Genomic DNA, 288,358 nt, shown 5'->3' with positions numbered 1-288,358 from the left:
CCTTTTAGGACTATGAAGGAATGTTTGAATTTGATGGAGCTGTCTGAATGCAAGTTCTAAGAAGTGACAGAGCTCGGTTTTCAGACAAGTCATTACCAACCAGCCTGATCTAATCAGACATGTCCCCTTTAATGACTATGTTAATTATGCCATCTTACGAAAAATCACTGATCATCCTGTGACCTTACTAATTAAAATGATAGCAACATCACGATGTTGAATTAAGAGATATTTCAATAAGGTGTCTGATTTAAACTCCAGTACTGACAAAAGAGTTGTGAACTGTCTGTTTAAATTAATCAAAATGAATTCAAAGCAGGTATTCAAGCACACCAGGTAAGCTGCTACTTCTAAGTTATTATGAGATACACACACATGCACGCACACACACAAAAAAAAAACTTAATTCCAAACAAACACTAGACCTGACACAAACTCTTGGTCTTCTATTACCAGTGGAGAAGCTTAAGTGAAAACACCTGCATCACATTTACACAACCAATTTGGTTAATTTAGCCATGTTATCTAACAAATAATTAACTAATTTGCATAACACTAACAGCAAAGCACAAGCCACTATCTTTACAATATTGTTATATACTGGTAGACAAACAATTTTAAAGAGGGGGGGTCTAATGTTATTTCCATGCATTCTGAGTTATTTGCACTGTTAAAAAGTTTTCAAGTAAAAAACGATTCCGATGACAGACTATTCCTCCTTCGCACACATCAACCAGAGCAGAGTTCCTGTGAACTAAGAAGCAGAGATACCATATCTTGAGCTGTATGCTCTGAAATGCAGGTTTCAAAATTTGATAAATCACACCAAGCCATATCTCAATATTGATTTCATTTCAATATATGCTGCAGCCATACTTCAAAAAGTATTCCAAGTTGGTGTGATTTTAGGTACGTACCAATTTGCATACTTATGCACTATTCAACTCGCGTTTAAATAGTGCAGTTAGTGCTGAATGAGACATTTCAGGGGTTTTATTGCTTTAGTTTTTACTAAGCTCTCAAGATAGGCACTAAATATTCATTATTGTGTTTAACAAGTATTTGCTGCTTTATTGTTCTGAAAAGAAATACTTAAAAATATGTCATTTTATTAAATGAATAACCAATAATAAACAACAAAAAAGAAAGTGAGTTATAATAAAAGTAAATAGATGTTTTTTTTGTTTTAATAAATAGTATTTAATTTATATTTAGAAAACACAGAGAGCGGACTTTGCCTCATTTCTTAAGTCTACCAAATGCCAGAGGCTTATTTGCATTTATAACTACATTTTGTGTAAAACATTTGGCAGTCTGACCAAACAATGAGTGCAAAATAAGGCTGTAACCACTGGGTCATTCATCACATTGGAAATGAAAAGACTAGTCTTGTGGAAAACAGTGTTTCGAAGCTGATATGCTGCTCACTTCATCAACAATATAGGTCATCTAAGTTTTCACACAGGCAATTTACATTCTATGTAAGCGTACAAAAAAAAAAAAAATAATAATATTTATATGTTAGTATGCTATTGTAAACATGAAACACTCCAATCCGTAGCTGAGAAACAAAGTACTCTTTCGAAGCTCCATATTGTTTGTGTGTTCTTTTTAGTCTTTAAAACTGTGTCAGATATATATCAAAAATAAAAGACCTTAATTCACTAAGTAATTCTGTTTTGGTCTTCCATTAAATAAAAGAATGAAAGAATGAGAAATTATCACCAAGAGGCAGACTTTCTTGAGCTGTGATCTTCTCTCACTCATGTCAGTAATAACATTAAACTACCGCATTTGGCTTTCATCTTCTTAATGTGCTGCTGGGCTGAACTGCTTCAAAACCAGCAAGTTCATCTTCTCAAAGCCTGTGGCTGACCAAACAACTGAGTTCTTTGTTTAGGTAAGTTCAGACCTACAGTAGCCCTCAAACCAGCTCACAATGATGCACATAAAAACATACTCAGAATATACAGCAGGTCTCCATTGTGCTGCCAACAAAACGATTACCAGCTTTCCAGCCTCAAAAGCGTTAGATAATTAGCCAGGAGCACTGGCTTGATGTAGTTCAGATGTTGTCTCCCATACATACAGGCTCCCATGTATTAACATCTCTGTTATTATCTTTCATTCAGATAGTTCACCCAAAAATGACAACTCATCATTTACTCATCCTCATGCCGTAACTTATACTTCTATACACAATGGAAGTGAATGGTGTTGGTAACCAAAATTATTTGATTATGCTCTTCAAAAGAGATGTTTTGTGTTCCACAGAAGACGAAAATGTCTATAGAGATGACATGGAGAGGGAACCTGCATCCAGACATTAGTCAAACGTTAGCCTGCTAAGCAGAAACGCAAACGTGTGTCTTGAATGCACGAGATTAGTTGTCACGTGTTAAGCGTAAACTTTTGAACTTCCATTTACAATATTGATGTGGTCTATGTTCCTTGATCAATGCTTATATGTGAATAAAAGCCTAAATTAAATAATTAAAAAGCAATCATACTTCTTCAGGACTTGGAATAAACCAATATATTTTACGACCTTGACTTTCCATGGATGGACAAAAATGATAAGAGAAAGATGAGAAAAAGTATCTTCATTTTGAAGATGAAGAAAAATCTCATGGGTTTAGAATAATATGAGGGTTAGTAAATGATAGAACTTTAATGTTGGGGTGTACTAACCCTTGAAAGAAAACAACAATTGTGTATCTTATAGCTTGTTCAATCGACTCAAAGAAAACCTGTAATAAAAGTTAGGACCTAGAACCTGATATACCAAGAAAGAGATCCTCGAAAAGTTATTTTTCTGCTTTTCTTGATACAAATCTCCCCTCATGACAGGCCACTCATGTTTTCATGGATACATGAAGAGACATGAAACATGCATTCATGGCGTTGTGTGTGAACACGGCTGTGCTGCTATCAATGTAACACAAAGCCTGATACTCGAGCACATTCTTATGCCAAACTGGTTGTAACCTAGTTCACATCTCACGGCTCTGACAGAAATGCCTATTACAGACAAACCGGCTCATACTTTCAGATCTAAGAATCCTATTCTGAGAACCACGGTTCTGGGCTTGTCTCTCCTTTCAGTCACAGATATTGACCGTCAAGACTCAAAAGGTTCTTTTGAATAATTCATATTGCCTTGGACACCCTCGCTACCTCCTTAACATTTCCATCTCAAAGGCGGCTGTGGGCTTTTCTTCGGTGCTGTATTGGGGACACGGTCACGTCTGCACCCCCTGAGCCCCTACAGACACAGCCGCTGAATATCCCCTCCTCTCGTCCTTTCATGTGACTCACTCGCTCAAGTTATGGGGAGCTACTACAGGTACACAGTTGTCGTTGATTTTTGAGAATCATATTTATAATGCTTCTATCATAACTGACACCTGTGACCTTCATGAAGTTGCCCAACAAAGAATAAGGTTGTCGAAATACTGAACACTGATACACTACCCATCAAAAGATGTCAAACCTACACATTATTAATGTTAGTAATATGTATGTATTTACTTACTAACACTGAATGCATATGCACTACGGCAGAGTATGAGAATTAAGTAGTGAATAATCAATATTAAAATCAAAACTCTGCTAAATTTAATCTTATTAAAAATAGCCATGCTTGCCTAGATTTCAGGTTTGAATGGCCCTTTGCTATAATGCCAACAAAAAATAATGGTATGGTATTTAAATTGTGAAGTATTTATACATTACAGTTGCATTTGTAGTATTGTCTTTATTGATTTTGATTTTTTTTTTTTTTTTATCATGTCATTACATGGAACAAAATGTGCTTACTTCTCTTTAAAGTGCGTTACAGCAAACATATACATACAGGGGATGCACACAATTGGTGCACAAGTGGAAATGCATGACCAAAATAAAAATAAGGTCAGATCATTCATTTGCGTACCAACATTGTTGACAGCTGCACTGTAAACAAACACCAAAAAATGGTTGAGCCAACTTAAAATTTTAAGGCAACCAGCTTCTGCAGATTTTTTAGTTCTCTCAACTTATTTTTGTAGGAGATTCTCAACTTTTTGTTGCATAAACTTAAAACAACAAGTTGAAAAAACTCAAAAATCTACTGAAGCTGGTTGCCTTAAAATGTTAAGTTGGCTCAACTTTTCTTTTTTTTTTTACAGTGATAGTTGATATGGCCAGATCTCAATAAAGTTTTTGTTCCATGAATTGGATCTGTGGAGGATTGGCCAGTTCCAGAATTAAATCAGGTGCTCTCACATATTTTTGTCCCCTCTTTGTCACATATTTTTGTCCCCTATTTTTGTTATCACTGTCTATCGCTGCCATTTCGAGAGTGAATCCAGCAAAAATATATGGATGTCATGTTACTCATATGCGTCTGAAAAACAAAAGTTTCATACAAATTCTGAATGGATTATAGCATAGAAAGCACACAAAGTGCACTCCCTTTATAATCACTAAAAAGCAGTCACTCATCTTAAATCAATAAATCTCTCTAAACTAAATGATGCATCTCTAATTTACATCATGTCTGCACTCTGTTATGAGAGGATTCACGAGTGTGCAGAACTACACTGAACAAATTCCAGCGTTTTCAGCAGAGAGTGAATTTTCACCAAATGTTTCTGATTGGCCACTGCAATCAAGAAATCAACAGATATGTCTGTGATTGGCTACACTGCTCAATGCTGCAAAAACAAGTTGAAAATATTGTAAATAGTCACTTTTGATGCTGTCCAGAGGGCAAAAACAAATATGTGCTAGATAGTTGGCCAGATCTTCAGTTGAGGGTGTTTTTTGCCTTTTTTGGAGTGTATTTAGCTCCCTCTTGCACCCTCGTTGAACCGGGCCTGGGTTTGGCTAACTGCTCCAAATTGCAGCAGGGCTGACATCGGGATTCCATGACTAACATCTGGCACCAATGTCGCCCCTGTATATATATATATATATGCAAATCCAAACTCTGGCTTGCCTACATTACAGGTGTAAAAGGTGCATCATGAGATGTTTATCCAAGTATGCAACACATTCTACAATTTGTTGTATATAGGTGATCACAAATTCAAATAAAATTTTACATGATCAAAATTTTATGATATAAAAAAAAAAAAAAAAAAAAAAAAAGAGTTTGACTATACAGCACTGTGAATATTTCACTCACTTCCAGAGCTTTTTACAGTGCTGCACACTAGCAGAGGCAACCTCTGGTAACTAATTTTATGAACACTTACAGAAAAGGGCCATTTCACTAAAAAGTGGAAGTTTCATGGATTAAGTCTTTCAAGAGCAACTCAGTTCCTCATTAATGGCCAAGTGCTCACAGGAAGAGAGTGCTAACTGAAATGACATATAGCTTAGAAATTACAGTCCTGCAATAGAGCTGCACATATATTCATAGTCACTTATTCTCACAGTGAGTGTCGAAAGACAGAACAAACCCTCTTAAAGACACTTTACATTGAACTAGCTTTGATTTTTTTGTACTTTATTGCTGCACATTTTATTGTCCGTGGGCTTGTCACACTTGACAGTGCTTATGAAAGCAATGGTTTATTATTGTAGCTGGCCGTAGACGGGTTTATGTGATATTTGTGGTGAAAGACCTCGTGCTGTGTGTTAAAGCCCTCTCTTCACACTTTTAAAACAAAGCTCCAACGATTATTCTCTCTGTTTTAAATGTGTGAAGACATAATATAAGCCTGGTAACTAGAATTCTGACATATTTCTTTAGCTCATATTCTCACGCTGTGTAAAAATGTCATTTTCAGGCATTTACTAAAAGCAGAAGAAACAAACTAGTTAAAAAGCTTTTTTATGATATATGCTCATGTCTTGATATGGTTTCACAAAGCTGACGGTTTACCCAATCAGATAATCAAACATCCAGTAATACCCCTCAGTAGAGGATCAACCATCCATGGGAAAAATTTATTTTTAAAGTTTGGGCTGAAAACTGATAGATGCTGAACATGATGAAGGACGATGACAGACTGAATGATGTAGTCTATTAGAATGTAGGTCTCTAAAATTCAAGATATGAGGGCAAAATGCCCTGTAATTTAGCAACATCACATGACCAAGAGTGCTGTTTTTATCCTGAATATCCGCACAATTGTAAGCATTGTCTGTTTTTGCTCAATTTCGCCAAAAAAAAAAGTTCAACACAAAGCCACTGCAGAACTGTTGTGCATCTCTGAACAACACAAGTGTTTCATAACTAAATGAATCCACGTGATTTTTAACAAATTGTACCCATTTAATAAAGACAATCACTTGCTTCGTTTCTGAATGAATCAGCCGTTTGATTAAATTGATTCAATGAATGATTCAATGACTCCGTAGCCCCTTTATCACAGTAATACCAATAAATTGCTGTAAAATTACCAGAATGACTTTACCGGTAAATTAACAAATGCACTGTTTACACTGGTAACAACGTTCAATTTTTTTCCAGAAAACGCCATTCGCATCCGTTTCAAATTACCGGTAAATTCTGTGGCATCATTAACCAGAAAATACCTCTAAACGACTGCGCCTCCCGGTGTTGTGTTTGTAAACATGGATGGGTATACACGGTTAGTATTTTTGTTGATGTTTTCATTTGTGTGTCAAACGTTCCCATTCAAGCAGCGCTTTTGGCCCAGAGACATCACGACTTCAAACCGAACTACACAGCATGGAGTAAATGCGTCATCTGCTTAAAAATTTTATGATTGGCCCAGAGCCGCTGAATTTTTAATTTCAATGGCTTCGTATTGGCCCAGAGTAGACGTCTTATGTCATCGCGTTCTGAACTCGAACTCATACTGGTAATTCTGTGTTCACACACAGCATCATTCCAGCAATTTACTGGTAATGTTACAACTTCTCGTATTTTTGAAAAGGTGCTGTTCACACATGATCTTTTAGCGGCAATTTACCGTTAATTTTCCAGTAAAGTCTGTATGTGTGAAAAGGGCTAATGTCACCTATTTCTTTCTAAAGCTACTTTTTTGTAAGGTCTATTGAATGCTTTTCTCATTTAATACAATAACTTTACATTTTTTGTGGGGGGTGATAATTTCTCAGCCCAAATTGATGTGTGAATAATTTGTGATTAATTAGATTAGTCGATACATCATGCAATTAATTACATTAAAAACTTAAATCGCTCGACAGCCCTTGCATATATATCTGATGATTATTCATCATTATTCACCATTACCCCCCAAGTATTAAATCTCTTTTGGTAATAGTTTTCTATACACAAAATAAATATACAGTGCCCTCCATAAGTATTGGAACAGTAAAGACAAACTGCTCTGTTGACTGTGGAGTCAAGACATTTGCAAATATGATTAAAAGATGAATATGAGAAAAAACTACAGAATGTCACATTTTATTATTGGCCGTTTCAACACATACATGTTTTACCAAATAAAAAGAACAGCACTTTTAGAGTTCATCCCACTCATTGATGAGAGCATAAGTATTGGGACAGTTGAACATAAGGCAGATATAAAAGATTAAAAGCTATTATTTAGTTGCAGATCCCTTGCGCACAATCACAGCAGTGAGTCTGTGACCCATAGACATCACCAGACTCTTGGTCTCATCCTTTGAAATACTTTTCCCAGCCTTTATTGCAGCCAATTCCAATTGTTGCTTGTTTTGGGGAGTTTCTGCCTTTACTCTCCTCTTCAGCTGGTGAAATTCATGTTCAATCAGATTTAAATCTGGAGATTGACTTGAGCAATCTAAGACTTTCCATTTCTTTGCCCTTATAAATTCCTTGACTGAACTGGCAGGGTGTTTTGGGTCATTGTCCTGATGCAATATGAAGCACTTCCCAATGAATCTGGTGGCATTTTCTTGAATACTGGTAGGCAAGATGGTTTTGTACCCTTCCAAATTCATTCTGCTACTGTCATCATACATTAAGTCATCAGTAAAGTTGAGAGGGCCTGTTCCAGAGATGCATGCCCATGCCATGACACCACCTCCACCATGCTTTACAGATGAGGCTGTATGCTTGGGATCATTTGCAGTTCCCTTTTTTCTCCACATTTTTGCTTTCCCATCACTTAGATAAAGGTTAATCTTTGTCTCATCGGTCCATAAACACAGTTCCAAAACTCTTCTGGCTCACCTTTGTGCTTTTTTGCAAACTCTAATCTTGCCTTTCTATTTTTGGTGCCGGTCAGAGGTTTGCATCTTGCTGTGTAGCATCTGTAATTCTGTGTCAAAGTCTCCTGAGGACAGTAGATTGTCAGAGCATCACCCCAGCTTTCTGGAAGTTGTTGGTGATTTGACAGACACGTCTTTTAGGGTTCATTTTCACAGCTTTTATGATTTGTCTGTCATCAACTACTGTTGTTTTCTCAGCCGATCAGGTAGTTGTTGGTTGCTGGTGGTTTCCAAACTCTTGATTTCTCCATGCCTTTTGTTTTTGCTAGAGATCTAACTGACTTCCTCTTTTCTTTTAGCATCCAAATTGCTTGCTTTTCTCTCAAAGTCAGCTCCCTCATCTTCATCCTGGTTTGTGTGGGTCATCATTGAATGCAAGATTCAGAATGCAGAAGTAATGGATATAACTGATATGACACATTCCCTGCTTTTAATATCTGAAGAATTAATGCAACAGGACACAGTTGATCACTTAGAAAGACCTGTGAGGCAACTGCTCCAATACTTATGCTCACATCAGATAGAGGGATGAACTCTAAAAGTGCTGAACTTCTTAGCTGGTAAAATATCTATGTGTTGAATCACCCAATAATAAAATGTGACATTCTGTAGTTTTGCCTCATATTCATTCGTCTTTACCTGTTCCAATACTTTTGGAGGGCAGTGTAAATTATCTTTAGAAATGTATTTGTTTATAAAGACATATATACTGTACAAGATATGAGAAACATACTTTGGAACAAAAACACTGAATAAAGGCTGTTTCTTTCTTTCTTTCTTTCTATTGCTACTCAATAGTAAATCCATAAATATATAGGTAACTAGGGTTTGTTTTCCCGTATGCTAAACCACATCCTCAGCATGAGACACACTGCTAACTTGATCTACACCAATTATTATCATTAAACATAATTCATATATAACAACACACATTTCTAGCATTATTTACTTGATGAAATCACCACAGACAAACAGCTTTGAAAAAGACTACATGCTTGCTGTGTGTGCTACTTGTCCGATCATCAACGTCTTTAAACCTCAGGACACTAAAGTTGCCAGCATGTTCAAGCACTGCTGTAGAGCAAAGAAGCAAATGACCACACATTCTCACGGAATAAAGAGGTGACAGACAGAATGTGCGAAAAATGTATTTTAATCTAAACAGCCTTGTGATAGTCCAAGAAAATGGTCATGTGTGACTTGAATAGCCTTTAAGTGAGCACTAAGTTGCATTTCCATCTCTGATGTGAGCAGCGCGCAGGTACTGTAAATCCTGATACTCAGCATCCAGAGTTCAGACAAACAGTCGATCATCATGAAGTGAAGGTTAATAGAGAAGGTTTAAAGACAAACGCACTTACAGTGTTTTGAGAGGTGGCGGTTGTAAAGCTTTATGGAGGTTAAAGGGTCAGTGGCCCCATTTCTCTCTCCATCTTCCTTTCACTCACTCTTTCAGACAACCTTTCTTTGTTTTTAAATTGTCCATGCAAAGTCATAGATCACACAAGTCTTTGAGATTACCATTAGCTAGAAGAGCATGGCTTAAAAATATGGATTAGATTGCCCACTATTTGCATTTCATTATGACTGGACCACTTGACCACCCACACAAGTATTTTCTGCATTCACTTTAACCTTTTTTTTCTGCTAAAAGAATCCATAAAAGCAAACCACTTGATTTGCTACAATAATCTAAACATTCTTAAAACAAGAATTTACCTTGAAAAGAAAAAGAAAGCCTTCAGAAAGAATTCCAACAATCTCCATGATGAATCACAACAATACAAACGTATTCAGAAAAAGCTACATATCAGGGTAGATAGCAAAAGCACTACAGATTCCATAAAGCATTTATGGTTGGGGCATTAGCAGGTAAAAATGACTTTTCTGATTAGTGGATTTAAAGTACTTCAAGATTACTGGTAACGTATTTGTTGAACTAGAACTTAATTACACACAAAAAAGCACAATTTCATCATTTTAGCTGTCTTAAAAAAAGTATATATTTTATGTGAGATGTGCTGTGTTCCTACATTTCCATTTGTGTTTTTTGATTACTTTTATATTGTTCTAAATCATAGAAAAATAGGGTCCCACTTTATATTAGGTTGCCTTAACTACTATGTACTTCCATTTAAATTAATCATTTAATACAATGCACTTATTGCGAACATACATGTTTTTACATTGTAGTTATATATATTTTTTTAATACCTGCATGTAAATACATCTGTAATTAATTTCTGTAATTACATTTATAATTACACTGTTGACCCATCCCTTACACCTTAACCCACCCTTAAACCTACCCATACCACCAAACCTGTCCCTAACCTTACCCATATCCCACCTCAATAGCAGCAATAGTGTTTTGCAATGCAGTATGAACATAATATGTGCATTGTACTTATTTTTGAGGTAAGTACACAGTAGTTAAGGCCACCTAATATAAAGTGGGACCACAAATATAAAACATGGAGAGATATTTGTTTATGCTATGAAGTCCTAAGAAGTTGCTACCAAGCTCACCTGACGTTAAGTGAGGTCTGCTATCCAACGGGACAGACACCAGGGAATCCACAATGTCTGACCTTCTCTGGAGGAGTTTGGAGATCATCTCAAATCCCTGAAGACCTAAAAACTCAAACAGCTAACAGTGAGAGAGAGAGAGAGAGAGGGATGAGAAAAATAAGAGATTAGAGACAAAGGATATGTGCAGATTTGCAAGAGGTTTACATAAAACAGCAACCAGAACAGATTCAATATTGAAAAAAATACATGTGAAAAAAACATCAATTTGCTGCAAGGTGTTAACTTTTTTGAATTATGAATCACAGTTGTTGTCTTTGCAAAACATTTTAAAGAGAACACTATAAGTCTTGCTGATACAAACTATTTTGGCAAATCAGTGGCCATTGTACTCCAAGTGGGCCACCTGAGACTGAAAAAAACTGAGTGGATCCAGTGGTGAATCATAAAAGTTCAGTATTTTACTGTGAAATGTAGCATTATAACATAACGTTTCATTAATCACGAGTACTGCAGTGTATCGTGTAGTGCAACTGACAAAAAAACGGTGTTGAGTTACTTGTTATTACTGTATGTGTTATACCTTATTTAGCTATATTATTATATTACTATATTATTAGCTTATCCATATGGAGCAATTATTGTATCTTTACAAGGGATTAACTAAAGTTATACTGAAACTAACAACAAGAAATACAATTAAAATACACCATAAAACTACATTTTATTTAAAAACAAAAAAGAAAAAACAAATACAATAACGTTGCCAGTCAGGCTTAATAAATAAACCGAACACTCTTCAATTTTGCCATTTGTAAAAAATACCAATACCTTTAAAAATGCAATCAAGTCAATCAAATAATAATCTTAATATATACTTTAGTACTGTAAAAATACTGCGAAGTCCTGTTAATTATCTTAATACACATAAAGCTAAGCTACACACAAGTAGAGGCAAAGCTTTTAAAGATAGCAGGCAAGACATACTCAAGACTTCACGAAACTTAATGAGTTGAAAATCACCATAAAAGCTAGTCTCATGTATAAATCAGTTTTACATAAAGAACACTGCATATGGTATTGAGCACTCATCTCTCAGGGGAACTGCAGTATGGAAGATACTGAAATGATGAGCTACAATCGTATGCTTTATTGTGAAACAATGACATTGACAATGTTAGTTAAATTAATGAGAACAGTACTGGGGAAATGTGGTCCAATCGAATTATCATGCTGGACTTCTTCAATAACAAGAGCCATTACCGCTCTAAGAGCAGCTTTTAAAGGATAATACTGATCTGCAAATGTCTAAAATAAGGGTGGTTCTTTGGGATTTTTTTGTTTTACTAGTGCAGTTTTTACTTTCCATACATGACTAAATGAAGCAAATAACCTTTAAACAAAAAAAACATTTTGCAAGACACCCATCCACCCCTAGTGTGATGCTAATTTTGAACCATCTCATTCATAAAGCTGCACATTACTATAATGTACATCCTATAAATACTCGCATATACTGTACATTTAAATGTCATAGCTGCAATGGGACCCAAACAGAAGACAGGACTAAAAGATCACACTGGTTAGTTGTTACACAATGAAAATGTGTTGAAAATGCACTCACCCTCAGGCCATCCAAGATCTAGATGAGTTTGTTTCTTCCAGGGAACAGGAGACATTTAACATTACATCACTTGCTCACCAGTGGATCCTCTGCAGTCCATAAATGAACATTTAGTGAAGTGAAAAGCTGCTTGTTTGTAAGAAAAAAATCTCTCTCTCTTGACTTTAAAATGCTTCCGGGCTAAAATCAAGTCCTCTTTTCATAATATTGATGGACTGGATTTTTGTGGATTGCTAGTGGATTACTGATGTTTTTATCAGCTGTTTGGACTCTCATTCTGATGGCACCCATTCACTGCAGTGCATCCATTGGGGAGCAAGTGACGGAATACAAAATTTCTCCAAATCTATTCCCATGAAGAAGCAAACTCATCTATAAATTGGATGGCTTGAGCACGAGTACATTTGCAGCTAATTTCCATTTTTGAGTGAACTGTTCCTTTAAAATTATAATTGATTTTTTTTAAGAAGTACCTACAGTACAAAGTGAAAGTAAAAAAGCAGTTTAACAACAGTGCAAAATATGAAGAGGCTCATAAAGAAGCATTGTTCCATTTTTAAATGTCATGGTGAAAAAAGTGTGCCTGGTGTAAGTGAACCTTAATAATCGCTGCATCCTTCATTCAACTGACTTTATCAAATCAAATCAAATCAAATCACTTTTATTGTCACATCACCACAGCACGTGTGCCTTCGTGAGTGAAATTCTTGAGAGCGTGCTCCAGACACTGCAAAAACAATTTACATATAGACATTACCATACATACGTACAGACTTATACAGATGACAATGTGTAATATACACATACATATACTCAGTACACACAGTGTACTATTAGACAGACATACAGTTACCGATACACATTATACACAGTATGTAGTACACATTCTACGTTATATACACACAGTAATATGCGAAGATGCAGCAGATTATATATAAACCGGATGTGCAAATGTCATGGATGTGCATTGGATGGTATCCGGTGCTGGCAAAAAGATTGTTGTATTTGTGCAGTAGTGTACTGGTAGTCCAGTTTGAACTGTATGGGATTAAAGTGCAGTGCGTATACTGTAAGGTGGGATTATGCTGTAGGTATATTAGTTTTGACTGTTCATTAGCCTGATAGCCTGAGGAAAAAAGCTATCCCTCAGTCGGCTAGTGCGGGATCGGATGCTGCGGAGACGTCTTCCTGAGGGCAGCAGAGAGAGCAGTCTGTGGGACGGGTGGCTGGAGTCATTGATGATCCTCCGGGCTTTCTTTATACACCGCCTGGTGTAGATGTCCTGGAGGGAGGGAAGCTCACCTCCAACAATGTGACGGGCAGTTCGCACGACCCTTTGCAGAGCTTTGCGGTTGCCAGCAGTGCTGTTTCCAAACCAGGCGGTGATGCAGCCTGTCAGGATGCTCTCCACAGTGCAGGTGTAGAATGATCTGAGGATGCTGGGGTTCATTCCAAACTTCCTCAGCCGTCTCAGGAAGAAGAGGCGTTGGTGTGTCTTCTTCAGCACTGCATCTGTGTGAGCGGACCATGTGAGATCCTCAGTGATGTGAACACCGAGGAATTTTAAGCTGTTTACTCGCTCCACAGGTGTCATGTCGATGGTGATGGGTGTGTGTTCTCTGCTCTGTCTCCTGAAGTCCACCACCAGCTCCTTGGTCTTGTCGATGTTGAGTGAGAGGTGGTTCTCTTGACACCATTTAGTCAGGGTTCTCACCTCCTCTCTGTAGGCCGTCTCATCGTTGTCAGTGATCAGGCCTATCACCGTTGTGTCGTCAGCAAATTTGACGATGACGTTGGAGCTGTGTGTTGCTGTACAGTCGTGTGTGTACAGGGAGTACAGGAGTGGGCTGAGGACGCAGCCCTGAGGAGCACCAGTGTTGAGGGTCAGCGGGGATGAAGTGTTGTTGCCCATTCTGACCACCTGACATCTGCCTGTCAGGAAGTCCAGGATCCAGCTGCACAGAGATCCGTTTAGTCCCAGAGTCTGGAGCTTCTCAACCAGTGTGGCAGGCACTATGGTATTGAATGCTGAGCTGTAGTCCACAAACAGCATTCTCACATAGGTGTTCTTATTTTCCAGGTGGGAGAGAGCAGTGTGCAGGGTGAAGGCAATAGCATCGTCTGTGGAACGGTTTCTGCGATATGCAAATTGTAGGGGATCCAGTGAGTCAGGCAGCACAGAGCAGATGTAGTCTCTGATGAGTTTCTCAAAGCACTTGCTGAAGATGGGTGTCAGAGCAATGGGCCTCCAGTCATTCAAGCATGTGATTTTATTTTTCTTTGGTATGGGCACAATGGTGGATTTTTTGAAGCATGCGGGAACCACAGACAGAGAGAGGGAAAGGTTAAAAATGTCTGTGAAAACCCCGGCCAGTTCGAATGCGCATGCTCGGAGCACACGGCCTGGGATGCCATCGGGACCCACAGCCTTGCGGATGTTCACCCGTCGGAAGGATCGGGTTACATCTGCGACAGAAAAGGAAAGTGCGCTCGCCTCTTCTGCTACAGCCGCGGGAGCGCGCTCTGTGTGGGCGGTGTTGTGAGCCTCGAAACGAGCATAAAAGTTATTAAGTTCGTCCGGTACAAAGTACGCTGTACTTTATGTAAAAATCACGGTACTCCACATGCTGTGTAATCTAAAAATCACTCTGTTCCCAAAATGATTTTAACAGCCAAATGGCATAAAATGGTATGGATGTAACCGTGTCACTGACATGACTGTAAAATCTTTTCAGCAGATCTTTTGTACAGATAGCACTCCTGCAGGGATGCTAAACAAAAGCTGAAAATGTGCTTTTTTTTAAAAAAAGGCAAGCAGGCAACAAATGCACACGTCTATGCTGAAAGTACAAAGCCATTTCCTTCCAACAGATAGATACACATTTCCTGTACTCTCCAGAGACTATTACAAAATCTTCCCTTGTTTGTTTGTCTTTCTGTGCTTGTGTGGTGTACCGTTTACCGTTTTAAATGCCCCAGCAGAGTATTTTCCTTTAAATGCAGTTATATTGTTATTTTGCTCATTGTATTTTTTTCTACCAACACAGAAAGTGTTATTTGTTCATGATTGGGTGATTTCACAAAGACTCAAGAAATGTCAAGGTTATACTTCACACTAAATATGTTCTGCTTAAAGAAAACAAAGCCTATTTTTGCCCTCATTAAGGTTTTGCTAGTGACAATTGCTAGTGTTTTTCCCCTAACTGTCAAGTGAACAAATCTTATTTCTATTTCTGCAATTTGATTATATAAAGTATATTTGTCAAGTAGGACTGTACATGATAGTTTTTTAAATCATAATTTAATTTTTTATGCAAAAACTATATATCATTGTGCCTAGACAGGTTGGTTTGATTATTGTAATGACTGTGATAAGAATGCCATTAAAATAGTTATAATTATTATTTATACGTATAATTTATATGGTGTATTATGTGATCGCGTTTTATCTTGGAGAATGTGCCATTGTATTTACAGCCTGTTTGACAGATTATATAAAAGAAATGCACCGATCGACCGGCCAGGGACCGGAATTAGCCGGTTTTTCGTTTTCACAGCAGTGTTTCGTTAAATGAATCCACGTTTTTGAACGAATGAAGTGAGTCAATGATTCAGTAACCCATTCATAAAGACAGTAGTCACTTGCCTCGATTCTGAATGAATCAGCCGTTTTAACGAATCTGTTGAATGAAGGACTAAATGACTCACTTAATCTTATAAAAGTCGTTATGCATTCAAATGTTTAAATCTCAGTTTCATCAAACAGTCTGTGTAAATACATCTAAAGCCACCTTTCCACTATCTCCGACGAATGACAAGCGACAGACCAGAAGTCGTTCATTTCCAATGGAGCTGCATGGAGTTCCGATCATATGCGTATGCGGAAAATTCAGATCCGATTTGAGCTTCGGATGCGTTCAAATATTTGAACTTCTGAGGCTAGACCGTATGCGACCGCCCGACCGGATGTGATGTATTCTATTAAAAAATACGAGCGTACGGTTAGAATTACCAATATTGCGTTCACTTTAACATTATTCTTTAAACACTATAGCTGTAAAATGGTGCTTTAGAATAATTATTATTTAATTCAATTATTAAATCATTATTTACGTTAATTAGCCCCCCACTATGTAAAACCTATATATAATCTGAATCAGCCAAGAAAATTGCAATCGGTGCATCTCTATTATTTATCTATTCTTTTGAAATATCCAGCCAAGGATCTAGAATCTACCTAAATTCAGTTCAGTATGTTGGTCTAACACTGCCTCAGAGAAACTCATAAATCCAGTCACACTCTCAATCTGTCAGATTAAATACATACTCTAAGCATCTGGATACTGTTTTGCATAATGCTGTCAAGCAAACATCAGTCCCTTTAAATTCTCTTAAGTAATTAGAATAATACGGATTTATACATTTAAAATGTGAATGTTAGCATCACAAACCATCCTGTATCAATATAAGTTTTCCAGCCGTTATATTTTTTAAGCGTTCCATCAATCTGCAATTTTCTCCTGGAAAACCAATTCTAAATAGCCTTTAAATTAGCTTTATCATTTAATCTCCCCTCCTTTCATTGCTCTAAATATATGTGAATCAGCAGCAAATGTATAAAGTACAAATGTGAAATATTAATAGCTGCTCTTCACACTGTCACTGTCAGGTTTAATGGTAGTGAATGGGCAGCCTTTTAACTTTTCTGTTGTTGACTTTGGAGTGACACGTGCAGAGAATAGTGGAGAGACGGACACACAAAGGCCATCCCACATCTAAAGGTGTCAGTGGGATAGCTGGCTTCCAAATGTCAACTACGTGAGGAACATTAGAACAGGATGTAACTCAGGTACTACAGTGCTCATCGTTGGCACAGGGGACCACCCCTATCATCGAAGATTACACATCAAAAACAGCGCGTATACTTGCATTCTTAGCCTACGGTTTTGTAATACCACTTAAAAAGAGACTATAAAAGGCATTACCCACAAAAAAAAATAACTAAAACAAAAACAAAAAAAGTAGTGGTTCTAGTGCTTTTTCATGTCCTTTTGATATGTTTCATCATGACACCATGTACTGTAAGTACAATGTCAAGTTCGACCTCTTTTAATTAAGGTGATGTGATTCTCCGATGTTCTAACAGGTTGTGTTCAGCTGATGTGTTTACCTGCCATTAGACTCTACTCTCTTGCACGCGAGCAAGCTCTCTCTACCTCTCCGTCTCTCTCCCTCTCTCTCTCTCTCCCTCTCTCCCTCTCTCTCTCTCTCTCTCCCCATCTCCCCCTCTCTCTCTCTCTCTCTCCCTCTCTCCCTCTCTCCCTCTCTCTCTCTCTCTCTCTCTCTCTCCCCATCTCCCTCTCTCTCCATCTCCCTCTCTCCCTCTCTCTCTCCATGCCTTCCTTGCGTTGGCTTCAATGTTTAATGTGTGAATGTTTGTGTCTAGTTCGATGTTGCATGTTCTCCTGTTGTGTAGTTTAATAAACATCCATATTCACGCTTGGTTGTCTGTCTGCTGCTCACAGAACGAGGTCACTTCAAAGTTCTGGTTTTGTTACATGCTCTATGAGCAATCTATTAGGGAAGAAATTATTTTTCGTGGCCAGAGACGATTAAAACTGTCCGTACTGCAGACGAACAAATCATCTTCTTGTACTATTAATGCTATAATTCCTGAAGATGAATATATAATTGATAACCCGTTATGATTAATTATGTTCATCTCACTTTGAGCTAATTTGCTACACACTGGTGGTCAAAAGTTTGGGATAATTAAAATAATGAAAAAAGACTCTCAAAAAGTCATACCGAGGCCAGAAATATGCTAATAGGGGATAGTCTTAGGGCTGTGCGATTAATGGAAATTGTCATAAAATCAGGATTTGAGTGTGCACGATTTCTAAATCGCTTTTTATAGCACGATTCTTTCTGCGCCCCGACCTCCCGCAGTATGCTATCTGAACCATAATTACACCATAAATGCATATAATAAAAGTGTATTGACAGTCAACACATGGCTTTTTGGATTTAAAACGAGCAAAAGTGCACTTTTAGATAAACAAGGCAATAATAGATGGCACTGGAGGTAGCAAAACAAAGTTATATTTATTGAGTTTAAACATGAATGTGTATATGAAAGATTGTATTACTGTACTGTGATAAAAGAGAATCATGCTGAAAAAGCATTTTCAGTAACAACGTTTGGATTTGAAATCAAAATAATGGATAAATGTTGTGTTAGCCGTGGATCAGGAGCGGACTGCAAACGCGTCCTGTGTGAAAGCAAAATGAGTCTCTGCTGCTTCTGCACCGCTTACACAGTGTGTATACGCACTGCAGATGGAGTACGTGCGAACCTAGCGCAACAAATCTATTTCAACACCTGAGGCAGTGCCACAAAGTGCTCTATGACCAATGCATGGCCAAAGGCCTATGTCTGTTCTAGAGACATTTTGTTACACTTTTACTTAGTGATTATTTTGCCTTACGTCTGTTCTAGAGACATGTTACAGCTGTTTGCTAAAACTCTAATTGGTTTTCTTTTGGAAATATGTTTCAAATACACACTGAATGCATTTATGACTGTAAAGCATGTCTGTGTGTGTCAAAATCATGATTAAAATCGAAATCGCAAAATTGATCAAAGAAATCGTGATAGGTTTTTTTTAACATATCGCACAGCCCTAGATAGTCTGTCATCGGTCAAAGGCAAATTAGTGAATGGATTTTTATCACTGTACACTGCTAAGACACGTACATGCAAACAAGATGGAAAAGTGAATTTCGCATCCAATACCCAATTTAAGAAACAAAAAAACTAAAGAATGTGTGTATCTGTCTACCTTGAGGATTTGTGCATGCATATCATAACAGAACACTGTTGACCTGAAAGGCCTTCAGATTCCCGTGGGATTCAATGAAGGTGTTATGACTGAACAATCTTCTGTTTGCAAAACAGATCTACTGTACAAGTGGGCTTTATTCACGGTGGACTGCACTCTAGAGTCACAAATAAGCAGTTGTGCATGTTATAACTAATTAATGTGTCGGCAGTCTTGCAAATATGAACTTTAATGCTGAGGCACGAGGTTACAACATAATGTGATCCAATTTCCTTCGTGAACATGTTTTTATCAGTTCTCTGATCTTTGACAGAATTGATCATTTATGCTGCTGTACAGTTACTGCACTGAGCCAGACAAAGACAAGGTAAGCCAAGCTTCAACCTATACATTATATATATAAAAAAAAATATATATATATATATATATATATATATATATGTGTGTGTGTGTGTGTGTGTGTGTGTGTGTGTGTGTGTGTGTGTGTGTGTGTGTATATATATATATATATATATATTTATATTTATTTATGGCAACCCACCACAATCTGTCCCATCAGTTTCATAATGAAACAAAAATATTTTAACAATGTTTACATTTTTATTTAATTTTAATTATTTATTTATTTAATTTTTTTTTTAATCTGCATCATCCGATAAATTTTTCCTGTTTGGCCAAAGAGTAAATAATGTATGCATGTATTATAGTGTTTGGCTTTTTATCAGTAGTAATAGAATGGCAAATGATATTATAATGCTTTCAGTTGCCATTCAGTAAATACGTGCTTTCATCATTTAAACAAGTCTTTGAATATTTAATAAACACTTAATTCCAAGACCCTCTGAAATATGCATTTGTAGCCTCCATAAAACCATTTGTACAATGTGAGTGACAGTCAGTAACTAAACATAACTAAAGATAAAACTGGTCGTAGAATACAGCATTACACTTCAGATATACAAAATAAATGTATAGATTTTATTTAACATTTCTCACCTCGTTTTGTAGTTCGTCATCACTCTTTGTGGAAGCAAGCATCTCAAAAAGAGAGGTGGAGAGCTCTTCGGCACTGGTCGATACCATATTTCCCTCGTTCAGGTATTTCTCCACCTCTTGTCTCAGGATGGAGCTGTCTGGGTTTCTCTGCTCCAGTTCTTCCGCTGAGTAAGCATCATCTCTGTCACCCCCAGCCCTCCGCTCACCAACATGATTATTGAGGAAGCTGTGAAAGTCCACGTCCTGCTCCATATCAGTCCCCTCTGACCAGGGCAGAGTATCCTGAGCGTCCAGCACATACGTGTCAAATGAAAAAGCAATGTTCTGTCCAAAGATAGAACTGCGGTTAACCGTCTTGAGAGAACTCTGTGTTTGGATGAAAGCATCCACCTGAGATTCTCCAATCTGGGCCACTAAACGACCCACAGATGCACAAGACAGCTCGGCTGCCGAGGCCGGAAAGGGTCCAAACATCTGTTTTATGGCCCTGGTTTCCTCATGACCAATCTGGTCTTTGTTGTGGAATGTTTTAAACAAGAAGACTCCGGCACTTTCAATGGTGTCCTGCCCATAATCTGTACCAACTGCAAAAAAATGTCAAAGAAACTTACAATATTTTGTTTACATGCACAAAAACACAAATGCAGATGTTCAGAATTGACCAGGGGCCTCATGTATAAAACTCTCCGTAGATTTCATCCAAAAAGTGTACGTATGCGCACAAGCTAGATTTTGCGTACGTACAAACGTTTTCAGATTTTTCAGAACCATCTGCACCCCGTCTCCTCCCTGGAATAACCATAAATGGAGCTTACAACGCCTCGTTTTACTATGCATAACGTCATGTGACATCATGTTTAACACCGTCAAAGGTACAAGACATTAAGGAAATATGAGATACTGACTAAATGCCATTTGTGCCACATTAATTTTTATTCCCAAAATCATCCAGTATGTTTTAGAATAAATAGCTCAATATCCATAAAAATGAGTTCTCAGATAAATAGCCTATTTTAGAATATAGTTGACCTCATTCTTTTCCACTGGCCAAATAGTATTTCAATTGTTTTAAACAATTCAAGTCAAATTAAATGTATGCAGTTTTTCTGAAAAGGTGAACATCTTTGAGCTATTTTTAGTGGAAACAGATAAGCCTATATTTATTCCAGTGTAAATACAATTGTCTGATTTGGCGCATCACTGACAAAGAATTTAAAAAGGAAACACACAAATCTTACGTTTTTTTCTTACGTCAAGCTGTATCCTTCAAATACAGTGGTATTTTTCATAATGTTGTGAATATGCCTATGCTCTGTGCAGCTGCGGTTGTACAGTAAGTTATCATCATTGGACCCATTTAAATCGGACAATGGACCATTCCACAATATGGGCATAGAAATGTGCGTACGCCGTTTTCCACGCACGTATTTCGATACATTTTGGCAAAGTTTATACATGAGGCCCCAGGAGTAAATACAGACTATACTACTAAAAGAAACAGCTTATTAAGATTGAGAAATTTTTATTAAGAAAAAATTGGCTAATTGTTAGGTGGCTGTTCACTACAGCCAGTTTACAGACACGTCTTAGAGTTAAACTTGTACAGTATCTTCATAATATACATGCTCATTTCTTCTAGAATCTCATTTAGGAGCAAAGATAGCACGTCTCTGTAAAACAGCACCTGCTCCTGTGATATGGATTATTACGCTGGCTTTAACAAGCACCACTAATACCTTCAGTCTTCTGAAACCATATGGTAGCTTTGTGTGGCACAGACTATATTTAAGAATATTTGCTCCCACTTTATATTAAGTGGCCTTAACTACTGTGTACTTACATTTAAATTAATCATTTGATACAATGCACTTATTGTGTACATACATTGTTTTTACATATTTTTAAAAATACCTATATGTAATTACATCTGTAATTAATTTCTGTATTTACACTGTTGAACCATCCCTTACACCTTAACCCACCCTTAAACCTACCCATACCACCAAACCTGCCCCTAACCTTACCCGTATCCCACCTCAATAGCAGCAATAGTGTTTTGCAATACAGTATGAACACAATAAGTACATTGTACTTATTTTTTTAATGTAAGTACATAGTAGTTAAGGCCACCTAATATAAAGTGGGACCGAATATTTAAAATCACCATTCGAATTCAACAAAAGAGAGTAATGCTGTTTAGCAATGTGGATGAGGATTTTCAATTCTGGGTGAACTATCCTTTAATGCATGTTATGCCCATTATTTAAAGCTATCACTTACTTGTTACCATCTAGAGTGTGAAGAAGTGTAGACATGAGACAAGAAGAGGTTGTGCAAAATGGCTCGAAGGAGACTTTGTATGAGTCAGAGACATGGTACTGTATCGGAGTCATGGCATATGAGAACATTAGAGGACTCAGAGCTGGACAGTTTTCGTCTGGATATTTCAGTCTCTACAAACTCTGCATTGTTTGTAGACTCTACAGTGTGCCCTTTATGTAACAAGAAGCAGACTGTAAAGAACTTGAAGGACCTCCGGATAAAGAAAAGTTTGGAAGTGGATGGTGCCGCAGCTAAAGAAGCAACAGTATGAAAATGAAAACTCACAGCAAGAAGATCCCCGGTTTGAATCCCAAATAAGCCAAGAGGCAAGAGCTTGCATGTTCTTCCCTTGTTTACATGGGTTTTTATCCGGGTGCTCCGGTTTCCCCCCACAATCAAAAGATATGCATTGGAGATACTAAATGGTCTATGGGTGCAAGTGTGCATGTGTGTCCTGTGATGGACTGGCTATCTGTCCAGGGTGTTTAAGAGACACTGAGATGGGTACCAGCTTCCCCACAACCCTACAGAAGACATGGATCAGGGTTCGCAAAATTTCTAAATCCCTGGTAGCCCTTCGGACAGGTACTCTTCAGATTTTGGTAGCCCTAAAATTAATTTAACTAGCCCAAATAAAATAAAGACCATAAATGTCAATCAAAAACATTTTCAATACACAAATATCAAGGAAAGAGTTTTATTTTACTATTTACAAGGTATCTGCAGAATTCTTAAAAATCTATTTAAGGCAATTTGAAAAATTATTTCTTATACCATTTAACGTATTTAAAACTGTATAAGGCCTTAAAAACTCTTCAGTTTAGTTGTATCAAATTTAAGGACCCGTGGGAGCAATGTTCCCTCTAATTTGTTTTCTTGCTGAGCAAAACTTTTGTCTATTGGGCGGACACTTCGAGCACCTGAGCAAAAGTATTCTTTATACCAGACCTGCACAGCATGCACACAAAAAGTGTGTAACTTTTAACTTTAATGTGCTATTTATATTTGATTTGACCCTTGATGTAACTAAATGATGTACATTTTAGTTTACCTGAGAAAACATGTTTACTGTACAATACACTGCAGTTCAAAAGTTTGGATCTATAAAGTTTTTTAAAGAAGTTTCTTAGGCTTTCCATCAAGGCTGTATCTATTTGATAAAAAAAAAAAAAAAAATACATTGTAATATACATATACACACAAATACATTTCACAAAATAATATTGTGAAATATTATTGCAATTTAAAATGAATGTTTTCTATTGTAATATACTTTAAAATGTAATTAATTCCTGTGAAGCAAATCAGTATTTTCAGATTCACATGATCCTTCAGAAATCATTCTAAGATGCAGATTTTTAATCAATGTTGGAAACAGTTGTACTGCTTTTGTATTTTATTTTAATTTTTATATACTGTATTTTTTTGGGACCTGTGATATTTAAAAAAAAAGATAAAAAGAACAATGTTCAGTCAAAATATTTTTTTCAAAACAAATTTCTTTCTTTTTTAAAGATACTTTAAAAAAGTTTAAAGAAAGTTAAACTTTATTCAGCAAGGATGTGTTAAATGGATAAAATTGATAGTAAAGACTTCCATTGTTAGAAAATATTTCTATTTTGAATAAATGCTGTTATTTTAAACTTTTTATTAATCAAAGAAAAAAGTAACACAGGTTCCAAAAAAATATGAAGCAGCACAACAGTTTCAACACTGATAATAAATCAGTATATTAGAATGATTTCTGAAGGATCATGGGACACTGAAGACTGGAGTAATGATGCTGAAAAATCAGCTTTGATCTCAGGAATAAATGCTATTTTATAGAGTAGGTATTAAAATAGGAAACCAATATTAGAAATTGCAATAATATTTCACTAAATCACTGTTTTTTTTTCAAGCGCCCAATTATTCCTCTTTAAAATAAACACTTAGTGAGAACAATGATCAATAATCTGCACTTATGGATATTACGGCAGACACTGCTGGATTCAGTGGTGGAACGGTCTATAACAATACTGCACAACCACTGCTGCACGTTAAAAAAGGCAAGGATACTGAATGATTTTTAGCTATGTAATTTACGCCACAAATTGCATTTATAGCTGCATTTTAATTTTGAAACGTGCAGTGCTCAGTTTATTCAAGGAAGTATACGTTTTTTGGGAAATCTATTTGTGGCGGTCAGTTTTGATATTTTGACGAGCCGCCACAAATAACTCAATGAATGGGAAACACTTGGACACTGCTATAAATCAAATTGCCATAATCTAATTAATAGACCTAACAAAAATTAGATTATGAAGTGAAGTGTCGCCCGATTACATCAAACGCTCACTGGATGTCACGCAGGAAAACTTTCCATCTCGCCTTCACTTTCATTTCGGACCATCTCCAAGAAGACATTAAATAAAACTAAACAAGTTTAATATGAGTTTATCAGAGTAGGAAATACAGTTAGTGCTCTTGAAATACAAAATGAAGGAGAGTCCGGATTGAATTCCCTCTGGGTCCGGATCCGGATGCGGTCTGGAGTCCGGACTTTGAGAAGCACTGCCCTACAAGATTGTGTTGTGAACTTTTGACTCTTTGCATAGAGTCTGCAAATAAGAAAGTGAAAACGACAGAACCTGCGTCAAAAAAAACCTGAACCACATCGTTATATAAAACATATGAAATGTTTTCCTGATATATGCTTTGGTGGAAATTCTTCACATTACCAGTAGGACTTGGTGTAGCATGACATTTATATGGTGACCATCAATAACTCACAAACAGATGTAACAGAACTACTCCGCAAGTAACATGTAATTACATTTTCAACCACGGAAGGTGAGAGGAGAGGCCGAAGTTCTGTAGTTTTTCAAGAATTTCTATGGCAAGTCAGACTTGAATCTTAGGAGTGAGATGCCGGAAGAAAAACAAGTTTCCATTGATTAGAGGGAACATGTGGCCAATAAGAAGCCCTCCTCTCCACAGGGCCTGTTGTTGTCTTATCTGATGACAAAAGACATTTGTTCCTACAGAAATCCAATCACACTGAAGTGAACCTTTTCCACAGTGACGTGGGAAGGGGATTTAGAATGCCATTCTGTCCGCTGTCCACTTCACAAAGCAGAGAGCTCAAAAAGAAAGAGAACATGAATGTGGAACGGTCCTACAAGTCCCTTGGAGTTTGCATCACTCAAGAGTGAACAAGACAGACAACACATCGGCTTTGTTCAGGAAAGGCCAAGTCTCCAGTTCCAGCCCAGAGTTCCTTCCGCATCCCAGATATTCACGACAGGAGCAGAACAGCAAGATTTAACATAGCGACAGAGACTCAAGATTCATGATTATTTAACCACAGCAGAGCTATAAGGGACTTGTATTAAATTGAATTAGATTCATCAGGACAACAGAACGCCACTGAGGTAAGGAGTGGCTATATAATCATGAATCATTAGATGCTAAGTGAGTTGATAACATGTGGAAAATGATCCTGACCTTAAGGTGGTTCGGTAACTCTACTACCAGTGCTGGATTTGATTAGTTCTTCATGGTATTAGGCAGAAAATGAACCACAGCAAAGCTGCTGCAAAAAATATCTATTTTGACAGCTGGCTGTTAACCTTTACCACAAGACATATGGTAAAAGATTACTGAATTTGAATTTGATAGGAAAAGATGCATGGGGGCTTTATATAGAGGGATAATCTAAAGACACTTTGATTTCTATTCATAAATGATATATCTATTGGGGTTTTTTTACTATTAATACTCAATACTACATTATTTCATAAGATGAACTCCACTATAAAACAAAAGCAATTTAATCTCACAGTTTGTTTTTCACAGCACAAGAGAATGTGGATGCCCATAGGCCCAGAAAGGGTAACAAAACCTTTGATAAAGTCTTCAGTATGCATAAATCAATGTTCAGCCTGTGAACACAAAGACTCTCAATAAAATGTGTTTTAGAAGAATCTGGATATTATTATCTGACCTGAAGCAAGGGGTTTATCCAAGCCTGTTATAAAAAAAGTCAATGAAATGAAGCTTTTTATAAGGGGAAATAGATCAAAATGGCTTCAAGTCAACCTCTGCCAAAAGAGAGGCTGACAACCAACAAAACCTGTGATTGCTGGATCGAAGTGTTCAATATCACATGAAATTTTAAATGTTACTTCATTAGATCTTCTTTATCTGTTTGTCTGATGTCTAGGATATATTTTAAAGCAGAAATAACTTGAATTATTCGAAAAATTTTCTCATTTGTGAAATAATTATTCTAATATAACTAAGTAGTGCAACAAAAAAAATATGCACACGTTAATAAAAATTAATGATAAGTCTGGCAACAGTGAAACACAACAGCTTTACATTATACTGTAAATATGACTGAATGAAGTCAATTAAAGATTTACATTTTTTTCCATGTCGCCCAGCCCAAGTTACACTATATCTACACCAGAAGCATTTGGTTTGTTACTTTAGAACTAATTAACTTCTATTACAATCAGTGAAGCCTCTTCAAATTCCTGATTGGGCTGATTTTGTATCGCACCAAAGAATTACCTACCGATCTGTTTGGCTGCTTGGAGGATATTCTTCAACTCAAGAGTGGCTGCTGGCTGATCTTTCTTCTCCAGATGTCGGGTGAAGAACTGAACTATCTTCTGCCATGTCAGACCGTCTCGGCTAAATATTTTCTGTCGTTTCAGGCGTTTGCTCTGCAAAAAGATACAATTAAAAAAAAACTTAAAAGAAAACCGTTTATAAAAACATGACACTCTTCCAGGACAATATATTGAATATTCATAATATACGTGCAATGTCTGAGGCAGCTATTTACTTTGACAAAGTTTCCTAAAGGCTGCATCAATTGGTTAATTTCACAACTTGGAAGTATACAAGTTTTAACAAGACTGATGTAATAATAGATGCAGTCTATTGACAAGACTCTTGTTTTGTAGCGTCAACGTTACATTTTCCAAAGCATTTCTGAAACTCAAGCTCGAATCGGAAATATAACTGCTACGGATTACTGATCCTGGATCAGTAAGTGACGCCACCGCCACTAAAACTCGTAATGCCATTGGCTCCTCAAACTGTCAGTCAAACCTCATTGTTCCTCCCGCCTCTCTGTGCGGCGTGCAGTTTAGAGCATCTCAGCTTGTTTGCTGTCTGAAGGTCATGGGTGGCGCTAGGGAGGGGCTAGCAGGTGCTCCAGGACCCCCAAGAAAAACCAAAGCACCACCATAGCACTCCCCATAAATAAAATAAAAACATTTGACTTATTACACATGCATAAATAATGCAATGCAATATAACGCGAGCATTTTATTTTAAAAATGGATCGGTTCATTATGCCAAGTAGGCCTGCCCCCGACTAAAGATTTTTCTAGTCAACTAGTCGCACGTTTATATTAAATTGATTAGTATAATAACCTACTAAACCATCCTTTAATATAGGCATTTAGGCGTATTATTCCCCGCTCATACGCACGCATAAAGTTTGCCGCAAAACACCGGCTAAAGTAATGATTATGAATGCATCGGGAAAAAAGAAGACATTTAAATTATTTATTAATAAACTAGTGCTTTCTCAGACTAGAAATGCACCTATACGGACTACATAATAGAAGATTTGTTTTCTATTTTAACTGGTTTTCAAGCTTCCTGCAGATATATTTCTTATGTCTGTGAGCTGTTTCATTGTTGTGACGCGCTCCATTCACGGAGACTGCATGAGACGACAGAAAGCACATCCAAAATTGACGGGAGTATAAGCTCTTTCCGCAGGAAAAAATCTAAATAAAAATGATTGTGCGCGTGCCCCCATATGTTTAAAACAAGTGAAATAGCTTCGATATAAATATCAAGATGCACAGGAAAAATGAAAATGATGAAACAATTATTTTAATCACCCATTCCCTGTGAGACTAGCGAATTTGAAATCATATTATTTTGGGGTCTGAAATAATGAAACGAGTTCCACTGCACTCAGCTGAAGGATACAGTAAAGGGTTATTTGAATAAGCGCCTCAGTTTGTGACGTCTGCTCAATAGGTCATGTCACCGGTCAGTAAGTAAATTAACACCACAGCATTGTATCAGCACTTCAGTGCCCTCTCAAACTCAGCATTATGAGTGAGCGCTTGGAAAAACCTGCACCCTGTGCTCTCCGTCCAATAGCAGCAGCAGTGGCGATAAAGAAATCTGAATTTAGAGATGAGGAGAAGAATTTACGCTGAACAGAGGTGTGGCCTTCTGCTTCCACAAAATCCCAATAAAAGCAAAGTCAAGAGAGAGATTAAAGAGAAACAGAGCAGTCAAAGCTTATTTAATACACTATGAATCACACTCTCAAGGTCGAAGGAACACGATTAAATGAAGTACAGACAGAGGACATCAGATTACAAAGAGACAAAAGCTGTTTTGGCTATTAATTAAGGCGATATAAATCTGTAGGCTGATATTATCAGCATAAAACAGCACTTTGCAGACATATCTGTGGCCTTAAATCCACTTTAATCCATATATCACAGCTAATCCATTGGTTAAACTTCCTAACTTTTGCTGATTATGTGCGAAGCCTTGAACATAACTAAAGGTGATTGATTAAAAAAACTGGTTAGACGTTGCTTGTGCAGATAGCACCTAAATAGCTACATTTATTACATTTTCTGAGTCTTGCCAGTGCAAAGTCAACATCTTGATGCTATGGTGTTTTTGGTAAGTGCCAGGGTAGTATTATGCTTTTTTTTAGGATTTTCTGCAAGTTTAAGGGCCTAAAAAGGTTCCCGTATACACCCGGTATTAAGAACAGTTGGTTAGCGGAGACAAATTGCTGTTTCTGTTATGTTATGAATGGATGTCAGTGGAATTTGTAACTTACTTCATTATTCAATGAGGAATTATCTGTTATTTTAACAGAGTAGCTATATTAACTGAATTTTTTTGTTTTTTTTGGTCAGAAAGCCAATAAATCTCAAACCATTTTAACATTATGCTTCAGGACCCTCAATGTAATTCTATAAAAAGTCCTCACTAAAAAAAAAAAAAGACACCTCTCCTAAACAGGGCACAAGATTTTAAGCATTACTGTCTGGGAACAAAAGTGTGGGGTCAGTTTTTATTTTATATTAAGCTTTTATTCAGCAAGAATGCATTACTGTTCTGTTGAACTTTCAATTAAAAAAAAAAAAATGTATCGGGGTTTCCACAAAAAATTTTAAGCAGCACATGTGTTTTCAACTGTTTTGCTAATAATGTTATAATTTTGATAAATGTTACTTGAGCAGCAAAAAAAAAAAAAAGCATATTAGAATGATTTCTGAAGGATCAAGTGTAACTTACTCCAGTTTTCAGCGTCACTTGATCCTTCAGAAATCATTCTAATATGCTTTTTTTCTGCTGAAAACTCAAATGAATAAGTTACATTTTAAAATGTATTCAAATAGACCTATTTTAAATTGTAAAAATATTTCATATTATTACAGTTTTTTGTTTTGTATTTGATCCAATAAAGGCATAAAAAACCTTTCAAAAACAACCTTAAACTCTAAATTCTTACCAACCGCTAGGGGTGTGTGATTTTGGAAAAAAAAATGATCTCTCGATATTTTTTGGGATTTTTTCGTTAACGATAATTAAGCGATATTTTGCCGAGTGTGTAATTGCGCTGATATCTGTGGACAGCTGCAGTTTTTGATATCCTTCATATTCTGTGTGGTCAGTTCACATCAGTGATAGAAAGTAATCTTTTCATATAATTTTAAATAGATTTTTACCTTTTATGGGCAATTTTACTTTTAATAAAGCATATTTTTTCTAAAAAAGTGTGCATCTTTTGAATCAAATTGTTACATTTAATCAGTCAGTTAGCATAATAAGATATTTAGGCTGTTACCAAACAAATGAAACTAGTATCAACAAAATTAATCTTTGGATTAGTTGCATCTGAAGTGGCATTTAAGCCGGGCTCACACTGTGCGATTTTTAATAATCTTTTGCGATTGCTGCTTGTCACACTGTACGAACATGATCCCCATGTCAGACTGTAGGATCTCAGTTGTCTTAATGTCAGACTGTACGACAGTCAAGACGCGATAAAAACGGACGTACTCAAGAAGACTTGTCCGGAGTTTTACGTCATCAATACGTGACCCGCGTTCTCTCTGGTAGCTAGCAAACAACAGCAACGTGCAGCGTTAGTTTTATTAATTACATGCCTTGATGTTAAAAAAAAAAAAAAAAACGAAAAAGACGACGTGTGTGGAGCAAGTCATGGCTGGGCAAAAGAGGACTTTATGGACTTCCAGTTCTACAGAGCGAACTTGAGGTAATTTTGTTATTCGAGTTTAAATATCCTGCCCCTTAATAAATAAACTTTAAGTAAACTTTACTTTGTACATATATTGTTTTTTACAAATAATGAATGGTTTGAAGTTGTCGCGCTAATTGCGTCATCAAGTTCAGTGCTCCTATTGGTTCTTGGTTTGACGGTCGTCGTAGGAGATGTCACACTGCAGGAAACTTGAGGAAAGTGTCTGAAATCTTCTGACACTGCCAGAATTTAATCGGAGGAAAAAATTGATCGCAACGGCCATTAATCGGCTGTCGGTGAACATGTCAAACCAGCGATCTAGACAACCGATTTTAGCCTAGGATTATAGGAATCTTTTAGGATGTTAGGATTTTCAAAATTTGTCTCAGACGAACAAATCGTGGCCAAAATCGCACAGTGTGAGCCGGGCTTTAGATGTATTTAGCTACACACTGTTTAATGCAGCTCAGAGGGACATTGAGTGCATTAACCTGCAGTTACAAATGCATAATGTTTTGATATTTTAAACATAAAACATAGAATACTGATATTTCAAATTATTTTAAAATGAAAAGATACTTTGAATGTGAAATTAAAACCGCCAGTAGGTGGCAGCAAGTCACTGTTAACAAGTGAGTCATTGCGATTGAACCGAATCATTTAAACGAAACAACATCGTCATGTTGCTCAGAGACACAAATCAGTGCTGTGGCTGTTTGGAATTATTTTTTGTCGGCGAAATGGAGCAAAAACAGGCAATATGGTATCTAAAACCTAAGTTTCTTAACATTGTTTATTGAACTGTTGTATAAAATCAGTATCACATTTGTAATCATGCTCATTTCTGAAGAAAAACGGCACTCTTCGTGTGATTTTAACCATATGAAATTGTATATATACACATTTTCTGCCCCCATATCTGAAAGAACACACCATAAATGCTCACGCACCCTAGTCTAGACTCCATCACTTAATGCAAGCGTGCACTCCGTAGGTGTTCTGTTTGGTTTTTGCAAAATACTCCATAATGTCAAATTGCACATCGTTCAAACAACAATTACGATATTATCGCAGACGATATATATCGCACACCCCTACCAACCACTGAACTACTAATTTCAACAGTTGCACCGCACAAACTCAGCAACATACTTCGGCTTACGGCTTTCTTCAAATCTCAAACTCAAATCATCGCTATATATGAGCAATAATAATTGTGCAGCCTATCTAAGCAAACACCTATAATGAGGCTCATGAGTTATTATGACCCCCAGCACTTAAAAGATTTTAAATAAGAGCATGCAAAATTATACTGCCACACCTACAACTGGTTTGACAGACAATGCAAGTAACACAATTCAAAACTATTTTTAGCACTGATTTGCACTAAAATAAAGAATGCATATATTCTATACATATATGCTATGGGTACATTCATCCAAAACATTCAACAAAAAAAGTATTATTATTCACACTAATTTACAAATTATGAATACATTTGTGTGTGTGTGTGTGTGTGTGTCTGTGCATGCACAAGATATAAGCATTAAAGAATAGTTCACTGAAAAATGACAATTCTGTTATCATTTACAAAACATAGTTTTGGCACTCAATTCTAACTGAATGAGCCACATTCAAAGCTGTTGTGAAAACAGTCATTTTACACATGCATGTGATCACATCATTTGATATCTACTCCTTTTCTAACAAACCATTAAAGCTAAAATGCAAAAATTAGCTCAACTAATAAAACTAAAATATGACAAAATAAGTATCATTAAACAAAGCTCTGGTTGGATTCATGTTGTCTTACCTTCAGATCATAAATGTCTTGTGTTAAATCATCCTGTTTGCTGATGGTAGAAAAGGAGCGCAGGGCTCCAGTGAGCCGAGGAGGAGACATGGTCAGCACGCCGAAGGCCGGTCAAGACCTGTTCAGGTGGGAAATATGATAAATGTGAATATAGACAGTTCCTCAAGCAGACAGTATCATTTTATTTAGGGTGCATAACACCTGACACAAAATCACAACAGATGACTGAGACAAAATACCTAAAAGGTGCTTTAAAATTAATTAAATTGATGGCCAAAATCAAACATAAGTCTGGATTTTGCCAATACTCCTCAGATCCCCCCAATCTGATGATCTCTTCCTCTAACATTTAATTAACACAATCTGTTCTATCTTCATTTTATTTTATATACTGTTTTATCACTTTATTTGTGAAAAGCCCTGCTTCAAAAGTGGTTTTTCTATAAACTGCACTTGTATTAATTCACTATAATTCATATTTTGAGGATGAATAAGCCTGTCAGACGCTACAGATTGATACTGATGTATAGTTACATGATATTTTAATAGCAACATCCTCGTGAAATGTCTCGATGTGTGTTTGTTTATCTAATCGTGACAACACAGTGATTACGACTTCATTATGTAAAAAAACAAACATTTAACAACCACACACACGTTTCAGAGTCCATTAACAAACATGAAGTGTGATTTTGGTCAAAACAGAGAAAACCAGCACATAGCTAACTCTGTCACTCATGCTCGCATCGGTGTATTTAAACACCTCGGCACACAAAAACATTGTTATGCTATACAAATATGAATGTTGACTGACCACTAACAAGTTAAAGTTGACAGCGGTGAAGGGATTGAGGTAAAGTGGACTCTCTCAGCTGGACCCGTCAGAACCGCGTCAACCGGCGTACATGCGGCAAGCTAATGGTGAAGGGCATTATGGGAATTGTAGTTTTGCAGGGTTACTACGCGCTGCTTTCAACGGTTCAACGGTAGTTACTGAACTACAATATCCGATATAGAGACGTTTGCGGAAACAGCAAGGCAGCAGTAATCAATCATTGATAGACTGATGCTCCGTAAAGTTCTAGATCACTCAAAGTGGAGTTACGTATCTTACTTTACTTTTTACTTTTAGTCATTTAGCAGACGCTTTTATCCAAAGCGACTTACAAATAAGAAAAAGTAACTAAAACTAAAAGTTATCTAAGTTACACATCTGTACATATCTAATTTAAACGCGTTAATGTAATTAATATAAGCAAGATCCGTATTTGACAAATTATAGTAATACGATTTATATATATATTTAGAAAACGCATAGACTGCAGTACTGTAGCCTGTATGATTTTTGTTGACCAAAATGACCATTTAGCATAATTATTTAGGACAGTGGTTCTCAACTGGTGAGCAGAATGCAATCAATCAATTAACATACATGTATAAAAATCAACTAATCATATAATCCTATTTGATCAGGATTATAAAGAGGTCAAATAAACAGGCTTACCAACTTCTTAAATTATGAATATTAAATAATATTAATACATTTCAGGGTTTGATTTTAGCTAATTATTATTAAGACATACATTTATTTATTTGTTTTTTGTTTGTTTCTTTTCTTTTATTTATTTATTTATTGAGAGTTGTGTTTAGGGGTAGGGTAAGTGGATAGAATTTACAGTTTGTACAGCATAGAAATCATTATGTCTATGGAAATTCCCCATAAAACGTGCTTGTGTTGGCTATATTTGCTGGGCGAAATCATGTTTAAAAATCTACTTTAAATCTACCATTTAATAGGGTTACCAATGCTGCATTACAATTTTTTTATATATATATATAGTCATGGCCAAAAATATTGGCACCCTTGGTAAATATGATCAAAGGCTGCTGTGAAAGTTAATCTGCATTGTTAATCCTTTTGATCTTTTATTTAAAAAAAATCACAAAAATCTAACCTTTCATTGGAGAATAAGAATTTAAAATGGGGGGAAATATCATTATGAAATAAATATTTTTCTCAAATACATGTTGGACACAATTATTGGCACCCCTAGAAATTCTTATGAGTAAAATATCTCTGAAGTATATTTCTATTTATATTCACAATTCTGAGCACTCCAGGGTGATTATGAACATGAAATTATCCAGCCATGGCTTCCTGTTTCACAGAAATATAAATAGGCTTAACAATGCAGATTAATTTTCACAGCCTTCTTTGATCGTATTTACTAAGGGTGCCAATATTTTTGGCCATGACTGTTATATATATATAGAGAGAGAGAGAGAGAGAGAGAGAGAGAGAGTTTTAAATATATAAATAACTGTTATTATAGAAATCCAGAAATTAATTTAGAAATCATTTGGGGCAAGAATTTCAAATTGTGTGTTTAAAATATTGTGTGATTAATATTTTCTTTGTGGAAACCATGGTATATTTTTTAGGAATATTTGATGAACATAAAGTTGAAAAGAATAGCATTATATATATATATATATATATATATATAGTATGTGTGTGTGTGTCGTTTGTAACATTATAAATGTCTTTACTCTTACTTTTGGATCAATTGAATGCATCCTTGTTGAATAACAAACAAACATACAGTACTAAATGAATGAATGAATGCTGACCCCAAATTCTGGAAAGTATAGTGTTTGCAGGCCAATAGAACATATACTGCAAGGCTTAACTCAAATAAAGCGGTTAGATAATATACTGATAGATAATACTGATAATATACTGATATACTGACACATACTGATAGAATTTTAGTAATACATGATGTCTAAAGGACTGTCAAAAACAATGTCTGTTATATTTTCACAAAATTTGGCCCCATATTTTCCATGAATGCACTGCTGAAATGCCCAAGGCAGGCTGTTCAAAGAGGTTCATATCTCAGAAGACCCTCTCTGAATGGTGTCGTTGTAGATATAGCAGTGCGTAACACTAACCTGATTTAAACAGCAGGGAGGCTGCACCCTGACGTAACCATGGGCAAAGTCATTTAGTGTTAAATAAATCCCCGTCCAGACCTGTATAACACAGAGCAGCAGTTATTTAGCACTCAAAAAAAGTGACGGTGTAGTCAAAGGTTATCCACAAGAGAACTGTTTGTGTAGATGATCGGCCACCCACAACTGTGCTACGGCACATATATTAATGACAGTTTATTCCTCTTGTTCTTCACCACTTGCTTGCCTTCTTGTTTCTGTAAAGGAAATGTTAATATGTGTATTTATATGTATATTGGTTGAGTATAAGAAACATGAACAAGCACAGCTATGTAGGAATTCAGTCAATTATAGTTTAACAATCATTATACATCAGTATTTGACCTCAAACTGCCATGACTGACAAATCACAGTCGAGTAGTTCAGAGAGTATTATAAAACTGGACTGAAATGATAGGCTGCTGACTCCACAGAGGACAATTTAGTACCATTGCACAGTATGTATGTCAGGATAGTTATACTCGCACAAGAAGTCAGATGCATCCAGGCAAGTTGTATTGAACAGAAACGGTGCATGAGTGCAAAGATGAGCAACTACAGCAAATGATAATGTAAACAGTAACTTGAACTGTCAAGTTCAAGTTACTGTTTACATCTTTCTTACAAGTGATCAGCACGGATGGAGGGATGGATGGATGGATGGAGGGATGGATGGATGGATGGATGGATGGAGGGATGGATGGAGGGATGGATGGATGGATGGAGGGATGGAGGAATGGATGGATGGATGGAGGAATGGATGGATGGATGGAGGGATGGATAGATGGATGGATGGATGGATGGATGGATGGAGGGATAGATGGATGGATGGATGGATGGATGGATGGAGGGATGGATGGATGGATGGATGGATGGATGAATGGATGGATGGATGGATGGAGGGATGGATGGATGGATGGATGGATGGAGGGATGGATGGAGGGATGGATGGATGGATGGAAGGATGGAGGAATGGATGGATGGAGGGATGGATGGATGGATGGATGGATGGATGGATGGAGGGATGGATGGATGGATGGAGGGATGGATGGATGGATGGAGGGATGGATGGATGGATGGATGGATGGATGGATGGAGGGATGGAAGGATGGAGGAATGGTTGGATGGATGGATGGATGGATGGATGGATGGATGGATGGAGGGATGGATGGATGGAGGGATGGATGGATGGATGGAGGGATGGAGGAATGGATGGATGGACTGTGACCAGAGCAGCACACTTCAGGCAAATGGAGATGGGTATGTCTTGCCTCCTACAGATGGAGGATATTGAGGAGATCGCTGGAGAATACTTGAAGAGAATCTTTGGAAATCAACAGGAGATATCACTTCAAGATGGCAGGAGAGAAACTGGGGATGCACAAAGGAACCACCATTCATGTGAGAATCACAGGTAAGTGTCCATGTCTACTTATTTTTCACAAGAGATATCAGTGACAGTATTTTTATTGATATATATATATATATATATATATATATATATATATAGATGAATTATTGAATATATATATATATATATTCAATAATTCATCATAATTGGACATTATAGGGGGAAAGTAATATCAGGGTGCATTTTTTCCCCAAAAAAAACCAACAAAAAAGTGGAAGTTCTACCTTTAATTTAAAAAAGCTGATCACTTTTTTTCTTTTTTTCTTTTATAGTAAAACAGAATGATTGAATGATTGAATAACAGTTTGTCCTGTGCTTTGAGATAAAGAAGCAAAATTTATGATAATGTCATATCTTATTATATTGGTAATTTTGGTGCTGTCACAATATCACTTTAAAAGTATTTTAATAAAATAAAATGAATAAGTTGTAAATAAACACAAAGGTAATTAAAGTATGTTTTACCAAAAAAATTCAGTTTTCACTTCAAAATTTCACATTTAATTCAGTGTGTTACTCTTGTAATTGTGGAATTTACAAGCAATTTATGGTTGGAAATTGTTTCTGCATCATTTTTTTTTTGTGTGACATTATTAGCATCTATACTGTAGCAACACTGATTCTCATATTCTCTGTTGGGTAATGATAACATTGAGATTTATCATTCAAATACTGACGCTGCTCTAATCTTTCAGTGTAAGTCAGAACGGCTGCCGTTGCTTCTTCCCGCAGTGACCTTGTGTTTGTATAAGCGTGACCGCTTGCGCCAAAGGCCGTCTGAATGTAAATAAGTCGGAGAGTTCTGCTGCACCATTTTCTGATCAGGGTGATTATGGCACCTGTGCTGCAATGGAGGTCCGTTCAGCAGCATTAGAGCAGCTCAGCAGACAATACACGTATCTGTCCAGCCAATTGAGATCTGCTGACTTTGTTTCCATCATTTCAGCTCTAAATTATGGTCTGCTCCTCCTCTTCCAGTTCATTCAGACCTGATGTTATTTCATTTAGCAAATGCTGCACGCTGATCAATATCTGTAACAATTGCCTCATTATACTGATGGAGATGAGCATTGTTCATTGAAAGTGTCCAATGAAACGTAACTGCATTTGTATTACAGAAACAGTGCAGGTATTATTCAGATTCCAACATTTTGTTTAATTAATAAAACAACTAACACGCACAGTATTAAACAATGCATGAAATTAAAAAAAAAATGTGATCGCTTTACAAATTAAATAAAAAGTATGAATTGAAAAGGAATTAATTTAATTCAACAGTATTCCAGATTTTATTTTTTACCATTTGTGCATGTGGGTAGTTGACATGAAATGCATTTGTCGAGTCCTGTGGTGCGACAAGCTATAATCCATCTAATACTATTTTAAACATCATTTAGCTGATTATTTTATAATTATTATGCATGCAGCTTTGAGAGAGAAGGAATATTTGTACTTTTAAAAATTAATATGTCACACTGCAGGGTAAAATGATCAAGTTGAGGCAAAAAAGTGAGCAGAAGTCATTTAAATAAATAAATAATAATAATAATTATTATTATTATTATTTACTATAGCATATGATCTGGGTTATTCCAACAAATATTGATTTCTTAACTCTGAGTTCTGATGTTATAACATTGGTTTTGCGTTGTCTAAAAACAATATATATATTTATTTATTTTATATATATATATATATATATATATATATATATTGGGCTGTAAGTTTAACGTGTTAATTAATTAGTTATGAAAAAATATTGTGATTAAAATATTTTTAACACAGTTAATGCACTGGCCCCGCCCCCAGACCTATATGTCATGTTACATTTCATATAGTTGACTGTTGACAATATGATGCAGGGCAACAACTCTATAAATGCAGTTATGCCCTAAAAATCAAGACATTGGTGCAAAAATGAGGTTTAGTCTCATATTAATATCATACAATAAGCAATATCACACGAGCAAGGAGAGCAGTATAACTCTAAATTCAATAAAAAAATATAATAATAATAATAATAAAACATTAAATGGATAGTTCACACACATACACACACACACACACACACACACAAAAAAAAATCTAATTCTGTCATAATTTACTCACCCTCATGTTATTTCAGCCCTTTCTTTTGTGGAACATAAAAGAAGGCATTTTGAAGACGGTTGGTAACAAAGCTGTTTTGGTTACTGTCGACTGACAACCTCTAATAATACTGTATATATATCCTCTTATATATATATATATATATATAGAGAGAGAGAGAGAGAGAGAGAGAGAGAGAGAGAGAGTCAGGATTTTTCATGCACCTGTCTTTGTAATTATCTTGTCTTTAAAAGCCCCTGTTCTTTCAGTTCTCGTTTGTCGGTTCTTAGATGTCTTCTGTGTTAGTCTACACCTGTTCCTTGCCTGTTGAGTCATAAAAAGACTGTTACTTGAATCTCTGTGTCTCCGTGTTCCTGGTGAAGTGTGACCGAAGAACCAGCCCACAACGGTTACCTCCGTGTGTTCCCCCATTTTTGTTTGTGTTTTCTACCCAGTGTTTTCCTTTCCATTGTGTTCCTGATGGATCCCCTCCTCCGGCCCAAATTCCTCCTCCTCCTGCTGGAGCAGGGGGGCCGATCTCTCAAGGACCATACCAGACTGTTCCTCCTATTAGCTAACACCACCAGCTATCCGGATGACGCACTCTGCGCAGAAGGTTCAAACACTCACAAATGCTCCAGAAAAACCATGCATTAAGAGCCAGGGGGTGAAAACTTTTTGAACTTGAAGATCAGGATACATTTAACTTATTTTTTCTCCTGGGAAACATCTACATGTCTTTTGTAGCTTCTGAAGGGCTGTACTAAATTAAGAAAAAATGATACTTAGGCAAAAAAAGAAATTCTGTTCTAAAGTTTTCACCCCCCATCTCTTAATGCAAGGTTTTTCCTTCTGGAGCATTTGTGAGTGTTTAAACCTTCTGTGATAGTTGCATATGAGTCCCTCAGTTGTCCTCAGTGTGAAAAGATGTATCTCAAAATCATACAGTCATTGTTGGAAAGGGTTCAAATACACAAAAATGCTTGAAAACCAAAGAATTTGTGGGACCTGAAGGATTTTTCTGAAGAACAGCAGTAAGGATGATAAAACCAGGTTTACATGTGTCCATAGACTGATAGTGATAGGACATTCCCAAAACATATGCACAAAAGTACCTGATGATGTAGTATTACACATATGGCAGTTGAAATTTGATTGTAGTTTCATTTTGAATCTTTTGTAAGGAGTTATGTATGCTCTATGAATGACTTTGAAGTGAATAAGACAATGTTAATGGGGACAATGGGGGAAGTCGTGGCCTAATGGTTAGAGAGTCGGACTTGTAATCCGAAGGTTGCGGGTTAGAGTCTCCGGCCGGCAGGAATTGTAGGTGGGGGGAGTGAATGTCCAGCGCTCTCTCCACCCTCAATACCACGACTGAGGTGCCCTTGAGCAAGGCACCGAACCCCCAACTGCTCCCCGGGCGCTGCAGCATAAAATGGCTGCCCACTGCTCCGGGTGTGTGTTCACGGTGTGTGTGTGTTCACTGCTGTGTGTGTGCACGTTGGATGGGTTAAATGCAGAGCACGAATTCCGAGTATGGGTCACCATACTTGGCTGAATGTCACTTCACTCACTTAAACTGAGATTAGACCACACCCTCTCCCAGTCGACAGATAAATTAAGGTCAGATAATTCCCTATTCCAAATAGTTTTAATAGAAAGAGGTTTTATAATGCAATCAAGAATCGTATTATATATTAAGGAAGCAGATGGCCAACCAGCAGATGGAAGAAGACCAAGGAACGCCGTACGCTTTGAGAGCGGAACGTAGTTGAAGGAAGACAAAATATGCGGATGCTGGTAGACAAAATTTAGTTCTTAACGTCTGAAATGAACATAGGCCCTGGTTATCATATATATCACCGCACGTGTTTACACCTAAAGAAGACCAAGAGGGTTGGACAAATGGACGAGTCCCGCATACAAAATTAAAATTGTGCCATAAAGGTGTACTATTACAAAATTTGAAGGGTCCTCCTATCCGACGTTCAACCGTTTTCCAGATTTTAATAGAATTGGCCAGAACCGGACCAAATTTATAATTATCCCCTTTTTTTCCTGTGCCAGTAAATAAAATATCTTGGAGTTTATTTGGTTTAACCTTGTCAGCTTCAATCACTCTCCAAGAAACTGTAGATTGAGGATCAACACAAGTATGAAGAGCCTTAAGCTGGAACGACCAATAATACAGTTCAAAATTTGGTACAGCCAGTCCTCCTGCGCTATTAGGATGTTGTAATGTGGTTGTAACAGCACGGCCAGGCTCTCCCATCACTCAACTCCCACGATCTGCCTCACCTGACTTCTAATCATGCACACCTGCACCTTGTCATCACCCTCATCACGGACACTTCATAAGCACTCACCCCAGTCACCGCAGTTGTCCGATCTCGTTGCTACCCAACGGACTCTACTCGGAAGATCTCCAGTTGATGAGTATAACCTCTGATTACCTACCTTGTGTACTAACCTCCTGTTCTCCGTCCCGTCCTCTTCTCTGTCTTCAGACCCGTCTGTGTGTGATCAGCAATTCTGAGATCTGACTCCTCTCCGGCCACGTACCACCCGCCTGCAAAGCAAGAAGACACTATTAGCACTGTCATCCGACACCCGCAAGAATCACTATAAAGAAGCTACTCACCTCGTCTCACGATCACCAGCACCCAAGTCCTGTAAATAAAATCACTGTTATTGCACCTACCCTTGAGTCCGTCTGCATCTGTGACAGTGGTAAGTTTAACATTTATCATTCCAGACAAATTTAGTAATTATGGAGTTGATCTCCTTAAAGTAACCTGGAGGGGGAGAAAGCGGTAGCATAGAGAAAAAAAAATTAAATCGAGGTAACAAATTCATATAAACAAATTCATTCTTCCTTGAAGGGAGACGTTAAGATTCTTCCATCTTTGAATGTCATTCTTGACCTTAACTAAAATATTATTAAAATTGTCCCTGGCAATCTTATAAATGTTTTTGTATCATATATATAATATGTGTATTTTTTTATTATTTTATATATGGTAAGCATACATTATATCCTCCCTGTAGCTAGTGCAGCATGACCTCAAAACCAGTTCTTCCCCCAGCCACAATAATCTTAATATTAATGATACAGCAGTACTATGGCTATCTGCTGCAGTGAATGCACTCATTTGTTTACGTCTGAATGGTGCTGAACACTTCACTAATGCACTTCAAGAATGCCTCATGCTGGCATCTCGCTCAGACGTGGATACCCATCCTAATTATTCACAAAGTGAAGAGCACTCCGCAGTGAAGGTCTTATCCTGTGGAGCAGCCTCCACCGGATACATCTTAATAACTCAAACTCAAATCCAGACTCCAATCTGTCCTGGTCTCCATCAGGAGCTCTCTCTTTCTTCTGTGTGTGTTTTATTGCTGTTCTGTGTAAGTGAGTTGGTCAATCTAAGGCTAACTGGTTTATAGTACCAGAGTGAACTCCCATATATAGGATCTCTGCGTTTTACATTTATTCCTGCACTTTTTAAATTTGAAACGTGAAGATTTTTGTTTATTTACTGAAGTATCTAACTGAATACCTAACTAGATAAATTGCAAATTATTAAAAACGTATGCATATTAATACTTTTGATTAAATGATAAATAATTCAGAGCTGATTATTATTTGTAATGATTAATCATTATGTCAATATTTGTCTTTGTTTATACATATTTGTTTATATATTTTTATATAATCATAAAAAAAAACTATAAAAATTTTTTAAACTATAGCATCTAATGGATACCTATGTCACATGTCGGTTTTCCTTTCAGTTCTGTTTTGACCTTATTTGGTAGTTCCTGTTCTTATTTAGTTAATTAGTAATCATCATTTAGTCTTGTCACCTGTGTTTGATTAATTATCTAGTTTGCTCCTTTGTTTCCTGTTTCTTTATAAGCATTCAGTTTTGTCCCTATCCTTGTCGGTTCTTAAGTTGTAAATGGTTTAAAGTGAGTTGATGCTATTAAATATACCTTTTGTTATCCTTTTGTGTGGGCGCCGATTACTACAACCACCGACCGTGACAGAAGAACCGACCTCTTACAGAAGACGAGAACTGCTCAGGAAGCTGGAGCTTGTGCCCGTTGTTTGCGGGGGTTCACGCCGCCGTTCGCGGCTCGCCCCTGCCCGTGCTGCGTGGGATGTCGGGCTGCCTGTAGCGGAGTACCCTGGCCACCCGTTTTGGGGACAACGGGTCGCCATTCGCCGCACACCCTTACCCACCGCCCCTGAGACGGCGATGAATGTTCCGCCCGCGGCGAGGAGGATTCCGCCGCAAAGGGCGATGAACGTTGCGCCGTCCGCGATGAAGAGGATCCCGCCATACACGGCGATGAATGTTCCGCCTGCGGCGAGGAGGATTCCGCCGCAAAGGGCGATGAACGTTGCGCCGTCCGCGATGAAGAGGATCCCGCCATACACGGCGATGAATGTTCCGCCTGCGGCGAGGAGGATTCCGCCGCAAGGGGCGATGAACATTGCGCCGTCCGCGCTGAAGAGGATCCCGCCGCCTATCACGGTTCACCCCGAACCACCGAGGAGGGAAAAACAGGTGCCGGTAGGGATTCTGATAGAGTTTGAGGGCATGTCAGTCCCTCCAGTGCCTGCTCCTCGCCAGTGCCCTCCAGTGCCTGCTCCTCGTCAGTGCCATCCAGTGCCTGCTCCTCGCCAGTGCCATCTAGTGCCTGCTCCTCGTCTGTGCCCTCCTATCCCTGCACCTCGCAAGAGGGTCCCGTCCAGCCCACCTGAGTTCCCGCTGGTCCCGTCCAGCCCACCTGAGTTCCCGCTGGTCCCGTCCAGCCCACCTGAGTTCCCGCTGGTCCCGTCCAGCCCACCTGAGTTCCCGCTGGTCCCGTCCAGCCCACCTGAGTTCCAGCTGGTCCCGTCCAGCCCACCTGAGTTCCCGCTGGTCCCGTCCAGCTCCACGCCTCCCGTGCGCCCTCTAATGTCCGCGCTGCAAGAGCGCCCTCTAATGTCCGCGCTGCAAGAGCGCCCTCTAAAGTCCGCGCTGCAAGAGCGCCCCCAAGTGCCCGTACTGCCAGAGCGCCCTCCTGCGTCTCCGCTGGTCCCGTCCAGCTCTCCTTCGTCTCCGCTGGTCTTATCCAGCTTCGCGCCTCCCGTGCGCCCTCAAGTGTCCGCGCTGCAAGAGCGCCCTCAAGTGTCTGCGCCGCAAGAGCGCCCTCCTGCGTCTCCGCTGGTCCCGTCCAGCTCTCCTTCGTCTCCGCTGGTTCTATCCAGCTCCGCGCCTCCCGCGCGCCCTCAAGTGTCTGCGCTGCAAGAGCGCCCTCAAGTGTCTGCGCTGCAAGAGCGCCCTCCTGCATCTACGCTGGTCCCGTCCAGCTCTCCTTCGTCTCCGCTGGTCTTATCCAGCTTCGCGCCTCCCGTGCGCCCTCAAGTGTCCGCGCTGCAAGAGCGCCCTCAAGTGTCTGCGCCGCAAGAGCGCCCTCCTGCGTCTCCGCTGGTCCCGTCCAGCTCTCCTTCGTCTCCGCTGGTTCTATCCAGCTCCGCGCCTCCCGCGCGCCCTCAAGTTTCTGCGCTGCAAGAGCGCCCTCAAGTGTCTGCGCTGCAAGAGCGCCCTCCTGCATCTACGCTGGTCCCGTCCAGCTCTCCTTCGTCTCCGCTGGTTCCGTCCAGCTCCGCGCCTCCCGTGCGCCCTCAAGTGCCCGCTCCTCCAGAGCGCCCTCAAGTGTCCGCTCCTCCAGAGCGCCCCCAAGAGCCCTCTCCTCCAATATGGCCGCCTGAGGGGAACTTTCCCAAAGAAATTTTGGGGGGGGGCCATATAGCCTCAGTTTGTGTGGCCAGGCCAAAGGCCAAGGCCACAAAGGACCCAGATCCATCATGGCCTCCCGAGGACCCCGATCCGCCATGGCCGTCCGAGGATCCCGATCCGCCGAGGCCGCCCGAGGATCCAGATCCACCATGGTCGCCCGAGGACCCCGATCCGCCATGGCCGCCCGAGGACCCCGATCCGCCGAGGCCGCCCGAGGACCCCGATCCGCCGAGGCCGCCCGAGGACCCCGACCCGCCATGGCCGCCCGAGGATCCAGATCCACCATGGTCGCCCGAGGACCCTGATCCGCCATGGTCGCCCGAGGACCCTGATCCGCCATGGTCGCCCGAGGACCCTGATCCGCCATGGTCGCCCGAGGACCCTGATCCGCCATGGCCGCCCGAGGATCCAGATCCACCATGGTCTCCTGAATCTCCAGTCCCGCCATGGCCTCCCGAATCTCCAGTCCTGCCATGGCCTCCCAAGGCCCCTGATCCGCCCTGGAGGCTTCCCTGTTCTCCTCCCTGTCCGGATCCTATGCCAGCCTCCAGGACGCCCGCCCCCCCTCCCCGATGTTACTGTTACGGTGCGGGACGCACCTACCGGGAGGGGGGCGATATCTGTCACATGTCGGTTTTCCTTTCAGTTCTGTTTTGACCTTATTTGGTAGTTCCTGTTCTTATTTAGTTAATTAGTAATCATCATTTAGTCTTGTCACCTGTGTTTGATTAATTATCTAGTTTGCTCCTTTGTTTCCTGTTTCTTTATAAGCATTCAGTTTTGTCCCTATCCTTGTCGGTTCTTAAGTTGTAAATGGTTTAAAGTGAGTTGATGCTATTAAATATACCTTTTGTTATCCTTTTGTGTGGGCGCCGATTACTACAACCACCGACCGTGACAACCTAACTGGAGAGAACTAAAAAAAAATATATATATTATTATTAATTTGATTGTTTGTTCATTTATTTATTTAAAAAGTGAGTAAATAATAAATGAACTGTTAATAATATTTGTCTTTATTAATAACATTATTTCATATAATTATTAATATCTGTCTGTATACGTGGTACTGTATTTAAAGTTTAACAATTTGCACAGTACATATATAAACATGATTTGAATTATTATATTCTTTGTGTATTGCACAATTTGCAATACATATGTTTGGCTTCACTTGTAAGCTTGTTAAATTGTGTTGTTATATTTCAAGTTAGAGCATATCAAAGACTATAAAATAAAAGGCACTTTGAGCATATTCAGTTCAGAACTATAATTAGCTCACATCTATAAGCAGTATATCTGCAAAGTAAAAAATTATAGTGTTTATGTCTATATCCCTGCATTGCTGTGAATTGCATTGTGAATTTCTATACAGCTACAGCTGAATAAATGAGATTATTTTGTAAGTTTTACCTTTTACCTTACCTTCACTTTTGATCTGCTAAATGCATAAATGTAAATGTAATCTTTGTTAAAGAAGAGAATAAATAATTATATCAACAACTAGGTTTGTGCGTTTTGAAGAAAATGTGTGTGCCATTAAAACTCCCTGCCTCAAATCATTTGAAGAATTCCATTCAATTCACATTTATGCGTATAGCACTTTTCAAGATACACATTGTTGCAAACTAGCTTCACAGAAAATGAAAGTTTCAATTAGGAGTTTACCAGACTATGTAAAGGTGATGTCCATATGGCAGAAATCTACAGTTCTAAGACAGTAAAAATACTGACATGTATTCAAACATACGTTGAACACGAATAACAGCAGTAAGGAAATATAATGTAAATGTAAGGAAAATGTGGTAGTTTTGTATGTTGGCGTCAGAGAAGAGACTAACCTGCGTCTCGAGGAGAGATGGCATTGGTGGAGGGTTGAATGCAATGCTGCCAGATTATCTCATGTCTCATTCACTGGTGGAAAAAACATTACAGTACAAAGCACATATTATAACCCGAATTCCAGAAATGTTGGGACGTTTTTAAAATTTGAATAAAATCAAAACTTATCAAAAAGCCAATATTTTATGCACAATAGAACATAGATAACATAACAAATGTTTAAACTGAGAAATTTTAAAAGTTTATGCACAAAATGAGCTAATTTCAAATTTAATGCTTGCTACTGGTCTCAAAACAGTTGGGACGGGGGCATGTTTACCATGGTGTAGCATCTCCTCTTCTTTTAAAACTGTTTGAAGACATCTGGGCATCAAGTTTATGAGTTTCTAGAGTTTTGGTGTTGGAATTTGGTCCCATTCTTGCCTGATATAGGTTTCCAGCTGCTGAAGAGTTTGTGGTCATCTTTGATGTATTTTTCATTTAATGATGCGCCAAATGTTCTCTATAGGTGAAAGATCTAGACTGCAGGCAGGCCAATTCAGCACCCGGACTCTTCTACTATGAAGCCATGCTGTTGTAATAGCTGCAGTATGTGGTTTTGCATTGTCTTGCTGAAATACACAAGGCCTTCCCTGAAATAGATGTCACCTGGAGGGGAGCATATGTTGCTCTAAAACCTTTATATAACTTTCGGCATTCATAGTGCCTTCCAAAACATGCAAGCTGCCCATAATGTATGCACTTATGCACCCCCATACCATCAGATATGCTGACTTTTGAACTGAACGCCGATAACACATCGGAAGGTCTCCCTCCTCTTTAACGTCTGTGATTTCCAACAAGAATTTCACATTTGGACTTGTCTGACCATAGAACACTTTTCCAATTTGAAACAGTCCATTTTAAATGAGCCTTGGCTCACAGGACAAGACAGCACTTCTGGACCATGTTCACAAATGGCTTCCTTTTTGCATGATGGAGCTTTAGTTGGCATCTGCAGATGGCATGGCGGATTGTGTTTACCGACAGTGGTTTCTGGAAGTATTCCTGGGCCCATTTAGTAATGTCAAGGACAGAATCATTCGGGGTCTTCGGCCTTGTCTCTGAATCTTTTGATGATGTCATGAACTGTAGATGATGATATTTGCAAAGCCTTTGCAATTTGACATTGAAGAACGTTGTTTTTAAAGTATACAAAATTTATTTATGCACTCTTTTACAGATTGGATAGCCTCTGCCCATCTTCTGAGAGACTCTGGCTGTTTCTCAATATGCGTTCTTCAGCAATCTTGCTTCCTTGTGTTCTCGTGCTATGTCATCATCAACCGTCGAAGTTCAGTTACAGTTCTCAAGAACGCACATACAGAGGACGCATGAAAGTTCCCGGATGCGTTCTTAATATCAAGGAAGCATCAAGTGCAGACTTGAGAGAATCGAGCCGTTAGAAATCCCAGAAGACGCTGCGGGTGGCCGGTGTACGGAAGCCTGTAAGCTTTAAACTCACTCTCGCAAATACTTGATGGCTCTTGAAAGTAAACATTTATCATTTTGTTTTGCTTAATTTTAATAAAGTGGTAAGACCCGGAGAAAGTCTGCAGTATTTTTATTGGCATATTAACATTAATCTTAGTCATAGTTAAACATATAATGCTGTAAAATAAAACGATATACAATTATATTAAAATAATATCTATAATATTATGAAATGTTTTAAGAAGTTATGACATTTGTTTGTAATGTTATGTTATAGTATTTATTGTTCATTGGCCACTGCTTAAGCTGAGATTACGTGGTCATTTAAGCAAGAACGCAGTACATCTCAATTCTCATAAGGGTGCATTCTATGTTCTCGCGTCCTTGCGAGTTCACTCTTCCGAGGAAGCCTTGCAAGACTGGTCTCCACGAGAACACAAGCCCGTTCTCTGCGTTCTTGGAATTAAGAAACAGCCTCTGCCTCTCCCTTTTATAGAATCCCTTTTATATCTAAGGGATTCCTTTTATAGCTAATCATGTTACAGACCTGATGTCTATTAAATTAATTATTTGCTAGATGTTCTCCCAACTGAATCTTTTCAAAATGTCTTGCTTTTTCAGCCCTTTGTTGATCCCATGCCAACTTTTTTGAGAACTGTAACAGGCATCAAATTTGAAATGAGTTCATTTAGTGGATAAAAGTGTAAAATATCTCCGTTTAAACATTTGTTATATTCTCTATGTGCTATTGTGAATAAAATATTGGCTGATGTGATTTGAAAGTCTTTTAGCTTTCATTTTATTAAAAAAAAAAAAAATGTCCCAACATTTCTGGAATTCGGGTGGTAGTACAATAATAGTGCCTTTCACTCTTGCTGGAATGCGCTGATGACGTATCATGTCTGCGAAAACAGGGTGCGCAGATTTATATACTAAAAATACATACTTTGACAGGCAGGCAGGACAGCCTGTAATGTAATGTAATGGTCGGTAATGTTCGGACTGAACATTTTGATTGGACAAACATTTTATGGTCCTACACATTATATCTTCCACAGAAGATATAAATACATATAAATAAATGTTGACCATTTTGACCACTTAACTTTGTGATTGCTATTGGGATGTGAAGAGACTTTCAACCAATATAACAAAAAATGTTTTTGAACCAAATCACCTACACTGCCTTTAAGGAGCATGATGGATTGTAGCATAATAGAACACTGGTTACTGTAAAACATGTTCACTATAAAAAATAAAATAAAAAAAAGAATAAATAAATATATATATATATATAAAATTAATAATAATAAAAAAAAAAAATACATGACATGACTTAAGCTGACAACAAGAGATATCTAAACAGGCATAACATATAGCCCTTTAAATGGTTGGCTCCTGACAGCCAAACAAAACACCAAATCCAAAACAACAGCAAAGTCCAGGAGGGGGTGGAGCAGAGGAGGATAAGTCCATGAAGTGAATGTGGGCCTGCTCCATCTGGGCCCAGACCATGTAGCAGAAGTTAATCTGGACTGTAGAGCAGAGGACGAGACCATGACAGAGCTCATAGCCAAGCAGATGGCAGGGCCAAAGACCAGGACTGAGACGATGGTGAATGAAGCCGAGCTGGAGCCGTCAAGGCCAAGGACCAGGGTGGAGCCGACTGAGCATGGAGCCAAGGCGGAGATGGCAAAGCCAAGAACCAGGGTGGAGCTGACAGAGCATGGAGCGAAGGCAGAACCTGCAGAGCCAGGGACCACGGCAGAGCCGACAGAGCATGGAGCCAAGGCAAAGACGACAGGGCCAAGGACCAGGGTGGAGCTGACTGAGTATGGAGCCAAGACAGAGACAGCAGGGCGAAGGACCAGGGAGGAATTGACGAATCATGAGGCCAGGGTGGAAACGGTGGGAAAAGGACCCTGGAGAGTTCAGAGGTGGCCTTTATGCCCATGGTGGGACAGGCATGACTGAACAGGCATGGACGGCCTCTGTGGGCATATAGGGAGTGCAGAAATTTTATGGACTGTTTCTGTGGCTGTGACATGGACTGTGACTGAGCAAACAGACTTCTCAGAGGGAGTTGTAGTGGACACTGCCATATCTGGGAAAATGTGTACAGCCCACACACACAGAAAAGTGGTGATGTCTATGGGAAGAACCAAGGACAATAGGATGACCTCTAGGATCACAGGACTTGCGATCACTGAATGTAGGACCTCCGGACATGGCAGTGAAAGGACGTCAAACTTGGGAACCATGGAGGCCATGGCTGGTAAGACTTGGGACATACAGTATAGCCCCTTCAAGGGGAATCCTGAGTGGCCATGATGTGAGGAGACTCCGGCATTGGGATTGTCAAGATGGTATCTACTGTAGGATAAGCACTGAAGTCCTCTTTGACTTCTCCAACAGTAAATGGCCATTCACTCAGTTTCAAGGCAAGGCTAATACTGTTTACTGAGTTAATGTACAGTGAAATATGTTAGCCAGCATCAAGGAAGCAATAGTTTCATCAATACCCTCACAACAAATGTCCTTGAGGGCAACATCATTAAACCCCAAATGACATAATTCACAATACTCCTCTACATAATGCTCTACGGAGAGATTGTCCTGGGTTCTTGGTTGTGTGTTTTGTAGCTTTCCTAGCCTGAAGCAGACAAAGATAAAGGCACAAAGAAGCCCAAGTACAGTTTTATTAAAAATGATAATGATCTTAAAACATGAACTTAATCCAAGACATCTAACTAAATATAAACATGAACTATGAGCTTGACAATCTGACATGTGGAAAATGGCACAGCATAACATACTTCATAAATATGTTGCTACCATATTTTTTTATAGTAAAGTTCTGACAAGCACAGGTGCTGTTTTTTTTTTAACAGGGTTGAGAATTAAACTCTGAGGTTTGTTAAAATCAGCAACGCTTAGTATGCCTTTTGGTTGTTGATGTTTGATGTTAAATCTTGGTTTGAAAATGTCCTGTGAATTTTTGTAAGAATTTTCTAGGATGTGTTTGTGAATCATAGATAGATGCACATAAATCTTCAGTCTTGTTGGGCTTTCTGCCTCTTGCACTCTTACGAATGCGCAGCCGTAGTTTGGCCAGTGAAACTAGCAGCCGCATTCAGATTGTTGGTGTGTGCTTTAATGAAAACGTTCTGTTCAGCATGAGGGTGGTTCATACTGCCGCCGCTCAACTGTTTGCACTTTCCAATGATCAGCCCAATAGAGACACAAATGAACAGATTGATTTAAGCTCTCCAAGTGGCCAGACCCCACTGCACCTCCAAACTCCATCCATCAGCATCGCACAATAGCTTTCTCAAGCGCATCGCAGGTAAGAATCACTCCATCAAATCCGGGCTGAGAGACAGGGAGCCGAGACTAACTACAAATGAGACTGGCCTTTCTCCGTCTCAAACTAAGCAGGTCGTTGAAGCGAGAGGGGTAAACGTACTAGAAAGGAGAAACAAAGAAAAAAGGAAAGCCGATGTATTGCTGCTGCTCGTCTGAAACCACAGGACTGTTCTCATGGAAACGAGAGTTTACCTGTGGAGCTGTCAGAAATATCATGTTTGACCGCAGCGTCCATTGGCTGTCGATACTGAAATGCTGGTTTTCCATTGTTAGCACCTTTGTAATAGTACTGCCAATTTTTGATTTGGAAATAACTGCCCAGTTTCTCCTGTGTGCATCTTTTGATTCACCATGCCATCTTACACTTTCTGGTCCTACAGTCCAACCAACATAACGCAAGGGAGATGGTAGAAGACACATAAATCAAGACACAATAAAACATGGGGGAAATACATACATACATACATACATATACATACATTAATAAATTACTTAACCTGTGGACCCAAAATCAAAATTATATTTTGATTATATCATACTGAATTTGAATTTTGTTTATTAAAAAAAAAAGACTGTTATTTAATTATTATTACTGTTTTTGCAGAATTTTGGGTCAAATAAATGTAGCCTTGGAGAGCAGAAGAGATTCTTTTAAAAAACACTTTAAAAAAATCTTAATGATCTATTTTTTTCAATGATAAATTAATTGTATTAAATAAATAATAATAAAAAAATGTACTTGTGGTCTTCAGACCACATTCAGACCCCATACATTTTGGAAATAGGTAGCGTTGCAAATTAAAAAAAAAATAAAAAACCTGTCATCTTATTACAGGTAATGCTATACCTTACTAATATTTTCCTGTACTTTATTTCACAGAGTTTCTGCAAGTGCCATCTGTTGTTTAGGTGAACCATATAGGAAACATGAGGTATTCAATTGCAGTGACAGTAAACATCCATCTCCCATCAATTATAATGAGCACACAAGTCAGTCAGGACTAGTTTGTAATAAATCTAAACACAATCTGTGAAAGCTCATTAATATATTCCCACATCATGTTGCAGATGCTTTATGACACCACAGTCAATGTAAAAACATGACGGCCATATCAGAAATGAGCTCTTCAAATCGTTCTCTCATTAGAGCTCAGTACCTCATTTCGGTCAACCCGTATCAGCTTTCTCTCAACGTTTGACAAGTATCACATTAATGTGACGGAAAATTCAACTCCCCTTAAATCATCATCGCCCTTCAGCCTCCCACTGGCCTATGTCCAGATTCACAGCAGGAGCCGCGGCCAAGAGGAGGAGCGCAAAACCTGAACTCTGTTGAGATGCACCTAATGCTTATTATGCCATAAATCCAGGTTTTCTCTTGTGCATGCAGCAAGTGTGCGTGAGGTCTAGGTAGGGCGCAGCAATCATATAAAAAGACACTATGTGCTGCATCAATCTCAAGGCAGCATCTGTCAACTTACAGCATCGAGATGTGGTTTGCTTCTTTGCGAAATGCAGTAACACTTTACGATAATTTGTTAACTATATGTAATGCATTAACTAACATTAACTAACAAAAATAATACATTTGTTACAGTTTTTATTAATCTGTTTATTAAACATTAGTTATTAAAAATTTAACTGCTCATTGTTAGGCCATGTTAGCTCAGGTTCATCAATAATAGATACAACACTTGATTTTATAAATATATTAGTAAATATTGGAATCAACCTTAACTATGATTGATAAATGCTTTAGATGTTTCTTGAGCAGAAAATCAGCATATAAGAATGATTTCTGAAGGATCATGTGACACTGAAGACTGGAGTAATGAAGCTGTAAATTCAGCTTTGCCATCAAAATATTAGTGCTGTCAAACGATTAATCACATTCAAAATAAATGTTTTTGTTTACATAATATATGAGTGTGTACTGTGTATATTTATTATGTATATATAAATACAAACACATGCATGTATATATTTAAAGGGATCCCCGGGTATTAAGACATGTATAGCTTATTTTTACTGTATATTTAGTCAAGTAAATGTAGCCTTGCTGAGCATACGAGGCTTCTTTCAAAACCATTTTTGTGCTTAAATTGATTTATTTCGACTTTTTAACAAATAAACTGATAATTTATTCTTTCTTTCTTTTTAAAGTTCACGTCTAGTCCTCCAGAAAAGGCTGTTTTCTGCAAAGCTTGGAATATACCAGAGTTATATGACTACTTTTATGACTACTTTTTATGTTTTTTGTCTTTATGGCTTAACAGACGTGGCCACTATCAACTGTTGTCGTATGTAAGTGGGAACTTTTACATAATTCAGTGCACTAGAAGCTTAAAAAAGCATTTGCTTCTGAATAAATTCTGAATGCCCTGAGAACATGGCCTGATGTCACACTGCCCTGCTGTTCAGTTTCATAAAACTATTAAAAACACACACTCGGTTCTCCAGATAATGCCCCTTGAAAACCAAAAGATTAACGCCAACTTTATTGAAATCCATATCTCATAATCTGCTCCTCCGAGGAAGAGAAGAGTTGTCTTTTGTCTTCAGCTCCAATGATCACGCGTTATGATGCAAACTGCTGTCGCTGCCAATTCCTCTAGTCGTCTGAAAATACAAATCAGTTCAAAACAATTTTGGCCTCTAAATGACTGATTCCACTGTCATAAATGTTTTAGACGGAGCAAAGCGAAGCAATTTGTGCTCACCCTGCCTGTACAATATCTGTCTGAAGGAGAAGTGAGAAGAAGATGTGAAGTGAATTTCAATCCAGATATCTCCTGCATCTGTGTGTTTCAGGGTCAGTCTGAACTCCAGTGATGTTCAGGGTGAGAAGGATCGCTTTGTTCTTCAGTCTTCACTTTTACCCCGTATGGCCTAAAAGGTCAGCACTGAGCATCCATAACACTTATATACTAAAGAGTGTTTTAAGCTTTATAGCTTTAGAATAGCAATATTTCTATAAAGGTCAATGATTCTTATATTGCTTGTCCTGTACACAAAAATATGTGCTGCGATGTAGCTACATTATAGAGTAATGTTTAGTGTACAGCACATTTTCACCATTTAGTTTACAATGCTTTTAATAATGCCAAATAATGAATTTTTTTAATCATAAAGTCCTGGATTATAAGTGTTATTTTATATAGGTTCTAAGTTTACTAAATTGCAACAACTGCAGTAACAAATATATTTAATATATCTGGCATACGTTTCAAAATAAATTACATTAAAGTACATTTTTGTCTGAGAAGCGCACCACATACAGTTCCCTCCAAAAGTATTGGAACGGTAAAGACAAAATTGCTCTGTTGGCTGTGGAGTCATTTACAAATATGATTAAAAGATGAATATGAGACAAAACTACAGAATGTCACATTTTATTATTGGGTGATTCAACACATAGATGTTTTACCAGCTAAGAAGATCAGCACTTTTAGAGTTCATCCCTCTATCTGATGTGAGCATAAGTATTGGAGCAGTTGCCTCACAGGTCTTTCTAAGTGATCAGCTGTGTCCTGTTGCATTAATTCTTCAGATATTAAAAGCAGGGAATGTGTCGTATCAGTTATATCCATTACTTCTGTATTCTGAATCTTGCATTCGATGATGACACACACAAACCAGGATGAAGATGAGGGAGCTGACTTTGAGAGAAAAGCAAGCAATTTGGATGCTAAAAGAAAAGAGTGATGACCAAGAGTCTGGTGATGTCTATGTGTCACAGACTCACTGCTGTGATTGTACGCAAGGGATCTGCAACTAAATAATAGCTTTTAATCTTTTATATCTGCCTTATGTTCAACTGTCCCAATACTTATGCTCTCATCAATGAGTGAGATGAACTCTAAAAGTGCTGTTCTTTTTATTTGGTAAAACATGAATGTGTTGAAATGGCTAATAATAAAATGTGACATTCTGTAGTTTTGTCTCATATTCATCTTTTAATCATATTTGCAAATGTCTTGACTCCACAGCCAACAGAGCAGTTTTGTCTTCACTGTTCCAATACTTATGTAAGTAGAATTAACAATGACATTTCACATAAATATGTACTGAATTCCTACTTAACTGGGTCAAAAAGCACTCTTTATTGCAAATTTAAACTATAAATCATTTTTGGTTACACTTTATTTTAAGGTGTCCTTGTTACAGTGTAATTTATGTACTGAGTAATATTAATTTACTATATGGTTAGGGTTAGGATTAGAACTTACACTCTTAAAAATTAACATTCTTTATTGGCATCAATGGTTCCACAAAGAACCTTCACCATCCACGGTACCTTTTAATTCCACAAAAGCTTCTTTACAGTGGAAAAAGGTTCTTTAGATTATTCAAATGTTCTTCACACTAAGGTTCTTTTAAGAACTGTTCACTGAAAGGTTCTAAGTTTAACTCAATGTAACATTTTAAAAGGAAAATTGCATGCAAAGAAAGCAAACGCAGACCTCTCTGGCCTTAATGTCATCCATCTCTTCACCGAGTTCAACTTCACACTGCAGAGCTGAATCAAACACGGCTTCATATAATGTGGGAGAAAGCAATCGCAGGACCAGATCAATAGAGTTTTAATCGCATCTCTGCAGGCCTCTTCTCCACTCAGCCACTTTTGTCTTCTGGCTAAATACCTCGTGGCTCTTTTTTCGATGTCTTCCAAACCAACTTAACTCACTTTACCTCATCTGGCTAAACTCTCTCTCAATCTCTCTCACTCAAGTCTGCCTTCCGCATCTGCTTCATGAAACATTTTCTTTTTCTTGAAAATGTATAACATCTGTGAAATGCTGTTTAGATATTTTATGACTTCAGAGACAGTCTCCTTGTTTAATTCTATATAGTGTTATACAACAGTTTATTAAGGTACTCAAATCTGAAGCACTTTCTAAGAGTGATGATATAACAGCGCTGGGACTTTTCATTGTTTTTATCATTCTGCATTTCTGTTGTTTGCCTGTTCCTGTGGAAGTTCATTTCTGCCATAGATAGATAGAATGATGGAGTAACGATGCTGCAAATTCAGCTTTGATCACAGAAATAAAGTACATTTTAAAATTTCCTAAACAGAAAACCACAATTTTAAGTTTAATATTTCATATTCTTGTTTTTACTGTATCAAATAAATTCAATCTTCTTTCAAATAAATAAATAAATAAAAGCCTTATTTCAAACTTTTAACCACCAGTGTGTATATAAAATAATGCATGTGAAATAATAAGCAAATTATATTTTTAGGCGTCTCATATAAATCACTTTCCTATGCACAGCACTCGAAAGCAAAAGTCTTCAGATTTACAATGTTCTAGAGTAAGATTGAGAATATTTGTTTTATAGATTTTTTAACATTTTCTTAGACACGTGAAATCCCGGAAGAACGCCTATATAGAGATATACATTAACTCTAATCTCATGTCTGCTGATAAATGCTATGTTATGTAGGCTGCATTGTGACGAATACCGTAATGGCATTAAAATCTGAGAAATCTGAAAAGGCCTGTAGTAGTTTGCATTCCTGAAAATTAATGTCTGTCATTTAACAGTTTTTGTTTGTTTTTTTTAATCGTAAATGGTTGGCAGATATTGCTGAATTGTCTCGTTGTGTTTAGCTGCTTACCTCTTACCTCAGCTCGAATTCAAGTCGCATGCAGCTCAGCGTTTGTAAACAGTAAATCCCGCCTTCTACACTGCGATTGGCTATTTAATACACTTTGACATTGACGAGCGATTTTGAGCCGCTGCACTGAGCCGGAGCATGCTAAATTAATTTTAATATTTGACTGAAGTGGGCCACGCGGGCCATTCGTCTGGGCTAATGGGAGGATATAAGTGCATTTACTACAATTCATTTTTTATATATTTACGCAAATGGCCGGCCCACATTGTACAGAAAACTCCCAGTGCTCCAGATGGCCAGTCTGCCACTGAACACTACAAATTAATACAGCTGGAAGAGTGTTTTCAAAAAGCTGGATAATAATCCTGCCATGGATGGAAGGCCAAAACTGTAGAGAGAGAGAGAGAGAGAGAGAGAGAGAGAGAGCGAGAGAGAGAGAGAGAGAGAGAGAGAGAGAGAGAGAGTATGCTTTCACATTTATCTGACATAGAAGACAATCAGAATTGGTACTTTCATTTATTAATGGACACTCTTATTAGTGAACGTTATTCAAAAAAAAAAAAAAGTAGGTTTGTTATATTCATTATAAAATAAAATAGAACTTGGACAGACTTTTAGGCTGCCGTACTGTAGGCTCAATAACATCAGCTTCTTCATCCATCTAGCTTCATTCTGGTGTTGCATGATGACTTTTCAGAATCCCATTAATTCCCAATTGATAAAATCAAGTCATGCTCTAATGCATCACATTATGAGAGCAAAATGAGTTGTGAACGCTATTTTATATAGACTTTAAACTTCGCAGCTGTATATATAATAAATAAGCACAGTAAAAAGTTGAAAACCTAAGAGCCAGACAGCTCATCAAACACATGATGTACTCTAAAGTGCTTTCCCGTCAGATTTCAGAGCTATTAATTAGCCGTAGGATGCTGAATGTTCCTGAATACATCAAAACCACAGTGAAGATCATGTTCCCTCAAGGATTTGTGAAGGAGAAGAAACATTTTCCCCACCTTCGCCATTTCTTTAACCATTACTCTCAGATCCAGCCGTCAACCTTAAGTTAATAAAGCTTTTTAGTTATTTGTAACATTTCTCTGAAGGTAGCAGTGCATTTCGCCGCAATGCTTTCACAGCAACCTATATTCTAAATAAAACATAACATCAAAAAGGCCTCTAACCAGCTTGCCTTCAGGCTAGTCTTTAAGTTAGAGAGGAAAAAACTGGCTGGTTGTGACGTCAAGGCATGAATATTAATTAGGTCATGCTGACTTTGCTAAGTAACCTTACCAGACCGCCTGTTCATGTAACTGAATTAATATTCATGAACCCAGCATAGTAGTATTCGTAAATTTAGGTCCTGTGCAGATATGTTGACAGATGCTAGAGTTTTATTTTCATCATTTTTGCATGGTATTTTTAATAATAATACTTGGAGGACAAGTTACCTTTAACTACTGGGAAGAAAAAAAAAAAAAAGAAGGCTTAAAACAGCTTGGAAAGTGTGCTTCTGTTCAAACGTATCTGTACAATTCAATAAAGGCTGTTCTTTTCTGTTTTCTAGTCATCAAATAATCCTAAAAAATAATAAGCATTACAACTTTTTTCATTAATACTGATAAAACATGTTTCTTGAGCAACAAATCAGCATATTAGAATGATTTCTGAAGGATCATGTGACGTAATAGATTAAGCAATGATCAGCTTTGCATCACAGGAATAAATTACATTTTAAAACATATTCAACATAGAAAACAGTTATTTTAAATTAGAATGATATTTAAAAAAATATGATAATTTTTACTGTTATTTGATCCAATAAATGCAGCCTTTCTCTATATACATGGACCAAAAATGTATCTGTAGATATTCTAAAGATCCATATTGCTGTAACTCCAAATATGCATCTTATCCTCAGTGTATCTGGCCTTGTGCTGTTTGGTCAGGTATCTAAGCGCTGTTTTTCTCTTCTTGTGGAGGTTTGCTCTCTGCCCCAGTAACATTCAGCCTACGATATGGACTAATGTTCAGAAGCAGAAAATGAAAGAGAATATCCCATTCAGTTTAATATGAAGTGGCACCATACAGAGCATTTCTAATTAGTGTCAGGGTCGACTAATTATAGACTGTGAAGAAGCCTTTAATTTCACATTACTTAGGAAGGTTGAGGAGGATGATGGCAAACAAGCAGGAGAGGTTTAGTTCTCTCTCACTCATTCTGTTCTGAGAGGCAGGGACCTCGTACCTGCAGCTGAGTCAAGCTCATAAAATAATGACTGTTCTAGGATTTCACAATGGGTTGTTGTATCAAAAGAAGGCCGAGTCATTTATGAGCCTGTTGTTTATATTGTACTCGCTAGTCCTTTTAGAGAATCATGGTAATTTGTTAATAAACTGGGGTGATCAAATACAAATCGTTTACCCAATATGAAACATTTTCTGAAATTTTTCTCAACCTCAAAGATGTTTGTTCCTATCTGAACAGGTTTGAAGAAATTCAGCATTGCATCACTTGCTCACTGCAGTGAATGGGTGCCATCAGTATAAACGTGAGACTAATGTACCTTGTTATAAGGATTTTCTGACATTTTTACAGGAAAACAAGACAAAATACTCGTCAAAAACTAGTTTTCTTTTCATTTAATTTTCCCCAAACATTTGGCATCCAGCGTTAGGAATATTTGAAGAGTTTGATGCTCATCTGATGTCTCCAGCTCTTTTTAAGTTGCTAAATATCTATGCAACAGCCATTGCTAAACGCTCATTCTAAAAGCAAAAATCAGAAACTTGTCCCAACAAAAACAACTTTCTGATCTCCTGCTTCTGGCCATTGAGAAGAAAACCTCAATCAAGAAAAACAAAGATATTTTACAATACATGAACAGGCACAGATGCATAAATGTGCATAATTTGCATTATTGTAATCAGCAATTACAAGTTAGAAAAGCTATTTGAAATAAAGTGTAAACTAAGAAGTATACAAAATTACTCTGCCTTTTAATCATAAATCTAGTGCAATGATAATTAATGACAAGCATCCTGTCTCACTGCATGCCTACTGATCAAATATATTGTGTAATGATGCAGTGTGATGATTCCCCCACCACTACATTACATTCTTTTTCTCAGACCTATTTTTTTTTCACCGCCCCTCAAAATGTCTGTGTGCAGCCCTGTAGAGAAGGAACAACATGACACTGATAACTACATCCACAAATCCAGGGAGGCTGGCAATTCATTTTAAGAGCTTCCATAAAACTTTTGGAGAACAGATGTGCATTGTGTCCAAATGCTTTGCAGTAATAGTTTCATAGTTACATTTTGCACATTGTTTTATGTCTATATTTTATGTCAGACATGTCTTGTTTTTATGTCTCTTGTTTATTGTTTTGTCCTCTACATTGAGCCAAATATAAGACAGATCTTGCACATTTAACCCTGGGTTTTTATCAATTATTTGAGATGCTTCTTCAAAATGAAACATTTTTATGTCCTTTTTAAAAAAAATATGTGGTAAATGTTGACAAAATCATTGAGATTGTTTGCTTGTATGTTTTTTTTTTTCTGCAAATCATTATTACCCTGTTGGATCCCTAATGGATATTATTCCCTTGCTTCTAATTTGAAATATTTAGGCCCTTTCACACTAGGGATTCAGTGCAGAGCTCAGATCAGGAAAATGTGTGGCTCTGACCACATAAAACATGTTGCAGATAGCATCACAGATGGGAAATTTCACAAGGTTGCTGCACAAGCTGGAGGTGTACGCAGTAAACAATGAAACCATGTATTTGAGCACTTTTCACAAATTAAAGTCCTGATTTTAGTTTGATATCTAAAAAACGTAATATATTTGTTGATTATTTCACAATGTCAAAAAGTCACACTTAGTATTAAAATGTTTGTTTTACTAAGTTTAACATTAACAACAATGAATGAATTCACTATAAAATAAATAAATCTGTAAATTAATTGCAAAACGTATTTGCTGTGAGCGATGGTGGATCCTACCATACACAATATGATGTGTTGCCTGTACATGCATCAAATAAAATATTCTGGGCAGTTTCATGAGATTGCACCCACTTTCCTTTTCGCTCAGCCCTCTCATTGAAAACTGCTTGAAAATGAATTGTACTTCGCTGCTTCCTCTCGCTTCGGCTGCTATCTGCCCGCACATAGAAATAGAATGTCTATGAAAAATAACTCTACCTTCTAGAAGAATGAAAGATTGTGACAGGGAAGATACTAGCACCATGCAGATACAGATTTTGATCAAAGAACAAAATAAAATGCATCTAATAGACATCCTGAGTTATATAGTATACACACCTGTATATAGTATAATTACAAATTTTAACTAAACACCAGGATTTGAACTAGAGTCCTTCACAACTAGGTGTTCACACTACTATGTCAATGGATAGTCAAAATCCAAATGGCCCTATAAAATAATTAGAGAGCCCACAGCAAGATGATGAAAAACAGCAACCCTTCTCCATGTAACAACAGGAACAACCAACCATCAATAAAAAAAGCAGTTCATTAGAATTAAACAAAAACACGAGAAAGCATCTCTAAGTTACGACTGTAACCATGGTTCCCTGAGAGGGAATGAGACACTGTGTCAGAACATTTTGGGAATGCCTGTGCGTGAACACATCAGTCCAACAGAGTGACCAGAAAGCTAAAAAAGCACATCCGGTGTAAACAGCATATCTTCTGATAGGTTGAGGCAAGTTGGGATGCAGGAAGTATGGGCGAAGCAGCGTCTCATTATCTCTCGGGGAACCTTGGTTACAGTCGTAACCATGCATCCAAACGTCATTCAGACGGCACCCATTCACTGCAGAGGATCCATTGGTGAGCAAGTGTAATGCTTAATTTCTCTAAATCATTTCTGATGAGTAAACAAACTCATCTACATGTTGGATGGAGGGTGATATTTGATATTGTATGATATTTTTGCAAATTTTCATTTTTGGGTGAACTATTCCTTTAAGAAGACTTTGCAATACTGCTTTTCGATGAAAGTTGTAATAAAAAAAGCCAAACACAAAATAGTAGCAGTTTGAAGTTTGAAACTTTTTCATCATTTTTTTTCTCATATCCAAGCTTTCTCATATGCAGAGAGCTAAGTGAGGCATTGAAATATCAATTTACTCAAAAGTGTCATGTAACCGAGTGAAAAGTGTCATCTCTTAGTGACCTAACAACACTGGCTCAACAATGTGTGTGAGTTTGAAGCAGGACTGTTTCTGGGGCAGGGAAACCAGTTAAAAACTTTTCACAGCCTAAAGACAAGAACAGCCGTATTTGTAAGAAAAAAAGTCAGTATATTTAGATGCTTTATTTTCCTCTGTATAGGTGTTTTCACCAACGACATTGACTTATATGGTGAGTCTACAATCACCTGGACTTCACGTTCTACTCTGGTGATTAAATCTGAATTAGAGTGTGCTGTAGAAGTAAAATTACATAAAACAAACCCCCGGAGGCAGCCGCTTCACATCCACAATCAATGGTTAACATATATTTTTCCCCAGCTGGCGATTTCATACAATTATTCGGTGCTGGGAATGATGAGGGCACTGCAATCTTCTTCTCCCAAGCAATCTTCTGTCTCTTTTGGCTCTTTGTAATCCTATTCCCCTCTGACAGCCAGCATTTTAACCAGCCTTATTAAGACAGTCTAGAGTGATGAGTTATAGGGTATGCTGTGAACGCTGACCCGTGATCTGGCCCTTTTCCTTCTCGGCTTACATAAATTAAAATTTCTACTAATTAGTAAATGTACTCATTGCACTTTAAAAGATATACTGTTACATTTCTGTAACTGCAATATTGCATCAGCTACACCATTATAAACTGATTCAATATTTTATTATTCACATTAGTGAAAAAATTATTTATTTTATTTATTATTATTTAGTCATTTATCAAATCAACAAAAGAGCAATGATACAAGTGCTATAACAAGTCTCATCTTAACATAGTATACACGTAGCAAGTTTTTTTTTTTTATATATATGAAATAAAAAGAAAACCGATAGAATAGAAAAAGAATCGAGCTAGCTAGTGTTAGAGGCCGTTTTTGCTTTTGTTAATTGTATAATAAATAAAAAGAAAAGAAATAGAATACAAAAAGAATAGAGAAGCTAGTGTTAAAGGTGCACGGTGTAATATTTAGGATGATCTATAGACAGAAATGCAATATAATATACATAACTACGTTTTCAGAGGAGTATAATGACCTTACTTAATTAACCGTTCTGTGTTTATTACCTTAGATTGAGCAATTTATACATACACCGCCACCATGTTTCTACAGCAGCCCTAAACGGACAAACTGCTCTACAGAGCGTGTTTCGTCACTATGTTGTTCTTGTGAAAAAAACACTGACACAAGGATGAACAAGTAATAGTAATATTCGCAATGACATCGGTTTATTGAATAATTAAGTAAATATAATTACTTCATTTACTGTTGTAAAGCAACCTCATTGCTCTCTGCGGTCTCAGATAACGGCATCTTAGCCCTGTATCGGCCACCGTAGCTTCTCTAAAGGGAGGGGTGAGCGGGGCAACCTCAACCGCTAGATGCCGCTAAAATGTACACACTGCACCTTTAAGGCCACGTTCACACAGCAGCAGAATACGGTTGTCAATCCTGTATTTGAGTCCTTAATACGGTTATGTTCACACACATTTCGGTTATTTACGAACCTCATTCTGTAACCGAACTCACACCCTTAAATTTTCAGGACTCACAACCGCATTCGCAGAACACACGCGCTGTGTGAACTAGTTGTCGGTCACGTCATACAGTGCGAGATAGAGCTGGTCTGCCGCACAAACGTACGGCTACCGTGTGTTACAGGATGGAATGAGAGGTAGAGTTGAGTGTCATTAGCATAGCAGTGATATGAAAAGCCATGTTTCTGATTGACAGAACCTAGTGATGCCATGTAGACAGAGAAGAGAAGTGGTCCACCCTTAACAAAATGTAGTATACTTAAGTAAAGTTCAAATATATTTTTAAGTATACTTTATGTAGTAAGTATACAAATATCAGTGTACTAGTAGTATACTTGTAAGTGTACTGTTTTAATACTCATTGGGACTAAATTGGCCCAATTTCTACTATATAAAAGTATACTTTTAAGTATACTTTAAGTATAACAGTAGTAAACTTTGAGTACGCAACTAGTTTACATCAAAGTTTTTAACTTGTACTACAACTATACTAAAAGTGAACTTATAGGTATACTGATAGTTTGCTAATTAAATACTTGTATTAGCATTTTTAGTACACTTTGAAGTATAGTCTCAGTAAACTACTAAGTTTCATGAACTTTACATTATTTATGCTGACAAGATGGCGCCGCTGATGGAAGCTATTGTGCGTTGCTCTCTAATCTTTGTACTGTTTTTGTTTGTTTTTCCTGTTTTTTTGTTTTTCAGATACGATCAGTTTTACCAGGGATGACCTGCTGAACATTCGGCAGAACACACCACAAAATCTTTTACCAGATTTTGATTTTTCAGACGTTTTGCTGGACATTGTAGTTGGCGGAGCCGTAGCTCTGGTCAAACGCTACAGGAGGCGTAGGCGGAGGAAGAGAGCTCATGAAGCTTCGTCAGCGCAGATTTCCATCTGGCGAATCTCCGCTCTCTACCCAACAAAACGGACGAACTCCTTCTGCTCTCCTGGACAAATAAGGATTTTTCTAACTCTGCTGCTCTGTGTGCAACCTGGCTAAGTGGCGACATACCAGACAGCATACTACATCTGTCTAATTACTAGCTGATCAGAGCAGATCGCAACCCAGAATCAACGGGGAAATCGCGCGGCGACGGGACATGCTTTTACATCAATGAGAGGTGGTGTACAGATGTAACTGTGTTAAAGAAGATGTGCTGTTCAGATCTAGAAATGCTCTTCATTAACTGCAAGCCGTTCTATTCGCCGCGGGAGTTCTGCTCGTTCATTCTCGTGAGTGTCTACATTCCACCGCAAGCGCACGTGAGCACAGCTTTACAGAAACTCGCTGATCTGATCACAGAGAGTGCGCAACAACACCCGGACTCTGTTTTAATAATTCTCGGGGACTTTAATAAAGCAAATCTCTCCCGCGACCTGCCAAAATACAGACAGCACATCACATGTCCCACCAGAGACAGTAATATATTGGATTACTGTTACACAACAATAAAGGATGCATATCACTCGGTTTCACGAGCAGCTTTAGGACTCTCTGATCACTGTTTGGTTCATCTTATTCCGTCCTACAGGCAGAAACTTAAATCTGCAAAGCCTGTATTAAGAACTGTTAAAAGATGGACTAATGAAACAGAGTGGGACTTACAAGCCTGTTTCTCTCTCACTGATTGGACTGTTTTTGAAGCCGCTGCCATCAATCTGGACGAGCTCACAGAGACTGTAACATCATATATCAGTTTCTGTGAGGATATGTGCATTCCTAACAGGACTCATCTAATCTACAACAATGACAAACCATGGTTCACTGCAAAACTCAGACAGCTCCGTCAAGCCAAAGAAGATGCTTACAGAAAGGGGGATAAAGTCTTGTACAAACAGGCCAAATACACACTGGAAAAGGAGATCAGAGTGACAAAGAGGAATTATTCTGACAAGCTCAGGAAAAAATTATCTTCCAGTGATCCTGCTTCAGTGTGGAAAGGCATAAAGGATATCACCAGCTACAAGTCACCATCCCCCAGCACTCTGGAGAATCAACACCTGGCAGACGACTTAAACGAGTTCTATTGTTGTTTTGAAAAATCACCCCACACCCGCCCTGAACACCTCTCCACACAACCATTAACACCTACAGCAACCCTCCTCTCCCCCACACCTACAATTCAAATCAGCGAAGATGATGTGTGCCAGGTCTTCAGGAAGAACAAAAGAAGGAAAGCACCAGGCCCAGACGGTGTGTCACCAGCCTGCCTAAAAATCTGTGCTGTTCAGCTGGCCCCCATCTTCACACAGATCTTCAACAGATCACTGGATCTGTGCAAAGTCCCCTCATGCTTCAAACGCTCCACCATCATCCCCGTCCCAAAGAAACCCACAATCACTGGACTTAATGACTACAGACCTGTGGCCCTAACGTCTGTAGCCATGAAATCATTTGAAAGACTGGCTTTGGCTTATCTGAAGGACATCACCGGACCCTTACTGGACCCTCTGCAGTTTGCCTATAGAGTTTTGCCTGCATCAACGTCAGAGTGAACTGCAGAGTGAAGTGCGTCAACATGGGACTGCACTTCACTCTGCAGACCAGGGACTTATGTGAGGATCCTGTTTGTGGACTTCAGCTCTGCTTTTAACACCATCACGGAAACCCTTCAGAATAAACTAACCCAGCTCTCCGTCCCCACCTCCGCCTGTCAGTGGATCACCAGCTTCCCGACAGACAGACAGCAGGCAGTAAAGCTTGGTAAATTCACATCCAGCACTCGTACCATCAGCACTGGAGCTCCTCAGGGCTGCGTTCTCTCCCCACTGCTCTTCTCCCTCTACACCAACGACTGCACCTCTAAAGACCCCTCTGTCAAGCTCCTGAAGTTTGCAGACGACACCACACTGATCGGCCTCATCCAGGAGGGTGACGAGTCTGCTTACAGACAGGAGGTTAAGGAGCTGGCTGTCTGGTGCAGTCTTAACAACCTGGAGCTTAAAACGCTCAAAACTGTGGAGATGATTGTGGACTTCAGGAGAAACCCCCCTGCTATCCCCCCGCTCACCATCACGAATTGCACTGCGACTGCAGTGGAGTCATTCAGATTCCCGGGCACCACCATCTCACCTGAACTGAAATATTCACATAGACTCCATTGTCAGAAAGGCCCAGCAGAGGTTGTACTTTCTTCACCAGCTGAGGAAGTTCAACCTGCCACAGGAGCTGCTGAAACAATTCTACTCCGCCATCATTGAATCCATCCTCTGCACTTCAATAACTGTCTGGTTCAGCTCAGCTACCAAATCTGACCTCAGAAGACTACAGAGAGTAGTCCGGACTGCTGAGTGAATCATTGGTACAACCCTCCCCACTCTTCAAGAGCTGTACTTATCCAGAATGAGCAAAAGGGCTGGTAAAATCACTCTGGACAAGCACCCCTCACATCCAGCACACTCCCTCCTTGAACTGTTACCGTCTGGTCGACGTTACAGAGCTCTGAGAACCAGAACGACCAGACACAGGAACAGTTTCTTCCCTTGGGCAATCCATCTCATGAACACTCAACAATAAACGTGGAACACACAACTATAATACATTAGAAATTAGAAAATAAAGATAAAATTAGTGAGTGTGGTGAATGGATAATTTGCACATACTGTCACATTAAATGGTGTTGGCGCTGTAATCACGGACGGCTCTGGTGAACACTCCAAGCAGCGAGATGGTGAGGGCTGACTGGGCTCTCGATCGGGAGTGGGGCTGGAGTCGTCCTCGGCAGGGCAGACGGAGAAAAACAGTCCATTATTATCCAGCACCCACTCCACACAAGCGGCGGAATTTTCCTTTGGACCGTCCGCTGGCAGGCGTGCCTTACACCGCTCGCTCAGGCTGGTGACGCAGAAAACACAAAGCGAGTGGTCTGGGAAGTGAGTAAGGCACGCCAGATCGATAAAGTCCCTGGTGTGGTCTTCCAGCGGATGGTCCTGCTGCTCCAGGCAAAGCAGCTGGACTGCGGGCAGGTCCCTAGAGGGAGAGGGATGAAAGAAACAAAAACAAACAAAAGAAGTACGCCACTAAATATACTCAGCTTTGAGGGTCTGCTATTCTGTCACGGGTGCTATGCTATAAAAGCGCACGACAAAGAAAGTTTTCAAATAATAGTCTTTTAATAATAATTCTCAGAAGACACAGATGAAATACAGGCGCATGGGGTGGCATAACACATAATGCAAACGATAGCGGACAAAGGAATCAGAAACAGGTGGAGTAATTGATCAAAAACCATGGCAACTAATAACTAATTTCTTGCTCAAAATGGTTGACTTTTATAATTATAAAATTATAATTGTTATTAAATATATTTTTGTCTTTCACTTAGTCACAATAGAAGCAAACAATGATTACAGCAGAGAGGAGATATATTTTTAAAGATAATAATTGTAAATATTGAAGTATTGTTCTTAATTTTTGTTAAAATTTGTTTGTTAAAGGGAATAAAATATATTTTCAATTGGAGCCTTGAATTATTATTATTTGGCATAACGATTTCTGTAAAAAAAAAAAAAAACTCTTATTTTTGAATATTAGACAATGTTTTTTTTTAAGGGGTTTTCTATTACATATTTCTTAGTTACCTCTACGCAAATACATTTTTATAATCAACTGCATTTTTTGTTTTCATTTTTTTCCATAGTGCCACAAACTGGAGAGAGAATGCTGTTCTGGGCACAATGTTTATATGGGAAAAGTTTGACATATCAATAAACATTGGAAAATGACTACAAAATGTGATTATTCCTAAAGTTCAACTGGCAGATCTAAGAATGGCAAGTCTGCAGGGTCCATCACCAGGAAGCATAGACGTGATTAATTGTTTACCTTACACTATAACACTGTAAATGTTACAGAAGCAAATTGAAAATACTGCATGTTTGAATAATCATTAGTGTTTTTTTTTTTTAAACCAACTGAAATATTTTGACATTATTTATTTTTCACATGGTATATGCAAACTTTTGAGTTTAGATATTGTACATTAATTTGCATTAGTGTAAACAGTGCATACAATGGGAACCATTACACCCTTGTTTGAAAAATATAAATAAATAATCACTGTAATCAACAAATCTATTGCTGCATCAGGTTAACCCCATGATACAATCTGTTGTTGCACTTTTATACTGAGCGGAGACAAATAAATCTTCAACATATTCTGTCCATTCACCACAAGAACCCGGAAAATCCTGTCATAGATGACCATATATGGACAAGTAAGTGTGATGCCTCTGCTCAACTGGGTTGCCATTGGCTTTGAAGTTCCCTTGGCACTCGCAGACGTCGCTGTGATTGGACTATCTTTTAACCCAAATTAAAAATAGATTAATGTTGCAAAGTACGTTTTGCTGTTATTATTACGTCAGTAATACCTTTAGTTAACAATGCAGTGTTGTTATGTCGTGAGAAATTACCACTTTCCCGAGATCGTAACCCTAACCCTGAGCTTAACTTCATTAAACTACAAATACCAGCACTGCGTTCTATCGATATAATGGCAGAGACTCGTGGGTAATGTAGTTTCAAAAGCTTAACAATAAAATGAGGGAAATTACAATCTTTTTTGAACAAAGGGTTATCTAAACATGTTAACTGTGCAAACATATATGACATATGTAAGAGGCAGGCTGAAATTTGGTATTTTACTAAGAGCACTTTTTTTTAAAACACCTTTATACCACCTTTCCATACATGTTTGATAACTCTGCCCAACATTATTTAATTAACATAATATAAGTAGTTGTCCTGACAAATTTCTCTTTAAAACTATAGTCAGACTTTGATTTACAGCCATTTGAAATGTTAATTGTTTTTGCTCTTCCAGGGGACTCTATTGGGCCCCTGAGGATGGATGGGCAGTACGACATACACAGATCTGTTCTCAGTATCACAACAAACTGTGCTGAGTCACATTTTTTAGATTGTCTTTTCAACAGCTTGCCAATATGTAAGTTGCAAGTCATAGTTAACTTAGAATAAGAATAGACCCCAAAAAATCTACATCAGTTCCTATTTGCAATGGGCCTTTATTTAATCAGATCAGGAGCAGGAATACAGTGTTGACAGTAAACAAAGACACCAATTTAAACAACTAATATATATTGTTACACTTCATTTTGTACTATTACACGATGTCAATGTGTCACTCAGTAAGACAAGGTACAGGCAGTGTGTGGTTAATTGTGCAAAAGCCATATAATTCATGCAAAGCAAAGAATCATAATATAAAAGACATAATTTGTCTCTGTGTCAAATATTCCTCATCTTTGTCATCCTCAGGTGCTAAACATTAGTTAAGTCCATGCACATCTTGCTAATGGTACAGAATATGATTCATGTTGATCTTTCCTTGGTGCATCACTCTCAGTTGTGCATGAAGTGTCTGTAGCAATATAGTCCACGCAGTCTCTTCTAATGCATCTTTCAGACTTTATGTAACTGAATGTCTTTAATATGACTAAATGTTCATGTTTTAATTAAAACGCTCATGGTAATTATGTGTATTGTTTATAAAATTAAATGGTGTATTTACTAAACACCTAATACAGAATATTCACCATACACCATGTGCAATACTTTACTGGATGATACATCATAAAGACAGCTAATGTAGCATATAAAGACAAATCATATTCAAGAAAAATAAAAATGGGTTATGTTAAAACCAGATGAAGCCACCCAAATGCATATATGGTGAAATGTCCTGAGTATCATAGAATCACATTCAGTTTCCTTCTCATCAGAGCTCTCCTGGATTTCTTCCTCTTGCTTGCTTGTCCGTGTCCCTATCATAAACTTCTTTCATGACTTAATGTGCAATTGCTATCCATCACACTACAGTACAACTGACGAACAAAAGACATGTGACTAATTCAAATCAAATCACTTTGTTGTCACAATACCACGAACACAAGTGTACAGGTGGTGAAAGTCTATTTTTGGGCAAACTGCAGCATGACATTATGGATGACCAGTATTGAATATATATGCAACACACATAAGGGACTCAATACAGATAGAGAACAACATATGGTAAATATTATGCTATACAGTGAGCATGAAATGAAAACAATAATAAACAGTACACATATACCTTTGCAGTGCAGTACGGTATGAATTAGTGCAAACAGAATGTCAGGGTGCAGAATAATAATGATTCAGAGTCCAGTCAGTGTAAGTGATAGAATGCTGTGCATAAGAGGTTGGTGTGCTGTGTGTGGTGTTACTGGTACTAGTTCAGTTCAGTCTGATTCTCTGTGGAAATAACTTGTCTTGTAGTCTGCTGGTGAAGGTTCTGTGATAACATCTGCCTGATGGTAACGGTGAGAGCAGTCCATGGCTCGGGTGGCTGGAGTCTCTGATGGTCCTCCTCACACACCACCTGGTGTAGATGTCCTGGAGGGACAAAACATGTATTTAGGGTGTGGTAACTCAATAAAAAAAAATATATCGTATTTTTATTTATAATTGTTGCACTGGACTTACCATTGATTCTTGTTGGAGGTATGGGCTAAAAGAATCCCTATCTTGGAGTTGTTCAGTTGTGAATTTTACTTTTATGGGCCGTAACATCTGAGCTGTCGCAGTAGAGCTGTTCATGAATGCAGTCTTTACAGCAGATATCTGATGGGTTCAGGCAGCAGTGCTTCACTTGGTGGCCATTGAATTGATATCTTCATCAACTGGCTTCATTCTCCTTCAAACACACAGAAAAAAACAATAAGTCAACAATAACTCTAGAGAAATAGTGTGGGTGAATACAGGTGCAGGTGTCAGTACTCACCGTATTCAGTCATTTCCTGCCCAAACTCCACAGTTGATGTTCATTCCTCATTTATCAGGACTCTTTTGACTGGCTTGCTGTGACTGATTTTCTTTGCGTTTTTGGTCTTCAGCTGTAAAACAAGAAAATATATATTGACCCCATGTTCAATTATTATTGTTGTTTAATCATAAATTAAGCAGTTATAATAGTAAACTTCACACTCAAGTTCCCTGGCAGCTCTAGCAGGCTCCTGAGTTCATCTGTATACATCAGATTCAGAGTCTGAGAAAAGGCCATCATGCAAATTCTCAGTTTCTACCTTACAACAGAGTATAAAAGAATATGTAATTGAGTGAGGGAGTAAAGGAATAAGATGAAGAGAAATAGGCAGAATTTTGGGTGGAACTTTAACAGAATGAGAGGAAACAGAATTAGAAATATCTGTATTCTTGCAAGCTAATATGAACTCTTTAAAATATTATTACATGCTGACAGTATAACAAGCAGTTTAAAGGCCTCTTCACACCAAGGATGAGTCCACAACACAGCTATTTAACATTTAATGACACAGAGAAACAATATCATTGGAATCTCTTTCAGAAGAAGTTTTTCCAGATGATGAACAATAAAAACATTGACAGCCAATCAGACTTTAAAGAGCTTGAGCATTTAAATGGCAGACAACATAACTGCAGCACGCACTTATAATAAATACAACGTTATCATCTGTTGGTGTGAAAACTGAATAGTTAAAATAGTTATTATAGTTCTTGTTCTTAGTGTGAACAGCTTTAAGTGATCTGATTTGGCCAAATTAATTGAAGATCTGATTTGTCACGTGACAAGTTAAAGCATTTCCAGACTCTTGCTTTTTAGACAGATGTGTTCAATAAAACTCAACATGGAAAGAAAAGCAGACTCTGAGGTGTGGACAGATATCATGTACTGTTAGATCGGGAAGAGACTGTTAAGGTACTGTTAATCTGTTAAGGTTAATAAAAACAAACAATGGACTTAATATAAACTTTGATATAAACACCTCTGACTACTTACAATGGGCACAATCTGAGAGTTGAGGCAATGGCCAGTGACAGCAGTAGGAGTAAAAGTCGTAGAATTTTGTACGAGTACTCTACTACAATATTGTATGAGTTTGCTGACTTGTTAAATTGTTTGAATTATTACTACTTCGACATGACACTTTGTTGGGGGTTCTTTCTGATGGGGCCGTGGGATAAGTGTGATAAGCAAAGTTTAAGAAACATCAAATACTGTGCTAAATGTATCTGCAGAACAGTTCAGTCAAGGTGCTCCGACCAACACTGACGTACCACTGGAAATGTTTGCCTTTGCAGCTATAGGTCTTCTCCGTAAACGCAAAATACAGCCAAAATCAAATCCCAGGACAGGCCTTCCTTTGGAAATATATACATGTTGAGACAGTGTGTTAAAAATTATCTATGACCAAAATATTTAAGTTATTATTAACACATAAAATAAGGATGTGTTCATTAAAGCAAATCAGTTATAACTAAATGCGTTTAACAAAACCTGTGAAGGGTCGAACTTTTGAAGGACTTGTGGAGCCTCCTTGGCAGCTTCTTCAAGATCAGAATTGGGAGCTTCGAGTTCAAGTCCCCTGTTAATTCCAGCTGCTTTCTGTCAGAATTGGTCAAAATTATGAGATTTAAAAATGTCACGAAGCACAGAACGAGAGAGAGAGCAAAACTATGTGTAAATGAATTATGGATTACAGTTCGGAAAAATAAGTGATGGCTTTTACAAGAGATGGCTTCTTAAAAGAGCTGCTGGAGAATGTGATCTGCCGTAACTGCAAGACAGAACAAAATATTGATTTACAATTTCTTCAGTACAATTACTGCTTTAACTAAAAATACCACAGTAAAACTACGGTTACTGTGGTAAAACAATTTTAAGAGTTGTGTTACTGTGCTTTAACTACAAATATGCAGTAAAAACATGGTAGAAGCTGTGTTACTGTTCTTTAAATACAAAGAGTAGACAATAAACCCAGTAAAACTGCAGTTATGGTGGGAGAAGCGTGGTAAATATGTTGTAGTTACTGTGTATTGACTACACATGACACGGTAGCGAAACAGTTACTATGGTAAAAATATGGTAAATGTGTGGACTTTTTGCATGGTCACGCTGGGTTGGCTGATTTGTAGTACAGTCATCAGCCACGTCTAAAAGCTGAAGACCCATGTCACAACATGATTAAAAACGGTTTTATTTATTTATTTCAAACGACAACAGGTCTATATATAATAGAAGTTAGCTTAGGCTAATGTCAATGGTAGGGTAACGTTAGCAGCTGTTCCACTAAATAATTTGAATGCATACGCTTCCATTTTAGCACATGCTGTGCAATGCAGAAACACTGAAATAAAGATTGATACCCTTACCTGTTTGAAGGTGTACGCACATCAGGTGAACCGGGCGAACTGAGCCTCACTGAAGATGCTGCGTGGTGTTTGTACGCATCTGCTCTCCACCGAAGTTAATGGGAAGGATTGGCATATCATATGCACGCAAAATTGCCATTTGGCATATGCATTATACTCAATTGGAAAGTGTAAAGCCATGTTATTTATAGGCAGATTGATAAGAACAGGTTCACCTCAGTTCAAGCGGCATGTGAATCAATCATTTTTTTTAAAGGGTTGCTCCACCCCAAAATGAACATTTTGTCATTAATCACTTACCCCCATGTCGTTCCAAAACCGTAGAAGCTTTGTTCATCTTCGGAACACAATTTAAGATATTTTGGATGAAAATCGGGAGACTTGAGACTGTCCCATTGACTGCCAAACAATTAACACTGTCAAGGCCCAGAAACGTATAAGATATCATCAAAATAGTCCATCTGCCTTCAGTGGTTAAAGTATGGAAGTATAATTAGCATAAAGTATAATTTGTTAAAGTATAATTTGCATAAAGTATGGAAATTGAAGGTCAGATACATTTTGTGGATACATGTTTATGTGGCCAAGTGTAAACGGAACCATTTTAACAAATCAGTTAGCTATCTGTTCAGAGAAAGCGCATGGAGGGGCGAATCATATATATGCCCAGTGCGCAATTAATAAACAGCATGCTATTATCCTTTGGTGTGGACACCAGTATATTTGTCATCATTTATCTTTCTTGTTGTGAATGGGCTTTAACAGAAGGTAACTTGACCAAGTCAAGTCCATCTTTTGTTGCTATCTGTTTTCGAGGCCTGTTTGAACCATTCCGTGGATGATAAATGGGCATGCAACAACTTACCTTGCTCCACCATTAGCTGGAACAGTTATCTGAAGAATAAATTATAAATGTAGAAATGTGATGTGTCTTTCAAGAACACAGACAATTCTTATTCTCAGTTTATTGGGGACTGGCACTGATAGCAGCCCAATGAGATCCAACTCTGTGCTTGAAGGGCACTTTATGATTAGCAGTGACAGCAGGGGACAAGGGGCAGGGTGGTAGACACTTGCAGGAGGTCCACTGACACACCTTAGATGTCTGAAATTCTCTTGGCAGTGTTGTTGGCACCATGATAAAAGTGTCCCCTCACCGCCTTTGTCTTAGCTTGGGGGAAGGCCAACCACTTCTCTGTCTTAACTCTCCTGGATGCCACAGAGCACAATAATCCATTCTTGATTATAAAATAAAGAGAGGGGATCTCAACCAGTGTTCTTTAAACATGCACACTATTGCTGTTTTTCCCTGAAGATTCATCCAGAAGGAGGCAACAAATCTTGACTTTTGACTCTTGACTCTTTGGCCTTTGAACGACATCTTGCTCTATTTGAAAACACTTATGCAGCTCTACATGGTGCCCTATCTGGACATGGTGGGGGCCTTTTGGATGTGGTGCCCCTGGGCAAGTACCCAATTGTCCATATGGTTTATCCGGCCTTGTCATCTGGACAATGCTTTTGCAATATGTTGACCAAGCACTCGCATACTTATGAATATTTGAGTATGTTTCAGGTCATTTCTTTAGAACACTATAGGAAACAAGCGCTGTTCACTGAGTTGCAGGTAAGGTTGCAGGTAAGTTTCTTGCACACCATTGCTGACCTTTGCAGGGGTTGTCAATTATCCTATCGACATGATCAGCATTGGCGGAAACTCATCTTCACACCTATCAGTGTCATTCTGGCCTGGGCAGTTCCAGTCACTGGCTCTTGGCAACAAGCAAGCCTGAGAGAGAAGCAGCAGGTAAGCTTGCTTTCCACTTCAAATCTGATGCTCGTTTCATTTGTCCTCTCATGGTGTGAATGAAAAGTGGTGCTGTCCACTCCTCAGCTGTCCACCAAGCATTCACGGAAAACAGCCACTCACATGTTCACAGTGGACATTCAATCAAAGTCCTCTTGCTCCTGTTCTTACCTCTCTGCTTCTAACGTCTGGCACAATGGATAGATAGAGAGATAGACATGACTTTAGTCCAGTGGATTTTTAGAAAATAAACTCTCAAAACGAACTTTTTACTGCCTCTAAATCTCAAACAGAAAATTGTCTTTTTTTTCTTAATTGTCAAAACTTTTCAAATATTTTCTGACACCACAACTGAGGTGTAGTGTCATTTGTTTACAAATACTTTTCAAACAAAATGATAGAGCTAGTTTATTTTACTTTTTTTAAGTTGTATTTTTGGGATTCTTGGCCTAGATAGGGCAGTAGGGAATCATGTAAGAGGAGAGAGAGAAATTGGACCGGGACTCAAACTCAGGTCACCTGAAGCGCAACGGCACAATATGTCAAAGGGCTTGCCCATATGGTTATGGATCCAACGTGTTTGTTTTACTTTATTACATTATAAATTTGTAAAAATGTCACAATATTTTTATGATGCATAGTCAGATTTTAAGATTTAAAGTCTAAAAATGACTTAACTAAATGAAATATTTTCAATTTCCATTTTTCTAAAATTCTCATAATTTCTTCTGCAACTGTGTGTATTTTGTTTGAAAAATATCTGTGTAAATATGTATGATTCTCTAAATATGTATGATATTTAGAGAATCCTTTTTCATTCAGAAAGATTATATGTGTGTGTGTGTTTGTGAGCCACAAATGTCTTATTTATTTATGCAGATGTGGACTTTATACTTTAACCTGTTGACGGCTAAAGTGTAATATAATATTCCACTATTTAAAAAAAAAAAAAAAACTTTGAGAATGAAGCTTCAATTATATTGCTTAATGATTTCCTGCAATAATCATTTGTTTTCAAAATGTAAGATTGTAGCGCTAGAGTTTTTCGACCATGCAACTGCTCACAGTTTTGAAAAATAAAAGTGTCTAATACTAAATTGTCATAATGAAAAAGAAGTGTGTGATTGTCATTTGTTTACAGATTTCACACACAATAAATAAAATATATGTTATATTTACTTTATATATGTATAACGTTTTTATGTAAAGTTTTTATGTATATATACTTTTTGATTAAGTAAAAAAAAAAAAAAAAAAAAAAAATAAATTATATATATATATATATATATATATATATATGATGCATATTGGATGTTATTCAAAATTAACTCATGCTCACATATCATGGTGGTGCAAATACATTTGACTTGGATTGAGTGCTGCCTCAATTTTAACACCTAACCTACTGCTCACAGTTTTCAACAATGAAAGTTGCCTTTTTTGGTTTGGTTGGTACAGTATATATGTGTTCTACCTATTCAACTGTGGAAATGATCCATTTCTGTGTCTGATGTTGTATGTGTTTACCAACCAAACCAGCACAGTAACACTACCATAACAACTATTACAAAATGTGAACAGACAGAGAGAGAGAGAGAGAGAGAGAATAAGCTGGATACCATAATGAAAAGGTTGCCAAGACTGAACTCACACAATTTTCCCCGTGTTAAAACCAGCAAGCCCTTACTCCGTTCCCAACGACACAGCACATTTATAATCTTGTGGGAATGCCACAGAATTCACAAATATCACAGCGCTTGTTTGTCTCATGCAGTGTTTCCTCACTAATATTAAGGAGGCACATTTCAGGATGAATGACAGGAGGTCTGAGAGCATGGGCTGATCCAGCCTTTGCGGTAATCCACCTCCATCTTTGTTTGGGATAATAGGGGCGACCAGGGGCTCATTAAAGTCTACAGACTGCAGTGTATAAACTGCTGAAAGACCTTATTAGCACTTCTCTAATTCAAAAAGCAGCTGAGGGATCTTAATAGGGATGTCACCATAAATAATTGGTGCAAACATGAGATGTTCAAAACTAGAAATTAGTCTTGCACCACACAGGATCAGAGATAAGCCGCTTGTTGATATTTTCTCTGTTTACCCAGAAGATGTGAGATGGTAGAAATGTGAAATAAATCACAAGTTAGCCTCTACTACACTACACATTTCTCTTATTTACTTTGTCCCAAACAAATTACAGGAATAATGCATAATTTACAATGATAAATAAGTGAAACACACACATACACACACACACACATTTCTATAAAGATACCCATATTTTGGCTTGTCCTAATGTTACAACCAGTTAATACTATCTATTTTAATACTGTTTTAATAGAATTGTAAAAAGGGTCATTAGCATTAGACATTCTTTGTATTTGGATTATTTGACAGTTTGACAGCACTGTATACTGTATATACATTTAACTAAAAAAATATGTAATATAGATTTATAATTATATATTAAAAAATCACACACACACACACACACACACACACACACACACACACACACACACACACACACACACACACACACACACATGTTGGTTTTTGTGGTTTATGGGGACTCTCCATAGGCGTAATGGTTTTTATACTGAACAAACTGTGTGTGCTATTGCCCTACACCAACCCTACACCTAAACTTAGTCCTCACAGGAGACTTTGTGCATTTTTAGATTTTCAAAAAAACACCATTTAGTATGTTTTTTAAGCCTTTTGAATTACGGAGACATAGGCAGTGTCCTCATAAACCACCTTCATATTGTAATACCTCTGTCATACCCATGTCATTATACAAATTTGTGTCCTCATAAACCACATAAACATGCACACACACACACACACACACACACACACACACTGTACATATACATTATGTAAGCTGTAAACACAGACTTTTATTTTGGATGCGATTAATTGCAATTAATCGCTTTGACAGTGCTCTCTTTCTCTCTATGTGTATATATACAGTGGTGTGAAAGAAGTGTTGGCCCCCTTCCTGATTTTTATTTTTTTTGCATGTTTGTCACACTTCAATGTTTCAGATCATCAAATAAATTTAAATATTAATCAAAGATAACACAAGTAAACACAACATGCAGTTTTTAAATGAAGGGTTTTTTTATGAAGGGAAAACAAAATCCAAACCCACGTGGCCCTGTGTGAAAAAGTGCCCCCCTGTTCAAATATAACTGTGGTTTATGACACCTGAGTTCAGTTTCTCTAGCCACACCCAGGCCTGATTACTCCCACACCTGTTCGCAATCAAGAAATCACTTAAATAGGACCTGCCTGACAAAGTGAAGTAGACCAAAAGCTACACATCATGTTGAGATCCAAAGAAATTCAGGAACAAATGAGAAAGCAAGTAATTGAGATCTATCAGTCTGGAAAAGGTTATAAAGCCATTTCTAAAGCTTTGGGACGCCAGCAAACCACAGTGAGAGCCATTATCAACAAATGGAGAAAACATGGAACAGTGGTGAACCTTCCCAGGAGTGGCCGGCTGACCAAAATTACCTCAAGAGTGCAGCGACGACTCATCCAAGAGGTCACAAAAGACCCCACAACAACATCTAAAGAACTGCAAGCCTCACTTGCCTCAGTTAAGGTCAGTGTTCATGACTTCACCATAAGAAAGAGACAGGGCAAAAATGGCCTGCATGGCCATTCTAAGATGAAAACCGCTGCTGAGCAAAAACAACATAAAGGCTCGTCTCAGTTTTGCCAGAAAACATCTTTGAACTATGAGAGACAGAATGGGGGGAAAGAATCCAGGACATTACATTGATTTTTAAAGAATTTATTTGCAAATTATGGTGGAAAATAAGGGAAGGGAAGTGGTGTGTGGCCAAGTATGGTGACCCATACTCAGAATTTGTGCTCTGCATTTAACCCATCCAAGTGTACACACAGTAGTGAACACACACCTGGAGCAGTGGGCAGCCAGTGTTGCGGCGCCCGTTGAGCAGTTGGGGGTGCCTTGCTCAAGGGTCTCACTTCAGTCGTGGTATTGAGGGTGGAGAGAGTGTTGGTTATTCACTCCCCCACCTACAATCCCTGCTGGACCCGGGACTCGAACCCACGATCTTCGGGTTACAAGTCCAACTCTCTATCCATTAGGCCACGACTGCCACCCAAATAAGTATTTGGTCAATAACAAAAGTTAATCTCAGTACTTTGTTATATACCCTTTGTTGGCAATGACAAAGGTCAAACGTTTTCTGTAAGTCTTCACAAGGTTTTCACACACTGTTGCTGGTATTTTGGCCCATTCCTCCATGCAGATCTCCTCTAGAGCAGTGATGTTTTGGGGCTGTCGCTGGGCAACACAGACTTTCAACTCCCTCCAAAGATTTTCTATGGGGTTGAGATCTGGAGACTGGCTAGGCCACTCCAGGACCTTGAAATGCTTCTTACGAAGCCACTCCTTCGTTGCCCGGGCGGTGTGCTTGGGATCATTGTCATGTTGAAAGACCCAGCCACGTTTCATCTTCAATGCCCTTGCTGATGGAAGGAGGTTTTCACTCAAAATCTCACGATACATGGCCCCATTCATTCTTTCCTTTACACGGATCAGTCATCTTGGTCCCTTTGCAGAAAAACAGCCCCAAAGCATGATGTTTCCACCCCCATGCTTCACAGTATGTATGGTGTTCTTTAGATGCAACTCAGCATTCTTTTCTCCTCCTCTTGAGTTTTTACCAAAAAGTTCTATTTTGGTTTCATCTGACCATATGACATTCTCTCAATCCTCTTCTGGATCATCCAAATGCTCTCTAGCAAACTTCAGACGGGCCCGGACATGTACTGGCTTAAGCAGGGGGACACGTCTGGCACTGCAGGATTTGAGTCCCTGGCGGCGTAGTGCGTTACTGATGGTAGCCTTTGTTACTTTGGTCCCAGCTCTCTGCAGGTCATTCACTAGGTCCCTCCGTGTGGTTCTGGGATTTTTGCTCACCGTTCTTGTGATCATTTTGACCCCACGGGGTGAGATCTTGCGTGGAGCCCCAGATCGAGGGAGATTATCAGTGGTCTTGTATGTCTTCCATTTTCTAATAATTGCTCCCACAGTTGATTTCTTCACACCAAGCTGCTTGCCTATTGCAGATTCAGTCTTCCCAGCCTGGTGCAGGTCTACAATTTTGTTTCTGGTGTCCCTCGACAGCTCTTTGGTCTTGGCCATAGTGAAGTTTGGAGTGTGACTGTTTGAGGTTGTGGACAGGTGTCTTTTATGCTGATAACGAGTTCAAACAGGTGCTATTAATACAGGTAACGAGTGGAGGACAGAGGAGCCTCTTAAAGAAATTGTTACAGGTCTGTGAGAGCCAGAAATCTTGCTTGTTTGTAGGTGACCAAATACTTATTTTACCGAGGAATTTACCAATTAATTCATTAAAAATCCTACAATGTGATTTCCTGGATTCTTCCCCCCATTCTGTCTCTCATAGTTGAAATGTACCTATGAGCTATGATGAAAATTACAGGCCTCTCATCTTTTTAAGTGGGAGAACTTGCACAATTGGTGGCTGACTAAATACTTTTTTGCCCAGCTGTAAATATATATGTATATATTCTATACATAAGTGTACAATTATTGCAGTGTTTTGGTTGCTTATTTATGGCTTTGTGTTCTGTGTCTTATTGTTTGTTGCACCGGCGGTGTGTTTCATTAGATGTGTATTTCTTCCTGTGGCAGATTAGGTGAATAATTAATTTCCTCTCCGATATGGTAGACTGGTTGTAATTAAAGAGAGAGGGGAAAAGCAATGAGACGCCTTGCTTCTATCACTTCCTCTCTCTCTTTCTTTCTCTCTCCTCCACACGAAGTCAGAGCCTCATAACACAGAAGCGACAGAAAGCTGAGACTATAGTGAGTGTGTCCTTTAGAAGACCCCCAGAGCTGTCATGGCTATTTCAAATGCAGTTCACAAGAAGGAGCCATCTCATTATTTGGGCCATACCTCTGATCACACTCTACGAGACCAGCCTGGTCAAACTCTCACTCAAGACTTACAGTCAGGGACAACATGCTTTGTGTCTTGTCTTAGTCAAAGATGACAAAGAATGTTGGCTTTCTTTTTTGGATATGGACCGACATCACATATGTGGTGCAAATAAACAATATGAATGCCAGACAACAAACCGCTGGATGAACGGACAAGAGAACAAGGCAACACAATAAAACCACACTGGAATTCCTTAAGATGAGTCAATCATTACATAATGACATGATTTTGCAATTTGTCACAGATGTTTATGTTGAAATCTTAAACAATTTAAAATATATCTGCAGTTTCATGATTTACATTTCATAATCGTTATATTGCATATATTCATATCATCCTGGGCAATAATGATTCAACAGCTTTTTTTGTAGCATTGGAGGACAATGCATACTGTTGTTAGTAGTTTAATGGTAAAGCATGTTTAACCACTTAAAGTTAGTGTTTAAAAGTGATTATACTTTAAGGGGAGACACTGCAGGCAAAAACACAGTTTTTTCATGCACCTGTCAAATTTGAGATTTTGGGCTTTTTGGTTTTTCATAAAGTATTTCTTCTAGTGGAAAGAAAACATCCAAAAGACACTGTTAAGTGTTTCTTTTATAGCACTTTATCTATTTGTGTCAATAGATTTCAATTACAATACATCATTATAAAGGCCGTTTTCTCAAAATGGGTTTTCTCTCCTACACTGAGCCATAAATCTCCACTTCAGCAGCACTTACACAAACCAAACTTTACATCTTTATTCCTGTCTATATCCTGAAGGTTTTTACAGAGGGATTTGTTCATATATAATTTGCTTGATTATTTTATTCCCCCCAAAAATGGTTTTATTCCCCAATGTATTGTTTTCTGTCAGTTCTAAGTATTTTCTGAATTATGGAGTGACAAAATGAGATGCCCCAAGATGTCCCTCTGTAAAAACTGTTGACTCTGTCAATAAAATGAAATAAGAATTCTGAAACCAACTTAATCTAGTGTTTAGATTTTTGTTCTAGAAATGTAAGCAAATTAGCACACATTTCATTAAATAATGCCTCATTTGCATATTTAAACTTAACATCTTATAAAGCTTGTAATACAAAAATTTTTTGCAATTATCAATGTAATCAACTAGGTAAGTATGGTAACTATTTTTTTTTTTTTACCTTATTCACCTGCAGTGTCTCGCCTTAAATGACAATACACGTGATTTTACTGAAAATATTGTTTATTATTAAACGTTTTTAACAAGTATTGAAGTTGGCATATACATATTCAATTATGAACATATATGTATTGTATTATTTATTGTTATTTTCATATTTATTGTAATGAAAGTGGATTTAAATGTATTTAAAATTACGAAGAACGATTAATATTAACTTTATAATTCATGGAAAATAGATAATTCCCTGTCAGAGCCTGTGTGATCTCATTGGTTAAAAAAAAAAAAAAAAATTAATAAAATAAATTAATAAAAATAAAAACTTAATATTTTAGTTATTTACGTTGTAGCGTTTTATGGCATTAAGTTTTTAGCCTTTTGTGCTTTAACACGATCTTTGTTATTATTACATAATAATATATAGTATAATAAGTCTGTAACTTTATTTGTATACCTCAATTCAGTTAAGAATTGTAAAATAAACAGTCACCAAAATTCCCTCTCACAATGTTGGTAATAAGCTTAATATAGCAGCAGTTCCAACACATGATTCATGGTTCTTGTTTTGGAAGTCTTTTTGAGAATGCGATTTTTTTTTTTTTTTTTTTTTTTTTTGCCGTCTCTCATTTACAGCACGCGATTAATGTGAGATGGCAGCTCAAAGCATGCATTAAATCCAGCGTTACCTTGCTGTATAGCTGTTTTAATTGATATACTCCCAGCATATATCTATTAAATATATTTACAGCGCAGTGCGAGCTGTGTGTCTTTAAGCGGGGAGTTGTGTTCGTCCGACAGGAGGCGTGTCTCCTCCACAGAGCCGAGCGGCTCCTCCATCTGAACACATGAACTACTGCTCCCACTGTACTCACACTTCATCAGCCTGAGCTGCTCTCAACATCCGAGGTAAGGACATCTATCTTCACCGTCACCACACTTTTAGCGGCTCTTACCTTGCTTTTAAATTCATATCGTTGAAACGACTAAAGTTTAGCTTAATTTTACAGGACGGAACAATTCAACTGATCAGACTGCTGCATGTGCTTATCTTTGAAATCTCAAATAATAACCGAGGTAACAATTGCATTGAATTATTAATGTCCTTGGCAAAAAAAAAAAAAAAAAGTGTTTTTTTTTTTTTTTTCTCCTTAATTATAAAGAGGGTTATGATGACCTGTAGGTTAATAAAGAATGTTGAGACCCCTGGTTCGACTGCACGATCCTAGTTTAAAATGCACCGCCCCTCACACAGTCTCTCTCTCTCACACTCACACACACACACACTCACACACACACACACACCCCTACCTCCCTCTGAATCTACATGCACGTATGTCTGCTGAGAGGTTGAAGGAAGGATCACTAAGTTATTAAATATGCCCTTGCCAGGAAATAGTGTGTCACTGCTGTTGATGAGTCTTTTAGTATCACTTGAATTACTTCTGTGGGAGCCATCACTTATAAAGAGACATTTCATTTGAGACTCAAAGGATACACTTTAAAAACGATCTTCTGAATGTTTGAGCAGATAAGCACACATACCGCACAAGTGAAAGAAATCCCAAATAAAAACTATGGTTGAAGTAAAGAATATACACAGCAAACATGACTTATACTGTATGATTTGCCAGAGAACAAACAAACACACACGTATTTATCATTATAATGTAAAATGCATTTTACTATATTTTTTTTTAAACATTTTTTTTAAACATTTTAAACAGTTTCATTAATTATCCTTCCCATATTTTTTGCAGAAAATAAAATCACAGAATACACACTTCTCAAATTGACAGTCGCATTAGGTGCATTCATTACATTTCTATTTTAGTGGTTTGGCCTGCATACAATACTCAGACATTTCTTGGAGGAAACAAATCCTTAATGGTCCATCTGAGAGGATAAAAGAGTGTGTGTTCCTGCAGCTGTGAGGTGATGGCAGCTGATTCGGTATAAAGCGACGTGAATGCGGATACTGATGAAATACAGTAGAGTGGATTGAGGAGCCTCTGTCGTCGCTGTCCGTGGTGCTGACAGCCACCAGCTCTCTCATCAGCTCAAGGCAATCTATTCTAGTGCACATCTTAAGCCTATTTTGAAAGTAGGGGCACAATCGAGGTCTTTTTAATTTAAGTTGTACAGGGTTCGTCCTCATTAGGCCCTTTTCTGGTTTTAAAGGCCCCAGAGCTCAAAGAGCACCGTATAGCTACAGATATAATCTTCGATATGTTCTTATTTTGTCATCTTCGTATTTTGTCAGCGCGGAAACAGATACTGGAAGAATAGAATAACTTACGCGCGTGCACACACACACGCACACATATATATGGAAAACGATTAGGCTTCAGTTGTTAATTATTTATTGTAACATGCATGAACAATATCATGATGATGATAATAATAATAATAAAACATGATCATTTACATGAGATCCCCTTCCAGAATATTACTGTCATTTCTGAATAATACCAAGTTAGCATAGTTTTATTGTAGCAGAATCTATGTGCAGTAGGATATTCTTCCCCCCCCAAAACTGTTATTTAGCCTACTATTATTTTTGCGAAGTAATCGCAGTTTACGAGAGCAGTAGGAAGAATAAATAAAAGTGCATTTATACGAAAGCACGTGCGTCGTAGGGTTTTGAGTTAGTTTCGGAATCTAACAAATGATTGCAGTTGCATTAGATGAAAACAATGTGAAAAAAAATCCTTTTTGTCTGAAATACCCGAGACAGCGTATTGGCTGCACAGACAAACGGCTGCGCCTGAAGGATCATCTGAGCATGATACCTATGAACAGAGATGTTACATCCATGCACGGCATTCGCTTTGAGACGTGAAGCATGTTAGAGTGGGAAATGGATGTTGTGAGTGGTCAGTGTTGCGCTCGCGTTGCTCTCGGCTCGACGTCAGTGTGAGTGCAGCAGTGCAGTAGACAGCATTACACGAGCAGCCTGCGCTCGTCGCTGCCGCTTCTGCGATCCGCTACACTAGCTCTCATCACTCATCCCCGTGTTGCTCTGCTCTTCCAGGCCACCCGTACATGGATTTCTCCTGGATTTCCCTTCTATAACATGGACGCCCGGTCGGAAGGTTGCTCCTTTGCGCAGTGAGACGGACATGCGGAGCATCGCTGATATGGAGTGCCCTCTTCGGTCTCAGTGACCATGCCGTGATCACATCGCTGACAAAAACAAAGCAGAAATAAGTGGGAATCTAACGATCCATCCAGGGGAATGACATGCAGTGTATCGCAGGCATCACGAAGATGTGCTCTCCTCTGGTAACTCATCAGAGATGGCTTGGGCTGTTGCTGCTCTTACTGTGTGTGGGATATTCTCACGGGATGCCACATGTGTTAAGATTCGGTAAGAGCCTTCTTAAAAATATATATATACATTTAACAAGACTCCTTTTGTCGTGTTCGCCGTGAAGCTCCTGCTGTGGCTCTAGGTTTGCCGCTCTCTGTGCATTATTATATATCACCCAAAGCTTGAATGTTAAATGAAAGATGCTATCTTGACTTCCCCCCTTAAAAAGAGTTAAAAGTCGGTGCGGATTTGTAGGGAACGCTACTTTTCCAAACACAGAACTTTCTGAGCCCCAATCACCCATGCAAAAGTTGCGTACAGGTTGTGACGGAGGCAAAACCCCTTCCAAACACTGTACAATACGCTGTCGCATATTGCATCTATATGCATAAAACAATATGCTGTTGCATATTCTCTTGTTCCATATTGTTTCTGAATGTTTCATGAGGAGAGAAGTCTGGCTGTGAGGTATTGCAATGGCATATTTTCTTCTGTTATTGCCTAAGGTCATAAGAATTCTATTCTATTCTATTCTAGTGTTCAGGTTACAATAATATTCAATGCAATAAAAGTAACCTGTAATTGTTACCTTTTAAAAGCTATTTTTACCTGATTTAACCCGTGTTGTCATGTTGGTAACAAAAAACATTTATCAGTGTTTTTTAGTAATATTTCTGACTTGAATAAAACCAGTAAATGGTAATATGTTACCATTTTAGGTTACCTTTTTTTTCAGTGCAGAGAACACTGACGGTTTAATATATACACCGTAGGATACCGAGTGTATATTAGGCACCTGTGTATTTCAGGTTTTGGATTGTACTATTGTGGTGTTTGCTTTAAATAATATTTTAAAGATCACCGAAAAAGTTAAACATGATTTAGAGTAGGCTTTCACTGCATAGATGTTCTCTTGCATGTTGCTATTAGCAACCATTTAATGAATGCTTTGAGGAAGGCCATCCAAGCTCAGCATCGCCTCCCAGAACTGAGTCACAGGCGCTTTCTTAATGGAGTTGTAGTTTTAATAGGAGCGAACATGTTCGCTTCAGTCTTATTATGGTCAACAATGAAGAGGAAATTTCCCTGCGAGTGGAAATGTCCAAAAAACGTCAGCAGACTCGTATCAAACACTGTTGCTCTCTGGGGTGAGGCCTGTCTGATGTGCTTCTTTTCCAGTCTCAATCAATACAATCAAATAATGTCAAATGCACCTCAGGGATTTCCGTTGCATATCCCAGGGCTTCCTTTAATTATGTGATGTAATAAGCTGTTTTTTTTCTCACTCCTGGACACCAGCACAAACCGAAAACGCATCACACAATCACACACCCCAGCAATATTTAGCCTTCAAGTCCTGTTTTCATAACTGATTTCCTCAGATGCTGCCTTAAACTGTGGAACTAATGTAACATAATGGAGACATTTTCCAAATTTAGTTTATCATTACTGTGCATGGTTTGCAATTAGCGGAATGGGTAAGTATGCTTTGTGCCACAAGGGAATTATTTGAAGCCTGCAAACAAACATTCATAGCTTTTGCGCTTTAATTGTTAGAATGCATTTCGCACATGATTGTGTAAGAAAGCTGGGTTTATTTACCCTATAGACTTTGTTGCGAACACATAACTGCAAAATGATTGCACGTTTTGAAATATTGCAAAGAATATGCTTTCGTATCATATCTTCCACTTTTTAATTTAACTAGACATTTATTTGCCGTGGGATTGTTAAAAATAGTAGCAGCAATGTTAATTGGCAGAGATGCATGGATATGGTACGCTTTATTATTGCTGTTATTGTTCATGGTGGCTTTGTTTCTCATTATACACTGATATTCACTGCTGAGCGCTTGGATGTTGTGTGTGTGTGCATAAAAATAGTGCAGAAGATTGCATTTCTTTTAGTTCCAGTGGGATATATTCTTGTGGGTGTGTAAGTGGCACAGGTTTGTGAATAATATTGCATCCATAGCCGTGTAGGACAAGTGAGGTCTTCTCTTTTTGTGCAGAGAAAATACACAATGTTGAATGGGATGATGGGGAAACGGAACGAGCGCTACTGTCTTTCGCATGTGTCATCACATTCTCCGTCCCTGCATTAGGAAGCAGCTGTCTGTGACAACATCTGGCTCTCAGCCACTGTCCCACCGTCCTCTGTGACTTCAGCTGCCCTTCTCTCACTCTCACAAACAATTCTCTCCACGTTTGGATACACGTTTTATATTTATTGCTAACAAACACTGTTTATATTTCAAAGCATTTGATACATTTACATTAAGATATTTAAATGGATTGCATTTTAGTCAAATTTCTTAAATGTCTTAAGTGTCAATTTTTCAAAATTCAGATTTATACATCATCTGAAACTGAATAAATAAGCTTTCCATTGATGTATGGAATATTTGGCCGATTTGAAAATCTGGAATCTGAGGGTGCAAAAATATAAAAATCTTGAGAAAATCGCCAAATGAAGTCCTTTGATTACACATTAGTAATCAAAAATTAAGTTTTAATATTTACGGTAATAAATTTACAAAATGCCTTGATGGAACATGATCTTTACTTAATATCCTAATAATTTTTGGCATAAAAAAAAAATCAATAATTTTGACCCACACAATGTATTTTTGGCTATTGCTACAAATATACCCCAGCGACTTAAGACTGGTTTTGTGCTCCAGGGTCACATATATAAAATAATTTCTTTGTAAAAAAGTGGTAACTTGCTATTACTACCTGATTTAATGAGTGTTGTTGGTATAAATCAATGTATTTAGGTGCATTCAGTGATGTTGCCAATATTTTTGACATTAATAAAAACAGTTAATTTAGATTATTTTTAGGGCAGCATGTAGTATATAGTTTGTATGACCTTGCATTTTGTAATAATTAAAAAAAAAAATGAAGTAAGGGCTCATGTTAGTTTCATTTGTCATTTTCAGTTCATTTGTAAACATTGCATGTTCCTGCTTTCATTGTGCACAAGATTTTAGTGCAATAAAGTGCAAAGAAAAAGTGTTTTATCAAAATGTAATAACTTGCTGCACCTGAAGAGAAACCAAAACAACTTTTCAGCTAACATCACCAAGGCCATGCAGGCAGTATTTTTGATAACTGCTTTCTGTTTTATCTATTTATTGGACTACATACATATTTAATTGAGTTGCATCTGAGAGAAGAAATGCAGCAGAGACAAAGAGAGCTGCACTGCGTTTAACAATTAACTCATTAACAAATATTAACAATGATGTGCCACAGAGAGATACAATAACAACTAGAGCTGATTGGGTCATAACACAACATAAACAAAGTCAAAACAAAGCGCTGTCTGGTCAAAAACAATACAATTCACCAGGGCACTCTTAATGAGCAGAGCAAGACTATCAAGACATAAAGTCTTTCTCCCTACTGTGTTAGGAGTGCAACAGGGGAAAAAAAATAGCTAAAAGGTCTAAAAGTGCTCATATATTTGCTGCATGCAGAATATCTTATACATAAATAATTATACTTATAGAATATGTAAATTCATTTTCAATTCAAAACAAAGACTTTTTAACAAAAGACCTTATAACACAAATGCATCTTTATCCAGAGCTATGCAATATTTTTTATTTAAACGAATATTTAAAATAAGTTAAATTTGTGTCATTGCCAGTGTTCTCAAGGATAATGCCTCTACAGGACCAAACAGAACGGTAAAAAAAAAAGTCCAAACACACCATTATAGGTAGCCCTGCCTCAAACTCACACCATTGTTTGAACCATAATTTGCTATTTCGGGCAGTTTATGATTTCATTTGATGGCATTTCCACTTCAAATTAGGACAAGCACATTGAATTAATTAAACCTAAATCTTAAAGACACTGAAAGTGGCAAGTGTTTCCCATTAGTGAGGCTGTATGCTGTCCTTCAGTAGTGCTGACCATTGGTTTGCTCTAGTGCTGATTCTATGACCTCCGGTGCAGGCCTACTTCATCAAGGACATACGTGACCTTGAGAGACAAAGGAGAGCATATTACAGCCATCTATATTTGTTTACATGCTGAGCACAGAGCTTAAAGTTCATATCTCATGTTTCAAGGTTGTTCCTAAAGACATACAGTGTGTTATATCACTGTTCATCGAAATACTTTGAAGACCTTTGAAAGTGTTTGTTTCTGTTTTTGCCCACTTAGCTTCAATAATACTGAGGCTGTATCTGTCGTTAAGAGAAATACATTGTGAATGGAACATAATGAGTAAGAACAGGTCGTTCCCACATTACTCCTACCCACAAGTCTGCAAAAATGTTCACCTGCTGAAAAAGATCCTTGACGGACCCAAAGGAATTTTTGCTAGCTTGTTTTGCGACTTTCTTGTTTTCCAGTAGCAACACGAGGCGAGCCAGGCTATGGAGTACTTGTCGCTTGCACTACCAGGAGATTGGAGTTTCTCCAGTAATAACAAATAATTAGTGTTATGGTTTCTGTCCAGTGAGCCGCCATATCACAGCCCACATCCTTTTTCCTGCAAACTGCAACAGAGCAGAGTGATGGTAGTCCAGTTCACTTTAGTTAAAAATATCCATGTGACGATTTTATTCTCACTTGTCATTTTTACCCTCACACAGAACTTCTTAGATGCACTTGACAGCAAAGACTTGTTAAGCCAGGTTTTAGAGGCCACCAGTGGACCTTCAAAGATTCCTACTGCCTCCCATCCGTCTTGTGCACCTTTGGAAATCCTATAAATTCACGTGTCGTGATGATGACCGTATTTCTCATCATAAACTCATTGGGAAAATGTGCCTCTACCTACAGTTTTTCAAAACTCCAGAAACATACGTTTACATACAATTCACTGTGATTTCCAGCTGAAATTAAGACTAGAGGCAATAAAATACTGATATCAAATTATCGCATAAATTATAATTACAGGGCAGATAGCTAATAAATAAAGACCTATGCTACTTGCACAATGCTATGCTTTGACCTCAAAACACTATTTACCGTAGTGCGTGATTTCTAAACTAATCCATTTTGACATTTGCATCACATAACGAGCTCCAAATGTTTTTTTCTCACATAGTAAAATAGATAAGAAGTCCAGTGAAACATGAGTCACGCTAAAAGAGCTCAAAGACTTGAGCTAAAATGGCATGGTTTCATCAGAAAATGTATTTTTATCTCACATGTGTTTTTGTTAACACTATCAAACTAGATTTAGGATGGGTTTTAGGTAGGTAATACTCTATTTTAAAAGATAGTAGAGTATTAACCACTCATAAGACATTTAACATTGAAAGTGTTGAAATACATGAAATAAGCAACTAGTGTGGGGGAAATTACTTTTAAAATTAATGCATTACAATATTGTACTAATTATATTACATTTTATGGAAAGTAATGCATTGCATTTGTCACCTAGGTTGGGCTTGCTTGTTTGTTTTTAGTAACAAAACATCAAAAAGTTTTTGTTATGGTATTTTTGGCAACTGTAAAGGCCCTTTCACACCAGAAGTGAAGTCTGAAGGAATCAAATATTCAGACTGAAGGAAATGCATCTGCACCTCACTCCCATTTTTACTCAACACAGGAGACAGGAGAGGAGTCAGTGAATAAATGGGAAAACAAAGCAACTCGCTTTACTTATTTGAAAACATATCTAAGATATTTTGTTGTACATTTAAAATTAATGCTAGTTACTTGTAAAATGTCATTTGATTATGTGACTACTCCCAACACCGGAAGCAACATTGTAGAACATGTAGCAGAAATTTCGTTTCAGTCACATTTTTTCCAGTGAGTTTGGATTTGTCTTTCATCTCCTGTACGATGCTCAATGCTCACAGCCACCAAGGTCTTGATCTCCCAGTTATATTGTGCCTATTACAATCCCTTCCCTCAATCCCCATTGTGTCCTCATACTGTTTCTATTTGCCCATCTACAGGTTTTGTCCCCAGGTAGAGCTTAATGTTACACTGCCTCTCCAAGCAGCAGTGGCTTCAATTCTATTTACCTTTGCTATCTTTGTACCCTTTGTGTCTGTACTTCCATACTTGTTGAAGCCCTGGCCTCTTGTGTTGCCTCTTGTTTCTGCTTGTTTTTACTCTCCTCTAGACCACTTATTGAACAAAAACATCCTGTACAACATGGGCTAGTTTTAATTGCTACCATCAGCCCACGTAAATCCATTTTACTCTCTTCAGTTATTCAAGCGAACCTCTGCTCTGATCTTTCTCTGGATCAGTGATCATAGCCGCACTCAAAGGTTTGCTATGCTTCAAGGCACAACCAAACAGCTTCTCCCATTTAAAATCTGCTCAACAAGCACTCATTTCATAGTTGTCAGTTATTATTCTCTCATGGAAGTCAGTAAACCAGGGGAAGCAGTGTTGGAGGGATTTCCATACTTTATTTTTTTCCTGATACATGGCAAAGCAAAGCTCTTTGCGTATTGTTGATAATACTCAGCCTGTAACCACTGATACACATTACCTGCTCTGGAATTCAGTTTGCAGCTGCAGTTTGAAATCTCTATGCTGTTCTTCTACACACCTAGTCTACACTGACCTCATTTTAGTCATTTAAAACTTCCAACAACTACCTCAACCAACACAACATGAGCACTTCAAAACCCCTGAAACTGATATAGCACCCAGAGATTCTCTTTAGGAAGCTTCTCCAACTTAATTACAGAAAGCCAGCCAAACATGTTGATGTTTTTCTACACCCCAAAAGCGATTTTCTGAAATGGAGTTCCACAAAAAGATCATAATTGTTTATACAATCCCACCAAACAAAATACTAACCAGTGCTATAATTAAGACCAGCTTGTTCAAGAGTCCTTGCCAAGACCTGAGTAGGTTTAATAAAAAAAAGGTACAAAACTATCACTGGGTACAAAAGGTACAAATATGTAAAATTTAGGTAATAATATCTACATTTTAGTTAATAAGGTACAACAGTGTACTTTTTGAAAAGATACAACTCCAGTAACAGCTTTTGTACCTTTTTTGTTTTGAGAGACTTGAGTCCCAGTTAATACCGAAACAAAAGAGGATTGAGTCTGAGTTAAGACTGAGTCCATGACAAAACCAACACCATGAAAATATGGTTTTGGATTCGGACTTGGACACTCAACACTGGTTTTTAACTCCTCCTGCCACCATTTCATGAAACCATGTAAAAAAGTGGCAACCTGCAATTTGATTAAACCCATAAAATGTTGTTTTGTTGGTATGAAGTAATGAATTTAGGTTGATTCGGCAATATTAAATAATATCTTTGACTCAAATACAACCAGTTAGATGTTACCATATTAAAGGTGTACCTTTATGGATACCGTGTCTAACCTTTTCCCACATCCTCAAGCAATTCTTTATGAATGCATAAAAAAAGATCTGAATACTTTATTTTAGGAGCCTTTTGAGAAAAAAAAAAAAAATGCATTGATAGCCTTGTTTTCTTAATCTTTGAGAGTTTAGTAATAGGTCAGTTTCTAGACTTTGCTCAGTAAGTGTTAATAATACATGTTAGATTATAACAGATTAGTTTTGTTTTGTACAGTGTGTATAGCGATGGACCTGAGATTGAGATGTGCCACAGGGATATGTAACTGGAGCAGTTGCAATTTGCAGCGGCAGTCTCACGGCAGAGAATCACTGCAGGTGTGGGAACGGCCAATAAAACTGCAGGAGAATCGGGAGTATAAATAGGAACTAAACTGCACCATTTGATGAGAGCAAAAATAAAGTAATAAGAGGATGGGTAGCACAAAACCACTAGAAGAGCAGAACATGTTTGAATATGATGAATATTAAAGCTTTTTTTCTTGGCTCTGAAATAACTGAAGGTTCTGCAGCTCTGTTGGAGGATTACCAAACATGAGCAAAAGAGTAAATGCAGATTTACTGATGCACAGAATTTGAGAATTGTTTGGTTCTTGTAAAACGTGTTAGTTTGTCCCTTGTGAGAAAGATAGAATTTAGTATACTTATAGTACTATATGGAAAGATACTTAAAAATCTTACATATGAACTGAATGTAATGTTTTGGGGACACTTAATTACATTTTAATTGCTATTGTTTTAAATGTAATTTACAGAATTAAAAGTGCATTTTCAACCAACTTAAGTAGCACCTAAGTATATATTTATATGTAAATTCATAATTACTTGGGCTGTCTTTGAAATACGGTTACAGTGTACTGCTAAATGTACTGACGATATTCATGGTGAACTGAAATATTGTATTGAAACTTGTCATGTACACTGTAAAAAAAAAGAAAAGAATTTGAGCCAACTTAAAATTTTAAGGCAACCAGCTTCAGCAGATTTCCGAGTTTGGTTCAACTTTTAAAAACTTTTTTTTTTTTTTTTTTTACAGTGTAGGCCTATTTAAATATGTTTGTAATAACACATGATGGAGTTGCAATTCACTACATTTTAATTTAATAAACTAACTTTAAATTTAATATTGAATAACACACTACAATATAATAAAATGCTTTAGTCAAAATAAATGTTTTTTTTTAACATATAGATAAAATGCACTTTGAAGGGAAATGTATCTCTCTTTAAATACACTTAAGTGGCCTTTTATTTTATTAATATTATATTGTCTGCAAAGCAGTTTTTTAAATATTCTTTTAAAATTTGAAATACACTACTAGTGCACATTCAGTACAATTAAGCATGCTTATTTTTCACAAGGGGTTCACAAGTCTTATTTGTTGCATGTTACTGTATTATATTCATCTGTTATGTTTACTGAGGAGTAACTTTGGAAGGACTAGTGGTAATACAACAAATCAAATATTCATTCTTAAATGAGAAAAAGAAAGAATTCGTTAAGATATGGGCAAGTGCAAACTCTTGGCAGTGACTACAGCAAGTACTAGACCGGCTGGCTCCACAGCAGGAGTTGCATTGGAATTGCTTTTAGAGGCAGAGTTGCAGGCGAAGAAGCAAATGGTAATTCCATTTCAGTTCACAAGATTTCATTCTCAGCTTGGCTGAGTTGAAGATCTCTATCTGTGGGTAAAAATGTTCTGTTCCTGGGTTATGAAGAGGCTCATGTCGCATATTTATGAGTTTGCATGTGTGGCTGACCTGGGAAAGATTTATATGTAGAGTATTTTCCAAGCTTAAGGCTATTTAAAATAAAACAAAAACATGAAATCACATGTGCTTGCATGTTAACTAGACTACACATTATATGTGTGTGAATTGAACCAAAGATACTATTGCTGGCCAATAGAGTTGGAGATTTTGGTCTTTCTCTATTTAAACAGAAATGAGCTCTGCTTGCATGATGGTAAAGAATGAGGAAGTATATGATTGCAGTGTGGACTTGCCTTAAAAAAAGTCTTTCATATTATATCAGCAAGTTGCTAAGCAAATGGAGTCAAAGTCGGAAATGTAAATTTGGTCAAATATGCTGATCCGTTAAGACCAGGAACACAAAGACAGGAATATTATCACAAAAGACTGGTGTGAATCTGATGGGCATAGCATACTCTTACATCAGATTTAGTGCTGTGATTGCTGGGGCTAAATTATTGGAATTCCATTTTTGCAGTGTGCCAGTAATTCATACAAAACTTGATGTGCATTTTGAAGAATGTTCTTTGTATTAGAATTGGTCAGAATCACAGACAGACCCCAGTGTTCCACGATTTAATCTTGAGTCAATAATTCATCTTGATAAATTTGAATAATCTCACTGTAGAGTATGCACACTCAGGCCCGTGTTCACTACAGAAACAAGATTTAAAATCTGCTCCAAGAAATCAATATGGATGCAAAGCCAAAGGGCTAGATATCGGAAAGTCGTTCTTTCACTCTGACTAGGTAGTCTTGGGAATTTCTGATGATATGCTATAAATCCAATCTGAAATGTCATATTAAATGTGGGATCGGCGTTTAGAATGTTAGCAGTTCTCTGGAGGCATGAGGTGCATGCGAGTACCCTTGTTGTCCACTTCTTGAAGAAGTTTAAAAAGTCTTTCAAACTGAGATTTACCACATTATGAAAGGATGAATGAATGTGTTATTGACACCAACCTTTTTTCGTCTTGTAGGAGTCACCGATGTTTCTTTTTCAGTGTCCAATGTCCAAACAGGATTCATTTATTAATTGACTGCTATGAATTGTCTTTGTCATTTCACTTTTTCAAGTGAATATTATAGTGTCGTTTATTTAATGTTCATATTATTATGGTCTAATAGATTTTTTTTTTTTTAAATTAGTTTGTTTAAAGGCAAAATAAATGAAAAGATAGATAGATAGACACATAAATAAAAGTATTTTCAATTGACCCAGAGTGTTGATGTTCAGAACTCATATCGGCTATGTTTTATATATATATATATATATATATATATATAAGTAAGATAAATTAAACATAACATTTTAGTTTTATCATAAGTGAAAATTCTACTTCCATATTATAGTTCATTTTGCTTTTGTTTATGGTAAAACTAAATTGTAAGAATCCAAAAAGTTCTTATATTAAAACATTTTTTTATAAAGAAAACACATTAAGTATGTTTATATTAAATAATAAGAATGTAATACAATATGTAAATCTTTCTACTCTGTGATTATTTTGAAAATACATATTTACATTTTAAATAAGAAATTCTTTCTTTTCTTCTGTTGCTTTGAAGTACACCCCCCCCCCCCCCACATGTATTTAAATTGTATTTAAATATATTGTGGCTGTTGCATCAAAAGCATGTCATTATGGCAGTAAAGATTACTTGAATATGTTCTTCAAACTAGCAGTAGGATTTGTAACCAAATTTTTTTTGGTATGCATTGTTCCTTTGTGATGTTACTATGTAGTAACTATGTAATAAGTTACATCATAATAGTCAGTTACATCATCCTTTGGTTTTCAGGTCAGAGTAAATGAGGGCTGAAAGAGGTCCACAGATCCCTCGGCTGATCATCAGCACCATTTCAGTGGATAGAAAATCTTTAATACTTTCTTTTGTTTTCATCATTCTCCCCCTCACACTTCCTCACCAGATATCAATTGATACTGCAAAATCAATAGCACGTCCAGTACCCTACAGCCCAAACAGAATCATCACATTCACCAGCAGATGGGAGCGAATCAGGGTGCTTATTAAACACCAACTCTGCTCGGCAAAGACCCATCTCAGCTGACATTTTCGACAAGGATCTGAAAACAACAGGAAGAGAGGGATGGAATCACAGACGGAGAGGCTAAAAGAGATACTTCAGGTTTTTTTGAAAAGCTCACATTTTGAGATGTTCTTCTCTCACTGGCCTTGTGGGAAACGTAGATCTGACGTAAACCATCGGCCTTTAAGGTCACGCTCCGCTGAGAGGAAATTTCACTTGCCGAATGTCGATAGGTCAAGTGTAGAGTAAGCACTTCCATGAGAGATTCCAGACCATTTCCATCACACAAGCTTTCATTCACAAAGGTCACCCCTAAAAATGAGGTTTGCTGTTGTACCTGGTAGGAGTTTGTGTGAATATGGGAAATTTTATTTATAGAAATCACTGTAAGCGTGAAAGTTCACCTAAACATTAATTATTTACTCCTCGTGTAGTTCAAAACTCATTACTAATTTTCATCTCCTGTGGAACACTAAAATAGAAATTTTGATGGAAGTTCACACTGCTCTTTTCCACACAATGGAAATTAATGATGATCTGTAGTGTCAAGCTCTAGAAAAGGCATAAGAAGCATTTTGTGTCCTCTCTTCCATGTGTTCGAAAGCATTTTACAAGCTCATTATGATTAGTCATTAGACTCAGCCTCAGACAGGCCTTCTGATGTGTACTGCACACAAAACTGAAATCACTTTCAGTTGACCTAGTAAGCTCCAATCTGATTGGTTGATTTTCTTATTTTGACAACCTGGAAACAAAAACAAAGTTGTAGATTGATACAATAAGTGCTTAATAAGATTGATTTTCCAGGTTGGTGGGAACAAATCTTTGAAAGATGTTGAATGATATCATGTTGCTTTATGCACATTTTGGCACACTTTTAAAGTTGAATATCCAGTGTGGGGCACTAAAAGCATGTTCATTTTTTATCTGAAACCGATAAATATAAATCTGGTAACTTTTATTACATTGGTTGTTGTAAGTATTGCGGCAGCTTCGAAATGCAATGGTGAGTGGTGCTAAAAGTTTAATGCTTTACCAGGTGGGTTACCGAGCAAATTTACTGCATCAGAAAAACCATAAAAGGGAGCTGGTTTTGTGATGCAATATAATCTGCAATGTGATTCAATCAATAATCTGTCCCTGTAATCATAATTTACGTAAAAAGGATTAAAAGTTATGTTTTACTACCACTGGTTTTCATGTGAATTGAATGTGTATGTTTTGCAAAAGGCTTGTTCCTATGTTGAGCCTGTGTTGCTAATCTAAATTTTTTTTTTTTTTTTTTTTTAAATTGGACGTTTATGTATATATTTTTAAACACACGCTTCTGTGTGTGCATGTCTCTAACAGATTCTTGTCAAACCTATTTCACAGTTTTGTCATTAATGCTGTAATCTAGTTTCCCTGGAAGCCCGCAGAGAATGCTATCAGCCTGGGAGAAAGACAACTCAATATGACTCCTTGAGCATTCAGGGTTGGGTTGAGAGGAATCACGGATTGAAAGCAGTGTGCTTTAATGTGTATGCACATTTCTGTGTGCGTGTAAGTGTGTTCTTTTACCATAGGATGCCATGGTTTGATTTCCCCAGATGTCACAGTCAGGCTTCATCAGTCCTTTGGAGGAGAAGACTTTAGAGCAGCGAGACTTGAGAGAGAGAGAGATAGAGAAATAAATAAAGGATGTTTCCCCTTAAATTAAACATAATTCTAAAATGCTTGGAGAGACTTTGGGGACTCCTCTAGCTCAGTACTTTCTCGACTAGAGAGCGTGCTGTTTAGGAGAGCGTCTCGAGTGACTCAGATTATGTGTGCGGTTGAAAAGTTGTTTGGGAATGTAAATAAGTGCTGTATACTTCAGGGAATACAGCAGAGTGGATGTTTGAAAATCTCAACAGATCTGTAACACAGTAATAGGATATTGAGCCAGATTTTACTGCTACGATTGTAACGATTCATCTTCGCTGTGATACAACTTGATTCAGATTCTGTTTAATGTGATGTGGATTCTGTTTTATGTGGTTTGGGGTGCTTTTGGCAGAACAAACAGCCTTACATTGAGATTGGAAATTAAAATTACTTCATAGAGCTAAACACTATGTCATAGGTGCTTGTTTTCTTAACTTTAAATGAATACATGGCAAAAAATCAATGCAGAGCAATAGTGATAAATATGGATAGACTGCAGGTTATCCAACAATGAATGAATGTTGTCAAGACTGTGGTGTTATAACAAAAAGCCACCATAAAAGTAGCCAATAGCTAAATCGTGTGCCATTCATGTGTATGACTGACTCCATTATATTGTATTCACTTGTCATATCAAAGACATTATGTTTGAAAATCAAATTTATCAAACACAACTTACTCATTTACTTTTAATAACTTACTAATGGCATTTTGTTCTGTTCTGTCCGACTTTTGCTGGCAATTTGTTTCAAAGGATAACACAATGTCAAATAAGACTTTACTTTAAAACAGTAATGATATAAAAGATTTGTGAATATTTTGTTTCTTTAGCTGTAAATACATATTAATGTTTACGTTTAAAACATATTGTTCCACAATCTATCCAAATGTACAAAAATGTACGTTTTGTACCTCTAGACCACTTTGTTCATTTAAATGGGGAGTCATCTCAATTATCACCAGTAAAGTATGGAGTACCACAAGGATCTGTCCTAGGTCCTCTGCTATTTTCAATATACATGTTGCCTCTTGGTAATATTATTAGAAAATACGGGATTAGTTTTCATTGTTATGCTGATGATACTCAACTATATATCTCAACAAGACCAGATGAAACTTCTAAACTATCTAAGCTAATAGATTGTGTAAAAAATTTAAAAGATTGGATGACCAATAATTCCCTCCAATTAAATTCAGATAAGACAGAGATATTACTTATTGAACCAAAAAAAAAACAGTTTACAACTAGACGGATGCACTGTTACGTCCTCTAAAGTCAAAAATCTGTGTGTTATATTAGACAGCAACTTCTTCCATCTTAGAATCATTGCCAAGCTTCAAAACATGCTACCATGCACTGCTAGCTGGTTGTCCTGGATCTTCAATAAACAAAATGCAGTGGTTAGAGTTCTTACCAGGCCAAGAAAATATGATCATATTACCCCAATTTTACAGTCTCTGCACTGGCTACCTATTCAGTTCCGTATCATTTACAAAATATTATTACTTGCCTATAAGGCCCTAAATGGTTTAGCTCCTGCGTACCTAACTTGTCTTCTACCACGCTACAATCCAACCCGCTCCCTAAGGTCGCAAAATTCGGAACTTTTGGTAGTACCTAGGATAGCAAAGTCCACTAAAGGAGGTAGAGCTTTTTCACATTTGGCTCCCAAACTCTGGAATAGCCTTCCTGATAACGTTCGGGGTTCAGACACACTCTCTCTGTTTAAATCTAGATTAAAGACACATCTCTTTAGCCAAGCATTCACATAATGCATCTTATAATCTTGTACTGCAGTTGTATCTGATCAAGTCTACATTATTATTCTTTAGCTTGGGTTGAACAAATTATTTTTGCTTAGATGGAACAGCAGCTACGCTAATTATGTCTCGATTTGTTTCTCAGTTTCTGCTAACTAGGAATTACAGAAGCTTCAGTCTGGATCCAACCCTTAAATGATCTGAGATGACTGAGGGGTTGCCATTATCTTTTCTCAGGTGTTCAGAGGACCTCAGAGGATGCCAATGCTCAGACAACATACAGAATTACCAAATTTTGCCATAAGTTAAATATATATAAATTATATTGTGGAAACTTAATTTCCTGTAGAGCTGCTTTGCAATGATTTGTATCGTAAAAAGCACTATACAAATAAACTTGAACTAGATCAGGGGTGCCCAACTCTGTTCCTGGAGATCGACTGTCATGCAAAGTTTAGCTCCAACTCTAATCAAACACACCTGCCTTTAATTTTGCCGTGATCCTGAAGACCTTAATTACTAGCTTCAGGTGTGTTTAATTAGAGTTGGATTTAAACTTTGCAGGACAGTCGATCGCCAGGAACAGGGTTGGGCACCCCTGCTCTAGACGTTACATACTAATACTTGCATATAAAAAATGAACCTGATGAAAAAAAACCCCTGATGAAACCATAATAATAAGGCTCAGCAAATGACTCGTTGCAAACTTTTTTTCCCCTGATTTTTGTGAATAACTCAATGGATTTCAAATATAATTTCTGACAATTTCAATGCTTCATATGATCTTTAAATTTAGACAACCGTTGTGATCTGTATTGTTTGATAAAGGCCTTTGCTAGCCTTTCACCTGTTAGACGTTTCCTGTACTAAACCTGAATATAATTCATTCATTAGTATTGAAAGATATGCGAGTACATTGAGCTCTTCCCTCCTGACGGGTGATCTTTGAACTCTTCCTGTTGGTAAATGAGTGTTACATTATATTACGCACAGGTCACAGCTCTTGGGATCTTTCACAGCTCATTATTACACGGGTGTCAATGCCTGTTCAAATAACAGAGGCCTGTGTGCCATGATTGAAAGGATCTGTAAAATGTGCAGCAGTGTATACATTAGGAAAACATTAAGAATCACATTGCCACATTATGAGGAGAATTCACTGAATTTGAACCAGACCTGATTCACTGAAGGAATTGTGCGAATCAGGTTCAAGCTCTTTAAAGGTGTGCTCACATCTTTTCCATTACTTGATCATCATTTGATGAATTACTGTTGCCATGATCAATAGTAAAGGTACACAAGCTAAATGTTAAATGGAATTCTGTACTGTTTTTGAAGGGCAGTGATAGCACAGTGTTAATAGAAACAATGTTTTTATGCTTAAAAATTATAATTTACATTGTCTCGGCATGTTTAGCTGTATTGTTAGTGATTAGTTTTTATCCTGAAATAGCATGCAAAAGTGAAAGAATTTAGTTAATTCATCCCATGTTTTATATTTGTAGAAAACAATCAAACGTCCTGTGCTTTAACAAAAGCCTCTGCCCTAAGGTATCAATCGGTCCTATGCCTTTCCTTTTAGACTGATTGCAAACACTTTAACAGTGGATTTACTCATGAAAACAAACCATTTCCTCCCACCTGTTATGCATATTTATCACCATTTGTTATCCCTCATCATGAAGTTTCTTTGTTGATGACTCATGATGACTTTACCTGATGACACTTGTTAATTTTGCATTAAATATGTATTATAAATTTAGTTTTTGATAATTTTTTGATCGATTTTGTTCATGATTTTGCTAATAGTCTAAACTAACACCTTATAATTTCATGAGAATGATGATAACATTAATAAAACATGAAGCAGCCCTTCTTATCCGCTTATTCTCAGTATTGCACAAAACAGGCACACAGAGACAGCAAGCAGCAATAGAAATAGTGATGGAGAAGAATTTATTGGGCGATATGGTGAGAAAGGAAGCGCTCCTTTAAACTGTCACTTTATTGAGGAAGGCTCAGTCAGTTCACTGTCACTCTTGTGTTATATGATCAGTGGAATGTCACTCTCAATGTGGACTAACTTGCTTATACATACATACACACACACACACACACACACACACACTGAAGTAGCTTCCAAAAGCTCTTCACATTCCCTTCTACATTTCTACTTGTGTTGATCTCTACATGGAACGCTTGATAATAAATAATAATGATAATTACTTATAAAAATGAAAACAAATTGAATACATGATATACAGAAAATGTTGCAATTCTCCATAGCAGGCTCAATGTGAACTCATATGGGATGTTTGTGTCAAAAGCCAATAAGTGAATGTGAAGTGGAGCTAAAGCACAGATTTGTCCCTCTTCCTGCTCATCAGGTAGAACTTCCTCTTCCGCCACACGCTTGACCAGTCGGATTCACTCGGCTAACAGATCGATGCTGAAAACTCAAGCATGGCTAAATGAAATTACTCTTACCCTGTTGCGTCAGGCAAAAAAGGAGGACAAAGCATGAACACAATGCAAATGGCTTTCTTTTCAGGTTCAAGAAACACAATGCCAAGGACAGCTCATATGCATCCACGTATGTAACAACATGCCTTTTGAACAAGCAAAAGTAGACATTGTCTACCTTCCTCCTTTCATCCTTTTGTTCTTATCATTATATTTGACTCAGAACTCCTTTCCATGTAAATTTGATTTTCTCTCTTATCTGGGCATGGAGCTCAAATGTCTGTCCTCAAAAACAGTGTAAATAAAACAAACCTTGGAGCGGGAAGCTTTCAGCAGACTGTAAATCACAGTCTGTCCATTACTTACTCAAACACTGATTCCTCTTTGGCGGTTGCTTCTTTGTCTGTTATTTGTCTTTAGCTTCTTGAGGCGCTGCATTATAGAAATCGTTCATTCAAAATGAATAATAGTTTATCCACCCTAATGTCATTCCAGACTTTATTTCTTCTGTGAAACACAAAAGAAGATATTTTGCTTTAAAAGTGGCATGAAATAGAAGTTTCTTTACCATATTTTGAGATACGTTCCAAATAAAATGGCTTATCGAAAAAGAAAGAAAAAAGAAGAAGCTGTGCTGGACTTGGTGCATGCAATTTCCAAGGCACTATGGTTTTACAGTATTTTTAAAAGTGTTGTCATGCTTTTGACTGATGCATATGCTGCTTGATTTGAATTTTATGTGCTCCAACATCCTGTTTCCAGGATTAAGGCCTATTAATTTCTGAAGCAGATGTTGATGTCAGTTCCAATGGCACGGTCGGTCAATAATCATATTATTTCCACAGCTCTCCCTCTCTTCCTCTGCTCTTCTATCATTATCTTCGGCTAGTCAAATCTGCTTTAATTGTGAACAACTTGTCTCATTCCCTTTCCCTTTCTGAGCCTGAGCCTCTTAATAATGGATGCCAGAAAACATTAAGTACTTTAGCACAGAAATTAGCACTTGACCTTTGCTTTCAAAAGAAGATAATGTCTGCTCTGCCACTGAGGAGAAAGGCTGGCCATTTCCTCCCCTGAGGTTAAGAAGAAAGACATTACAATTCTCACCTCTGATGAGAGACAGAACCGAAGGCGAGCGAGAAGGAGAGAGAGGGAGGGGGAAAAAAAAGAGCAGAAAAGACAACAGAACTTCAGTCTTTCAGCTTTCTCGTTCCTTTGTTTGATCGAAATTCCTCCCAGAGGTTCCGGTTTACATTTCTGGCACATCCAGAGATTTTTAAAGTTGTCGTCAAGCTAATACCGAGCACTAATATTATGAGATATACATGGGTGACCAAAGCGCAGAAAAAAATTGCCTCGGAATCCCTCTGATGAAAGTATTAACATCAAAACAGATCCCTCAGGCAGCGAATGCTGAAATAAAGTCATGAAGCGCAAGAGTTGGGGGATATATTACAGAGGAGGCAGCTATAAGACAGATAGATTTAACAAAAAGGAGGAGAGAATGGAACTGGAGGGATCGGAATCATGATTTCCTCTTTTCAGCCGATAAGAGCTCGGCAAACGGAGAGATAAAGGCCTATTCACAGCCTCGCGTGTGAAGTAAGAGGAAATTAGGGGGAGGGGGACGCGCGAGCACAAAAAGGCGGCTTTCATCAGCCCACAAGGCTGTGGATTTCTGCAAATACACCTAATGTCACTTTGCATGGAAAGTAGAGCGTGTGGAATAACATTTTTTTTCATTTACAGATGACAAACAGTGACACGTAGGGATTGTGAAAGAGACCCAGAGAGATGTGAGTCAGAAGGCAGGTTGAGAGAGGCTCCTGCCTCAAGGCCTGCTGGGAATCAGATTTCCTTTTGAAAGATGGAGAGCAAAAGAGGGCCGAATTCACTGACCTTAACAATAAGACAAATATATATTTCCAGTGGGGGAGTGTAATAGCTTGTGTTTTGTTTCAGCGATTTCTTCGCTCAGTGCTCTGTGTGCTGGTCATTTCTGCTGAGCTCTGTGAAAGGGGCTTGCGGGGAGTTTTGGCAGAGGGAACGATGCTCCATACAGACCAGGCAGGATTTCTGTAAACATCTGCACCACCTCATTTGCATTCTCTCAGCTCCTGAAATAAGCAGGATGAGGCTAATAAAATCATTTTATAGAAAGCAGCAATATTAGGTCACCATCTGTCACCTGAACAAACCTGTTCTTAACTCCACATGAATGATGCAGCTTTAAAACACACACTAAATGACATAAGCTTGTAGGCCTTTTAATGTTTTATCTATACGTATACCTTTTACAAAAAAAATTATTTAATGTCCTAATATTTCCGGTATTCTGCATACATCTTGTATTCATTGGTTGAGAAAAACCCAATGTAGGCTCATTGGAAAAATCATGCTTCTACCCACATTTTTGCTAAACTTACCTATACATGCAGTTTCCAGCAACACTGGTGGCAGTAAAACACAAACAACTTTTATGACAAATTCTGATCATGGGGCAGATTATTAAAGACTTTCTTTTTTGTTTACCAAACATTTTACCATAGTGCTAATACATTTTTATTCTTGTATTGCATAACCGGCTCCATATGCTTTTCTGACATAGTAAACTTGCTCTGTAGCCCACCTGGTACAACTTTCACTTGCGATGTGCAGCATTCCAGGATGCGATCTGTGAAATATGAGTCAATATAAAAGGATAATAGACTCATAGAAACAAGCAAAAATGGCATAGTTGCTGCAGCAAATATGTATTTATCTCAGATTTTCTTCTAACACCACCGACTAGGTTTAGGGTAGGGTTGTGTAGGTGGTACATTATTTTGGTATTGGGATAGATGATTAATCTTCAGGGTATTTTATTTCCAAATTACTGCAATATTTACAAAAACCTATAATAGAAATTTGTCAGATTCACATTCTTCTTTTTAGAATAAAACCTAAACATACTTTTAGTTTCATTGAATGGAAATTTCACTTTGAATGTATTACAAAATGTGCAGGAAGCTATGTAACAATTTTACAGAAATATCACAACAGGCACAGTTTTAAATTGAACTTGGGTTTCAAATATACACAATTTTTGTATAAATTCAACTCTTTTTAAAGGGTTAATTTTCTATGGAATTTTAATTTACCATATTTGTCATATAATCATGTTCTTATTTTTTTCATTACATCGAAAATTTAAAATCAATTTTCTTTGAAGAAAACCTCTGAATGCAATACAGTCATTTAGAACTCCTTCATGTACTAATTTTGTCTCCATCCTACTTTCTTTCTACATCGTTGCATTTGGAGACATACATTTTTATCTACACAGTGTTCTCTGAGAATTTAACCCACAATGTTGTCGTTACTAACGTTATGGACTACTATTAGAGCTATAAGAACACTGCAACTCCAGTGAAACAAAATAATATTTAACACCTTAATTAAATCTGCACCGACAAACAGCAGAAGAGACTGATTTATTTTCTTCAGTGTATACATGCAGTGTGACGGAAAGCCTGTCATTTTTCTCAAGTGCCTTTTTTCTAAAATGTAAAACCGCAGCCAAACATCCTTCATGCAGCAGCTCAATTGCTGTCAGCAACATGGGTGATAAATGAGTGTATATTTGAGAGAGAATACTATATGTTCTTCTGTTAGCGAGCAGGCTCATGAATGCTAAACTATAACAACACTATTAAATGCTTAATAAATGTATTAAATTACTATTAAAATACAACACCGTTCATGACAACTGTGCATAAGAGATGGTTTATTCAGTCTCTATCAGCCAGACTTCATGGCACGCATTTTCTCCAGCTCAGTGCACATTATGAATGCAGTATAGAACCCTCATTAAAGTCAACGGGTAACGTAGACCGCGAGACGTAACACAGTTAAATCATAAGGTACCCGGAAGACACATAGGCAGACATGGGCATTGAAAATCTCTGTAATTCAAATGTACATCCGAGCATGCTGGGAGTTTGGAATAATGATTTGTATCTTGGTAATTAGGTACCTTAAATAAAACGGATTCTCCGAAACCCTGCAGTTCTACATCCAGGTTCAGCATGGAGTGCCGCAGAATGAGGTTATGGTTATACTGACCTATGACTGCAATCAGTATTGTTGTGAATCTGCTGTTTTGAAGTTTGTTAGGTGCTCGCTGTTTTGATTTCTGTGACTGGATGTGATGGCAGACCCGTGGGCTGGAATCGCTCTGCTATTGCCGTTTTACATAAGCACTCCAGTATTAAGTGGCACTTCTCCAGAATACAGGCTGTTCTGCAAAAGAAAGAGAGAGAGGAAAAATGAGAGAGGAAAAAAGAGCGAGAACAAATAGAGACTCACAGGTATTTATAACGACAGTTCACAGGGGCTACGTTCACACAGTCAATGTTTTACTAACAGGGTCTCAAATTGTCCTGTTCATAAAACAGCTCACAGTAGCATTTAAATACTGCGTATGATGGATAACTGAAGTCAGTTCATTTTTCGATTCCCATTTATTCCAGAAGCCGCCAATAACGCCTGTAACCATAGTGACAGACTAAAGTAAATATCAAAGATGCATCCATAACACTGTAAAGTCTTATCACATATGACACAATGGTATTTAATATGAGTCCATGCAAGATATGAGTCCATGCATTTTCAGTTTTTAATAACTTACCTTTCTGAATGATTGTTATAATATGAGTTTAGAACACATCTCTGTTAGAAGACTTGATCTAAAACCTATGGATGACATCTTATACAGTATCATTCAAAAGTTTTGATCATCATTTGAAAATACAGTGACAAATTATTGCAATTTAAATACTTATTTTCCATTTGAATACATATTAAAATGTCTTTTTTTTTCCTGATGGCAAAGCTGAATTTTCAGCAGTCATTCCTCCAGTCTTCATTGTCACTTTAGAAATAATTTTAATATGCTGATTTGATGCTCAAGAAAAAAAATCATATTTATTGATATTGAAACCAGTTGTGCTGCTTAATATTTTTGTGGAAACTGTAATGCATGTTTTTTTAGGATGTTTTTTTTTATCAATGTAAAAATCTTTACTGTTACTTTTGATAAATGTATGCATCTTTTTCTAAATAAGAGTATTAAACTCTTTCCAAAACCTTTAACCTTTAAACAGCAATGCATTTCCATCACATCACAACAACCTAACCAAGTCACTCTTTAAATTGCTTTGTGAGAATTTAAGGGAGTCAGAATGTGCCTGTAACTGAACTGTGTGAATGTAATTATAGCCCTTATATATATATATATATATATATATATATATATATATATATATATACCACAAGACTGATGACTGTATTCTGCTGCTGGGTGAGTGGATATACGAGCAAGCTAGTTCAGGTTTTACAAAGAGAGAGAGAGAGAGAGAGAGAGAGAGAGAGAGAGAGAGAGAGAGAGAGACTTTTTTTACTTTTAGTCTTTCTTTATTTTTTTAACAATTATTACATTAACAAAAAAACAATATTTACAAAATACATGGATTGCCAACAATATACAACTCATAAATTCAATTGTAAAATTCCATCTTCTAATTCACATAAAACATCATTCAAACCCAAGTAAATTTAAAAGTATCAAGATCTCCAACCATTTTATAGTATGTAAACTCAACAGTAAAGTATTACAGTAAAGTAAAGTATTCCATGTATTATACGCCATTGGAGGTCACCAGTTCTCTTATCAATAGGACGTTTATATAAAGTCCTCCAACTACCTTCAGGTAACCCATCAAAACCCTCCATCCCTTGCCATTTAGAGTCTGGAACACATTTTAATGACTCAAAATACATTACTTTTACACAAGTATAATACAATGCTCTCTTTTCTGTGTCAGAAAACAAATTAAGTTCTGGAGTTTTAAAACTCAATGGCTTCCTCTCATCTCCTGCACTTGTCTCGGCAGCTGCACTTACCCCTAAATTTGGAAATTCAACCATGACATTAATACATTGTTGTTTAGTTTCCTCCTCTTTTAAAACTTCTGTAACTGTTGAAGGTATTACAGATAGGAATTCAGTCCTTAATCTTTCCACAACACGGAGTGATTTAATACCAAGCTTTGCTGCAATATCCTTTGAAGACAACCATTCACTCTTACTCCAAAGATGAGCAACTTTTATAAACTGGGCTTTCACCATAGCATCTTGCATTGAATGAGTGTTCAAGATTTTCATAGGTAAAGCCAGATTATAAAGAAGAGGTTCCTCCTTAATCCATGATCCACTTGCAATACCTTGTTCTCGAACAATTCTCTAAATATTCCATGATTTTAGAACTGATCCATAAAAAGGAGTTATTTCAACTAATCATTTAAATTTATTAAAAACAGTTGTCGGTCTAATCCCAGTCATCCTCCTTTCCTCAAAAGACCGCAAGCCACATGAGCCCAACAGATATCTTTCCCATACAATAGTCTCTGGGCAGCTTGTAATCTAAAAGCAGCAATCCTACAACCAATATCAATTAATCCTTGCCCCCCTTCATTAAGAGGCAAGTAGAGTACAGCAGGTTTCAACCAATGCAGACCTGTCCAAAAGAAGTCTACAAGACATCTTTGAATGTCCTTAATGACAGCAGCAGGGGGGGTCCAATACAGCCATTTTATGCCACAAAGTTGAAGCAACAAGATTATTAACCATTAGGACCCTCCCCCTATAGGACAGCTGGGGAATTAACCATTTCCAATTAAATAACCGGAGTCGCACTTTTTCCAATAATCCTTCCCAGTTCTTTTCCTTGTATGTCTTAGAACCTAAAAACACTCCTAGAAACTTCAACCCAACTTTTCTCCAAGTAACATTATTAGGCAGCTGTGGGACACTAGATCTCTCTGAACCACACCATAAGGCTTCACTTTTTGTCCAATTTATTTTTGCTGATGATGCTCTTCCATAACATTTAAGATTCTCTAAAACTACTTTAATATCCTCACTGTTCCTAATTATTACAGTTACATAAGATGATAATTTCACATCATTTAAAATATTTGACGCCTCAATATGTAAACCAATCAACTGTTCCCTTAATTTGCACAGTAGGGGTTCAATTACAAGGCCTTATTCCTCTCTTTACTTTAACAGGAACACTTAAACCTCCAGCTATTTTGATCATACATTCAGTTTCATTGTACAATAAATTTACCCATGAGATAAAACCATCACCAAAACCAAAAGCCTTCAGTAAATCAAACAAATAAGCATGTTCAACTCTGTCGAATGCTTTTTCCTGATCAAGAGATATTAACCCCACATCATTATCACTAAACATTGCGTAATCTATTATATCTCTAATTAAAAATAAATTATCCTTAATACATCCCCCTTTACACAATATGATTGTTCTTTCATGATTTAATACATTCATATAATTATTTAATCTATTAGCATTCACATTTCGAGAACCTATTTCAAGATGCTCCATTAAAAGGAAAGAGTAGAAAGAAAAACAGTAAAGAAGGAAAAAGAATAGATACATAGGCCTACATAAAACCATAATGTTTATTTAGCTTTACCTAAAGCTTTAGTTCTTCTTTCATTCACATCCTTTTTATCCTGTCTTATAGTCGTTATATACTTCTTAAGTCTATACCGTTTCTGTTGAGATAACACAGTATAATTGTACGTTTTACGTGCCCATGCTACAGAAGCAACAAACTTTTCCTTATCAGGGAAAAAATCTCCTATCTCTACCTTTTTCCCTTTAGTCTCGTCCAAAAAAGCATTTATCTGCTCTACGGAGTACAAATCATCATCAACTTTACAGAGATCTGACAAATCCGACAAACTCTCATCATCCTTCATGTCATCCTGACTCTGCGTCATAATATCATCCTCCTCCATACTCGCGAACAGTACATCACTGACGTGAAGGCCTACATGACTATCTACAAATGGCTCTTTTACAACTGCAGTACCATTTGCACTATTACAACTTGGCTTTTCATTATCAACATTATTTAAATTTGTCATAACGTTCTCACTCACCTCCAATTCATTGTCCTTTCTCGTCTCAGCCACAGGACCTTCTTCCTCTCCTGATTTTTCCTCTCCTGGTTTCTGATTCACCTCCACATCCTTATGCACCAATGTCTCTTCTGTCTCACCACTAATCCTAGGTTCTTCCAAAGTTTTCTTTTGAGGGCATGAAAGTCTTTTATGTCCATATTCCCCGCATTCAAAGCATCACAAACTCTCCGTACTAGCGAAAATCAGATACGAGCTATTGCCATCATTCACTCTAAACGATACATCCAATAATTTATCCGGAGAATTCAAAAACATGAACACTTGTCTCCTAAAAGACACAACATGTTTAAGCGCAGGATTTTTACATCTTAAAGGAACTGCGTTAACCTCACTTACAACTTTTCAGAATCTCGCAAGTTCTTTCACTATGACTTCGTTTTCAATGAACGGAGGGACATTCGAAATAATCACCTTTGTTGCCGGTGCAAAAAGCGTGGTAACAGTAGTGAAAATTTCTTTCACCCACAATCGATTTTCAATAACCTTGTCAACCAACACTTCTGTTTTAAGGAAAACAACTACGGCTTTATTCATTCTCGAAGCCGAAATTATATTTTCATAGCCTATCTGCTCACCAACCGCTAGCAAAACACCTTCAACCGTAGCACTAGCCTCTGGCCCGCACCTGAAACCATGACGGAGAGATAATGGCGTCCTTCCACCTGTGGACGCCATACCTAACACCAGGTAATCCGTGCAAAGCACGGCACACTACTAAATAGAACCCTATATCAATCTTTACACACAAAAACTAAAAAATCAAGAAAAAAGAAAACAACAAAAGAAAAGAAAAGAAAAAGCACACGACAGAAACCCTTCCCACTCCCAGCATACACTCAGAGAGAGAGAGAGAGAGAGAGAGAGAGAGAGAGAGGTTTTGTGGTTAGGTGCCATTTGGCACATAACATTTTTCTCTGGAGCTTCCCAGCAATGCAGCTGACATTTAGCTGCTGTTTCCCTTATGAGCTAGTTTTTGGTTTCTACAATTGCTAATATGTTGAACAAAGACTTTTATACCCTAGCAAGCCTGACATAATCATTTGTCTTGGCTCCCATCAGTCCTTGTGATCCTTTTCTTGGGGATGATATGAAGAACAGAGGTTGACGACCCAGGCAAAGGTTTTATCCGTCCCTCTCTCTGATGGAGTCCTGAGAGGTCTAAAAAACCGTATGAATGATGGCAGTGAAGAGGGTGTTTAAATTTGCGAGAAGGGCCATAATAAATTAGACACTGGCTCAGCCAGTCAATTACGGTGGGTTTCTCAGACCTCCTTGGGCATGAATTTTCCTATTTAACAGCTCGGAATAAGATTCATTCTCATCTGATTGGATCAGACCCTTTTGATGTCGCAGGCAATGTTAGTAGGTCAGTTTAAGTTCCCCCAAGAGCATGTGTGGTCACGATGTCGATTTGGGGAGTTTGTAGGACAGCAATTCAATGAGTGCTTGCAGAATATCAATCTATAGTTGTAGGGGGAAAATGTTGTGGATATTTATAGCTTATTTTGCCCAGAATAAGAGTGTGTGCAATAATAATGTGTCGGTTGTGGTTTTAGTATCATGAAAGATACAGTAAGACTGAAAGTGAGGTTCTTGAACATCAGTAGTTCTTTTAGGCCTGTGCATAAAGCTTGGCATAATGATGAGTCAATCTGTGCTTAAAAGATTAGAACTACAGGTTGAATAGCTTGATAGTTTCATCAATACTGTGGTGAAGTTAGAATTTATCAGATGATATTAAGCTGTTAATGCTATGGACTTTTTTGTAAAAGTCAAAATTTTACGTGGAAACACATTTGTGGTTCATTTCTTGACATAAGCGTAAAAGTGTTGAGATGGAGAATGATATAACAGCCGTTGCTAATGCGTTGGGTGTGTATTTTTTTTTCACCTTCCAGCTAGTGTGATTAATCCTCTACGGGTGAACCAGAACACGTGGTGTATATGGTATCCAAACAACCCAAGATGGCCAATGTCACACTTTGTTTTCTCACTCACTGGCTAACACTCTGCTACAGATTCATCTTTCTCCCTGTCCTCTGTGGCCTTTGAGTGAAAAGCACAGGGGTGGGCAACTCTGGCCCTCAAGATCCACTTTAATGCAGAGTTCAGCTCCAACCTTAATCAAACACACCTAAACAAGCTAATCAAGGTCTTCAGGATTACTAGAAAGCTACAGGCAGGTGAGTTTGATCAGGGTCACAACTAAACTTTGCAGGCAGAGTTGCCCAGAACTGGAATTGCACCTGGTGTACCATCTCAAGCTTCAAAAAATGACACATTAAGGAAGAGTCCTTAAGAATGAATTTATAACAAAATGCACTTTTTCGTTTATAGACCGATTTTATATGGATGAACATGATCTGGATAGTCATTTGTGGGCTATTCGTGACTGAGGAGTAGAGATGGTTGAAACAGAACAGTGGAAGTTGAGAATTACGACAAGTCAGAGTAGAGTTGGGGAGGCCATGACAGGTCACCTGAAGCTCAAGAAGTGAGTTTAATTACCTGTTACCTGTAGCTGCCAATGCTGATGAAACCATGACAGGCCACCACAAGTCTACCAGTCCAGAAACTGACACAAATCCTAATGAGGAGTTTGCAATGTGGAGGTATCCAAACTCCCAACATACTGTATGTCTGATGCTTGACCATCAGTTCTGACCTCTGCTTCGCTTGTTTAGCTTTGAAGGGAGCACAACAGGTGGAAGTCTGCAGCAGGCAGTGGTACACCAGCTTGCAGAGTTAATTGTATAATTCCAGACCAAGTGTTCCACAGCACTGATTTCACTGTGTAGACTCAACATAATTGGTGGTCTGTATAAAACTGATTTGCACCGAAAGAGGCAGCCAGTATTGTTTAGTTGGCGGTATCTGTTGGGAAACATCTTGACTTGGTTCCATTGAACTTTTGAACTGACATGGCATCTTAAAAGATGGCATTTATGGTGTGAGGTTCTGGACATGAAGAAATGGCCAAAGACATTAATTCGCACATACAGTACATAGACCAATAATTTAAAAAAGTACCTCATATGGAATACTTTGATTGGCACCTAATCTTTTTTTGGGAAATATACTGACAAACTCAAGTATGTATTGATATATGTGATTAACTGCCAATACATTTGATAAAAAATGTCTTAGTTTTAATGTTGTTTTTTCCATTTGAAAACTTTCCAAAGTGATCACATAATTAACTGCTCTGTTAGGCTTTCCTCACACATGGTTCGATTGCTTGGTACCACCATGAGTGCTAACAGCAGCTGTTCACCACTGTCACTTGGTAATGACTCAGGAGGGCAAGGCACCAGCTGCTTTATTCAAGTTTTTTGTCCCTTTGGTTTTACTACAAAACTTTACCATGTTCTTATGCCTACTAAAGCAGAACGTGGGTTCATCTGAATGTACAGTATTTCAGAAGATGCAAAAATACTAACTATTTGCTAAATGCAAATTATACAAAGACATATTCAATCTACTATAACAGTAAAATTATTTGTGCAAGTACAGCAGAGTTGTTCATACCATACTCAGCATGAACCATACCCCAGAGGTTTTGATGTCTGAGCTAAGTTTGTTTGGTTGATGTGAAAGTGAAAGTCTCTTTTTGAATCCAAAATCAAGTCCCTTTTTTATTTTTGCCCTTCTATATGCTTGCAATCCTCTATGCGGTCACTTTCACTGCTTTTCCAGGGCCCTATGAAATTGTTTTATTTTGGTCAAAATTAATATTTTCTGTTTATTTTTTTTGTCTCCATTCCGTTTTAATTTTTTTATATTTTCCATATAATATACATATATTCTACTGCACAACTGTAATATAATTCTGTCCCAGTTTCTTAAAATTAAACCAAACTCTTATTTCGATGGGTTATAGTGCTAGAGTGTCTGTGTGTATCTGGCTATAGTTTTTCTCCAATGAAATGGCAAAATGCTGATGAAGTGACTCTGGAGATGAAGTTTATATGTTCATGTCTTCATATAGTGAAATAGCAGAAGCTGAAAACAACACATCACCTTGTATTAGACAAAGCCTTTATATTGTAATGTTTTGTATACAAGAAAACTTGGTTAAAAATAAAAGCATCTGCTTCATCATTGCATGCTGAATTATGACCGTGACCTCATTCTGTCATCAGTGCCATCACCCAGCTCCTTAAACACGGCCTCAGGCCATATTTACAGACATTTAGGCTGGACAAACACTTTGTTTCCACAGAGTTTAAATACAGTTGACACAGCAACCACTCAGACTATTGACTAAATGTAAAATTGACAGATTCGTACACAGTATTTGATGGGATGTGTTCAATTATTCATTTGGCCTATTGAATTTTTCCTGTTATACAGGTTGTGTGAAGAAACGTAAAAGCTCTTGCTGGTTTTACTCTGGCCGCTGTGCCCTTAGTCCAAACTCTAAACAGATTGCATACCATCTACTTTAATGGAGAGCAAATGCTGTTGTGGCATACTTCACCCAAAACATTCTGTCATCATTTACTCACTCTCAAGTTGTTCCAAACTTGTATAAGTTTACTGTTTCTTTCGAGCAAAAAAGTAAATATTTTGACGCATGCTGGTAACCAAACAGCTGGCGGTAGCCATTGACTTCCATAGTATGGAGAAAAAAAATACAATCAAGGTAAATGGCTACCATCAATTGTTTGGTTATCAGCATAATTTACAATATCTTCTTTTGTGCTCAGCATAAGAAAGAAACTCATACTGGGTTGGAGCAACATAAGGGTGAGTAAATTATGACAGAATTTCCATTTTTGGGTGAACTATGTTTTTAATGTGACCTACACTACCTTACAATATACCCAGAGACTGTTTTAGAAAGAAAGGCACAGATGCTACAGTCTATGATCTATGGTTACATTCATAACCAGTTCAGTTATAAATAGTGCTGGGCACCGATTAATCGCGATTAATCGCATCCAAAATAAAAGTTTTTGTGTACACAATATATCTGTGTGTATTTTGTTTATTTATTATGTATATATAAATACACATACATGCATGTATATATTTAAGACAAATATGTTATGTTTATATATTAAATATATTTATATATAATATAAATTGTATGAATATAAACATATAAATGTAAATAAATATAAATATTTTCAAAATATATACCCTATGTGTCTGTCTTTATATATACAGTACATAATACACACACACACACACACATATATTATATAAACAAAAACTTTTATTTTGGATGCGATTAATCACGATCAATCGTTGCCCAGCACTAGTTATAAATGATTGACTCCATAACCAAACTGTATATTTTCATCATCAATTTCTGGCCACAACCCAATTATGGAACTCAACATAAGACAAGCACACACTTGAACCTGACAGTAAATAAAGTCATCAATCTCAGACACTGTGAATGATGATCATTTTCATGCTGAACATTGTTGGCCACAAGAAATCACGATCTTGTGAAGATCTGTATTTGGACTCCACTCAGGGAATAGACTAAATGTTCTTTTCCTTATTAAATACAGAAGACAATTATGTACCTAATCATTTCTCTACAACCAGCTGATTTTTTGGGGCCTACCCAAACTTTGGACTGTTCTCCGTCTTTCTCGGTTTTGAAGGGAAATTGGTTCCTTGCTTAAATATTAATCCTCTTTTACAGATTCTAAATCCAGTTTTCTAATCTGTGCCTCATTAAAAATGTATGCTGGAACATGCTTTATTTGAATGGAGTGGAGACATGGCAGGGTATACATGCTGCCGGTATGGCAAGAGAAGCCAGACAGAGCGGCTTACGGAGCTCAGGGGTTTGGTCAGTGGATTAACATGGTTTTTACAGGAGGACTTAGCATTTGAGGAAATATACTCTTTGAAAGAGAACGCTGTTCAAGGAATGTGTAAGCTGGTAATGTTTTCGTCTTGAGAAATCGTTGAAGAACATGCAAACCAAAATACTGGCAAAATCATATGCTTCCAGACTCTTGAAATAAAATAAGTCCAAACTTATCTGAGTAGCAAGTGACCTAAATGCTACTCTGAACCCAGCAGCATTACTTTCCAACTCCAAAATCTGGAGATCAACAAACTGTGCCATAAAGCATACTGTCCAATATTTTTAGCCATTCTATAAATAATCATAACCTTGTCCCACATAGGTTGCCAATACGGCGTTCTCCTGAAAGGTCTTTGTTGCAATGCAAAAAGGCTCTGTTCTCAGTTAGATGTCTTTTTCTGTCTTTGCCCCAGTAGAAAATCTATATGCCTGGGTAGAGAAGCACTGGACGTTAGATTGAGCACTGTATTTTTAGCTGCTGAGCTCTGGGGTGATTGATTGATTGACTCTGTGTATTGATGGAGGCACTGACTGATGGATAAGTGAAGTCGTGAATGAGTAAGGTGTGCCTGGATGAATGGGCAATGTAACTGATATGAACTTACGACTAAAAGATCACGGTCAGCTATTGGATTACACAATTAGAGGCTCTGAGCTTGACTGCAGCCAGCCCGCAGTCTCTGTCACTGTATGCTGCTGGTATTTTTCCACCTTTCTGATTTTAGATTAGTCAGTGAATTGAATCTAACATGCACCACACATATGAATGCATGGCCACTGTGTACCACAACCAGAATTCAAAATTTGCTCTCACCAAAAACCAAATGCAATTACGAGTTGGCTTTGTCCAGTAAATTAAACTAACTGCAACATAATACATAACTATCATTATTACAACCTGTAATAATGATAGTCTGATTCATTATTCATATAAAACCATCTACTAAAGAAATCATTTGCCACAATGTGTTTTATTTATTATTAATATTGAATGATTTTGATCCCAAACACTTTTTAGTCATGTCTTATTTGAAATAAATGAACAAAAAATTAATGAAATAAGCTGATAATGTAATAATCATGCTATGGATTTATTCATTTATTCACATACAACTCTTACAAGTTTAAATTGAGACAATCGTTGTCAGTAAATTATTAACATTGTATTTAAAGGGGTCTTATTATGCTTTTTCACTTTTTGAATTTTAGTCAGTGTGTAGTGTGTATGTTTGGGCATAAAAAGATCTACAAAGTTACAAATCTCAAAGTCCACTCCAAAGGGAGATATTTTGTTAAAAAAAAATCCCTTTTCAAGAACTACAACAAACGGCTCGTTCGGACTTTAGTGTTGATTTCCGGTTTTTGTGATATCAGAAAGCGGCCAATTAGAATATCATTAAAATAAATCCCACCTACAGAAATTCGACTGGTTGGCGGAGGGGAGAACACTTGGTTGAGCACTGCACATTTCAATGTGTCACTGTATTTCTGAAGGAAACCGACTGTCTTCAGAAAATTTTGGATGTCATTTTCATTTCATCTTGCTTGTAATGTCTGATAAAGCAGCGTTTGTGAGCTCTGCTTTGTGTACAGCCTTACCGGAGAAAACTCAATCTCTCCTGCTCCAAGAAGAATTAATTTGCAGATAGTGTAAGTCTGTGGGACTATGCTATAAATAAATTCAACTGTATAACAGTTTCACTGCAATTCATGTTATAATGTTAGAATAAAGAACAATAATCATAATACATATTACCGTTGCACTTATCTATACATAGTTATTTTAAAGCTGTTGTTGACATCCTGTCTAAAATGTGATTTAGCCAAAAAACCAAAACAACAACAATAACGTTACCACTTTAATATGTCTTGCAATATCTGTGCGTGCAAAGGTTCTGTGCGATCCTCCTGTTCAATATTCTCGGGGTCTGAATTGATATGGCAATATTGACGAACCTGGTGCTTTGGCAAAGGGCGGGGCAACACTGAAACACCGTCTAAGCTATTTGCCAATCACAACGCACTGGGACAGCTAACCAATCACAACACATTAAATTTTTCGAAAAGGCGGGCCTTCATCAAACCCGGACCTAATCGAGCTGTTTGTGCCAGGCTGGGGGAGAAAGGTATTGTAATAATTTAAATTATGTGAAAAATAATGCGATTTTGGGACCACCAAGCATGAGAGCATGTTCTAGTACACCCCCAAAACAAAATCAAGACTTTGGAAAAGAGCATAATTGGACCCCTTTAAAAACCAAACTAGCCACTAATGTTCCTGACTTGTCCATAGAACAAATCTGTTTTCTTTTCTGAACAAACAAAACATAAATCATAACTGTATTAAATGCATACATTCAATTATGCAGCTATAAAATCTCCTAAATAAACAATAAATATGAATGCAAACTATTGTACCAATTTATCTTCTAACTATTTTTTTCTGTTACAATTTTTTTAATTTATTAAATTAAAATCTCTTTCACGTTAAAATTGAATGAATAATTATCATTAAATATTAAACACTGTCCTTGAAAACCAAACTCAACAATTTTTTCTCGACCTGTCCATAGAATACATTTTTCATCTTTTCTAAACAAAGAAAACATAAACCATAACTGTATTAAATGCATACATTCAATTACATAGATATACAATCCCCCAAATAAATAATAAATATGATGGCAAACTATTATAAATGGCATCAATTTATCCTCTAAGTAATGTACCTGTTAAGAATTTTTACATTCAGTAAAATTTCAAGTTCAAATTGAATGAATAATTATCATGAAATATTAAAACCAAAACCAAACTCAACACTTTTTTTCCTGATGGGTCAATACAACAGATCCGTCTTTTCTAAACAAACAAAACATGAATAATCACTTAATAACTGCATTACATGCATAAATACAACTGATGTCACTATTTATACAAATTCATAACAAGGAAGTGCACAGTTTGATAAGCACTTCGGTATCTTCATGTTTGTGAATCAGGTGGCATGCTATTGGTCAGATTAAAGACTGCCCTGTTCATTTTAGCAATGTGATATGTTGTAGTCTGATTTGTGAGCAAGTGAAGGGACATGGCAGCATTGTGTTTAGGGCTACAGACTGCAAGCATGTTGACGTATAAAGGGAGAGCAGCATACTGACACATGCTATGTTGTGAGTAAGCTGTTTCCATGAATGTATATCAGCTAGTTGAATGTGTTATAGTTTGACTGAGCATGTGTGATGCCTGCTTTAAATGCAAACAGGTGAAGCAAACTCTTGTGTGAGTGCAGTGTGACATTGATTGTGGCAGTGATAGTGCTACAAGGACTTTCATTTATTTTATTCACCCTAGAAAAAAAGTGTGTTATTTCCAGACAGCCATCCAGCAGGACTGCCTCTCTCCAGTGGTAGTGTAACGAGGAGAGAACAGTACAGAGCAGCTGTGAGTGAAGCCAGAGATGAGTGTTTATACTTAATGAGAGATCACAAACAAAAAATCAATATCCATTTCACACATTTGTGTTCAAGCCTGATGTCCTGGATGACATTGTGAGATTATAGCGCATTTATGAAATATATTCACAATGCTTTTGCATGCTTATGTTTTATAAATTTTTTAATTGAAGTGGTGTAAAATGTATGTTTGTTATTTGTAAAAAGCTGATTTTTCATAGCTCTGAAATATGCTAGATAGATAGATAGATAGATAGATAGATAGATAGATAGATAGATAGATAGATGTAGGGCAGTAAATATAGGGTAAAGATACTAAGTCAAAGTAAATATATTGATTTGAAAATATATTGATATTGAAATATAAGTCTGAATATATAAATGTAAAGTGCAAATATATCAAAATAAATCATTAATATATCATTTTGTATATGGATATATGCATTATACAGTTGTGCTGTTTTTTGTTGTTGTTGTTGAAGATTTATGAGTATAAATTTCCAAATAACAGCATGTATTTAAAATTGAAATATAATGTATCAATATATATATATATGAATGTGTGTTTATGTGCTCAGATGTTGATGTCACTCCTACAGAGTGTGAGGCCTAATTAGTTGCTGCTGTTTCCTCATAAATTATCACTCATAATGTGTCTGTGTGACTGTGAAATACCTCCCATCACACACACGCTTACTTTCTCACATCACCTTATCTCCAAACATCATTTTTGAAACACACACACAAACACACACACACACACACACACACACACGTGTGTGCTTTTGTCTCCTCAGCTCACCACACCCACAAGAACACACTGCTCGCTCGCTCGCTCAAACAGCGCTGTTTCTCCCCACGCGTCTCTGCGTTTGAATAAATAAGCAGCATTATGCAGAACAGCAAAAGTGATTACCCACTTTTAAAAGCCTTTATGAATATTTATAATCAGTTACTGTCACCGCTTACTTCCGAGGCTATTTTGTTATTCTCTTGGGAAGCGCTTTAGATTTTTTGAGCAAATCTTTGATGTGGTGTATCAGGCTGTCTGTCTGCTCAGCTCACGCTAGGGTACATTAACACACACTGATGGCTGGCTTTTGAGCTCACTGAATGAGATCGGAACAACCTGGTGGCAGATAGAAATGGAGAGATGGTGGATGGAGCAGTGCAGAAGAATAAACAAAACTCTGATTAAAAGGAAGAAAGGAAAGAGTACGTTTGGAATAGACAAAAAGCCTAGTACTCTGACTACTTCTGTGCTATGCAGTGAATTTTTTGGCATGCATGGAATACCATTTTTTATGTGCAAAATTAAAACTGGACACCATATGTGTTGCGATGAGGTCACATGCGCTTGTGAAAGTTCCAATTTCAGTGTTTGCCAAACTGATCATTTAATGAGCTGAAAAAGAGAGCAGGTTGTCTTTTTTTTATTTTGTGGTGTCTTAATTGGTTGGTACTATACAGCTAACAGTCACTGTTGTATCTGGAGAAAGGAGTCTCTCATGCCTGAGGCTGATAAAACCCTACCTGTGGTGAGTGCTTGAAGTGGGCGAGAACCCACCAGTATTCACTCTATAATTTAATATAGACAGTTTTTCTTGCATATCACGATATGCAGTTGCTTGGAGCCATTTTTAGTATAGCTGAGTGAGTCTTCACAAAAATTACATTACAAAACCCATTTTGAGATAAAGTTATATGCTACCATTCAAGTTTGGGGTATGTGAATTTTAACTGTTTTTTTGTTTTTTCTTTCTGTGGCACAAAGCTGAATTTTCATTAGCAATTGCAGGGTCAAATGATCCTTCAGAAATCATTCTAAAATCCTGATTTGGAGCTCAAGAAATATTTCACATTATTATTAATGTTGAAAACAGATGTGCTGCTTAATATATTTGTGGAAACTGTGGTAAATATTTTCAGGGTTCTTTGGTTAATAGAAAGTTCAAAAGAACAGCATTTATTTGACTTCAAACTTTTGAACAGTAGAGTACGGTATAGATATACAGGGCTGGGCTCCAGCTGTTTTTTCAACTGTTTTCAGAATTGATTGACACTTGACTTGGGTTGTGTATGAGTTGAAGCTCAAACATTGCAAAGTGTGAGTCTTGAGCCATTCCAGTTTGTCTCCTTGATGAAAATAATAATAATTTAAATAATTTTACAGCACCATTCTACAGTGATATTACATGCAAGTTGTGGAAACAAGTTGTGGCAATAATTTAAGGTTCTATAGACATGGGTGTTAGCTGATCCAGTTTGACGTATTTTTTGATATATAAGGAGGAGTTTTGTCTTATCTTGTCTTGAGGAGAGAAGACTGTAGCTCGGGTCATCGCTGTGTGAGCCTGAAAGAAATGTCATGCTGTCTATGAAACAACCCTGGTGGATTACAAACTCACCGTTTCATCCAGCAGCAGCAATAGAAGTTTTGCTCGTGTTTTCTAATAGCTATAATAATTTCTTATATTGCTCTTGCTGATCTTTATTATTCTTTCAGTAATGTCTTTCTTTTTAAGGACCCGGGAAACACATGATATTTAATGCATATGACTGTTTGCCTCAAAGCAATCGTGAGCATTACTTCCAGTGCCAGTTACATTAACAGATAATTCCAGATTAATGCACGTTTAAACCAAATTGTACTTTCAATGAGGCTTATAATTGAAGAAGTATTCAGTACCAGCTGCATGAAATCCTACTTATTATGACAGTAGGGAACTAGTTCTCTGGCCTCTATCGTCACACTCTCTTCTTTAGTTTTGTCCAGGGTGGAAACTGTGATCCTGAGTTGCGCCTCATGCACAACACCCTCTATAGATAACAAGCAATCCATATCTACTTCCACAATCTCATGTCCTTTAAATGAACGTGTAAATTGGCGGAATATGGAATGGAGCTCTGTAAACGCTTTTGTGGGATTTGACATGAATGTGGTTGCCATGGTCGCTTTTCCTGTCTTTAATCAGTGTCCGTGTCCAGGCATGTGTGCAGTCAGAAAAGAGTTACACTTTCTCTCATCTATTCCCGTCTGAAAATCCCAGGGAACAAGTTAATTACTGAGACACATCGCTCATTTCACCACATCCATCAGACTTTGTTCCATCTCAAAGATTCCCAAAGAACCTTCTAGAAGCAGTGGCTCGCTTCAACCAGTCCACGCTTTGATAAAGATTCGTCTGTTGCCATGGAACCCACCTGGCCGTGACCTTGAGGCTGAGCTGGAGTCTATTAGTCACAAAGGATCGCCATGGTCCGTTCACTTTGTCAGGTCGGCCAACCAATAGGAGCCATCCGTGCAAGCGTAAGGCCATCTTCTTATTACCGAGAGTCTGCATAGTGACATAGTTTTTTGTCAAGTTCATCAGACTTCATTAAATAGGAAGACAGATATATAGGCCGCACACACACATCTCCTGATGTTTTCCGGCTCTGTAAGCAGCTGGAGAGAAATGATCCTTCTCTTCGGATGTGTTTGCGGTAGCTGAGCCTCGCAGTTCCATGTTTTATCACTGAGTATTTGAACCATCTTAGCTTTCCATTGTAATTCAGTGCACAGTTGACGTTTGTTTTCACCACGAGAAAATAGAATTTCTGTCAATTTGATTTGCTATCCTTAGTTTTTTTCATTATCAGGAGCGTGTGTTTTGCAGCGTTCCTCTCGCCCCCAACACTCCCTCCACGAGTTCATAAGTCACAAAATACTCATTTGCGACCAAAGTTATAGCTGTCTGCACAACAAAAGTGCACAGGTTCAATTTTCTTGGCTGCCCTGGAACATATTCAAATGAATAAGTAGGATATTGGCCCCAATTCACAGGGAAATGAATTCTGAACAAGACAACAAATGTTCCTGTAATAGTTCTGGACGTATAGATTGAGGCAGATTCCCTGTGCGCAGACTTGTTTTGCATCTTTACTCTTTTTTTTTTCTCTTCAAGCTTAAAAGAAGTGACTGTTGGCCTAGAATAGATTCAAACTACGTGCCTGTCAAAGTGGTTTGGGGACAGTTGTGGGATGCGACGTTGAACCAGGAGCAGCACACGCGCTTTATCGTAGAGCCTTCTTTTTATAGAGTTTGAGGGGATTTTAGGATTTTGCGAGGAAGATAAAACGAATGCTAACAGACATTATACTTTGGGGATCCAAGCTGAAAGACTTCTCACCCAGAATTAAAAATTCACAATTGATCTCCAACCAGCAAGAGGCCCCCACAGACCACCGCTAACACAAAACCTCACGTCCCGATTTATGTCAGCCGCCCAGCCTGAGAGCGAGCATTCACCACACAAACCTCAAGCAAAGCTGATAGGCCTCGTGAGGCTTATATTCATAACTCATTTGATCCAAGGCCGATCTCTTAAATGAGCAAGGATTATCGTAAAATACTGATGGGTCATAGGCCAAAACGTACGAGAAATGAAAGAAAACCACATCCAGGCACATCTTCCAATCCGCATCTCCATTCAAGATCATATCAAATACTTGACTGCGAGTGGAAAATCAATACGCCATGGCCGAGTTCAAAAAGAATCTTCATTAAAAATGGAGAAGGCTGCACAATCCGAGCTTTCTGTAAATTGGCCCAAGGTAGATGAGTTAAGCTGGAGGGATTCTTATCATTGTTAAGCAAATCGATCTGCTAAAGACGAAAGAAATGGAAAGTAAAGAGAAACCGTAATAAGATTTATTCTGAAGCATATTAACAAAGTGCTGCTGCACAAAACACAAGTGCTCACGGCAGCCAAACGCTCACCTCAGCAGTTACAAAATGAGCTGTGTTAATGCCAGTATGTTGCAGTGTGCTCAAAGTCATTTTTCAGCTTTCGGAGTCTGTCTTCTATTCCCTGGTGCATTCATAACAGTGTGATATTTTTTTTTTTTTGGGCTTGGAAGCAAAGTGAATAGTAAAAATGTGTACAAACTGTGTTTGGACACCATGTATTTTAACCGTTTAATCTTTTTGGTTTGACACACAAGGTCTACCTGACTGTACCACGTGTTTTGTTTGCTTGTTGTTGTCAAAGACCTTTAGCTTAGTAGAAGTTTAGCTCTAAAACATGCCTAAACTAAACGGTTTTACTTATCGTTGACTTCAATTTGTATATTCCACCGAAGAAAAAAGTAAATGATGACATAATTTTCATTTTGGGGTGACTATCCCTCTACGTTAACACTGTTCAAAATAGGTCTTTAGTAAAGATGTTGCAGTGATTATAATAATGAGGAAAACAGGGAAAGGCAGATGGTGAGGGCGAATGATTTTGTGACAGCTGGAGTAAGTAACAGGCCATTTCTCAAATACAACTAATATGGTTCATTATTACACAACGCAATGGAGTTTCCTAAGGGCAGAGAAATTATTAATACATGCAATTAATTTTAAGCATTGTTCGATTAAGCTTCATGAACACCAACATTTGTTTCAACAACATCAACATTGTATTGTATTGTAAATGGAAACTCGAGGAAAGTGTTGTGCTGGAATTTAACTGGGAATACTGATAAAATTGCAAAAATTAATGGAGCAGCTTAGAAATAGAAAAAACTGTATTCTGCATATTTTTTGTATTATTCTGCATAAGGGTGGATCTACAGCATGCTTACCACAGTGTTGAGATCACATGCCCAGCTGAATACATTTTTATCTTTGTAATTTCCCAAAGCAAGCCCCTTTCTTTTGAAACATAAATTAATCATGGATGGCAAATGAACATGATTAATTTATACAATGACATCCGCAACCTTTTTTTGTGAGATGTTACAACCACACCCATAGGTGTCAGCATAAAATCCAAGAGTACGGGGCAGTGGAACATAAAAATGACTTGCACCTTTGAGTTACTGGTTTCCTGTGTTTTGTACCACACAGGAAAATGGTGCCTCTACCTGCATTTTTCGAAAAATGCAGGTGAAATAACTGGAGGCAGTAAAATGGCGACAATTTATTTTTTTCCTTTCCACACCAATTTTGAATACAAGGCAGATGATTTATTAATGGAAACTTATTTTTTTTGCCCGGCTCCTTGCACAATACTGTGTTATTACCTCAAAACACATTTACATAGTGCATGATTTGTAAACTAATACATTTTCATCAGGGTTTCCGTTGTCCGGTAATTGCCGGACATTGGCCGGAAAAAAATGAAATGTCCGACAAAATTAAATCTCTCCGGTCAAATTGTCCGATTAAAATGGCCTAATAATCCCGCCCCACTAACACAATCTGAATTTGAGAATAAGCCTAAAATGTATAAAGCAAAAATACACCGACCTTTGGCTATGCTATAAAGGAACAGGCTCTACCGTTTGAAAGTTATTAAACAACATCGCATGCTGCATTTAAAATAAAGCGCACGCCTAAGGGCCGCTCACATATCGCGTCTTTTGCGCGCTCAAGTTCGTTATTTCAAATGGAGACGCGCGGTATGCGCGCTCGCGACGCGGTCGCGGTGCGACGCGCTCGTTTTTTCCAGGCGCGTCCGCGCCGCATCGAGATAAAAACATCTCAACTTTTCAGAATGCCGCAAGCGCACCGCAGGTCATGTGACAAGAACCAACCAATCAGCTTCCTCACCTTTTCCGTTACTTTGAAACCTCAGCCGCGTTTTTGAAGTATGGGGTGCACCCAAACACTGCGGCGTTTTTTACTTTTCTTAGTAAATAAATCTTGTAACAGAGTTACAGCAAGTGTTTTTCGGTGTTGGAAATCCATTGCTGAAATTTCCTTGTTGTAACGGAGAGCGCAGCTGATGGTTGTTTAGCAACGACAGACGCCACCGGAGCGCACCCTCCCCAGCGCTTTGGAAAAAAAGAGAAAGCTGCGCGCCTAGCGTTTTCCACGCGTTTTTAGGCGCGATATGTGAATGCCCCCTGAGACGTCTATTTATAATAAGCGCAGCATTCTTTTGTTGGCCTATAATTCTAATATCGTTCTCACCTATTATATTATCTTATGCTCTTCAATAATATCCAGAACCAGCGATCAGAAGGATTATTTGCCATTTTACAAGCATTGAGTCTGCGGACACCGCTCCTCTTATCGATGCCATAAGCCTGCGACGTGATGCCCTCGCTGTCATGACAGAGCTCCATGGCTATGGAGGATTGCATTTCTCCACAGCCTGCGAAGTCCTCATATGTGATTTCAACTAAATGTATCCAGAGTGGACCAAGCTCGCCAAGATAGCCTGTGTAATCCCTGTCTCGAGTGTTCCTGCAGAGAGGGGGTTCTCGCTGCAGAATCGGATCAAGACGAAGCAGCGAAGTCGCCTTGCGGAGAACAAATTATGTTAATACATAAGCGCATTGCAAGTTGTGGAGAGACTCTGGGAAGTTTTGATTTTAAGTCGGCAGCTGCACAATTCAGCACTGCAAAACAGCATAAAAAGTAGCCTAAAATGACAGTGTTATAGGCCTAGTCATTTGTTTGTTCCAGTTAATTTGACAAGGAGTCATTTCACGGTGGCCAATTTAAATGTTACCAGTTAAATGAAACATATTGAGAGTGTATAATTAAGTTCGCTTGAGTAAAAACAATAGGCTACTATTCAGATATTTTATGTGGGGAAGGGGGATTGGTTTGTTAAACTATGAATGTGAAACCATAGTAAAAACAATTGGCGTTGATTGACGCCAATCGGACATTCATGTTTTTTCCGTCTATTTGAAAGTTAGGCTAATAAACGTTGCATTCTATACGGCCTGATTATGTCATTTTTTAAGTTACATAGCCTGCTTCCAGTTTTCCTCAACTTGACTAATTAAGAGGCGATATTTGACCGGCACATCACCAAAATGTCCGGAAAACGAAACCTCTGCCGGTCACTTTGACCGGCACCATTTTTTTCTAGCGGAAACTCTGATTTTCATGTTTGTATCACACAACCAGCTCCAAATGTATCACTTTTCTGATGTAGTAAACTTGCTTGGTAGCCAACCCGGTACAACATTGGACTTGCAACGTGGAGCGCTCCGGTATGAGTCGTCCCATGAAACACAAGTCACAATAAACAAGCTCAAAGAATGGTAGACGTGAAAAATTACATGGTTTATTCAGCAAAAGTGTTTTTATCTCACATTTGCTTTTATTATCACTATTGGTGTGGTTTAGGATAGGGTTTATATCGATAGTACATAACGCAATAAAGTATTACATTTTTAGAGACACTCACTAGACATTTAATTTCTGAACGTCCCTGATATTTAGAGTACAACAACCAATGTAATAAAATATTGCCACTTTCATATTCGCATCTGTTTTAGAGGAAATTAAATATGATTGTAGTGCCACTCTCTGGACATTTCATTTGGGCATGCTTTGAATATAATTTTGCAGAAATGTCACCCCAAACGTTTTTTTCCCCCAATGAGCCTGGGTTGGTTTGGTTGATTTATTAGGCCTTATCCCGATATGGTCCTCTGGATTTGTGGCCTTGGAAGTTGACAATGTTTTAAAAGTGTAGCAGTCACAGTGCTTACAAGTGTTTTGGATAACTTATATAGCTGACTGTGCTCATTAAACTGGGGCAGAAGAAAAAATGTTAACACCACATATTAAACACAACAGCTTTAAAATAGTTTCAAAGAGCAAGTTAGTTTGAGAAAGACATTTAAATTTAAATCTGAAATGGGTTCATGTAGTTTCATGGCTGATTTTGCTTTCCTCGAGAGCACATCTTTGAGCCTTGCTGCATGCAGAGACTGAGCCCTGTAGAAACATGCTGTTCTTTCTCAATCCAGAGTCCACGCTCCCTGTCTCCTGCATCACAGCTCCAGGCTTGATAAAGATGGAATGTGTCCTACAAGCCTGTTACGCTGCACTACGCATCTCGATATGCTAGGCTGATGATCTGACACTGATAGCCATCAAACTGTCACCATTGGGGAGAGAAAATACTAGCATGAGCACCTTATTTTCCACATAAATAACCTCTCCTCCCCAGATGCATCAAACCAAAACTAGCTTTGTAATTAATTTCTCCGTGTAAGTTTTTTCCCCCTCTTCTCTTTTAAGTTGAGAAATATTTCCCTTTTAGATCTCTGCACAGTTGCCACATGGTCTGTCACATGCACTTGCTGTGCACGTTCTGCTCTCAAAGAACTGAAAGTTATCAATTTTACACTACCCCATCGCTTCATGAAAAGACATATCACAGATGGTGAGAAACCTGACTTGTATGAAAGAAAACCCCCATACTGTATGAGATATCTTTAATATCGCAATTATTTTTTTTCTAGTCCACAAAGAGAATCAGAGTGAATGGAAACTTTGTTTAAAGGAATATTTTACTAAAATTATCTTCTTAAAAGAATCAATCCTAATAAGTTTGTAAGAATGTCCCAAGAAGTGCAATTCTCGAAAAAGCCTTAAATATTATATTTAAGAACTCTTAAACATAAGTTCACACTCTTTTTAATCTGATTGTATTGCAGGTCTTACTGAAAACACACTCACAAACACACTCACATGCTAGCTCAATTAAAAACCACTCTTTTTGAGCAGTTCGCTGTCTTATTGTGCTGTCTGCAGATTGCCATGATTATAAGCATGCACTCTATTTTTGTTGTGACTCACTTGACCACAGATTATCACTCAATGTTGTGTTTTTAATGTGCTGTCAATTTAAAATTTTTTATTTTTAATATACAGTAATAGCTTGTCCATAGATTCAGCAGTCTGTTGCATTTATTCACGCTCCATCTGGCTTTCGCTCTCTTTAGTGTGAAAGCGTCCCATATCTGTGTGTGTGTGTTGCAACGCTAATTTTAACGAACATGTCCTGCGTGTGCACAAATGCTTTAGTGCTGCTGAAAATTATACTGTAACAATTAAAATCAAAACAAACAGACAAAACAATCCTGATTTGACAAATGTTGGTGGAGTTGTTAGTGAATTTCAAGTTCAATTTATGAAGAGTTTACAAAAAAATTAAATGTTCACCTTTTCATCTCTGTAATAGACTTTCAATGCTATTTTAGATACATCTTATCATGAGTGATGTATTGACAGCTGGACAAAAAGTTGGCAGTCAAAATGAAAACTGTTGGAGGAAAAATAATTAAGAAAAAAAGTCAGGCAATCATGACTGATCAGTGTTTTCATGATAGGTCATTGTTGTGTATTTATGCCCATTGTTAGCGGTAATATTTTGCTGGTGTTAAGTTTTCATGCCTTTATTGCAATAATTAATTTAAAACAGCCAGTTAAATTCAATAAACATCTTACTTTTGTGGAATGCCGACAAGTTGGTTGGAGGTTATCCCAATTTTAAAAAGTTATTTATGATGACTTTTAAGAAGATTGCTTTCAAGAATTTGAATTCTTCTTCATTTTTCTTTCCCTAAGAACTATCTTATACTATCTTAAGTTTCTTATCTCACATGGGCCTCTTCTAGAGTTTCAGAATGAGTCTCAGATTTAAAAAAAAGATACCAAAGTCTGCAATCAAAAGTCAGAGATCTCAGTCTGAACTCAAGAAACACAAATTCTTCTGATAGCAAACTATTGGAGATATCCACCTTAATTTTATACCTCTATTGTCTTACTATAACAATTGTCTCGTTTGGAGGAGAATGTTTTAGAAACATTTGCAAGAACATGGCTGCTTTAACATTATTTTTGAGAGCTGTGAAGTGGACTCCGAGCAATCAAATTTTATCTGGAAAGGGGTTGGAGAAAAGAATACCTTTCATATCCTGTAATTATCTCAAGTTCAAGTGGAGTTCCTGACCATTTATGTATTTTCTGACCCTGCCCTTGTGAATAATTGAATAAAAATTATTGCTGGATTGATTCTGGTCCAGCACACAGCTATGCAAAAATGCCTGTCAACCAGTATGGCCTTTCTGGTGAAGCTGTTAAGAAACCTTATGGGGACACCAGCATATCAACATCCATAAAACAGCATATGCCATTTTTAAGAGAGCGTTTCTAGGTGGCTGCTGCATGCAGCATTGAAAGTGAGCCTATCAATTCTCAACACATTTCAATAAGCTATAAAAGTAGGGTTGAACTTATGATAAAACCAACATGAATCAACATTTATGTAGATGAGATTTCACACCACTCTTCTGTTCCCATTTAAAATCCTCTTATGTCCTCCTAGATAAATCTCCTCCGAATTCAGCAGCTCAAAATGGTTCCTTCCCACCACCACATGGGACAACAACTAGCAAACAAATCATCAAAAGTACCATCAATAATATTCATCAATACTAGTGAACAAGAGGTTGCCAAGAAGATTTCCAAGCAATGTGTTATATTAAGAGAGAACAATAGCAAACAAAAAATAAAAAGCACATCTGCTAGTCAGTCTAGGAGAATATATTTGATTTATTTTCTTTTATTTATAAAACTGGTCTTTTTTTTTTTTTAGGCAATCACAACCAACCAACCAACCAACCATCCATCCATCCATCCATCCATCCATCCATCCATCCATCCATCCATCCATCCATCCATCCATCCATCCATCCATCCATCCATCCATCCATCCATCCATCCATCCATCCATCCATCCATCCATCCATCCATCCATCCATCCATCCATCCATCCATCCATCCATCCATCCATCCATCCATCCCTCCATCCATCCCTCCCTCCCTCCATCCATCCATGGAACCTTATCAGAACTATGAATAAAGTTCTGGTAATAGTAAAAATATGGGAAAATCCAGTGACATTAATATATCTGGTCTTTGATAATGTTCTCAAAATTATGATAAAAAAACCCTTATTGATACATCATTCATGGATGATTTTTTTTCTTTTAAAATGCTATAACTTGTTTCAGAACATACAGGGAACATTCTAAAGTAACGTTATTCTAAAGTATTCTAAAGGAATGTTCCCCTAACATTTGTATAACCAAGAAAAAAGTTGACATTTTGGACCTTCAGAGAAATAATGTTACATAAGAATTATAAGGATATTTTGCTAACGGTCGCATTGTTATATCTTATTGACCAGTTTTGCAGGTACTTCCATTGTGGTCACAGCGATTGATCGTGTTAGATGATAAATGGCAGTTTAATTTCTCTCAAACAGGAAGATGGCCACTACTTTACTAATTTCGCTTACACTTTATTTCGATAGTCCACTTTAGACATTCTACTAACTAAAAGTAACTTTGTAACTACATCTCAACTACATGTCAACTAATTCTCATTACTTTGCAACTATATGTCTACTAACTCTCAGTAGGGTAGGTTTAGGGTTAGTAGAATAAATTGACATACTTGCAAAGTTTCTAATAGTCAGTATGTTGTATGTTGTGGACACAACAAAATAAAGTGTTAGAAGATATTATGCAGACAGTCTACTAATACTCTAATGACTGCTAGTTGACATGTAGTTGAAAAGTTACTTACTGTTAGAAGAATGTCTAAAGTGGACTATCGAAATAAAGCGTTACCCTAATTTCCTCTGAGCTGTTATGGTGCTCGGTTGTAAGCAAGCATTCCCTGTGGATGCAGAAATGGATGTATTGTGCTGCCATTGATTATGTAGCTGCTGTGTGATAAATATGTTATCGAGTGCGGTGGCATATATGAGACTGTTGCGAGCAATCAGGTAGGCACAGGGCATTGCTCACTAGCACTCTTGACCAGCATGCTTTGATATGATGGAAAACATAAATTATGAGAATGTTTAACAATTGCTTTTTTCAATTAAATACTCATAACTATTTACTATAGACTGTTTAGGTTACATCTGTACATGCAATTAATGCAATGCTATATATATATATATATATATATAGAGAGAGAGAGAGCAACTTGTAAAACATACTCCAATAATCTGTACAATTTAATGAATTTTAGTTAATAATTTTAAATGAAGTAAATAATTTTAGTTTTTCTAGTTTTAAATTGTATATACAGTGTATAAATGATCCAATAGGTGGATTATTTTTTAATGTGGAGGCAAAGAACCACTCCACTTATATAGTAACTTGCAAGCATGGACGAGTTAAGGTAGTCATTGATGTTTGCAGCACAAAATTTGAATGGGCTTATAAAAAAATAACAGTTGATTTTATTGTTGAGTTATTTTGTTGTATTATATATCCAGACAATCAGAATTTAGAATTTAGGTAGACAATGCAAAAATTATTGTAACTAATATTTCAGTACTGTCTTACATTTTTGAAATTTGTATAATACAATTTCATCATATTATATTATAAATAATAATAACATAAATATAAATTTTATAATATTTTTGTAATAACTTTCACATAAAAAATGTTTGGTCACACTTTATATTAGGTGGCCTTTACTACTATGTACTTACATAAAAAAATATGTACAATGTTCTAACTGTGTTCATATTGTATTGCAAAACACTTCTGCTGCTATTGAGGTGGGATACGGGTAAGGTTAGGGACAGGTTTGGTGGTATGGGTAGGTTTAAGGGTGGGTTAAGGTGTAAGGGATGGGTCAACAGTGTGATTATAAATGTAATTACAGAAATTAATTACAGATGTGATTACATATAGGAATTTAAAAAAATATAAGTACCATGTAAAAAAAATGTATGTACACAATAAGTGCATTTTATCAAATGATTAATTTAAATGTAAGTACATAGTAGTTACGGCCACCTAATATAAAGTGGGAACAAAGGTTTTCATGTTTCATATGTTGCTGTAATTTTATGCAATTGATTAATCAATTAAAATACTTATCGGCCAAAGCAATGTTTTTTTTTTTTTTTTTTTTACCTTTTACATTTTTGCTGTTTCATGAATTGTTGCATTTAAGAATTGTTTTACTGTTTAAATGTGTCTGTATACTCTACAATAGGCTGTTTACATTTAGTCATTTAGCAGACGCTTTTATCCAAAGCGACTTACAAATGAGGACAATAGAAGACAAAACCAACAAAAGAGCAACAACATGCAAGTGCTCTCGGTTAGCCTAACGCAGTACACATAGCAAGTTTATTTTTATTTATTTATTTATTTTAATTGTAGAGGTTTGATGGAATTGGCTGGAAGACCTGCCAAGAGAGCATTGCAATAGTCAAGTCTGCACAGAACAAGAGCTTGAACAAGGAGTTGTGTTGCATGTTCCTAAAGAAAGGGCCTGATCTTCCTAATATTGGTCATCAGCATAGCAATGATATGAAAAGCCATGTTTATGAATGACAGAACCTAGTGATGCTATGTAGACAGAGAAGAGAAGTGGTCCAAGAATCGAGCCCTGAGGCACCCCAGTAGCTAGATGTTGCGACTTGGATGATAACTTGGACTCACCTCTCCAAGATACCTTGAAGGACCTATCTGAGAGGTAAGACTCAAACCACTGGAATGCGGTTCCTGAGATGCCCTTTCTCAATAGTGTTGACAGGAGGATCTGGTGGTTGACTATATCAAAAGCAGCGGACAGATCCAGCAAGATAAGTAATGAAGACTTGGAAGCCGCGCTTGCAAGTCTTAGGGCTTCAACAATTAAGAGCAAGGCAGTTTCGGTCGAATGTTCACTTCTGAAGCCAGATTGGTTGCTGTCCAGGAAGTTGTTCTGTGTGAGAAAGGCAGAGACTTGGTAGAACACAGCTCGTTCAAGTGTTGAACATGTTCCCTATATATTGTGTGAATGTAATGGCCTTTTAAAACCTTAAAGGCATGTGCCTATAAATAAATAAACATAAACCTAACTGAGAAATATCCACTGGAATATAATGTGTGACATCTCGCCCAATTAAGTCAAAAAAGAGATGGAGGATATGAACGGTCAATCTGTAAATTACATGTAATTTGAGACTATTTATAGATATAATGACTATAGAAAAATCCAGATTTAGAAAAAAAAAAAAAACGTTTGTCAGGTGCTTGAGAGATCTCTTTGTGAAACTGACATTTCCCCACAGGAAACTGATTCATTATGTCATACAAGCCCCAGTTTATCACTGTCAGAGCCCGCCCTATGAGTTGCGAGATGGATGATGGATATTTAACATGTATGAATGCATTTCCTGGGGGAAAGTTTGTTGTTACCTGCCCAGACTCTTTCTGTTATAAAATCAGTTGGTGACCTTTAGTAACCTTACATGTGTTTTCATACAGGAAATCAATTTTACTTTTTCTTTCTTTCTTTTTTTAAACTACCTATCTGATTCTACATTACAGCTCAGTACTAAAACACAGTGATGATTTTAAGCATATACAGGTAACAAGCCTTTTTTTGTTCAATTTTAAATTGATTATAAATCCAATGTTAGTTTTTCTATAAATGATATATTGTAAAATCTGCTAAAAGCTACATACCATAAAATATAACGCATATTGATGGATGGACACTTTTTTCAGTAATTGTTTAATCGTTACATTATTTTGGAACACTCTAATGATCATAATGGACAGGTTATGCTCCTTATTAAGGGACTTTTTTGAAGTGATGTAACCATGAATAATAATGGTAGTAAGAACAGTGACTGAAACCTCAGACACACATTTAAACTAGAACACACAATTCCTCCAAATTACCAACAAAAAGGGATATTTTGTTCATATTATACTAAATCCACATGGGGAGGTTGTTTGATTATGTTATCTTGTATTCATCTTCTTCTCTTTTGTAAAAGACTGAGAGATTTGCACGAGCATCTCAATTTCCCCCTCTTCTTTTACAGAAAATGCTTTAAGGGATTTGTTCCAAACACTCTCTATTCATGTACTCTCTTTTTCCTTTCTTCATCTGTACTATTTTTTACATTTTGCAAACCAGTTCATGTCAGATTTTACTTACTACTGTTACACTCACATCAGTTTTCAGCAGTAGCTTGTGCTGTAGTTGATACTTGAAACAACACCAATTAAAAGTACTTGCTCTTGTCCTACATGTTAGACAGTAGAGTCATGTAAAGAGAGTGTGTGTCTTAAGTCTGTCTTAAGGGATCATTTAAATGATGGAACCTCCAACGAGTGTAAGTAAAACACCGAATCGAGCTCAAGTCTGACATATGGTGAGTCAACAGGGGCAAACTGCTGACTGACCCAAGCAAAACACTTCAATCTCTCTATGCTGTGCTTCACTGCTCCCCAGGGCTTGATTGATTGATTCGCCAGCCAATCAGAACACATCAGTCCCCAACACTAAAGGCATCCATTTATATACAGCCTGTCAAGCAGACTCACAAAGGGAAAGCTGTTGTGTACCTTGCGCTCTAAAAACATACCTGCTGTAAGGAGCTTGGATATATATCTATTATACACTCGAATGGTTTGAATCAAAGCAAGCAGTAATATACTTTTCTCCTTCCAACTTCTTACATTACACTATTCTTTGACATTTACTGCACTTAACCTACATTGGTGCCATATCACATGTTAGTTATTAGTTATTAGTTATAAGCTGATATATATATATATATATATATGCACTACAGAGTTTCTACTTCAAAGTAACAGTTTCTTCAACTGCTTACACACAAAATCTTTTCTTGTCACACGATTTCTGAAACCTGACATTCGAGCACCAGAGCCATGCACCAAATCTGCAAAACCATACACTAATTCTCGGACTTTGACTCAGTTTTCAGTTTCATAAAACACTTTTTGCAAAACACAACACACAATTCTCTATGTAACACAAAACAGGAATTACTATTACGCCAAAGGTGTTTGCAAATGTTTGCTTTTGAGATGTGTTTGTGATATTTTGAAGGTTGCAGTGCTTTATTTTGCAGGAGATGTGAGGCATTTTGTGTGTGCAATTCTTGGATTTGTTTGTAAAGTTTTGAAAAAAGAGGCAAAGTTTTGAAAATGTGTGTAAAGTGTAAAATTTTATTTATTACCCTCCTCCTGTGAAAAAGAAGTGTATTAAAATGTATTATTGAATTAGCACTTGTAGTGTACTTCAAATCTTAAAATTATAGGCCTATAGTAAAACAAAACTTTACTTTTAGATAATTTAATATTAATGCAACAAATGTTTAATTTGTGTGTTAATTGTACTTAAAGAGTATACACTTGCACGACTGTTTTAATCCACTTAAGTACACTTTATAGTAATGTCAAATCAAGATTTACTTTAAAGTTAATATAGCTACTTAATATGTAAACTATATAAAACATTTTATCATATTTTTAAATTGTACTTTGTAATTGCAACTTTATCATTACAAATGTATATTTATAAATGTATAAATGATATATTTATAATCACAAATGTATTTAAATGCATGCATACACGCTTCAATAGAAATGACATTGGATAATATTTTAGTTTACCATAATGCTTGTCAGTACATTTAGCAGTACACTTTAACCATAATTCAGAGACATTACAAGTAATTATGAAATTACATATAAATGTACTCAAGTCCTACTTAAGTGGGTCAAAAAACACTCTTAAGTTAAATTAATTGCATTTAATACAAATTTAAACTATAATGCATTTTCATGTAGTTTTCAACATGATATTTGGCTTGGATTATGACAGAAATTGATAATAAACATTACTTTAAATATAAATAAAAATGTGACTAATTTGTATAGTATACAAATGCAAGTATGCAATAAATGTATACTTTAAATATTTTCAATAATCTTATATTATATTAGTATTCATTAATTTCTCCGAAAAGCATAGTCCATATGGTGAGAGGTTAATAAAACAGTTTTCTCTTTTTTATTTCTCTCTCTCTCTGTTTTTAGGGGGGATATTTGAATCCATCGAAAGTGGCCCATCTGGTGCTGAAGAACTTGCCTTTAAGTTTGCTTTAAATACAATCAACAGGAACAGAACTTTACTGCCAAACACCACACTCACATACGACATCCAAAGGATAAACATCCACGACAGCTTTGAGGCCTCCAGGAAAGGTAAAGCCATCTCCAGCTGTCAGCTGTCTTCCGTGAGACCCTACACGATCAGAGACAAATGTGCTGTGAGATATATGAGGAAGGAAGTGGGCTTTAGATTGAATTCATTTAACCACGGGGGACCTCAGTAGCCGTCTGGTGCATATGCAGAGAGAATTGATTGGTTTTAGGTAATGAGTCAGAAGGGGTGATTCAGTGAATTACTGATGCCCCTGAGACAGGTTCACAGGCTGCAATCATCTGTCATCTACACGCTGGGGAAACATCTGAATTCTCTTATAATGATTATACACTCCATTAGCCGCTGCCACTGTAACTGTGCTTTTTTCCATGCCAGTTTATATTTAAAGATTACAAAGACGCAATTAAAGCACAGTGGCTTTGCCAAAAAAAATTATGGGGTATAAAAGTAAGTGAGTTCAGCGTTACTGTTGTAAATATTACTGTGGACACTGGAAGTAACTATGAATCGTGTTTCTATTATAACAAAATCACAAAATAAAACAAGGAAAATAAGTCTTTTGTGCTCTGTCTCCAGCTTGTGACCAGCTCTCTCTGGGTGTGGCGGCCATCTTCGGTCCCTCCCACAGTTCTTCGGCCAACGCGGTGCAGTCCATCTGTAACGCTCTGGGGGTGCCGCACATCCAGACCAAGTGGAAGCACCAAGTGTCAGACAACCGAGACTCCTTCTACGTCAGCCTTTACCCAGACTTCTCCTCCCTCAGCAGAGCCATCTTAGACTTGGTTCACTTCTTCAAGTGGAAAACGGTCACTGTGGTTTACGATGACAGCACAGGTGAGAGCTCGACGCTTTAGTGCTTGTAGTGTGTTGTGATTATTCTCCAGCCGTCCTTAGGCAGACTGACCCTTTGGCCTGGACTGTGCACCATTCCCTGGTCTCCGTCTGGCCTACAGTATGGCCAAACCCCCCTGGTTGACAGGCTCTGTTAGAGCAGTAGGCAGCAAGTGCTACCACAGTGAGGGGTACATATGCCATATGCCAGAGGTCGCCTCAGGAGCAAACTTGCCAACTAGAGGATTTGCTGCCAGATTTCCCAAAGCATTCACTCAGCCTTATTCACAATTCTGCACAACAACAACACACTATTATTCTGTGACACTGTATTCATACAAATGTGGCCCAAATAAGGTACAAGGCATACTGCTTAGATTTACTGAAGATCTTTAACATTACTACAGCTTACAGCTTACTTTAGTTAAACAGGGTTATTCACTGTCTAATTAATTCACAGTAACACCGACAAGTTAAATGAAGCCAAATTATTAATTGATACTGATTATTGAATTTCACATATGGTGTTTTATAAAACAATTAATAATCTATGTATCGCATATTTCATTTAATTGAAAAGCTACAAACAAAAACCACCCTTATTTGACATACATATTTAAACGTTTTGAAAACATATTGTTGTGAACAATAAATAGAAAGACAGAGATTTTTGTATGCATGGATTTAAATGTGTACATTGTTTTGTCGTATTGTGCTATTTTTATTTTTAAGTGATTTCCACTGTGCTCAGTGTGATTTAAAAGTGTTTGTTACATATGACTTATATGTACATATGTCTTTTTGAGAGTCATTGGATCATTCACTCAACCGACTGGTTCAAAAAAATACTTGTTGGAACAAAACAAGCGACACTGGTTCAAAAATTATTGAAGCCCATTTCCACCATATATGATAATTTTGACCTTAAAAGTCAAAATTATGAGATTTAAAAAAAAGGAAATTGTGAGATACTAAGTAATAATTGTGAGATAAAAATAACAGAACATTACATACTAAAGGTTAGAAAAAAATACTAAACAGGGCAAGTGCGATAAATAAAAAAGTTTAAATTATTACATTAAAATTCATAATTATGACATAAATAGTATTTTTTTTGCCATAATTTCATTTTTAAGCCATTTTAAATCATAACTATTTATCTCATAATTTCAACATAGTATCTCATAATTGCGACATTTATATAATAGGTATGACTTATTATATCATAATTTGACATTATCACAATAGTTTTACAGAATAGATTTACCGAAGCATGTTTTATTCCTTAAGTGGCAGGAATAGGTTTCCATAAAAAAGCTATAACATTTATTTTATTGATTTAATATTCTATCAGTTGTATGTAAGTATTTATTTGCTCATGTTTTAAAATGTCTCATGGACCACTAGCAACTTTTGTAGCTGCTGAATTATATTAATTTTGACTTTAAACATGTACATTTACAGCTAGAAATAAGATTATGATGGGCAGTATAACGGTTAAATGTTCACACACTGATTCCACAAGAGGTGGCTGTTCTAAGGTCTGCCTCAGAATCACAACTGGAGTCTTTCTTTCCACGCTGTACAACAACTTCATGAACGAATGCAAACAAGCAAATCAATAGCCATAATGACATTCCCTAATGGCTCAGCTCTGAAATGGCAGAAGTGGACTGGCAGCCTGCAACACAAAGCTCTGTCAACACTGCTCAGCTGTTAAATTCAGTATTGTGTTAGAAATAAATGGCAGTGCACACAGCATTTTTTTCACATGCCATACAGTTAAATTTTTTTTTTAAATAAAATAAAGATTCCAAGGGGTTTATGCAGCCATCAAATAACCATTTTGGGGTCCACAAAGAAACCTTCAGGGGTTTTTAGTGTAAAGAACATTATAATAATATAATTTTTTTTCTCTATAACTTTTTTTTTTTTTAATTATCCAGTGGATCCATGAATGATGCCTGTAAAGAATCTTTAGATACAACACAGATAGTGTTTGACAAAGGAATAAAAAAGGAGGTTTAAGGTAGCTCATATATACAAGTGCCACTGCGGCACTGAGTAAAACTAGCTCTATTAGCGGGATGTGTCAGCTATAAAAGAGCTCTGATAATTTATACTTTGATATGCGAGTTGTCAAAGCAAATGCAAGCCGTCTAATATAGCGTGTGTCTGCACTGCAGAAAACAAATGCTGTTAAATTATTAAATGTGTCAAGGGAATCACATTAATTGGTTATGCATATGCCATTTATGGACATACCACATCAGCAGAGAGGAACAGTGCTCACAAATAGACATGCAATGAAAAGATTAGCTGTTTTAAAAAAAAAAAAGTTATTTAATGCCCCAAAAAGAAAAGATTCATAAATGAGCACTGTGACATAGTCGTAAAGGAATACTACCTGCTTGTCAACGTATGTATTTGCTCTGTGTAGATATGATAGGCCATCAGCGTGTTCTATGCGGCCATTCTGTAAACATTAAAAAGCTCACTGTTTTAAAAGTATAGCTACAAGACGTAAGCAATGTTCATCATACCATTATTTTAGTGTGAAATCACTTTCTAACTTCACAGCTCGGATAATACAGTAGTAGACAAATTAAAAGAACAATTAAAACATGTGCTTGCAAAATGATAGACCTTGCATTTTTAGCAACTATACCTTGCAAAAACTGGTCCAAAATTTGTATTTTGTTTTATTTTATTATTTTAAGATAAAATACAAAGCAAAAGGACAAATACAATAAAAAAAAAGTGATTATGAAATTATTATAATGCTCTACATTTTTCAGGTGGGTCTATCAGTAGTGTTCATTACATTACATTACATTAATGACATTAATACATTATCCTATATTATCACAGTAATCCTTATACTATGCTTTATTTTCTCATTAATATGTTTCTTTATCACTCCGATGTGTTGATGCATTTTAGTAGTGTGCAGATTTGCATACAACTATATTAACGATATAGCAAAATCAGACAGAAACGTTATACAATATAAAGAACACAACATATAATACTATGTACAGTAAATATCTCCTCATATCACCCAGTCTTATAATGCAGTCTATTGGAAGTCTTTTGATGTCTTTGTGTAAGGAACAGACTAATTACTTTGTAATTCAATAAAAATCTTGATTTTTGCTGTTGCTCTCAAATCTCATTCGCACTTGTATTCAGTTAACGTGAGCTGCTATTGTAGAACTTAAGAGGACTTGACATATGGATCATGAGTTGTATGAAATACATTTATGACTTTTTAGAAGTTGTATCCCTTATTTATTGATTTTTGTTTGTATAATGAAATGCCTTCTAGAAAATGAGACCTTTGGGCAAACCTCACATTGGCTATTGGCTATTCAGTACGTCAGCACAAGAAAGAAAATTGCGTTCATCAAACCATTTCATCCATTTCAATTTATTCTGCCTGAGTGCACCAATCCAGTGGTGCTTTTCATAGCCCATCATATGCACTAACAGTGGCCATGAGACTGTTTAGACAGCTGCAGTGCCATGTTTCCAAACAGGCATCATTTTTTAGGGCTTTGCTGTAATGTCCTAATAATTGCTTTGATAACGGGTGCTTTGAAACTGCCATTTTTATAGCTACGAAATAATTCATAGTCTTAATATCATTTTAATGCAACCATTGTAATCTGAGCCTTTTCACTGCTTATGTGCTAAATTTAAACTAATAATGCGCTTTTAAACGAGTGGACGATTATGCCTGGGGTAAACTGATAGTTCAATTTTACCTAAAAATTATTTCATTCCAGCCAAATCCTTTAAAGATTTTTTTTTTTCTTTTTTTTTCCGAAAAGGCAGGCTAAAACCTGCCAGTGACTGTTAAATAAGCCAGCATCTGATGTGAAATCAGTTGAACAAATGCATAAAAATACTCACAGATATTCATGTGAGGTTTCATTGATCCATTACAGCCAAGTCGGATCTTAACATAACAGAAGGGGCTTTTATCCTCAAAGGATGAAGTTCTCAAATATCCTTCCAGATCTCAGAATGCTTATGATATTAATGGGAAAATGGGGGTGTAGATGTTTCTTCAAAGTGCAAAACCTTTGCATTTTGGCGTGCCTGTGACCTGATTTTAATCTCGATCAATTTGTTCTACACATTTAGTCACGCATAAATACAGACAAGGCTACATTAACCTTGACCGTCCATTCAGAGCTTCGAGTCAGAAGTCAGCTTTCAGCTTTCTACCCTTTCTTCAATTAACGTGCCAAAGAAAAGCAGCATTCATCTCACATCACTAGCTCATAGCAGCACTCTTCTGGAGAAGGAGCAGACAACTGCAGAGGATTACAAGTCAGACAGGCCATTTTTTTAGCAGGGAGCATTTGAACGATGCAACCTCTCCATGGATATTTATCACGGGCCATTATGTTGCATAAGCAGGGGCTTCCAGACGGGTTTGAATAAATGTTTGACTTGATGAAATATATAATGTATGCTTTGTTAAATATGAATCAACAAACGGTTGGAAGGTATTAGACACAATCAGTAAAGATCACCACATGCAGTTTTCATTTCCGCAAAGGAGTAGAAGAGCAAACCTACCTCAAATAGTGACCTGCAGGAAACCATATAGGCTATTAAAAACCTCTGATCAGTGCATACAAATTAAATAATCTATACTGCTACAGTGTGTGCATTTTAAATTTGTTCATTTTATGTCATTATTGTATATAGTATTAAGTTTTATAACCCATCAGTACTGATTGGTGGGCTAATGCCCTATTAGTTCTTGCATTTTCACATCTGCATAACAATGATGAAAAAGTATGCCATTGCCAAAAACCAGCATCAGTGTGTGGATCTGTTTTACAAGTTAAGGTTCATAATTTAATTAATTGAGAATGAACAAACTTTTACTTCAAGGGCAGGGCTAATACAAAAGCTGCAGCGCTGCTGTAAAAAAAAAAAAAAAAAAAAAAAAAAAAAAATGAAAAAGAAAAACAAACAACAAAAAATTACAGCAGGCAGATGGTTGGTCTCCCAGCTTGGCCAAAATGCTTAGGCTGGTCCGGTTTTTGGGGCTTGTCTGCTGGTCAGGCTGGGAGATCAGATGGCCGACCAGCCAAATCAGCGAAACCACCAGCTTGGTCAACATTCTTTTTTTCATGCAAATTGTATGACAGTTGAAATCCTGGTTTAAGCTTGTCTTAACTGGTTTAAAATGGTCTCCCAGCCTGACCAAGATGTTCTTCATTTGATCTAGCTAGTAGTCTGAGCAGCTAAATAAAGGCCAAAAACATCTCTAAAACAACCTTAAAAAAGGAGACCAGCTAAGATCACTAAACCAGTAAAGTCTTGTGTTCAGCAGGATAGTAAATAAAGTTGATACTACATACTAATTGTTAGCTAGTTACATTTGCATAAATGAATAAACAGATTTGAAAATTAATATTTATTTACTTACTTACTTTGTGTGACAAGCAACCCAGGCTCATTGAAAAAATTTGAGGTGAGGAAAAGCCTGAGGTGACATTTCTGCAAAAAGGTATTATGTTGCTTCTTTATGTTGTCCAGTGAGTGGCTCTAAAAGTGCATGCAGCTTTATCTGAAACAGATTAATGTGAATCTGACAATGTTTTATTATGTTGGCTGTTGCACGTATCGTGGCAGTTCATAATGAAGTGGTGAGTGGCGCTAAAAGTCTCTTTCGTGTTTGAAAAGAACATACCGCCTACACTAAACCCTAACCTAAACCTAACCAATAGTATTAACTTGAGATAAAAAAAAAAACTAATTGGTGATCCATTTTCCACTTGCTTCTACAAGTCTTTGAGCATTTATTTGTGACTCATGTTTCACGGGACACAAGTGCAATGCTGTACCAGGTGAGCTACTGAGCAAGTTTACTATTCCAAAAAAGCCATACATATGGAGCTAGTTATCCAAAGCAAACACCAAAATCTATTAGTTTACAAATGATGCACTACTTTTTTGAGGTCATAACATAGTATTGTTCAAAAAGAAGCTTTTATTAATCAATAATCAACCCTGTAATCATACTTTGTATGAAAAACAATAATCTGTTGGCTTTTAACTACCACTAGTGTTCATTTCAGCTGGAAACTGCAGTGGATTTGTATATAGAAGCAAAAATGTAGGTAAAGACATGTTTTTCCATTAATCCTTGAAGTTGGTTACAAGACACAGCAAATATCAGCAAGAAAATACCAACACACAAAAAAGTATCTGCTTACAATTGTAGACTAGACAGTTAGTTTCCAAACTGCTGTGATATGTACAACAACCAGCATATTGAAACCAGATTTACATTAATCTGAAAACACTTCATTACACTTTGTCATAAAATGTAAAAAACAAAACGTAACATAATTTTGCAAAATTTCATTACAGGCAATATTTTTTTTATAATGAATATAATGGTCTTGTTCCAAATGGCACCCTCAGTCCTAGCAGCCCCCTTTTGTGTCCACACTTTGGTGACATAATGCTGTAGAGTCCGCAGCAGTGTGGCTTGGCAAACGCAGGTTCACCCTTCTGAATCGTAAAATCACAAATGGGGCACCTTACAGTCTTGTGGCATTTGGCACAAGAACAATGTGGAAATAGATTCAGGAAGACGCTAACTCTATGGTTTCTTGTTTGGTCTTGAATAGTTGAGTAACTAGGAAGATATAAGTCCTCCATTGTGTGAAGTAAATGAGGGCGATGGGATTTTGGGGGCAACCTAGATATCATTTTTTTTCAGCTGATGACCTTTTGAAGAGGGAATGTGATATTTCATTACATTAGGAGGTGGCATTTCATTGACAGGAGTGTCCAACATTTCACTGGGAAGTAGTTAATCGAGAAGAGAACAAGAGAGTTAGGAGAGAGATAGATAGCAAGGGGCCATGCAGCTTAACAATTTCATTTCCCAAAAAATATTAGGACTTTAAACATCCATCCATATGACTTTCTTATGTTCTTCTAATTAGAAGGATAAGGATTAAATGAAATGGAGCTTTTATATAGATGGCTCCAAATGATATTTCTGATGCTCTGTTAAAGGAATACTTCACACAAAAATGACAATTCTGTCATCATTTAGTAGCTTAATGTCATCTGACTTTTTTCTTCATTGAACACAAAATGATTGTTCAAGCTGCACTCCTCCATGAAATAAAGGTAATAAACAAATATCATTTGTCACATTCAGACACGTCACAGCAGGCTATTTTGCGGCAATATTTGGCAACAATATAAACGATACTTGTCCATTTGTGTTCCATGAAAGATGAAATGTCTTTCAACATCAGAGTGAGTAAATGATGACAGAATTTCCATTTTGGGGTGAACTATTCCTGTAATTCTGTAATAGCCTTATTTATATTCTCTCTCTCTCTGTCTCTCTCTCCCACTTAGGTCTGATTCGATTACAGGAGCTCATCAAGGCTCCATCTCGTTACAACATCCGATTAAAAATACGGCAGCTACCAGCAGAAACAAAAGATGCCAAGCCCCTTCTTAAAGAAATGAAACGAGGGAAAGAGTTTCATGTGATCTTTGACTGTGGTCATGAAATGGTAGCTGGCATCCTTAAACAGGTGAGTCATTTATATTGTCTGATTTCACACTGAAGATTATTACAAATACTGATGTGGAAAATGTATTTAAAATTAACTGATATAATTAAGATTTTAAATGATAAGAGTAAAGAATCCTTTTCATTACATCATCTAACTTGAACAAAAGTAAAGGATAAGGTTTTCTAAATAATGTAGCAGCGAGTCGCAGGTTTACAGAAACTTATTGCACATTCATTTAAAGAATTACGGATATGCATTTAAGAAAGACATAGACATGGGATTTTTTTTAGTTTGTTATTATTTTATTGTAATAAGTACCATCAAATGTCATACCATTCTGCTGAGGAAATAGCTATAAAAACAGAATTCACCACATGCACAATTTAATACTTCCCCCCCCCCCACCTCCCTTTTCCCCTTTCTGTTATATGAAGATTGCATTCGGTTGCAGCTGTCTCAAAAAACTTTTACCATGCCTTCATTAGTTATTTTGATGATTCCCAAGCCTTTTATATATATATATTATTGTTTTACCATTATAGACCCAGACTTTCAGTCTTATTATTAACTTTGAAAGTATGAAAATCCATCATAGAGTATTAAAGTTATAAAATAAATTGTCAAAAGGTTAGTGTATTTGCTCGCCAAGAATATGAGAGTGTCAGTGAAGAGCATGCGTGATATGAAATATGATGAATGTGATGTGTGCAGTAAACAAAGAAAAAATCCAACATAGCCATTTCCACCACACGATGCCACTAAACATAATTTGAGATGCTGATATCATTGTGAGTAGGCAAAACAAAGTAGCAATAGTCATGTTTAACTGCAAGAGGAAAGTTTATTGAGACAAACTTTAAATCTTGGTTTGACAAAACAGTGTCTGAAATTGAACAGTATTTACACAATTTGAAGGATAACAGGCAGACAAACAAATAGATTTATACATTTTACACCTGTACCTTCAGCTTTCCACTCTGACAAATCTACTTGCATCGTTTGATTGAAAACATGAAAGAATACAAAGTTTGGCCACTACTTTAGTGTGTAACTGAAGTTCTAATGTTATGTAGAATTATTAATTTTAAGTACTGAGTGATCATAGATTTTAGAAAACGAAGCAAGAGAACAACTGATCCTCAGTCTCAAGCAGGGCAGAGGTTTGGAGGAACTTTATGTGTTTATTGTGAGTGGAGACTGAAGAACTCCCTAAATGCTATAAAGACTCCGTGTTGTGTTGTGTTGTATTGGACTGCAGAGGATTTAAGCCTCTTCAAACAGAGCTGCAGGCACAATAACTGAAAATGAATGAATGAATGAATGATGCATTTATATAGCGCTTTATTGTGTATTGCTGCACACCCAAAGCGCTTTACAATCATGTGGGGGGGGGGGGGGGGGGGGGGGGTCTCTCCTCAACTACCACCAGTGTGCAGCATCCACTTGGATGATGCGACGGCAGCCACAGGACAACGGCGCCAGTGCGCTCACCACACACCAGCTACAGGTGGAGAGGAGAGAGAGTAATAGAGCCAATCAAGTGTATGGGGATTATTAGGAGGCCAGTGGAGGGAATTTGGCCAGGACACCGGGGTTACACCCCTACTCTTTACGAGAAGTGCCATGGGATTTTTAATGACCACAGAGAGTCAGGACCTCGGTTTAACGTCTCATCCGAAAGATGGTGCTTTTTGACAGTATAGTGTCCCCGTCACTATACCGGGACATTAGGACCCACACAGACCACAGGGTGAGCACCACCTGCTGGCCTCACTAACACCTCTTCCAACAGCAACCTTGTTTTCACCGGAGGTCTCCCATCCAGGTACTGACCAGGCTCAACCCTGCTTAGCTTCAGTGGGCAACCAGTCTTGGGCTGCAGGGTGATATGGCTGTGAAAAAGCTTATTGAGAGTTTACATCAAAAACTAGAAACAATTTGTCAACAATTTTCAGGGTTCCAACTAGTGTTAAGCAGATCAACAAAACCTTTTTATCTCAAGACATTTACAAGTGCATTTTATATCATTTTAAACATTGTCACCAACTAATTACTACTCAAGTTATCTCAACTCAATCCAGAATTGTATGTGAAAAACCAAATTAGCCAGGTTTTATCCCCTTTTTGTCATGAAGGAGAAAAGTGCATGCATTGTTGTTGACCTGTTAATTTATTGTCTCTTTTGATCTTGTGTGTGAGATTGATTTGTACACAATCAGTGAAGTGTACAGGTTTTATTGATTACCTATCAGCCAGTCAAGCTTACATGCTCCGTTAGTCAGTATGTTTGCATGTAATTAGTCAATAGGGTAATGCTCATGATATGAAATGCCCTACAAGACTGCTCTTAACCACTGTTGTTCCTTATCTACAGTATACTGTATGATATATTTTACTTTGAAAATGAATTTTGAAGCTGTAAGTAAAACAAAGATGATTATAATGTTTTACAAGAAAGTACTATTTCAGTCTTTCTGCTTAAATTCACGTTTAACACAGTGTTACTTGCCATTCCTTTAATTATTTCTGAAATGTGCTAACCATTTCTCAGTGAAACATGTTTAAAAATAAATCCTTCATTTTTTTTCAGTGTCGGATATAATGCAATCTAATCTTAATGGGAAAGACTGATTAAATAAAGTTGGCCAAACAATGGATAAGGATATGCACTGCTAGAGTTCTGTGAATAGTCTCGCATTAGAGAAATCCAAAGAGAAAACTGATATTTCAGTGTGTGACTTAACTGCAAGAATTTTCGCCCAATTACAGGAATAATCAAATATTAAAGTGGATATTATTCAGCTAGAGATTGACTCACAGACCTCCTTAATCAGTTTCAGACCACTGAAGTGATAATGAAGATACTCATTATTAGTGGCAGTGGATATATGCTTCTATAATGGGCAGCTCTCAGAGGGTTTGTGTGATATCCACATTTGAAACTTTTGGCTTTGTGAAGTCGTCCACACTTTTGAACTTTGCAAAATCTGCTCAGGCTACAGAGCCATTATTTCCCAACCATATGTTTCACACAAGACTGAATTTAATAATTAATTTCACTTTGGGGCTGATGATGGCAATGATAAGTGGGTCTAGCAAGGATGTAATATTTCAGATATTTGGATCTATCAGATTAGTCATTATTATTATTATTATTATTATTATTATTAACAATTTTATTATTTTCAATTTATTGGAATAAAATAATGTGTTCTATAATCATAATTTTGTGTCATTTTATTTGTTTTATATATTATATCTCTATCTATCTATCTATCTATCTATCTATCTATCTATCTATCTATCTATCTATCTATCTATCTATCTATCTATCTATCTATCTATCTATCTATCTATCTATCTATCTATCTATCTATCTATCTATCTGTGTGTGTGTGTGTGTGTGTGTGTGTGTGTGACCATACTTGGCCACACGTCACTTCACTTCAAGATTCAAGATTTTTATTCGTCACATACACAATTATACAGAGTATAACCAGCGGTGAAATGTAAGTCAGGTCCGCTCCAAGGACAGTGCAATTGTATAGAAACATATTAAGAAAAAGAAAAGTAGAAAAAAATAAATAAAAAGAATAAAAGATAAAAAAATATAAATATAAATGTGCAGGTCAGTATGTTGTTGACATAAATAGTACTATAACAGGAATGTGCAAAAGAATGTGCAAAAAAGTTGTACAGGGTATTTAAATAGCAGCATATGAGGTAGAAAAAAATATGAATAGCTTATTGATATAGTGATGTTAACATGGAGTCAAGTGATGTTATGACACAGAGTTAGAGTTTAGGAGCCTGATGGCCTGGGGGAAGAAGCTCCTCCTAAGTCTCTCAGGTTTGCCATCAGGCTACGGAAGCGCTTACCAGATGGAAGCAAAGTGAATAGTCGGTTACCAGGGTGATTTGAGTCCTTGATAATTTTGACAGCTCTACTTTTGCAGCGTTTGAGGTAGATGTCCTGCAGAGAGGGGAGAGCAGACCCTGAGATGCGCTCAGCTAAGCGCACAACTCTCTGTAGTGCTTTGTAGTCCTGATTTGAGCTGTTTCCATACCACACTGAGATGCACTGAGTCAATACACTTTCTATAGTCCCTGAATAGAAAGTTTTCAGGATTGCTGGTGAGACCCTGAATTTCCTCAGCTGTCGCAGATGGTACAGTCTTTGCCTGGCTTTCTTAACCTGTGTTTGGATGTGTGTAGTCCAAGTCAGGTTCTCAGAGATTTACACCAAGGTACTTGAAGCTACTCACCCTCTCCACAGGGGTCCCACTGATCATGAGAGGAGTGTAGGGCTGCTGCTGTCTCTTCCTAAAGTCCATGATCAGCTCTTTAGTTTTGCTCACATTCAGAGAGAGACAGCTCTCCTGGCACCATGATGTGAGTCTCTCTACTTCATCCAAGTATGCGGTCTCATCGTTGTTGGAGATGAGGCCCAGAACCAAAGTATCATCAGCGAATTTGATAATAGATGTGGAGCTGTGAGATGACACGCAGTCATGCGTGTAGAGAGAGTAGAGCAGGGGACTCAGGACACAGCCCTGTGGGGCTCCTATGTTCAGAGTGATGGAGTTTGAGGTGAACTGGCCAACTTTCACCATTTGAGGTCTGCCGGTGAGGAAGTCTTGAATCCAGTCACAGAGTGAGGAGTTTAGGCCGAGGTCTGTGAGTTTAGAAGCCAGCTTGATGGGGACTATAGTGTTGAATGCTGAGCTATAGTCAATGAATAGCAGCCTTACATAATTCCCATTGTTGCTGTCCAAGTGTGTGAGGGAAGAGTGGAGGACGTGAGAGATGGCATCGTCTGTAGATCTGTTTGGGCGATAGGCAAACTGAAGAGGGTCCAAAGTATCAGGGATGGAGGAGCAGATGTGGCTCTTAACAAGTCTCTCAAAATCCTTCATGACTATAGATGTGAGAGCAACTGGGCGATAGTCATTCAGGCAAGAGGGTTTATTGTTCTTAGGCACAGGGATTATTACGAATTTTTTAAATGAGGTGGGAACCACGGAGGTAGCAAGGGACTCATTAAAGATAGACGTGAACAAACCAGCAAGCTAATCAGCGCAGGACCTCAGAACACGGCCGGTTAGCCCATCATGTCCGGCTGCTTTCCTGACGTTCACTTTCTTTTTGCGCCCTCCGAACCTCATCCTCCGACACGGTGATTACAGGATCATCACTGCTCTGCCTGCTGCTTCCTGACGCGCTGGTCGGCAGAGACGCGCCGCCGCCGTTGCAATCGAAGCGGCCGAAGAAGGTGTTTAACTCGTCGGCCAGCAACGGATCTGCTCTCACCTCCGTGGAGGATTCGTTTCCGAAGGCACAGATGGTCCTCAGTCCCTGCCACATCCATCGAGAGTCATTGAGCTGGAAATGAGACTCAATTCTCTCTCTGTATCTGTGTTTAGCGGCTCTTACTGCGCGTCGGAGAGCATAGCACGATGCTTTGTACTCGCTCATATTCCCAGTCAGAAGAGCCTCATTGTAAGCGGCAGTGCGTGTGTTAACCGCAGCACGGATTTTACTGTCCACCCACAGTTTCTAGTTGGAGAATGTCCTTATCGTTATTGTTTCTGTAGCTTGCTCGGTTAGCGTGTTTACAAAGCTTAATGCTACATCCGTGAACTCGCTGACGTCAGAAGAACTCGCCCGGAACATTTCCCAGTCGACGTCATCAAGAGCCGCCTGCAGCATAGCTTCTGAGTGGGAGGACCAGCGCGTCACTACTCTCTGCACCGGGGGATCCTGAACGAGCCTTTGTTTGTATTCCGGTGTGAGAAAAATGGCGGCATGGTCTGATTTACCAAAAGCCGGAAGTGAGCGGACTTTGTAGGCATTCTTGAACTGAGTGTAGCAATGATCCAGTGTGTTTGGTCCTCTAGTTGGACAGGATACATGTTGGTGAAAGTTCGGCATGACCCGTCTGAGGTGGAATGTACACAGCAGTAAAAATGATCGATGAAAACTCCCGGGGCAGATAAAATGGGCGGCAGATAATGGAAAGATGTTCCAGATGAGGCAAGCAGGAACGCGACAGGATGGAGATATTCCTGGGATCCCACCATTTCTTGTTAATCATGAAACACACTCCTCCACCCCTGGATTTACCGGCCTCTGCTGTTCTGTCCATCCGAAAAACAGAGAAGTTATCACTTGGCATTACAGCAGAGTCCGGGACCATGGACGAAAGCCACGTTTCTGACAAACAAAGGATGTTACAATCCCTTATGTCCCGTTGGAAACTAATCCTGGCTCTAAGATCGTCCATCTTATTCTCCAAGGATTGGACATTTGCGAGCAGAATGCTCGGAAGGGGAGGACTGTGAGCCCTTTTCCTGAGTCTATCTCGAATCCCAGCACGTTTCCCCACGGTGTTTCTTGATTCTTCACCTCGGGGGTTTATTGCTCATCTCTGCGTTCCGAAGAATCTCCAGAGGCCATGCTGGATTCCTGGATAAAGTGTCCTGAAACAGGTTGGTGTAGCGGTTTCCAATGTCCAAAAGGGTTTCTTTGTTATAGGTGATCAGTGCCGACGTGAGATGTGTAAAAAGAGAAAGTAAAACTAAGTAAAAAAGTAGATAAAAACACAATCTTAGCAGAGCGACCTGGACGGCGTCCGAACAAAGCGGCACCATCTTGGTTCACTTATCTTCACTTCACTTCATATATAAATGCCCTCTTTTCACAATAAATAAGAAATCACATTATTTCATGGACTGTGGGTTTGCTGTTGCATCTAATATAATTTGAACTGCTCTGTCCTTACAATAACAGCCTCTTTGCACTGTCAGCATTACACTTTTACAAAATACACTGTGATGAAATGTGCCACTCAAACTGTTAAGATCAGACTGAAATGACCAGGGACTTGTTCTGTTACCATTATAAAATATACTACAGCCACTCTTTTTTCAAACTTTAGGATGCTTGTGTGTGTCCTAAAAAAAGTTTACAAACAGCAGGGTAAAAACAATATTACAGTAAAATACAGTAAATACTACTTATAAAAGGCAAGCAACATTTTATATTGCATAGCTGGGATAGTAAAATAAATAGGCTTATCAAGTTTTAAAATAGGAGAAAACACTTTTCATATCTTTTGTTACAGGTGTCAAAGGAGTAATATGACTAATTCTAACATTAGCCATGTAGCATTTATAGCATTTGGAGGAAGGATCTATGTATCTACCTATCTATCTATCTATCTATCTACCTATACATCCATCCATCCATCCATCCAATGAAGTCAAAATGTACATACACATTGCAGAATCTGCAAAATGTTAATTATTTAATCAAGAGGGATCATACAAAGTTCATGTTGTTTATTTAGCACTGACCTGAATAAGATATTTCACATAAAAGATGTTTACAGAAGAAGATGTTTATAGCCCACAAGAGAAAATTATTGTTGCATTTGTAAAGATGATCCCGTTCAAAGGTTTACACACACTTGATTCTTAATACTGTGTTGTTACCTGAATGATCCACAGCTGTGTTTTTTTGTTTGGTGATAGTTATTCATGAGTCCCTTGTTTGTCACACTATAAAAAAGCCAACTTAAAATTTTAAGGCAACCAGCTTCAGCAGATTTTGTTGTTTTAAGTTTATACAAAAAAAGTTGAGAATTTCCTACAAACATAAGTTGAGAGAACTCAAAAATCTGCTGAAGCTGGTTGCCTTAAAATTTTAAGTTGGCTCAACCTTTTTTTTTTTTTTTTTTTTTACAATGCAGTTAAACTAGACTAGAAAAATCCTTCAGGTCCCACAAATTCTTTGGTTTTACAGAATTTTTGTGTGTATTTGAACCCTTTTCAACAATGACTGTATGATTTTGAGATCCATCTTTTCACAATGAGTACAACTGAGGCACTCATATGCAACTATTACAGAAGGTTCAAATGCTCACTGATGCTCCAGAAGGGAAAACCATGAATTGAGAGTTGGGGGGTGAAAACCTTTGAACAGAATGAAGATGTGTGTCATTTTTTTCTTATTTTGCCTAAATATCTTTTTTTTTTTTTTTTAGTACTGCCCTTAAGAAGCTACAGAAGATTCTTACATGTTTCCCAGAAAGACAAAATAAGTTAAATTTACCCTGATCTTCAAATTCAAAAAGTTTTGACTTCAACTGTAGGTAGTCTATATTATTTCCTCAAGTACCACAAGTCCAAGAACTCAAAAAAAGCTTGACTTACCTTTTTATGTGCTTGTATGATAAGCAATTTTAGTGCTGTGTTGGGTTGACACAGCCAGAAACCTCAGAGCCTGGACTCACCCTTAGTGAGTCAGTTATATGCTAACTGGAATAACAGTGTCTTCTGGTGTTTAGGAATAGAATTATCTATCATAATACCTCCATATTACTTCTCTATGACTGCAATTTTCATGAGCACAAAGAAAAAAAGAAAGTTCAGCGCTATAATGATCTAAATTGTGTCCATTTTAATTCATGCTGTCCCGCTGGCTGTCCTATCGACAGTTTTACTCACTAATGGTGCAAGTACTGCTGGCTCATCAATGTATATGAGTTTCCACCGGCAGTCTGTAGATTTCTCCTGGAGTTTATCCTGTCCACCTAGACACAATACCATCTGTTATTAACAGCGCTAGACCACACAACAACAAATGTAATTACTGACCTGACCTCTACCCATTCTAATCACCCTCGCCAGGCTGACAGCGGTAATAATATGTGATTTATAATCGTTCTAGCAGTCTGAGTATGTATCACACACACACCTGTGTCACACAGCATCTCCTGGTAATACAGCTGAAGACATCACACGGTGAACAATGTTAAAGACGTCTATTTCCATCCGGCACACAGCGCAGGGCACAATTAGCTGACGTGCTAATACAGGATCTCGTCTGTGTTGTAGCAGCTGTTACCAGGCACACTTGCATGGAGCCACCTCATGTATGTTTCACATCGCCCTAAAGTGCGCACTAAATAGAGCGAATGCAACAGGCTGACACTTGGGTTTAGACGATTGTTGTTCCAACGTTTAGCAACACAACAGCTTGGCCCATAAATTAATTATTGTTATGGATTGAGCTGTCTGTCAGTCTGTAAGAGATGCCGTGTGAATGCGTGGTTGGGTTGGCGTGGGAAACCGAGAGCTCATTACAGCTATGGAGACAAACAAGCAATGAGCAAAATAAAATCCCATCTGCTCTTCTTTTAAATACTTTGTCTTTTCCAAGAAAGAGAATCTGAGCTTAGTGCTTTAAAACACTCTTGATGTATATCTGCTTTCTAAGGAACTTATTAGTATTATAATAATTAATTTATTAAATCACTGCTGCACTGAAAATGATGTTTTGGACCAAAGTAAAAAAATACTCTAATTTATTACAGCCAAGTTCTTCTTCTTTTTGATCCAAATGTTACATTATTTTATGTGATATTAATAACAATAAAAAAATCAAAGCATTTGATTGACAAATGACAAGATATTACATTGTACGAATGACAAAGCATTCATACAATGTAAAAATATTATTATTAAGACCTTACTATATATATATATATATATATATAAATAAATATTTTATTTATTTATTTATTTATTTTATTCATTAATTGATTAATTTAATTTTCATAGTCCTCACAATGCACTAAATAAATAACATTTCCTTTTTTTCATTTGATTACATTTGATATATGCATACAACCCGAATTCCAGAAATGTTGGGATGTTTTTTTAAATTTGAATAAAACGAAAACTAAAATAATTTCAAATCACCTGAGCCAATATTTTATTCACAATAGAACATCGATAACATAACAAATGTTTAAACTGAAACATTTTACAATTGTATGCACAAAATGAGCTCATTTCAAATATGATGCCCGCTACAGGTCTCAAAATAGTTGGGACGGGGGCATGTTTACCATAGTGTAGCATCTCCTCTTCTTTTAAAACAGTTTGAAGACATCTGGGCATAAAGGTAATGAGTTTCTGGAGTTTTGGTGTTGGAATTTGGTCCCATTCTTGCCTGATATAGATTTCCAGCTGCTGAAGAGTTCGTGATCATCTTTGACACATTTTTCGTTTAATGATGCGCCAAATGTTCTCTATAGGTGACAGATCTGGACTGCATGCAGGCCAGTTCAGCACCCGGACTCTTCTATTACCAAGCCATGCTGTTGTAATAGCTGCAGTATGTGGTTTTGCATTGTCCTGCTGAAATACACAAGGCCTTCCCTGAAATAGACGTTGTCTGGAGGGGAGCATATGTTGCTCTAAAACCTTTACATACCTTTCAGCATTCATACTGCCTTCCAAAACTAGCAAGCTGCCCCTACCGTATGCACTTATGCATCTCAATACCATCAGAGATGCTGGTTTTTTAACTTTTTAAAGTATTCCACAATCTTTTTATGCACTCTTTCACAGATTGGAGAGCCTCTGCCCATCTTTGCTTCTGAGAGACCTCTCTAAGACATCCCTTTTATAGCTAATCATGTTACAGACCTAATGTCAATGAACTTAATTATTTGCTAGATGTTCTCCCAGCTGAATCTTTTCAAAATGTCTTGCTTTTTCAGCCCTTTGTTGCCCCTGTGCCAACTTTTTTGAGACCTGTAGCAGGCATCAAATTGAAATGAGCTCATTTAGTGGATAAATGTGTAAAATTTCTCCATTTAAACAGTTATGTTCTCTTTGTTCCCTATCTGTCGGTCACTATGAGTTATGTCGTGACGACGCTAGGGGATATACCTGGGAGCCCCGATCATCTCTGATAAGAGAAAATGGCAATTAAATTGTCTAGTGGATTTTGCATACCTGAGCCACTCCCCGTGCATACGGGTATAAAAGGGCGACAGGTGCATCCACTCATCAGATTTTTGCTTCGGAGCCAAGTGGATGAGAAGTATGCTGATCTCCACGAAGCCTTTTCTACCTCTATTTGTTCCCGGTGGCGTTACAGTGCAGTCAGCGGTGTCCCTCCAGCAGCGATTCCTCTGGGCACTTCAACTAAAAGAGCAAATTCTAAAAGAGCAAATTGCGGACGGTTCGTGTCTTTTTAAAGATGCCGTTCCGTCCGTGCTGTCGTTACCTGTTCCGCGGATGACGGACACGATTGTTGTCTTCTGGCTTGAGCAGAGGACCGCCAGCTGGCGCTCTGGGAGATCTGAGGGTGACAGTAAGAGCTTCTCCGTCGGGCACGTCCCTACGGACCTCTTACTCCCCACGCAGCGATCGTCCCGTCCGGGTCCCGAGTGATCTTGCTGGTTCGTCCCACGGGGCTGCCAGCATTTCATTCGGTGCGCCACCCGAGGATCAGATGTCGATCGCAGCATCGGGGTATGGGCTTTCGTCCTCCGAGGATGAAGGTTCGGCGGGGCGGCCCCCCTCGGGTGCTGTCGCCACTGCCGAGCCGGACCCAGAGTTGACGGCCATGCTTGCCCGGGCAGCCGCGAGTATCAGGCTGGAGGTCAACAGACTGCCCAGTCTCGAGCCCTCGCGGCTGGATGATTGGTTTATCGGGGCGGGAGGCGGCTCACAACCGCAGTCTGCCCCGGGGCCTTTCTTCCCGGAGGTGCATGAGGAGCTGACAAAGTCATGGATGGCCCCTTTCACGGCCAGAAGCCGCTCGTCTCCCTCGTCCATCCTCACTACCCTCGATGGCGGGGCGGCTAGGGGGTACGTGGACATTCCCCAGGTGGAGAGAGTGGTTGCGGTGCACTTGTGCCAGCAAAACGTCGCCACTTGGAGGAATCGTCCGCGTCTCCCGTCTAAAGCCTGTAAGTTGACGGCCACTCTCGTGGCCAAGGCTTACAGTGCTGCGGGCCAAGCCGCCTCTGCCTTGCATGCCATGGCTATCCTGCAGGTACACCAAGCCAAGGCCCTGAAACTGCACGAGGGTAGTACCGACCTGGGGTTGATGCAGGAGCTGCACACAGCAACTGACTTCGCCCTCCGGGTGACGAAAGTTACGGCGCGGTCCCTCGGGAAGGCGATGTCCACTCTCGTGGCCCAAGAGCGGCATCTCTGGCTCAACCTGGCAGAGATGAAGGAAGTCGACAAAGTACGCTTTCTTGACACTCCCATCTCCCAGGCTGGGCTGTTCGGCGACACTGTCGAGGGCTTTGCCCAGCAGCTCTCAGCAGTGCAAAAGCAGACCAAGGCGATCCAGCACATCCTGCCCTGGTGGGATGCTTCAGCTGCCACCGCTGGCCCGAGGGCCAGGCCTCAGTCTGTTCATCACCTCAATCGACACCTAGGCCGGTGCGTCGAGCTTCTCGCAGGAATGCGGCGCCCCCTGCAACCCGGAGATGGGGAATTTTGCTCTTTCCCAGGAGACGACGAGGACAGCGTCACTCCTTCCCCCGGAGGAGGGCCGGGCGGAGAATCCTCTGTTTCTTTTTGCTTCTGTTCTGGTACCCACATTTTCAATAAAAGAGCAATTTCCCTTTCCTCCAGGTTCTCAGGTTCGCGGGCTGACAGTGTGTGACGCGCTGCCTCCTCACTCTCGCCCGCGACCCATCTTGCCAGCGGCCAAGAGAGTGTGGTTCGGGGGCGGAATGCCTCCCCGCGCACCTCTAGCCAGTCCCCCCAAGGACTCAGGGAGTTTGGCGGGGATGAGTCAGAACACACCACCTTCTGTTCCATCCAGCCTTACTCCCCTTCGCTGCACCACTGCAGGTACGTCGGTTGTTCCTTTGGTGCCACTTGCACGGTATCTGGGGGTGTGGCTTGCGCTGCCCAACCTGTCTCGCTGGCTCATTCGCATAATTCGTCTCGGCTATGCGATTCAGTTCACCAAGCAACCTCCCAAGTTCAGTGGCATTCTCGAGACTTTGGTGGCAGTCCGAGATGCAGTCCGCGGTACACATCGTGTGACCATCACGCAATTGTGTCGCTGCTCTTTCAGCCCCTGGACGGACCTTGCGTTTCTACGGGCCGGGGTGCCCTTAGAACAAGTGTCCCTGCATGATGTTGTCACAACAGATGCCTCCAGCACGGGCTGGGGCGCTACATGCAACCATAGACTGTAAAAAAAGATGGATGATGCGTCTCCGCTTCCTTCCATTATAGAAAAGTGAAGCGAATACATCTCAGTATGGCCGCTGCCCTTGTGAGTAAATGACGTCATTTGGAGCCCAAGTCTTCACAGTAGAGTCGTGAGGCAGAGCCACGGAACCAAACTCCTGCCCAAACTCCCACAGACCCAATGAACCATAACGACACGCCCCGTTTTTATAGCATCAAATTACTAGCTAAAATCAAACTTACCACAAAAACAAACAATTGAACATATATCAGTGTGATAACAACTACCTTAAATGACCAAAGTCATATTTTGGAAAATTGTATTGGAAGTGTAATAATTTTTTTTGTTATGACTCAAGTCCCATTCGTTTACATGGAGAGGGCAGGGTTTATGACCTGTACTGCAGCCAGCCACCAGGGGGCGATCGGGAAGAGTTGGCCGGTGTCACGCTTGCTGCGCCATTCCCCCTCATCCGGGGATACGAGCGCCTTTTTCTTCCTCCAGTTTAGTTCCCCAGATGGCGAACCCTGGTGGAGTTCTTCCAGCACTCCCGGCAGTCAGGCTGGGCGGAGCAGTCTGACACCAGGCCCAGTACTGGTGTTAGCTTGCCCGGGTCTCCGGTCAGCCCCTGGACTGGGCTAGGTGTCCATATGGCTTGATTCCCTTCGGGTAATCCCATATGTGTATTCTTCTACGGTAAGGTTTCCCTCTCGGTAAACCCATGTCTTCCCTTTGACAGAGTACTCTGTCAGGCTCTGCTGGCAGCCCTCCTCCCTACACCTAGGTAGGATCTGCCACAGAGTCCAGTCATATGTAGTACTGCCCCAGGCCTGGGTCAGTCCATATCAGTGTCTCCACATGTCACCTCCCTATGGGCAGGATGTGGCTTCCATAGCACCCTTCTCCGGAAGGCCCGCTTCCCCATTGTTACTGCCAAGCTGTAACAACAAATAGGAAAGACTTGAAGCTATCTTTCGTTGAAGGTCGAAATCCCTTCCGATTTCTGTGGTTAAAGGAACAGTGGCTTGGCCATCTCCAGCAGTGATGTACTCACCTCTGGTCCCTGCGGGTACCAAAGTCAGCGAATTTGCGCTGGGGCGATGGGAAGGTTGCGATCTTTTGCATGACATTTGTCTGACACGCGCTAGCTTGTCAACATCTGCATGCCACAAGGTTGTGACGGGGTTCAGGTTGTGGCGCTTTCCATAGACCTCTAATGTCGTCACGACCTAAGTCGTAGCGACCGACAGATAGGAACGTCTCGGTTATATACGTAACCCTCGTTCCCTGATGGAGGGAACGGAGACGTTATGTCCCCATGCCACAATCTTGAATCATCGCTGGTTGCCAGGGACACGTTCTCGGCTCCTCAGCGGAAAAGCTGATGAGTGGATGCACCTGTCGCCCTTTTATACCCGTATGCACGGGGAGTGGCTCAGGTATGCAAAATCCACTAGCCAATTTTGTTGGCGTTTTCTCTAATCAGAGGTGATCGGGGCTCCCAGGTAAATCCCCTAATGTCGTCACGACATAACGTCTCTGTTCCCTCCATCAGGGAACGAGGGTTACGTACGTAACCTCAACGTTCTATTGTGAATAAAATATCGGCTCATGTGATTTGAAAGACTTTTATTTTTATTTTATTCAAATTTAAAAAAACGACCCAACATTTCCGTAATTCGGGTTGTGTGTGTATGTATATATATTTGTATGCAGTTTGAGCAGCAAGATTGTATTCAGTTTTAACTCTTTCTTTCAAGTGTATTTTTGGGTAAGCATGAGAGGCACGTCATCTGGTTCTTAGTCTCTTTCATTTCAACAGAAGAAAACATTTCTGGAATGTGCATCTGTAGTGGCATTTAGATGTATTTACACAGTTTAATGTAGCTCAGATGGGACATGAATGCATTTAATCTGCAGTTACTGATGCACAGATAATGCTTTGTTTTAAAAACAAAATGATGAATACCAATATTTGAAATGATTTAAAATTGTTTAAATGTAAAATTAAAAACACCATGTGGCAGCAAGTCACTGTTAATGAGTGAGTCACTGAATCATTCATTCAACAGCTTCGTTTAAAAAAAACTGATTCATTCAATAAGGAAACACCATCTATTGCTCAGAGAATCAAAACAGTGCTCTGACCTTTGTTTGGAACTATTTTCTTTGGCAAAATTGAGCAAAAACAGGCAACATTGTGTCTAAAATGTAAGTCACTTAATTCTAACTTTATTAAACTTGTATAAATTCAATATTACATTTGTTATCATGCTGATATCTGGAGAAAAATGGCACTCTTCGTCTGATATAGATTAACTATATTAAATTATATAAATATAAAATACATACAGAGGCATTTCTGCCGCCTACAATTTAGAATGCCTTGAATTTTGATGATTCTAAATGTGTTTTAATTGGCTAAATCACATAGTGTATGCGTGCACTCTCTGTGTGTATTTTTGTGAGATAATGTCAGATCGCACATTAAACAACGTTAAACAACACTTTCCATATTATCGCAGATGATATAGGCTACTGTATGTCGTACTCTCCAGACTCGAATTGAGTGGGAAATTAAATAATTTGCAGTTGCGTGAGCACTCCTTTGCAAATGAGCAAAGGTGTTTTTAGGATTCAAACTTAGAAGTGCCAGACCACTGATTCATCAAACCTGCTTTCTTGCAGTCTGTGTTCTTTGTAGTAAGTAAGGAATATGCTTTGGGGAAATGCATCCGAGTAAAAATATACATTTTAATTAGGAAATGTAGAGGAGTAAAAGTGAAAGTTGACAGAAACATAAAAACTCAAGTAAAGTACAGATTCTCAAAAAAAAAAAAAAAAAAACACCTTAAGTGCTGTAGCGAATTATTATTATTACTATATTATTATAGTATTATTACACCACTGTATATTAATAGTATATTAGCTGTTTATTAGTAGGCTACTTATAAAGCACACATTAAAACATGATACTTTAGATCCCTTACTACAACACACCTAAACATAACCACATAGTTTTTGATAACTATCAAATTAGGTGTTTATTGAGGGAAAACATTTTGTTAATCATGAATATGTCTTCGCTAAATTTAAGTGTACCGGAATTTTCTTACCATCTGAATTCGAGGTAATTGTGAATTCTACAGTCAGCACAGCCTCAGCTGCTACTACAGGCAACGCCTCTCACCAAACTACACTTACCAAGAGCAGACAGCACAAAATGAGCTGTGGGACAGTTACAAAGGACACAGTCTTGCAGGCAAAGAAAGCTGGACTGAGTCAGCTGAATACATAGGTTTTGAGACGTGTGTTTCAAGGTTGAGCTATGCATCACCGATGGTACCAAGCAAGACATCCAGTGGCAAAGATATCCAGCTGTATGTAGGTGTACATAAATTCACGTTAAAAGAACATGTTTTGTGTGAACGGCCCCTAAATCTACCAGATTGACAAATTTGATTAGAAAATGGATTGGGCATCCTAAATAAAAAGTAATAAAAGAAACAATACATTGATTTCAACTTTTTTAATGTCAGTGGTTCACTGATTAATGTAATGTCTTTCATTGTCTCAAATATTGATATTGATTTGTGCAGTTCATTGGATTATTTTGCATATTGTATAATCACACTAAAATATTTTATGACAATATAATACAATAGTATATAAGATACATATACACTTTTTAAAACCAGATTGGTTTATTTAGAGGTAGAGCACAGACTTTGCATGGATGTCACTCTGGATTGTATTTATGGGCACTGAAGAGAGCTTTAAGGGAAAGATAGACTGAAATCTTCAAATGATTTCAGCTCTCAGTCCTTCAGCATATAAAATTATTGCAAGCCACAAAACATCATCTAAACAAGAATCCCATTATTTCTGCCTGCCTATCCTTCGATTCAGTGATAAATTGCACATTTTTAGAGAATAGCATTACTGCTCCCTTGTCTCAAAATGGTTTCGTTCATGGTTCTCAATGTTTTTTCAGGCTCTTGCCATGGGAATGATGACAGAGTATTACCACTACATTTTTACTACCCTGGTAAGTTATGTATTAATCTTTATACTATAAATCACATTCAAAACCACAGTGATATTAATAAAATCATTTGTATTTCAGACTATTTTATTCCCTAAATAGGAACATAGAAGTTTTTTTTTCCAGTGCTGTTTCCTATTTTCACCACTGATGTGTTTTACTCTGAGTGACGCCCAGAAAACATTCTATTAATATTTTAAAATGACCCCCCCCCCATCCCATTTGCAGGACTAAGTTATATAACAATGTTTAGCAAGTTATTGTGATGTATTTATAGTTAATTCAATACACAAATCATTAATACAGCAGTTAAATCAAATACAAATTGATTTAAAAATACAGTTTCCCCTGTATTTTTGTGTCAATAGGAAAACTGTCAAAAAAAATAAATAGTATATTGTATTTATTTATTAGTTTGTTTCATGGCTGGTAAATGTTTTTAAAAAAAAAATTGTTTATGACATCAGGGAAGCTCACTGGACTAAAACTCATTCCTTTTAAAACTCATTCCAGTTTAGGTTTTATTTGATCACATTTCAGTAGATTTATGAACCTTTCACATTTTTTAGGATCTCTTTGCGTTGGATGTGGAGCCCTATCGCTACAGCGGGGTCAACATGACAGGATTCCGGATCCTAAATACAGAGAACAGCCAGGTGTCCTCCATCATTGAAAAGTGGTCCATGGAGCGTCTGCAGGCGCCTCCTAAACCAGACTCTGGCCTGCTGGATGGTTTCATGACAGTAAGACGCTTTTACAGCATGTTCTCTTTAAAAATACTTAGGCTAATTATTTTCAGCTGGCTTTGGTTTAGGACTCAGATTTTACATGCCATCATGTGGCAACCATACACTGTTTCAAAATTAATACTTTATTTTGATAGTCCACTTTAGACATTCTCTTAACTTTAAGTAACATTTCACCTACACTACGAGCTATTAGATTATTAGTAGGCTGTCTGCTTAATATCTGCTAAGACTTTATTTTGATGGTCACCCAACAGACATTTTACTGACTATAAGTAGCTTTATACCTTGCCGTAAACCTGATCTAATAGACCCTTTTTCTGTTAGTAAACATTGTGACGTTTTTCTGTGGGCAGAGCTTAGGTGGAGGCAGAAATATTCCCCAGACCACTTCACTAACGCTAGCTTTGAAGTTTGTTAGCTTGTGTTTTTAACAATGACTGGAGAAAATCCGATTTTACCTGCATATGTAAGGTCACTCACTGCCTGGGACTGCAATTGTTATTTGAAAAGGTTAACTTTAACGGACGAAACCAGATTGGTTTCGACACCGACCCATACACTCTCACTCAAAACATGGACGATCTGACAGGATTACCTCCGGGTGAGTGACTCACATCTATATTAGAGAAACATAACGTGACAAACTCACCTGTGTATATCTTGTCATGAAGATGAAAATTTCAATTTCAGCAGGCAACTACTGTATTTTTACAGCTACATGAGAGTGAACTGGGCCACAATACAAAAAAGTAAAACATTCAATATGATGGATATATTATTTGAAGATGTAATAGACAAATTGTTATTTTAAAGTATATACCTCCTGTAAATGATGTAAGTTTACAGTGACATTACAGTACCTTTACATTACATACAGTACATTTAAAGTATGTGAATATTTTCTAGAAATAAAAATGCTAGTTTTGAACTTTCTATTTGAGAATTTCTATTTTAACTTTTTTACCAAGTTCTTAAAAATTCCAGCAACAATCTATCATATGCACACAAATATTATTTCATACACGACATAGTTGTGAGATGCATAAGAAATCTTTAGATGTGAAACACAAACCATAATCCATAACAACAAAATACAATACTTTATTTATCCTTTTATGATAAGAAGTGTGCGCTGCAAACGCAAGCATTTTGTCGATAGTCCAAATGTCCAGTGCACTCATTTTATCGCATTTAACCACAGCTGTCGTCGTTTTTTTGTCTGGAAGTAGCAGCAGGTATTACGTTAAAATTTCAAACTGGAGCTTGTATTGTGTCAATTCTGGCACCCGACATCACAACAAGATGATATTTTAAGCTCCTTTTATAGCCGAATCTGGTTTGAATTGGCCGCCTCCAGTTTTCGCTTTGATTTGCCTCCAGCTAGCGCGGTGACATAATTGTGATGTCGGCACAAAAAGGGTCTTATAGCCTACTATATAGCAAAGTTACTTATAGTTAGAACATCTAAAGTGGACTATCGAAAATAAAGTTGTTTTTTCATACAAAGTAAACAAAACTGAAATAAACATCAAATATTTTAATACATATGCACTATATAATAATTCACACAGCATATGGTCAACACACACCATATTTAATAATAATAACCTTATTGCAATTGATCTTGTATTTAATGTAGTTTGTGTTATTTACTCCAAGTAGTTTTGGTTCATGGTTTTCAAGGATGAGGTCATGTCACGCAGCCTGTCTATGCTGGCATCTGTTTAATTTAGCTTGACCATGTGACAGATTAATTTGTGCCAAAATACCATTGAGTTAACTATGCATGCTAACTATGCATGATTACATGATTAGTTGAATTTTAGTATTTAGTGTTTTCTTTTCAATGAATCAGAACAGAGCTCAGACAGATTTTGGTAGTAATTGTTTTAAGTCTCTTGCCTGTTATTTGTAATAGTTAAGTCATCAAAAAGCATGATATGAAAATACAGTCAAGGTGATAATAGTAGAGTTTGTTTTTTAATTGATGGTGGTATGCACAGCAGGAAGTTGTTTGCTCTGTCTGTGTATAGCACTATTCCCCAGAGAACTTGAACCCACAACCTGCAGGGTATGCTGCGATCTGAAGCGTGTGTGATAAACAGGGACTCTGCTGTAGTGAACTAAAAACTGTCTGATATCAGCATACTGGCATTATCCCAGTTCTTCCTCAACAGTGGCTCTCCTATCCGGGAAAAGGGCCAAAATATGAACTCACTAGAGGCTGGGTGAGACGGAAACAGAGGAAAGATGAGAACTCGCATGCCAAAAAGATCCAACCTGCCAAAATAACTCTCATGGGACACAACACAATGACACTTCATTGGACTTGTTCCTTTACGTCCTGTTTAGAGAGAAATTTACCCAGCTATGATAAGTGAAGACTTAGACTCTGTCGTGATTTACTCACGCTCATGTCATTCCCAACCCGTCTGGCTGTCTTTGTTCTGTGGCACAAAATAGGAGATATTTAGCAGAATGCAGGGGGACCGTGCTTAAAGTCATGCCTTTTAATAACTTTTTTTTTTTAAATAAGGTCATTAAAGGCTCTTAAATAATAAGAACATTGGTTGGGCTCATCACAAGTCCCCACTGCCCGCTTGACTTTACAGTCATCTGGCTGTTTCCAATATTGTGTCGGTTTGTTCTGGTATGGCAATACAGTAATATTTTTATTTGTTCAGATCTTTAAAGGGTCTTGAATGGATACGTCATCCAAAAATGAAAGCTCTGCTATCATTTACCCATCCTCAACTCAACCCCACAAGACTTTGAAGACACAAACGAAGATACAGTATAGTTAATATCCTCTTGTCATTTTTGTCTATCCTTTAAAAGTCCAAGCAAACAAAAGTTTCAAGCATCAACAAGTACAGAAAGACATTGTAAAAGTAAGCCATAAAGCCATAATTTAATTCATATATAGACATTCATTGAAGCAAATGCATCTTGATTTAACATTTGCATTGGAAAACATTTGCATTCCTCAAGACAGTGAGGAAGTTTTTTTTTTTTTTTTTTCTGTGAAATGAAAATGAAAAGTAATGTAACATAAAAGTAGACCAAATGACTCAGCTGTGTTAAGTTCCATGTCTTCTAAAGTAGTCATTGACGTCAAACCTGACATGACCTGAGATGATGTGACATACAGTATTTGACTTAAATTTATTCCTCACAGAAATTCATTGTACGTCTGTAGAAGAACGATTTGGAATATAGTTCACAAGTTGTATGGAATTTTTAAATAGCATTTTTGGAGCTTAACAGTGTGAATTTTCGAAAACATCTCTTTGTTCAAAACATCTCATGGCGGAACTAAAATCATTCAGCTTTGGAACAGCATGAGGGTGAGCAATCCTTGAATAATTTGAAAGAATCCAGTAGAGAGTGAACTATATCCACACACTCATGCAGTGGATATGGACAGCTGAAGGGAGGCCAGCTGGAAGGTAAATTTCCCCTTTCTAACCCAGTCGATTAAAAGACTCAAAGCCTTTAATTAGCTGACTCAGCCTACAGTATAGCTCACACAGTAACTCATCAGTCTATCTTCACTCATCGGCTCAGAAAAAGGACAAACTCTCGCTATTCAAGACTGTCTATCCACATGTCAATCCCTTTCAGCTATAACACTGACAGCCATGATTATTTAGAAACCATAATGGTTCAGGTTTTTCCTGAGAGCTGCATTTGAAGGCAGGCGTTAATTAATCAGCCAAATGGCAATCAGTCAGAGGCTAATGCACATGGACACTGTGAAAAGTTTCCGTAAATGTCTGATTAGCAGTTTCACTGGTTCGCTATATTTATGGTTCTGTTAAAGCTTTATATTGAACCATTGTCACATACCGAGCTGCGATTGTAACAAATACTTAATAACAGACTTTTGGGCATTATAATTGGTTCGTTTTACATTTGTCATTATTTATTTATATTTAGCATTTGTTCAAAGCACGATTTTAGTTTTAGCAAATTCTAAAATATTTTATCTTTAGATAACACATCGACAGTCAGTTCACTGACTCTTGCGTATTGATGAAGAATATTGTATACAATTCTAGCAAGCACTTGAGAAAATTCCACTGTTTAAGCTCCACTGCAACGCAACTTCCAAGACTCAAAATGTCAGATTAATATTAGGAGCACCTGTGAGAAAGAAAGTGAGAAAGATTTTGTATTTTCCAAACTTAGACAGATTAATCCAATTAATTAATAAAAAAAAAAAAATAAAAAAAAAAGATCTGATGTTGTGGTATTTCACGTTGCTGGTGCGTTTCATTTTTTTATTTTTTATTTTTTGAATGGAAAGTGTAGCAACACTGTTGTGTTATTGTTTTCTGATAGAGCTGGTGTTTGTGAAATTTGTTCATGGTTAGTGGGATATCAAATTCCACATATTTTCTCTTTGGACAATAATTAATCTTCATACGGTGAAAGGCTGCCCTAAATCACGGTTTAACATGGATAATGAAAATGACCTAACAAGGTCCTCAGACTTATTAGCATAATTTCCTTCGGTGCTAATTGCTTTAGCTTCTGTCTGATTTACTTGGAAGGAGCTCATCTACAGGACAACTCACCATTCAGCAGAAACACGCCCATTTATGGCTGCAGTGCCAATGTCCTTGTGGGTTTATCTAAGGAGACAGAACAGAAAAAGTGTCCAGATAAAAAAAAAAAAAAAGGTCTTTACTGGGACACCAACAGAGATGGGAAGGGCACTTTAAAATGTTACCAGTAAAATGGTAGTTTTACTATTGCTACTGTTTTAAAATGAGAAATCATGGGGATGTTTCCATGTAATTAAACTTTTTTTAGCAATGATTTGGCAATTGTATCAATAGTTTGACAAATGTTTACCCTAGACCAGAGTGCGAGCATGATGTGATTGTTACTTACGTTCCTGATGTAAGATCAGACATGAAATGCTCTGAAGCCTTGGAGAGCTTCTTGGAAAAAGTGACCTGCAAGATCACAGCTCATTTTCAGAGAAAGTGACAAATGTAAACGAGCAGTGTCTTCAAAAGTACCTGTACAGAGTTCTGACTCTATTTTGGTGTTTGCACATAACATCAAAACATCAAAAGTTGATATGTTTTATTGGTATTGGTTAACTTAATTGGTTATTAACGTTTCTGGACCTTGATCGTGTAAGGACCCTTGCTGTCTATGGGAGGGTCAGAGAGCTCACGGGATGCATCAAAAATATCTTAATTTGTGTTCCGAAGATGAACAGAGGTTTTACGGGTCTGGAACGACAAGAGTAATTAATGGCAGAATTTAGTAGATTTAGTAGATTCTCGGGCATGGGTAAATTCTGTCTGTCTGTATCTGATGGATCTGTTGTTATTGTCTTGCGAGAGATCTTCTTGATGGACAGCTCTCGGCAGGGAGTAAACGTGCTCAAAGGGGACAGTTGATATTCAGCCCCACCAGTGCGTTCTATTCAAAACCTACTGTTCCGCAAATAGCCCATTAAGCATGAGTATCAACCTCCGTATCTTTCATTACACCCATTAAACTTTCCTCAAGTCCTTTTTGCTTAACAAATGGGCTCCTTGAGGAGCTGCCAGCTTTCTCTGATCCCATTAGCCCCTCCATTCCAAGGTCATCACAGTATTGCCTAGAAAGAATCCTTGTTTAATGGCAATCCCTATACACACAGGGCTTTAACACATTTAGGTTTTCTGGAATAATCCAAGAGCCCCAGAGAGAAACGACTGAGCTCACTAGACAGAAATGATTGAAATTACTCCATAATGTGTGGGTGCATGTGAAGAACATGTGATGTTGCATTTGGCTAGGAAATTTCTTCACTGCGCCTTCACCGCGTCTTCATTGCTTCGAGATGAGAATGTCTCTCTAAAGCTCTGGTATTTGAGAAAAAAACCCACCCTAGCTGCCTCCTCCTCCAAATGAAGCCCCTTTAAGCCATGGCCGACTGCCTCCTCCACGGATAAGTGTGGTTGGTTGCTTTTGGTTTGGATCGAGGTGCTGAGATTTGGCTCAGACCTGGACCACATGCTGTTGGAGGTATTTGCGCTACGGTTAGGTTGACATGAGGAGGATCTGACATGAGCGTTTCAGCTCATCCTGAAATACTGAGCCAGCTTTTGTGCACCTAAACCATGCAGGAATCTCTGATCTTACTGTCTGTGAAGGTTTTCCATAAAGCAAGTGGCTTTTCCCCCCACAAGACATGTTCCCACTCTTGCAAATGGATGTATTCTAAAATGGCAGCGGTTTATTGCTCAGTTTCAAATCACTGAGCTGCTTTGCCTTCTACTGTTTGCACAGGCAGCTGTCTAACCAAAATAGAGCCTCATAAGTGATTGATTTGAATTAGGCAGCAAAGAAGACGTGACTTACAATTGAGTTTGATGTTATCATGTTGCTAAGCTAATGCCATGGTACTCTAATAAGCATAAAACATACTTAGATTATTACATCTATTTATATTTACATTAGAATGTTGGGTGAAATAATCCATTTTATTTTCTTTGACCTATTGTGAATTTTATTTCCTAAGTGAAGTAAGTAAAGAATAACTGATGATGGGCTGTTGAAATATTGAAGAAATAATGCATACCTGATGTGGTAATGCACCTCGTTTGTACATTATTTTTTCGAAAAATGTAATTATTCTGACTATACCACAGTTATAACCATTCAAGACATTGTTCAGATATTTTATTTCAAGACATTTGTCAGGTGTTTGCCCTTAAAATGCTCTTTTGTGTCAGACTCATTTCTTACGAATCTCATTCCATGCCTCCGATGCTAATTCCAAAACATCATTTAAGAGCTAGTAATGGAGGCTTGAGGCATTGATATGAGGCAATGTCAACTATATTACTGAAAGAGTCAATCATTGACAGCACTGACACAAGATTCTGAGTGCAGTGCATGTGTGTCTGTACTGTATGCGTGTGCGTGCTAAGACAGAGAGAGCAGGAGAAAGAAAGCTCATTTTGCATAGACAATAAAAGGTAATTTAGTTGGGAAACATGGAAATTGTCTTTTATATCCTATTGTTGGTCATATTTGTTTGCTTGGTTTGTTGGTTTTGGTTGTTTTGCTGCTGTAGGCTGTAAGGACATTTAAAACAACTGAAATAATTTGGTGCAGTTATTTGGAACAGTAAAGCAGATGACAGGCCTGTATCAACTTCATACATGTCTCTGTGAGATTCTTGCTAAATAATTGCACACCTTAGAACGTTTGTCAACCAATCAGAATCAAGCATTCAACAGCCCCTTAGTACAAATGAGCACATACTTTTATTTCTTGATTAAGCTTTTAATATAATGTGCATTTAAACTGAAATCTATGTAGATAGCGGTTGACCCAAACATTGCAATCAGCTGGTATCCCCAGCTGAGTGCGACATCAGAAGTGCACAGCTTAGAGGGAATAGTGCCCACCACTTTATGAAATGTGCACAGAAAGGATGCATCTAATAAAGACGAAGCATCTCCAGTTGGATAGGAGTTTGCATTTAGTTTGTGTGTGCGTTATTGGGAGCACCAATCCGCTGCTGCAATGTGTTACCTGTAATTGTTTTGTCAAGCAGTTGTTGCTGATATTATCACACACTCCACTTTTGCTTAGTATTGCTATTTTGGGGGCTTGTGTTGCCATTACCATTGCCTGTGTCTAAGTAGGCAGCTCACTTGTTTTTGGAACAGGGCTTATGTTTGTGCTGGCGGGTTTACATTTAACCCACTCACAATTGCATCGAAACTGCTCATTTTTGAATTGCAGAACACAGCGAGAACAACAAAAAATAACATGAAAAATGTGTCTCGGTTTGGTACCTCCGGATTGCAATTACGTTTTTTTTTTGTTTTGTTTTTTGATTGGGGTGTTGTGCTGTAGAGTAGAAAAGTGCTGTCTCATGGAGGCTGATCCGACACACGAGGCTAGATTAATGACTCCGGGCCCTGCAGTGTAACCATCAGGTATCCGGTAAGACAAGTGTCTCTGGAGGCAGGTAACACCACAGACAGGAGCCATCATGTTGATTTTGGGAAGCTGAAACAGTGCCATTCCTTTCCTTCCTTCTATACTCCATTCTTTCCCTGAGGAATTATTGCGGTTGCATCCTCTTCCTCCTGGGAGACACAATGTGTTGCTTCTCATTTCCCCAAATCATATCTCTTCTCTAAGCACCACAACAAAAAACAACCCTTTGTCCTTCCCTGAAGTGGAGAGCATTGGGTCTGTTTCTCTTTCCCATTTTCTCTCTTTCTTTTCTGATAAGGTGTTTTCCATTCAAAATAATAAAATAGCACTGGCCATTCGAATGCTTCTAAGAGTTTGAGAATATCAGGGGGTTATAAGTAGAGTAATGAAGCTTCCCAGTTACTGAGAGAAGGGTTGTGCTGTCGATAGTGCTGTGGTTTGGGCTTTGCCTCAGTCAGCACCTATAGCCATCATTAGATCTGTGGCTTTGACTGCTGGTCGACTCACTCTGCTCATTCTCTGCATGTTTAACTGTCATTGTCATGAGCTGTGCCAGCTCAGCAGCTGACGCTACAGGGCACCTCTGGGTCTGAGTTCATGAACAGACCACCAGAGAGGAACACAGTATTAGCACTGATCTAGAACCTCCCTCTGGGACTAACTACTTTACAGACAGATACTAGAACAGAACCTTTTGAGCAGAACTCTTGAAACAGTTTTGTATTGCCATCTGGCATTTTGAAAGAGCGTTTGAATTTGAAAAACACATTTGCATTTCAAATAAGGCAAACATTACTATTAATATCTACCCAGACTCATTTGAAAAATGTGCCTGTGGCGACATTTCTGCAAAATTATATTACTGTACGTTGCTTCTTGCACATTTCGTGACAAATTCTAAATGAAATGTCCAGTGAGTGATCCTAAAAGCGCATTCAGTTTTATCTGAACAGATAATGTGGAAGTGGCTATGTTTTATTAAATTGTTTTTTTTGTACATTTTGAGGCATTTCAGAAATGAAACATTTGGTGAGTGGTGTTAAAAGGTTAATTCTCTCTTGCATTTGAAAATAACGTACCCTAAACTCAATGTAACCGATAGTGTTAACAAAAGAATATGTGAGACAAAAACACATTTGCTGAAGGAACTATGCCATTTTTATTTGTTTCTACAAGTCTTTGAGCTGTTATATCATGTCTTGTGTTTTAATGAACTTGTATCCAAGCACTCCGCAAGTTTAATGCTCTACGGGGTGAGTTCACAAGCAAGTTTACTATGCCAAAAAATCCATATGGAGCTGGCTATGTGATACAAACAGCAAAATGTAATAGTTAGAATGTTTTGTTTTTTTCTGCAACTCTGTGACTGACAACTCAGGTACTGATTGTTTTTTTTTTGTTTGAAGGTTTAATTTGAGTTAAAAAAATAATTTAGTGTGACTTGATCAGCCATAATGTAACAATAGTTAATTTACCTCAGTTCTTGAAAATAACTTCAGATGTAAACAAAATTATGTTTAAATTTTTATTGGTTATAATATACTCATCCATTTCGTTGTGAGACAGATAGTGCTTGCAGAGAGAGTTGAAGACAGACCAAATACTTGTTGAATGCATATTGCCTGATTGGGACACAGTGTTACATAGCAGTCGTGCGTGCCAATGCTACAACAGCCACCCTGAACACTCAACTTGCAGTGCCCTAGCAACAACTCAAACCACCTTAGCAACTACTCAACCCTTTCCAAGAAACATCCAGAACACCCTAGAAACCATGGCTTTTTAATTGACTCAGTGTATTTGTCTGACTACTATGTCTTCTGTTATTTAAGGCTCCATTTATAAGACTCCATGGTAGACCGTTTAAAATCATGTTCATTTATAGGACTCACAAAAGAGCTCTGTTTAATTGGTGAGGCCATTCTTTCCAAGTTTCGGAAACTCATTTATGGCTCCCAGAAGAGTTTGGGCATGCATGCATTGGTTTAGGGTCACTTAGATTTGGCTCTGAACTGTCATATCTGTGCAAAGAAGGCATATTCACTAGGAAAGATTCATTAGGCCTGGTTGGATAAAAAAGAAGCTTGTATTTCTTACAGAAAACTGCAATGAATTCTATGTCTGTAGGGTGATGTGACCAAAATCTAATCTCATATATATATTCACTATATCAAAATATGATGTAGTTAGTTTGATTGCACTGCATGCTCTTTATGGCATATATTAAATATATGCATATTCTTTTTAAAGTGAAGTGACATACTGCCAAGTATGTTGACCCATACTAGGAATTCGTGCTCTGCATTTAACCCATCCAACGTGCACACACACAGCAGTGAACACACACACACCGTGAACACACACCCAGAGCAGTGGGCAGCCATTTATGCTGCGGCGCCCGGGGAGCAGTTGCAGGTTCGGTGCCTTGCTCAAGGGCACCTCAGTCGTGGTATTGAGGGTGGAGAGAGCGGAGAGAGAGTCGGTGGACATTCACTCCCCCCACCTACAATCCCCGCCGGCCCAAGACTCGAACCCGCAACCTTTAGATTATGAGTCCAACTCTCTAACCATCAGGCCACGACTTCCCCTAGGGAAGCTACAAAGGTTATTGAATCAAGTCTAGTGACATTAGGAACAACAGTAGGTTTATTAGGCTTGTAACTTCATGACCTTCAAGACACCAAATATAGACTTTGATATGTCAATTTCCAATTTGGGAACTTCAAATATCAAGTGAAATTGTTCCAATGTTTGCATTTCAAACATTGTAAGTGTTTTTATTGCCCTTGCTTTAAACCCCTCATCACTCAGCGTGGAGCAGAATAGATTTAATATTAAATGCAGACACTCAAACACAAGTCTGATGTCACTCATTTTGTTCTGTTCATATTTTTTTTTTCCACTTAAAAAGATAAAAAACTTAATGTAATCTTCCTAACTGACATGTTACTAGTATTGCTGCAGTACACAGAAACATTTTCAAAATACAAAACAGCGAGAAGTGTTGAGATGTGATAAGATGAGCACATAATGTAACACATTACTGATTTTGTATATTTATATCAAATTAAGTAGGTTTTTTTTTTTGTTTTTGTTTTCTCAAAGTATGTCTCAAAGAGTGCCAAGTACACTTTTATCACCATCAAATGAAACATTTCGGCACAAATGAGCATAATATACAGACATGTTCCACTTTTTGTGCTTGATGAGACTGATAGGACTTATCATCTGAGATTGTTTCTCAAAGAGCTCATCATATTACAAAGCTGTCCACCAGTGCTAAAAGGAAGATAGGACAAAAAAACTTATGGGGTTGTTTCTTTGTCTTCAGTGATAATGATGGAAAACAGAAAGAAGAAGGAAAAAAGTCTAAGTAAACACCCAGAACAGCTTAGCAACTGCCTGACAACCACTAAAAGCACTCTAACATTGTGTAAATTTGTTAAATGTAATGATACAATCATCCAGTGGTCACTGTAATGACAGCATGCATGTTGCGTTTTTTTCCAATGGAAAGTCATGAATTGCTACAAAAACAAGAGAGAATTATTGGATTGCACCTCAAATGCACTGCAAATATGCATAGATACAAACACTCTCATAAATATGAAACTTTATTTTCTGAGAAGTTTATTTTAAAGTGAAGTGCAATACAAAAACTTGTTTAAACTTCTGTGAAATAATTTAGAGTATTCAGAGCTGGAGGGAATCTCTCCTGCTATCTCAAAAAGAGTTCTTCTGGATGTATATTTAGAGTTGTTGTTGTCTTTTGCTTTTCTTGTATTAGTATTTTTTAATATTTTAATCATTTTACAAAATAGTTGTTTAGACAGTAATACAATAATGTTTAAGCAATAAAATTGACCAAGCAAAGTGTTAAAAAAAACCCCATTAAATATCCAGTAAATTTATTTGGGGTGGATAGATAGATAAGAATGTATTTAAACAAAAAACAAACAAACACACAAACTGTCACGGTGCACACACGAGGGGCGCTCTGGAGGCCTCTCAGGACACACACGGACAGGAACACAGGACAGGGACCTCCAGAGCGGAACAGACAGACTGGAGGCCATGGCGGAGCTGTGACTTCTGTAGGCCATGGCGGAGCAAGGGGCTCAGGAGGCCATGGCGGTGAAAAAAAATTCCATGGGGCAGCAAGGGGGTATCAGGAGCCCTCCGGGGCTAGACAGACAGGACATGACAGGACAGCCCACACAGGGCTAAACACACAGGAACAGGACAGCCCACAGGAACAGGAAGCTGAGGCTTCTTCTGGCCATGACAAGGAGTCAGGGGCCCTCACAGGGTCCCTCAGCAACCTCCTCCACTTCTGCGACAAGAAGGCTGGGAATGGCCTCCGCAGCCACAATCAGAGGAGCCGTGCTGCGGACGGCGGCGCCGATCTCCCGCGAACGGCGGGCCTGGGTGAGCCGCGGACGGCGGTGTGATTGAGGGAGCGGCAACCCGTTAACTTGACGAACAAAGAAAATAACGGTAACGTTTTATTTTAGGGTCTCTTAACTAGATGCTTATTAGGATGCATATTACTAGAGTATTAGCCATTTATTAGTACTAATTAAGGACATATCAATGCCTTATTCTACATCCCTAATCCTACCCATTACCTAAACTTAACCCTACTAACTATTAATAAGCAGCAAATTAGGAATGTATTGAGGGAAAAGTTGTAGTTAATAACGAATAAGTGTTTGCTATTCTAAAGTGTTACTTATGGGGAACAAGAATGCTCAAACTGTGAAGTCTATGTCAACAAACAAGTCTATTCCATGATAAAAATTGTGTCGGATCTCTGAGTGTTTATTTTGAATAATGTTAAAATGTTTTCATTTTTTATTAATTTGATTAAGTACTTCTCCATTTTGTTTTGAGACAGACAGACATACACTTGCATATATATTACAGTTGAAAAACCACATGCAGTCCAGTTTTTACAAGCTGTTCAGTCCAAAATGTAAGATTAGATTTGAAGCAAATTTGTCCTCTTTCAGAACGTGATGTGATTGTAACATCAACAGCAGCAGTGTCTACTGCATATGTTTGAATGTGTAATTACAGTAATGCCTTTGATGTTTTTTTATGTCATAATGTACATGAGACACACTTTTCAGGTTTCATTCCTCTCTTTCCAGAATGATTCTCGTATGCCTCTTGGCTTTATGCTAGCGCTTACAAATTCACTATAGATACAAGCGATATAAGTCTGGACAGTCAGTATTGTATATGAAAGATGGTACAGTATATGAAAAACAAAATCAACTAGGTATCAACTAGGGGTGTACATGTATGAACCTTTCTTAATCTCTGTGCACCTGGTCAATGATATTGCATTAGATGTTAATCATATTTGATTAAATGTTGATGATATTGCATTAGATTTTATTTTTAAGCATGGTGTCTCTGCTATCTCTTTTACCACTTAGATCACTGATAGTGTCTAGCTCACATCTCTTAGGGGTGTTAACAATTAGCAAATTAGCTAAATACAGTATTAATATACAAAAAGGAAATTTTAAAAAATATAGTGAAGATCATTGATTCATACATTCATACATCTATACAGTATACAAAATCAGTCAGTACTTATTTTGAATTGTATAACGAGACATGCATATTCAATCACATCTCATCCAGTTTAAAATTAAGCTAACAAATTATGATAGTATATTCTTTACATGTTTTGTACATGCATTCAGAAATATGAAATATAAGATTTCAGGAAAAATTATACATTTAGACATTGACTTAGCATTTCTAATTTAATATTCCAAATTAGTATTATTGTGTCTGCAAGGGATTTTTCTAGTATTAAACTGCAAGTATCATTTCAGCCTTATACTCGCTATCTCATTTTATTTTGTTTTTGGAAAATTAATAATTTTTAAGAAATATATTTTGAATTACATTATTAAATTGGAGAAATTCTGAGTTTATATTTTACATAAAATATTGTTGTTACTGACAGCGATGGTTTTGGTATATTTGCATTTTGAATTCTGTCTAATTCTTAAATAGATAAGTAAGTAAATCAATAAAACCTCAGCACGCGAAGAACCCTCAGCAGTACTTTTGATATATTTTCGGAAAGCCTGTGGGCGAGTTGGAGATATTACTTCAACTGTTGGCTCATTGAAGAGAAAATTAACTGCTGTGAACTGATCGACCCTCGACAACATTTGGCTGTGTGTTTAAAGAGAGTTGGTTTACATCCTATACTAGGCTAATATGTGTGATTATTGCTTTATTAACAGAGTTGTGTGAAGCTTCATCTGAGATGCTTTGCCAGTAGAGTGAAAAAAAAGCTTTCAAAGTCACATACATTTTCCACACCACAGTGCACGATAACGTATAAACCTTTCTAGACAGCCCTAGAGCTCCGATGTTGTTCAGGTAATGTATATAGGGTACAACAAGGCTTAAGGCAAAACTGAAGGGAAATGTGCTTTTCACTCTTCATATAGTGTATTATTGCAGAAAAAAATAAACATTGATGCAGCGACATGATTTGTGGTCAAAATAAATTATGTATCATAAGTCATCATCAAACTATATATGAATGAGGTGCCTTTTACCCCACAGTCCACGAGTAAAAGGCTCATCATAAGCAAAAGGTATTGTACTGATACAAATACTTTAGCTGAAGTATTATGTTTTAGATTAGATTTGATTTGATTCAACTTTGTTGTCATTATCAAGTACAAAGACAATGAAATGCAGTTTTGCATATTTCAATTAATACTTGATCAAAACACAAACTTCAGCAAAGTTTATTATTTTTGTTTATTTTGATAAAAATACATTTGTTTTTTCAATAAATACATTGTCATAAAAATATTTAATTTAAGTAAAATGTTCTCTAAATAATAAAAATAAAAAATGGATTTCTAATAATTTTATGTCAACAAAAATACAGCTATTTATTATCATGTGCTTTTTACCCCAATACAGTAATTTGAATTCTTTAGTCATTGGAAAGCTTACCTCAAATAAATCTGAAAACCATTAACAAGACATTTGTCTCAAAGTATAATTATTTTAATTTGCTACATAAATGAACATTTAAAAAATCCTTAGATATACACTCACCTAAAGAATTATTAGGAACACCTGTTCAATTTCTCATTAATGCAATTATCTAATCAACCAATCACATGGCAGTTGCTTCAATGCATTTAGGGGTGTGGTCCTGGTCAAGACAATCTCCTGAACTCCAAACTGAATGTCAGAATGGGAAAGAAAGGTGATTTAAGCAATTTTGAGCGTGGCATGGTTGTTGGTGCCAGACGGGCCGGTCTGAGTATTTCACAATCTGCTCAGTTAATGGGATTTTCACGCACAACCATTTCTAGGGTTTACAAAGAATGGTGTGAAAAGGGAAAAACATCCAGTATGCGGCAGTCCTGTGGGCGAAAATGCCTTGTTGATGCTAGAGGTCAGAGGAGAATGGGCCGACTGATTCAAGCTGATAGAAGAGCAACTTTGACTAAAATAACCACTCGTTACAATCGAGGTATGCAGCAAAGCATTTGTGAAGCCACAACACGCACAACCTTGAGGCGGATGGGCTACAACAGCAGAAGACCCCACCGGGTACCACTCATCTCCACTACAGATAGGAGAAAGAGGCTACAATTTGCACGAGCTCACCAAAATTGGACGGTTGAAGACTGGAAAAATGTTGCCTGGTTCAGGTGGTAGAGTCAGAATTTGGCGTAAACAGAATGAGAACATGGATCCATCATGCCTTGTTACCACTGTGCAGGCTGGTGGTGGTGGTGTAATGGTGTGGGGGATGTTTTCTTGGCACACTTTAGGCCCTTTAGTGCCAATTGGGCATCGTTTAAATGCCACGGCCTACCTGAGCATTGTTTCTGACCATGTCCATCCCTTTATGACCACCATGTACCCATCCTCTGATGGCTACTTCCAGCAGGATAATGCACCATGTCACAAAGCTCGAATCATTTCAAATTGGTTTCTTGAACATGACAATGAGTTCACTGTACTAAAATGGCCCCCACAGTCACCAGATATCAACCCAATAGAGCATCTTTGGGATGTGGTGGAACGGGAGCTTCGTGCCCTGGATGTGCATCCTACAAATCTCCATCAACTGCAAGATGCTATCCTATCAATATGGGCCAACATTTCTAAAGAATGCTTTCAGCACCTTGTTGAATCAATGCCACGTAGAATTAAGGCAGTTCTGAAGGCGAAAGGGGGTCAAACACAGTATTAGTATGGTGTTCCTAATAATCCTTTAGGTGGGTGTAAAACAAATCAGTGCAGAATCAACTTTGCGCTGCTGCCAACAATCACGTCAAGAATCAGCAAAAAAAGTTTTGCGCCACCTTGTGGATTGGAGGAAATTAAAATCAAAAATGCCTTTTACCGCAGTGCGACTTAAGCCCCGTTGTTTCGTACTCCTGTAGAAGCCAGTGTAATTTAAACATTGTTTTTTAAAAAAAAACATATATAATTGCAGAATTGGAGACCACCTGTCACAGATCGGCCAGGCTCCCCCATCAGCAATCACAATGATCTGCATCACCTGAATACTAATCACGAGCACCTGCACCTCATCACCACAGTCATCAAACCACCTATTTAAGCACACTCCACATTCACTCCAGCGTCCGATCTCGTACCGACTACGTGGACCCTACTCTGGCAAGACTCTAGCTGAGTATATTCAAGAATTCTACTTACCTGTTATCCTTACCTCCTGTTTCTGCTCCTTGTGTTCTCCTCCTCCTTCAGATCGTCCTTCTCTGTGGTCAGTGTGCTCCAGAAGATCTCCTTGTCTGCGTCTATCCCCGTATCTGTGAATTCAGGAAATAATATCAGTGATCATCATTACCATCCTTTGAATCTTCCATATACCAAGAAACTCACCCGCTATCACTCCTACACTGCACTCCCGATCCAACCTATTCAATAAACTGTTATATGATTTTACTAACCTCAGTGTCCTGTCTGCATATATTACAGAAGATCGGACCGCATACCGACGAACAGGATGAGCGCTCCAGATCCTTTTCAAGAACTCGTGGACACCCTTAAGAGAGTATTACTTCACCCACCTGCACCTCCGATTTCTTCAGTTCCTGCACCTTCACTTACTCCCACTTCTTCACCGATTGTTTCTGCCAGTCCCATGGCCCGTCCAGCGCCCTTCTCTGGTTCGGCGGAGGAGTGCTATGGCTTTCTCCTACAATGTACACTCACCATCGACTTACATCCTCACATGTTTCCCACTGACCAATCTAAAATAGCCTTTGTGGTTACCTCCTTAACAGGACCAGCACTGCAGTGGGCAGAAACCATCCTAAATCAAGCCGGTCCTGCAACCCAGTCGTTTTCTAATTTCATCTCTCATTTTCGAGAAGTCTTCAGTTGTTTACCGGGGGATTCTTCAGTTAGTGAGCAACTTTATCAATTAAAACAAGGAAGAATGACTATTCATCAATATTCTCTCATGTTCAGAACGCTGGCAGCGGCTAGTGGATGGAATGAGCCCTCCCTCATCACTGCATTCCGTCAAGGTCTGGATCCTCGTCTTCGTCTTCACCTCGCTGCCTACGACGACACCTACGGATTGGAGAAATGTATTCAATTGGCCACAAGGTGCACCAATCGCATTCAGTCTTGTTCTCAGGATTCCTTCGTAGCCATTGCCACTCCTGTTGACCGCCGACCAGAGACCAGTGACGCTCCAGAACCCATGCAAACCGATACCAATCACCTAACATCTGCTGAAAGACAGAGACGGATCTCAGAGGGGCTCTGTTTATACTGCGGAGCGAATGGGCACATGATCCTGGAGTGTCCTCTTCGTCCCATTCGAGCTTCAGTGAGTACCATTCACCCCACTATCCCTTAGATGAATCCGCTAACCACCTGTGCCCAGCTTACTACCGGAAATCTTGTGATTTCAGTCACGGCTCTCCTCGACTCAGGGTCAGCGGGCAACTTCATCTCTGGAGACCTCTGTCGGCAGCTCTGACTCTCGACCTCGACTACAGAAACCTCTTACGAGATCCAATCAGTAACTGGCAAACCCCTATCAAGACGTCTCGTCCGACGCTGTGTGGGACCCATACAGCTGCATGTAGGGCAGCTCCATCAAGAGGAACTGTTTCTGTCGGTTCTGGAGGGTTCCACTGTGGACATCGTCCTTGGACGTCCCTGGCTGGTGCAGCACAATCCCATCCTTTCCTGGAGGACAGGAGAGATCCTAAAGTGGGGTGAGAACTGTTTTCCTCATTGCCTCCCTCAATTACCTCAACCTCTCCGCGTGGCTCCCAGGCCACTTCCAGTCCACTCAACCTCTATAGAGAGCCCTAAGGAGAAGCAATCAGTCAATATACCACCCTGCTATTCCCACTTTAGTGATGTCTTCTGTCCCAAGAGAGCTGCCCAGCTACCACCGCATCGCATCGGCCATGGGACTGTGCCATTCATCTTGTTCTGGGTGAGTCAGTACCACGAGGTAAAATCTATCCATTATCCCTTCCTGAACAGAGGACCATGGAGGAGTATATTGAGGAGGCGTTAAAGCAAGGCTATATTGTTCCATCAACCTCCCCTGCTGCTTCCAGTTTCGTCTTTGTAGCCAAGAAGGACGGTGGACTGAGACCCTGTATTGATTATCGCAAGTTGAATGAGATTACCATCAAGTTCCGATATCCTCTTCCCCTTGTACCTACAGCCTTGGAACAACTGCGCGGTGCCACCATTTTCACCAAGTTGGACCTCCGCAGCGCTTATAACCTCATCCGCATTCGAGAAGGGGATGAATGGAAAACTGCCTTTGTTACCCCTACGGGCCACTACGAGTATCGGGTTATGCCCTATGGGTTAGTCAATGCCCCTTCAGTGTTCCAAGGCTTCATGCATGAGGTGCTCCGGGAATTCCTCCATCGGTTTGTCATCGTTTATATCGACGATATTCTCATATATTCCCGGAGCCTGGCCGAACATCGCCAACACGTTGCGGCGGTCCTCTATTGACACTATTTCCTTTTTTTTTTTGGATATTGTGCAGTTGCTTTGACACAATTTACATTGTTAAAAGCGCTATATAAATAAAGGTGACTTGACTTGACTTGACAAGGGGAAGGTGGAGGCAATCACTTCTTGGCCCCTTCCTACCTCCGTGAAGGAGCTTCAAAGATTCTTGGGATTCTCAAATTTCTATCTGCGATTCATCTCGAACTACAGCACCATCACCAGTCCCCTCACTGATCTGCTCAAGGGTAAAGCCAAGACCCTTACCTGGACCTCTGATGCCAAGGAAGCATTCAACAGGTTAAAACACGCCTTCACTCATGCTCCTCTTCTTGTTCACCCCAACCCAAAACTTCCGTTTGTAGTGGAAGTTGATGCCTCCACAACAGGTGTCGGAGCCATACGCCTCCCAAACTTCATCCATGTGCCTTTTCCCAAAAACTCAGCCCGGCGGAAAGAAACTACGACATTGGTAATCGGGAACTCCTTGCCATCAAACTGGCATTGGAAGAATGGAGGCATTGGCTGGAAGGTGCAGCACACCCTTTTCTAGTTTTAACCGACCATAAGAAACTACAGTATCTCCGAGAGGCAAAACGATTGAACCCTCGACAGGCCAGGTGGGCACTCTTCTTTACCTGGTTCCAATTTAAAATTTCTTACCGCCCCGGGCCTAGAAATGTCAAGGCAGATGCCTTATCTCGTCTATATACTCCAGAGGAGAGCTCGGAGGAACCCGAAGGGATATTGCCTTCCAAGATCATCACCTGCCCTATCCAGTGGACCTCGCCCGCCGCTGCTTCTGCCACGCCTCCAGCCAATCCGACGGGCTGCCCTCCTAATCACCAATACGTTCCCAGAACCCAACGCACTCCTCTTATCCATACCACCCATACCTCCCTAGGTACTGGCCACCCAGGGGTCAACACCACTCTCTCGCTGCTGCGAGATCGCTTCTGGTGGCCAAATATGGCTAGGGACGTGAGAAGGTTCGTGCAAGGCTGCCCCGACTGCACCATCTCCAAAAGTTCCCGTCATCTCCCCGCCGGAAAACTCTATCCACTACCCATACCAAAACGTCCCTGGTCACACCTAGGGGTTGACTTTATCACGGACCTGCCGGCATCCGATGGTAACACGTGCATCTTAGTCATCATCGACAGATTCTCTAAATTCTGCCGTCTTGTACCTCTCACAGGCCTTCCCACCGCTCTACAGACAGCTGAGATCCTGTTCAACCAAGTCTTCAGAAATTACGGTCTACCCAAAGACATCGTGTCAGATAGAGGTCCCCAATTCATTTCGAAGGTCTGGAAAGCATTCTTCTCACTCCTAGGTGTATCCGTAAGCCTCTCCTCAGGCTACCATCCGCAGTCGAATGGGCAGACTGAACAAACGATCCAGGATGTGGGGCGCTTCCTAAGAACCTTCTGCCATAACCACCAGAACTCTTGGAACCAGTTCCTAGGCTGGGCCGAGTATGCCCAAAACTCCCTCCAGCAGAGCTCCACTGGACTCACTCCCTTCCAGTGCGTGCTCGGTTTCCAGCCTCCCCTGTTTCCCTGGTCCGGGGAACCCTCGGATGTCCCCGCTGTAGATTACTGGTTCAGAGAGAGCGAGAGAGTCTGGGACGCAGCACACCACCAGCTGCAGCAGGCAGTGCGTATGCAACGGATGGCAGCCGATGCCCGACGTGCCGCTACTCCCATTTTCCATCCAGGACAGAAGGTATGGCTGTCCACCAGGGACATCAGACTACGCCTGCCTTGCCAGAAACTTAGTCCCAGATTTATTGGCCCCTTCACCATTCTGGAACAGATCAATCCTGTTACTTACAAACTCCAGTTACCATCACACTACAAGATTCATCCCAACTTCCACGTCTCATTACAAAAACCCTTCTCTCCCACGGCTTCCATAGAGCCTGGCCCGATTGAAGAACCCCCTCTCCTTCTCTTACTGGAAGAAGGTGCAGTCTACAGGGTGAAGGAGATCTTGGAGTCCCAGCGCCGTGGTGGTAGGCTGGAATATCTCGTTGACTGGGAAGGGTATGGTCCTGAGGAGCGATCATGGGTTCCCACAGAGGACATCCTGGACCCCACACTCATGGAGGAATTCCACACGGCTCATCCTGATCGTCCAGCTCCCCGAGGCTGAGGTATACCACCACGACGCCGAGGTCGTGGAGAGGCGGGTACTGTCACAGATCGGCCAGGCTCCCCCATCAGGCAATCACAACGATCTGCATCACCTGAATACTAATCACGAGCACCTGCACCTCATCACCACAGTCATCAAACCACCTATTTAAGCACACTCCACATTCATTCCAGCGTCCGATCTCATACCGACTATGTGGACCCTACTCTGGCAAGACTCTAGCTGAGTATACTCACGAATTCTACTTATCTGTTATCCTTACCTCCTGTTTCTGCTCCTTGTGTTCTCCTCCTCCTTCAGATCGTACTTCTCTGTGGTCAGTGTGCTCCAGAAGATCTCCTTGTCTGCATCTATCCCCATATCTGTGAATTGAGGAAATAATATCAGTGATCATCATTACCATCCTTTGAATCTTCCATATACCAAGAAACTCACCCGCTATCACTCCTGCACTGCACTCCCGATCCAACCTGTTCAATAAACTGTTATATGATTTTACTTACCTCAGTGTCCCATCTGCATATATTACACCACCCACCATCTTCACAACAATCAAAGTATACGGTCCACATGACGGGGGATGCTAACATCTAAGGAATATCGGTTTCAACAGTGATGTTGCCGAATTGCTTTTCATCGAGATAAACCTATGAGTGAATATTTTGAAGCGGGCGAACCAGCTTTCCTTGGAAATCTGTGATGGAGTTGCTCCTGCTGGGAGTAGGTGCTTGTCTCCATTGTTGTGTCAGGAAGCACAGACATACATTACAAACGCAATGGTCTATTGTAAGCACACGGTGTCGAAATGCTCACGGTAGATTAGATAACCCAGGGCTCTCTCACAACAACACTCGGGCCGTGAGGGAGGGGGGGGGGGGATGACATTACGGCTGTGGCAGAAATACAGATGATTTCCCATTTAACACTCCATTGAGCTCCAGGTTATTCCAAGTCCTGACTGAAGCCGAGATGTTGGAAGTAGTTTTCAGCAGTTTTTTCATCACATTGCCCCCCACCTCCCACCTCCCCTCATGGGACGCCGAATCCATTTGCTCACAATAAAGAGCAGGAGGTTATTTTGTTGGGTCTCTATAGGACAATACCAATGTGTGTGTAAAGTAAAGTGTGTTTGGGAGGTTGAGAGCAAGTGAGCGAGAGGAAGGAGACAGAGAGAGATGAAAAGAGGGGCAGAGAGATGATAAAAGCCCAGGAAAGTTGCTACAACAGGAGACGGTAGCAGTCTGAGATGCTGCACTCCGGCCTGTTTGCCAAACAAAGAGCCGGCAAACTCAATTAAAGGGCAGATTTCCCTCCGGATGAAGGGCGATGTGAAATTATCCCTGCCTGTTAAACCTGTCACTTCATTTCACTCTAATTATTACCTCTGATCCCCAGGAACATTTAGCTAATTGTTTTTCTCTCTTCTCCTTCATTATGTTTAATGTGACATCAAGAAGCTGCTTTATGGCTTAAGCCCTGGGGTCCTTTCCATAGCGAGAGAAAAATAGATTTTCTCTCTCTCTTAGCTGATATTACTGTGACAGTCTCATTCTGTTTATTTTCTTTATTTAGTTTATTCATTATATGTTATTTTGCCATCCACTGGAACTGACGTGCTGGTGTTGAAATGTCAAAAGTTGTTTCGATCTCGTCTGTTTGAATATTACATTTTGTGTTATGTTGTCATTTAACCCATGATGCTGCATTTAATTTGAAATGTGTTAACATGAGCAGCTCTGACATCTGTAGAAAAAAGATTATTAAACGAATAGTTCACCCATCAAAATGAAAATTTGCTAAAAAAAAATGTAGTTGCCCTCAGGCCATTCAAAATGTAGATGAGTTTTTTTCTTCATCATTACGGATTTGGAGAAATTTAGCATTACATAACTTCCTCACCAGTGGATTCCCTGCAGTGAATGGGTGCCGTCAGAATGAGAGTCCAAACAGGTGATAATAACATCACAGAAATCCACAAGTAATCCACAAATTCAAGCTGTTGCTTCCAGCTAAAATATGAATATTCCATTCATATTATTGCTTAAAATGCCTTAATGATGGATTTGTTTCTTATAAACATGCACCTTTTCATTTCACAAGATGTTAATTGGTGGACTGGAGTGGTGTGGATTACTTGTGGATTATTGTGATGTTTTTATCAGCTGTTTGGACTCTCATTCTGACGGCACCCATTCACTGCAGAGGATCCATTGGTGAACAAGTGATGTAATGCTACATTGTCCCAAATCTATGTCTATGAAGAAACAAATTAATCTACATCTTGGATGGCCTGAAGGTGAGTCAAATTTCAGAAAATGTGTTACTTTTTGGGTGTGATCTATTGCTTTAACTAGAAAAGGCAGGTTTTGAGGACAACATTTCAACGTTGGCTTGTTTCAGAGTTTGAAGGCTATGCTTGCTTCATGTATGCTGAATACTTTATATTTACACTCTTAAAATAATAGAACAGATGGATAAATATGAGAATGTATTTGGATATTTTCTTGTAAGTGCTCTTCAGAAATGATGTATTTAATCAAGTATACTCCGATGAAATACAAGGCTACTTTTGAATGGCCATCAAAGGTGAAAGATGCCTTTTGTCTCCACATTGGTAGTTATAGGAACTTGTGTCAAATAAGGCTGAAAACCAATCCAGAGTTTGGTGGATGGAGTTAGAATCATAATGGAGTTAGCCAAGTTTATCCAATAAGTTGGGCTTTGTCAAGCCAATAAACACAAACGGGTCTCAAGATGCATAGAACTCTGCTGCCAGAAAAAGCTGCCAGCTTTGTTTTGTTGGCAAAATATACCTCCTTAACTAATATGAAGTATTTTGTGACACTTTGACGGAAGCAGATAAATTGAAATCAGAGTATGAATGAATTAAAGGTTAAGGAAGAACTTGAAACTGGAGGTGTAATTAGTTGTTGATTTGCAGACTGTGATTACAAAGTGAAGAGAGAATGAGCGGTGATGATGCTGAAGACTGTAGATGCTGTGTCTCCTGTAGACTGAAAGGATGAGATTTTCAGTATTTTCATGGTTTCTGACCTGAGAAGCATGACCCACGTGACTGAAACAAACTGCTAAATGTATTCGAAAGCACTCTGAAAAGTACCTACTGTGAATAAAAATCAGCATTGGTGAGTACATGAGTTAAGTGTTACTCGCCAGTTTTTATGAATTCTAACAAAGCATAATTTATATCTATAGCACCATATCCCTATAGTGACATTGTCCTGTATCTGCAAATCTTTGTTGAAACATGATTTTCTTCAAGTGCTTCATTTTCAAAAAGCAGTTTGTAATTCCATCTTAATTTCCTAAAGATGATTGGTTTGGACTGTATGTATTATTATTATTCTTATATATCTGCATGTGTAATCAGCTGGGCTTTAAGTTGATTTGCAGTGCGCTGTTCCCATCTGTGAATGAGGTAATTAATATGCGGCTGTAGGGAGGTGATGTGTGACCCTGTGCTGGTGTGTGAGTGGAGGTGAGTGTTGAACATGTGTCTGGGTCTGTCAGGCTAAGCGTGCGTGTTTGAGAGAGCGGCGGGCAGATCAGCACCGCCGTAGCAGAGTGAGCTTGAGTGGATCTCTGCTGTCTTTTCCCCTGAGGCTCAGCGGGTCGAGATCTGTGCACTAGAGCATGTGTGTGTTTGTCTGTCAAAGCACGGTTCACCATTATCTATCTATCCATCTATCCATCCATCATCTATCTATCTATCTATCCATCTATCCATCTATCCATCTGTCTATCAGTTGTCCATTCATCCATCCAGTCAGCCAACAGTTCATTGCATTAAACTATAAGGAATATAAGCATTTTGTACTGAAGTTAATTAGTCCAACTGGGGCTGTTTATGGCTGCCGAGTATCCATTAATATGGAATTTAACTGACATATGGTCACAGATATATGTTTATGGCTATTTTACAACTGCTTTAAATGCAGCTCATCTGCTCATATTTCAGAGCCGGAGCTATCCATTTTTCCGTTTATTTTCCCAGTCCTTTGTTTATCTCTCTCAGTAATTCAATCGTCAATTCTCAGCTCTCACTCACAGCCCACTCTGTACAGGAGCCTCTCGTTTCTGTACGATACACTCATGCTCTGTTGCCATTATTCCAACACTCCATCACTCTCCATCACTCATGTGCAGCAGTCATCTTCAGGGGTCATTTCCCTACATCGTTTCCCAGACAAGAGATGGGATACGCAGAAAGCATATTGTCATTACAAGCGAAAAGCCGACCGTAATAATGATACATTTTACACAGTCAATTTCCCTCCCCATCGAGCCTGTTCTCATGACAACATTTTAAGATCTTAATGGCGAGGTGCGGCCCATCTCTCCCATATATTCATGCTCTTAATGCCCTCGGTGCGGTTCTACGTTTGAAAAACTCCAAATAACTCTGGATCGAAGACAGACTGCGATGCTCGCCGAGGCTGGGTGGAGTTAGAAGGCTGCGGAGGCAGGAGAGCCGAGGGAGAAATTACGCGGAGCACACTGATAGCAGTGAAAGAAACAAACATAAAGCACCATCTGGAATATTGCCCCAGGCAGGATCACAAAAACAAACAACAGCCTGGAGGTAGGCCTTTCTGATTCCATGTGCACAAGCACTCACCCGTCCACATTGTTTCAGATTTTTTTTTTCATGTTTAGATGCATGCTTTCTGCTTATCTAGCTCGATAGCATGAACAAGTACAATTAAATCCATTAAACGGAAGTTGCGGCCAACTGTATTGTTGCATTGGCTTTTGAATCAGAATAAAACATAGTGAAGGACAGGACAGATTTTTCCATCCATCAGATTTTTTTTTTTCCAAAGAGCGGCAGTATAATGTAACGTAAGGCTACATCACTTTTTTTGTTTTTGTTTTGTTTTGTTTGTATGACTTTATAGCAAAAACAAAAACATTGTCTGCTTTATTTTAGTGATTTGACTTATTCTTTTTTTAACCTGACATATATTAAAATATTAACCAAATTAAACAAAATCATATTTATTTAAACGTTCCATTTCAGTATTGTGTTCTAGATTTTTTTTTTATTGGCATTTATCGTAAATGTAATAATAAATTAATTAATAATTTACAGTGTTGTTATATTTTACATATTACTATTAAATACATTTATTTTGCTTCAGTATACGCTGTAAAAAGTAGTAACCTGCAATTGTTACCTTTTTTTTGTGTAGTTAGCAAATTTTGGTAACACTTTAGTTAGGGAACAACTCTCACTATGAACTGGTTGCTTATTATCATGGGTATTACTAGCATATTAGCTGTTTATTAGCACATATCATTAATGCCTTACTCTGCATGGCCATATCCTTAATCCTACACAATACCTAAACTCATCAACTAAACTCAATAACTGTTAAGACATTAAGAGTTTATTGAGGCAAAAGTCATAGCTAAGTTAGTTAATCATGAGAATTGATCCCTAAACCAAAGTGTGTCCCAAATTTTATTAGTAGCTTTTTGTGTAGCTAACTATTGTTATTTCACTTCTTTGAAACTATTCATAAAGTACAAGCTATTCATAAAGTAGGTTTCTCAACACTGACCATTATGCCATTACTCAGTATGTCCCAAGCAAATACATTTTAGGCAAGTTTCCAGCAGACTTCCCTGAAAGCCCATAATCCATTGAGGCCCTCCATACCCATCTGGATGATTGACAGGTGGGTGAGACTTGTTTAGTTAGGGCAGGAGCTGTCAACCTTCAGTCCCACTATACTGATCCACCAGCATATCACACTCGATAGCAGCCCACCCCTCCTCAAGCAATTTTATGATTCATTTAGCTCAATGAAGGCTGTTTATTACAGTTTATTTATCAATAATGGAGTCTCCATAATTTGGTCTTGAGGCTGAGAGCAGAATGGATTCAAGAGATTTCGAATAGATGGAGGAACTAAGGTTTTTATGCAACCTGGATTTGACGCGCCATTGTGTTCTGAAATGTGTCAGAATGCAACTGGCAATATGCAAATGTATACTCAGCATTGTCGCGAGGGGCGCTACAGAGGATATTCATGTACAATTTCTTCTTCCACAGTCACGTTTTCTCTTACTATTGTCATGGCAGAGAAACAGAATTATTTCTGGGTAGCGCTTTAGTTCAGGGACTAATTCTCACTATTAACTTGTTACTTATTAGCAGGCATATTCCTAGCATGTTGGCTGTTTATTAATACTTATCAAGCAAATATTAATGCCTTATTCTGCATGACCATATTCTAGATGCCATACCTAAACTTAACTACTACCTTACTAGCTAATAACAAGCAGCAAATTAGTAGTTTATTGAAGCAGAAGTCATAGTTAATAGTTAGTCAATAGTGAGAATTGGTTCCCCAAACTAAACTGTGACCTATTTCATCTTCACCTCTTTAATAAATGCAATGCACACTCTTCAACCTTTGACATTTTAGCTACCTGAATAATAGCACATCTGGTGTAATGGCACCGGCATTTGATAGAAAACACATTAAAGCCATATTTCTGAGTTTTAATGATTGATTGGATCATAAGATGTGAGATTGTCAGTCATACTAACAGACAGAACTAAATGTGCAAGTCCTGAATAGCTGTTATAGTGACTCGTTAACATTACTGAATACTGATATCAGTGGAAAATGAAAAGCATTTCACAGTACAGTATAGCATTTCAATGAAAAATTGAAAAAGACAAACTGTTTTTCCTATGGACTAATGTGCACCAATGGATTGTTCACAATAAGACAAGGAATGTGTATTAAATTAGCCTAAATAGTCTGCAATTGCGTACTTGTGTAGAGTTTTTTTTTCTGAAGTGTAGAGTATTTTTCAGACAGAATGCCAAAAATCTGCTCTGGTCAAGCCCAGGCACTTTAAATGTATTAAGATCATACTTTTTGCCCATGACTGACTGCAATTGGGACAAGAGTGGCTGATGGATTGCGATGAAGAATAGCTACATCTTAGTAGCTATGGACTATTAAATCAACACTCAGGAATAGGTAAGCATAACTTTCCAGGTGTTACATCAGAAAATGGAATGGAGTTAGTTGATATGGAGAGAAAAAGCAAGCTTGCGTGCGTGGGGTGGTTGGGGGATATGTCAGGATGGTTTACTCGCCATTAAGACAAGTATATGAAGAGTCTGAAATTTGGCCCAACACAACAATAGCCAACCACGAGAAGAAAGAGCTTAGGGGGCCAGCATCACATCATGTTTCATACAAACACACACACAACTACACAAAAAGCCTGAAAGACACGATAACCCTGCTGACACGTGTCATCATGTGCTGTCTTAATGTGACTCTATTCAGCTTAGAAATGAATTTATTTCAGGGCATAAATGACAGATCCCACTGTGCCTAAAGTCTTTTCTTTTTTACTCAGTTTTACTCTGCCTTGTACTATGTTTTAATTTGATTGTTTGAAAAGCATTAATAAAAATACAATAAAAAACTGCCACCAAGTAATTCAACATACAATAAATAAATAAACAAACAAACAAATAAATAATTTGAGAATTACATATAAGTTTTATATATACATTTGTAATGTGGAAATTGCTTTCCAGTGATGTGTTTTATGTCAAAGCATATTTTTTTCCAATCATAAAAACAGCTCATTTATGTGAAATGCTTCAATTTAGTTTACTACTTATACAATTACAATGAACTCTCAATCTAAACAATTAGAGCTGTTATCCCGAAAATCAAATCAGTAGAAATATAGCTATAAGTAATGCTCACAATATAATGCACATATAATACTCTGTCACAATACATTTTAGATTATTTAATTATACACCTCTATACTGTATATTTTGTTTTGGAGTCATTAGATATTAATTTAGATTTGTTTTTGTTTTTTTCAAAAACACTTGTCATTTACAGTATCTCTGATTTCTGACAGCTTGTCTCCCTGCAAAGGCATTAAACCCATTAATAGATAAACCTAGTGCACACTATCATGAAACATATCAAATGTTATAACAGATCAAATTAATATTTGCCACATCATTCCCACATTTTAAATATCTGGGGCATTTTTGTTATATTCAGTGGCATTTTTGATCCAAGCCCTCGTTAATTTGGACCCTGATTAACGCTGAGAATTACAAACACACCAAGGTTATTATCATAAAAAGTTTTCAATGCTGGAAGGTCTGATTTAATTAATCTCCAAAGCTGTCAGCATATTCTTTCAGAAAACAACAGTTTAAAACTTCAAGGGTAAACTGTAAAATTCATAGAAAAAAGAAAAAAAGAAAAAAAAAAGTATGCACTGCTTATCTATGACACCATTAAAGCAAAAAGCTGCAAAGTGTTTACTTCAAATAATGGTAGAGCTGAACACAGAACTGACATTACATTATAGTCTAGTTGATTGCATTTATTGCGAGTTTCAGGGGAAGTTGTGGCCTAATGGTTAGAGAGTCGGACTTGTAATCCAAAGGTTGTGGGTTCGAGTCTCGGGCCGGCAGGGATTGTAGGTGGGGGGAGTGAATGTCCAGCGCTCTCTCCACCCTCAATACCATGACTGAGGTGCCCTTGAGGAAGGCACCGAACCCCCAACTGCTCCCCGGGCGCCGCATAAATGGCTGCCCACTGCTCCGGGTGTGTGTTCACGGTGTGTGTGTGTTCACTGCTGTGTGTGTGCACGTTGGATGGGTTAAATGCAGAGCACGAATTCCGAGTATGGGTCACCATACCTGGCAGTATGTCACTTCACTTCACTTATTTGAGTATACTTTAGATATTTAATGCCATGAGCCTTAGCAAATCAGAAGCCATTGTTCTCTATGAAAGCCGTCTGAGACTAAAACCTGAATGGGTCCAGTTCATTCTGCTGAATCATAAACTCCCGGAGTGATGGTATTTACTGTATAATTTACTGCTAAATGCAGTGGCATTTTATTGCTGTCACAGTTCACTGACAGCAGAAACTACAAAATAAAAACATGCAACATATTATAAGAATATCAAAAATATAAAAAATAAATTTAAAACACAGACACAAACTACTTTAAACTGTCTTTTTTCAGTTCATGAAACCCCAACCATTTGTGAGCTGTTCACAGATAAACACATCATACTAATAATACATTACTGAGATAATAACTTGACATTTCATTAACAAACAAGTCAGTTAATTACACAGCAATCTGCACACAAAGATGCCTGCCATACCCATGACGCTGTAGCGCTCTTCCTGATATACATGCTTCATACTGGCAGCGTAACCTTGCTCATAATAAATAACCTTGCGCAAAAATAAATTAATAAATCAAATAAAATGGAATATTCATGGTCTAGAGGCCCAAAAGTCATCTCATGCACTTTTAATGTTTGCAGCATTGGTCATAACGCACATGATGTATTTGGCCTGTGGTTGGCATAGCCCTTTGCCAATACTCAAACACACACAGAGTATACACATATGTGGCTGTGAAGTATTTCTCATACTGGCCTTGGGAGTCAGGTATACTATATTGACTCAAATACAGAAACTAAACTCTTGATTTTGAGCATCATGTGTGCAGTGAAGGCTGTTTAGACTGAACACAGTGACTGACCATTGATGCAGTACGTGCAGGACCCACGTTTGAGATCACTCATTCTGTAGGAGTGTGTGTGTGGGGGTGGGTGGGTGTTCAATGCATTTATCTAGTCCAAACATCAGTTTACAAAAATGTAAGGAACTTTCCAACATAGGGATCATTTACACAACACACTTATTAACCAAAAATTGAAAACCTTTTATGCATTTCGGCTGTTCATTTACATGACAGCAGTGTTTTGGGGGTGTCCTAAAAATGCTAATTTTTGCAAATGGGATTCAAGGTGCAGGTGTTTGAAAATGACACGTTATCATTTCTGTGTAAACTACAAGAACACAAATTTGCGAAATTTTTTACAGAGTGTAATCAGTAACTACTGTCCTGACATGCATTATACAGCTTTTTAAGTCACAATATTGTTCTTTTGAACATTCCATGTATCAAAGCATCCTGTAGGGGGGACAAAAAATTACAGTTATCACTAAAAAATATTAAGCATCACATTCATTTTCAACTTTAATAATAAGAAATGTTTCTTGAACAAATCAGCATATTACAATGATTTCTGAAGGATCATGTGACAATGAAGAGTAATGCTGAAAATCCTCTGCTGAAAAGCTTTGCATCACAGGAATAAATTACATTTGAAATTTTATTCAAAAAGAAAACAGTTATTTTAAATGGTGTTAACATATTTCAAAATATTACTATTTTTACTATATTTTAAGTAAATTAATGCAGGCTTGGTGTGCATAAGAGACTTTCAAAAACATAAAAAAAATCAATAAAAAAAATCTTGCAAACCCCATTCTTTTGGACGGTAATGCACTTCTAATTCAAACAAAATATACCTTTGAAGTATTCACATTTACCATTTGAGCCTTGTTATGCAATATCATCTGATTAAAAAAAAAAAAAAATATGCCTTTTCTTAATTTTAGATTTTAGCTATGCAAATTCTTTCAATGGCACAATGAGGTACCTATGACATGTGGAATATTATGAAAGAGCAGATACAGTATGTGCATTATATAAATACCACTCTCTGTCTGTGTCTGTAGGGATGTGTTCGTGGCTCTATCACAGCTGATGTTTATCATTCATATCTTGATGAAATGCACCAGGTTAATCCCATGTGCTGCGTGTCATATTTCTGACAGTTCAAGCTTAGACGGGTCACTTGAGAAGTGCTTCTTGTGTCAATACTAAGTGATTTTGACAGATAATAGCATGATCTCTCAAAGGTTTCAGCTTGACATAAATATGTTAGCTTCACGAACAGCTTTGAGAGATCATCTGTTGTAAATTCAGTGTTCATGATCATGTTCAAACAAATGTATATTATCCAACTTTTTACCCATAAGAGATATTCAAAACCTATCGATTTTTTTTTTAAATAGTGTATGTTCATGTATGTCTTATAGCTGACAAAATTAACTTCTGAAATAATCACATTTCAATTATTTCTGTTATGCAATATCATTTGATCTCCTTGAACCTCTAGAAAGAAATGCTTGATGTTTTACATTTACATTTTCTTTTCTTTTCTTTCACTTTTGAAATAAAAAAAGCTATGAAAATATTAATAAGTGCATGTCGTGATCAGCTACAAGCTCTTTCTAGTTATGTTGTTGCAAAACCAACAAGAAGTCGTGACGTAGAGAAAAATGAAGTCAATCCATGTGCAAAAACACAAATTCTTTTTGCAAGCAAATGTTATACTTTAATTGAAATCTAAATTATGCAAACTTTTGCATAAATTATATACATACAAGCTTGTTCATGTTGAAACTGTCAAGTTGTCATATTGAGTAAAGTATTAGTATTATTTAAATAATAATAATAATAATAATAAAAATTATTAAATCCCTGCTTAAGAGCACTTGCTGCAATCTATGACCACAGGGTCACTTTTTTATCCAGAGCCTCGATCAGTGATGTACGGAAACCTCCCTGCCAGACCTCCACATTTTAACAATTCATAAAAGTATTGAAAGCAATCTGAGCCGAGAAGATTAAATCTTTCAGCACAAGGCAGGGGAGGACGTGCGAATGAGGTGCAAAAAGAAAATACATCTGAGGTAACGCTCACATCGGCTTACACAGGGGAAAAGCAGCTCTTAAAGTGTTTAGCTTTGATTTCATTCAGGAGTGACATAATTGATTTTAATGAGATGTTTATAGAGTGAAGTGGTTGTATTGCTCAATCATTTGCCTGTCTGCCTGTTGGGCTCAGCTACAGAAATGTACAGCATTCTCCATCATCCACAGTTCCCTGCCTCAGTCTCTTTTTCTTGCTTTTTCCCCTCTCTATGTTTCTAAATGTAAGTACAATGACACTGGTTTGCAGGCAACTTTATTGCAAACATAATGCATGATTTAAGAATGATAATCTAACATATCCAACTCTAATAAGACCTAATAATAAAATAAATAAATAAATAAAAAACATCACTGCAAATTTGCATGTCTTGCTTTTTTTAATACTACTTTTATTTTTAGTTGAAGTTTATATAGAATGCTCTTTTCTCCATTCTCTGTATATGTGGAATATTCATTGCATCAAGTCTGGAAAAACAAAAAATCCATCTGATAGACCCTGAAAAAACTATTTGGTATAGAATTGACTTTTAAATTATATACCATAGAATAAATAAATTATGCAATTCATTACAAAGAAATAGCAAGTAACAGAATAAACATGACATTTTCAAAGTAGAAAGACTGAAATAGTGTTTTCTTCTAAAAATGACTCCAGTAATCTTTGTTTATTTACAACTTTATTTTTCTTTATTTATAACTGATCATGATCATGGATTTTAACAGTCCTACAGGAAATACAAAACCTGTTCTCATCTTAAATGAAATTGCGGTCTATATAATGTATGCCATACATTGGGGAAAAAAATAAATACATAAAAACTATAATTGATTCAATATAAAGTGAAGTTTATAGTGTCAATAATGACATATATATTTGTAAATTATTTGACGCTCTATTTCATTGACATGCTTGGAGCACAAATGGCCTCCACGTCTTTTCTTAGCAATCATAGACAAAGATTGCCCTTAAACAGAACAAAGAGCAGAGTAATTGAAATTTCATTGTCAACTCTTTTCATTATCGATTTATGGTTTAGTTGCCCCAGCCCTAATGCAGATATCTACAGTCGTTAAGATGGAAGCTACCATGTTTTACAAGTCTTTACCGGTTTCTCATCTTTAGAGTACATTTATGGGCTGGCTTCTATGCTTTGGTGTAGAGTAAGAGACCGACAGATCCATAAAGCTTTGATGAAAATCTGAAGAAAACAAAGCATGCCTCCCAGGAGAGATCGCAAGCACCCTGAGCTTTGATTTTTCTCCCCTGCTCCATCACACAAAGCTGCGTTAACACACACACACACACACACAGAGGCGGGTAATAGGAGCATTCATTTAGTATTCCGGTGGAGCCCCTGTCTTCTGTTTGTCTGATGCTATTACTTATTTATTATTCACAATGCATAAGCCGGGCTCATTGACGTACGCTGCCTCGCTGGTGGGCCGGATGACTAAGGATAATGTGTAATGTGCCTCGGCTGTCCCCTTTTAATGGCCCAGCCAGAGGCCAAAAAGTGGGGGATGGGGGCGATCGGACATGTGAATTCATGGCACGTCCGTTCCTGACAACGCCTCATCCCGTGTCTCATCTCCCTCCAAGACCAGTGACTGCCACTTTGTGCTCCCTTCGCATCTTGATTGATTGACAGGCGGGGAATGGCGGACAAGTGATTATGAAGCCGATCTGTGTGTTAGTGTAGGACGAGGCAGGAGGGGGATTGACAGCTTTGTGGTGGTGCGAAACAGCCACCAGTCAAACTTTCCACACACACACCACCCTCTAGTCATTTTGATCAGCAGCTGGTGACTGAAGCCCTGGGCCCAAAGCGGGTTGTTCGCCTCCTGCGGCATCTTCACACCCATTCTCTTTCATCAACACTCGCTCATGGACAGATTATTAATATAGTAGTGGTTGTTTCCTCCCATCAGTCAACAGGGAAGTACACGGCTCATTCTATAATCGGGGGTACATATCACATTAACAAAACTATATGTTTTCTCTGTTATATGATTGTTGGTTTCAGTTTATTCAGTAATGTTTTTTGTTTTGTTTTGTTTTTCTAGTTGCCAAGCTTAAAACACCAGTTTGGTATTCCATGTCAACTGTGTAACTGTATGCTACTACACACTCTGATTAAGTGCTACACTTAAAGTAACACGTGTATTTAGAATAGCAATAGCTCACTCAAAAATGGACATTCTGTCATTTATTCACTCTCATGTTGTTCCAAAAGCACAAAACGTTCGTATATCTCAGCTTTCATTAGACACATATAAACAAACAAATAAATAGTTTGCCATTAAAATAGTTGACTGGACACATTAATTATTGCACACATTGTTACCTCATGTACACAGAAACAGAAGATTAAATTATCAAAAAAAAAAAAAAAAAAAAACCCACACACGCACTCAATCACCAGTGGATACATTATTTTTTACCAACCAGAAGTTATTTTCCTGATCAGGTTATCTTAAAATGTGAATATATATTTGAACTGAAATCAATGTAATATTGCACACCATAACAAAGTAAAATACTGAAACATGAGATGACACTTAAAATAATGTTTTCAAAATGTCTACCACAGAAGAAAATAACATCACATTATTATGGTTGCATGGTGTTGTGATAAATAATTTGTTTTCAGTAACATTATTGACAGAACTTTTGCAGACACAATACAATTATTTAACTTACACTCAATTTAACAAACCTTATTTTTCTGAAGAATTCAGACTTGATAAATAAATTAAACTATATTTTGACTAACATTTTAAGTAATTATTTTGAACTCAAGACCTAGTTACTTCAAAAACAGATACTGCAAAAACTGTTTTTTTTTGTATTATTTATTTTATTTATTAATTATTTTGTGAGATTATGCTTTCCTTTAATGGAAAGAGAAAAACATGTTTGATTATTAATTATCATCAATGGATATGAAATGTAGGCATCGTGTAATTAGGGCAGTCAATAGACTTGATGAATTAATCGCATTTAATAACGTCATATATCTATAAAGCTTGTCCGAAATACATTCTGGTGGCCCACTTTGAAAGTTAACATGACAGACTGGCTTTGTTCCAAACCCTAGTGAGCTTCCTCTCTCTCTGATGCCTACATAGCTGCTATTTAGTCTGAGACCATACCATTACTGACTCAGAATGCTGCAGGCAGAACGTCAGTGTCTTATACAAATAACACTCCTCACACAAATCACACAGGCGACTCTATTGATTCCAGCAGAATTTGATGTTAGCATGTTGTTAACAACACAATGTTTTTTTCCACTTCATTTTAAAAGATACATGGGATGTTGGCTGAGAATGTGGCCTAAAGATGGATCCTAAGAGCTAGTAAACTTTTGGAACAGCCTTCACATTAATAAAGCAGCTTATGGTTTATATAGTAGTGAACAATGTGTTGCCTGTTCCTAAACAGCATTTACCATCTTCTAGATGTTTGGCACATCAATTTAAATTATTGTAATAAACACAAAAGCAGATTACCCTGATCTAGAAAAGTGGCCTTAGCATAGTGCAAAGCCTTTTAATGTCTAAAACGAAATGAATGACAGCTTAAATAATGAATATGACTTATATATACTGTCATACACCGTATTACTAACATATAATACTTAGGGCTGCATGATTATAGTTAAACTGATAAATAATTGAATATTTTCACAAATCAAGAGCATTTAAACACAGGGTTTATTCTACTGTATCAAGTTCTCTTAACCCTTTGACGCGTACGATCACACCGGTGTGATGATTAGAATCCATCATGTGATCAACTGCTGAATTCACATCTGCTTTCGCGCTTTGGCTGACAGCTGAGCGCTTGTCATATTATCACAAATATTTAGTGTTTTCAGGTTTCAGACATTTACACTGATGTATGGAAATGGCACTAATGATCCTTACAAATATAATCTGACGACATGTTTTACTGATATCATATACAGATTGTGTAAGTAACTATAAAGTTACTATAAAGTTAAAGAGGGGTTTGGGGGCAATCCAATGCTCTCCATTGACTTTGTATTGCGGGAAGCTCCCTCTTTGTTATTTCTGACTTATAACAAAAAAAAGAGCAATGCCTGAAAGCTGCTGTGTAACCAGGTGTACAGAAACAGGCTAAAGAACCCAGAACTACGTTTAAGCTGTCGACCCCCCCCAAAACGAGCATTTAAGGACACAAATAGTTGTAGATTGTAGGGTATTTCACGTTGGGCCCTTCAGTTGGATCATTTCTCCAACAAAAGGAAGGTAAGGGAAAGGGACACTGACACAGACCAATACAATTTAGTTGCTCAATATATCTCCTCCTCTTAAGTTCACATAGGGTGGTGAAATAATCCTTTGACATGGTTAAAAATAATGAACGTTTCCTGTCACTGATTGCATTTCCTTCCAGTGGGCGTAGTTCTCAGAGTAATATGACACATTACGCTCTACTTTTGTGTCCTTAAACGCTCGTTTTTTTGGGTCGACAACACATAAAAATGTAGTTCTGGGTTTTTTAGTATGTTTAGCTTTTAGACATTGTTCTGTTTTTTGTTATAAGTCGGAAATGACAAGGAGGCAGCTTCCCGCAATACAAAGTCAATGGAGAATGTTGGATTGTTTCCATAAATTTATGCAAAAGACTAAGCAGAAAATGTATCTGATTTGGGGATTTAAGCTCTTGATACCTGGCAACCCCAAACTTGAAAGCTGGTGGAACCATGTTGCCATTGCAAGATGACTGTAATAAAAGGATAAACGTTTTCAGGATAAATAACCGGTATATCACAGACGATTATGAGTAAAACGAATGAAGTTGCTTTATTGTTTGATGCCTGACCAATGAGATTTGCAGCAATACAAATATTTATTGTACAAATTCAAATGTACACCCTCTCGAGTTTTACTGCACTTTTAACTTCATAGATGGGTCCTTAATTCTTGGCCTTATTGCAGTGTGTCTGTAATTTTCAGCTTTGTTGATTTATTTTGCTGCAAACATACAAATAGGCTTGCGTGAAGTTGCAGTATTATTAGGGCAGAGCCATCTTTAGCCATAACCTTGCGGCAGACAATCAGAGACAAAAGCTGGAAAATGACAGGTTTGGCTATGATTTATTTGACAGGATAGCAATTTCTGAAGCCCCCTCAGGCATGATTTCCATACCGGCCCAGTCTGGGAGGTGTTGTGATTGCTTCTCAATCATCCAAGGCAAACACTAATTAGATTTTATTTTGGTCTGTGGAATGAGAGGTCTCCGGTATGGAGGGCTGTCAGTTTGTATAGCAACTGGCTGAAGGCTACTCTGACACTTTCTCATTCTCTGTGATTGGTCGTTGAGTTGAATATACAGCAATCACAGCTCATGACACTGGAGTTTAACCTGATTTTGAGGCTTGATTAATTACCATCAGAGAGCCGCAGGTGCACTGCTGATGGCCGATTGACCTGTGAATGTGTGTGTGTGTTTGTTTCCAGACAGATGCTGCCCTGATGTATGACGCAGTACATGTGGTGGCCGTGGCCGTCCAGCAGTCTCCTCAAATCACTGTCAGCTCGCTCCAGTGTAATCGCCACAAGCCCTGGCGCTTCGGAAACCGCTTCATGGCGCTCATCAAAGAGGTACTGCACATCACACTGCTCACTAAAAAGGATTTGCACATAGTGTTGTTTATCACAAGATGTTGTCGTGTTTTAGCATTGCCATAAGGTCACAAACATAGGCCTACCCAAAAATATAAACAAATAAAAATTAAACCTAAATACCAATGTCAACTGGAAATAAATGAAAATGTGATTGATTGATATTTGTTTATTTCCAATATTTGTTTAAACTCAAACACCTATTTAGGATATTTATAGTTTATTTAAAATATTTAAAATATTAATTTAAAGTATTTATATTGTAATTAACATATTTCATAAAAAAAAATACTAGTTTGCAATAACCAATCTTGCACATAATGGGGGGTCACACTTTATTTTGTGTCATTGTTACAGTGTAATTATACAAATATGTAATATTAATGAACAACTTGTACTTTATACTTTTATTAAGCAAATACAAATGACCACAAGTGACAGTAAAGACTATTCTTTTTTTTTTAAGGAATCTCATAATATATATATTTTTTTTTTTTTTTTTTTTTTTACAAAAATAGTAAGCCTCACAACCGTTTTCAACACTGATAATAACAATAAATGTTTCTTGAGCAGCAAATTGTACAAATTCATCATATTAAATGATTTATGATGGATCATGTGCAGTAATGATGATGAACATTTATCAAAAATGCACAATTGCCATCAAAGGAATAAATACAATTTCAAAATATATTAAAATAGAAATCAGTTATTTTAAATTTAAGAATATTTCACTATATTACTTTTTTTTCTGTATTTTTTTATTAAATAAATTAAGCCCTGGTGAGCATAAAAGACTTCTTTCAAAAACGTCTAATCAGCCCCAGACTTTTGAACAGTAGTGTGCATGTAACATGTAACAAGGACACTTTACTTTAAGAGTCCTTGCATGCACTCATGCATAACTTACTGTTATTTCTTTAGTAAGCACGTATAACATACATAAGGGCACTGTGAAATAAAGTGTTACCAGAAAGTGTTACCCAGATGCTGTGTTACGGACACACACCTCAATCTGACATACTTTAGTGAAGTGACATTCAGCCAAGTATGGTGACCCATACTCGGAATTCGTGCTCTGCATTTAACCCATCCAACGTGCACACACACGGCAGTGCACACACACACACCGTGAACACACACCCGGAGCAGTGGGCAGCCATTTTATGCTGCAGCGCCCGGGGAGCAGTTGGGGGTTCAGTGCCTTGCTCAAGGGCACCTCAGTCGTGGTATTGAGGGTGGAGAGAGCGCTGTACATTCACTCCCCCCACCTACAATCCCTGCCGGCCGGAGACTCGAACCCGCAACCTTCGGATTACAAGTCCAACTCTCTAACCATTAGGCCACGACTTCCCCCATAGTTTACTGGTTTACTGAGAATATACATCAGAAATCCAGAACTACAATCCAGTCACCACAACTGACACTGTTAAATGCTGAAAATGCATTCATTTTCACAGTGTGGCTGAATCTATAATGTTTTCTCCATTGATTAATACAATAATGCTACCATCATCAATAGAACATGTGAACAAACATTCTTTTAAATAAACTTTCAGCATGTGGTAATAACGTTAATTGCACCAGCCAAATGGCTTTATGAATAAAGTGGTTGATCTATAATAAAAAAAAGAAAGAAGGTGTATTTGTCTTCATTGGAATACATTGTGAGAGCGCTGCAGTTTGCCCTTGCGTGTACGTTCATGAGTGTGTGTTTGCTTGTTTCTGACCTGGAATACCACTCGGTGAGAGCACTGCTGCACAAGACAGCAAATTTATCTTAATCTCTGGAAATGATTTTTCTCCGTGCTATTTTCAGGAAAACTAGGACGGCTAATCTGAACTCTCCTGTCATTCTGCTGCCTATATTTAGTCTGACTAAAAAGCTGCCTTTATTTGCTGTGCGTGATATCTTAAGCAGCCAGCTAAGACCAAAGGCAAAGCGAGGGAAATATAAATGCATAAAAGCAAGGTGGTCTGCTCTCCGTAAGCCAGCGCATAAATTGACTCAAATCGATGCTTGTGATGACCCTTCCCCAGACCCCTCGCCCTCTTTTGGATCTTCTCTGTCTAGATTACAAGTAGAGCCCGGGGCTGAAGAAAGGCTGGGAAAGCTGTGCTGAGGTTTTTGTTGGAACATATAATTGGAGGACTGCTTAGTCTGATGACATTTCACTGGCTTTGAAAATGCCAAAGCCTTAATATAGATGGATACCTGGCACTGACCTGAGAACAGATACAAGGTTTACAGTATATGGTATGGTATTGGGGGTGGTACTGCTGTGGTTGCCAGAACTTTACTGTAAAACATGTTGCCATATTTTAGGTTTTAATGGATTGAACTTCAATTTACAGTGATAAAGCATATAAATGTATGGTACAATATTAATAAACCAACCTAGTTAAACATTATGTTGTACCTTGTCATACACTAACAGCCATGATAAAACATAGCTTGTAAAGAGAAAGCCACATGTTGAATCAAAGGCCACCTTAAGTAACTTTTCCACAAGCAAACATACATTAAGACAAAAACAATTTAAAATAAATGCTTTGGATGCATATTCACTGAGTAAGCCACTATTTTGTAGAGAGAGGTCAAAATGACAGTTTTCAAGTGAGATTTGGAGCTATGGTGGAGACATACATGAAAAAAGAAATGGCAGCATTATTATTTTATTTTTACACATAGATTGGTAGGTCTATTAGTAAAAAACTGTTTACTTTTGCAATCATCGTTGCATTAGATGCCAATGGTCACCGTGCAAAAGTGCAAAAAGTGCACTTTTCATGTTTTATTTCAAAGTTTGCATACCTGTAACTCAAGAAATATTAAATATATCTCAATATTCTTTTAGATTCTTGTTCTTAACAAACAGAGACCCCCCACATGATTGTAAAGCGCTTTGGGTGTACAGCAATACACAATAAGGCGCTATATACATGCATCATTCATTCATTTATTCATTCATTCAAACATTTCTTTTGTTATCTTCATTTTTAAGGCCCTATATGGTTCAATTATAGTGATATTAGATTTCAGTGTGTCTCCATATCCATCTTCGTGCCAAAAATATGCCTGTAACATGAGAAATATTAACTATGTCTCAATATCCTTTTAGATTTTTCATATAAATTGCATTTTATTTTTGATTTTGTCCATTATTAAGTAACTATATGTTTCAGTCTCAGACATATTGGGACTCTCAGTGTGGCTCCATGTGCAGTTTTTTTTATTTACCCATTGTCAGTGGTCGAAAACCCAAGAAGTTCCAGGCCATGACTCATGAATACAGGTTATGGAAAGAGAGCTTTCTTTCTTTTCAGTGGATTTTGAAGAGCCTCAGGTCTCACATGAAGTGCTTTTTAAGCTACTTCAGTCAACCTTGCTTTTTCACTTGTTTGATTAAGATGAAATATAGAGCAGCAGTCACTGATTCAGTACTGAATCAACACTGATTTCAGACATTGTTTCAACACTGAACAGACAATCATGACAAACATGAAGTTATTTTGGTTATATTCTAAATGCAGTAGGTATTTTTTGCTTGTAATTTCATCCATTTTTAAAACAAAATCATGTCAGAGTAATATGTCAAGGTTACAATTATAGCAAGAGTCACATTAAATTTATCCAGAATGTTAAAACAGAGTTAATTATGTTAAAACAGAGAAAGAAATAGCTGTTTATGTGACCTAATCTATATATAAGTCGCTCTGGATAAAAGCGTCTGCGAAATGCCTTAATAAATATATATATATATATATATATATATATATATAGAGAGGTGGACAGTAGTGGAGTAGTGGAGTACATTTACTTGAGTATAGTACTTAAGTACACTTTTTGAGTATCTTTACATGAGTATTATTTTTTTCTGGAAACTTGTGACTTTAACTTCACTACATTTGAAAGACAAATATTGTACTTTTCACTTCACTACATTTCCATCAAGGTCCTCGAAGTATAAAGTCTTTATGCAGCAGCTTTGAAAGTCAGTGAGTGATTTATTTCTTTTCGAAAATCACTCACAGATTTTCAAAATTTTGCAGGGGTGTTCATTTATTTTTATTTTTTCAACTCACTTGTTTTAATTCTATAAGTTTTAACATTCTAAAAGCTCTTTATTCCAAAGATACTACAAGTTAGTCGGTGTATTCAGTAGGTCTAATGCATTGTAAGTTGCTTCAGAGGTATTGCAAGTATTACATACAACAAAAATAAAACAGTGCATTGACATAAAAAAGGAAATTTACTTTTGGTACTTGAGTACTTTTAAATGCAATTACTTAAGTAAAAATCTGTCTTTACAACTTTCACTTGTAATGGAGTAATATTTGACCAGCAGTAGTTGAGTTCACTCAAGTAACGGAATTGTGTGTATATATATATATATATATATATATACAGTATATATATATATATATATATATATATATATATATATATATATATATGATTTATTATCTATTAATTTGCTTGCTTATTTGTTTTTAAATGTCTATTTTTATTTCTTTTTTTTTTCTTTTTTTTTGGTTAAATATAATAACCCTGTTCTTAACAAACCGATCTGAATTCATAACCTGCAAAATAGCAGTGAGGATCGTCTGTCTTGAAGATCAGATTTGAAAAACCTATAAAAGTGTGAACCTTACATTCTGATAAACTGACATATTTTCACTGTTTGTCCAGAAAGGAAGAATCCATCGGATGTCTCTGGTTGGTTATAATGAATATTTCTTACACCTCCAGGCCCACTGGGACGGTTTGACCGGACGGATAAATTTCAACCGGACCAATGGCCTGAGGACAGATTTCGATCTGGATGTGATCAGCCTGAAGGAAGAGGGACTAGAGAAGGTGCTGGATTCCTCTGCTTTCACATGTCCTTAGTTATGTACCTGCTGTCCTTCATAAGGACAAACATGTGTACACCAGTAAATACACATACTCACCCAGCCACTTACTAACAGACGATAAAAAACCCTCCCCACACACACACACACACACACACACGGAGAGACTATAAGCAAACCGTGACCTCCCGGTTCTCTTCCACATGTGTCTGCACCTTCATGAATAATTTATTCCATTAATAATAAGGCCCTCAGTAGCACTTTAGCCTTATGAAGACTGAATTAAACAGGTGATTTGCAATTACAAACTACAGGCCGTACGTTTTCTGAAGTACTTTGTTTTCTGATGGCTGAACGTACGTGAACGTCTGCACTTTGTCATGTTGTTTTGAGTTGTCAGTTCTCAAGAGGGTCCTCTGAAGTAAATGAGAAGGGAGGAATGGGATAGCTGTTCTCTGATCCGCTGAAGCAATTCTCATTTACTCTCTCTCTTTTTCATCTCTTCGTTTTGCTCTCTTGTGCATGATAACATGGTCTTCGCATCTCTTTCTTTAAGCCTCTGCATAGATAATGTGTCCCAATGAGTAAAGAACCCACACAACATTCACTGAAACTGTGTTATAGACAGTGTTGTGCAAGTTACTTCCAAACTGTAATACATTATAGATTACTTGTTACTGTTATTTAAAAGTAATTCCTTACCTTACAATATTACTGTCTCAGAATTGTAATGAGTTACATGACTCCTGTATTACTTTTGAGTTACTTTCACCAAAATATCTAGAGAAGTAGAACTTAACATTCTAAAATGACAAAATGTACTACAGCCCTGCCCTAATGGCAAAGTGTTTATATTTCGTTCCAGCTTTTTATTAAGTTCATTTAGAAAAAAACATTTGGAGCATTTTTTGTTCATTAAATAAGTTTTTTCTTTCTTAAAGTAACGACCAAGTGGCCAGAGGCAGACCGGCAGGCTGATCATAACTTATGCTTGATCAATTTAGCATTCTCAAATCATCACGACTTGCCTAAAATAAAATCTATAGATATACTAAAACAGGTCAAGCATATATCAATGTTTTAAAGTTAAACCTAGATAAATGTGCACTATATCCAGTAGTTTGTGTGGAGAGTGGAAGCTAAAGCGCAGGACATAGAGGCACCAGCGCAATCAATTACATTTTTTTTTCAATGGAAACAACTTACGCCATAATTTGTGCTCAAAAAGGTAAGAGTAATACATAATTCGTAACTGTAAAGGGTCTACTTTTATTTGTGTGTACTCACAATGTCAACAAAACGTTGTCCTTTTATCATGAACAGGAGCGTTTCACAAAAATGAACCGAAATACATGCCTCACCGACATGATAAATATATCAATAGAGCAAGAGCCCCAGCAAAAGTAATTACCATGAATGTGTCCGTGGGAAATAGTAAGGATTCGCCATTTCCTCGTTAGACGTGCCTTTAGAGAGAAGTGCATCTTCACGGATAACGATTATATTAAATAGTTTTTGTTTTAGTTTTTATTTATTTCGTTAAGTAGTAATTTAAAACTATCGTTATCCGTGAAGATGCACTTCTCTCTAAAGGCGCGTCTAACGAGGAGATGGCGAATCCTTACTATTTCCCGCGGACACATTCATGGTAATTACTTTTGCTGGGGCTCTTGCTTTATTGTGTGTATTTGAAGCAGAACTCTTCAGCTGTGCTGACGGCTCACTGCTGCTGCGGGACACTAAACACCGTCGAGTCGCTTCGACTAGTGTTGTCCACCAGCGTGGCAATTTTTTTTCATCAATAATTGATGGATGTCTAAAATATAAAGATAAGGAGAAGCCTAAAATAGGCCGGAGGACTGGCCCGCGTCTGAACTATGATGTGAATATTGGCCCGAAGCCCAGGCCTAGGTGCGTAAAAAAGTCAGAGCCCGAATTTAAATTAAATAAAAAAAATATGAAAAAATTGGGGGCTAAAAGTGTGTTGTAACGCAACACTGAAAATTGATTAGTAATGCCTTACACTACTGCGTTACTGAAAATTGATTAGTAATGCCTTACACTACTGCGTTACAGCAAATAGTAATACATTACTGTAATGCATTACTTTTGTAACGCGTTACTCCCAACACTGGTTATAGATTCTATGGCCCCAGAAGATAACTCACTGGATGTTGGAAATTGCTCTTTATTGCATTACTGTAGTATTCATCCTCTTTTTGTATCATCTCGTAGATTAATGAACATATTTTGTTTTGCAGATTGGGACATGGGATCCTGTGAGTGGTTTGAATATGACGGAAAACCAGAAGGGAAAGGCAGCCAATGTGTCAGATTCTCTCTCCAACAGATCACTGGTGGTGTCCACTATACTGGTAAATAAAAACAATCATTATTGTCATTATTTTTCCACACTTTATTTTGTCTATTTTGCACGCATAATATTTTAGTGATTGCATATGGAAATGTTTTTCTTTATCTTATCTATTTTCTTTTGTCTGATTTTACCCTAAACAATCATTAAAAATATCTTAAAAAAAACATCAAATCAAACCTAAAAAAGAAAAAAACAATAAACAAACAAACAAATGAATAAATAAATACATAATTAAAGAAAAAATAAACAAATAAATAAATAAATATTACTGCATTTATTTTAGTGCTGTCAAATGATTAATCGCATGCTAAATAAAAGTTTTTGTTTACATAATATATGGACTGTGTATATTTACTTGCATGTATATATAAAAAAAAATGTTATGTTTATATAATAAATATTTATATATAATATAAATTATATGAATATAAATATATACATTAAATACATTGCAAATATTTTCAAAATATATAATGTATATGTTTCTATTCATATATACAGTATATATATATATATATATATAAATACACAGCACACACACGCATATTTTGTAAAAAAAACTAAAATTTATTTTGGATGCATTAGATTGTCATCACTAATTTATTTATTTAACTTTAATTAGGTAAATAAAAAAATAAAAAAAAAATAAAAAAAGCTTTTTTCCATGAAATAGATCCTGCAATTTTAGCATTGTACTGTACATAGCACTATTCACTGCTGTGTTCCTGTTTTTTCATATGTTGTTGCTATTTACCTTTTAAATTATGTGGAATAGCATTTTTAATACAGTATTCTCATACACTGACATTAGTCCTTAAAACAGCAAACCCTGAAAAATCTGTTCACGTATTATTGCTCCCTTCGCCATCTTTTCTGAAAGTTCTCTGATATTTGAAGCCAAAGGCAGCTCACTCGTGTCAGATTACACTATCATCGTCCCTGAGTGACGGAACGCTCTGGGTTTGTGGTTTAAGGCTGTTCCAACCATTCCGGTTACTCACCACCAATCAGGATAGCAGCTTTGTTCCTGTCATCCTTTAGATGGCATGCCTATTGATGAAAACTCTTCCGTTTCTGTAGAGACAATTGTATAAGCACACTTTTCTTTGAAGGAGCTCACTGTTCTCATTTAAGTATCACTTCTTTGAGTGAGGTGATTGTTCATTCAAGTGTGCTGTTAGTGCACTTTTAAACTAATATTAAAAGAGTACACTTTCAGTCAACTTTTCCAATACTAATCAGAGATATACTTTAGGTATAGCATTATTATGCTTTATTATGCATGGCTTTTATTTGTACTTAATGTTTGATCGATATATAATTAAGTATTCTACTGTAAGCATATTTGGCTTACACTAACAAATATATGAATTTGGCTTATGTTTATTTAATCTTTAACCATGACATACTTGAGAGATTGAGACGTATTTGTGTACTCTATACTGGGAGCCCTTTCCCAGAAGAAATATATAGTTTACCACCTGTTTACTATCATTGCTATTGTTGATTAAATCTTATTGTGGTCAAGAGTTTTTTTGCTTTCTTATTTGAGTAGTAACATATTGCAGCACTTTTCATAAAATTTATTTTAAACTTTTCTTAAAAAAACGATTTTAGGTTTAGGACTTTAATAATAGATTTCCAGTGTGACCCTGTTCTGATCCCCAAAGTGTGAATGCTGTATTTCGCTCATCACCGTCATTGTGAGTGTGATCTGTATATTGAGCTGTAAATCTGCAATATTGATGGCTCTAATTAATTTTTTCCATGAAAGCTATGAGCAACAAATACAGCAGAACAAAATGTGAGCTATCATCTACTCAGTTGTGCAATGTGACTGACACAAAACGGATTGATACTTAATTGACACTTAAAGTACTTGCTGCTACCTTTATCTGCATTGAACTATCAGTGGCTCTTGATGCACAGTGGCCGAGCGAAAGGTTTGTTAGAGCAGAATACTGTTGATTTCTGATTGTTAATTCTTACACTTTAAGGGTATTTATACATCTTAAAGTAATAAAACAGATTATGTGAATATGAAGAATGTTTACCTCAGAATGTAGAAGCAAGTGGAAGGGACTTTATCTAAATGAAATGCATACGCTTTTCTCACAATTCTGTATTGTATCAAAGCATATAGACACAATATTTTTGATCTGCTTGTCTCAAATCTATTAGAAAATCACATCAAAATATTCACAGAAATGTCATTAAAATTGAAAAAAAATAGAAGTTAACAGGTTTAGTGTCACAGGAAACAGTCAATCTATATTTGACATTTGTGGCAAACTCTGCATTTCTGAATTTCCACGTCTTCATTTTTTTGTCCTTTTGATCATGCAGAACGACAGTATTCTGAGTCAGAAAATAAAAATTTAAAATCTTTCACTGCTTTATGCCTCTAACTTCCTTCACTGTTGAAATGGTGCAGCTGTTTCAAATATTGGAAAATATTTTGAGATTTCAAATGAAAATATAAGCAACATTTACCATATGTAGAGAATCATTAAAAACAGTATCAAGACTTAATGTCAGCAAGAGGGGAATGGATTTTCTTTATTGGCTTTGAAAAGCCTAATTTACTTACTAAGTGTGAGACAAGTTAACATTTAAAACTCTGAATATGAGATGAGTTATGCCAGTGGTGATGAATTGTCCTATGAATGCTCTAAATATCATGTTGGTATTCTTTAATTAGCCTCACAATAATAATAATAATAATAATTTGTGATGATTTTTTAAATGGTTTTAGATTTAGTTAATGATAACCCAGAAGGAACCTTCCAAAACTATTTATCTTAAGCTTAGTGTAGTATGAGGGTTTTCATTCACTTTCAGTGGCCTATCAGAATGAATTACATGCTACAAATGCTAGTTGCCTAAGTCAGGCGGCCAAGGATCAAAGCTGTCATGAATGAAAGGAGAGAAAGTGTGAGAGGAGACTGCTGGGAGGGGTGAATGCTGAGCGGTGAATGTCAGTCCTTACATGAAAGTTTAATGCCCTCAGGTTTGCCTCTGAAGCCGTCATTGTGCCGCTGCAGAAAGGAAATTGTTATTAATAGGCTGTGAGCAAACATGCTGCAGGTTTGCTCTCAGATTTCTAAAAAAAGTAACAAAAGAAGAGTTGAGAGATCTTATCACTGTAATAGGAAGCAAAAACTTTCATTGACTGTTCACCTTTGACTGTATAAGACCATTTTTCCTAACCTTATGAATGTGTCAATTTTTTATCAATAAATGTAATCAATAATACTACACCATGGGTTGTTAACAATCAAATTAAATAAGTATCAATAAATCTTTCCATTTTTTTGCAATGCAGAGGCTGCACCTGAAGTGGCTTTTACACAAACTATTTAATGCAGGAAAATATATAAGCAAGGTGGTATAAATGCATTTACACTGCTACTTTTTTTCAGTATAGAAATATAAAGTAATAGAAAACAATTATACAATATAAAACCAAAACTGCCATTAGGTGGCAGCAAGTCAATGTCAGTCCTTGAGTCACTGGATCATTCATTTGACTAATCCATTAAAAAAAGCTAATTCATCCAGGAATGAAACAAGCTGTTTCCTTCCAAAAAATGCAATTTAAAGTGTGCAAAACTGGAATATTTCATAAAACATTTGAGAATAAAGCACCGTTTCCATCGTACGAGTCAAAGTGAACAAAATAGTGATGTATAGTGCAGGTTTATCAGGAAGTGACTTAAGAAAAGTAGGAGAAGCCACTGTATATAAATAATTTTCAAATATGTTAAATTACTTGCATCTCAGAGCAAGCAGATGAAACATGATAACTGCGGTCACTGCTTTCAGAGGCGGATGCTGCTGTTTGGAAATGCAGTCATGTAAGATAATTATACAGAAATACTATAATGACAGACTTTGCTCAGGCATTTCAGAATGACGAAAACATCAATTTAGATGCTGTAGAACGAGATCGGTCTGCTGGTTAGTCAGGTTTTCCCGTCCCATCGCTCAAGTCACATGACTTTTTTGATGCACATGGTGGAATTTATTCAGTAAAAGCATTTCCATCGTAGTTAATGCAAATTTGTTCTTATCGGATAAAAAGCTGATCCTACTCAATTGTGTTTAACTCAATTGTGCGCATAAGTTTTAAGTGTATTTTTAGAATTTATGTGCATCTTGGCATTTCCATTCAGCATTTTTTAATGCAATATTCCAAAATACGCATACAAATAGGTGGATGGAAAGATAGCTAATGACTGTCTTTATGAATAGGAAATTGAATTATTCACTCAGCTGTTTCATTCAAAAAGAGATTTATTTAGTGTCGAACTCCAAAGCTGTAAGTCACAGTATATTAACTTCTTATGTATTGAGCTGTTGTATAAAATATATGTGAGATTTGCCTGACTAACCCCAAAAAAACAACAACCCAGGCTCATCGAAAATACGTGCCTCTAAATACATTTCTGCAACACCGTTATTTCGTATCTTACTACACGTTTTGAGGCAGTTTCAAAGTGAAACATCCAGTGAGTGGTGCTAAAACGTGGGTTCAATATGTGATCCTGGCACCAAGTTGATATAGCAACCTGTCTCATAAAAATACGTACCTCTGTGCACTTTCTGTGTGACACCGTTTTACGTACCTTACTGCACGTTTCGCCGCAGTTTCAAAGAGAAATGTTCACTGAGTGGCGCTAAAACACAGGTTAAATACGTGAACCCTGGCACGTTTTTATTATATTTATATAGGTACATATTGCTGTGTTTTTATTATGTTGCTACAGGTACATACTGCGGCAGTTCAGAATTCAAATATCCGGGGTTTGTCCCTAAAAGTTAATGCTCTATTGTGTTGGAAATATGCCCTACATTAAGCCCAACCCTAAACCTACCCGATAGTGTTAACAAATGCAAAACTGATATAAAAATGTATTTGTTGATGCAACCATGCCATTTCAACTTCCATTTATGCAGATTTGAACTGTTTTGTCGAAGCGCAGTTACACGGGATTCGACCCAGAGCTCCTCGCCTCCTAAGTACGTCTCCGTGAGCTACCGAACAAACTTACTGTCTATGAAAACCCATAGATAGGAGGCTGGATATGTGCGATGCTAACATTCAAAAGCATCAGTTTTCAAATCTCCCAGCATATTAATATTGTTATTATATAACTATATAAGTATATATATTATTATATAATATAAGTCGTAACATGATATTCTTAAAGTAATTGTGTCTGTGCCCCCTAATATACGATTAACTGCTAGTCAACCAGAAGTTTTATAAGTTACACAATTTTATAAGTCGCTTAGTCGCAGAAAAAAAACTGCGACACGTCACATGGTAATAAAGTACATCGGGGAGGACATTCAAACGCTCACCTATCATTCATCGACCTCAGATATGCATCATCTGAAATATGTAAGTATTAGCAACTTTACATTTCTACACAATCAAATGTTAACCTAGAAAAACGTGTGCTACTGAAGTGTTTGTGCGGAGTGTGAAAGCTGAACAGTAGCGCTCACTGCATGACAGATGGGGCGCCATTGTGCTCACTTGCTCTTAAAATACTCCCTCATTTTTGCTCATAGAGATAATAATACATATTTTGAATATGTAAAGACTCTATGTTTATTTGTGTGCACTCATAACAACAACACAACATTGCACTTTTGTAAATTAATGAAATCAAACAGGATGCGCTTTCAGCCATCTCGGTCTGTGAATTTGAGCGCAAAACTTCAAAACTCTGTGTATGTTTGCTTTACAGACAAAACATTTTTAAATCTATAGAGAGCAAAATGTCTGCTTTCAAATGAACCAATTCAAATATTCTCTGATTATGTAATCCGTGTGAAACATGCATATATGTGCATCCACTATACTGCGGAGATGAGTCAGTGTCGCCAACTTTTTTTGGTTGTGTTGTGAGTATTTGCAGCACGTTTCTTTATTTGGTTGTAGTGTGAGCATTTGCAACGCTTGTGTTGTAAAATTGAGGAAGTTGTTTTCTTAATATGCAGGTGTTTTTTTCTATTTGCAGCGCGTTGAGCTCTCTCGTCCACCATAAAAAAACAAAACAAAAATAAAAAAACTTTGGTGTAACTTATTTCAAGGCAGACTGGTGCACACACACTGCCAGAAACTACGTAGAACCAGTCAATCTGATCAGAAATTCTGATGTTCAGACAGTGGTTGCCAGTTTTGTGTGCAGTCTGCATCAGATGGCCAGTGAAGGTATTGTAGGCTTCTGAGGAATAGTTTACTCGCACATCACAAGACAGTTCCATTTTTTTATTTCTTATCTTCCAGGATGTTTTGTCCTCCAGCTCTGTGATTAATAGCTGAATGTTTTCAGTATCACAATTTCAGGCAGCAGTCTGGAGTTGCTGAATTCAGAATACAGCAGTGCAGTGTCGTGTGTCGCTTTCCAACTGGATTTAATAGCCCCTTCCAGTGGTGTAGCGTCTGGGCATGCAATGTATGCAGGTGTATATGGGCCCGGGCAGATTTGGGACCCGCCGAGCCAAGAGGGAACTTTTAATTGAAACAAGGGAACGAATATAGAGCCCTGCATGGGCCCGGCCCTTGTCCGACAGCTTATCAGAATTCTCCGCCCGAGTCCGACCCGAGCCCGTGTCTTTTCTCTCTCTCTCTCTCTCTTGCCCTTTACACAGCTGCTGTTACAGCCATTAAAAAAGTTAATGGTTCTTAATGGCAAAGTGGTTATATTTCGTTTCGTTTCTTTATTAAGTTAATGTTTGTTAAATTCAAGTTGTATTTTTTTTTTAAATACCAAGCGGCCAGCGCCAGACAGTGAATTGAGCATATGATTGATCAGTTTAGCCTCTCAAACAAACACGATTTAAGACATTAAAAAACTTAATGCATTTCACAATATAAATTAAAAAATTTAAGATAAATGTGTGATACATATAAAATCTTTTGCTTGTGCTAAAAGTGGAAGCAGAAGCGCGCTTCAGGACATGGAGGCGCTAGCGAGATCAGTTGCATTTTATTTATTTTTTTCTTAATAAGAGTGGAAAATTAAAATGCGCCGTGATTTGTCCTCATAAAGATAAGCATATAAATCATTCGAAGCTGCAAATTGTTTTATTTTGTGTGTACTCACAATATCAACAATGTTTTGCTTTTTAAAATAAAGAAAACAAACATGGTGGTCTTGATCTTGAGCAGGAAGACTTCACAAAAACTGAACCGAAACTCATCAAACACTTGCCTCACTGACACGATAAATATATCTATTGAATGCTATAAATTACTACTTTACAACGAAATAATTCAAATAAAAAATTAAAAACTCTTTCAGTAGCCTATGTAATCCATAAAGATGAATTTCTGGTTTAAGGCGTGTCCAATGAGGAGATATGGGGAGTCAGGATCGTCAAACTCAATACTATTTTATTTGTACTTTTTTGTTTTGTTTTTTGGGCCGCTGTGCCAAGATTGTGGTTGCATGCAGTACACATACCCTACAGCGGCATTTTAGTGCCACACAGAAAAATAACTAAATAAGATTAACGTCATACTAATTTAATAAAGTCAAAATTACGATAATAAAATCGTATTATATTGTGTGAAATTAATGTGAAAATTACACCCCGAAAAAAAAAAAAAGTGGCATCCAACCTGTTGTTCTTTACACGAAAAACAACAATAACATGTAGGCTTATAGATGCTTTTGAAATTGATCGACATTCGTTTTGATCAATTGTTCTGATTTAATTTTTTTCAATATGCATTCAAATATTTATTTGTTTATTTCATGATGCAAATATTAAAGAGGAAAATATCAATGATTCACACGCAGCTTGAACTGAGGCGAATGTAGAAAAAAAGCGCAAAACACATTTATTGTTTGTAGCCTAATGGATCTTAAAATTTTCAGAAAGATGAGACTAAATAAAAAAACGCAAAGCTTATTGCGATTATTGGGTAGCTTGCAATGAATGGACTTGAAAATGTTAATAATTATTTCCAAGCATTTATACCGTAATTAATACAGTATTGAATAGTCACGTAACGGTATTTATGTAAAAAATAAATAAATAAATAAATAAATAAATTCTACAAGTTATGCCAGTTGGAGTCCATATCATTTTGGGGGTGGGGGTCCGGGGCTGACTTGCTACGCCACTGGCCCCTTCATCTCCACATATTACTCAAATTAACAGCTTCACAACAAATTGATAAAACTGTGGTTTATTAAAAAAAATAAAAAATACATATATAAATGAACCAGTATCATTTGTTTCCAAGAGTCAAAATATTCCCATTTTTAATTAGATGGCGAATAATGGAAGGTGACTTAGCCTTTAGGGGCTGTTTCTCTCCCATCTGCTGAATGCATTACTGGTTTAATTAGAGTTTTTATTCTCTCAATTGCTCTTTTATGAGTTTAGATGCAATATTTGCTGTTCCTGAGAAGGCTGTAGTGTAAATTGTCTGAGGCAGGTTGGATACTTCTTAGACAGAAATGTTACACAATTACATTTACATTACATTTGCATTTAGCAAACATTTTTATCCAAAGCAACTTACAATAGAAGAAACATCAATTATATGATATTCTTAGCATACAGTGCTATGTTTATTAGAATGCAAGAGTAGGATTAAACTCTGACCTCGTTTCAGATTTTCTTGTCAAGTCTACTCTTGTCTGGTGTATCATAATCTGTTTGTAGAATGATTATAAATTATAGAGTTTGATGATAACAAACAGTTTTGTCCACTTTCTAGGAGCATATATGTATGTGTATATTGTCACTACACACTCTGGAGAAAGGAACGAGGAGGCGAGGAACTACTTCCAAACTTAGGCTTTCATTAACAAAACTCAGGAATCGCTGGAGATACAGATGCACATGGAATGACGATAAGACCGGACACAGAGGCAGGGAAAAACAGGGCTTATGAAGGAGAGACTAGATAATTAATAACACAGGCCTGGGGACTAATAAACTAATCAACCAAAACGGGGACAGGCACAGGAACAAAACCAAATAAGGGCATGAGGAAACACAGGGAGCACGTGAAAACACAAGACACAGGAAAAAAAAAGTCTGACATCACGCCCCCCTCCGGAAGGCGCGTCCTCGCGCCAAATACCATCCAACGGAAAGGGGCAGTGGGCACCATTCCGGGAGCCATGGCGGGACAGGGGACTCGGGAGGCCATGGCGGAGCAGGGAGCTTGGGCGGCCATGGCGGGTCCGCCTCCGAGACCGCGGCCCCAGCCCCGCCTTGGCCTTTTCGGCAGGAGCCCTACTACCCCCCCCAAAAAAATCCTTGGGGGAAGTAGGGGCTCGATCTGGTACTTGGGGGTGCTCTTGAAGCGCAGACACAAGGGGCGGCTCTGGAAGCGTGGACTCTTGGGGGCGCTCGGGCAGCGCGGACTCTTGGGGGCGCTCAGCCAGCACGGACACTAGGGGGCGCTCAGGCAGATACTTGGGGGCATTGTGAACGCGTGGACACTTGAGGGCGCTCTGGAAGCGCGGACACTTGGGGGCGCTCTGGAAGTGCAGACACTTGGGGGCTCTCTGGAAGCACAGACACTTGGGGGCCCTCTAGAAGCACAGACACTTGGGGGCGCTCTGGAAGCGCAGAGCTGGATGGGACCACCGGAGACGTAGGAGACGCAGGAAGGCTGGAAGGGACCAGCGGAGATGCAGGAAACGAAGGAGAGCTGGACGGGACCAGCAGAGACAAAGGAGGGCTGGACGGACCAGCGGCGATGGAGGAGGGCTGGACGGGACCAGCGGATTCATAGGAGGGCTCGTGCGAGGAGCAGGCACTGGAGGGCACTTGGGAGGAGCAGGCACTGGAGGGCACTTGCGAGGAGCAGGAACTGGAGGGCACTGACGATTCTCTGGGGGGCTTGCCATATGCTCAGACGGCGGGCTTGCCATATTCTCAGATGGCGGGCAAGCCATATTCTCAAACGGCGGGCTTGCCATATCCTCTGAAGACAGGCTCGGGTTGGTCGCGAACGGCGGCGGGCTTGAGAGAGTCGCGGGTGCCAGACTTGCGTTGGCCACTGACGACGGCTAGCACGGGAAAGCCGCGGGCGGCAGACCTGCGTTGGCCGCTGGCGGTGGCGGGCTCAGGAGAGCCGCAAATGGCAGCAGGCTAGGGAGAGAAGACGAGCTAATTCTGGCACGGGCAGGACACTCTCCAGACACCGGAGGATCCCCTCCCTCCATTTTAGTCCTGTGGTGTCTGGGAGGTCCACAGGACGATGGGAATTGGCCCCGTGCCAGAACAGCAAGAGAATGGTGGCATCATCGAGGGCCGTCGCCACGGCGAGCCTGCAGAACTCCCAAGAGTATTCAGGGAACGGGAGATCTCTGAGGGAAAGGGCGATGAACCGTTCTGCGGTTTCTATCGCTGCGGGCAAAAAAAAAAAAGACAAAAAAATGGGGAAAATAAACAGGGGAACACAGCGCAGAGGTAACAGTATGGGTCCGGTCTTCTGTCACGACACACTCTGGAGAAGGGAACGAGGAGGCGAGGAACTACTTCCAAACTTAGGCTTTTATTAACAAAACTCAGGAATTGCTGGAGATACAGATGCACATGGAATGACGATAAGACCGGACACAGAGGCAGGGAAACACAGGGCTTATGAAGGGAGGACTTAACTATTAATAACACAGGGCTGGGGACTAATAAACTAATCAACCAAAACAGGGACAGAAACAGGAACAAAACCAAATAAGGGCATAAGGAAACACAGGGAGCACGTTGAAATACAAGACACAGGGAAACAAAGTCTGACATATATATCTCACTCTTAAAAAGTGGACATTTAAGCAGTGGCCCATAATGTTTGTAATGAAACTATTATCACATCCAAAAAAATGTTGCGGTGCAAAACATCTTAATGGTTTTCAAATGGGCTTTTTTTCCTTAGGCGAAATATAATATCCTATTTTTGTCTATTGATTTGGAGTGCAATATGATCTCTACATCTTGACAGGTTTTGTGAGATTTATGCAAAATGCGTTAAATATGAAATAGATTTCATGACGAAGTTGCTTTTTGACGACTTTTAACAAACTTTTGAAGTGTTTTTGAGGTTGGCGCAGCAAAGTGCAGACATCTCCAAATTCACATTGTTGATCAAGGGAGGTTTGTAATGCAGAAATAGCAGGTTTTCAGCAACATTAATCAGAGACCTCCGGCACCTGAGAAAACGTAATGTATCTCCTGCTATTTTTCCATGAAACATTTCACAAGTACTTCAAAGCATTGCAGAGCATTTTCAGATATTAAGATGCATCTTTTTCAGAGTTATGGGTAGATGTCCTACCCATCAGCCACTGCTGCGTTCTGACCTTGAATGATCTGCTTTCTTTTTGGCGTAAACATGCGTATTCACACAAAGATGAGCTTTCAAGTATATGCTCTCTCATTCCTGTCTTTCATCACAAACAGACATTTTAGTTGAAAGAAGAGCGAACAAATACTAGAAAAAGACAATGCTAAGGAATGCATTTTAAAATTATCCAAAAATAATTGTAAAATCATCAAACTAATTAAAACCCCATTTGCAAGCAAAATGCCAGTCTTCTGAATGATACGTTGTCTGCGCAGACTGGTGGATCTCACAGATGTTTGAGCTCAGCACTCTAAATGAAACCCAGCTGAATGTAAAACCATTCACAAACAAAAGCCAAATGGAAAAGAAAGCCGCGATGCTCGCTGAGTGTTCAGCTTCAAGTCAAAGTGCTACGTGTGTTTAAAAAGCTCAGACAGTTATGAAATATTATCGCTTTCTGTGAGCAACCCTCTCCAACTTCAGCACTGTTTCCATGGAAATACACACACACACAAACAACGCTCAAGTATAAAGTGCTCACCGGGGTTATTTGACACAGCTTTTGGCCAATGAAAATCTGATCTGAACACTAGAGGCCTGAAGGATCATCCGGTCAGTGTTCATAAACTAAAGGTAGCTCTGACTGAGCTGGAAGCAACACGGGTTCCCTCTCTGCCAGTCCGCCAACATCTCAGAGCTCTCATGTAAAAGCTCTCATTGGCTGATTTATAGCTCTGGCCAAAACCTCATGCAACAAGAGCAATTTAATCAAGCGGAATTCATGACCAGACATAGAAGAAACATGAAACTAGATTTTCAGAAACTGTGACTGCTGCATTTCTATAGAAACTCTCCAGCATGATGCTATGGTGATTGTCAGGGCATTGTTATGCAGTTGCTAAGGATTCTCACTGTGTTGCTAGGGTGTTCTACATTCATATGCAGTTGCTAAGGTGTTTTAGATGGTTACTAAGTTGTTACTTAAATGGCCCGCTTCAAAAGAGCCCAGCCCAAGTCTCTATGATATTCTGATCTTTCGATTTGGATTAAGCCCCCCTCCCCCACCCCCAAGTCTTACCAACTGATAAATATATGTATGCTGCATGGTTCACTCTCAGAAAAAAGAAAAGAAAGGAAAAAAAAAGGTACAAAAGCTGTCACTGGGGAAGTATTTTTTTCAAAAGGTATGCCTTTATAACTAAAGGGGCCATAAATGTACATATTAGTACCTTAAAGGTACGAAAGTGTGCATATTAAAAAAATGACAACAAAAATGAAAGCAAACGTGGCAACAGATCTATGACCTTTGTCAGTTGAAAACAAAATGGCCCATTCCTATAAACCTGTTCTCAGCAGTGACAAAATTTGATCATTCCAACTAACATGATGGAATCCTCATCAGCCAATAGGATGTAAGCTGCTGGGTCATGTGTCTGGAGCTGCCATTCCAGTTAGATGTGAATGACAGTGCTTGATATTAAATGAAGTGCAGTTGAGTATATATATCAAAGTTACTGTCAAAATAATAATAATAATAATAAAAGATCACTGGAGAATGTTTACAAGAAAATACAATTTCAGTCTTTCTTCAGAATTTAAAGTTTAATTCAATGCATTATTTTTAATTTCTTTATGAAAGTGAAATTGAAAGTGAAATTGAAAGTGACGTGACATGGGACCAAGTATGGTTACCCATACTTGCAATTTGTGCTCTGCATTTAACCCATCCCATGCACATACACAGCAGTGAACACACACCTGGAGCAGTGGGCAGCCATTTATTTTGCGGCGCCCAGGGAGCAGTTGGGGTTTCAGTGCCTTGCTCAAGGGCACCTTATTCATGGTACTGAAGGTGTACATTCACTCCCCCCACCTACGATTCCTGCCAGACCTGAGACTTGAACTCGCAACCTTTAGGTTACGAGTCCGACTCTCTAGCCATTAGGCCACGACTCCCCTCCTACGCCCCCTTTATAATTGTTTGTGAAATTTACTAGCATATTCTGAGTAAAAAATGTTTTGTAATCCAGTTTTTTTTTTCAGTGAATGAAATTTTCTTAATTTTAATTAAATTTTCTTAATAGAAAAGCTTGAAAAACTAAGAGCTAAAGTTGGTCTGTGCTTTCATCTAACATATGTTCTACAACTCAAAAATAATATATTTTTCTCGTTAATCAGAGATCAATTACCTTGCATTTTAATTAAGATGAGCATTAACACTGCTTTATAGTGAAGGACTTTCTTACTGTGTCTACTTTGTGTATCAGAAAGACTGTATATATATATTTCTCTGCATTAAAACAGAAAACATCTGTATTACCATATGAATTTAATATTTTATATATAGTATGAATGTGAGTAATGTAAGACCTTTATTGTTTAATGGCTCATTTTGTATTAAAGCTGAATGATCAACATGCTTTTTTGTGATTAGTTGTGCTTGTTGTGTACAGGTCTTAGGGTGGCTGAATTGACAATGTTTTCAACTGTCAGAGAATTTATGAAAAAAAACAGAAAATAGTTTACACATAGAGCATTGATGCATGAGAGGAACTGTTGTTTCTATGCCGGGCTCCTGCTGTGAACAGGCTGCCTCTCATTGGTTCATTAGGACCGTGAATATGCGGGCGGTAAAGCAGCGTGGGAGCAGGAAAGCGCTTATCTCTCTCTGCTGCAGCTCCCCTGGCACAACACATTTTCCTGAATAGTCTCAGTGGTATAGAAGGATCGGTTCACACCAGCTTCCTGTAATCTGAACCAGATATCTGTATTCATATTGCCAAGATCAGCTGTCTTATATTGCTGATTTGTTGCTCATGCATCACAATAGATAACACCATGTTAAAGGAACAATTCAATCATGAATAAAAATGGACATTGTTTACTCATCCTCATGTTGTTCCAAATCTGAATGCATCGCTTTAATTCTGTGAAACACAAAAGAAGAATGTTGGTGTTCAAACTGTGACTGTATAGACAAAATAGTAATCAAATATATATATTTCAAATGTTATATTATATAATATGTGATCCTGGACCACAAAACCAGTCATAAGGGTCAATTTTTCAAAATTGAAATTTATACATCATCTGAAAGCCGAATAAATAAGCTTTCCATTGATGTATGGTTTATAATGATAGGGCATATTTGGCAGAGATACAACTATTTGAAAATCTGGAATCTGAGGGTGCAAAAAAATCAAAATATTGATAAAATAGCCTTTAAAGTTGTCCAAATAAAGTTCTTAGCAATGCATATTTACAGTAGGAAATTTACAAAATATCTTCATGGACCATGATCTTTATTTATTATCCTAATGAATTTTGGCATAGAAAAAAAATCAATAATTTTGACCCATAAAGTGTATTTTTGGCTATTGCTACAAATATACCCCAGTGACTTAAACCTGGTTTTGTGGTCCAGGGTCACATATTATTATATTATATTATATTATAAGCTGTGGTACAATAATATCATTTTTCACTCCCTGTGGCTCCACATCTCTGTGGGTGCGCAAGCCCTATCAGACATATATCAGACATATTTCTGACAATCAGAGCACAATGTCTTCTCTCTCCACAGGAAGAGCCTTACGTGATGTTCAAGAAGTCAGATAAACCGCTATACGGTAACGATCGCTTTGAGGGCTTCTGCATCGACATGCTGCGAGAGCTGGCTGCCATCCTGGGCTTCACCTATGAAGTGCGACTGGTGGAGGATGGCAAGTACGGAGCGCAGGAAGAGAGCACGGGCCAATGGAACGGCATGGTCCGAGAACTGATGGATCATGTGAGTCAGACTCCACAATCCAATGCTGTTTTGATTGCACTCAGGTTGGCTCTTTTCCACTCTGTACAACCCTGCAAGGTTGAGCAAAATTGGCTCCCTTTCAAATCATCAACGTGAATATATATAGATTAGGTCACCCCCTGCCCTCACCAAAGATGTTGGAATTTAAAATTGAGAAAAAAAAAAACTGGAAGAAGAGTTTATTGAATAGCAATTCAAAGAAATCCAAAATAATCACACACAATCTTTGTGACAAATAATAATAATTTATTTTGACTAATTATATTTATTCCCTGATGTCTCCCTAAACCGATTAGACTGATTTCTTTCTCAGTACTATCAAAACCATTAAAGCAAATTTGATTTATTTTATATAGCAATACATAAAGTGCATCGAGATGAGTGTCTATACTCAACAAAGCTGGATTTACTGCATTTATTTCAATATAAAATAAGATAAAAACACTAATATTATGAAATGTTACAATTTAAAACAAGTTTTTTTTTTTATTTCAGTATATTTTTAAATGTTATTTATTCCTGTTTTCTATGTCACATGATCCTCCAGAAATCATTCTAAAATGCAAATTATCTGCTCAAGAGACATTTCATATAATTATCAACGATGAAAACATTTTTTTGTTTTATAAAGTTTGAAGCACAACATTTATTTAAACTCTTCTTTAACGTTATAAAACTCTTTCATGTCACATTTGATCTGCTGTATATTGATGTCCTTGCTCAGTGAAAGTATTAATAAAATAAATAAATAAAATAAAAAAACACCCCAAACTTTTGTACAAATTCAAACTCATCTCTTTCCCATATATTGTGTGTATTCATACTAAAAATAACATGAAATTGTATTATTATTAAAAACTACACTGCAGTTATATAAATTTCTTTGAATATCCTTTCATCTTAATTCTACTTCGTTGAACTGAAATTAGAATTTTGCCTCCTGTTTGCTGCCTCGATTCAAATTTAATTACATTATTAAGAAATTGTAGTGTAATTTATAAGGCGTTCCTAATTCAATTCAGGATGGTGCAAAATCCTCACACATTTTTACCCTGCTGCAGAAGGGACTTGTCAAGATTGTACAATGAAAGGAGATGCTTTCAGTGTAGAGAGGAAACAGATATGAAAATAAGATTAACAGTGCGTGTGTGTGCGCATAGCAGATGGTACGAAATGCGATAAAATAAAACTCAAGCACATACTGCCGAGAGGACACAAAGTGAAAAATCTGGCATTAGTTTCCCCCCATAGAGTTTATTAAGCACATACATTTTCACAAACACACACACATTCAGGAGCAAACATTGCCCTTCGACACCCTCATTAGATTCCACAAAGACTAAGATATATAAATAATAAATAAACTCATTGCTGAGAAAAGTGCTTCACACCCCATATTCAATAGTATCCATTGCTCCAACCGATACATCAGACATATCTCTTAGTCACTGCTCCTCAATTGGTCATGGTCGGATCGTCTGGTGTGAAAGCGGAGGGTGTATGTGTGTTGTCCTAACATTCCCCGGCAACCCCCCCCCCCCCCCCCCCACAAGACGAGAGCAGGACAGACTGTAATTGGCCTTGACAAGCTTTCAGAGCAGTCTGGAGTTTGCAGTTTGCCAGTACATTGATGTGCTAGAGATAAAAATATCTTGTCAAAGGCCTTTAGAAGAAAAAAAGGAAGGTAGCGAGACAACATCTGCTCACTTCTGGCATTAATTTGCCCCCTCTGGGAATAATTATAGACAATCCAATAATTCTAGACGGAAGCCTTTATTTTGACTGAAATTATACCAATTCTAACAGTAAAAGTAGTGAAATTGAACTAAATGTCAGTTTTAGGGGCACAGCCGTCTTAGCTGGTGTCAGTGTTTCGACAGCAGACCCTCCATCAGTCCTGGAGGAGGAATAACGGCCTTACCGTGTCTGAACGGATGTTTCCTTGAAGAATTATCATGTAGGGTTAAATCTCAGATTCAAAATCATACTGTAGTCAAACGATGAATCCTCAGTAGGCTTGAAAATGTGTCATTTGAATCTTAAGACGTATGCCTTTAAAATAAGTTTGAGGGCTCAAAACTATTATACAGGATTTAAGTTTTAAGTTTGATTGTATAATCCACATTTAAAAACTTACTGTGCATTACTGTTCAAAAAGTTTCCACCAAAATATTAAGCAGAAAAAAGTTTAGTTTGCTTTTGTCTGTCTTTTTCATTATGATTTCTGAAGGATCACATGACAGTAAAGACTGTAGTAATGGCCTGTTTATATCAAGATCGATAACTATATAGATATCTATAATAATAACTATTAACATCCACATCAATAACATTCTGTCTCTTATAAGCACAAATTGCAGTTTTGTCATCTGCCAATTTGAATGTTTAAACTCTTTAAAACAGGATGAATTAGTATTTTCTGTCAATGTTTTATTAGCTGAAAAAATGTACCCTTATTTTACTGTAAAAAAATGCATTCTTGATGAGCACAAGAGACTTCTTTCATAAGGAAAAAAAAGAAAAAAGAAAATCTGGTCACACTTTAGATTAGGGAGCAATTCTCTTTATTAGCTAACTATTAATTATGATTTTTGCCTCAATAATCTCCTAATTTGCTGCTTATTAATAGTTAGTAAGGTAGTTGTTACATTTAGCTATGGGGTAGCATTAAAGGGGTCATATGATGTTTTTTAAAGATCATTATTTTGTGTATTTGGTGTAACAGAATATGTTGACGATTTAATGTTCAAAAAACACACTATTTTTCAAATACTGTACATTATTGTAAGTCCTCTATGCCCCGCCTCTCTCAAATGCTTCGTTTTCTACAAAGTCCCTCCTTCAGACAAGCACAGTCTGCTCTGATTGGCCAACTGGCACAGTGCATTGTGATTGGCCGAACACTGCAAGCACTTATCGGGAAATGTAACGCCCCTTTCCATATTCGCCAGCTTTAGCTTTCAAAATAAATGTAAAGACATTTAATAATGTCCTTAGTTTTACCATCAGTTCAAGCTCGAGAGGGGAACAGAGTCGCGTGACAGACACAGTGATGAAGCTCGTATGTTTGCACACAAGCCGTGGTTGTGTGACCCTGTCTCCCTCTCTCACACACGCCAGCGCGCACACACACACACACACACTCACACACGACACGCAAAACTCTGCATTTGAGCAGTCAATAGCAAATACTTAAACTAATAACAAAACATACAGTCGCTGATTCAGAAGTGCCAGATTGTCATAGCAAAGTCAGAATTACCTCCTCTCCTAGATTCACAAAACGGTCGTCCATAAAATACATTGTGATAACATCTGGGTTGTGCTGTTATGTTGTAAGTAATCTTAAAGGGGTCTTATTATGCTCTTTTACAAAGTCTTGATTTTGTTTTGGGGGTGTACTAGCGCATGCTCTCATGCTTGGTCACATAATTTAAATTATTACAATACCTTTCTCCCCCAGCCTGACACAAACAGCTCGATTAGTTCCGGGTTTGATGAAGGCCCGCCTTCCAAAAAACCAAATGTGTTGTGATTGGTTAGCTGTCCCAGTGCGTTGTGATTGGCGAATAGCTTAGACGGCGTTTCAGTATTGCCCCGCTCCTTGCCAAAACACCAAGTTCGTCAATATTGCCATATCAATTCAGACCCCGAGAATATTGAACAAGAGGATCGCACAGAACCTTTGCACACACAGATATTGCAAGACATATTAAAGTGGTAACGTTATTGTTGTTTTTTTTGGCTAAATCACGTTTTAGATAGGATGTCAACAACAGCTTTAAAGAAACTGCAACGGTAATATGTATTATGATTATTGTTCTTTAATTCTAACAAATGACATCCAACATTTTCTGAAAACCGTCGGTTTCCATCAGAAATACAGTGAAATAAAACACCCGCACTGGGTTTAGATTTTGAAACGTGCAGTGCTCAACCAAGCACTCTCCCCACCCCCCAACCATTCGAATTTCCGTAGGCGGGATTTACATTTTGTGATGTCACAAATACAGGAAAACACCTTTGTAGTCCAAAAGCGCCGTTCGTTGTAGTTCTTGAAAATAGATTTTTTTAAAAGAAATATCTCCCTTTGGAGTGGACTTTGAGATTTGTAAATTTGTAGATAGTTTTATGCCCAAACATACACACTACACACTGACTAAAATTCAAAAAGTGATAAAGCATAATAAGACCCCTTTAATGATTCCTAAATGCATCTACTTTCGGAAGGCCAAATAAAGTGCTTTTGCTTTCTCCTAGAAACACACAGTCTCCCTGACATGGCTGCATCAACACTACTGCGGTTACTGAAACCACGCCTTCTATTTTTGCGTGAACATTTGGGGCGGCGTTACGCAAATATTTCCACATCGTGACGTAGACATGTGGGGGCGGGTTTGAATGAGCCGTTTTAGGGGGTGAGGCAGAGTCTTAACTTTTATAAAGAATATCTCTTTGGTTTTGAGACTTTAGTCTTTGCGACTTCAGGGATCTTATCTATGCACAAACAGCTTGTAACACTCCAAAGAGAAAAGAAAACTTGAAATCGCATAATATGACCCCTTTAAGGGATCTAAAATAGTATCATACAGAATAAGGCATTAATATGTGCTTTATAAGTATTAATAAACAGCCAGTATGCTAGTACCATACATGCTAATGAGCAACTAGTTAATTGTGAATACTAGTAAATTTGGCCCTTAAAATAAAATGTTACCAGCAATCTTACTGACCCCGAAAAACGTTTGAACACCTGTGGAAAACACAGGAGCTGTGCAAATCTGCATTGTGGCTTGACATCTGTAAACAATCTGTTATGGCATGTTTACACTGGACACGGGAGACGCATCACATCTCAATTTCTCTCATTATAAACAATTAAGCTGACTGCACTGGAAGCAGAACAGACTATATGCAGTAGTTTTCTGCTTGCTGTTGGATTTTTCCTTGCTGAGAATATACAGTGGTATAAACAGTACAGCAGAATCTCAACCAGTTGACACATTTCAGCCCTTACATGATATATACAGTCACACTCCTCACTGATATGCTAAGAAGACATGGTTTTGATTATTGCAGCTGCGGTTGTCACAGTGATGACAACATCATGCAAGCCACAAAAAATAATTTGAGGGTATGTTGAGTAGCGTTTGTGTAGGCAGGGCCATTTCTAAGCATAAGCAAACAAGGCGGTTGCCTAGAGCGTCATTATCTGCCTTCCGAGGCAGCAGCCAATGGAAATGGAACCTCTTAAGTGACTGATCTGGAACGCTCTACATAGCCTGCAATTTGCTTAGGCTAAAATGATCAGCATAATTATAGTGCCTACCGTTTGCATTATTATTTGCATTGGGAGTGTGCCTATTATGCCTTAAAATGCTTGGCTTGCAATTTTATTTTATTTTCCCCCAATTTGTAGTGTCACATAGTTTGCATGCAGTGACTTTAATTATAGACAACTTTCTTGATTACAATGGGAGTGATCTAGATCATGGTGAATAATGTTGATTGCTTGAAGTGTATGCAGTATAGGCCCAAATTGCTAATTATGGGCAAGTGAGATGTTTCCAGTAATATTAAATACATTGGATTTTAAAAATGCACATTACTTTTTATTTCCAGGAAGTAATCTGCTTCTGTAATGAGCATTATTTGTGATTCCTTGCCCCCAAAACTTAAATGTAATAAGAAAATGAATAGATATTGGTAAGGAAATGGTCCTACACACTCTCATAGCTATTTTACATTTTTACGAATTGGTTTCATTTGGTTATATTTCAAACAGTCTGTCTATTCCAGTTTGGAGGTGGACCTTCTTGTCCTTTTTTTCTAAAATTTGTTTAGTATGAATAAATTTGTACAAATTCACCACTAATTCTTCAAAATGTAAAATAGTGACATTTTCATATGGATGATATCATACAAAATCACCACCAATTTGTCAAAACATAAAATAGCGACATTTTTGTACCAATGAAATCACTCAAATTCACCACTAGTTTTTCAAAACATAAAATTGTTACATAAAATTGTACGCAATCACCAATTAGTCAAATGTAAAATGATATTTTTATACAAATGAAATCAAATAAATTTACCACTAATTCATCAAAAAGTAAAATGAACATTTTTGTACAAAAATTTTTTTTAACGAGTTCACCACCAATTTGTCAAAATGTAAAGTAATCATGTTTTCTTAAGAGATCTAGTTGGATGGTCATTAATGAAACAAGCGGAATGCACAAATGAGTCCAATTCTGTAAACTTCACCAAATTTTCTCATGACTTTTTGGAAACTGGTGTGCATTTTAAGATATTTTCTTTTACATTAACAAAAATGACCAAAGAATGCACCTTTTACTTGTTACAAAAGCTTTAGATGTGGACCAAAAACTCACGGTCAAACTGGCCCTGAAAACGTATGCTAAGAGACAAAGGCTATTTCTGCTTCTGACAGAGAGCCAACAGCGTCAGACCTGTGTAAAACCTTTAACCCCCTTCATTTTCCCTTTTTCATAACTGCTATTTTCATTTTTTAGTCTAGTTGGGTAGCTGAGAGAGTGGATTCGGTTCAGCGCTCCTCCGGTCCCTTAGACTCAGTAAATCATGAAAGGCTTTAGTAAGTGCTGAAACAGTAGCAGGTAAATCAAGAGAGAGAGCGCGAGTCCACGAGAGGGCTTTAAATTTCCTCTTAAACGCTGTGGGGCAGAGTGTGTGATGTGTAAAAGCCCTGTTTTCTTAATTTGATTTCCTCTAAATGCTTCTGCTCGCCATGATTTACAGCCTATCGCTCTTTTCCCTGTACGTTATTTGTTGGCAGAAAGCTGATCTTGCAGTGGCTCCCCTGGCCATCACGTACGTGCGAGAGAAGGTCATCGACTTTTCCAAACCCTTCATGACGCTGGGGATAAGTATACTGTACCGCAAACCCAACGGCACCAACCCAGGGGTGTTCTCCTTTCTCAACCCCCTGTCCCCCGACATCTGGATGTATATTCTGCTCGCTTACTTGGGTGTCAGTTGTGTGCTGTTTGTCATAGCCAGGTAACATACCAGCCACATATATAAACATACCCCACATCATAAGCTCATCTCATTAACATTTTATGCTAAATGAAACAGTTCGCTCTTAGATTTTTCTTTAGTGGCATTAAAGGAACGGTTCTTCCAAAAATTCAAATTCTAACATTATTTACTCACCCTCATATCATTCCAAACCTGTATGACCTATGCATGGAGCAAATAAGGTCAATACCTCAAAGCATATAAGCCTGTCAAGATTCAAAATTACTACAAAATAATTTCAAAATTTCATGAAAGATGTCCTTATGTCACATGCACTATATTCCAAGTCTTCGGAAAAGCCATATGATAGTTTTGCATGAGGAATAGATGCATCATATACAGTAGAACAAGTGCCATATGGACTATGATGCTCTTATGTTGCTTATTTTGTCATTTTGGAGCTTGACAGCCCTAACCTCCAGTCCTTTTAGTTGGAAAAAAAAAACCTGCTCCGGATCTTTAATCTTCTATGGACATGGACCAAAATGAGTATGAGTAAATGATGTCTTAACTGTCCAATCCTGCTCCTGGAGGGCCGCCGTCCTGCAGAGTTTAGCTCCAGCCAGCTCCAGTACACTTGCCTAGAATTTTCTAATGAGCCAGACCTTGATCATCTGCTTCAGATGTGTTTAATTAGGGTTGGAGCTCAACTCTGCAGGACAATAGATTTCCAGGAACAGGTTTGGACACCCCTGACTTTGGTTAACTATTCCTTTAAGAATCCCGGATGCCACTCTCGCAATATTTCCCTGATGAAACGTCATGAGGTTCAGCTCAGTTGTTTCCAGGGAAAATTATAGAAATATGAAATACCTGCAGGTGTGAACAGGAGATAACTAAGAGTTAAAAGAGAAAAGGGGAGAAAGTAGCACACACACACACACATAGCAAACACATTAGAGAGGAGCTACGTATAAGGGTTGCTTTGGTCTTCCTGTCTTGACGCACAGGAGCTACAGTATGTGGCTCTCATCAGATAATGCATAATAGCACAAACCATAAAAGCAAAGATGCAAAATAACAGTTTCAAGACAGTATGTGTGTGAAAGACAGAAAATAGGTTTGTGGGAGTGTTCAAGCGTGTGTGAGAGTGAGATTGAGGCATTTTCTGGTGTGAAACGCAACCTCCCCCATCCCTCGCTGTCCGTACTGTGTATATTTTGTATACTTGTCTTTTCTGATTGGGTTTTCCACATCCTGCTTCATATTTCCTTTGGAAAGCTGAGATTCTATGATATGTAATGCTACGGAAATGTATCTTCACGTTTTCCAAAATTGGTAGAATGAAAATTATTTAACAGTTGGTTGAAGATACTAACAGCTTTGAAATCCTTGGGCAGCAGTGAACATCTGAAATACTGCTTGCATAATAAGCTCTTGTGCTGGAGACTTAGAATTAAACCCCAGATACTGTAGTAAACACCATTTATCCTAAAGCTTCACTGTTTAAATTAGGTCAAATTTAGTAACAAAATAAAGTAATTTATAGGACTTAATTCATGGATATCACACTTCATTGTTTTTAGTAAGTAGACATTACAGACTAATTGTCCTCTAATTAAAGGAAATTCTGGGTTAAGTGCAAGTTAATATGTTGATTAGAAAATAATTTCGACTTGTAACTCAGTTTGTAAAGACAAACAAAAATATAGCTGCAAGCAGCATAGCAGAACTGTGTCTAGGAAACTACTCTAAAAGAGTAGAATGGACATTTTCATATATGTTCATAGCTTTCAAATGCATTCTTTTATACCTGATAGGGCTCAGTATTTCACAACTTAGCATTGACATCTGACAGTTGATATTTTTCCTCATTGCTCCCAAACTGACAGCTGTAGGATGCTATCTTTTTTTTTTCCTTTTTTTTTTTTTTTTTTTTGCACCCATCAAAAACTGAATACTGTATATCTCTCTATATGAAAAAAAAAAATATATATATATATTGGTTGTTGATTGGATTTTGAGATTTGGAAATTGCACTACAAACAATTGCACCATACGATTGGATAATCCTGCATACGTTGCCAGAGAGAAGTCTAACTTTTTCACTGGAAGATTTAGTTGTGCCATTCTGATAAAAAATATAAAAAAGAAACATATGCACAGTTTAATTGTTCTAAATGCATTTAGAAAATGAGTGAATTTTCATGTTGAATTTTCATGCCAACTTTACTAGTCTTACATTTAATTTTTAAATCCATGAAACACCTGTTTAAATTTTGAAGATTTTGAAGAAAGAAGAAGATTTTAAAGTCTTTACATAAATGTCAAATACTGAAGAGAGAGAGAGAGAGAGACAGACAGACAGAGAGAGAGAGAGAGAGAGATCACGAAGGAACTTCTTGGTCCCTAAGGGGAAATTGTTCCTTGTTAGGAGAAGGAATTACATGTAAAAAGTCTCAAAAGAGGTATAGCAGGGCTGATGTTTTGAATAATGCAAATTAAACTGCAACCATCCAACCCATCCATCCCATAATTACAGAATGCATTTTTTTTTTTTTTTTAAGTTGACATTATCTTTATTGATAGCTTTGTTTAGTTATATTGGACCCAGAATGTTGCTTTAAATTTGTACTTTAGTACATTCTTTGAATAAATCACTGAGACCGATTTTAAATGCATTGGTGCTTTCCATTGGTCTTCACTGGAAGTACGGTGGGGAGAAATCCAAAGAAAAGGCCTTATTTTAACCCTAAAACTCTTGGGTTGACCGCATTCAACTGGTCAAGCGCAAGAGTTTTATGGTTAATGCACTTGTGCTTTTTAAATGTTACTGGCAATATGATCACACAAGTTTCTAACGCGCTACAACTGTCATCTAAGTTGGTTCAGAATATGCACCTTTCACCTTTTAATTGCACTAATGTTAATACTGGGTAAGTGTTCACCTTTCCATTTCTCAACTAGAGCACAAATAACAAGTACGCAAACAAACAGCATGCTTTAACAGAAACACACAGCAGACAAGACCTATCACAAGATAGTATTACTGTGTTTATGTGTTTGTCTCTTTGTACACATTTCTTTATGTGTGCATGTGCAACTGCTTTTGTATGTGCACTATAAAGCCGGTATATGCAGCAAACATGTCTGCGTGTGAGAGCGAAAGACGGAGCGAGAGAGAAAGAGATCACAGGGTGACATAATGGGGACTGGTGGAGGGTTTACTAAGGCTTATTCTCACCATGCAGTATTTAGAAACCTTCCTTCTTGGGCACAGTATGAAAGTCTAACATTTATCCTCTTCTCAGAATCTGTAATGCATATCAGCAGTTGTTTTTGTTCCTGTTGTTTTCCTCTCCTTACAAAGTTTCTTCTCTTTTCTGCGAAAGCAGGTGATGAAACAGCTGAGGAAGTCTCAATTGGAAATGAGTTTCACTTACTTATGACACTGGTTCTTGCCGTAAAACAAGCGTTGCCTTCTTGCAGTAAATCATGCAGCTGATGCAATACTCAAATACTGCGTCTGATTCTAATGCTTCAAATAAATCAGTCTTTTTTAGTTTATCTGATCGTGAATGTGGCACGTGTAAAACCACATTCCTATCAAAGGCAAGCTTATCTCACTATTCCATAATATATAGTAGAAATATATCTTGCATGTTTGTTATATCTTATTCATAGATTAAAGTTTGCAACCAGTTTTGAAACAAATACGAGCAAATGTCATTTTTTACCAGATTTTATCCAATGGAAATTGATTGGATTGTGAACAGTAGGCATTACTACAATATATTAGCAATGTGGAAAATAAGCAAGATTCATGAAGCCTGGAAATATGTTGAAAAGCCATTTCAGATTATCTTATCTATTAATTCAGTTTTATATGAATTTACAGAGTTTCATATACATTTGTAGCCTACATCTTGAAGATTTTCATACACAGAAAACCTTACATTTTAGATTCCGCACTCTCACAAAAGCTATCACTGAGGCGATACCTTTTCAAAAGTATTTAGATACTAATATTTACCTTTAAGGTACGAAAATGCACCTTTCATAGGTAAATATAAAGTACAAAAATGTTGCTTTTCAAAGGGTGACAGCTTTTATACTTTTATACTATAACTGGACTTTACATGCAACATACATTTAAGAAAATAAATAGGGTCAATTTTGATTCCACATTAACTTGATTTTTATATTTTATGAAGAAAATAATAGGCATTATGGTTGACTACCTATGGTATAAAGTGCATGCCTTTGTTACAATACTAATATATGTTCAGAATGGTTGATAAATTGTTCTTAGCGTTGTTAATGAGTTGCTGTGCAGTTGCCAGAATGTCCTGGGTGTTTGCTATAGGAGGGTTCTTATTAGTCCAAGTTAAAAGAGCCACTGTGACATAGATCCCTGGATAGGGCTCAGGTTACTTCTTCAATGTCAGTCTGGGATCTGAGAAATCTAGGACTATTTTATCGTCTGCCAGGCGGAAATCATAAATCGAATTGCTTAGATTATTATTAGTACACCTCTCCTCAACGAGCAGAATGATTTAAGGTATCGCTCATGTCTGTAGAAAAATGGTGCTGGATGAGTTATACTCCAGAGTTTAATTCTAATTCAAATCCCTAAACAAAAGAGTGAGCAATATTTGTAGTAATATTTGCCTTAGAAAAAAATCACTAATGAACTATTGTCCTTACTGCGGGGAGAAAACCCAAGCATGTGAAAGGAAAGATACGTGCTCCTCACAAGATGAGTAATGCCTTCACCAGTCAGGGCAAGTGCTTATCAGATCCCGTTCATTTCCAGGTGGAATATGCTTCTAAATGGGCTGCACTTAGGATGATTTAACAGACTGCTGTGTGGGGCTGACTAGATAATTAATTCAGAGTCTAGGAGGGAAGAGGATGGAAAGAAAGCACTGGATATATATATATATATATATATATATATATATATATATATATATATATATATATATATATATATAGCATTTTTCTCTTAGTTTCTAGTAAAAAAAAATATTTAGGTTGCAATGATCTGAGAAGCTAAATTGTGTAAGACAACACATTTTTTTTCTTATTATAATCATAAACATTAGTTAATTGTTTATTAACAATTATTTATGTTTAAAATAAGAAATAAAAATGAGGTGATCTCTAGTAAAATTGATTCAACATTGTTTGTTTGATCTTGCAGGTGTCTATACTATTTAATTGATAGATTAATGTTTGCAACCAATTCTACTTCTGTAACTGCTGAGTGAAACAAATGCAAGAAAATATAATCCTGGACCTGCTATTATCATTGATTGGAGTAGGTGTTACATACAAGAATGGAAAGTGAGATTTGTTGAAAAAGATGTTAAAAAGCCATATCAGAGTAATGCATCTTAAAGAAAAAAAAGGACCTACTTTATATTAAGTGTTGTTAATTACTATGTACCCGACCACCAATCCTGCCCCTAACCTTACACATATCCCACCTCAATAGCAGCAAAACCTTTGCAATTCAACATGAACACAATAGGTACGCGGTAGCTAACAATTCATTGTTTTATTATTAAGTACATACTATTTTAAGACACCTAATATAAAGTGGGACCAAATATTTTAGTAGAAGATTTCATTCATTAATTTTTATTTGAGTAAAATTACAATGTAATAAATTTATATATTTAAGTTAATTCAGTAATGTTAAATGATATGTTTGACTTGAATAAAACCAGGAAAACAGATTTAGGTTAGAGAAAATTCAAATTCAAAAGAGGTCATGCTTGGCGCTGAAATACTACAGGAACACTAGACATCTCTTAAGACCGAAAACCCAGTAAGACTATGCTGAACAAGCAGTCAGTCTATGAAATCTATGCTAGTGCATTGATTAGCAATGCATCCTTGTGTAGCATCCTTATTGAATTGTATGTCAGCTCCACAACATAACCTCAACCCATGTTCTGGATGCTAAACGCAGCTACACAGCGACGTTATTTAAATATGTCAATCTTCCAGATCTGACATGACTGCTATCAGGTGCATTATCGGTCCGGTGCACAATGACTTTCTGAAAAAAAAAAAGGAATGGCTCCATTGTTCTTTCCCGAGGCATCAATGTTTCCTCAGCCTTCGTTTATCTCTTCATGTTGACCTTGCTCAAAAATTTCCCTCTGCGGCACAGATGACCGGAGATAACAGAAGGTCAGTATAATTGGATCAAACTGACAGTTAACGGGCGACTGGAGCTTCCCTTAGCAGCAGGTTAAGCCACGTCTCATTCAGACAGAGGGTGTTCGTTGCCTCTCTCCTCCGTTGGCACGCTCTAGTCGATGACAGCCATCCATGTTAGATTTGCCGTTAGTAATTGGCTTTACAGAACATGATTGTGTGAACTTGCACAAAGACCTTTAGCATGAAAGGTCTTGGGCAGATGCTGCATATTTGAAAGATTATAGTTTGTATGTAGTCAGACTTGCATCACAAATAGCGAATAGATCTAACTGCTTCAACCTCAAAGATTCTTGCCCTATGGCTCTGTTCTAGTGAGCTGCTTTGCTATCTACAGCCTACATGGGAAGTTATCTTCTAAGGAAGCATCTTCACCTCTTAACATCATGTCATTAAATAAAAGAGGTATTTGTATAGGAATGTAATGTATAAACTTATATTTTAGTATGTTTCACCAGGTTTAGAGTTTAACAATGTTGTTTTTGATTAGTTTGATACAGAAGTTGAGCTATTTAAAGAGCACAGCAATCAATTCAGATAGAAAAAAACTATGATTGCACCAGCACTTGATGAATCTTGCTCATAGCCTCATGTGCAGAAAATGTTGTGTACTCTACTATTAGTCTCTGAAAGTCAATAATTTCTGTTTCCATTTTAGAGGTCTTACGGAGAATAAAAAATAGCTGAGACAAATAATTTCCTTGGTATCTGATTGCTCAACTCTTGAAAAGCCTGTAGATGCTTTTTTATTCCACTACTTCAGCACAAACAGAATTGGGTCACAATGCTTAATTGTCGCCCAATCAACCTTTACTAATGTAATGTCACTTATACTTAGCTGGAGTAAATGGGAAGTCTCAATGTGGGAGAGAGATAGCACAGTATGAGAGATTGGTGTGGAGTGGAGTGTGGAGATGATGGAATTGACTAGATCTTCTGCATTGGGCATCTAAATTAATCCTTTTAAATGAATATTCTGGGTTAACAACAAGTTAAGCTATTTTGACAGCATCTGAAGCAGTCAATTACAAAATAATTTTGACAAATAAAAAAAAGAAATCCACTCATAAAGTACAAAACACATTGTAAGTTAAGGCTCGGTCTATTCCAGGCCTCGTGTACATTCTGAATGCATGTCTTTAGCTGCTTTTTTAATGCTAGGATATAAGGTACAGTGATTAATACATAAATACTTAACATGTACATGTTACGCACAGATAAAATTGTTTATAAATGATATAATACATGAGAAAATAATCCATAGCCTCAGTGTCAGTCGGAATTTATTGAAGTCCATGAAGTGTGTGAAAACATTGTTATACAGTTTAGTTCAATGTTTGCACCAACATGTGCGTTGATGTAGTTAGAGACGTATTTGTATGTGTGAGATGAGAAAACTGCTGTCAGTACAATGGCTTCATTATTACTAATGTAGAGAATTGTGCAGCAGAAAATATTGCAAATTAAATAAACATTCTTTATTGAAAATGGCTTGAATATTTCTAATAAAACACATTCCTAAACTCTCATCTTGATAGTAAAATCCAACAGTATCAATTTGCAGTGAGCATGTTTTTGCATATGTGTGTGGAATATTTTGCATCTTAATACTTATTGTTTTATTAAAGGGACAGTTTACCCAAAAATGAAAAGTCTGTCATCATGTATTAACCCCAATGTTGTTCCAAACCTTTATGAGGTTAGTCAGTGAGGACCAACAACTATTTGGTTACCACATTCTTCAAAAGAAACTCATACAGGTTTGGAACAACTTGAGGGTGAGTAAATTATGACAGACTTTTCATTTTTAGGTGATCTGTCTTGAAGTTCTGTCTAGTAACTCCACTGGGACATGGGCCATGGCTTATAAAATCAGAAATGCCTAGTCATTTTTTCTTTTATTTTTATAGCTTAATTTAATTTACAGTGGGTTGCTCGCATACATTGATAATTATGGTTGCCTTTTGTATGAATATGTTATTTGACAGTTTCTGGAATAGAAAAAAGGAACTGAAATTAACATAAACAGTTCTATCCAACATGTAGCTATCACAAGCATAAGTCATTTATTTCTTACATTAACTAAAAAAAGAAAGAAAAAACAAAAACAAAAGATTCATCAAGATAACTTTTTTTTTATATATACAGAATCTTGATATCTAATTAACTGATGGTTATGCTAACTTGTCTCTTTCTCTTTGTGTCTCTATAGGTAGACCTGCCTTTCATTCATTTTTTCTTCTATGTACCACAATTTGGACTAAAATGTATCTGTGTGTTCTGTGTTGCTTGCCACAGGTTTAGCCCCTACGAATGGTATAACCCCCACCCATGCAACCCCGACTCGGACGTGGTGGAAAACAATTTCACCCTGCTAAATAGTTTCTGGTTCGGAGTTGGAGCTCTCATGCAGCAAGGTAGACGCCTCTGCCTGCCCCCCTTAGCATACATCCCACTCTTTTGCTGGGGGTCCCAACTTGCTCTTGTCAGGCCCATTATGATGCATGGGTGCCTCTGTGCATGTAGTTCTAGAAGCAAATTGGTTGCTGGCCAATGGTATGAATGGGACTGTGTGGGACTTGAAAGTTTTTATTGGTGGGTGTTGGGTAGAGGATCAGGGGATTGATAGTTGCATGCTAACTTTTTCATAACCACCACTGTCTTTGCTCTTCAGGGTTCTGAGAAGGTAAGTCCAATTTCATGTGCAAAAAAGTGGCAGAATGACACAAAGACAAATTCTTGGTCTTGTGTCTAAGACTGCCATATGTATTCATGACTTCTAACTCTAACCCTACCAAATCCAGATGCCACATCTTCTCAACTGCAGATGTTTGAGATTGAGAAAGGCCTATGGTGATTGAAGGACAATGTCACATGTAACCTGCATGCATCAGAATGTATTGCATCAGAACAGCATAATAATATTTGGTTGAGTAATGAAAGACACCAGGCACTTGTTTGCAAAATAGCATGGGTAATGTTTGAATCTGCACTGCATCTGTCAAATGGAATGGTTCAGTAGAGATTGGATTGCCATATAACATTAGCATTGTGAGTCTTTGCAAAATCTACATTGTGAAAGATTTGTATTTGAGGACTGGCTGAAACCAGCCACTAGCTGTTTGCAATGTAGATAGCATTGATATTTGTCTTCACATCGAATGTCAAAAATGAAGCAACATTGCAGATATTTTTGCCTAGCTGTTCTAGTTGGTGGAGCGATTTGTGTGGTTATTTTTTAGAATGAATCAAAGAGCATGCTAAAGAGTTACAGGGCCATATGCAGTCAGCGTCCAACTAGAGCAGAGGTCTTCAACCCTGCTTCTGAAGACCTACTGTCCTTTCAAATTTAATTTCCAACCTGCTTCAACGCACCTGCCTGGGATTTTCAAGTAGTCCTGAAGAGCATGATTAGCTGGTTCAATGGGCTTGATAAGGGTTGGAGCTAAACTCTGTAGGACAGTGAGTTCCCAAGAGCATGGTTGAAGACCTCTGAACAAGAGGGACAAGTGATATCCAGCCACATGAGTGGTGTCCTTAAATGAGTGGTTCCCAATCCTGGTCCTGGAGAACCAACAACACTGCATATTTTTGATGTCTCTCTTACCTTACACATACATGTAAGGCCTTGGAGTCTTTACTAATGAGACAATGAGTTGAATCAGATGTGTTTGATTAGGGAGCCATTTAAAATACGCAGTGCTGGGTGTTCTCCAGTACCAGGATTGGGAAGCCCTGCCTTAGACGCTTGACTTCAAGTGTGGGTGCATCAGTCTGTGTCTAGGCAACCTACTGAATCCCACCATCCGATTGGCACTGTGGATTACAACTCTTTCCTACGAACAAGTAATCCTCAGAAAGCAGAGGTCGTTAAAAGTCACATGCTAGTGTGTTTGGATCATAGCAAAAAAGGAGGTAGGCCTATTATTTCCTCTCAAACTAATTATTGTCCAACAGCATCACCCCATAACAACAAAATTATAGAGTGTCAATGGGACTGCCATTTGTTCAGGTTCCTTTGTCAGTTTGGAAGAGAAGATGTGGCATTAGGCTGAGGGCTAAGCGGGCAGGGATTGTGTATGTTGACTGTCTGCATGTCTCATGATGAATGAGTAATACTACACTGTAGAGAGGCTCCCCTGCCCATGGCTTGTCAGCCCCCAGAAAACTGTGGGACGGCGTGCTTGGTCATGACGTTACCTTGGGTACATGACAGTCAGCCCCAACCAGGTTATATAAGGTCACCCTGACCAAATGGTCCAGGTGATACTTTGAAATGACAGCATTCAACTTTCTTCTGAGGATGGTTTTCTTTTCAAATTTTTTCAATGTTATGACATACTATTTTTGCTTCTTTATAAACGTGGTTGTGATGGCCACAGCACCTTTCTGCTATTGATTGATTTTGACAAGTCTTTTTTAAAGGTGAAATGTTTAAACTATGCGACTCTAAATTCACGTACAGTTCTCTTACCCCTTCTACATTGTGCCCGACTACTTGTTTGGATAATCAGGTATTCCTGTCCAAAACTCACACCATTGATTGAGCCACATGTCGGAATGTTGAAGCCACAATGTTTTTACTTAAAGTTCTCTGATGGGAGAGGAGAATGTCTTTTAGCATCAAGGAAAATATACACATCAGTTTTAACAATTGGATTGCTAGTATATACAGGGAAAGAGTATTTCTTCTTTCTTTCTTTCCTTCCATTTCAATGGTTGTTCAGGCTGTCTGGGAGCAAGAGTTACACATCCAAACTCTGTACTTGATTGACAGGTCACTAGAGCATTGCCAGTCTGTTGAGGCCTGATTGGAACTCACGTTTGCAGTTCAATTGTTATTCATGTAACGGTTAATCTTTTCAACAGTCCATTGTGTTTTGCCATGGACTCATTGTGACAAATCAAAGCTTACAGCTGACTCATAGAACTTGAGAAGAGGAGCCAGTTACTTCCCTGTGCTCTTGTCCTCTGACATCTCCTCCTAGTACAACTAGTTATTGTCCCGACTTTTCCCCATCAATTAATTTTCTCTGCGTGGCTATGGTGACAACTTGATTAAGGAATAACAGAAAATTATACGTAGGTTGTGACATAAAATGGTTCTTCATTTTGGCTTTTACCCACAAGCCAAATGGATTGAAGAGTGTAGGGCAATTCAAAGACGGAAGCAAATTATGAGCCCTTTATGATTTAATACAAATCCGAGAGTCTGTAATCTAATTAAATTTGACCACATAAATTCTCCTAAAACATAAATGAATTCCCACCTTCGCCGTGGCTGACTTTGGCGTATTCGGTTAGCATAGATATGTCATCCAAGTTGTCAGCAGGCAAGGCCTTTCCCTGTAACTACTGTAGTTGCTGTGTCTGGACTGGGTTGGGTCTGTGCATCTGGTGCTGGTCCTCACATTGTGACCACTGCTTTACCCTGACTGCTATCTCTGCTCCTCTCTACTAGGATCTGAGCTCATGCCCAAAGCCCTTTCCACCAGGATAGTAGGAGGCATCTGGTGGTTTTTTACCCTAATCATCATCTCCTCCTACACGGCCAACCTAGCCGCCTTTCTTACCGTGGAGAGAATGGAATCTCCAATTGACTCGGCCGATGACCTGGCCAAGCAGACCAAGATTGAGTATGGAGTGGTGCAGGATGGCGCTACAATGACCTTCTTTAAGGTGAGTTGAGCCTGTCATATCTCTTGCAGCACATGTAACTTCAAATCCTACAGAGAATCTTTAAAAAAGGATCAATAGGGACCATTGTGTTTCATGTTTTATTGGCTATTTTGTCTCTTTTCTGTATTTTATGGATTGGGGGGTTTATAAGATGAGCAGATGTATAATTAGAGGGTAATGCACAGTCACTGTTACATAATGGACCACATCAGGATGATACAAAACCAGATCCCCCTGTCAGCGCATAATTTTTGCGATAATGACCAGCTAACTGTACATTATCCTTTCATAATTTGATTTGATTTAACTAAATTTTTAATTGATTACAGCTTTACTAATTGAGTTACCAGGAAGGTCAATGACAGGGCAGTATGCTTAATATTGTCAAAGACATCTGGTGAAAACCTTAAAACTCTCATGCCAGTCGGATGCACTGGCATATTGAATTCAGGGGTCAAATGGGTTTTCTTTATGAAAACACCTGAATAAAACACCTGAATATTGAGCCATTTTGAGAAAATCTTTTGTCCAATAGGTAGCTGAATTTGTCCGCACACTGAAAAATTCAAACAGACCAAAAAAGGTCTAGCCCCAATTTTTTGGAAAGTGTATTAAAAACAGACTAGACGTTTCAGCCCATGCTTTCTTCAGTGCTCATGAGGCAAAAAAGCAACACCACACTTTTTGCAAATTGTTGACAGTTGATCTTAATCAATAAGCCCTTTCACACACATAGACTTTTCCGGAAAATTACCAGTAAATTGCCGTAAAGAGATCATTTGTGAACAGAACGTTTTCAAAATACCGGTAAATTTGTTCTGGCAATTTACTAGTATGAGAAGTTGTAACATTACCAGTAAATTGACGGAATTAACTGTGTGTGAACGCAGAAAGAAAATTACAGGTATGAGCACGTACGAGTTCAGAACGCGCTGACGTAAGACGTCTACTCCGGCCCAATCATAACATTCTAACGCAGATGACGCATTCACTCCACACTTTCCCATGTATAATCCACCCATGTCTGTCGCACAGACCTCTGTGGCCTTTTTCTTTCTCAACTGTTCACATTTACTTAATAAAAAACCTGGATACTCGGCAGGATGGCCATTTTTGCGTAATTTTGTGTGTCCACTTAATCTCAACAACAAACTATGAAAAATAACTCAATATGATACTCGTTATAGGCGGCTTTGGATGTGACTGTGAGCGCTCAGCCTTGAAACAGCCTCTGGAGCGCGTGAGTAACGATTGTCTTAAAAAGCAGGGGCGGATTTAGTGAATTGGAGGCCCCAGACAAATATAGGAATGGAGATCTACACATTTACACACATTTACCTAGATCAAACTTGACGTTCCTTTTTTGTTGTGATGCTTGCTGCTGCACAATGGTGCCCCATAGTTGTGTCCAATGTTTCTACATTTTTCATGTACATGTTATAATTCTTTAATTTACACTTACATTTATTCATTCAGCAGACACTTTTATTCTTTCATGTTGTAGACCAAGAAATAGCAATTGATTTACCTCACCATTGGACATTTAAACCTTGTTTTAAAGAAAAGGGATGATGATGAAGGGATTCATGTGGGTGCATTTTCGCATTGGTCTGAACAAAAACTGCAGAACATCAGAAATATAGTGGTTTCCGCGGTAATGGCTGTAAACAAAGCAGTGCTCAGCTCATAAATTATATTTTATCAGGTAAAATAAAAATGCCATCGAAACTTTTCTGAAGACAATTGGTTCCCTTCAGAGGTTCATTTATTTAAAAACTTGAATTAGTGAGAATAAGAAAAGTGTGAAAAAAATATAGCCTATATTGACGAGGAAAGTCCACTGTTGAGTTACTAGCGTAAGCCAGCATTTAATTTTAGTCATTTTAACTTAGGGCTGTCAATCGATTAAAATATGTAATTGCAATTAATCACATGATTGTCATGAGTTAACTCGTGATTAATCGCAACTTAATCGCACATTTGTATCTGTTCTAAATGTACCTTAAATGAATACTTTTCAAGTTTTTAATACTTTAATCAACATGGGCATCAACAAATATGGATGTTTTATGCAATATTTTTATTATTAATGAAACCATAGTTAGCATAGAGCATGAAGAGTAGACAAAAGGTCATAGATATTTTTCAAATAACTTATTCTAAGTTCATATTAACATATTATAAGTTCATATCTATTAGACATATGAAAAAAAACATAGAAATACCAGGTTCCCAATACTTCTCTTTCTTTGCACTGAGCAATTTACTGACACATTTCTGACTCATACTGACTCACTTCTTCTGAACATGCAATATGTACATTTATTTTTTGTTATTATATTTGTTTGCCTCTCTGTGCCCACATACTGTAGTTTGATGCAGCTAAATTCTCAATAAAACTGTTTTCATTGGTAAATTTTATATACCAATGAAAACAGTTTTTTCTGTTGTCAGACGATGGAATAAATATGAAATATTAACTGAAACGCGACAAATTAAGACTACATAACCAGCTCTCCCTTCCAAGATGTTAATCTGCACAAACATCCTCATTTATAATCGTGCCGTCCTCTGATCAAATCAAATAGGCTACATATAAGATAAAGACGATAGCTGTGCTGTGATTTCGGCTATACTTGCATGTAAAATTAGAGAAGCAACATATCTGTTTTAACTGAAAGCGCAGCTCCTTTCAGCCGCTCGCTGAACAGAGCAGACGCAGAGAGAGAGGAGTGTGCACACTGGGAAAGAGAGACCTCGCACTCGTGCTGCGGTCACCTTCACATATTTTAATTTGCTACAAGCAGGAAACACAAGAAGCACATTCAACTCGGACACGCAGACGATTGCCGTGGTAATAAACACTGTAAACAGCAACCGTTCGTGTGTCCACGCTTAATGTGCATCTCGTATAAAGCATTTTAGGGGGCCCTTGGCTTTTGGGGGACCTTTGCCTAATGGGTAAATCCGCCCCTGTTAAAAAGACGTGCAAATTATACATTTTTGTGACTATGCAACAGTGACCCGATTAAGCAAGTGACAATTTTGTCAACTGTCCCGAAATGCGAGCGAAAGTCTTGGATCAGTGTGCAGGAGCTCGTTGCTGATGTGAAGCCGCTTTGAGAGAGTGAAGGAGAGAAGATGCGGTCCAGCTGAATCACGCACGCTGTTTTCAAATGACTGATTTAATCTGCTAGTTTGTGTGGATTTATTTACTCATATAACCTACTTGCTATCTTGAATAAATGTTTGCAGGAATTTTCCTCAGTATAAACTTGAAAGCTGCGGAGATGAGTAAAACTATGTAATATACACACAATCACCCACGAAATTCTGGACATGATTGATTATGACTCTATTACAGAGATTTGTGAAATAAAATTCCATTATTTTTTTGTAATTTTTTTCCCCAGGCCTGGAAATTGCTGTTTCAAAATGTAATGGCTTTTTCAGGTTTTTCATGTATGAACCCTAATAAAAGCAACTGCACTCTGTTAGTCACTTAAACTGGCCCATCAATGTGATCAGCTGAATGCTCCGTTACCTCTCCCCTCCTCTAACCACATGCCAGATCCGTCACCCCGCTTTGTTCCGGGACTTCGAAATATACAAATTAAGCACTGGTTTGTAGTCGGCTATTACGATATTTCTGGGACAAAAGCAGCTGCATGAATGCAAAAGTTTGAAACAAAAATGAAACCATCAACAACAAGACTGACTGCATATACCCCTCCATGTTTGTACAAGCGCAGCCATTTGGAGGTTAATGATGTCACAGAATTTACCAGTATTTTGGAATGGATGTGAATGGTGATTTTCCAGAAAAAAGACGGAATGTCGTCGCCTGTGTGAACAGCGCATTTTTGAATTTACTGGTAAAGTCGTTCCGGAAATTTTACGGACATTTATTGGTATTACGTGTGAAAGGAGCTAATGAGGGATAATTGTCATGCCAACAATTTCCCTTTACAAAAAAAAACATGCAAGATCCATCTCTTCTTTTAATCTTGTTGGGGTCATTTTACGAAAGAAATGTACTGGATAAATGGAGAATAATAATACACGTAAAACGTATTATTATTATTTGTATAGTAGTGATGACGGGGTGAAAGTGCTATCAGTGCTGTCTTATCAGAATGTCCTAATTTGAAATCTCAGCTTTCAAAGGGGATCCGAAGTATGCAATAAAAAGCGAAATGTTTGAGAATGAAGATTTTGTACTTGACCTAATAATTGAGGTTGTGTTTCAGAGCTTTTATCGCTGTGGACTGCTGGAAGTGACAAAGGTTGAAAGCATTTTATGACTGCATACTGTTTAGTGCCTGTATGTGGGAGACTTTATTCAGTCCCAGAGGGTTGTGAACATTTTCACTGTGACACTTAAATTCCTCTTATTAAGTCAATAGTTTTGCTCTGAGATTACAGCATGAAAAGTGTCCCCTCGGTGTGGTTTTGATTGTCCAGCGCTTGTAACCAGTTCAGTGAAATCCTCAGCCAACTCTGTGCCAAGAGAGGAGTAATCTGGTGTATGTCTTTCCTATCCGCCTTTGCTATATTGTGCAAATTTTCAGAGGAATGTTAAGCATATAATGATGATATGTTATTCATTACTATAATCTACTATAATAAAAATTTAAACATCATCATAATATATTTATTAGTTTTGCTTAGTTTATTTTAAACTTTAGTCAGCAGAAATCAAAATTGATCCTCTTTGCTTCATTGCATATCCCTTTGTTTTATTGTGAACAATTCATCAGTACAGTTTATTCTAAAGAAGAAAAAAAAAACTTTTAATTTATGTATTTATTTATTTCATTGTTTGCTTGTTTTCACATACACTTCTTACTTGTTCTAACCTTTTTGTTCAATCTCTTGTAATGGTCCAATCAGTTCCCGAAGGACAAAATCAAGTCCTGCTCAACATTTTTATCTTCATATTCAGTAACATCCAGTTCCAATTTCATAGCATTTTTACAAATTATGGTAAAAAGTGTTGCTTTAACACACACACAAAACTCATTGTGTGTGTGACAAAACACACACACAATGAGTTGTGTGTGTGACAAAACACACACACACACACACACGTTGGTTTTTGTGGTTTATGGGGACTCTCCATAGGCGCAATGGTTTTTATACTGAACAAACTGTGTGTGCTATTGCCCTACACCAACCCTACACCTAAACTTAGCCCTCACAGGAGACTTTGTGCATTTTTAGATTTTCAAAAAAACACCATTTAGTATGTTTTTAAGCCTTTTGAATTACGGGGACATAGGCAGTGTCCTCATAAACCACTTTCATATTGTAATACCTCTGTCATTATACAAATTTGTGTCCTCATAAACCACATAAACATGCACACACACACACACACCCACATGCACGTTTGTTTTTGTAAATTGTGGGGACATTCCATAGGCGTAATGGTTTTTATACTGTACAAGCCATATTTTCTATCACCCTACACCTACAGTAAACCTACCCCTTACAGGATACTTTGTGCACTTTTACTTTCTCAAAAAACTCTGTATGATTTATAAGCGTTTTGAAATATGAGGACATGGGGAAATGTCCTAATAAATCACCTTCCCTTTGTAATACCTATGTCATTCATACCCATGTCATTATACAAATTTGTGTCCTCATATGTCAACACACACACACACACACACACAGTGTAAACATTGAAAGAAAAAAAAACATCCTATTGTAGATAGCAATGCTAGAGCAGATAACTAGAGAGAGAGAGAGAAATGTAGCTTTTTCAAAGCATCCTGGCCCTGACAACGCCTGTAATCCATTGCTGTCAGATTTCCTACAGGAACAGCAGATGTTCAGAGAGCTGAACACATATGCTCTTTTAGCAAGTGCTGATGTATTGAGTGATTGAGTGGCAGTGTGAGTGATTGACGGTTTGATAAACTGCCTTTATTGATTCTGTATAATGCTCTACAGAGAAACAGTCACAGAACTCAATAATATCAAGAACGCTGCACTTTAAATTAGGTTCCTTTTATGTTCTTTAACTACAAACATTTTGAACCATATCTACCATAACTATATATAAACCCACTGTGGCTGAAATAGTTTTGTGTTTGGGGTTGTAGGTTCTTCCCATCTCTACTTTCACAGCTGGCTTCTTCAGCTGCTATTGATCTGCTGTTGTTACAAGCCAAAGAACTCTAATCTACTTCTGTATAATCTAGAATATTGTCTCATTCACTAGCCATGCATATGCACAAGTTTGTGTGTGAAATCTAAGTATGAACATATTCACAAACAAACCGTGTTTCATAAATAAAGTACTAAAATGTATTCTAAATCTGCAAATATCACATACTTTGGATGGCTTTATAATCATGTTTAGATTCAATTTTGTACATGCTCAAGGATCTTGCAGTGCGTGCTCTCAGGATAGTGCACATCTTTTGAAAGTATCATATGTTTGGTGAAGCACAGTAAAGGATATGGAAATGGTCTGGATGTGTTTTATGCAAAATACTAATCTATGGGTATGTGGTCACTCGTTTAGAATACTCCAAATGCATTAACATTAGAGTAGCGCTAAGAACAGATTTAAATGCATACACACGTGCAGAATTTTTGCATGAAAAGATCTCCTGTGTGTATAATCCATGCAAGTATTAGTAAATGAGATTATGCTTTTTTTACTTGATTTACCATAATATGCAAAAAGATAAATTTATGTCTACGTGCTATGCATGTTTTAATGTATGCTCTCTACTGCACTTTTTTTTTTTCTACTAATCCAGTTTGCTTTGTGACATAACATATTCTCCCGTGTCCAAGTTTTTGCTCCATTTATAGTAAGAATACTATCCCAAAGGCTATTTATGAGCAATTTTCATTTATAACACAAAATTAAACTCATGGTGTACACTACAGTTTCTGGGGTCATGGCCTCCCTGATGCCAATATCAAAGATAATTCACTGTCTGGCCAACTGGGATTTTGGTATGGAGGTAAAGTTTATGATTATGAATTTTTGGTAGCACTGTTAATGTATATTAGCACTGTTTATTGTTTGCTGTGATAACACTGAAATTAAAATCTGTAAAAATAGTATTGATAGTAATAGTAATATTTTTTTTTTTTTGTATTACCTATATTTCTTGGCAAAAATGACCAGTCCTTTTTTTCAGTTTTTTTTTTCTTTCCCAAAACGGTGATGTAGAACGAGATCAGACTTAACACCCAGCTTCAATGAAATGGTCTGGGAATGCTGTAATGTTAGGCCACCTGTATGAGATTCTGCTGAAGAGTTCAGAATGCTGCATTCTCTAGCCCTCGAAACTGTTGGTGGTTTTTAGCGTCTTTGGTTTTATTGCTGGAAAAATTATTTTAATAATATATATTGAGGTTTATTGAAATGGCCTCTAGCGAGTGTCTGATGAGACACTGGGGAGTTTGAGTTGGATGACTGCGCTAATGAGATCTCACACTTTTAATCCTTTGATCACTCTGTTATGCACTATGTTCCTCAATATACTTCGCCTGTCCTGTAAAAATGATTCCTTTTTGGGTAGTCTGTGGGATTTTACTTTGAAAAATGCTCGATGAGAGCGTACTATGCTGCATACATGTTTGGCAAGCTTAATGTGTGTTCTTTTATCTGGCAGTGACAAACCTGAGGGGGCGATAAAGTTTACTTTAAATGTCTGTCATTAAACCAGATTATACAGGAGGTTAGTTATAAACATGTCAGCCAGTTAGCTAACTTTAACTATTTTACTAATTACATAGTTGCATAGTCTCTTCCAACGTGAAAGAGAAAACGGTCCATTAAAAAGAGTTTGCCTATTGTGACAATAATGAATGTTGAATACAATGACAATGAAATCGAGCTTGTTTGTACAGTAAGCTTATGTAACACCAATGACTTGTACATACACTATATGGACAAAAGTATAGGGACACCCCCTTCTTTAGAACAGAAAAAGGCACTTCCAAAACAGTGGCAACATAGATGGAAACATAATTAATGTATTTAAAAACTGCATTTCCATCTCTGTTGCAACAGTTTTGGAAGTGTCTAAAATGAGAGTACCCTTATGTACAAGTCATTGGTGTTTGGTGAGTTTTTGGCTCAAGGTCTGCATATAAAGTTACACCAGAGGTGTTCAGCTGGGATTTTGACTTTGCTTCATGCAGACCAGTAAAGTTCTTCCACACTGACTCAATCAATCATGTCTTTTTGAACCGTGCCTTATACACAGAAACACTAGAAAAGGGTCCTGTCCAAACTGTTGCTATAAAATTAGAAGCACACAATTCCCTAGAATATCATTATATGCTTAAACATTAAGATTTGTACTCATATAAATTACTAAAATAGTCAAACCTGTTTATTAGAAGGGGGTGTCCCAATACTTTCGCCAATATAGTATATTAATTAACATTACATAACAATGGGCAATACATTTGTTTGCTAGATTTATAAACCCTAGTTAATGTTAGTCAATAAAAATACAACTGGACATTGTCACTTCATGTTAGCTTTAGGACTTCTTCATAATACTTTATATGATACCCAAATTTCTAAAACCTCTAAAAATGTTATTTAGTTAGTGTAAAATCTTAAGTTACTGTGAGGATACATTTTATATTGCTAGTAAAATTTCAAGATGAAAAATTACTGGCGTGAAGCAACTCAGATTTACTTGATCCATACATAGATTTTTAGTGTGTTTCAAATACATTACATCTGGCTTTTGAGGAATGTTTATTAGTCTCTCAATCATCATTGTATTGCAATGTTTTCGAAGCATATTTTTGGCCCCCAAATTTCATATTTTTGCTCAGTTTAGGCCTTTCTGATTTTGTCTATTCAGGCTATTATTTCAAATGGCCAGCTTTACAGGGTAAACAAATACTACTTTTTATTTTAGTAAAGTATCATTAAATGTTGACATTAACATAAACTAAGATTAATAAATGCTTTAACTATGTTTGTCAGTGTTTTTTTCAATATCAGTTCATTTTATCTAATATAGTTAACTAATGTTAATAAATGGAACCTTAGTGGAAAGCTTTATTGATGTTTTTTTGTGGAACCAATGTTCAGCTTTCCTCTATCAAAAAGATCTGCCATAAAATCTGTTTTGCTTAAATATAAGACCCTTAGCATTAACAAAACAAGAATCTCAGTCATGAGTTATTCTGTGGTCTGCTTCGATATCGTAGTAGCAGAGATTATGGTCATTTTAGGCAGCCTCCATCTGGAAGCCAAGCGCTCCCCTTGCTGAACATACTGCCCTAAGGCTGACACATTAAATTATAGAATATTCTAACCCATGAAAGCAGGTGGAGAACACAGCAGACGTATTGGCCAGATATAGTCCTCCTCTTCTCTGGAGGTTTGCTTTCTTTGTCCTTCTCTGCTCTGAGGCATCTTATTATCTGTCACGTCTAGTATGCCACATTCTATGCTTCAAAAGATATTATGATCAAAAAGAGGAGCGGGCTCACTGGGAAAGCAGCCCGACCTCTCTCTCGTTCTCTCGTTCTCTCTTTTTCTCTCTCTTATCCTTCAGTATCAAAACAATCTATGGCAACCTTTCACACAGAGAAGCACACCTTTGCTCACTTTCTAGGCTGCTGTTCCTCAGTCGCATCTGTCTCTCTGTAAGAGTCGGGGAGAAACTGTTAGCTGACCGTCTCAGCTGCTACCATCATCTTTTTAATTTATAGAGAAAGTTTCCATGGAACCTGCGGCCAGTTCTCAGTTTCAAAACCCTTACCAGCAGATTCTCATTTTTCCACTGCAATCTTGGTCTTATCAATCGTCAGTGAGTTTTTTCTGTTCTTGGGTCCTATGAGGAGGACCCCTGGACTGCTGAGATGAGATAGTCGGAGGAAGTGAATCACAGATCCTGATGGAATCGGAGCAGCAGTTAAAGAGAGCAGCCCCACCTGTGGATAGATACAATGATGTTTGTGGACCCTTGTGATTTAACCCTTCCAAGCACATCTCAAATCACTGTTCATTCATTCTGTGGTGGAAACTTCAGTGGAAATCGTTTTGGAATAAAATTGCTGAATCCTTTTTCTCGCTAAAACTAATTTTAAAAACACACAAATTACACTTTTTTTCTTGCCCATTTTTTGGTTGAATTGACACTATATGATACTAGGTGGCACAGTCATAGTGTGTAGAAAAATGTTTCCACATTTAAAAATATTGAAATGGTTTACAATTTTTGACTCTACGTTCAGATCATTATAGTTTTAAAATGCATTTTTTTTTATTATTTCTATTTTTGTAATAATGAAACATCTGGCATAACAATAAGGTGTACATTTTTAAATAATAATAATTTTTTTAATGTAATTATGTCTATGGTATGGTAATAATGAATGCATATGAACAAATATTGAATGCAATTTTACAGTGTCAATGGTTACACTTTGATGACATTGTTATTGTAATTAAGTAACTGCATGTATTTGTTCTTAATATTAGGGTTAGAGTTTGGTTGAGGGTTAGGTTATGGTAATTATGGATAATTAACTGTTATTGCTATAGTAAGTAGATGTAACTACACCTTAAATTGTTACCATGTCAATTTCAGGAATTTATTGTATTCTAAATGAATGACAAGACTGAATTATTGACAAATACCGTGGAGGACTTCAAATGTAATGTAAAACATTTATAGTTAAATTTAATGAAAAAAAAAAAATTAGGAATTTCAGGTGAATTTTCAATTTGCTGTATTTTTTTGAATTCAGGCTATATTTAACATGAAATTAATTTTGTGATAATTTATTGTTATTGTACACAGGCACAGTTCTTTATTAAACTTCACTTTATGGATTGAGAAATACTCCTAGTGCTGGGCAATGATTAATCACGATTATTCACATCCAAAATAAAAGTTTTTGTTTATACATAGTGCACACGCATATATTATATATTATTATATACAGTACATATTTTGAAAATATTTACATGTATACATATTTATAGTCATATAATTTATATTATATATACATATAAATACATATAAACATAACATCTCTTTCTTAAATATATACTTGCATGTGTGTTTATTTATATAAACACACACACATACACACACACACACACACACACATATATATATATATATATATATATATATATATATATATATATATATAATTATTTAACTACAATGTAAATACTCAATATACATGTTGCAATTTACTACTTATTAACAGTTAAAAAGATAGAAGTTAAGTTTAGGTATGGGGTAGAGGATTAAGGGCTCTAAAATATGGTCATGCAGAATAAGGCAGTATTATGTGTTAATATGCATTATTAAGTACTAATAAATAGCCAATATGGTAGTAATATGAATGCTAGTTGATAGAATCGGTCCTTAAACTAAAGTGTTACTATACAGGAGGACTGCATTTCCAGTATTCTGCTCAGAGATTTCCAGATCTTCATCAGTCTCTGTTGTTCTTTCCTCTTTCCTTTGACATCCGAGTGCTCAGATCAGACAGTGTGGTGGAGTTTTTGAAAATCTGCTCTTTCATGAAATATACTGATAGAAATTTATCTACGAATCAATATTTTTTTATTTTTTTTATTTTTCTTTTTTCTTTTTTTGTGTGTGGATATAGACAAGCCACATCTGATATTTCAAAAAGATGCAGTTATGTCTTTATATGAGGCCTAATCAAAGGCATTTTGACAAGTCTAACAATAGAGACCCAAGAGACTTTCTGCCATTATGCACACACACACACACAAACATGCATACATAATCACTCGCCCTTCCCTGTGGATGCTATTTTCCTTGCGCACATAAAATCTCTGTGGTTCTTTCTCACGGCACAACCTACGCGTCTGCTTTTTGTAAAATGAATCGTTAACAGCTTTTTTAAAATATCTTCACATTTTGGTCTGTGAGAGATTTATTCAGGTTAAACTGCCGTACGACATTACAAAGCATGTCGCCTTCCTGCGTGTGTCAATATAATGAGAATGTGAATTAAAATGGACAGCCACCTGCCTGCTGCAGTTTCCAGCATCATTATCAGTGGCTGAGCTATGGGTAAGGCCAGGAGATGTTTGTTTTGGACTGATCTCCTTCATTGCACACGGCCTCTCGGTGGAATAGCTCACATAGAGAAAAGAAGAACTCAAAGCTTTAGTGAGGATATTTAAGATAGTTTTATTATTTTTGCTGGATTTATGGCTCAATACAATGTTTACACCACATAAAAAAAAAATATATATAACAATTAGTATTTGCAGAATTAATATTTAACAACTGCAATTAAATAATAAACATAATTGTTTTTTTAGTGCATTTAACACATTTATTTATTTGACTATTCCTTCTGTGATTTTTAAATGCTGGTCATAACAGTTATTTGAATTGATTTGTGTACAAAATATATGTTCATAAGTCAGAACGTCAACAAAAAATTGTTTTCATGGTGGAATATAATTATTATTGAAGCTAAACATATATGAAATATCACTCATCAGTAAAACTCTTGGCCAGTAGCGAAAATATCTCTACACATGATTATGCCTATAAATTGCAAGAAAATAAATAATTATTGAAAATTTGCATTGAGATCACAATTTTGATGTAGTTTTAGATTTTTTTTCCCTTCAGAAGGACTCCATTAACATGTTCTAACATCTACAAAAATGTGATTTATCATGATTACATTACTTTTGTGTTATAACAGAATAATGACACATTAATAAATATGTAATAATTGCTATTTGACTAGCAATTATTTAACACATGTAATACCTATGTTTTATTTAATGCATTCAACACGTTTATTTAATTTGACTATTTCTTGGTTGATTTTTTATTTTTTTTTAAATATAAGGTCACTTGAATTGCTTTCTGTATAAAATGTTCAAATCAGAACATCAACGAGAATTCATTTTCATGTTTTAACAAGGTAGTAACACATTATTTAATATGAAATAAAGGTAAATGCATTTAAATATATTGTCTATTTTCTGCCACTGCTCCAACATCTGAAAAGCTGACAACTACACTGAATTTCAGCTGAAATACAAACCCCTAAAGCTTCCAAGTCTTTTGTTTTAATATGACACCATTATGTAGTAGTACTTCACGATCACATATGATAAGTGGAATTTAAATGCAGTTTAAATGTGTTTTACACAACATTAAAGTTTATTAAGAAATAATGGGCCATTTCACTCTAATGTAAGCTCGTACTGCTTAACATTCAGCCCTGGATATACCAGGCCTGAATTCTTAGGCAGAGATGTGGACACATTTAGACATCAATTAAGATCCTTATCTGTCCTTTTAGAGTGCTTCATTTGAATATTTATGTGATGGTTTGAAGTTGTTCTATGGCAGTTTAAGCCTCAACTGCATGAAGTAAAGGATAGCTAACATGGGTGCAGCATACTTTTTAATTGTCTGGGAATTTGAACCGCCTCTCATTCTTTAAGCACCACCACTGTCCTAGCCAACAGAGTGGTGCAGTGATGACGTATCCAACCCAGAAATTTGAATCACTCTGGTTGCCTCAACACAGACCCAATAGGACTTTTCCATTGGCTTTTGGATGACTGCAGAAAATAAGCTCTGTGATCAACAAAACTTATTGATTCTTACACAATTTATTATTATTATAAGAATCTTCACAAATTAATATAACTTGATGTCTCAATAAAACCACCAAAAGTAAAAAGTGTATGCTATAAATGAACTACACCACAGTCGCAAGACTTTAGCATCATCACCAATTACCTTCTGAACTCTCTTTCAGTCTTTATTTAACAAACCTTTATAGACACTTGTTAACAATCGCCTCTTTCAAGATGAGTAAAAGCTTAAAAAAAAAAACAAATCACATGGTGTTAATTTATACCATTTAGTAAAACAAGAAATTAGGTGTGTTCGTCTTGAAGCGGCGCTTCGCAGAATGATCAATGTTTGACATCAATGTACGGCGAGAGCGATAAGAGAGCAGATGGTAGCTGATGCTTTCGAAGAGCTCTCGCGGCACATACACTGATCATTCTGCGCAGCGCCGCTTCAATTCGAACACACCTAATATCTTGATCTTGTGTTCACTACAGATCTTATTTCAGGCATTTACCAAAAACCTGTTTAAAAATCCATCGGACCTCATTCGAACATTCAAATTCATGAAAATGTTAGTTTTTTTTTTTTCTAAATGTTAGGCCCCATTTACACTAGTGTGTTTTCGTTTTAAAATGCATAACTTCGTAATGAAAATGCAGACCCCGTTTTAGTTTGAAAACTCCGGGGTTGCGTTTCAGTGTAAACAGACCAAAACGGAGACTTTTGAAAACGATGGTGTGGCTGCCCACATTCGCACTGTGTATCCTTGACGACCGTGTAAACAATAATATCATGCTCATTGTTGTACCCATAGATATGTATGGGTAGATTCCCCATTCGACCACTCCAAGCACGTAGATGCATCCGCCATCTAAATAATAGGGAATCTACCTATACATATCTATGGTTGTACCTGCATGAATGGTCATGTGACATGCGTTTTAGCTTGTGTAATGTAAACGGAGATCGTTTCTGAAATGCAACGGAAACGCCAGTATAAACGAAGATTGTTTTCATTCTAAAACGCTGTTTTAAAACGAAAACGCACTAGTGTAAGTTAGTGTATTAGTTGGTACGAAAGAAATTTACACCTGCACCCTACCACGTGGAAATTAGTGCGTACAACATTCTGTGTTCATTTTGGCAAACTGATGAGACTGCATTTGATGCACTGCCATTATAATATTTTACAATTTCGTTTGCTCCATTTTTTATTTTTTTTGGAGCTGGGAGTTGATAAACTGTTTAGCTTTAGGCAAAATGCAGCGCTTGTCAATGTCACTTTTTACCCAGCCGTCCAATCAATGGAGGAGGGGCGGGACAAATGGGCTACTACACCGACCAATCATCCTAACATTACTTGTACAACAACTGAACAACAATAGATAATTTAATATTTCTGGTTACTGCATTTTTAAATTCAGTAATATTCTTAAAAATGAGGTAATAGTAGTGATACGTTTCTGCCGTTGATATTTCAAATCATAGCAACCAAAGCGTCTCGGCTGGATAAAACGCTGTGCCATCAATGCATTCTCAAGCGCCACCAGCTGGTTGTTTTAAGAAGAGCGCCTGACATTTTTTCAGCTGGCTAAAAACGCTTTGGTGGACACACGTTATTGAATATTTATTGTTAAGCATATGGCCTATTAGTGTTTTTTGCATTTATGCAATATACTGGAGCCAAACCTGAGAAAGTAGACCAGAATATTCCACTGCGTTCCTGGACACTCAATTTGTGTAGCTGCAATTCATAGGCGGTGATTATGCCGAGCGTGCACGAGCACCCTGTTTACGAATGATTGGAACCTACACATGTTTAACTATCAAATCTGATGTGTACGAAGCGTTTGTGAATTCGGAGGAGAGTTTTCGGGAAGGTCCGTTTTACTCGCAAATTGCTCAAAATTTATTCATAAATATTCATATATTACGAATGCTTCATGAATGAGGCCCATTGACTTTGGAATGATTGAACCAGAAATGCTAAAATGCTAATTCATTTTCAGGCTTTGGCCTACATAAATATGTAATTCCTGCAATACTATATAGGCGGAATGGAAAACAAAATGTCCACACAGGAGTCAACAACAGGCTCATATGTCTACTTTTACAAATCCAATACATCAATAATTCTGTGTGTTTTGTTATATGTTTCTCAGTGAAAGCTGATGGATGTCCCTTTTCAGTCAAAAAAGCTGATTAAATATTTTCAATCTGGAACATGTCCTTCTTTTATTAAAAATAAAACAACAACAACAGCAAAAAAAAAAAAAAAAACACGTCACTCCCACAATAATGTCTATTTATCAGAACCAACCAATTTTTCTACCATTTGTCTCAGAGTCATAACAGATAATAAATTCGCTCCATTTTCATTCTCTTGTCATCTGTAAGAATAACAGCAACAGAGGAGAATGCTTCGGGTCTGATTGTAGTGTGCAGTAAATTAATCAAAGCCTCAGAACAGATCGAGAACCAAGAGCAGATTAAAGTAGTGCAATCTGTGAACACTTCAGCATGATCAAAGTATTTGACAAATCACTGCTAATCAGTCCACACAATCAACCAAAATACACAGATAGCATCACAGGAAGAATGGTGTGAAAATGAGAGAGAAATACTAGAGAAGTGACACAGAGGGACTTTCTTCACCTCACACTTAAAGAATTGTGGGGGTTGGTTCAGTATCAAGAAGCAGAATCATTTTGTCAGATATGATCAAGTGTGTGTCTAAGTAATGCTTGTGTGCTAAAAGCATCCTACTAAAATATGGATGCCTTGCATTGTGGAAAAAAAATAAATAAATAATGTTTTTATTGCATATGGTCCAACGGTATGCTTTGTTCCAAAACCTAGTGGACTGCCTTCCCAAAAATCTATTACAGTGTATACAAGTTGAATAGTACAGTACACCAATGAGAAGAAATATGCATTTGGTTATTTATTCCTTGAGATTTTCATTTTCATCTTTTTCTTTCTGTCTATCTATCCCGGCCCCATGGTTTTGCCTCATCAGCAGGTGTAGTCTACATGTGCAATCGGCTGATTTGTCAAGGGTAACTCCAGAAGATACTGATAGGCACTTGGCAAATCACCCAGTTGATCTAAAATATCGACCGGCCACAAAAAGTCATTACACACAATAATGGCAGGCAGGACCTTGAGTATGTGACTTAATTAGGTTTCAAATGCCATCAGATGTGTTCTCAGAGGCACAAAAAGACCTGAGTTTAAAATGGTTGAAGATTCTTTGCAATTGACAACAGTTTCTCTCGCTACTAACCTTAATATCTAAGTTGATTAGGGGTTTATTTGTAGTTCTGCTGGAATAAGATGGTATTATTTTGTATGCTGAATTTTGCATGCTGCCGGTACACATTTCAGTTTTGGAGATTAGTCAGGATTAATCATAAATAGATTTGTGTGCTTCTGCCACAATTTGTGCCGTAGTAATCATGTAAAGGGGCAAAAATATGACATTTTAACCAATGGCTGTGTGATTCTTCTTAAAAAGATTATTTTGAAAAATACCTGCATGTTTTGTGTTCCCAGCAAGAGAGAAGTGAGCGAGAAAAGCTGGTCTGTGGGTGGTTTATTGATAATGCAATGTGATCTCATTAAAATTTCAGGCATAAGACTTTAGAGACAAATATTTGTGAATCGTTTGATGTTCATAATTGTGAATTCAAATAATTATTTATTTTTAATAATTAATTATATTAATTAATTTGATCATATATATATATATATATATATATATATATATATATATATATATATATATATATATATATATTACCACATTTATTTAAAGGGGACCTATTATGCCCCTTTTTACAAGATGTAAAATAAGTCTCTGATGTCCCGATAGCGTATATGTGAAGTTTTAGCTCAATATACCCCACAGATAAATTTTCATAGCTTGTTAAAATTGCCACTCTTAGGGTATGAGCCAAAACGTGCTGAATTTGAGTATGTTGCTTTAATGCAAATGAGATGGTGCTCCTGGAGAAGAGGGTGGAGCTTCAAGAGCACCAGCTCCACATTAGCAGTGCTAGCCTTTGCAAATAAACATTACCCTATTAGTACAAGCATGTTATCTTTACAGAAAACTACTCGGTTTCAAAGTCACTCATCTGATTATATTGTGAATAATACATTTGAGTTTATGAATTACACAGACGGGGAGTACGGCGGGATAAAAATAACAACATAGCTAGTCTCATGCTAAGTCCCACTTCTGATTACGAGCTCGACAACTTCAAGCGATTGACTCACATTGCTTTCATATGCAACTTTTAACCACCGCATTCCTATTCACGATCATTCTGGCAGCACTTGAAGGCGGCATCAGTGAAAACACACAGAGACAATGATAGCTTTAGGAATTAGCCTTACAGAGTGCCAAGAAGCTCTTTCAGAAAGGCAATTTAGAAAACAAATGCGTGATATTTACTTTGTCTGGAGCTGACATTCGTGCACGAAGCGTTGGTATTAATTCCTAAACATTTAGGGGGACGTTACCATTTTTTTCCATGATATTTCCTTCGAAAATGAAATTTAACCTGAGTGTCCTCAGATGAGGGGAGATTATGGAGACTCCTATGTTCATTAGTGCATCCCAAAACACGACACTTGTAAAGCCTCTTTGGTGCTGACATTGTATATATCTCCAGTAATGGCGGACCGCAGCTTCTCACTCAGGGCTGTGTTTATGCTAATAGGGCCGAGAGTGTCACAAATGGGCGGGACTTTTCCCCTCGGTGACGTGAACAGAGGGAGAATCTGAAACAGCTCGTTCTGAGAGACTGTTCATGATTTATTGGTTTTATATAAAATAAAAGTTGGTGGATTTTTAACATAATAGGTTGGTTGTTTTCACACACTGCAGCCACACAACGATTTTTGCATAATAGGTCCCATTTAATTTATTTAAATATATTTAAGTAATTTGACTATACCGGTCAAAGCTAATGTCAGTACAAACACAAATCAGTAAAAGAGTGAAACACAATGCATGTAACAAAAGTGATTTATATATTTCAAACTTATTCAACATTGATGATGATGAAGATAATTAAATTTATGCATACAAAGAGTGCAAATGACTTTACTTTTATTAGCTCCTCTTAATGTCATTTACAAATTAAGTTGTCATTAAAAAGGCATTTCTCTGAACATTATCTTTCTTTCTACATTCTAGTGATAAATGAAAGTTTTGTCATGGGATTGAACTCAGTTACCTGCAACCTTATTTCAGAAATTATGACAATTACAGAACTAACTTTTACATTTCTAAAGTGTGTCCATTTTCATTTTAGAAGTTGCCAATATTTTGCTATTGTGTGTTTCAGTGTCTATCCAAATCCTTTTTATGTTTAAGATTAGAACATTTGGTGCTGGAGTTTGTGTTTTTAATTATTATTACTATTATTATTATTATTGTTGGTTTTGGTTTTTGTGTTTATTCCCTTTTTTTTTTTTTTTTTACTGTATTATCGATGTTTCAATTTAATGTCAGATTAGAAGGAAAGACTATTGTCTGTCAAAGGGCATTTATGTATTAAAAGTCTGACAATGACTGTGACTTCTTGTCCCAGAAAACAAAGATCTCCACGTATGATAAGATGTGGGAGTTCATGAGCAGTCGAAGACATTCGGTGATGGTGAAGAGCATCGAGGAAGGAATTGAACGTGTGCTCACCTCTGATTATGCTTTCCTTATGGAATCCACCACCATCGAATTTGTCACTCAGCGCAACTGCAACCTCACGCAGATCGGAGGCCTCATAGACTCCAAAGCCTACGGGGTCGGCACCCCAATGGGTAAGGCATATTTATCAGTTTTATTTGAATAATTTATCAGTTCATATTTGCTTAACAACTGAATTGAATTTAAAACTGCATTATAGTTTCATGTTTAAAGCTTTAATATAAATTAACTGGATTCATTCAAGCCAAAAATATTATTTAATACTGCTGAATCGATCTAAAAAAAAACATGTTAATTCATAGCACCAAAGCCATTTTATGTGGGTTAAATCAGGTAGGTATCTCTCTTTAAAGCAACAATTGCAGGACTGAACTTTTTGCAGTCAATAATTTTAGTTCATATTTCATGTCCTTATTTTATTATTTGGTACATAGCCATTTGATTAGTGGAATTCTTCACTTTGCATCAGGAATTTTCTCTTCTTTCTCAAAATAGTGATCACTGATGCTACAGTTGCTCTACTATTGTCAATCAATATCTGAAACAATGACTTGAATTGATGCTGCAGATATTGACTTCACTGCAGCTATTATCATTCAGCTATTTGCCCAGACCTGAACATATTTACATAATCAACTGAACCCATTTCTGTTTTGCCAAAACACTTAGTCTCAGCGGCATTACCTTGCAAAAAAATATTTGTCAGACATCTCAACAAAAACATGAATCATTGAACAGACTGATTGAAATGAGGGACACAGTCATTTATCAACACATCTCTACCATGCAGGAGTGTATTCTCCTCAAAGTGTGTTTCACTCAGACTGCAGCGTCGACTCAAATCTTCATTTCATTTTGATTAATGACTGTCTGGCTCTGTCGGTGAAGGTGAAGCAGTTGAGGTTAGCGTCTCTGAATGACGCTCAGCGGCTCAGCGAATGTACAGAAACGCGGACCCTGAGGCAAACGTGCATGAAATAGATGAATGGATGAGATAAATAAACAAAAACTGTTAGGCATTTCCCCTCCTGTGCATAAGATTATCAGTCTCAGTAGCAGATTGCTTTAATCCTGTTATACATGCAGCTACGGGCTGTGTCAGCAGCAGAAATGTAGAAGAAAAAAACAACTGTCCTCAGTAAGACTTTAGTCTGAAAACATCCAGAATTGTACATGATACCGCTCTAAGACATCTTAACACAATGACCCTAAAACACTTTCCTTATCGTGGGTTTGTAGAAGAGCGAATTAGTGTTTCTATGATTTTCCTCATATTCCTCTAGAGCACATAGTGCACAGAATAGGCATGATACCAAGTATTAAAAAATAAAATTAGATTTTCATTTGCAGAGTTGGCCTGTTTACTCAAAATGTGTTACTCCTTTGAAAAGTAATATTATTGCTTTACTTATTTCTCCCTGTCAGCAGTAATTTGTTGCACTACTTTACACTCCACAAAATTGGTAATTGCACACTTTCTCCTCTTCTGACTTCATATGTGTGCATCTTTGTGACTGTTAGGGTATAATGTATTTGCTAATTTTTACTTAGAATCATAAGTTTAGTTATTAGTGGCTTCCAGCACTGTGTGAAAGCTCATTCTCTGCTTAAATGCCAATTCATATTGCATGTTTATAACCCGTTCTGTATCTTCCAATGATGAAGTTTCACTAGGCTTCTGCAAAGTTCCACTACACTTTCTACACAGGAAACATGAAGCTAATAAACATATCATTTCTATAGTATAATGATTTGAATGTGATTTTCATATGATTTGGGTTATTTAAAAAACAAAACAAAGAAACATAAGAAATACTTAAGTTTACATGAGAAATACTAAGCAGCTGTGTCAATTAGCATATTCTAAGGCTACGTCCACACGAAGACGGATTTCTCCCTATCCGATCTTTTTTTTTTTTGCCTCAAATTCCTTAAACACGGAGTCGTCTCAGGAAATATCTGCGTCCACACGGAATCACTGAAACTGACTGAAAACGATGTAGTACACATGACAGACCAACATGTGGCGCTGTAATTCTGCCACAGAGATACACAAAGAAACAGAGAAGAAGACTTGGACCATGTGTGTAAACCTTGCGCGCTGAATATAAACTAACACACAAAGCAGAAGATTTTGCTTTAATAAAACTAATGAGCTCAGTAGGTTCTGTAGCACGAACACAGGCACGTAGTCTGACATTGTTGTTGTTGTTGTTGTTGCTGTTATGTGACGTAGCGGTGTCTGATTAGGGGCGAGACGTGGGCTGATGACGTCATCGTTTCAGAAAATATACGGATTCGCCGTCCACACGAAATCATGAAAACGGCGTTTTCAAATGTATCCACCCTGGGACCCGATTTCAAAAATGATCGGTTTCACACGGTTCGAAACGCCTATACGGTAAAAAATTTATGCGTATACAGAGAAACCCGTCTTCGTGTGGACGGGGCCTTAGATGCTACAAAATGATGTTTTATTAACAAGGTTCGGGAGGAGCACGATCAGATAATCAATCTGGCCCAGGTGCAGCTCGTCAGCTAACCACCTTAACAAGCACATCAGGTGTATATATACAGCCAACTCACCTCTGTTCTATAACAGTTTTCCAGCATCCCTCCTCCACCCCAACTCCGCACTCCAATCTAATTTCATCCCATTCTTGGGATGAGGGGGGAGTTCTCTGGGTTCGGGCTCTATCCCGAGCTCGGAGCCCTCCCTCCTGACAGCATGCCAAATATGCTTACTAATTGCTCAATCATGTTATATGTTAGTGCGAACTCGTGAATAAATATTTCTACCTCATTGTATGATCAAAATCCACATTAGTTTGCAATCAGAAGTTATTACAAATATTCAGTGGTGAATGAGTTTTGAGTAAAAACACATTATGCTGCCTTTACATGCTATTTTCATGTGGAAATTAAAAAAAAAACGTGGAAGTTATGATTCTGAGTTTTTCAGGCCTGTTTCTTGAAGAAATCTTATTTCCAAAAGGTATAGAAGATATCCAACAGGTTTTGAATACACTATAGAATCCCATTCATTGGCAACATATAAAAATTTACTGCATGTACATATACTTTCTTTCCTCCACCATGTTTAAAGTTATGTTAATACCCAAGTTTTCTACTCAGAAACTTGGGTGTTACCATTATCTCTGAGTTTCCCAGTTGTAAATAGACTGGTGAGAGGAAACCCATGTATGCGATAATTCCGATAGCAAAACACTACCAAGTCTAGCTTCATGCTAATTGCATTTATAATGCAGCTGTTACCCAGGTGCATTTTATTTCACGTTTGGATATGTATGTTGTCAAAAACACGCAAGATTCTAGAATGGCTTTTGATAATAGGTGAAAATAATGTATATCAAGGGATGTGGATGGACAAACATTGTAATGCAAAAGTACATAATGCCACAATTTACATTTGACAACAATGTTCTTTTCAGATTTTCTCACAACAAAATTAAAGTAGTGGTAATATTTCCAGCCACTGAATGTATATTTCCCATCTTTCTACCTTGATTGCTGCAGTGGTGACATTGTGAGTGACTGTTATGAAAATGGATTGGATTGTTAGATTTCAAATCTGTAGGAGTTGAGACAATAAAAGTAATCTAATAACAAGCTATTTAATGGATAGTAACTGTAATATTGTTACTGAAATCTTATTTGTAATTAATTACACTACTACTTACTGGGGAAAGTAATATTGCTACTAGAAACGCGTTCCTGCCCAAAATTGTTCACTTGTGAGAGAAAGGAAGGAAATGGCAGTGGAATACCTCAAAGCTTCATACACAACAAATGACCTCAGCATGAAAGGACCAAAATAACCAAGAATGGAAAAGGCACCTTAATGTGAGGATCAAAGGCCTCTTGGGTACTTCTAAAGCCTGACTCCTCTACCTCAGGTACCATGTCAGTCAGCCAAATGAATGTAAACCATTAGCTTTGTTTCACTCATTCAGTGTGCTCTGTATGAACTGGTGTGTTGTGTTCAGTATTATGTGGCTTTGTGTGGCTAATATGTTCATTCAATTTTGAATCAGAGATTAACCAGTCCGCTGACTGGACACGTGCCCAGAGGCTTCCCACTACCTGGCATATACAACTATTTGTGCACACATTATGAAAGATACCTCAAAATATATTCTTTCTGTAATTAGAATACCATACGAATGAGCTGTTGTCAAAGTTATAAAAAGCGTAGGAAGATGGTAAATGTAATGAGAAACAAGAAGTTTTCAAACTGAAAGGCAATATGACACACATAACAACATAACAGCAGTCAGATATTAGTTTGGTCGTAGTTTGGTTGTTTACCTAAAAATGAAAAAAATGTCCCCTTACTTGTGTACTGACTCTGTATTATATTATATTATATTTTGTATATATATATATATATATTATGTTATATATTATTGTTGTTCTTCCAATACAAAAGGACTCCATTTGCAATGTAATATATGTATCCACCCTAAAACCTGTCAAATCATGTTGATATAAGTAAATCTGTATATGGATATACATGCCATATTTTACATTTTCATAAAGCATCTTCAATGCTCAGGGCTTACATATAACAAAGCCTGACAATTTTCACTGCCAAGCTTAAAAATGGGAAAAAGATGAATATAAGAACCAAAAAAAAAAAAAAATGTCCATAAGACTGACATATTTTTAACAATGTCTTTGTGTGAAAACAAAAATAAAAATACTACCATTTAAATAATTATTCTCTGGTTATATTCCCCTGTGTCATAGATTTCACTTTTGATGTCGGTAGAAAGCTGTCACCCAAAAGCTACAAAAGCCAATACACACCTTTGTACCTTATTTACCCTTAAATGGCACATATTTGTACATTAAATGAACATATTATTACCTAAAAGTTTAAAGATTAGTACCACACCAGTGACAGTTTTGTACAATTTTGTATTTTATTTAATTAAATTGTTTTACTGAGAGTGTAGAGTTTTTAAATGTGTCATGCACTAGCAATTTGGAAATACTTCTCAACACTGATCAGTAAAGTTCCAAGGACAACTGAAAAGTTATTTGCATATACCACATATACCATTATCAAGTCATTAGACTGGGAGAATGTAAATGTCCAATGAGAAAATTACTCAGTATTGCAGGGAATGTCAATACTGAGATGGTGAGAAATATTCTGATTAAAAGAAGGACAGCAAGATTTCTTAACTGGGAGCTTTGCATTGATCCTGAGTCAGGATCAGTGATCTAGAGTCACATCCTACGGAATAATTTGACTTTTTAAATATAAGTATAAAGTTAGGTCCAGTTTGCAGCATATTCTTACCAAGAACTGCTTATTTAGGAAGGGACTGTCTGATTGGCAATTGAACTGATCAATTAAAGTTAGTTCGGGTTTTTTTATATGCAGCATAAAGGTTTCTTTGTTTTGTTTCAAGCCCAAACGACTTTTATTGATCTTTGGAGCACAAAATGAGGATATTTTTTTAAAGAAACCTGAGAGATTTCTGTCCTCATTTTTGAGCCACGTGTTTGAGCTTTGACAAGAACCAATGAGGTTTGTTCACACACGTCAGGCAAGTACGGCTAAGCTGCCATTGACCGTATTTGAAGTTCTGTATGTATTGTTGGGTTACAACCCTAACTCTAATGTTTGTAAATAAATGTCTAAAAGCCTTCATCATATGATGCGATTGTGTGTATTAAACAGATCGATTCATATGGATTAAATTTAGCACGTCAAATTTAGGTGGAATGGGGGGCCAGAAATCTCTCGGGTTTCATTAAAAATATCTTAGGCCCTGTACACACGGAGACACATTTAGCTGTATACGTAAAGATTTTGTATCGTATCTGCGTTTCGTTCAGACGGATCAGGCGTTTTGGCGTTTAAAGTTGATAAATCTGAAAACAACACCTTTGTGTTTTCATGTGTACAGCCAATCCGTATATTTTGTGAATGATGATGTGATCAACTCAAGGCTTGACTCTAGTCAGACACCGCTACGTCACATAACAGCAACAGATACAACAATGGCGGACTACATGCTTGTGTTTACTAGCTTTTCTTATTGTCGTGTTGGGTTCGTATTCGGCACGCAAGTTTTATACACATAGTCCAAGTCTTCTCTGTTTTTAGTGTAGCTCTGTGCCAGAATTACAGCATCGCATACTGGTCTGGCATGTATACTGCATCGTTTTGAGTCCGTTTTAGTGGTTTCGTGTATATGCAGATATTTCTTGAGACGACGCAGTGTTTTATGGAAGAAACAAATTGGATAGGGAAAGCTCTGGCTTCATGGTGATGAGCCCTTATGTTTGTGTTTTGAAAATAAATGAAAGTCTTATGAATTTGGAATGAGGTTTGGTAAAAGATGGCAGAATTTAAATTTTTAGCTGAACCATCCCTTTAAGGGCAGGATTATGTGACAGAGATTATACCATGAGGAACAAGAAGACAGTTAAAATGATCAGAAAAGTACTCAAAATGTCTTTGCCCAGATGAATTGTTCACAATACGTTCTATAACAGGGGTCCTCAAATAGCGAATCGTGGTCCATTCCGGACCCCAGCTTTGTTCCAGATAGACCATGAGACATAATATGACAGCGGTAGCACTGTTTTACCATTTCAACAGTTTAAAGTGAGAAGCACATAAAAATAGCAGTACACATCACAAGCTCTCAGGGTAGTTTATAACTATTTAACTGGTTTAATATGACTGATTTCTCTGGGGGTAGATGTTGAAACCGAAGCTCTGTCGCTGTAAGGCATGCTGTTTATAAGTTTGAAACTTGCTAGCATTATTTCCTAATCTTGTTCCCCCCTCTTTTCCTTATTCTTATTGTCCTTGTTCTCAGTTACACCAGTAATAAAACTGGCTGATCGAGGCAGCGTGCTTTCCAAAAGGTGAATTATGAATATTCATGCAGGTGTTCTGACACTATTGTACTATAAACCATATAATCATAAATTGTTGACATGTCATGGACTAAACAGCCTAGAATATCTTAATCCATTCATGCTTTGGAGGGAGGTCTGTGTGCTGGTTTAAGATGCTATCCAGGCTTTTCCACATGGACAGCGAAATCCTGCTATCAAGTGCCCCGTCTCGCAGTCGTTAATGCTTTGTCACTCAGCAGGTTAAAATCTGTCAGGTATGCTGTCTAACAGACAACCCAGTGAGGGTGTTTTTAGCTTGTCAGTCATGTGTCATGGGATTGCATTGTGTCGAGTAAATGCAGGGCACATGGAAAAGGATGTTTAGTATTATCACTCCCCTGTGTGCCGTTCCCAGACAGCTCAGCATAGGCCATTTCCATTGCTAATCCTACCCTTTTGGAATCAGTTCGCATAGGCAGGCTGCATACAGGCGTGCGTTTAGCATATATCTTGTTGACTTCAGCAGCACACAGTCGGCAGGATGCATTAATTTTGAAACTGTGGTGGCGAGAGATGGCCGAGTCCTTCTGGCAAGCATTCCTGTGCAGGAACAGACAGGGTAGGTGTTCAGACCATCTGCGTTTCGGTGTGTTGGTTACTTAGCTGTTTAAATGAGAATATGTAAATTCTTGGCACAGTTGAACGTCTCGTTTTATACTGAGACAGGTGAAAGTGACAACAAGCAGGTGAAATGCATGAAGTCCTCAAAACGATGACAGCAGTGTTTCAGGAGGGCAGTAGTCCCTGACAATCCACTGTAAATTCACATTCAGCTCTACCTCTGTTCTGGTGTGGAATAACCACTTTTCCCTCACCTTCATGTCATTCTTAACCTCTATGATTGGAACACTATGATTGGAAGATACAATGGTTCATACAATGAAATTCATTTAGACCCCTTTGACTTTCACTGTATGGTGGAAAACAGCTGAAACACTTTCCCTAGTATCCTCTTTTGTGTTCCACAGAAGGCAGGTTTGGAATGACATCAGGATAAGTTAAAAAAGAAAAAGAAAAAAATGTCAGAGAATTTTAGCATACTTTTAAAAATTGTGCTTATTACAGAAATAATATATTTTATATTTAATATATTATGTACAAATTGATTGTAACGTTTTAGACTCCTAATTTCATGTTAATTGCAATAAATAAAGATGTTTGGTCCCACTTTATATTAGGTGGACTTAACTACTATGCACTTACATTTAAATTAATAATATGGTATACTGCACTTATTGTGTACATACATGTTTTTACATTGTACTTATATATATTTTTAAATACCTATATGTAGTTACATCTGTTATTAATTTCTGTAATTACATTGTATATTAATTACATAACCCATCCTTAAACCTACGCATACCACCAAACCTGTCCCTAACCTTATCCGTATCCCACCTCAGTAGCAGCAATAGTGTTTCACTTTACAATATGACCACAATAAGTACATTGTACTTATTTGTTGATGTAAGTACATAGTAGTTTGGCCACCTAATATAAAGTGTGACCAGATGTTTTATAATTTAATGTTAAATATAATAAACCCAAACTTCAGTATATATTTATATATTTTCATAATGGCTTATTTTAAAATTTACTCAAAGTGTATTTCTGAATGTACTGAGTAGCATTAAGGATAAATTAATATGTACACTGTAAAAAGTGATAAGTTGACTTGACTTAAAAAAATTGAGGAAACCCCTTGCCTTAAAATTACCAAGTAAATGCGAATACACTACTGTAAGTTAGCATAACTCTGGAAGTTAGCATAACTCTGGAAGTTAGCATATAATTGGCTTTACTTAAATGCCTGTAAACTGGGATAGAAGAAAAGTATTTTAAAACTAAACCCCCTACACACTTTACCCTTTAGTTTGGGCACCGCTGTGAGCTCCTTTTTCACTTGTGACTTCATTGTGTTGCTAAATGTGTGTAGCACTTGCTCAATATCAATATTCCGGGGCAATGCTGCTTGTCCCTCAAGGATTGTGGAAATAGAAAGCCCCCCAGTCAGCTTTCAGCCTGTGGACGGGCCTGTCCCTGGAAGCATCATTAAGAAGAGTCATGTACAATGCCATGTCATCAAACATCTGTCAGGAGTTTGCTTGTGCATGAGGAGCTACCAGTATCCAAGTAAACCCTTATCATTCTGTTTCATTTAAGCTATCTTCTGTCTTTACCTCATCCATACGCTGTATATTTGAAGAACCTTGGGTCAAGGATTTATTATTTTATTTGTCTTCGATGTTGCAGGATAAGAAAGTTGTCTGTCTGTATTTTCAGGCTTGTTTAATGTCTTAAAACAATGTTTATTAAATTTAAATGTTTATTTTGCAATTTTTAGCATTTATCTGAAATAACGCTATTTTTGTGGAATTTAGTAAATAATAATAATAATAAAAAAATAATAAAAAAAAACGAAAAAAAAAACATTGTAGCTGAAATAAGATTAAAACCATAAATTGTTTTATTATTAGATGACTTTGATTGTTTCATTAAACAGATGATTTCCCGTGCATATGGATTCATCCAGATTAATACTTTTAATAACTGAAGGTCAGCCACCAAAAAACATAGTAAGTAAAGTAAGATTAAAACCATTCTAAATCAATTGAACCAAAATTTGGAACCAAAGTGTTGATATATAATTAAATCATTTTAAGTTTGCATAGAATAGTATTTTTATTTTCCTGTGCACATGTATTTATTCTGAGATTTTTTTATTTTTATTATTTATTTTTTTGTGCAAGAGAGATGTTGATTTAATTAATTCATTCATTCAATTGTATTTCATTTTTATTTTTATATTTTATATAGCCATTTAGGAAAAAGTAAAATATACATGGATATATGACACATATCTATTATATAGACGAAAATAATAGTCGCCAAAACCATCTAAAAAAATAAAGGATTTTGCATAGCAGCACTGCTGTTACACAAAACCCTAAGACCTAAGTGCTAACAATGAGCATAAACAAAGACAGTTTGATTTCAGCAAATAAAGGACACTTTGTGCTTCATATACTTGTGTGGTGCATTTGAGCAAAAGAACAGCTGAGTTCTCAATTATTCAGGCAATAGTACAATCCTTATTATAGAGAGTTAACTACAGCAGTACCACTATTACAACATGAAAGGATCAGCGAGGTTTGTGAGTGCTCTTGTTTTACCTCGTATTTCAAATGAAACGAGAAAGCACCTCTCTAGCCGTTTTTGATCTGTGCTGAATGAAGGGAACACGACCTGTTTACCTCTTTTTGCGAGGGAGGATCAACGCCCGCAAGGAGACCCAGAAGGAAACATTACCTCAAATTAAGAATAGCAACTAGTTTTAATTAGACAGAAAATAAATAGATAAAAGCGGGAAATGCCAGTCCCTCGAATGTAATTGGGTTTTATTGGTGTGTTATCAATGGCACCCTGGGAGCTGTTTTTCAACAAACAACATTAGGCTTTTATGGCTCGTACTGCATTAGTGTCTGTATTTCTCACCTCTGTACAGCTCTGTGAGAAATATAGTCTTAGACTACTGAAGTGACAAACTTCATCTTTCCTTTTCACTGTCTCAGCTTTCTTCAAGTCTTGTAGTGCAATGAGATAGTTTTATACATCTGCATGTTTGAATGTGCTTTAGTCTGGTATATATATAATATGGTATAAAAACCTTATAAAGTACTACTTGAGTACTTTCGGTATTTTCTTTGAGATTGTCTGATATTTTAAAGTGTCTTCATACTACAACAGCAGTTCACATTCACCGTAAATGTTAGGCTCAAAAAATAAGGTAGCAAATACCGGTGCGCTATATTCAAAGTCTTTTGATGCCATGCATTTCAGCAACAGACTGAAATTTAATTCGTTATTCACTTATAATTTCCCCCTCCAGTGAACTGTTAACTATAGAACTGCTGTTACCAGATCGTTGAGGCAGTGATTTTCTTGAACGAATTGTTCAGTCTGTGTTGTGAATAAAAACAACTAATTTACAGTAAAGAAAAAAAATTGGTTCTCACCATAGGCTTAGTTTTAAAAAGAAAAATTAGGAGCCAGTGCACTGGAGGTGTTAAGGAACCTTTTGTTTCCATTCCATTTTTTTTTCTTCTTTTTCTTCTTTGATCTTGGGTCTGTGAAAGCTTGCAGGAAAGCTATGGAATTTGGCACACAGGTGAAGGACAGTCAAAAAGTTATTAAATGTTTTTCAATATACCAAATCGTTCTTGTATAGCACATCAGCATATTCAACAAAGAGCATGCCGAAATGGATGTGAACTTATATTTCCGCAAAACTTTAGTGTGTTCAGACCAAACTTGGTATGTGTTATAACAACCATGACCTGAGGACACATGAGCAGTTCCAGCACAGTGCCACCTACTGGTTAAGAGATATGGAAAACAGACATTTTTACTTATGAACGGTCTAGTCTGGAATTAAATTGGTCTCTTTAGCTGTGGAGCAGCATACCCAGTTTTCACATATTGGCCATTTTGAGCATCAGTCGCTTTTAATTTAGTAAAAAAAAAAATAAAATACTATATTTTATAAATGCATTGGTGTGTTATGAAAAACGATTTATGTTTTCTTGGTCCTACAAAATCCATTAGTATATGTTTTTCAACTGTTGGACATTTTATCATGTATCCATTTTGATTTTGGTAGCTTAGACAGTTCAATCTTCATCAAATTTCAAAGAGATTATCATCAGACCTTGCTGGTAAAAAAAAAAAAAAGTTGACGGCATGATAGTAAAGTGTATCTGAGGCTGTATTTCTGTAATGCCAAAGGCTGTGCCACCTACTGGTCAAAAGTAATAAGCAATTATGTCACACAAGTGACTGTATTCATGATTTTACAATAATTTTGCTTAAAATTATCCGCAGATGCTTTTTTTTAGTTGGCATGATGCTCCCTGAAATGCTTGCTTAATTGCTCATTAATTGCTGCTTGCAGCTGTATTATTTCTTTGGATTTTGAGGTGAAATGTGACCCATTTGTCACAAGTATGAAACATTCTTGACGATTTTGTAAGATTTCACCCATTTGACCAACGGGAATGAGCAGATGCTAAGAGAACTAATTCTCATCATCTCGTTAAATCAGTTTCCCCTTTCTGACCCTTCAGGATCCCCATACCGAGATAAAATCACCATCGCGATCCTGCAGCTGCAGGAGGAAGGGAAGCTGCACATGATGAAGGAGAAGTGGTGGCGAGGAAACGGCTGTCCTGAGGAAGAGAATAAGGAGGCCAGCGCGCTGGGCGTCCAGAACATCGGTGGCATTTTCATAGTGTTGGCTGCGGGACTCGTCCTCTCTGTGTTTGTGGCAGTTGGGGAGTTTCTCTATAAGTCCAAACAAAACGCACAGCTGGAAAAGGTAAAGCAACATTTTCACATTTCTGGACTTCAATGAACATTTGAAATCTGTTAGGATTCACTAAGAGTTTAGGGTTATTAATCAAGTCTCTACAGAGAAAACAAATCACATAAGATAATCACAAGAAATGGGTTTGCAATTTTGTGTTTCATCAGCGGGGGTATTGTGGGTAATATAAGCCAGTCAGATGAATTCAGCTGATGCCTCTGAGTATGAAAGAATCTGTTACAGATCAATGCAAACAATATTAATTCTGTCTAAAATTGGCTTTAATGTTGTGGTGCTGAGAGCAAAGCGTGAGGTATATTTCACTGGTAATATTTTACAGACAGTGCCCGTGTCTGGAGAGCAAACAGTCCTTCTTGATGTAAGTCTCTGAAGACAGAAGGGCTTGGGCTTTACTTGCTCAAATGGCCGCCACTGTGTCATCTCGCCTCAACAGATGTGTTGTTCTTTCCCCATATCCACTTCACTCGTACACTTGATCTACTGAGCAACTGAATGCTTGAAGTGTAAAGTCAATAATGCGGTAGTAAAAAAAAAAACAACCTAGAAATGAATGAACTCCAGTTCTTTCACTCACATTGTCTACTCACTTCACAAATTGAATGTTTAAGCACATACACACTCTTACAGAATTTATTGGCAATTCAAATTCTACTAATGAGCTTTGGTTTCACTTACTAGACTAAATTGCAGGTTTGCTTGATAGTCATTTATTCTTTATTTTATTTTCTATTATTATTAACTTCCCTTTGCAGTTGATGTTGTTACTGTCTCATCTTCAAGGGTGTTTTCTCTTGAATTCTCTTTAAAATAACCAAATGTCACTCGAGTGGATGAACTAAGTATAGAGTTCTCTTTGCATTTACACTGTCCTATAAGAATGTTTTAAATCAGTTTTAATATATGCGTCATAATTACTCCACTTTCTCCACTGAGCCTTCATTTTTGCATTTTTGGAACTGAAAGGAGGCATTTAATTGCCCTTGTTTATTTTAATAATACGTTTTTTGCAGTCATTAAAAAAGTTAAAATGGCACTTTTTCTGCAGTCACCACACAAATAGAATAATAATTTCAACTCATCATATTTGCTTTACTTTAATATGGGAGGCCATAATAGCAAAATAAAATTAAGTTGTCATGCTGTGTGTTCACATTTCAAATTCTAAGCAAACTGCATTGTGGACACATAAGTTTGGTTATCTTTACAGATGTCTTAGTTTGTTTGAAGCATTTGCATATTAGCTAATAAAATTGCACTCTAAATATGGATATTCTAGATCGTTTTACAATGACAGCATCAAACTGCCAGCTTAAATATTTTCCCAAAAAGCACAGCTCCGTTTATTCACTCTCAATGGAAGAAGTGTCTCTTATACTCATCTCGGATTCATTGTATCGATCTCTCTAAGTGCTTTTGTTTATTTGCTGTAAGTCATCATATTGACATTCACAAATTTTCTGGCAATGCGTTATTTTGCTGCCTGATCCTTGTTTAATGATTACATTGACATGATAAGCCTACCGGCCAATGATACTGAGCATCAATCTAGAGCCAAGGTTGGGAGTGCCTTTCTATATAGAGATGTACAGAAAGACGCAATAGTTCATTGCATTTCTTTTAAGTTTGTTAACTACTATGGAAATGATGGTAATGATGAGTTATTATAAAGTATTACTGAGAAAATCTAGCTTGTTGGGGGTCCCTGGGTTGCCTGCAAGTCTGGGGTGCGTTTTCCAAAAGAATAGTTAGCCAATGGTCGCAATTTCCAAATATTCACAAACAGTATCGCAAAGTTATGTGACTGGAACTGCAGCTCTTAACCAAGCATAGTTTCTTGTTAGTATATGGCATATGGAATAGATCATGCTCTTGAGCAAATTAAGCAAGTTAACATGCAGAACAATCTATATGTTTCATTCCATACATATACAAATTTCATTATATGTATTTTAGTTTGTTAAGAGGAGAGTGTGCATCCCATTGGGAAATCTGGAGTGATGTAAGGAAACCCACAAAATAGCGGAGAATGAAACAGGCTCAGATGTCATGTTTATTATTTACATCAATATTCTGCCATTAATTTGATCTTAAACTGAGTAATTAGTGGTCATTTTCACTCCACCACTTGCTTGATGACATTAATTACAGTTCTAACCAACATGGTTCAAACAAGCAACAAAGTACCTACATTTTCAGGAAACAGTCAGCACTGTATCACTACAGGGGTTATGTCATTGTATTAGAAAAGCACCATTGGGTGGATGGAAAGGTTGAAAATGGCTTTAAGACTAAATTTAGTTTTAGGAACACAATCATAAATATAGGCTTTATGAAACATATGGAGTAAAACAGAGTGCTGAGGCTTCATGATCTAAATGGAAGTGTCAAATTCCAGATGATTGATTTTGTTAGTATTTTAATTCAATACATAGCAAAAAACAAAAAAACACATTTGAGAACATTTAGAAAACAGGTATCAAATCTTGTGACTGAAAATGATAGAGAGGCAATTAAAGTATTTTTGTACAAGATTGGAACTGCTGTGCTTTGTTCAATATTCTCTTACACTATTCTGCAGAAGGAAGAAAAAAAAAACATCATATGGCAATTCCTCTTGCTCCTCAGCAGCACATTCCTCCAGAAATTTGCATTTTATAATTGCCTCTATTTTGTAAGATTAGGAGAGAGCCAACAGTCTGACCAACAATCTTATTGCTTTAGATAAAAATGTATAAATGGTTCTAACATAATGTGATGTAGATTTCCTGCCACCAGAAAAGAAACACAAAAACAGATTTAGTTAGATCTTGTTAAAATCATTCACATTTACATCGGTAATAAAAGTTCACGGGGTTCAACATCAGAATGGTGTATCATTTTAGCAAATACATCAAATATTGCATGAGAACTGCTACATATTTTGTAGAATTGTTCATGGTTTCTTTATGTATTGTTCGGTGCATCTTTATTTTGATAGTGTATGCTCAAGATCACACATACACAGAGGCACATATAAATTCATGTTTAAATAAAAGGATTACTATAATATTTCTGCTTCTCGTTTTCCTTTTTTGCACATTTTACATGAATATTCTTAACCCATTTCTTCCACCTCTGCTTTCTGCTGCTGAATTTCAGTTTAATAAAGTATACCTGTATACGCTCATGAAAGTCCCCACTGTCCATACATACATATCTTAATGCGCTAACACTTTTTTTTTGTTCTATATGTTGATGTTCTATATCCAGTGTGTCATTGACATAACCACAATTTTTTCTGATCATGCTGTTGGATCCAATGGAAAATAAATAAATAAATACATACATACATAGATACTGTACATTTACATAAAATACTGTTTAAGGGTTGGCCTTTGACAGCCAGGTATCACACTTTGTTACATTTCATTTCAGAAATATTTGTCTTAAAATTTATAACAATAGAATAAGTAAAACTATTATTTGTATATCTAATTTTGGTAAGACTTTACTTAACATCTTAAGACTCTGTGGCCTCGTATGAGGACATTATATTTCAGTGAATTTCTCTTAGACTATACATGCCAGTCTGGATGTCCTGTACAGAGCACATTCAGGGCTTTTCAGAGATACTACATGATTGGATGTTCCACCATGACCACTCCCTCTCCTTGGTCTTCAGAAATGTCTGAAATTAATTTAGTGATACTCTTATGGAAATATAATAATATTTTGTAATAATCATTTAAATCTGTCTCATAAATTAACACGTCAGGAAAATGTTATGGGGTTTCAAATCAAAATATGACTTTCTGTTACGAAACAGGACGTTGATTTCATACAAGTCCTCATATGAGGACACCGGGACTAAAAGCTTGTTTATTACACATTTTGGGAGACATAACAAATGAATAGGGAAAGAAATTATATTTCTGTATTCTATGAAATATTATATATTATTATGAAAATCTGGTCAATTATTACTCCCATTATTACACTTCTTTTTTCCTTACATGTTGCCCCAAAAACACATTAATATGCTAATAAGATTTAGTTTATAGATATATTGTATATAATGAGAAAACCGGTTTATGACCATTTTACACACATTTTGCATGAAGTAAAAAGGTATATTGAATCATTCTGTCATAACATCGTTGAGAATCATCTTTATACAAAGTTTGGTAAAAAAAAAAAAATCATAAACTAAAAATGATTGGTGATTTAAAAAAATCTGTTGTTTTTGACCATGCATGCTCATTCATTTCTTTTTAGTTTTTCAAAGAAATTGAGTCCCGATGTCCTCAACTGAGGATATAGCGTAACTTATTAATGAAATATAATTTTTAATTCTTTTTTTTAATTATTTTAAATGCTCTAAACAATTTAAAGACATGAAAAAAAAAAAAAAATTCCTAAAACTTTTTTTCTCTGGTCTTAAGAGGTTAAAGCCTTTATGTATAATGTATTATATTCATTATATAATTTTACATTTTTCAGTATTATTTGTAGGTCAATAGATGAATAGATAAGTATCATAATTGTAGTTATAATTATTCATGAGATCATGCAATGCATTATAACATGCATTACAATGCATAATGAATGCATTTAAACGACTTTTATTATGCATTACATTGAAAGGTTTTAAGTAAAGTGTCCTTTTTTTCTTCAACTGAGAACATTAGAGAAAATGAGGGAAAAGTCAGTATTTGTCCTGTTGTAATCAACAGCATGATGTACAAAGATCATAACTTCTGTTTAATCCAGAATCGCATACGCGTGGCTGAATTTGTCAAATTTGAAGCATCAATTATTAAAGTTGGTGCCAGTAATCATAAGCTAGTTGCTAATGTTCTGTTATTGGCTGTTGTGGAGGATGTCACTATGAAGAAGGCAGATCATTGGGTAAGAACACTCTGATTGGAATGCCTAACAAGCGCCTTATTATCTCATATCTTCATGTCTCTCACAAACATATTGTAATGAAAATGCTGTAAATAAAGCCACAAGAGCACAAAGCATTTCCTGTGAGCTGCAAGATGAAATTATTCACAACACAAACTGCATAGGCAATTTGTACCTTTAGTTAGAATGGATGTGTTTATTTTTATTCATTTCCAAGCAAAGACAAACAAATCTGAAGTCATAAGACTTTATAAAGGCTGTGGCTGTTGAATAACGTCTGTTAATTATTACACAATCCCACGTTGGCTTGCTTCACTGTTACACAGCTGAAATTCGCACCGTTTGCTTCTTGTTTGGAGAGTGGGGGGTTGTTTAATTGGCCATACGGTTCTACAGGATTTGAATCTGAGGGAAAATAATATGCATCAATATATCATGCAGCATCCTGGCAGTAGGAAGCAAGGTGAAATCTGCCACAGAGAAATCGCTTTAGTTATGATGCTCGTGTTGTGCATCCACACGGACACCAGCATAATCATTCCATCCCGTCTCCATTTCCACCTTTCACCCCCCGAGCTATCCATCACTGACCCACTGTCCTCCACCTTTCCAGGAGCCGAGAGCCAGTATGTCTGTTTATGTGTCAGAAGTGAAGGGACATCCAATCAGCTGTGTTCTTCTGTCTGCACAGAGATCCTTCTGCAGCGCCATGGTGGACGAGCTACGGGTTTCCCTCAAGTGCCAGCGCCGGCTCAAACACAAGCCGCAGCCGCCCGTCATGGTCAAAACGGATGAAGTCATCAATATGCACACCTTCAATGACCGAAGACTGCCAGGCAAAGAGACCATGGCTTAAAACAGACAGCTCGCTCTTTCTTGAGCTTGGAGAAGGAAACTTCGCGGGGAGAAATTTGGGCGGGGAGGAAGTCGGTTTTCTACACGGGGAAGGGATCTTAAATGTAATATCAAACAATTAGTTACTGAAACCAACAGCAGAAACTGAAGCATATTTCCTGTGGAAATAACTTGAATCTGGGCAAAATTTTAGTTACCTCATCGCTCCATATCACCTCCAGAGCAAAGACTGACCAGTGCCAGCGTTCAGGGTAACTTTTAGCAGGAAATACACACACACACACACACAGCTAGAGGAGTGTGATGGAGGGAGGTTTGTCTGCTCATTACGGTCATATTATTTTAGGTTTGATGACACACTTGGCAGTTGCCCGTCCACAGAGAGCAGCTGAGTCCTTTAGAGAGAACGAGGAGACGAGTCCTGACAAATACGGAAGCAAAAGAAGGACAGGTTTTTAACATGTACAGTACCTGTGCTACTTTTAGGAGCAAAAAAAAAAAAGTGCTTGGAAACAATCAGTTTGCAGCACTCTTTGCTGAGCGCCACAGCAATATCACTGAAATCATTCAGCGTGTTTCTCACCCACACTCACAAGCAATGGAAGCGGGACAGAGCAACAGGCAATATACCACTTTAATTTTCTTTTCGGGCCCCTGCTGAGCGTCGCAGTGACTAAGGGTGAATCTTTTTTCAGGACCATTGCATTATTGTGTTTATTTTAAGCTTATTTAAGACATTGCACAACTAAATATTTCTGTCCAAAAAAAAAAAAAAACAGCTTTATTTGCAGTGAAAACATCTTAACATTCTTAAAATAAGATACTGTTATTGGAGAAGTAAAATTTTATAAAATGAGGCTTAAATTCTCCGTGCATTTTTTAAATCATTATTTTGTTGTTTTAAATGTGAACCTCTCAACTTTTAAATCTAGTACCATAATGCATCTGCATATTTTTTTACACTTATTAGTGATTCTCATTACAGTATGATATATTCTAGAGCAGAGCTATTCAATTGGCGGCCCGCGGGCCTAATCCGGCCCGCCGATCATCTTCATCCGGCCCGGGGGAAGAGTCGCACACAAGCCTCAAATTGTTTTTGTTCTAATTAGTTTGTCCACAAGGTGGCAACACTGGCCCGGGCCATTGTTTCACAACCGAGAAAATAAAAGTAAGACGATCAACAACAACAACAATCTAGAGGAGACCGCAACATCAATAGACAGCAGCGTTGACAAGCACTCATGTGAGGGGATTATGAGATATACGCAACTCTAGTTTAGATGAGTATAATGACAGTGCTATCGGTCATATCTCCTAGCGAGAAATAACGCAGAGACTGGACGAAGTTGATTAGACTTTCCACATAAATTACACTGCAGAGCTGCTTCAGCAGACAAAAACGCACACAATTATGTTAAAATGTGCAGTTATGGCGAGTTAGCTCATAAACACGGTCTTAAATGAGTCCTAAATTACCGTAAAATATTGAGAGAAAAGCGAAAGTGTGTGTCAGATCCGCGTCATGTGCATCAGGTTTTAAAGAGATAGCGCTGCTTTTAAAGTGAAACCTGATGAAGTCTGTCACTGATGGAAATCAAAGAACAAAAGAAAAAGGAGAAAACACTCTCCTCTAGTCGCTGATAAACTTTTGTAATTTGAATAAAGCTTAATTTATATTCATTTCACAGTTTATACATATATACTGTGTGTTTATACAGTTTATACATATATACCTATTGTGTTAAAAATAATGGCTTTTAATTATACTGTAATGTTCAATGGCTATAATTAAAGGCTAATATTGAGGGAAATTAATTTAAAGATATCAGTGAAAATATTGGTATGATACTGGCCTTCATAAATAGTAGGCTACCTAGTAAAACATGCTATTAAGCTGTATTTAAAATATGCCATCTTTATGTTGTTTCTACATTCATTTGGAGGTTCACTGTGAAATTATGATAACATTAATATATTAATATGCAATTAATCACAATTTCGTCTCTGATCATGGATGTTATTATTGGTTTAATATTTGTTTATTTTTACAGCTACCCCAAAAAAAAAAAAAAAAACATTGCCCCCACCCGGCCCCCTTCAAATTTTCAATTCGATAATCTGGCCCTCAAATGAAACTAATTGAATAGCCCTGCTCTAGAGAATATACAGAATCTATCCATCAGTAAGCATCAATTAAACAGTACAACACATGATAAAAACTAAAAAAAGTATTTTTATGTATTACAGTAGTTTCTTTTTTTAGTAAAGAGAGGTAAATGTGTTTTGAACTGTCATGACAATAATAAATAAAAGTAATGGTCCTAAAATAGGCTTCTTTTCATTTATGCTATCAAATATATTGATATGTATTTCTTTAATTTTAATTTGACTTGAAATATTACCTGCTAATAAAAATTTTAACAAATTTCATCCGAAAACCTCTCCAAAAATTGGATGAGTGAACTCGAAACAAATTCCAACTATTGCGATGCATTTATTGAAGCATTTATCATTTGGTTTTCAAATGTTTGTCCTTTCTATCATGGTCACAGCAACTTTGAACACACATAGCTGAAATTTAATATTTCATGTCTGTATTTTTTTTTTTTTAATAATCACATTTCATTTCAGGTTAATGTTTGTACTTTGTGAATTTGATTTCAGAAAAAATAATCCTCATGTAAACTTGTGCAAATGTAAGATTTCTATAAAAAATAATAAGGTGTTTTGTACAATTAAAGAATATCAACATTTTGTAATAATTTTTATCAACACAATCATTGGCATCTCTCTCTTGATATGGGGGTGGGCGCCCTGTGGAATCCCCACACCAGAATTTAGGGTCGCGATGGCCCCTGGGACCGATGCGCTCCGCATGGATGAGCCCCCATGTGACAGAACATATCCAGGATCACATCACCTGGCCTCCATGAGGATGAGTTTGCGCCAGGGTTCATGATAGGCACACACAGGACGGGGGAAGTGCCGAGCATGCCTGGTAGTGTTTATGTGACAAACACACATTTTGGACAGATCCTATTTTTATCATGTAAAGGAATCATATTTAAAGAAAGATATTTTTACTTGAGATAAATAGAAACAACAAAACTGATTCAGAAGTGTGATATATGCATATATATATATATATATATATATATATATATATATACACACACACACACACACACAAAGTGAAGAGGACTGCTAATATGCTTCATATTCAATGCCCCCGGTTTCTAATAGACTGCTAGTACTCAGTGCCGAGACGTTGTGTGTAAATGGTTTCAAATGGATAAGATGTATTTAAAGATTTTTCAGATACAAACAAATTTTGACCATATTGTGAAAACAAAATGAAGTGCACACAGTTTCCTGTCTGACGTTGATGCACAAGTTTAAAGGAAGTAATTAAAAAAAGTCAGCACACTTGCTTGTGGTCTCTTGTTTTATATATAAGATATATACATATGTATTTTCCTTATAATGACCTCAGGGACATCCCTAGTAAATGACTCCTTCTGCTCAACTGAAGTGCATTAAGTCTATATATTTATGTATGTATTATACTTTTGGTATACTGTATACTTAAATTGTGCTAAATTGAAACAACACTAATTTTGGACTTAAAGCGCTTTAGTTGTGCAGAAGTAGTGCTGAGATCCAGCTAAAGATATAGCAAAGTATATTTGATTGTGCAGGTACACTTTTGAATATCTTGCATTTAAATCATACAATCATTATTAATAGTGATATTAAAACATGTTTTAGACATAATATTAAGAAATGTAAATTGTGCATTTAAGAAATACTCAAAATCAAATATAATTTTATCTCAGCAAGCCTTAAGAATATATATATATATATATATATATATATATATATATATATATAACTTTTAACTTTTATGTATATATATTTAACTTTTTTCAGATCAATCAATTAGTCTAATGATAGGATATCCAAATGGTAGGATGTTGCAACAAAGGTTACTTCACGAAAGGTAAGTTTAAAACTTCGTATTAAAAGTATTCATATTATGTTGGACATTTTATTGAAAGTAGCCTACTTTCATCTGTGAGACGTGACTTCACATTTATAGACCTGTAAGAGCTGTGTTTGTGATGTTTGAATTGCCGGAAGCATGAGGTTTGTAAAGATTGTTTGAAAATATGCTATATTTGTATAGTTCCACTAGGCGACAATAGTAGTGCAGAAATTGCTTATCTGAGCTTTAATGGGGACTTTAAAACTGCTGTTGAGCAGTCCACAAGTGTCCTCCAATGACCTCTCAACTGACTTTTTGTTGTATTGTAAATAAACAGTAATAGTATATTTCACCAAAGGGTTCATTAATACAAAATAATTCAATTACCTGTAAATATACAAATTCAGTTAAAATCAAGGAAAGTGTCCCACTTTATATTAGGTGGCCTTAACTACTATGCAAATGCATAATAAAGTAAGTCGTCTATTTTATTACTTATTACTATATGGTAACACTTTATTTTAAGGTGTCCTTATTACACATGACGTACTTACTATTATAATAACAATATATTTTTCTGCTATTGAGGTGGGATACGGGTAAGGTTATAGGGACGGGTTTGGTGGTATGGGTAGGTTTGACATAGTCGTGTCAATTTACATGCTCATTAAAACTGCTAATTGATAAATAGGATTTGACCTGATGATGAGAAGAATGCCAAGGGACAAAGCTGACTTGTGAGGTCTAGATTTGTTCTGCTCTCGCATCCACTATGATAATTAGCCAATTAATTATATGTGGCATGTAGGTTTGTTATCAGCTGCTGAGCTTTCCACTCACCCTGCCGGAAGTGTGAAGATTAGCGGCCAGCTAAGCCCACCTTGTGTGAAAGCATCAATCTGATAATGAAATTGCTGAAAATGGGAAACAGGGCTACACACACACACACACATGCATACACAAACAGAGAAAACAGAAAGTGATGGTCTGCTGAAAGCTAACACTAGTCTTGTGGATCCATCCATTTTTTCTGCACAAATATATTTTCTGACACTGAAATTGAAAGTGCTTTAATAAGCTAGTTTTCAGTAGTAAATAAAAAGCCCACATTATATGTCAGCGCAAATAAAAACTGAAGAGATTTGAAGAATTGGTTCATAACTGCTAAATGGCTTACTGTGCATTGTGTGCACATATAATATACAGTGCCCTCCATAAGTATTGGAACAGTAAAGACAGAATTGCTCTGTTGGCTGTGGAGTCAAGACATTTACAAAATGATTAAAAGATGAATATGAGACAAAACTACAGAATGTCACATGTTCAGCACTTTTAGAGTTTCTTCCCTCTATCTGATGTGAGCATAAGTATTGGAACAGTTGCCTCACAGGTCTGTCTGAGTGTGTCCTGTTGCATTAATAACTATTATCAGTTTTATCCATTACTTCTGTATTCTGATTCTTGCATTCGACGATGACACACACAAACCAGGATGAAGATGAGGGAGCTGACTTTGAGAGAAAAGCAAGCAATTTGGATGCTAAAAGAAAAGAGGTCAATTAGAGCTATAGCAAAAACAAAGGGCATGGAGAAATCAAGAGTTTGGAAACCACCAGCAGTCTGTAAAATAACCAACAACTTCCAGAACGCTGGGGTGATGTTCTGACAATCTACTGTCCTCAGGAAACTTTGACACAGAATTACAGATGCTACACAGCAAGATGCAAACCTCTGACCAGCACCAAAAATTGAAAGGCAAGATTAGAGTTTGCAAAAAAAGCACAAAGGTGAGCCAGAAGAGTTTTGGAACTGTGTTTATGGACCGATGAGACAAAGATGAACCTTCATCTAAGTGATGGGAAAGCAAACGTGGAGAAAACTGCAAATGATCCCAAGCATACAGCCTCATCTGTAAAGCATGGTGGAGGTGGTGTCATGGCATGGGCATGTATGGCTGCTTCTGGAACAGGCATTGGAAAGTGCTTCATATTGCATCAGGACAATGACCCAAAACACCCTGCCAGTTCAGTCAAGGAGTTTATAAGGGCAAAGAAATGGAAAGTCTTAGATTGCCCAAGTCAATCTCCAGATTTAAATCCGATTGAACATGAATTTCACCAGCTGGAGAGGAGAGTAAAGGCAGAAACTCCCCAAAACAAGCAACAATTAGAATTGGCTGCATTAAAGGCTGGGAAAAGCATTTCAAAGGATGAGACCAAGAGTCTGGTGATGTCTATGGGTCACAGACTCACTGCTGTGATTGTGCGCAAGGGATCTGAAACTAAATAATAGCTTTTAATTTTTTATATCTACCTTATGTTCAACTGTCC

The 288,358-nt window shown here is 37.5% G+C and overlaps 2 protein-coding genes across 3 annotated transcripts in view; one reads left to right on the top strand and one right to left on the bottom strand.

The window, feature by feature from the left end:
- ascc3 (activating signal cointegrator 1 complex subunit 3) overlaps nucleotides 1-33,535 on the bottom strand; it is a 174,354-nt gene extending 140,819 nt beyond the window's left edge. Inside the window, exons 1-5 of one of the 2 annotated variants that reach the window (XM_079445871.1) lie at nucleotides 33,427-33,535; nucleotides 32,613-32,730; nucleotides 27,050-27,200; nucleotides 20,167-20,750; nucleotides 10,705-10,825 (exon numbers count right to left, since the gene is read on the bottom strand). In XM_079445871.1, the coding sequence (XP_079301997.1) occupies nucleotides 10,705-10,825; nucleotides 20,167-20,750; nucleotides 27,050-27,200; nucleotides 32,613-32,702 (946 nt within the window). In that variant the 5' untranslated portion in view covers nucleotides 32,703-32,730; nucleotides 33,427-33,535. The remainder of the gene's footprint in view (nucleotides 1-10,704; nucleotides 10,826-20,166; nucleotides 20,751-27,049; nucleotides 27,201-32,612; nucleotides 32,731-33,426) is intronic. The other variant, XM_079445872.1, reaches the window with a different exon arrangement.
- A 52,841-nt stretch (nucleotides 33,536-86,376) lies between these two features.
- On the top strand, nucleotides 86,377-282,041 carry LOC306887163 (glutamate receptor ionotropic, kainate 2-like; the record flags this gene model as incomplete). Its single annotated transcript, XM_079444708.1, has 16 exons — nucleotides 86,377-86,503; nucleotides 138,506-138,673; nucleotides 139,212-139,469; nucleotides 146,877-147,058; nucleotides 164,055-164,108; nucleotides 164,675-164,848; nucleotides 203,185-203,328; nucleotides 208,103-208,210; nucleotides 210,468-210,581; nucleotides 225,496-225,702; nucleotides 232,544-232,767; nucleotides 241,258-241,376; nucleotides 244,421-244,638; nucleotides 263,855-264,080; nucleotides 276,039-276,289; nucleotides 281,877-282,041. 16 exons carry the CDS (start codon nucleotides 86,377-86,379, stop codon nucleotides 282,039-282,041), a joined length of 2,739 nt encoding a protein of 912 aa, XP_079300834.1.
- Between the last annotated feature and the right edge of the window lie 6,317 nt (nucleotides 282,042-288,358).

Source organism: Barbus barbus (genome assembly GCF_936440315.1).
Source record: "Barbus barbus genome assembly, chromosome: 21".
NCBI classification, from domain to species: domain Eukaryota; kingdom Metazoa; phylum Chordata; class Actinopteri; order Cypriniformes; family Cyprinidae; genus Barbus; species Barbus barbus.
This window is presented reverse-complemented; position numbering and strand designations above follow the sequence as displayed.